The 288,358-nt window shown below is 37.9% G+C and overlaps 5 protein-coding genes, 1 long non-coding RNA gene and 1 pseudogene across 28 annotated transcripts; 6 read left to right on the top strand and 1 right to left on the bottom strand.

Moving 5' to 3' along the window:
• Window positions 1-3,373: 3,373 nt before the first annotated feature.
• On the top strand, window positions 3,374-16,410 carry LOC127505660 (uncharacterized). 9 transcript variants are annotated; one of them, XM_051881364.1, is made up of 9 exons: window positions 3,374-3,469; window positions 3,604-3,718; window positions 3,968-4,144; window positions 4,400-4,608; window positions 4,726-4,837; window positions 6,468-6,715; window positions 6,805-6,916; window positions 7,655-7,825; window positions 8,071-9,117. In XM_051881364.1, exons 1-9 carry the CDS (start codon window positions 3,394-3,396, stop codon window positions 8,348-8,350), a joined length of 1,500 nt encoding a protein of 499 aa, XP_051737324.1. In that variant the 5' UTR covers window positions 3,374-3,393; the 3' UTR covers window positions 8,351-9,117. The 9 variants fall into 9 exon arrangements, with proteins under 9 accessions (XP_051737324.1, XP_051737323.1, XP_051737347.1 ...); XM_051881363.1 differs by having other exon boundaries at window positions 6,802-6,916; XM_051881387.1 differs by having other exon boundaries at window positions 6,802-6,916; window positions 7,672-7,825; window positions 8,071-8,214.
• Window positions 16,411-19,327: 2,917 nt separating this feature from the next.
• Window positions 19,328-47,826, top strand: LOC127524738 (C-C motif chemokine 2-like). The gene is made up of 3 exons (XM_051916565.1): window positions 19,328-22,253; window positions 43,746-44,116; window positions 46,218-47,826. Exons 2-3 carry the CDS (start codon window positions 43,959-43,961, stop codon window positions 46,534-46,536), a joined length of 477 nt encoding a protein of 158 aa, XP_051772525.1. The 5' UTR covers window positions 19,328-22,253; window positions 43,746-43,958; the 3' UTR covers window positions 46,537-47,826.
• LOC127524733 (C-C motif chemokine 2) lies at window positions 22,244-25,356 on the top strand. The gene is made up of 2 exons (XM_051916551.1): window positions 22,244-22,625; window positions 23,768-25,356. Exons 1-2 carry the CDS (start codon window positions 22,468-22,470, stop codon window positions 24,084-24,086), a joined length of 477 nt encoding a protein of 158 aa, XP_051772511.1. The 5' UTR covers window positions 22,244-22,467; the 3' UTR covers window positions 24,087-25,356.
• LOC127524644 (integumentary mucin C.1-like) lies at window positions 35,188-75,387 on the top strand. 15 transcript variants are annotated; one of them, XM_051916461.1, is made up of 9 exons: window positions 35,668-35,829; window positions 37,484-37,631; window positions 37,789-37,903; window positions 58,184-58,275; window positions 64,335-64,452; window positions 64,587-64,901; window positions 65,006-65,214; window positions 65,409-65,505; window positions 66,638-67,113. In XM_051916461.1, exons 2-9 carry the CDS (start codon window positions 37,574-37,576, stop codon window positions 66,696-66,698), a joined length of 1,065 nt encoding a protein of 354 aa, XP_051772421.1. In that variant the 5' UTR covers window positions 35,668-35,829; window positions 37,484-37,573; the 3' UTR covers window positions 66,699-67,113. The 15 variants fall into 15 exon arrangements, with proteins under 15 accessions (XP_051772345.1, XP_051772337.1, XP_051772380.1 ...); XM_051916474.1 differs by having other exon boundaries at window positions 58,184-58,296; window positions 65,006-65,175; XM_051916443.1 differs by having other exon boundaries at window positions 58,184-58,296.
• Window positions 48,974-51,848, top strand: LOC127524751 (uncharacterized). Its single transcript, XR_007933158.1, has 3 exons — window positions 48,974-49,151; window positions 49,556-49,686; window positions 49,845-51,848. It is a non-coding gene; the product is annotated as an uncharacterized LOC127524751 (long non-coding RNA).
• A 12,340-nt stretch (window positions 75,388-87,727) lies between the features above and the next one.
• On the bottom strand, window positions 87,728-89,543 carry LOC127524744 (ladderlectin-like; annotated as a pseudogene).
• A 19,891-nt stretch (window positions 89,544-109,434) lies between these two features.
• Window positions 109,435-236,233, top strand: epha4b (eph receptor A4b). The gene is made up of 17 exons (XM_051916221.1): window positions 109,435-109,615; window positions 123,117-123,181; window positions 131,237-131,897; window positions 172,722-172,877; window positions 176,568-176,903; window positions 180,545-180,657; window positions 182,671-182,833; window positions 186,988-187,096; window positions 205,301-205,368; window positions 205,653-205,778; window positions 206,428-206,613; window positions 220,282-220,343; window positions 224,207-224,416; window positions 227,722-227,871; window positions 229,624-229,817; window positions 230,832-230,969; window positions 232,454-236,233. Exons 1-17 carry the CDS (start codon window positions 109,522-109,524, stop codon window positions 232,551-232,553), a joined length of 2,931 nt encoding a protein of 976 aa, XP_051772181.1. The 5' UTR covers window positions 109,435-109,521; the 3' UTR covers window positions 232,554-236,233.
• Window positions 236,234-288,358: the final 52,125 nt, after the last annotated feature.

The raw sequence follows: 288,358 nt of genomic DNA, 5'->3' as shown, positions 1-288,358 counted from the left end.
TTGAGGAACTGAAAACAACTTCACCATTGACCAACTGAAACCTGCTCTAAAGTCAATGGCGCAGTACTTTTGTTATTTAAAGAGCATGTTAGTAATTTGCGCCTATATGCGGGTGCACAACACACGTACACTCTGCTTGTTACACACACAGGGACACGCAGCAGCACACAAACATGCCAAATATTAAAAATAAAACGATTACAATGTAAAAGAATATTATTGTGTACATAAAGATACAAATGCTTTGATGGAATCTGGCTTGTCCCGTAGATGGTTTAACCTCGCGCACGAGCAGATCCGTTTCCTCACTAGAGAAGCGTACAGTTTTTCCGCTTGCTAATTCCGCCATGGCGCGAGCACAACTGGCTTTTAAAGGGAATGGGAGATGATACTCTGATTGGTGTATTGCACGTTACGCCCAAAACACACCCATTACTCATTAAGAGAATAGGGACAACCCTTTTAGACCACGGGCCTGGAGCTCGACCATTTTTCCCGTCGTTAAACTAGCAAAAATTTATTCGGACACGTCCTAAGTGCACTTGCGCCGTGTGCTTTAGACCATGCGCTTAGATCGTTAAAATAGGGCCCTAAGACAAAAATGGTTCTTTTAAGAACTGTGCACTAAAAGGGTCTTTGAGGAACCGAAAATGTTTCTTCTATGGCATCCCCTTTTGGAAGCTTTATTTTCAAGATTTTACTGTGTTAAAATCACTGTAATGAATGGCCTTATTGCTGTAGATCAATGCTGTCAAGAGGTTTACATGTGAGAATATATTAACATATCTCTGCTCTTATAACTATTTATTTTAATTGCACTTTTTTCCACTCACTGTCTTCACTCTCAGTGTGCCATCAGTGTGATAGTTATCTGCTCCCTTTGAAATAAGGAAACCACACTTCCACTTGTGAGTGCAAGCCATGAGTTCATTCATAAAAAAATAGGATGTGATACTTTATCTGTCTGCCTTTTTAGACTTCTTTTGGAAAATAGTAGACCGCTCTTGGAAAATCCAGGATTAAAATACATTTTTGTGTTACCCACAGATATGAGATCATTTATTTTTGCTTCACAATGCACCAGTTCCAGCATTTTCCTCACATTGTTTTCTGCCTCTAAAAATATTTTTAAATTTTATTATAAATAATATATTGTATTATATTTATTAACTGTAATGTATATTACACATTTTATTTTTTATATATTATATATTTACATGTATTAGAATGTGACCAGAGCTGTCACAATTTGATTTTTGATTTTTCTCAAAATGTATAACAAATTTATGTTCTGATTCTGAGTCATGTCGATGTCTATCCACTCATTGGATGTTAGCGGTATACCAACATCTCAATCCAATAGGTCTAAAATTTTGTTTAGCGTATGACGGAAGTCTGATTTCAGCCTTGTTGAAGACCGTGTGCTTCTCGCATGAACTGATGCAACAGTTTTGCTCAGCAGCACGCAGTGTTTCCGGCACACCAAATCAGGTCACTAGACTCTTTCGACATAGATGAAAAAAGATTTATCATTCCAAGTTCACTTGCTAGGGGTCGCCATTGTGTTTCTACCTGAAAACCAAAACATCTAGTGGATATCTGATGCTTCCTCTCACAGTATAAACATCTCACTTCTGGGGTGGCTTATAAAGCCTTATCAAGATTGATGTTTGAAATGAGCTCTAAAGTTTAGGGTTGCAATGACAGTTTGACCTCAAAAGAAGTGTTAAAAGCTGGGAAATGTGGTTTAAACAAAAGCTTCCACTTTCACCCCCACATTAACCCACATTTCTCGTGTCTCTTATATGCACTGTCACAATTCGAGGCTTGGCAAAAGAAAGCTCCATACAGTCACTATATTAGATATTTAACTGAGTTGCTTTTTTTTCCATCTTCCTTTTTTTGTTTCCCCTTTTCACTCAGATTCTTCTGTTTGGAAACCCCATTAACTTCAAAGATATTTACAGAATATTCTCTAAAATTATTATTATTAGATTATTATTTCATTGGTGTGTTTTTGTGTGTGTGGTTGCTCTTGATTTGCTTCTTACTCAAGGAACAATGCTTGGTATTTGGTTTGTATTACTTCAAACATTTTAATCATAATGTAAAAACTAACTTTGCTTGCATATAAAAAGTCAAATAAAAGGATGTACTGCATTCAAAGGTGAAGCAGTTGGAGATAAACAGGGTGACACTTTCTTATGAACATTTTAGCCACAAAGATCTGATATATACTGTATGTATCTGCTGTGACAACTGCAACAGAGTAAAGACCCTTAGATTGTGGTTGGAGAAAAAGAGCAGGCCTCCATGACCTAGAAAATCAGGAAATGCAGCGAGCAGACTCATTCGTAAAGATGCTGTTTACACATTTGAAATGTTGATTGTGTTTGATGTCCTCTGATAGCTAATAAAATACCTAAATATTTCTCACATACACATTATCATTTTGTTTGCCTTCGTTGTTTCACATCCACTAAATAAGTGTCTTGACTAGCCATTTCTACACTGATAAAAAGGATCCTGTGGTGAAGTAAATATTACAGAAAAAACAAATGTAATTTCTACATGAAAAAGTTAGTTTATGCAAGAATAAAAAAAAGTAAATTCTATATTAGTACTCAATTCAAGCTTGCAGAAATTAAAGCGTACATATCAACGTTATAAAATTAAGTAAAACTACTCAACTTTTCTGGTACTGGTGTTCCCATCATGCACTGGGGCATGAATAATTAATAAGGTTAATTTTTCACTGTTTTATCATTGCTTTTGTGGTTAGGTTTGTGACATCTGGAGTTCATTTTCTACTCAAAATGACACATTCATACTCAAAAACGATCCATCGAATGTTATCATTGTGTACCAAGTATTGAGGTTTCTGTGTTCAGATGTGTCGTTACTTTTTTATGTCGATATGGTGTCTATCTATTGTATTATTTACTTAGATGTTTTTACTATAAAAGCATGGTATAACACACTATACAAGTGTGGTTTAATTCAGTGTTATATTGTTTGAGTAAAAAGTATTGCAAAGGAAACTTCAACTAAGTAGAAATCACTCAACCTTTTACTGGCCAAGTTAAAGTTAATTATTTTACTTAACTTGGTTAAGTAGAGTTTCCATATGTGAAATTTACTAAAAAATATGTGTGCAAAAATATGCTAAAGAAAAATTATGTAAATTTGACTTTGTGTAAATACATCTTCTGTGACACTTGAACTCTGTGTGATGGTCAGTCTTTACCCCAGCCAGCATTCTGATATTAGTGTTGTTCGGTATTACTTCAACCTATGACGTTAGAGTGGATGGAAACGCCTTCAATGGGTCCTATAGTAGAAGACGAGCTTATATACACAGTGTCTTTTTTTTTTGACGGTCTTATAACCGAGATGGCTGAATGGAAAATGTTGTGTTTGCCTTCAGTTCTGCTGCTGTGGCCTCAGATCTTCTCAACCACATTGCAAGGTGTGTTTCACACATTCTTACCAGGGGTTTGTCAGAATACGCTCGTGTGTCATCACTAGATTCATTGCTAATAACTTTTCATTAATTTATTTCAAACTACTGGAACATTAATGTCCTGCTTTTATCTCCAATAGATAATGGTCATCCAGGTTCAGGCTGTCTAACTACTACAGATACTAAAGTTCTTATGAAGTATCTGCGTAGCTACAAGCTTCAGCACAAACCCTTGTTCCCTGTGGATGCTGTGAGGTGAGAATACATTCAGAGAAATGAGGAATAATACAAACAAGTGACCCGTCAATGATTACCACATTCTAACACTGTCAAAAACACACCGCTCCGATGTAGACAGAGTGTAATGTGGTAAAGATAAGAATATTAAAGTTAAATTACTGCCACATATCGCTGTCTATCTCAAATAAATAGATGGATAGATAGTATTGCTTTTCTAAAAACAGAAAGCATTTTTTTGACTGCATGTTCTGTTTCATTCTGTAGATTTCTTACAATCAAAGGGAACACAATCTGCTCAGATCCCTCCTCACCATGGGCCATTAAAGCAATGAAGTACCTGGATGCAAAGAAGAAACCTCAGTCAGCGTCAAGTACAGCTCATCAATCTGTGACAGCAGCTCCTACGAAAATATCGATGATAAATACAAAATCTGCTCAGAGGTAACATGATAAACAGACCTGTGAATTAAAGTTATCTGAATAACTAATTAAATAATTCATCAATAAATGATCTTGTGTATAATAGAAGAAATGTGTTTACCATGAAAATGGACTACAGAGTTCAAGCAAATGTGTGCACTATTGCAATTTATTACCCTTTAAGATCACTATTTTGTATTTATATAAAGAAGTTTAGTCTAAAGATATTTTTAAAATTTCATAAAATGAATAATGTGTAAATTTGCTTATTTACAGCTCTACGACTCAGATATGGTCTACTCCAGTGAAGAAGCAGGTTTATAGTTACACACAGAACCTAAAAGACATTATAGGACACAACACACAAAAAACAGAAAGCAAGGCAGAATTTCCCACCCCAAGAACTACACTGGAGCAGGATTGGAGAGGATCTACTGAAACCACATTTCAGCTGGATGGGCTGGCATGGGAGGAAGAGGAGGAAGGTCAAAATACATGCTTGTGTCATCACTGGATTTATTTGCTACTAATAACTTTTTCATTAATAGTGATTCATTTAAAAATACTAAAAAAAATGAATGTCCTGCTTTTATCTCCAATAGATGCTGTTACAGGTTCAGCCTGTCTAACTACTACAGATACTGAAGTTCCTCTCAATAATCTGCGTAGCTACACCCTACAGCACAAACCCTTGTTCCCTGTGGATGCTGTGAGGTGAGAATCCATTCAGATTTTGGCAGGGTAGGTCTAGTAACATTATTCACTGAGCAGACAAATGAGGAATACTACAAACAAGTGATTCTTTAGTGATTACACCGGTCTAAGTAGGTAAAGATAAGAATATTAAAATATAATTACTGCACATCTCTCAGATAGATCTCATATATGATAAACAGACCTTTGAGTTAAAGTTATTTGAATTAAAAAAATTGGTAACACTTTACAAGGGCTGCCCTCGACTAAAGATTTTCCTAGTCGACTAGTAGTCGCTCATTTAATCCATTAGTCGACTAATCGCATGTTTATATTAATAAGTGATTTATTTATTGATTAATTTATTGATAATGTTTTCTGTGTTTTGGGCTGCAGAGATTAAGTCGACGATGGTAACTCGTCATCTCTGCAGTAGTGGACACGGCTATATGCAAGTTACATACAGATTACATCATCTGAGAATATTTATTTCCCATTTGAATTGGTTAGTTTAAAAGTAGACATTTCAAGCTTTCTATAGATATATTTCTCATGTCTGTGAGGCAAGTATACGCTGAGTTTCGGTTAATTTTTTGTGACGTGCTCAAGTTCACGGAGACCGAGACAGCAGAAAGCACTGATTGTTTTCATTATTTTACAAGAGCACATTGTTTTGCTGTTATTGTGAGTTTACAGAAACAAAAGAAGATACTTTACAGTTTGCATTACTCTTATCTGTATGACCAAAATGATGGAGTATTTTAAGTTAGCCTATATGCAAGTGATCACACAGGCGCCTCCATGTCATGCAGTAAGCGCGCACTCCCCACAAGGATGGATATGTGCCTAATAATAATAGCGCTCATTTATCTAGGACTAGGCTAACATAGAGCGAGCGGACTTGTAAAGTTGCTACTACTTACATGTTTCAAGTGACAAGCCATATTTGGGGTCAGTGAATGATAGGCAAATGTTTGGATTTCCTGCCGTTAACGATCTATCCCTCACGGACTGCGTGACTTTGCCACTTCCTGTGGAGTTTTTTTTTCTGCGACTAACCGACTAATAAAATCTTGGTCGACCAAGCCTCTTCTAATTGACTAACAGTTAGTCAACTATTAGGGGGCAGCCCTATACCTTACAATTCAATAAGGTATCATTTGTTAACATTACTTAATATAGTAACTAACATGAACTAACATAAGCAATACGTTTGTTACAGTTTTTATTAATCTTTGTTAATGTTAGTTAATAAAAATACTGTCGCTCATTGTTTTGTTCATGTTAGTTCACAGTGCATTAACTAATGTTAACAAATACAACTTTTGATTTTAATAATGTATTAGTAAACATTGAAATTAACATTAACTAAGATTAATAAATGCTGTAGAAGTATTGTTCATTCTTAGTTCATGTTAACTAAAGTACTTAAATAATGTTAACTAATGAACTAAATAATTTACCAATAAATTATCTTGTTTGTAGAAGAAATGTGTTTTTCATGAAATTGGACTACAAGGTTCAAGAAAAAATCTGCACTGTTGCGATTTATTACCCTTTAAAATGACTATTTTGTATTTATATAAAGAAGTTTAGTCTAAAGATAGAGAAAGCCATAAAATTATTATTGTGTAAATTTGCTTATTTACAGCTCTACGACTCAGATATGGTCTACTCCAGTGAAGAAGCAGGTTTATAGTTACACACAGATCTTAAGAGACATTATAGGACACACAACACAAAAAACAGAAAGCAAGACAGAATTTTCCACCCCGAAAACCACACTGGAGCAGGATTGGAGAGGATCTACTGAAACCACAGAGACATTTCAGCTGGATGGGCTGGCATGGGAGGAAGAGAAACCAACCACTATGAATGAGCCATTTATTGACAAATTTTGTAAATGCGTCCTTGTGTCATCACTGGATTTATTGATACTAATAACTTTTTCATTAATAGTCATTCATATTAATATATATCTCCAGCAGATGTTCCTATACCTACAAGCTGTCTAACTACTACAGATACTGAAGTTCCTCTCAATAATCTGCGTAGCTACACCCTACAGCACAAACCCTTGTTCCCTGTGGATGCTGTGAGGTGAGAATCCATTCAGATTTTTGGCAGAGTAGGTATAATAAGGGTGCTTTCACACCTGCCTCATTTAGTTCGGTTGAATCGCACTAGAGTTCGTTGTCCTCCTTGGTGCGGTTCGTTTGGGCAGGTATGAATGCAGCAATCGCACTTGGGTGCGCACCAAAAAGTGTACCAAACACTCCTTGAAGAGGTGGTCTCGGTACGCTTTCAAACGAACTCTGGAGCAGTTCGCTTGAGATGTAAAAGCAATACGACCCAATGGACCAACGAACCAAACTACTAGACAGCACTGGGAGATCCAGAGAGAACGCGTTTGAATTTTCCGCAGCGTTAATACGAATGTAGTATATAATTTAACAGCGGGAATGATGGCTAGATTCGTATAGTGTTTGCGTGTCTCGACAGTTACAAATAAAGCCACAATAAGCTCATGGAGCGATCTTGTCAATCATTTTGAAAATGCAAGAAGAAAATGCAACATTATAACAAATTTAGTCCCTGTTTCGGAACAAAACAACCGATCCATAGCTGTGAAAACACCCTAACATTATTAACTGTGCAGACAAATGAGGAATACTACAAACAAATGATCCTTCAGTGATTACACCGGTCGAATTATGTAAAGATAAGAATATTAAAATATAATTATTGCCACATCTCTCAGATAGATCTCATATATATATATATATATATATATATATATATATATTGTGTTGCTGCATGTTATTTTTAATTCTGTAGATTTCTTACAATCAAAGGGAACACAATCTGCTTGGATCCCTCCTCACCATGGGCTGTTAATTCAATGAAGTATCTGGATGCAAAGAAGAAACCTCAGTCAGCATCAGCTCGTCAATCTGTGACAGCGGCTCCTAAGAAAATGTCAACCATAAATACAAAATCTGCTCCGAGGTAACATGATAAACAGACCTTTGAATTAAAGTTATTTGAATTAAAAAAAAAAAAAAAAAAAATTACCATGTCTGTAATAGAAGAAAGAAGTCTTAAATGAAAATGGACTACAAGTTCAAGAAAACATTGTGCACTATTGCGAATTAATACCATTGTTGATTACTATTATGATTACTGTGACTTCTATTACTATGAAATTTTAAAATTTCATAAAATGAATAATGTGTAAATTTGCTTATTTACAGCTCTACGATTCAGATATGGTCTACTCCAGTGAAGAAGCAGGTTTATAGTTACACACAGAACCTAAAAGACATTATAGGACACAACACACAAAAAACAGAAAGCAAGGCAGAATTTCCCACCCCAAGAACTACACTGGAGCAGGATTGGAGAGGATCTACTGAAACCACATTTCAGCTGGATGGGCTGGCATGGGAGGAAGAGAAACCAACCACTATGAATGAGCCATTTATTGACAAATTTTGTTTGAAAGGGGAGCAGGTTAAATACTCAGACCCTTAGTTTTATTTCTCTATATATTTTTTGTATGTAGTGCCTTTCTAACCTAATGACTTGCAATAAAAAGCTGTGTGGAGAATTTTTTTTTTTTTTTTTTTTTTAACATTGCAAGGGAAAAAAAAGGATATATATATATATATATATATATATATATATATATATATATATATATATATATATATATTGTTGAGAAATCAAGATTAGTGGAGGACATCTAACACAATCAGTATTTCAAATAGATGTTGTCAAGTCACTTTTATTTACATAGAGCTTTATACAATACACATTGTTTCAAAGCAGCGTCACAGTAATAAAAAATGTTAATGTGTTGATAGCATCATGCGTTTTTAACAAAAGTTCTTAAAAATTAGCTTTAAAATGTTACAAGTTCAGCTCTTTTTTTTTTTTTTTTTATTTCACTTCCTGTTTTTGAATGCAACAACAGCGTAAACAACCCCTAAACCTAAAAATAAACTCAAGTTGTTCATTTGCCACAACATCTCATGCACAGTAGTGTGACATAATCAGCATGCAAGCATGATTTATGGTGCATTCCAGATTAAGTACAAAATCAGTTGTTCCAATTTAGCAGACTACCAATTTAGTATACCAGAAGTACAATTGCAGAATATTTATATTTAGCACATAAATATTTACATGTATTTCATATACATTTTAGTATATATTTTTTACACAGTACATGTGAATACCTGGAACATAAGTGGGAAATTTCAACTTGGATATTCCCACCTTCATCTGGATCACATGAATTGTTATGCTGATCCAGGTTGGTTTAATTCTATTACTGTAAGTGCTGTTGTAGTTGGTGAACCAGTACAATCATGGTGTTCATCAGTAACACTGAGGCTGCATTTACATGGCAAGGTTTAAGGTTTATTCACCTCCCATGTGGCACAGATCGGATATGACCCACAAATGTGTATAAGCAGGAAAAAAGCACATGGATACCGATATTCTCACGTCCGTTTCAGGCCTCATTCTTATGTGGAAAAAAAATTAATCGATATGTGCATTTGTAAGTGGACAGATTGGATATTCCTCTGTCAACGCAAGTCATACACTACAGGTGCTGGTCATATAATTAGAATACCATCAAAAAGTTGATTTATTTCACTAATTCCATTCAAAAAGTGAAACTTGTATATTATATTCATTCATTACACACAGACTGATATATTTCAAATGTTTATTTCTTTTAATTTTGATGATTATAACTGACAACTAAGGAAAATCCCAAATTCAGTATCTCAGAAAATTAGAGTATTACTTAAGACCAATACAAAGAAAGGATTTTTAGAAATCTTGGCCAACTGAAAAGTATGAACATGAAAAGTATGAGCACTCAATACTTAGTTGGGGCTCCTTTTGCCTGAATTACTGCAGCAATGCGGCGTGGCATGGAGTCGATCAGTCTGTGGCACTGCTCAGGTGTTATAAGAGCCCAGGTTGCTCTGATAGTGGCCTTCAGTTCTTCTGCAGTTTGCTGGCCAATTAAGAACAGGGATACCATGGTCCTTAAACCAGGTACTGGTAGCTTTGGCACTGTGTGCAGGTGCCAAGTCCTGTTGGAAAATGAAATCTGCATCTCCATAAAGTTGGTCAGCAGCAGGAAGCATGAAATGCTCTAAAACTTCCTGGTATACGGCTGCGTTGACCTTGGACCTCAGAAAACACAGTGGACCAACACCAGCAGATGACATGGCACCCCAAACCATCACTGACTGTGGAAACTTTACACTGGACCTCAAGCAACGTGGATTGTGTGCCTCTCCTCTCTTCCTCCAGACTCTGGGACCCTGATTTCCAAAGGAAATGCAAAATTTACTTTCATCAGAGAACATAACTTTGGACCACTCAGCAGCAGTCCAGTCCTTTTTGTCTTTAGCCCAGGCGAGACGCTTCTGACGCTGTCTGTTGTTCAAGAGTGGCTTGACACAAGGAATGCGACAGCTGAAACCCATGTCTTGCATACGTCTGTGCGTAGTGGTTCTTGAAGCACTGACTTCAGCTGCAGTCCACTCTTTGTGAATCTCCCCCCACATTTTTGAATGGGTTTTGTTTCACAATCCTCTCCAGGGTGCGGTTATCCCTATTGCTTGTACACTTTTTTCTACCACATCTTTTCCTTCCCTTCGCCTCTCTATTAATGTGCTTGGACACAGAGCTCTGTGAACAGCCAGCCTCTTTTGCAATGACCTTTTGTGTCTTGCCCTCCTTGTGCAAGGTGTCAATGGTCGTCTTTTGGACAACTGTCAAGTCAGCAGTCTTCCCCATGATTGTGTAGCCTACAGAACTAGACTGAGAGACCATTTAAAGGCCTTTGCAGGTGTTTTGAGTTAATTAGCTGATTAGAGTGTGGCACCAGGTGTCTTCAATATTGAACCTTTTCACAATATTCTAATTTTCTGAGATACTGAATTTGGGATTTTCCTTAGTTGTCAGTTATAATCATCAAAATTAAAAAAATAAACATTTGAAATATATCAGTCTGTGTGTAATGAATGAATATAATATACAAGTTTCACTTTTTGAATGGAATTAGTGAAATAAATCAACTTTTTGATGATATTCTAATTATATGACCAGCACCTGTATATTGCCAAAAGTTTTGGGAAGCCTGCCTTTACATGTGCATGAAATTTAATGACATCCCATTCTTAATCTGTAGAGTTTAATATGGAGTTGGCCCACCCTTTGCAGCTATAACAGCCTCAACTCTTCTGGGAAGGCTTTCCACAAGGTTTAGGAGTGTGTTTATGGGAATTTTTGACCATTCTTCTAGAAGCACATTTGTGAGGTCAGGCAGTGATGTTGGACGAGAAGGCCTGGCTCACAGTCTCCGCTCTAATTCATCCCAAAGGTGATCTATCGGGTGAGGTCAGGACGCTGTGCAGGCCAATCAAGTTCCTCCACATCAAACTCTCTCATCCATGTCTTTATGGACCTTGCTTTGTGCACTGGTGCGCAGTCATGTTGGAACAGGAAGGGGCAATCCCCAAACTGTTCCCATAAAGTTGGGAGCATGAAATTGTCCAAAATGTCTTGGTGTGCTGAAGCATTAAGAGTTCCTTTCACTGGAACTAAGGGGCAAAGCCCAACCCCTGAAAAACAACCCCACACCATAATCCCCCTCCACCAAACTTTACACTTGGCACAATGCAGTCAGGCAAGTACCGTTCTCCTGGCAACCGCCAAACCCAGACTCGTCCATTGGATTGAGAAGCGTGATTCGTCTCTCCAGAGAACATGTCTCCACTGCTCTAGAGTGCTTTACACCACTGCATCCGACACTTTGCATTGCAGTTGGTGATGTAAGGCTTGGATGCAGCTGCTCGGCCATGGAAACCCATTCCATGAAGCTCTCTACGCACTGTTCTTGAGCTAATCTGAAGGCCACATGAAGTTTGGAGGTCTGTAGCTATTGACTCTGCAGAAAGTTGGCGACTTCTGCGCACTGTGCGCCTTAGCATGCGCTGACCCCGCTCTGTGATTTTACGTGGCCTACCACTTCGTGGCTGAGTTGCTGTTGTTCCCAATTGCTTCCACTTTGTTATGATACCACTAACAGTTGACCGTGGAATATTTAGTAGTGTGGAAATTTCACAAATGGACTTATTGCACAGATTGTAACCTATCACGGTACCGCACTTGAATTCACTGAGCTCCTGAGAGCGACCCATTCTTTCACAAACGTTTGTAGAAGCAGTCTGCATGCCTAGGTGCTTGATTTTATACACCTGTGGCCATGGAAGTGATTGGAACACCTGAATTCAGTGATTTAGAGGGGTGTCCCAATACTTATGGCAATATAGTGTATGTTATTGAAAAAGCGATGGTGGCAAAAGATGTCAACTCATGTGGATGCCAAACGTGATCACATGACTCTTTTCAATGCTGCAATGGAGGATGAAGACTCAACCCAATGTTTTCCTGACCTTTAAAGATGGTGTGGAAAGCAAAAGCTTGTATATTCATTTCGTCTGAGTCTTTTGCAAATTTTCCAGTGCCGTTTTTACTTCCTTTTCAGACCTAAGCATTTCCGGGTCAGTACGTCTACCTTGGGTGGTTTCACCAAATGAATATTGTAGATGAATAAATGCAGATATTGGATATGACTCACTTTGTAAAGAACATGTAAACTCAGAATTGGGTATCAAGACCTGCAGTGTAAATGCGGCCTAAGATGGTGAAACTGGTTGCCCAGTATGGTCTTTCTGGTAAAGCTGGTTGACCAAGGTGGTCTTGCTTAGCAATTACATGAATATGTTATTGTTCACACAAAAAATGGTCTTTATAGCATTGGACTGACCTGCACATATGTGCTTTTTTACACACTTGCATTAACCTGAGTGAAATGTCCTTGTGCTCTTGTGCTGTGGACTTTGCTTGCTTTGTTCCTGTTCTCCCCTTAATTGTTTCCAGGTATCTTGTTAGTCCAATTACCCCTATGTATATAAGCCCTATGCTGGGTCTGAAATCACATACTGTATAGTAGGTAATGTGACCTACCAGTATCAGTCGCTTCACTGCCATTCACAATGGGATAGTAAAGTGTCTATTGAATGCGCACTTCAAAATCTCGCCAGAAGTAGTACTTCATCCAGGAACTTTTCGCCTACTGTTTTTTCGAACACAGTGTATTCAGACATACTCTGTTGGAGTACTGTTTTTCACATAGTCTACAATATATAGGGAAGTATTCAATTTCGGACGCAGCGCTAGTGTTTCCTGTGTTCATTGTTGGGTCTTGTCTTCGCATCGCTGGATGTTCAGTTGCTCAGTTCTGTTTTTGTGTTTCGAGATTATAAAACATTGCATTTGGACCCTGATCTCCTTCATCTCAGAGCAAACTGATCGTTACAGTAGGTGCTTTCTTGTTGCAAAAAAAACATTGAACCACATGGATGTGATATGCACTCTGATACTGCTTCATGGTAAAGTCCCCCAATTTGTGGTATGAGAAAAGAAGCAGACCACCATGACCTAAAAAAATCAGGAAATGCATCAACCAGAGTTAAAAGTACAGCAAAGTACAGTTTGTCAAAGATGCTTTTCACATATTCAAAACACCTTTTTAAAATTGTGTTAAACGTCCTCTAATCCAACTCTGATAGCTTATAAATATTAATAGTAATCATATTGTATCTGGATCGTACACACAGACAGCATCAGTTCACCTGACATTTTTATTACACCCTCATGCGATTAAATGTAATGTGACCATATGTCTTTACTAATAAAATCCTTAACCTGTGTTCTGGGTAGTGGTTTGTTCAGTATTACCCCAGTTTCTGCCTGTGGTGGCGTGAGAGAGGAGCCGTGTCAGTGGGCGGTTGTTCCATGTGTCCCAGTTCAGTTCTGAGCTTAAATAGACGCCGTCTTTCTCGAAGGGTCACATAACAGGTGACAGCCAAGCTAGAAGATGAAGTTGTATATGTTGGGTTTCTATGCAGTTCTGCTGCTGTGGCTTCTGGTCTCGTCCTCAATGCAAGGTGGGTTTCACACATTCTTACCAATATTCAGAACGTGTTTTGTGTTGCTACTGAAATGAATATGGTGATGATCAGGTCTTTTGTTTAGTTATAGTTTACATTTAAAATTAATGTCCTGCTTTTATCTCCAATAGATAATGGTCATCCAGGTTCAGGCTGTCTAACTACTACAGATACTAAAGTTCATATGAAGTATCTGCGTAGCTACAAGCTTCAGCACAAACCCTTGTTCCCTGTGGATGCTGTGAGGTGAGAATCCATTTTTGCAGACTTTTCTTGAATTATTAAGAGAGTGAAATGAAAGGGACAATGAAAGCTTTATTTTACCTGATATGTGACTGGAAATATTGTCATAATAGCCTGTTCTGTTTCATTCTGTAGATTTCTTACAATCAAAGGGAACACAATCTGCTCAGATCCCTCCTCACCATGGGCCATTAAAGCAATGAAGTACCTGAATGCAAAGAAGAAACCTCAGTCAGGGTCAAATACAGCTCATAAATCTGTGACTGCGGCACCGAAGAAAACATCAACCATAAATATGACTCGGTCATCAGCTCAGATTGAAACGCAGACCTCTGGACGAAAATAATTGCTATAACTGGCCAGTATCATTTTGCATTTTTTAAAAGGTTTTCTCTTTTGAGATAACACGCACTTTATTGTACATCACACACTTTATAGTTTGTGATGTTTAAAAAAAATCAATGTATAGTGTTACTTTTTTGGTCACACTTTAGTTCCAATTCTCACTATTAACTAGCTACTACTTTTGTCTCAATAAACTCCTAATTACTGCTTATTAATAGTTAGTAAGGTAGTTGTTAAGTTTAGGTATTGGTAGGATTAAGGGACGTAAAATATGGTGTTAATATGTGTTTAATAAGTACTAATAAATCACCAATATCCTAGTAATATGCATGATAATAAGCAACTTGTTACTATAGTGAGAATTGGACCCTAAAGTGTTACCCTTTTTTCTTACAAAAAAAGATTGTACTTTTATATTTTATATCTATTAATATATATATATATATATATATATATATATATATATATATATATATATTTTTTTTTTTTTTTTTTTTTTTTTTTTTTATTTCTCTAAAATGTTTTTTGATATGATTATGTATTTCTGTGTATAGAGGTAATGTTGTCAAATAAATTGAAATCATTTGTGCCAGAACTTTTAGAGCTGCTTGTGTTTAATTCCTGTAACTTTAAGTATTAATATTTTAAGTGAAAGTTGTAGCATCAAATTTAGAAAATAGATGGACTAGTGCCTGTTCAATTAAAGTAAACTTAAATAATATATTTTTAAGATATTTAAAATGTTTTTTTCATTTTTTAATTAAACAGAGGCACTCTGCAAAAAGATACAGATCAAAGCCATATGTTACAATAGTTTAACCACTAGTGCGTAATGAAAGATCTCAAGCGATGATAAACCAAATCTAGATGCTTCTGACTAAATTCTATCATGCACTGTAGGATGAACTGATATGTGAAAATCCCCCCACACATCAACGAACTTAACTGAACTTTTAGGGTACATTTCAACAATATGCCTTAAACAGACAATTAAAATAGTTAAGTCAAGTCACCTTTATTTATATAGCGCTTTTTACAATGCAGATTGTGTCAAAGCAGCTTTACAGTGAAAATAATTTGGCTGCACAGCAGCACTAGAAGAAAATAGTGTCATTGTCCAGCTTAAGTAAGTTCAGTGTTGATTCATTTCCATTGTAAAAATCATTAGTTATTATTTTAGTTCATTTATCTATACAGCAGCTCCGGAGAAAACAGTGATTTCGTCGTACCAGCTCAGTTCAAATACAGTGTCTACTTGTACAGTATGTGTCTTTTTCCAAGAATGCAAATAGCCATCCTGACAAAGGCTATTTTGACAATTTCCCGCCATTTTAAATATTTTACCTTAAGTGCAGAAAGCACATTACTTTTATTTACACGTGAATACCATTTATCACTAGTTGCTTTTAGAGTAATTGATGCACAAAATGTCTACTACTCTTTACCCTAGAAACCACTATTTCCAATAGCATTTTTACACTGTGTAATTGGCTGCTGCCTTAATTCTTAGTTTTAAAGGGGACCCATTATGCAAAGTTCACTATTACATGGCGTTTGAACATAAGTGTGTGTCAGCAGTGTGTGTACACAACCACCCTATAATGATAAAAATCCAACGTTCACCAACTTTTTAATCCCCATCATAGGCGTAAACCGCCCACCCACCCCAAAAAATATAATTAAAAACCATGTTCTCTATTGTAAATAATATAATGATATATACTTAAATAATTGTGTAAGTAGTAAAACAATACAAACGCAAATGGGGCATGTTTAATTTAAGTGATATTCCTATCTTATTTTTTTTTTGGTTCCACAGTGTTTGCTGATTTTCAGTTTTTTTTTTTTATTTGAACTTTGTGTAAGTTATTTGTTATTTTATTAGGCCTATAGCATTGTGTATGCCGTGCTTATTCATTTTCATCTTGTTTGTTTTGTTAATAAAAGTTCTATAAGCGAGTTTGTCATTGTTGTGTTTTTCATTAAGAATAATAATAAACCCACCATTCAAGCAATTGCCGGCCTCAAATTGCCTCTAATTCGAAAGCGAGAGTAAAATGCGCACAGACGCACAGGCATTCATAAGCGATTTAAAAGCGAGGTGGAAAAGAGGGGAAAACTCCAATGTCCCGGTCTCCATGCTACACTAATAATAGTAGTAAGGCTTTCCTCTGTGTACACATATCCTTACAATTTTGGTACAGTTGTACAAAAGTACAATTTTGGCTGTATTATTTGTGCCCTTCAAAAATTGCTCTTATTGTCCCCCCTAACTGTTACATAAAATTTACGCCCTTGATCCCCTTAAAACCTCAACAGTCTCATAGAACAAGCCGTTTTCATTTTCAGAGTCCGTCAGCAGTCGTGGGTGAGGCCTGTACAAAGTGACATTATTTTATGAATTTGTATTATTTTATTTTTTAAATAAGGGGACAGAACTAATGCGGAATGTTCTAACTGCTCTTATAGTACACAAGTAAGTAATTATTTGGCGCTTTTGTAGGTCATTGTTTTTCTGTACACCACTTCCACAATTCTGAGGAACAGCAAATGTGCTCATTTGTCTCCTGTGGTTAATTTGGCAAGTCATCTTCTTACACCTCCTTGTGGTTTTCCAGCTGTGCTAAATGGCAAGGAACCAACTTTCTACCAACTCTCGTTTGTCACGCACAGAATTATGCAAAAGATCAGCGTTATGGGGAATGTAGTAGAATTATTTGAGTTATTCATGTTGAGTAACTATAGACATCCATTGTACTAGACATCCAACACAATCTCATGATGGTTCGTAACTATTATTGGTGGCTAATTCGTATGAATTTGTATGATCTCATCCACACAGTTTCGTATGATCTGCTTATGACCCAATGGTTATGTTAAGGGGAAGGGTTGGGGATGACCTTAATGCTTACTTTTTTTTTTTTTTTTTTTAAAAAGACATTTTGGTAGGATTCACATCATGAAATTGCCACCTCTTAAATTTTCCTATGAGGTGAAGACATACTGGACAACTGATAACCGTTTCAGCCATAACATCTGCATTTATTCATTTACCCGATGCCTTTATATGAAACAATTAACAAATGATAAACATTATAAGCAATTTGTCATAGACTACCTTAATGAACAATCAGAGTAAGATGATGTGATGGAAAAGTGCGGTACATGTGTAGCCTACTATGATGCCCCACAGTGGCAGAAAAAGTGCTTTCCATATTTGTCATGTAGAAGGTGTGAGAGAGTAAAGCCTTGGTGTGAGAGCTCACCTTGTGGGTTGATGGTGGGGATGTTGAGCATCTGCTACTGCATGTTTGTAGGAGGAAGAACCTGCTAATACACAGAGCTAGCATTGGTTTGGAGGGGTTTCCCCCTTGTTTAGGTTCCACGCATGTTATTTCCAAGACATGTGCTTTAAAACATTGACTTTGTGTTCATCATAAGAATTGAATCTGAAGGCATAGCAGACATGAAAACGTTTTCGACAGATGCTGTATATATGTGCGATGACACTGTACTTCCTGTGATGTGAAGATAAGACAGGAGCAGTTTCACATGTCAGGGTTGTAGTTGTAGTTGGTTAAGGGGGATGGTGAAAGTGTACCTGTGGCTTATTGACGGATGAGCTGCTTTACATATGTGCATGAGGTTTGTCTTTCACACCTTTTCCACTCTTGTTGACGGTCAAACTCTCTAGTCATATTTTGTTGGCTGTAATGGAACATATTACTATTGGACTGTTTTACTATTATTACTATTGGACTTGTGACCCGAAGGTCACGGGTTCGAGTCTTGGTACTGACAGAAACATGTGGGTGGGGGGATTGAATGAACAGCAATCTTTTCCACTCTCATTACCCACAACTGAGGAGCCCTTGAGCAAGACACCGAACCCCCAATGTGTGTGTTCACTACTCACTGCTCCTAAAGTGTGTGTACTACCGTATTGTTCCAAATATAGGATGTTTTTTCTTAGAAACACATCTGGGTTTGTCTTATATTCAGGGTCATTAATACACCCACAACAATAGGTGGTGCCAAATACGTGTAAAAACGAAAGTGCCAAGAAATACGGTGTGTCAGGGTGTGTTCACACTTGTAGTTCGATTCAATTAGTTCATTTGGTCTGGACTAAAAAAACAACAACAACATTTAGTCCTGGGGCCCGTTTCAGAAAGGAGGTTAAGTGAAAACTCTGAGTATGTTAACCCTGAAATGAGGCAAACTCTGGGTTTTCTGTTTCAGAAAGGGAGGTATGTCAAACCCAAGAAAGCAGGGTAAGTCAAGCCCGTTTCTAAAAGGGTCGGGAGGGTCCTAACCTGGTCGGGAGCAGGTTTTCTTCAGTAAACCCAGAGTTTCTTTCGTTCTCCTCCCTCTTTTTAAAGTGCAAGTGATGTTTAAATAGTTCATTCATTCATTCACGCTGCAAAAATGCTTTGAGTATTTTTTTGTCCTATTTCAAGTACAAATATCTAAAAATTCTTAAATCAAGATGGATTTAAGGAAATGATATAAGATATTTAGTCTTGTTTTCTGGGGGATCTAAATTAAGTGCATTTTACTTAAAATTATCAATATCTGCCAGTGTGGTAATAAAAATAATCTTAATGCAAACGGAAAACAAGATTTTTCGGAGTGTCCATTACCCTGCCCATCAATGTCACACAAGGTTAAAATCAATGCACTAAATTGCGATGTGATTGACAGGGTTCGAATCTGCCTTCTGCCGAGCTTTCTATTCTCCCTTTTCCCATCACATCAGAAAGGCATTTATTTTCAACAAAAATGAAGAAAATGTTCTGAAAGTGGAAGTAAATTGCCTAACGAGTGTTTAATAATGATAAAATAATTTACACTCTATTCACTTATTATTGCATCCTGTTAATTTACAACAATACTGAGGTGCAAATAGTATGTATCTGCCAGTATAGAAAATAAATAGCATCTAATTACTATTTACACTTTTTGCAAATAACTGCTACTTTTAGCCTACATGGTAAATAGAACATAATTTGCAAAAAAAAAAAAAAAAAGCACTTAAATTATTATTTTATTTCTTCCCTTTTTGCATATGGGATACCATGGAAATGAATATTAGTTCAATAACTTACCGTTCTGCCAGTTTTCACCTTTGATATTATAACAGTGATAAGAATTAAACTTGCATTGACTCAGCAGTATGCGGACGTCATTTTGTCACGTGGTGAATCGTAATATCGGAGCTCAATTGATGATGGCTTTTCATAGTCGCGCTTAACTCAACCTACTCAGAGTCGATTGAACTAACTCAGTTCAGCTGTTCTGAAACAAAACTCAGAGTTTCCCATTTCAGAGTAAGTCAATTCAGAGTTCAAGTTTTAACTCAGAGTTGGTTGAACCTCCTTATTGAAACGAGCCCCTGGTCTGCTTAGTGTTCAGATTGGCATTTTTATCACCAAACCAAAAAATACCGAACCTAAAGGTAACATGGATATGTTCACAACCTGATTGGTTGGCGTTTATGACGTATTGCCTATTTTGAAATGAAACTTACCAAACATCCAAAACAATGCTGTGTGCTGGGCTAAATGCGCTCGTTGTATGTGTGTAGCCTACATGTGATGGTATTTTGACCAGCTGAGAGCTCGTGAAGAGCTTATAAAATGAGCTTATAAAAACAGCGGCAGGAATCCCTCCATCACACACACAAATGATTTGCTGTGAGGAGATGCAGTTCTGACGCCTGAGATGGGCAACATCACCAATGAAAACCCGATATGTGTTAGCATTCGGCCCTTTTTAGGGTCTCATCTTCCTGTTTTTGCTTTGTTTACATGTGTTTGGTCCATGTTGTGTTCATATATCATTCGAACAGCACCAGAGTTTGTTTGGAAGCGGACCAAGACCAAGGTCGTCTGATAATCAGGGTTGTCTTATATTCGGAACAATACGATACTTATAATGGGTTAAATACAGAGGACAAATTCAGAGTATGGGTTTCCATACTTGACTTGTTAGAGTATACTTAATTCCAAAAGTTTTTTGCAATTTAAGACAAACTGATTGGGCCCAGCGTTCGGAGGGAAGGATTGAAAGATGTTGTTTCAGGCAAAAAGTATTTTTTATTTTTATTTTTTTAAGAAATGTATATGTTTATTCAGCACTGGTCAATTACATTAATCAATAGTTGTAGTAAACATATATATTATGAAAGATTTCTGTTTTAATTTATTTTTTTTTGTAACTTTCAATAGAACTTTAGTTTACCTGACAGTGCATGAACTGAAAAAAATGTAGGCCTATACCTTACATTTATGGTCACTTTGTAAAAAAATATCTGCCAACGGCATAAACGTTCTGTCACTCAGACCACTGAGAATTTATTTATCACTGTGATGACTTTTATTCCAGACTGTAGGTGATGGTGAAATCCTGTCTGCGGTCATGTCTTCCGCTGAGCCCCCTGTAACCACAAATTAAACTAATGGTTTGGTAGGTGGTTTCTTGTCTTCTTCAGTAACACTACCATCGAAGTCCAGTCAGTGAAGTTGATTTTTAAGTTACTGAATTATCTTGCACTCCTAAAAATAAAGGTTCTTTTGGAGTTTTGTGAAGAACCTTTAACATCCATGGAACATTATAAACCTTAAAAAGGTTCTTTATAGTGGAAAATGTTCTTCAATCTAAGAGTGTGTTCAACTTCCAGAGGAACTCTGGTGTGCTTCGACTGAAATATGAACACAACATGGACCAAAGACACCCAAATGAACCAAAAACTGGAAGTGATATCACAAGATGCAACCCTAAAAAGGACTACATCGCCAATCACAGTTCGGTACATGTGTCGGAAATGTTGTCTTCCCCAACAGATCTTTGTTTGTGTGTGATGGAGGGATTCCTGCCACTGTTTTGACTCCTTTACACATTTTATAAGCTCTTCAGGAGTTCTCAGATGGTCAATATACCATCATATGTACACACATACAAAGAGTGCGTTTAGCCAAAACACAGCATTGTTTTGTATGTTCATTAAGTTCTGTCGCAATATACTTTTTGTGTGCGTCTTTAGGTTCGGCCTTAAAAATGACCGGCAAAGCAAGCCAGGAATAAATATAAATTGGTTCTGGACTAAAAGATCTAAGAGAACTGACAAGTGTGAACACATCCTAAGAAAAAAGTGGTTATTTTAAGAACTGTTCACCGAAAGGTTCTTTGGGAAACCCAAAATGGTTCTTCTATGGCATCGCTGCAAAACCCCCCTTTTGGAATCTATATTTTTAAGAGTATAGAGAGATTAGTCTATAGGTGCGGTAATGTTAGTGAAATTTTGTTGGAAAAGAGGTCCATCATCTACTGTCGATAGTGTAGACAGCTCATGCAGAAGTCACTTTCAAAAGAAGCAGCTTTCTGTTGGTCAGTGTGGCAAATTCGCTCTCGATATTGACTCCTAATATTCGCTGAGCCGATGTGACTGCATATTAAAGCCTAACCAAAAGAATAGTCCGTTATAGCATATAAAACAATTGACTTTGGTAGAATTAAAAACATTAAACGCCAATGAAATGGGGATGAAACAACAAGATTATTAGTATCACAGCATTTATTCCAGTCTGTGGGTAAACGAGTGAACAGCTCAGTCATGTCTTCCACTGGCACATATGTTACCAGAAGTGTGTAGCAGGTAGGCGGTTTCCTCCTCTGATATTAATACTATCATCCAGGACGGTCAGATCAGATTGGCCAGTCGACATGAACAAGGCGATGCTGATTTTCACAGTTGGTGTTTTCGGGGTGATTTTAGGGTCCTTCGGTGTGTTTGCCGGTAAGTTTTTTTTCTCTTTCTCTCTCTGTGAACGAGGTTACATGACTTGAGCTATGGTGTGAAATAAAGTGAGTGAAAAGTTAAAGCTAGTGCAAATGTGGTTTTGGAGCTTTACCCCTGTAGCTCTGCCACAGAACCGAGTGGTTTTGTGTTCATGTTGCTATGTGGGAGAATGAAAAAAAAGAAAACTTTACTGAAACATTCACTCAATGTGAAGTATGAAATATGAATTAATCGTAGCGATTAATTTGTGTTCATGTACAGATGGACCTCCAGCGACTTGTTGCCTCGAGCTAAGATCCAGCAGAGTGTCTTTGGAGAGAGTTAAGAACTACAGAATACAAACTAAAGGACTGTGTCCCATAAAAGCAGTTGTGTAAGTAAACGACAGATGCAAGTCCCTAACAGGACAAAGCATATTTATCAGTCACAAAAAAAAACTAGACTTGACTGCTACAAATACAGGTTACACTTTACTTTAACATTCTAGTAACTATAAAGTAAGTAACTTTGCAACTACATGTCAACTAGCAGTTATTAGAGTACACTAAAAAAATGCTGGTTTAAAAACAACCCAAGTTGGGTTGAAAATGGACAAACCCAGCAACTGGATTGTTTTAACCCAGTGGTTGGGTTAAATGTTTGCCCAATGTGGGCAGTTTTATTTAACCCAACTATTGTTAAAAAATTACTATATGGCTAGATTAAAACAACCCAATCTCTGGGTTAAAACAACCCTTTTGCTGGGTTAAAACAACCCAATCGCTGGGTAAAAAACAACTCATTTGCTGGGTTAAAACAACCCTTTCGATGGGTTAAAACAACCCAATCACTGGGTTAAAACAACCCTTTTGCTGGGTTAAAACAACCCTTTCGATGGGTTAAAACAACCCATTCGCTGGGTTAAAACAACCCATTCGCTGGGTTAAAACAACCCTTTCGATGGGTTAAAACAACCCAATCACTGGGTTAAAACAACCCTTTCAATGGGTTAAAACAACCCATTCGCTGGGTTAAAACAACCCTTTCGATGGGTTAAAACAACCCAATCACTGGGTTAAAACAACCCTTTCGCTGGGTTAAAACAATCCAATCACTGGGTTTGTCCATTTTCAACCCAACTTTGGTTGTTTTTAACCCAGCATTTTTAGAGTGTATTATTAGACTGTATGCTTAATATCTGCTAACACTTTAATTTTGCTAATACTTTCTTTATAACCTATAAGTAACTTTGCAACTACATGTCAGTTTCTTCTACTAATCCAAACCATAACCTAACGTTTACTAATACTCTAATGAGAGCTAGTTGACATGTAGTTGCAAAAGGTACTTATAGTTAGTAGAATGTCTAAAGTGGACAATCGAAATAAAGTGTAACCCAAATAAGTAAATTGCAGTTGTAAAGCCCCTGGAAATCATTTTAATATGAAGTTATATTAGAAGTCCTTAAAATGAGAAGAAAAAGAGATGAATCAGCAAATAATGAGCACTAATAACAAAACATCCTTCTTTTTCCAGGATCCAGACTGTATCTGGGAAAAGTCTCTGTTCTGATCCTAACAGTAACTGGACACAGAGGGCCATGCGGAAGGTGGATAAAGAGAGAGAGCAGGATCCTGTACCTACAGAAGCAGCATCAGCGGACGGGAGCAGAGGACGGGCAGATCCTGTCACAACAACTGAGCTGCCATTGAAAAGAAGGCGGAATAGAGTAAAACCAAGACAAAAGAGTAAAAAAGAAAAGTCAAAGACAAGCACAAAAGCCCATAAGGGTCCCAAAGAAAAGAGATCAGAAAGAGGCGGTGTAAAAGGAAAGAACAAGAAGGGAAAAAACTGAGGAAAATATTGTGCTAAAACAAGATAATTTTGTCTGTCATTTGTCTTTGACCTTTTTTTTTTTTCAGAATTGCATGATATAAATTCGCAAATTGCGAGTTATAAAGTCAGAATTGCGAATTATAAACTCATATTTGTAAGAAAATGTCAGAATTGTGGGATATAAACTCACAATAGAGTGGTGCAGGGATGACGTCAGATCCTGGAAGTCTAATTCGCCGCTGAAGATTTTCCTATGAGGTTTTATGATGGCGTTTTTCAGTTTATGAGTAAAATAAAGCCTGTACTTTGACGTTTTGTTGTACAGCGTACACTGCACACACTCACAACTGTCTTATCTAGTTACTTATTAAAAATTACCGTTTTCAAAAATGAACATAACTGCTTCAAATTCACGTTTTTGGTATGGGTGTGTTGTAGAACAAAACGTCAAAGTATACTCAAAAGTTATGTTTACCACAGACTTTATTCTACAGATAAATTGAAAAACCGCATAGGAAAATCTCGAAGGAACCAGCGGTGAATTAGTCTTCCGGTTCTGGCGTCATCCCTGCACCACTCTATTGTGAGGAAAAAGGTCAGAAGTTTGAGTTTATCTTGAGTTATCTTGCAATTCTGAGAAAAATAGTCAGAATTGTGAGATAAAAAGTCACAATTATGTTTTAAATTTCTGATTTCATGTCAGAAACAAGTTTTTATATGCAGTTTTTTTTTTATTATTACTATTTTAATCAAATCAATTCTATGTATTTTTCATAAAGTAGAAGCAAAAGATTCTGTTTGCTAGTCAGATCTGTATGAAAATTCCCAAATGAATGTTAATGTTAATGCTTATAATTGCTTTACTTTTTGGTATAAACAAACCCTTTCATAATTCCTGGCAGCAAAAATATAAACTGGTTGATTAATCACAAATAAATAAATTATGTAAAATGCAGATGATGTACATATGTTTTGAAAAAGTATTCTGCTCAGACAGAGATTGTGCTCAGTTTAGTTTGACTTTATGGTGTAAAGGAAGAGGGATTTAAGCACTGATTGATTGACTGATGTTCTTTACTGTGGCTGATGCTGTACTGGATGGATGGATGGATGGATGGATGGATGGATGGATGGATAAGTGGGTTTAGGTTACAGGAGATGGCAGTAATTTTAGAAACACTATTATAATGAGTCAGCAATAACCATGAAAGTGTAAAGAGCACATACAAAAAGATGTAAACAAAAATGTTGTCCTTTCATAGTAATAAAATTATTTTTTATTATTTTAATGTTTGCATATGTGCTGTTTTTGTTTGTTTATATTTTGGTGATAGACCCAATCATGTATATGTAAAACACCTTCTTCTTCATTCTGGTGTATTTAGCTCATCCACACACCTGGGGTTTTCTCAGAAACTCACACAGTGACTGTATTTTCTTGATAAAGTCTGTACACTGATAGGAAGGAAGTGCTATTATTATGCTGCTCTTAAAAAAAGAAAAAGAAAACAGTTGTGGAGCATCATTCACAGCTGAGAAAGTTGTCTCTCTATATTTCTGCTTGTGTGAATAAGAGAGGTCAGTTTCACTTATTTTAATTACTGAATTTATTTCATTTCAGCTGACATAAATGTTATAAGGTTGTTTGTTGTGCGTGCAGCAGCTCTTTAACTGATGCTCTTCTGAAAGACCTCCCTCATCACAGACCCTTCAGCCCAGTGTTTCATGATTAGAAGAGAACAAGATGAAATTTACTCTGTTTACTGCGTTTCTTTTCTCTGTACGGTGGATGAACACTGCGAGTGGTGAGATTTGACCGTTTCAGTTCTTAATAAAATACTGTGGTTTGACCTCAGTAACTTTCACTGGACTGAATGTAGAAGTTGAGCTGATATTGTATCTTTATGGGAGAGTGTACATGTGTGTTCATCTTATACTGAGAAAGTCATGATTATTTACCTGAAGATAATGATGTGCTTCTCCAATAGGTGAAGGTCCTTCAGCAGTCTGCTGTCTTAAAGTGACAAACACCAGAGTACCAGTTGAAAACATTGTGAGTTATGACATACAAGAGTCATCAGGAGTATGTGTTATTACAGCTGTAAGGCAAGTTCAAAGTTATTATAATTATATCATGATTTGAAATTTATTTTAATTAATTAATTAATGTATTGATTGATTGATTGATTGTATTATTATCATTATTATTGGGTGGGTAATTAAATGATGAAAGCTAAAACATCAAGTATTATTTTTTCCCATGTTCAGATTCCACACCAAGAAAAATAAAATGATTTGTTCAGATCCAGATAGCGAGTGGGCTAAGAAAGCAATGAAAACAGTGGATGAGAGAACAACAACAAAACCATCTGCAGAACCAACTACATGCTTTACAAGTACAACAAACATGATCCCAACTACAACTACAACACATGAAACACCAGAACCAGAGACTGAGATCAGCACGAGTACAACTGAACCACCAAAAGTGACGAGAACTGAAACACCTCGACCGAAGACTGAGATCAGCACAAGAGAAATAAAATCAATCTCAACTACAGCTAATAAAGTAATAAGTGATGTGGATGGAAAGAGTTCCTTCACTGTTATCACGTGAGTTTTAATCATTTTAATTAATGAACACTTAACACCAAAACTGTTGTCTTGAAATAACTTGTAAATTCACTTCAGTGGAGATGATTATAGTTTTATGAAAGAGTGTACAGTTCTCTGAATGTTCTGAGTGTAAAAGTAATTTAAGAGTTACTGATGTGCTTCTTGAACCTCCATTAAGGTGCTGTAAACATTGACAGACAACAGAATACCAATTAATAATGCATTATTATGTTCAAGATAAACCAACATGTTCCATCAGAGCTGTATACATTCACAAATCACAATTTCACAATATGGAGTTTTAAATATTGCTTAAGATACTTAGTTGTACTGAGGTCTGGGTCACTGCTATATATTCAGTTATATATAACTATTTGGTAAAATACAATGTAATCTTGCAGTGTTCAAACCACAAAAGATCCAGAGAACAGTCGAACTACTACACCAGAGGTGGATATGAGAATCACAACAGCGGCTCAGATTATACAGACCACACCGCCTCATACAACATTCAACGAACCAGGACCAGAGGGTTTGTTGGATTTTTTTTAGATTTTTTTTTTATTCATATGGAGTAGTTGGTGATGATATGTTGTTATAGAGAATGTGTAGGCATAGACTGGCATGCAAAATAATGTTTTTGTGAAATATTTCTTTGTAAGTAATAAGTCTTGGGTTTTCTTATAGTCGCAGCATCAACCAAAGACTGCTGCTTAACAGCGACAGAAAACAGACCAGCGATTCATGAAACTGTGGACTACAGAGTTGAAGAAACACCAGCAGAAGACTGGGATTACATACAGAACCTGAACAGAAGAAAAACAACTGAACAAACAGACAAGAGAGAATTCATCAGAAAAACCAAAGCGCTGGAGCAGGATCGAGTGAGATCTACTGAAACTACAGACACACTTCAGCCGGATGAGTTATCTGAGGAGGAGAAACAGACATCAGTGTCTTCATCATCAGAAATAAATGATCCATATACAATCAACAATCAATACTTTTGTTTAAAGAAGGAACCAGTTCAATACTTTTGTATCAAACAGCCTTAAAACTTCTTCTGTTTGAACAGTTTGGACAGATTTTTAAGGCTTATGTACTGATGACTGAATGACTGTGAGTGTAATAAATGAATGAGGTGATGGCAGTGAAAATAGAGCACTTTAAGTACATTATGGAAGTGTACCTTTTTCACCTATGTATCCAGCTCTCTTAAATAATTAAGGAGCTACACTAAATATTAACAGTTATGAACCTGTGTGAATCACAAACACTTAAGTAAAGGAATAAGCGTAAAATGACTGATTGATGCAAATATGGCATTATTGGTGCACATGTAAATGTATTAAGTAAGAGAACTAGAAACGGCAAAAAGATCGTTCTATTTCCTGAGTCACAGTGTTTTCTCTCTGTCTCTTTAGCTTTCTATTTAGACGCTGATTTAGGCTTTAAGACGAAGATTCGCGCTGCGATAACTCGTATCCGATAATGCTGCTTACACCTTAACCACCTAAGACCCGGGGGAAAAATGTTTATTTGAATTTAGTATTTTGTTCATGTCATTACATTGTTTAGAGCATAAGAAACAAAACAACAACAACAACAAAAAACATTTTTGAAAAATGATATTTTATTCATATGTTATGCTATGTGCTCGTAAGTGGACACCGGGACTCAGTTGTTAAAAAAAATAAAATGACATAAAACGACATGTATAGGCAATAACAATGGGATTTCAATAGTTCACCAATAAATTTTTAGGTTTTAGGACTTTTTTTTAACCAAACTTTGTTTAAAGATGATTCTATGAAAGATCTACTTTGCATATTAATGTGTTCTTGGAGCAAAATGTAATGAATAAAATAAGTGTAATAATGGGAGTAATAGTTGGCAACATTTTCATAATAATATCTAATATTTCATAGGAATATTGATATGTAATTTCTTTCCCTATTCACTTGTTGTGTCTCCTAAAATGCCTGATAAACATGATTTAAGTCCTGGTGTATGAAATCTATGCCCTGTTTTGAAACCCCATAACATTTTCCTGAGATGTTGATTTATAATAATTTAAAAATGAGATTTAAATGATAATTACAAAATGTTATCAAGTTTCCATAAGAGTGCTAAATGTGATCATTCAGTCATATTTAAAGACCAAGGAGAAGTTGTTGTCCTGGTGAAACCTCCAAACATTTGATGTCTCTGAAAAGCCCTGAATGTGCTCTTTACAGGACATCCAGAGTCATGTATGGTGTCGGAGTAATTTACTAAAATCTAATGTCCTCGTACAAAGACAGAGGGATCCAGGAGGTTACGTGATTATAATGCGTTTAAGGCAGTACTGCGGTTTACAGGCCTGCTGCGATAACGCTCACAGTAAACAACCACAATCACATTGAGTGCGGAGATTGGCTACGCATATTACTTTCACTACGTTGATGTTTGATCATCATGCAAACATTTTATTAGATTAGACCTGATTATTGGCATTATTGGTGCCCATGAAAACTCATTCAGAAAGTCTGGAGGAGGAATATCATCAAATGTTGTTGAAATGACAAGAAATTCTCAACAAGAAAGAGTCACAGTGTACCAGTCGACTGATGGTAACTGTGTTCAATGTTTGGCACAGAAAAAGCGGAAGTTCTGTATGTTTTAAACACCACATATTGCAAGTAAACCATTCAATCACTAAGGTGACTTGTGGTCTGTTTTTTGCATTTCGTGCAGTTTTTCTGCGCATGCAGCACATCTGAACCTCGCTCAACGATAATTCCAGTCAAGACTTCATCAGATGTGTGAAACAAGATGAAGTTCACTCTGTTTACTGCCACTCTTCTGGGGTGGATGTGTGTTGGAGAATCAGGTGAAAGTTCTTCAGAGAAACAGTGTGTTCTGGCCTCAGTAACTCTTACTCTACTGCAGAAGTGCTGATTTTGTTCTTTATCAGGAAGTATACATACAGAATAATGCAATGACTACTCATCTGAATATGTGCTTCTTCAACAGGTGATAAACGTCCAGGATGTGGCTGTCATACTGTGACAAAAAACAGAATACCAGTTGAAATGATTGTGAATTATCTCATACCATCTATACTAGATATGTGTTCCAGTAGAGTTGTAATGTAAGTTCAAGGTTATTATAATCTATCACAATGTACAGTACATTTTTACTCAGATTCAGTAATAAATGGGTAGATAATTAAACAATGAGAGCTAATTGCGTTGTAATTTTTTCCCATGTTCAGTTTTGTCACTAAAAGAAATCGAAAGATTTGTTCAGATCTAGATGCCAGTTGGGCCAAGGAAGCGATAGAGGTATTGAATAGGAAGAGAAGGAAGCTGCATGGTTTGTTTGATGTTTTTTTGTATTATTATTATTATTTATTGTGGATAAAATGTTTATAGGTCTTTGACAAAGAGAATGTGTAAAAAGACTGTGACCTAAATAAGACTCTTGGGAGTCACAACCTCTACAACCATAGACTACTGCTTAACAGCAACAAAGATAAAAAATAAAAAATGTATATGAAATGACACGTTTTTCTCCCAACAGGTGATGGACGTCCAGCAAGCTGCTGTCATTCTGTGACAAACACCACAATACCAGTAAAAGACATTGTGGATTATCACATACAAGATGGTGTGTCGTGTCCCTTCAGAGCTGTAAGGCAAGTCCAAAGTTAACATTATCTATTGTAGTCTATCAGGGTGCAGTTGTGGCCTAATGGTTAGAGAGTCAGACTAGTAACCTGAAGGTTATGGGTTCGATTTTCAATACTGGCAGGACATGATTGAGGTACCCTTGAGCGAGGCACCTAACCCTCAATCTCTCTCTCAGGTGCCACTACAAAAATGGCTGCCCTCTGCTCTGGTGTGTGTTCACTACTAAAGTCGCTTTAAGTCAAGTCATTTCACTCGGCGGCCATCTTAGAAACACCTCTCGGTCATGCAAGTGCAGCTCCTATCTCTCTGAATGGGGAAACATCAAATTCTCCAAAGCTGTTCTCCAAGCTTTTGATTAAATTTCATATTTGAAATCATCAATGAAATCTGATAACAATGGTCTCATAAATTTTGTTTCTAAACGCTCGAATCATGACTGGATCAAGCTAATGCGTAGTCCTAAACGTGCGTCTCTATAGGAAGTACGCGTCTGACTGTTTCTATAGGAACCGGAGCTTCTAATGGCCGCTGCAGTGACGCGATGACTTTACCAATTGGTGATTGGCTCTTATTTAGAAGGCGGGACTTATTCTGCCATATTGCAGGTTGCACTTTCTCCCATTCAAAATAATATGTGTTCTTGTGTTATTCTATAGTCTTTGTAACTACTCACTACTCCTAATGTGTGTGCACTAACTGGATGGATTAAATTTAAAGGATGGGTTACCATAATTGGCCTGTCACTTTATTAATTAATTAATTATCTATTTATTTTAATAATATAAAGTTTTACACAGATTCAGTTATAAATGGTAGATAATGAAACGATGAGAGCTAAAAAGTCTTTTTCCCATGTACAGGTTCCGCACCACAGAAAACATATATATTTGTTCAGATCCAGAAGGCAGTTGGGCTAAGAGAGCAATAAATGAGGTGAATGGGAGAAGGACAATGACAGAGGAACCTTCCGAAGAACCTACAGCAAACTTGATCACAACTACAACTGCAATACAAAGGACCGGCACTGAGGGTAAGAGAACAGGAACAAACATAATCTGTATAAACTCCGCATAGCATGATGACGTATGACGTCTGTGTGAACAGGGTGCGCGAGGGAATGTAAAAACATACGCTGACAGGCAGATAGGACATCGTATTATTTTATTCAGATCTAATATAAAGATTGGATGAGCATTTTATGGTCCTACACCTTTATAAAAATACATTTTGACTGTTTAATGTGGTGATTGCTATCAGGAGACTTTCAACCAGTATAACACAAAATGTTTCTGAAGAGAATAACCTATTGCACATTTAACTGAACGAGATGTGCTGATGCTCTTCTGAAAGACCTCCCTCATCACAGACCCTTCACCTCAGTAGTCTTTCATAATTAGAAGCAACAGGACAAGATGAAATTTACTCTGTTTACTGCGTTTCTTTTCTCTGTACGGTGGATGAACACTGCGAGTGGTGAGATTTGACCGTTTCAGTTCTTAATAAAATACTGTGGTTTGACCTCAGTAACTTTCACTGGACTGAATGTAGAAGTTGAGCTGATATTGTATCTTTATGGGAGAGTGTACATGTGTGTTCATCTCATACTGAGAAAGTCATGATTATTTACCTGAACATAATGATGTGCTTCTCCAACAGGTGATGGTCCTTCACCAACCTGCTGTCTTAAAGTGACAAACACCAGAATACCAGTTGAAATGATTGTGAATTATCTCATACCATCTATACTAGATATGTGTTCCAGTAGAGTTGTAATGTAAGTTCAAGGTTATTATAATCTATCACAATGTACAGTACATTTTTACTCAGATTCAGTAATAAATGGGTAGATAATTAAACAATGAGAGCTAATTGCGTTGTAATTTTTTCCCATGTTCAGTTTTGTCACCAAAAGAAATCGAAAGATTTGTTCAGATCTAGATGCCAGTTGGGCCAAGGAAGCGATAGAGGTATTGAATAGGAAGAGAAGGAAGCTGGATGGTTTGTTTGATGTTTTTTTGTATTATTATTATTATTATTTATTGTGGATAAAATGTTTATAGGTCTTTGACAAAGAGAATGTGCAAAAAGACTGTGACCTAAATAAGACTCTTGGGTTTTATTTTTTAGAGTCACAACCTCTACAACCATAGACTACTGCTTAACAGCAACAAAGATAAAAAATAAAAAATGTATATGAAATGACACGTTTTTCTCCCAACAGGTGATGGACGTCCAGCAAGCTGCTGTCATTCTGTGACAAACACCACAATACCAGTAAAAGACATTGTGGATTATCACATACAAGATGGTGTGTCGTGTCCCTTCAGAGCTGTAAGGCAAGTCCAAAGTTAACATTATCTATTGTAGTCTATCAGGGTGCAGTTGTGGCCTAATGGTTAGAGAGTCAGACTAGTAACCTGAAGGTTATGGGTTCGATTTTCAATACTGGCAGGACATGATTGAGGTACCCTTGAGCGAGGCACCTAACCCTCAATCTCTCTCTCAGGTGCCACTACAAAAATGGCTGCCCTCTGCTCTGGTGTGTGTTCACTACTAAAGTCGCTTTAAGTCAAGTCATTTCACTCGGCGGCCATCTTAGAAACACCTCTCGGTCATGCAAGTGCAGCTCCTATCTCTCTGAATGGGGAAACATCAAATTCTCCAAAGCTGTTCTCCAAGCTTTTGATTAAATTTCATATTTGAAATCATCAATGAAATCTGATAACAATGGTCTCATAAATTTTGTTTCTAAACGCTCGAATCATGACTGGATCAAGCTAATGCGTAGTCCTAAACGTGCGTCTCTATAGGAAGTACGCGTCTGACTGTTTCTATAGGAACCGGAGCTTCTAATGGCCGCTGCAGTGACGCGATGACTTTACCAATTGGTGATTGGCTCTTATTTAGAAGGCGGGACTTATTCTGCCATATTGCAGGTTGCACTTTCTCCCATTCAAAATAATATGTGTTCTTGTGTTATTCTATAGTCTTTGTAACTACTCACTACTCCTAATGTGTGTGCACTAACTGGATGGATTAAATTTAAAGGATGGGTTACCATAATTGGCCTGTCACTTTATTAATTAATTAATTTATCTATTTATTTTTAATAATATAAAGTTTTACACAGATTCAGTTATAAATGGTAGATAATGAAACGATGAGAGCTAAAAAGTCTTTTTCCCATGTACAGGTTCCGCACCACAGAAAACATATATATTTGTTCAGATCCAGAAGGCAGTTGGGCTAAGAGAGCAATAAATGAGGTGAATGGGAGAAGGACAATGACAGAGGAACCTTCCGAAGAACCTACAGCAAACTTGATCACAACTACAACTGCAATACAAAGGACCGGCACTGAGGGTAAGAGAACAGGAACAAACATAATCTGTATAAACTCCGCATAGCATGATGACGTATGACGTCTGTGTGAACAGGGTGCGCGAGGGAATGTAAAAACATACGCTGACAGGCAGATAGGACATCGTATTATTTTATTCAGATCTAATATAAAGATTGGATGAGCATTTTATGGTCCTACACCTTTATAAAAATACATTTTGACTGTTTAATGTGGTGATTGCTATCAGGAGACTTTCAACCAGTATAACACAAAATGTTTCTGAAGAGAATAACCTATTGCACATTTAACTGAACGAGATGTGCTGATGCTCTTCTGAAAGACCTCCCTCATCACAGACCCTTCACCTCAGTAGTCTTTCATAATTAGAAGCAACAGGACAAGATGAAATTTACTCTGTTTACTGCGTTTCTTTTCTCTGTACGGTGGATGAACACTGCGAGTGGTGAGATTTGACCGTTTCAGTTCTTAATAAAATACTGTGGTTTGACCTCAGTAACTTTCACTGGACTGAATGTAGAAGTTGAGCTGATATTGTGTCTTTATGGGAGAGTGTACATGTGTGTTCATCTTATACTGAGAAAGTCATGATTATTTACCTGAACATAATGATGAGCTTCTCCAATAGGTCAGGATCGTCCACCAAGCTGCTGTCTTAAAGTGACAAACACCAGAATACCAGCTGAAAACATTGTGAATTATAGCATACAAGAGTCATCAGGAGTATGTGCTGTCAGAGCTGTAAGGCAAGTTCAGAGTTATTATACATCACAATTTGAAATGTTATTATTTGATTGTTTATCTTTAAAATTAATTTTTGGGTGGATAATTGATGAAAGCTAAAACATCAAGTATTTCTTTTTCTTCCATGCACAGATTCCACACCAGGAAAAATAAAATTATTTGTTCAGATCCAGATAGCGACTGGCCTAAGAAAGTAATGAAGATAGTGGATGGAAGAACGACAGCAAAACCTTCTATAAAACCTAAGTGCTTTACAAGTACAACAAACATGATCCCAACTACAACTACAACACCTGAAACATCTGGACCGAAGACTGAGACCAGCGAAACAACCACCCGTGATCATCCAGACTGCTGTCTCACTGTGACAAACACCAGAACACCAGCTGAAGACATCGTGGATTATCACATACAAGATTCATCTCTGTGTCCTATCAGAGCTGTAAGGCAAGTTCAAAGTTATTATAATATCACAATATGAAGTGTTACACAGATTCTGTTATAAATGGGTGGATAAACAATGAGCTAAAAAGTGTTCAGTTCTTTTTCTAAGTTTTAGAAACACAGTAGTGCTGTAAGTTCAGGACTAAAATCAAAAATCGTGTTTTTTTTGTTGTTGTTGTTTGTTCAAAATTTCTATTAACAATAACATTTATCGCTGAAAGTATTATCTATTATTCTTTTTAGAAATGTATGTTAAATACAATATTAAAACACTTTATGTACTCATTTGCTTATTTTCAGATTCATAACTGTCGAGAACAACACAATCTGCTCTTCACCGGCAGCAGACTGGGTCCAGGATTACATACAGAACCTGAACAGAAGAAAAACAGCCACAGACACACTTCAGCCGGATGTGTTATCTGAGGAGGAGAAACAGACATCAGTGTCTTCATCATCAGAAATAAATGATCCATATACAATCAACAATCAATACTTTTGTTTAAAGAAGGAACCAGTTCAATACTTTTGTATCAAACAGCCTTAAAACATCTTCTGTTTGAACAGCTTTTTAAGGCCTGTATATTGATAACACCAGATGACTGACTGTGAGTCTAATAAATGAATGAAGTGAAAAATCAGCTCATTTATTTATTTATTTATTTTTAAAAGAGGACAATGCACATTAACTAACACAAGAAAACATTCCAAAAGAAGTGGACACACCAAGACTAAACTTTTGCTGAGATCTTTATCCAGCAGACAGGATGTGACATGATCTGGATTTGTTGCTTTTCTCCGTGTATATCCTCCTCTTCCTGAGGACACGGACATTATTATTGTGGTGTACAGTAGCCGACAGTATTATGGATGGAGCTCGAATCCTGAACTTTTTTGTTGATTTAGTACCTCTGTCTTTACAGGTAATCACAGAACATGTTTTTCATCTTCACACTGATACCATCATGTAGTGGGAGAGTTTACATGTAATGAACGGCGAAATATCGTATCAGACTTCTTTTGTGAGCAGATCATCAGAGTTATTGAGGACGCGCACGTGAAGTTAAGCGCAAAACGTAATCGGTTACGAGCATTAAATAACCACCCGATCGAAATAAGAGAAACGCGCGCACACATTTCATCGAAAGGTCACATTTGCGCTTAGTTTTGTATTAATAGAAAACTGCATGTAAAAAGAAGTGAATAGATGTTTGATCATCATGTCATTAAACTCGAACTCTGACTGATGCAAATATGGCATTATTGGTGCACATGTAAACATACTGAGTAAGATAACTAAACGACAACACATCTTTCTGTTTCATGAGTCACAGTGTTTTCTCTCTGTCTCTCTTTACTTTCGGTTTCATTTAGGCCTAAAGACGCTGATTTAAGAGGAAGAATAGGCTATTTAAGGCGCTTATGAAAACTGGTATCCAATAACACTGCTTTTATATACGCCCTTAAGTGATTATAACGCGTTAAAGGCAATACTGCGATGAAACTTTAGCTCATGCACACAGTAGCAGTAATCAATCACAATAACACTGAGGGCAGAGAATGGCTACACACTGGCTATTACTTTCACTACCTCTTCTGCGCGCGGATGAAAGTTTGCAGAGACAAGTCTTCTTCTTCTTCTTCTTCTTCTTCTGCTTCTTCTTCTTCTCGGGGTTCAAGTGAACAATTGAAGACACCACAGCTTACAATAATAATTATTAGAAAAAATGCAAACAGGAGTGAAGATGTTTGATCATCATGTAAACATTTTAATTACAAACCCCATTTCCAGAAGAGTTGGGACATTTTGTAAAACACAATAAAAACCACAATCTGTGATTTGTTAATTCTCTTTTAAACTGACAAAAGGACAAAGAAAAGATTTCCAATGTTTTCACTGACCAACATAATTGTATTTTGTAAATATAAACAATTTTGATTTTGATGGCTGCAACACACTCCAGAAAAGTTGTGACAGAGGCTAAATAAAAGTGAAAAGATTATATAATATCCAAGTTAAACTGTTTTTAAGCATGTTTGTATCATGTTTGGGTGTAAAAGAGCTTCCCAGCAAGAAAAGGGTCATGGCTCACAACTCTGTGCCAAACGTCATGAGAGAATTGTCAAACAAAATCACATTTCTCAATGCAAGATTTCTGGAGTGTGTTGCAGCCATCAAAATCAAAATTTCTTTATACTTACAAAATACAATAAAGTTGTTCATTGAAAACATTGGAAATCTTTTCTTAAGGTTCAAGAGAATTAACAAATCACAGATTCTTGATTTTGTAGCATTTTACAAAATGTCCCAACTCTTCTGGAAATGGGGTTTGTAGATTAGAACTGATTATTGCCCAAAACTCATTCAGAAAGAAAACTAGTGGAGTCTGGAGGAGGAATATCATCAAATGTTGTTGAAGCGACAAGAAATTCTCAACAAGAAAGAGTCACAGTGTACCAGTCGACTGATACTTGATGGTTGGCAAAGAGAAAGCGGAAGTTCTGTATGTTTTTAACACCACATATTGCAAGTAAACCAGTTAATCTATAAATTGACTTGTGGTCTGTTTTCTGCAGTTTTTCTTAGCTGTGCATGCAGCACATCTGAACCTCACTCAGCCTTAATCCCAGTCAAGACTTCCTCCATCAGATGTGTGAAACAACAAGATGAAGTTCACTCTGTTTACTGCCACTCTTCTGGTCTGGATGTGTGTTGGAGAATCAGGTGAAAGTTTTGCAGAGAAACAGTGTGTTCTGGCCTCAGTAACTCTTACTCTACTGCAGAAGTGCTGATTTCGTTATTTATCACGTACAGTATATGCACCTCATGTGAATCCAATGATTACTCCAATGATACAATTACTGATGCGCTTCTCCAATAGGTGATAGATATCCATTATGCTGTCTTAAAGTGACAAACACCAGAATACCAGTTGAAAACATTGTGAATTATGAGATACAAGAGCCAACAGGAATATGTGCTATCAGAGCTGTAAGGCAAGTTCAAGGTTTTTATAATACAATATACATTTTTACACTTCAGTAACAAATGGGTTGGTAATTAAACGATGAGAGCTAATGGTGTTGTATTTTTTCCCATGTTCAGATTCCACACCAGGAAAGGTCTTTTTTGTTCAGATCCAGATGACAGTTGGGCAAAGAGAGCAATGGAGTCGGTGGACAGGAGAATGACAGGTAGAAGGACCATCTCTGAGGGTAACATAACAGAGAGCACACAATCTTCTTGGATAACGATCAGACTACCTGGACTGGATGCTTTGTTTGATTTTTTTTTTTTATTTTTTTTTTTAAATATGATAAAATGTTTTTGATTACAGGTCTTTGTCATAGAAAATGTGCAGGCCTATTTTGACGTGTACAAAACATGTTTGGTAACACTTTACCTAAAGCCCTCATGATGCATGTTGTAATGCATTATATCTTTTCAGAAATAATTGTAATCAAAGTTAAAAATGCATTATAATATTTGCAGATTTTGATTGTTCTGTGTAAATTGGTTGTTTGTTGTGTGTTTTAATGCATTATACATTCTAAAGGTTTATTCAATGAAGAGACAAGTATTAGAATGTATTATAATTGTGGTTATAATTATTCATGAGAGCATACAATCCATTGTTAGGTTTATTACAAGGCATAATTACTTCATTAAAAATACTTTTATAATGCATTATACAGAAAGGCTTTAAGTGAAGTGTTACCCAATGTTTTTGTGAGATGTTGTTTTACCTCTACAACAAAATACTGCTGCTTAACAGCAACAACAAATACATGTTATGAGAGAAGACAAAAAATGAAAAATGTATACAATTTTTTTTTCTCCCAATAGGTGATGGACGTCCAGCAAGCTGCTGTCTCACTGTGACAAACACCAGAATACCAGTAAAAAACATTGTGGATTATCACATACAAGATGGTTTGTCATGTCCCCTCAGAGCTGTAAGGCATGTCCAAAGTTATTATAATCTATCATAATATAAAGTTTTACACAGATTCAGATAATTCAACGATGAGAGCTAATAAGTCATGGATTTTTCCCATGTACAGGTTCCGCACCATAAAAAATAAAGTTATTTGTTCAGATCCAGAAGGCAGTTGGGCTAAGAGAGCAATAAAAGAGGTGAATGGGAGAAGGACAATGACAGAGGAACCTTCCGAAGAACCTACAGCAAACTTGATCACAACTACAACTGCAATACAAAGGAACGGCACTGAGGGTAAGAGAACAGGAACAAACACTCAAACTACCTGGACTAGTAAGTAAAAATGTTTTTGATTTCAGTTCTTTGACATAGAAAATGTGCAGGCCTATTTTGACGTGTACAAAACATGTTTGGTAACACTTTACCTAAAGCCCTCATGATGCATGTTGTAATGCATTATATCTTTTCAGAAATAATAATAATCAAAGTTAAAATGCATTATAATATTTGCAGATTTTGATTGTTCTGTGTAAATTGGTTGTTTGTTGTGTGTTTTAATGCATTATACATTCTAAAGGTTTATTCAATGAAGAGACAAGTATTAGAATGCATTATAATTGTGGTTATAATTATTCATGAGAGCATACAATCCATTGTTAGGTTTATTACAAGGCATAATTACTTCATTAAAAATACTTTTATAATGCATTATACAGAAAGGCTTTAAGTGAAGTGTTACCCAATGTTTTTGTGAGATGTTGTTTTACCTCTACAACAAAATACTGCTGCTTAACAGCAACAACAAATACATGTTATGAGAGAAGACAAAAAATGAAAAATGCATACAAAATTACATGATTTATTTTTCTCCTAATACTCGATGGATGTACAGCAGACTGCTGTCTCACTGTGACAGACACCACAATACCAGTAAAAAACACATACATTGTGGATTATCACATACAAGATGGTTTGTCATGTCCCCTCAGAGCTGTAAGGCATGTCCAAAGTTATTATAATCTATCATAATATAAAGTTTTACACAGATTCAGATAATTTGGGTTTGTCTTATATTCAGGGTCTAGATTTTTACATGTCATTAATACACCCACAACAATAGGTGGTGCCAAATACGTGTAAAAACGAAAGTGCCAAGAAATACGTGTGTCAGGGTGTGTTCACACTTGTAGTTCGATTCAATTAGTTCATTTGGTCTGGACTAAAAAAACAACAACAACATTTAGTCCTGGGGCCCGTTTCAGAAAGGAGGTTAAGTGAAAACTCTGAGTATGTTAACCCTGAAATGAGGCAAACTCTGGGTTTTCTGTTTCAGAAAGGGAGGTATGTCAAACCCAAGAAAGCAGGGTAAGTCAAGCCCGTTTCTAAAAGGGTCGGGAGGGTCCTAACCTGGTCGGGAGCAAGTTTTCTTCAGTAAACCCAGAGTTTCTTTCGTTCTCCTCCCTCTTTTTAAAGTGCAAGTGATGTTTAAATAGTTCATTCATTCATTCACGCTGCAAAAATGCTTTGAGTATTTTTTTGTCCTATTTCAAGTACAAATATCTAAAAATTCTTAAATCAAGATGGATTTTCTATATAAGGAAATGATATAAGATATTTAGTCTTGTTTTCTGGGGGATCTAAATTAAGTGCATTTTACTTAAAATTATCAATATCTGCCAGTGTGGTAATAAAAATAATCTTAATGCAAACGGAAAACAAGATTTTTCGGAGTGTCCATTACCCTGCCCATCAATGTCACACAAGGTTAAAATCAATGCACTAAATTGCGATGTGATTGACAGGGTTCGAATCTGCCTTCTGCCGAGCTTTCTATTCTCCCTTTTCCCATCACATCAGAAAGGCATTTATTTTCAACAAAAATGAAGAAAATGTTCTGAAAGTGGAAGTAAATTGCCTAACGAGTGTTTAATAATGATAAAATAATTTACACTCTGTTATTATTGCATCCTGTTAATTTACAACAATACTGAGGTGCAAATAGTGTGTATCTGCCAGTATAGAAAATAAATAGCATCTAATTACTATTTACACTTTTTGCAAATAACTGCTACTTTTAGCCTACATGGTAAATAGAACATAATTTGCAAAAAAAAAAAAAAAAAGCACTTAAATTATTATTTTATTTCTTCCCTTTTTGCATATGGGATACCATGGAAATGAATATTAGTTCAATAACTTACCGTTCTGCCAGTTTTCACCTGTGATATTATAACAGTGATAAGAATTAAACTTGCATTGACTCAGCAGTATGCGGACGTCATTTTGTCACGTGGTGAATCGTAATATCGGAGCTCAATTGATGATGGCTTTTCATAGTCGCGCTTAACTCAACCTACTCAGAGTCGATTGAACTAACTCAGTTCAGCTGTTCTGAAACAAAACTCAGAGTTTCCCATTTCAGAGTAAGTCAATTCAGAGTTCAAGTTTTAACTCAGAGTTGGTTGAACCTCCTTATTGAAACGAGCCCCTGGTCTGCTTAGTGTTCAGATTGGCATTTTTATCACCAAACCAAAAAATACCGACCCTAAAGGTAACATGGATATGTATTGCCTATTTTGAAATGAAACTTACCAAACATCCAAAACAATGCTGTGTGCTGGGCTAAATGCGCTCGTTGTATGTGTGTAGCCTACATGTGATGGTATTTTGACCAGCTGAGAGCTCGTGAAGAGCTTATAAAATGAGCTTATAAAAACAGCGGCAGGAATCCCTCCATCACACACACAAATGATTTGCTGTGAGGAGATGCAGTTCTGACGCCTGAGATGGGCAACATCACCAATGAAAACCCGATATGTGTTAGCATTCGGCCCTTTTTAGGGTCTCATCTTCCTGTTTTTGCTTTGTTTACATGTGTTTGGTCCATGTTGCGTTCATATATCATTCGAACAGCACCAGAGTTTGTTTGGAAGCGGACCAAGACCAAGGTCGTCTGATAATCAGGGTTGTCTTATATTCGGAACAATACGATACTTATAATGGGTTAAATACAGAGGACAAATTCAGAGTATGGGTTTCCATACTTGACTTGTTAGAGTATACTTAATTCCAAAAGTTTTTTGCAATTTAAGACAAACTGATTGGGCCCAGCGTTCGGAGGGAAGGATTGAAAGATGTTGTTTCAGGCAAAAAGTATTTTTTTTTTTTTTTTTTTTTTAAGAAATGTATATGTTTATTCAGCACTGGTCAATTACATTAATCAATAGTTGTAGTAAACATATATATTATGAAAGATTTCTGTTTTAATTTATTTTTTTTTGTAACTTTCAATAGAACTTTAGTTTGAAAAAACTGAAAAAAATGTAGGCCTATACCTTACATTTATGGTCACTTTGTAAAAAAATATCTGCCAACGGCATAAACGTTCTGTCACTCAGACCACTGAGAATTTATTTATCACTGTGATGACTTTTATTCCAGACTGTAGGTGATGGTGAAATCCTGTCTGCGGTCATGTCTTCCGCTGAGCCCCCTGTAACCACAAATTAAACTAATGGTTTGGTAGGTGGTTTCTTGTCTTCTTCAGTAACACTACCATCGAAGTCCAGTCAGTGAAGTTGATTTTTAAGTTACTGAATTATCTTGCACTCCTAAAAATAAAGGTTCTTTTGGAGTTTTGTGAAGAACCTTTAACATCCATGGAACATTATAAACCTTAAAAAGGTTCTTTATAGTGGAAAATGTTCTTCAATCTAAGAGTGTGTTCAACTTCCAGAGGAACTCTGGTGTGCTTCGACTGAAATATGAACACAACATGGACCAAAGACACCCAAATGAACCAAAAACAGGAAGTGATATCACAAGATGCAACCCTAAAAAGGACTACATCGCCAATCACAGTTCGGTACATGTGTCGGAAATGTTGTCTTCCTCAACAGATCTTTGTTTGTGTGTGATGGAGGGATTCCTGCCACTGTTTTGACTCCTTTACACATTTTATAAGCTCTTCAGGAGTTCTCAGATGGTCAATATACCATCATATGTACACACATACAAAGAGTGCGTTTAGCCAAAACACAGCATTGTTTTGTATGTTCATTAAGTTCTGTCGCAATATACTTTTTGTGTGCGTCTTTAGGTTCGGCCTTAAAAATGACCGGCAAAGCAAGCCAGGAATAAATATAAATTGGTTCTGGACTAAAAGATCTAAGAGAACTGACAAGTGTGAACACATCCTAAGAAAAAAGTGGTTATTTTAAGAACTGTTCACCGAAAGGTTCTTTGGGAAACCCAAAATGGTTCTTCTATGGCATCGCTGCATAACCCCCCTTTTGGAATCTATATTTTTAAGAGTATAGAGAGATTAGTCTATAGGTGCGGTAATGTTAGTGAAATTTTGTTGGAAAAGAGGTCCATCATCTACTGTCAATAGTGTAGACAGCTCATGCAGAAGTCACTTTCAAAAGAAGCAGCCTTCTGTTGGTCAGTGTGGCAAATTCGCTCTCGATATTGACTCCTAATATTCGCTGAGCCGATGTGACTGCATATTAAAGCCTAACCAAAAGAATAGTCCGTTATAGCATATAAAACAATTGACTTTGGTAGAATTAAAAACATTAAACGCCAATGAAATGGGGATGAAACAACAACAAATAAATATATGAATATATATAACACTCTGACCGCTGGAGATTATTAGTATCACAGCATTTATTCCAGTCTGTGGGTAAACGAGTGAACAGCTTAGTCATGTCTTCCACTGGCACATATGTTACCAGAAGTGTGTAGCAGGTAGGCGGTTTCCTCCTCTGATATTAATACTATCATCCAGGACGGTCAGATCAGATTGGCCAGTCGACATGAACAAGGCGATGTTGATTTTCACAGTTGGTGTTTTCGGGGTGATTTTAGGGTCCTTCGGTGTGTTTGCCGGTAAGTTTTTTTTCTCTTTCTCTCTCTGTGAACGAGGTTACATGACTTGAGCTATGGTGTGAAATAAAGTGAGTGAAAAGTTAAAGCTAGTGCAAATGTGGTTTTGGAGCTTTACCCCTGTAGCTCTGCCACAGAACCGAGTGGTTTTGTGTTCATGTTGCTATGTGGGAGAATGAAAAAAAAGAAAACTTTACTGAAACATTCACTCAATGTGAAGTATGAAATATGAATTAATCGTAGCGATTAATTTGTGTTCATGTACAGATGGACCTCCAGCGACTTGTTGCCTCGAGCTAAGATCCAGCAGAGTGTCTTTGGAGAGAGTTAAGAACTACAGAATACAAACTAAAGGACTGTGTCCCATAAAAGCAGTTGTGTAAGTAAACGACAGATGCAAGTCCCTAACAGGACAAAGCATATTTATCAGTCACAAAAAAAACTAGAACTGCTACAAATACAGGTTACACTTTACTTTAACATTCTAGTAACTATAAAGTAAGTAACTTTGCAACTACATGTCAACTAGCAGTTATTAGAGTACACTAAAAACACTTTAAAAACAACCCAAGTTGGGTTGAAAATGGACAAACCCAGCAACTGGATTGTTTTAACCCAGTGGTTGGGTTAAATGTTTGCCCAATGTGGGCAGTTTTATTTAACCCAACTATTGTTTAAAAATTACTATATGGCTGGATTAAAACAACCCAATCGCTAGGGTAAAAAACAACCCAATCACTGGGTTAAAACAACCCTTTTTCTGGGTTAAAACAACCCAATCACTGGGTTAAAACAACCCTTTTGCTGGGTTAAAACAACCCATTCGCTGGGTTAAAACAACCCATTCGCTGGGTTAAAACAACTCATTTGCTGGGTTAAAACAACCCAATCACTGGGTTAAAACAACCCTTTTGCTGGGTTAAAACAACCCTTTCGATGGGTTAAAACAACCCAATCACTGGGTTAAAACAACCCTTTTGCTGGGTTAAAACAACCCATTCGCTGGGTTAAAACAACCCATTCGCTGGGTTAAAACAACCCAATCACTGGGTTAAAACAACCCTTTTGCTGGGTTAAAACAACTCATTTGCTGGGTTAAAACAACCCAATCACTGGGTTAAAACAACCCTTTTGCTGGGTTAAAACAACCCTTTCGATGGGTTAAAACAACCCAATCACTGGGTTAAAACAACCCTTTTGCTGGGTTAAAACAACCCATTCGCTGGGTTAAAACAACCCATTCGCTGGGTTAAAACAACTCATTTGCTGGGTTAAAACAACCCTTTCGATGGGTTAAAACAACCCAATCACTGGGTTAAAACAACCCTTTCGCTGGGTTAAAACAACCCTTTCGATGGGTTAAAACTACTCATTTGCTGGGTTAAAACAACCCTTTCGCTGGGTTAAAACAACCCAATCACTGGGTTAAAACAACCCTTTTGCTGGGTTAAAACAACCCTTTCGATGGGTTAAAACTACTCATTTGCTGGGTTAAAACAACCCTTTCGCTGGGTTAAAACAACCCAATCACTGGGTTAAAACAACCCTTTTGCTGGGTTAAAACAACCCTTTCGATGGGTTAAAACAACCCAATCACTGGGTTAAAACAACCCTTTTGCTGGGTTAAAACAACCCATTCGCTGGGTTAAAACAACCCATTCGCTGGGTTAAAACAACCCATTCGCTGGGTTAAAACAACTCATTTGCTGGGTTAAAACAACCCTTTCGATGGGTTAAAACAACCCAATCACTGGGTTAAAACAACCCTTTCGCTGGGTTAAAACAACCCTTTCGATGGGTTAAAACTACTCATTTGCTGGGTTAAAACAACCCTTTCGCTGGGTTAAAACAACCCAATCACTGGGTTAAAACAACCCTTTTGCTGGGTTAAAACAACCCTTTCGATGGGTTAAAACTACTCATTTGCTGGGTTAAAACAACCCTTTCGCTGGGTTAAAACAACCCAATCACTGGGTTAAAACAACCCTTTTGCTGGGTTAAAACAACTCATTTGCTGGGTTAAAACAACCCTTTCGATGGGTTAAAACAATCCAATCACTGGGTTTGTCCATTTTCAACCCAACTTTGGTTGTTTTTAACCCAGCATTTTTAGAGTGTATCATTAGACTGTATGCTTAATATCTGCTAACACTTTAATTTTGCTAATACTTTATTTATAACCTATAAGTAACTTTGCAACTACATGTCAGTTTCTTCTACTAATCCAAACCATAACCTAACGTTTACTAATACTCTAATGAGAGCTAGTTGACATGTAGTTGCAAAATGTACTTATAGTTAGTAGAATGTCTAAAGTGGACAATCGAAATAAAGTGTAACCCAAATAAGTAAATTGCAGTTGTAAAGCCCCTGGAAATCATTTTAATATGAAGTTATATTAGAAGTCCTTAAAATGAGAAGAAAAAGAGATGAATCAGCAAATAATGAGCACTAATAACAAAACATCCTTCTTTTTCCAGGATCCAGACTGTATCTGGGAAAAGTCTCTGTTCTGATCCTAACAGTAACTGGACACAGAGGGCCATGCGGAAGGTGGATAAAGAGAGAGAGCAGGATCCTGTACCTACAGAAGCAGCATCAGCGGACGGGAGCAGAGGACGGGCAGATCCTGTCACAACAACTGAGCTGCCATTGAAAAGAAGGCGGAATAGAGTAAAACCAAGACAAAAGAGTAAAAAAGAAAAGTCAAAGACAAGCACAAAAGCCCATAAGGGTCCCAAAGAAAAGAGATCAGAAAGAGGCGATGTAAAAGGAAAGAACAAGAAGGGAAAAAACTGAGGAAAATATTGTGCTAAAACAACATAATTTTGTCTGTCATTTGTCTTTGACTTTTTTTTTTTTTCAGAATTGCATGATATAAATTCGCAAATTGCGAGTTATAAAGTCAGAATTGCGAATTATAAACTCATATTTGTAAGAAAATGTCAGAATTGTGGGATATAAACTCACAATAGAGTGGTGCAGGGATGACGTCAGATCCTGGAAGTCTAATTCACCGCTGAAGATTTTCCTATGAGGTTTTATGATGGTGTTTTTCAGTTTATGAGTAAAATAAAGCCTGTAAAATAAAGCCTGTACTTTGACGTTTTGTTGTACAGCGTACACTGCACACACTCACAACTGTCTTATCTAGTTACTTATTAAAAATTAACGTTTTCAAAAATGAACATAACTGCTTCAAATTCACGTTTTTGGAATGGGTGTGTGTCATTTAAGTTGTAGAACAAAACATCAAAGTATACTCAAAAGTTATGTTTACTACAGGCTTTATTCTACAGATAAATTGAAAAACCGCATAGGAAAATCTCGAAGGAACCAGCGGTGAATTAGTCTTCCGGTTCTGGCATCATCCCTGCACCACTCTATTGTGAGGAAAAAGGTCAGAAGTTTGAGTTTATCTTGAGTTATCTTGCAATTCTGAGAAAAATAGTCAGAATTGTGAGATAAAAAGTCACAATTATGTTTTAAATTTCTGATTTCATGTCAGAAACAAGCTTTTATATGCAGTTTATTTTTTATTATTATTACTATTTTAATAAAATAAATTCTATGTATTTTTCATAAAGTAGAAGCAAAAGATTCTGTTTGCTAGTCAGATCTGTATGAAAATTCCCAAATGAATGTTAATGTTAATGCTTATAATTGCTTTACTTTTTGGTATAAACAAACCCTTTCATAATTCCTGGCAGCAAAAATATAAACTGGTTGATTAATCACAAATAAATAAATTATGTAAAATGCAGATGATGTACATATGTTTTGAAAAAGTATTCTGCTCAGACAGAGATTGTGCTCAGTTTAGTTTGACTTTATGGTGTAGAGGAAGAGGGATTTAACCATTGATTGATTGACTGATGTTCTTTACTGTGGCTGATGCTGTACTGGATGGATGGATGGATGGATGGATGGATGGATAAGTGGGTTTAGGTTACAGGAGATGGCAGTAATTTTAGAAACACTATTATAATGAGTCAGCAATAACCATGAAAGTGTAAAGAGCACATACAAAAAGATGTAAACAAAAATTTTGTCCTTTCATAGTAATAAAATTATTTTTTATTATTTTAATGTTTGCATATGTGCTGTTTTTGTTTGTTTATATTTTGGTGATAGACCCAATCATGTATATGTAAAACACCTTCTTCTTCATTCTGGTGTATTTAGCTCATCCACACACCTGGGGTTTTCTCAGAAACTCACACAGTGACTGTATTTTTTCTTGATAAAGTCTGTGCACTGATAGGAAGGAAGTGCTATTATTATGCTGCTCTTGAAAAAAGAAAAAGAAAAAACAGTTGTGGAGCATCATTCACAGCTGAGAAAGTTGTCTCTCTATATTTCTGCTTGTGTGAATAAGAGAGGTCAGTTTCACTTATTTTAATTACTGAATTTATTTCATTTCAGCTGACATAAATGTTATAAGGTTGTTTGTTGTGCGTGCAGCAGCTCTTTAACTGATGCTCTTCTGAAAGACCTCCCTCATCACAGACCCTTCAGCCCAGTGTTTCATGATTAGAAGAGAACAAGATGAAATTTACTCTGTTTACTGCGTTTCTTTTCTCTGTACGGTGGATGAACACTGCGAGTGGTGAGATTTGACCATTTCAGTTCTTAATAAAATATTGTGGTTTGACCTCAGTAACTTTCACTGGACTGAATGTAGAAGTTGAGCTGATATTGTATCTTTATGAGAGAGTGTACATGTGTGTTCATCTTATACTGAGAAAGTAATGATTATTTACCCGAAGATAATGATGTGCTTCTCCAATAGGTGATGGTCGTGGAGTAGTCTGCTGTCTTACTGTGACAAACACCAGAATACCAGTTGAATACATTGTGAGTTATGACATACAAGAGTCATCAGGAGTATGTGTTATTACAGCTGTAAGGCAAGTTCAAAGTTATTATAATTATATCATGATTTGAAATTTATTTTAATTAATTAATGTATTGATTGATTGATTGTATTGTATTATTATCATTATTATTGGGTGGGTAATTAAATGATGAAAGCTAAAACATCAAGTATTATTTTTTCCCATGTTCAGATTCCGCACCAAGAAAAATTAAATTATTTGTTCAGATCCAGATAGCAAGTGGGCTAAGAAAGCAATGAAAACAGTGGATGAGAGAACAACAACAAAACCATCTGCAGAACCAACTACATGCTTTACAAGTACAACAAACATGATCCCAACTACAACTACAACACATGAAACACCAGAACCAGAGACTGAGATCAGCACGAGTACAACTGAACCACCAAAAGTGACGAGAACTGAAACACCTCGACCGAAGACTGAGATCAGCACAAGAGAAATAAAATCAATCTCAACTACAGCTAATAAAGTAATAAGTGATGTGGATGGAAAGAGTTCCTTCACTGTTATCACGTGAGTTTTAATCATTTTAATTAATGAACACTTAACACCAAAACTGTTGTCTTGAAATAACTTGTAAATTCACTTCAGTGGAGATGATTATAGTTTTATGAAAGAGTGTACAGTTCTCTGAATGTTCTGAGTGTAAAAGTCATTTAAGAGTTACTGATGTGCTTCTTGAACCTCCATTAAGGTGCTGTAAACATTGACAGACAACAGAATACCAATTAATAATGCATTATTATGTTCAAGATAAACCAACATGTTCCATCAGAGCTGTATACATTCACAAATCACATTTTCACAATATGGAGTTTTAAATATTGCATAAGATACTTAGTTGTACTGAGGTCTGGGTCACTGCTATATATTCAGTTATATATAACTATTTGGTAAAATACAATGTAATCTTGCAGTGTTCAAACCACAAAAGATCCAGAGAACAGTCGAACTACTACACCAGAGGTGGATATGAGAATCACAACAGCGGCTCAGATTATACAGACCACACCGCCTCATACAACATTCAACGAACCAGGACCAGAGGGTTTGTTGGATTTTTTTTAGATTTTTTTTTTTTTATTCATATGGAGTAGTTGGTGATGATATGTTGTTATAGAGAATGTGTAGGCATAGACTGGCATGCAAAATAATGTTTTTGTGAAATATTTCTTTGTAAGTAATAAGTCTTGGGTTTTCTTATAGTCGCAGCATCAACCAAAGACTGCTGCTTAACAGCGACAGAAAACAGACCAGCGATTCATGAAACTGTGGACTACAGAGTTGAAGAAACACCAGCAGAAGACTGGGATTACATACAGAACCTGAACAGAAGAAAAACAACTGAACAAACAGACAAGAGAGAATTCATCAGAAAAACCAAAGCGCTGGAGCAGGATCGAGTGAGATCTACTGAAACTACAGACACACTTCAGCCGGATGAGTTATCTGAGGAGGAGAAACAGACATCAGTGTCTTCATCATCAGAAATAAATGATCCATATACAATCAACAATCAATACTTTTGTTTAAAGAAGGAACCAGTTCAATACTTTTGTATCAAACAGCCTTAAAACTTCTTCTGTCTGAACAGTTTGGACAGATTTTTAAGGCTTATGTACTGATGACTGAATGACTGTGAGTGTAATAAATGAATGAGGTGATGGCAGTGAAAATAGAGCACTTTAAGTACATTATGGAAGTGTACCTTTTTCACCTATGTATCCAGCTCTCTTAAATAATTAAGGAGCTACACTAAATATTAACAGTTATGAACCTGTGTGAATCACAAACACTTAAGTAAAGGAATAAGCGTAAAATGACTGATTGATGCAAATATGGCATTATTGGTGCACATGTAAATGTATTAAGTAAGAGAACTAGAAACGGCAAAAAGATCGTTCTATTTCCTGAGTCACAGTGTTTTCTCTCTGTCTCTTTAGCTTTCTATTTAGATGCTGATTTAGGCTTTAAGACGAAGATTCGCGCTGCAATAACTCGTATCCGATAATGCTGCTTACATGCCCTTAACCACCTAAGACCCGGGGGAAAAATGTTTATTTGAATTTAGTATTTTGTTCATGTCATTACATTGTTTAGAGCATAAGAAACAAAACAACAACAACAACAAAAAACATTTTTGAAAAATGATATTTTATTCATATGTTATGCTATGTGCTCGTAAGTGGACACCGGGACTCAGTTGTTAAAAAAAATAAAATGACATAAAACGACATGTTTAGGCAATAACAATGGGATTTCAATAGTTCACCAATAAATTTTTAGGTTTTAGGACTTTTTTTTAACCAAACTTTGTTTAAAGATGATTCTATGATCTACTTTGCATATTAATGTGTTCTTGGAGCAAAATGTAATGAATAAAATAAGTGTAATAATGGGAGTAATAGTTGGCAACATTTTCATAATAATATCTAATATTTCATAGGAATATTGATATGTAATTTCTTTCCCTATTCACTTGTTGTGTCTCCTAAAAACATGCCTGTTTGTCCTGGTGTATGAAATCTATGCACTGTTTTGAAACCCCATAACATTTTCCTGAGATGTTGATTTATAATAATTTAAAAATGAGATTTAAATGATAATTACAAAATATTATCATGTTTCCATAAGAGTGCTAAATGTGATCATTCAGTCATATTTAAAGACCAAGGAGAAGTTGTTGTCCTGGTGAAACCTCCAAACATTTGATGTCTCTGAAAAGCCCTGAATGTGCTCTTTACAGGACATCCAGAGTCATGTATGGTGTCGGAGTAATTTACTAAAATATACTGTCCTCGTACAAAGACAGAGGGATCCAGGAGGTTACGTGATTATAATGCGTTTAAGGCAGTACTGCGGTTTACAGGCCTGCTGCGATAACGCTCACAGTAAACAACCACAATCACATTGAGTGCGGAGATTGGCTACGCATATTACTTTCACTACGTTGATGTTTGATCATCATGCAAACATTTTATTAGATTAGACCTGATTATTGGCATTATTGGTGCCCATGAAAACTCATTCAGAAAGTCTGGAGGAGGAATATCATCAAATGTTGTTGAAATGACAAGAAATTCTCAACAAGAAAGAGTCACAGTGTACCAGTCGACTGATGGTAACTGTGTTCAATGTTTGGCACAGAAAAAGCGGAAGTTCTGTATGTTTTAAACACCACATATTGCAAGTAAACCATTCAATCACTAAGGTGACTTGTGGTCTGTTTTTTGCATTTCGTGCAGTTTTTCTGCGCATGCAGCACATCTGAACCTCGCTCAACGATAATTCCAGTCAAGACTTCATCAGATGTGTGAAACAAGATGAAGTTCACTCTGTTTACTGCCACTCTTCTGGGGTGGATGTGTGTTGGAGAATCAGGTGAAAGTTCTTCAGAGAAACAGTGTGTTTTGGCCTCAGTAACTCTTACTCTACTGCAGAAGTGCTGATTTTGTTCTTTATCAGGAAGTATACATACAGAATAATGCAATGACTACTCATCTGAATATGTGCTTCTTCAACAGGTGATAAACGTCCAGGATGTGGCTGTCATACTGTGACAAAAAACAGAATACCAGTTGAAATGATTGTGAATTATCTCATACCATCTATACTAGATATGTGTTCCAGTAGAGTTGTAATGTAAGTTCAAGGTTATTATAATCTATCACAATGTACAGTACATTTTTACTCAGATTCAGTAATAAATGGGTAGATAATTAAACAATGAGAGCTAATTGCGTTGTAATTTTTTCCCATGTTCAGTTTTGTCACCAAAAGAAATCGAAAGATTTGTTCAGATCTAGATGCCAGTTGGGCCAAGGAAGCGATAGAGGTATTGAATAGGAAGAGAAGGAAGCTGGATGGTTTGTTTGATGTTTTTTTGTATTATTATTATTATTTATTGTGGAAAAAATGTTTATAGGTCTTTGACAAAGAGAATGTGCAAAAAGACTGTGACCTAAATAAGACTCTTGGGAGTCACAACCTCTACAACCATAGACTACTGCTTAACAGCAACAAAGACAAAAAATAAAAAATGTATATGAAATGATACGTTTTTCTCCCAACAGGTGATGGACGTCCAGCAGACTGCTGTCATTCTGTGACAAACACCACACTACCAGTAAAAGACATTGTGGATTATCACATACAAGATGGTTTGTCGTGTCCCTTCAGAGCTGTAAGGCAAGTCCAAAGTTAATATTATCTATTGTAGTCTATCAGGGTGCAGTTGTGGCCTAATGGTTAGAGAGTCAGACTAGTAACCTGAAGGTTATGGGTTCGATTTTCAATACTGGCAGGACATGATTGAGGTACCCTTGAGCAAGGCACCTAACCCTCAATCTCTCTCTCAGGTGCCACTACAAAAATGGCTGCCCTCTGCTCCGGTGTGTGTTCACTACTAAAGTCGCTTTAAGTCAAGTCATTTCACTCGGCGGCCATCTTAGAAACACCTCTCGGTCATGCAAGTGCAGCTCCTATCTCTCTGAATGGGGAAACATCAAATTCTCCAAAGCTGTTCGCCAAGCTTTCGATTAAATTTCATATTTGAAATCATCAATGAAATCTGATAACAATGGTCTCATAAATTTTGTTTCTAAACGCTCGAATCATGACTGGATCAAGCTAATGCGCAGTCCTAAACGTGCGTCTCTATAGGAAGTGCGCGTCTGACTGTTTCTATAGGAACCGGAGCTTCTAACGGCCGCTGCAGTGACGCGATGACTTTACCAATTGGTGATTGGCTCTTATTTAGAAGGCGGGACTTATTCTGCCATATTGCAGGTTGCACTTTCTCCCATTCAAAATAATATGTGTTCTTGTGTTATTCTATAGTCTTTGTAACTACTCACTACTCCTAATGTGTGTGCACTAACTGGATGGATTAAATTTAAAGGATGGGTTACCATACTTGGCCTGTCACTTTATTAATTAATTAATTATTTTTAATAATATAAAGTTTTACACAGATTCAGTTATAAATGGTAGATAATGAAACGATGAGAGCTAAAAAGTATTTTTCCCATGTACAGGTTCCGCACCACAGAAAACATATATATTTGTGCAGATCCAGAAGGCAGTTGGGCTAAGAGAGCAATAAATGAGGTGAATGGGAGAAGGACAATGACAGAGGAACCTTCTGAAGAACCTACAGCAAACTTGATCACAACTACAACTGCAATACAAAGGACCGGCACTGAGGGTAAGAGAACAGGAACAAACATAATCTGTATAAACTCCGCATAGCATGATGACGTATGACGTCTGTGTGAACTGGGTGCGCGAGGGAATGTAAAAACATACGCTGACAGGCAGATAGGACATCGTATTATTTTATTCAGATCTAATATAAAGATTGGATGAGCATTTTATGGTCCTACACCTTTATAAAAATACATTTTGACTGTTTAATGTGGTGATTGCTATCAGGAGACTTTCAACCAGTATAACACAAAATGTTTCTGAAGAGAATAACCTATTGCACATTTAACTGAACGAGATGTGCTGATGCTCTTCTGAAAGACCTCCCTCATCACAGACCCTTCACCTCAGTAGTCTTTCATAATTAGAAGCAACAGGACAAGATGAAATTTACTCTGTTTACTGCGTTTCTTTTCTCTGTACGGTGGATGAACACTGCGAGTGGTGAGATTTGACCGTTTCAGTTCTTAATAAAATACTGTGGTTTGACCTCAGTAACTTTCACTGGACTGAATGTAGAAGTTGAGCTGATATTGTATCTTTATGGGAGAGTGTACATGTGTGTTCATCTTATACTGAGAAAGTCATGATTATTTACCTGAAGATAATGATGTGCTTCTCCAATAGGTGAAGGTCCTTCAGCAACCTGCTGTCTTACTGTGACAAACACCAGAATACCAGCTGAAAACATTGTGCATTATAGCATACAAGAGTCATCATCAGTATGTGCTGTCAGAGCTGTAAGGCAAGTTCAAAGTTATTATACATCACAATTTGAAATGTTATTATTTGATTGCTTATTTTTAAAATTAATTTTTGGGTGGATAATTAAACGATGAAAGCTAAAACATCAAGTATTTCTTTTTCTTCCATGCACAGATTCCACACCAGGAAAAATAAAATTATTTGTTCAGATCCAGATAGCGACTGGGCTAAGAAAGTAATGAAGATAGTGGATGGAAGAACGACAGCAAAACCTTCTATAAAACCTACGTGCTTTACAAGTACAACAAACATGATCCCAACTACAACTACAACACCTGAAACATCTGGACCGAAGACTGAGACCAGCGAAACAACCACCCGTGATCATCCAGACTGCTGTCTCACTGTGACAAACACCAGAACACCAGCTGATAACATCGTGGATTATCACATACAAGATTCATCTCTGTGTCCTATCAGAGCTGTAAGGCAAGTTCAAAGTTATTATAATATCACAATATGAAGTGTTACACAGATTCTGTTATAAATGGGTGGATAAACAATGAGCTAAAAAGTGTTCAGTTCTTTTTCTAAGTTTTAGAAACACAGTAGTGCTGTAAGTTCAGGACTAAAATCAAAAATCGTGTTTTTTTTGTTGTTGTTGTTGTTTGTTCAAAATTTCTATTAACAATAACATTTATCGCTGAAAGTATTATCTATTATTCTTTTTAGAAATGTATGTTAAATACAATATTAAAACACTTTATGTACTCATTTGCTTATTTTCAGATTCATAACTGTCGAGAACAACACAATCTGCTCTTCACCGGCAGCAGACTGGGTCCAGGATTACATACAGAACCTGAACAGAAGAAAAACAGCCACAGACACACTTCAGCCGGATGTGTTATCTGAGGAGGAGAAACAGACATCAGTGTCTTCATCATCAGAAATAAATGATCCATATACAATCAACAATCAATACTTTTGTTTAAAGAAGGAACCAGTTCAATACTTTTGTATCAAACAGCCTTAAAACTTCTTCTGTCTGAACAGCTTTTTAAGGCCTGTATATTGATAACACCAGATGACTGACTGTGAGTCTAATAAATGAATGAAGTGAAAAATCAGCTCATTTATTTATTTATTTTTAAAAGAGGACAATGCACATTAACTAACACAAGAAAACATTCCAAAAGAAGTGGACACACCAAGACTAAACTTTTGCTGAGATCTTTATCCAGCAGACAGGATGTGACATGATCTGGATTTGTTGCTTTTCTCCGTGTATATCCTCCTCCTCTTCCTGAGGACACGGACATTATTATTGTGGTGTACAGTAGCCGACAGTATTATTGATGGAGCTCGAATCCTGAACTTTTTTGTTGATTTAGTACCTCTGTCTTTACAGGTAATCACAGAACATGTTTTTTTATCTTCACACTGATACCATCATGTAGTGGGAGAGTTTACATGTAATGAACGGCGAAATATCGTATCAGACTTCGTTTGTGAGCAGATCATCAGAGTTATTGAGGACGCGCACGTGAAGTTAAGCGCAAAACTTAATCGGTTACGAGCATTAAATAACCACCCGATCGAAATAAGAGAAACGCGCGCACACATTTCATCGAAAGGTCACATTTGCGCTTAGTTTTGTATTAATAGAAAACTGCATGTAAAAAGAAGTGAATAGATGTTTGATCATCATGTCATTAAACTCGAACTCTGACTGATGCAAATATGGCATTATTGGTGCACATGTAAACATAGTGAGTAAGATAACTAGAAACGACAAAACATCTTTCTGTTTCATGAGTCACAGTGTTTTCTCTCTGTCTCTCTTTACTTTCGTTTTCATTTAGGCCTAAAGACGCTGATTTAAGAGGAAGAATAGGCTATTTAAGGCGCTTATGAAAACTGGTATCCAATAACACTGCTTTTATATACGCCCTTAAGTGATTATAACGCGTTAAAGGCAATACTGCGATTAAACTTTAGCTCATGCACACAGTAGCAGTAATCAATCACAATAACACTGAGGGCAGAGAATGGCTACACACTGGCTATTACTTTCACTACCTCTTCTGCGCGCGGATGAAAGTTTGCAGAGACAAGTCTTCTTCTTCTTCTTCTTCTTCTTCTTCTTCTTCTTCTGCTTCTTCTTCTTCTTCTTCTTCTTCTTCTTCTCGGGGTTCAAGTGAACAATTGAAGACACCACAGCTTACAATAATAATTATTAGAAAAAATGCAAACAGGAGTGAAGATGTTTGATCATCATGTAAACATTTTAATTACAAACCCCATTTCCAGAAGAGTTGGGACATTTTGTAAAACACAATAAAAACCACAATCTGTGATTTGTTAATTCTCTTGAAACTTTTATAAACTGACAAAAGGACAAAGAAAAGATTTCCAATGTTTTCACTGACCAACATAATTGTATTTTGTAAATATAAACAAATTTTGATTTTGATGGCTGCAACACACTCCAGAAAAGTTGTGACAGAGGCTAAATAAAAGTGAAAAGATTATATAATATCCAAGTTAAACTGTTTTTAAGCATGTTTGTATCATGTTTGGGTGTAAAAGAGCTTCCCAGCAAGAAAAGGGTCATGGCTCACAACTCTGTGCCAAACGTCATGAGAGAATTGTCAAACAAAATCACATTTCTCAATGCAAGATTTCTGGAGTGTGTTGCAGCCATCAAAATCAAAATTTCTTTATACTTACAAAATACAATAAAGTTGTTCATTGAAAACATTGGAAATCTTTTCTTAAGGTTCAAGAGAATTAACAAATCACAGATTCTTGATTTTGTAGCATTTTGCAAAATGTCCCAACTCTTCTGGAAATGGGGTTTGTAGATTAGAACTGATTATTGCCCAAAACTCATTCAGAAAGAAAACTAGTGGAGTCTGGAGGAGGAATATCATCAAATGTTGTTGAAACGACAAGAAATTCTCAACAAGAAAGAGTCACAGTGTACCAGTCAACTGATACTTGATGGTTGGCAAAGAGAAAGCGGAAGTTCTGTATGTTTTTAACACCACATATTGCAAGTAAACCAGTTAATCTATAAATTGACTTGTGGTCTGTTTTCTGCAGTTTTTCTTAGCTGTGCATGCAGCACATCTGAACCTCACTCAGCCTTAATCCCAGTCAAGACTTCCTCCATCAGATGTGTGAAACAACAAGATGAAGTTCACTCTGTTTACTGCCACTCTTCTGGTCTGGATGTGTGTTGGAGAATCAGGTGAAAGTTTTGCAGAGAAACAGTGTGTTCTGGCCTCAGTAACTCTTACTCTACTGCAGAAGTGCTGATTTTGTTCTTTATCACGTACAGTATTTGCATCTAACGTGAATGAAATGATTACTCACTTGAATACAATTATTGATGTGCTTCTCCAATAGTTAATCTACAAAGCTGCTGTCTTACTGTGACAAACACCAGAGTACCAGCTGAAAACATTGTGAATTATGAGATACAAGAGCCAACAGGAATATGTGCTATCAGAGCTGTAAGGCAAGTTCAAGGTTTTTATAATACAATATACATTTTTACACTTCAGTAACAAATGGGTTGGTAATTAAACGATGAGAGCTAATGGTGTTGTATTTTTTCCCATGTTCAGATTCCACACCAGGAAAGGTCTAAATATTTGTTCAGATCCAGATGACAGTTGGGCAAAGAGAGCAATGGAGTCGGTGGACAGGAGAATGACAGGTAGAAGGACCATCTCTGAGGGTAACATAACAGAGAGCACACAATCTTCTTGGATAACGATCAGACTACCTGGACTGGATGCTTTGTTTGATTTTTTTTTTTTTTTTTTTTTTTTTTTTAAATATGATAAAATGTTTTTGATTACAGGTCTTTGTCATAGAAAATGTGCAGGCCTATTTTGACGTGTACAAAACATGTTTGGTAACACTTTACCTAAAGCCCTCTGTAATGATGGGTCGACAGAATGTGGATCCATTTGCAGCTAGTTTATTAAAAGTACTTACAGAGTAGACAGGGCAGAGGCAGAGGCATAAACAGTAACAGGCAAAGGTCGGGGCAGGCGGCAGACAAACAGAGTCAGGGTACAGGCAAGGATCAGGGCAGGCAGCAAACAATCACAGTCCAGGAAACAGGCAAAGATCAGGGTAGGCAGCAAAGGGTCGCAGGGAATAAACAGTCCAATCGGTAACAGATAAACAGTCCACAGAAAAACGCTCAGAAATGATCACCTCAGCAAATCAAGACTTCGCGATGTGTGTGTGTGTGAGTGTGTCTTATATAGTGTGAGTGTGATGCGGTGCAGGTGTGTGTGCAATCAGTCCCAGGAGTGAGGGCCCATGGGAAACGTAGTCCGAATGAGAACTGATCAGTATTCCGGTGATGGCTCCCTCCGGTGGTCCGGAGGAAGGGCCGAAGGAGCCATATTCGTGACAGAGCCCCCCCCCTGTGAGCGGCTCCAGACGCGAGGAAGCGGACGCCGGGGTCTACCACGTGGTCGAGGGGCCGGTCTCTCCGGGTGCGTCCGATGAAATTCCTCTGTGAGTGAGGGGTCCAGGATATCATCCGCATTGACCCAGGATCGCTCCTCCGGGCCGTACCCCTCCCAGTCGGCTAAGTATTGTAGTCTCCTACCCCGGCGCCTGGAGTCGAGCAGCTCTCGTACTTGATAGGCTTCCTCGCCTTCAATCATCAAGGGTGGGGGGGAGCGGACCTCGGCTCCCTCTGGCTCCCCTCTCGGACCCCCGGAGGGTTTCAGCAGCGAAACATGAAAAGTGGGAGAGACACGGTAATTAGCAGGCAAGTCTAAACGAAATGATACTGGGGTGATTTGTTTGATAATTTGAAAGGGCCCTACAAACCTGGGACTGAGTTTCCTGCATGGAAGTCTTAGCCGGAGGTCTCTGGTGGACAGCCAAACCCATTGTCCCACGGCGTACTGGGGATTGGGACGTCGGTGACGATTGGCCTGCATCTCCTGCCTTCTTACGGCGCGTTGTAGGTGATGGTGAGCTTGGTCCCAGGTTTCTTCGCTTCTTTGCATCCATTCAGTAACAGACGGTAGATTGGATGGTTCACCAGACCAAGGAAATAATGGAGGTTGGAAGCCCAAGATGCACTGAAAGGGCGTGACACCAGTGGCAGGTTTCTGTAGGGAGTTTTGGGCGTACTCCGCCCAGAGCAGATAACGGCTCCAGTCAGTCTGGTTGCGCTGGCAGTAGGTGCGTAAGAATCGTGTTAATTCTTGGTTCATGCGCTCTGTTTGGCCATTGGATTCTGGATGGTACCCTGAAGTGAGGCTGACGTTGATATTGAGACTCTTGAAGAAGGATGACCAGACTCGAGATGTAAACTGTGGGCCCCTGTCTGATACAATGTCCTCAGGTAGTCCATAGAAACGGAACACATAATTGCATAGAAGCTCAGCTGTTTCGAATGCTGTGGGTAGTTTGGCCAGTGGTATGAGTCTGCATGCTTTTGAGAAACGGTCGATGACTGTGAGTATGGTGGTGTGGCCCTGGGATTCTGGGAGATCCGTGACAAAATCAATGGCTATGTGAGACCAGGGACGTTGAGGAATGGGTAATGGTTGTAACAGTCCAGCTGGCGCTTGGTGTGAAGCCTTGGTGGTTTGACAGGGTGTACAGTTAGTGATGAAGCGGGTAGTGTCGGATAACATGGAGTCCCACCAGAACTGATTTTGTAGCAGATGGAGAGTGGCTGTAACACCCGGATGACCAGAGCTTGGGAAGTCGTGCACGTGATGAAGTAGTCTGTCCCGAAGCTGTGCTGGGACGTAGGTGCGGTCCGGCGGGCATGTTGGAGGAGGAGTGGTCTGTTCGTTGGCATGTGTGATCTCTGTGATAATGTCCCATTGAACTGGAGCCAGCAGTAAGGTGTCAGGGATTATGTTCTCTGTGATTTCTGTCCGTTCCACCTCCTCATGCTGCCGTGACAGCGCGTCTGCCTTGGTGTTCTTAGAGCCTGGTCTATAAGTTACAGAGAACTGGAAGCGCGTGAAGAACAAGGCCCACCTAGCTTGCCGTGGATTTAGACGCTTGGCGGAACGCAGGTATTCCAGGTTTTTATGGTCTGTGAGAATGGTGAACGGATGTTTTGCTCCCTCCAGCCAGTGACGCCACTCCTCCAGTGCTGCCTTCATAGCCAGTAATTCCCGATTGCCCACATCGTAATTACGTTCAGCCGCCGACATTTTCCGGGAATAAAAAGCACACGGGTACATCTTCTCTGGGTTACCTTGGCGCTGAGAAAGGACGACCCCTATGCCCGTGCTGGAGGCGTCCACTTCTACAATGAAGGGAAGTTCAGGGTCTGGGTGACGGAGAATGGGTGCTGACGTGAAACGCTCCTTTAGCTCTTGGAAAGCCTGTATTGCCTCAGAGGACCAGATGAGACGTGAGGACTGCCGCTTGGTCATGGACGTTAACGGGGCTGCAACACCGCTGAAGTTCCGTATGAATCGCCTGTAGAAGTTGGCAAACCCCAGGAACCGTTGTAACTCCTTCAGTGTGCGAGGTTGTGGCCAGTCCTGTACCGCCCTCACCTTACTGTCATCCATGGCCACGCCCTCACGGCTGATAATGTAACCCAGAAAGGTTGTGGAGGTTTGGTGAAATTCGCATTTCTCTGCTTTTGCATAAAGTTTGTGTTGTATCAGTCTTTGGAGTACCGCCCGTACGTGCTGAACATGTTCCTTGAGAGAGTTGGAGTAGATGAGGATGTCATCTATGTAGACTATGACCCAGCGATTAAGCATGTCACGGAAGACGTCGTTAATAAAGGACTGGAAGACAGAGGGACTGTTGGCTAGCCCGAACGGCATGACGAGGGTCTCGTAGTGACCAGTGGTGGTGGAAAAAGCGGTCTTCCATTCGTCCCCTTCTCGGATGCGAATCAGGTTGTACGCACAGCGAAGGTCCAACTTGGTAAAGTATGTGGCCTGCCTGAGTTGTTCGAGGGCTGGAGGAACTAGAGGTAAGGGGTACCGGAACTTGATGGTGATGTCATTGAGTCCACGGTAGTCGATACAAGGTCTTAATCCGCCGTCCTTTTTCTTGACGAAGAAGAATCCTGAGGCTGCCGGTGATGTGGACGGGCGGATAAATCCTTTGGCTAGTTCCTCCTCGATGTAGGCTTTCATGGCTGCTGACTCGGGTTGTGACAGGGGAAAGATCCTGCCCTTGGGAGGTGTGGTTCCAGGCAACAGGTCGATGGCACAGTCCCCGGAGCGATGAGGAGGAAGTTCGGTGGACTTGTTCTTACTGAAGGCCACAGCCAGATCGGAGTATTCTTCGGGTATGTTTAATTTCTCGGTGTCAGAATCGTGGAGTGCAGCGGCTTGAACTGGCAGGGGAGTGATTTGTTTCAAGCAGTTTGCATGGCAGTTGGCGTCCCATTGTACAATCTGGCCCTCCTTCCAGGAAATGTGTGGGTTATGGGTTCTGAGCCACGGCAGACCAAGGATCACGGGGTTGTTGGGTGAGTGGATAACGTAGAAGCGAATGAGCTCATGGTGAAGGGCCCCTACTTGTAAAGCGAGTTCGTCTGTGATATGGATCACTTTGCCTCCGCCGATGGGCTTCCCATCTAGCGCCTCCACTGTCAACAGGGAATTACAGTCTGTTAGTGAGATGTTATGACTTTTGATGAAAGCATCAGACATGAAGTTCCCGGCGGCTCCAGAATCCAGCAAGGCGTGAGTGGATAGACGTTGGCCATTTACGGTAATCTGAATGGGAATTTTAAAGCAGTTGGAGTGTGGTGCAGAACTCACCGCTTTGGGATTGGAAGACTGAGGTCGTACGGGGCAGTTAATCTTGATATGGCCGGCCTGGCCGCAGTAGAGACACAGATGTAGTTGTCGTCTCCTTTCTCTCTCTTCGGGAAGTAGCGGAGTGTAGCCGAGTTGCATGGGTTCCAAAGCGGGTCCGGCTGAGGCGGATAGCCGAACGGGTCGTCGGGTGCGTAGCAGATTGTCAATGTGAATGGCCAGTTCGATGAAAGCGTTGAGCGAGCTTCCCTCATCCCGGCACGCGAGTTCGGCTTGTAATTCCAGTGATAGACCCCTTCGGAAAAGCAGTTTTAATGTGTCCTCAACCCAGTTCGTCTGAGCGGCGAGAGTGCGAAAGTTGAGCGCGTACTCAGCTGCTGTTTGTTTACCTTGGCTGAGAGACAATAGCTGATCGCCGACGCTCTTGCCTCCTTCAGGATGTTCGAAGACCTCTTTAAAGCTTCGCAAGAAGTCCTGGAAGGTGGGGAACGCAGGACTGTCATCTCTCCACACCGCGGTGGCCCAATCCAGTGCTTTGCCAGTGAGCAGGGAACACACAAACGATATCCGACTGGATTCGGTGGGATACAGAGACGGTTGTTGGTTGATGAACAGGGAGCATTGGAGAAGGAACCCCTTACATCTGGCGGGACTGCCGTCGAACTTTTCTGGGAGCGCTAGGCGAGGGTTGACCGCAGGGGAGGCCACGAAGCCTGGATTGGCGGGAACAACGGGCGGCGGTGTGGCGATTTCAGCAGGGCTAAATCGGAGGCCTTGGAGCGTTTTCACCAGTTCTTCGGTAAGAGAAGTTAAGCGGTTAAGCTGATGTTGATGCACCGCTAGCTGGTTGGCCTGGGCAGTTAGTTCTGACGAAATCTGCATGAGGGCTGCTGGATCGCTGATTGGCGAAGTCTTCTGTAATGATGGGTCGACAGAATGTGGATCCATTTGCAGCTAGTTTATTAAAAGTACTTACAGAGTAGACAGGGCAGAGGCAGAGGCATAAACAGTAACAGGCAAAGGTCGGGGCAGGCGGCAGACAAACAGAGTCAGGGTACAGGCAAGGATCAGGGCAGGCAGCAAACAATCACAGTCCAGGAAACAGGCAAAGATCAGGGTAGGCAGCAAAGGGTCGCAGGGAATAAACAGTCCAATCGGTAACAGATAAACAGTCCACAGAAAAACGCTCAGAAATGATCACCTCGGCAAATCAAGACTTCGCGATGTGTGTGTGTGTGAGTGTGTCTTATATAGTGTGAGTGTGATGCGGTGCAGGTGTGTGTGCAATCAGTCCCAGGAGTGAGGGCCCATGGGAAACGTAGTCCGAATGAGAACTGATCAGTATTCCGGTGATGGCTCCCTCCGGTGGTCCGGAGGAAGGGCCGAAGGAGCCATATTCGTGACACCCTCATGATGCATGTTGTAATGCATTATATCTTTTCAGAAATAATTGTAATCAAAGTTAAAAATGCATTATAATATTTGCAGATTTTGATTGTTCTGTGTAAATTGGTTGTTTGTTGTGTGTTTTAATGCATTATACATTCTAAAGGTTTATTCAATGAAGAGACAAGTATTAGAATGTATTATAATTGTGGTTATAATTATTCATGAGAGCATACAATCCATTGTTAGGTTCATTACAAGGCATAATTACTTCATTAAAAATACTTTTATAATGCATTATACAGAAAGGCTTTAAGTGAAGTGTTACCCAATGTTTTTGTGAGATGTTGTTTTACCTCTATAACAAAATAATTAGTTACTGCGTTTCTTTTCTCTGTACGGTGGATGAACACTGCGAGTGGTGAGATTTGACCGTTTCAGTTCATAATAAAATACTGTGGTTTGACCTCAGTAACTTTCACTGGACTGAATGTAGAAGTTGAGCTGATATTGTGTCTTTATGAGAGAGTGTACATGTGTGTTCATCTTATACTGTGAAAGTCATGATTATTTACCTGAAGATAATGATGTGCTTCTCCAATAGGTCAGGATCGTCCACCAACCTGCTGTCTTAAAGTGACAAACACCAGAATACCAGCTGAAAACATTGTGAGTTATGACATACAAGAGTCAACAGGAGTATGTGCTCCTAGAGCTGTAAGGCAAGTTCAAAGTTATTATACATCACAATTTGAAATGTTATTATTTGATTGTTTATCTTTAAAATTAATTTTTGGGTGGATAATTAAACAATGAAAGCTAAAACATCAAGTATTTCTTTTTCTTCCATGTTCAGATTCCACACCAGGAAAAATAAAATTATTTGTTCAGATCCAGATAGCGAGTGGGCTAAGAAAGCAATGAAGATAGTGGATGGAAGAACGACAGCAAAACCTTCTATAAAACCTAAGTGCTTTACAAGTACAACAAACATGATCCCAACTACAACTACAACACCTGAAACACCTCGACCGAAGACTGAGACCAGCGAAACAACCACCCGTGATCATCCAGACTGCTGTCTCACTGTGACAAACACCAGAACACCAGCTGAAGACATCGTGGATTATCACATACAAGATTCATCTCTGTGTCCTATCAGAGCTGTAAGGCAAGTTCAAAGTTATTATAATCTATCATAATATAAAATTTTACACAGATTCAGATAATTCAACGATGAGAGCTAATAAGTCATGTATTTTTTCCCATGTACAGGTTCCGCACCATAAAAAATAAAGTTATTTGTTCAGATCCAGAAGGCAGCTGGGCTAAGAGTGCAATAAAAGAGGTGAATGGGAGAAGGACAATGACAGAGGAACCTTCCGAAGAACTTACAGCAAACTTGATCACAACTACAACTGCAATACAAAGGAACGGCACTGAGGGTAAGAGAACAGGAACAAACACTCAAACTACCTGGACTAGTAAGTAAAAATGTTTTTGATTTCAGGTCTTTGACATAGAGAATGTGTAGGCCTATTTTGACACATACAACAATGTTTTTGTGATGTGATGCTTTACCTCTACAACAAAAGACTGCTGCTTAACAGGAAGAAAAATTAAGTGAAGGCAAAAAATGAAAATTGTATACAAAAACATATATATTTTTCTCTAACAGGATATGGACATCCAGAAAGCTGCTGTTCTACCACGATAAGCACCACAATCCCAGTTAACCCTCCTGTTGCATTTAGACCCCTTTTGACCCGGAAGAGGTACATAAAAAATTTAATTAAAAAAAAAAAAAATAATAATAATAATAATAATACAAAAATGAAACTTTGGAAATGGGTTAAAACTTTCAAAATAGACATCATTTATTTTAGAAAGAAGATATAACTGTGGCTTTACACATGAAATTATGTTGTTGTTGTTTAGATTTGTCTGAAATTACTGAACGTAAAATGAATATATTTAGTTTGAAAACATTTCATCCATTAAAGTCAGTGGATTTCATACTGGTATTTCTCATTTTATACGTACTTATAATTTCATCTAATGATATATTCCACTAAATTTCTCAAATATTGAGATATATTTTTTCTTGCATTACACTCGTTTTTGATGTACTTCTTGTAAAATTTTAAAAGTATTGGTTATTTTTTTAAAGGGAGTAAATGTACACTCTAAAAAATGCTGGGTTAAAAACAACCCAAGTTGGGTTGAAAATGGACAAACCCAGTGATTGGGTTGTTTTAACCCCAGCAGTTGGGTTAAATGTCTGCCCAATGTCTTGCTGGGTAGTGAAAATTACTATATGTCTGGCTTAAAATGAACCCAAAATCAGACATAATTACTAGAGGCAACAATAATAATCAAAAGGTGAACATTTATTAATAAGAAATTTAATAAATGTTTATTGTTTAATTATTATTCATTAAACATATTAATAAATGTTCATTTGCAGCATACTTTGGGTTCATTTTAAGTGAGCAGTACAGTCATTTTTAAACAACCCATTCACTGGGTTTGTCCATTTTCAACCCAACTTTTGTTTTTAACCCAGCATTTTTAGAGTGTGGTGATATTATGGTAATAACACGGTAACATTCAAAACTTTAAAAATGTTGTGCATTGACTTATCAATGAGAAGTTACTGATCAGATCCAATATGGTTTTAGTTGAAAAATATTACGTTATGACCATTAATAAACGGACCCAGGAATGAAAAAGGTGTATCATTTTTGAATGCATTACAAGGTTTAAAGACATTTTGGATTATCGCATCAGAGCTTTAAGACAAGTTCAGTGTTATTTTGGTGGTGATGCACAGATTCAGCAATAATTATTAAACCATGACAGCTAACAAGTCTTGTTTTTTTTTTGTTTTTTTTTTTACATTTACAGATCTCACAGCAAGAAAATGCTCCACAAGTACCAAAGCAATAACAGGAATACCAAGTATTAAAATAATTAGTCAAATCCAGATAGCGGTTGGATTAAGATTCAATAAACAGTGTGGCTTTTGAATAAAGAATTAATTAGCAATCTAAATACTCAAGTTTTTACTTTTATATCCAACAGCCTTAAAACTTCTTTATGGCTTTTTATGCCAGTATACTGATATTACTAGAATGACTGAAATACTTTTAAATCTAACAAATGTATAAGGTGATATAGTGAAAAATCAACATTTCTCTCCAGTTGTTTTGCCTTGTAAAATCTTTTATATTCACGTTTTGTGTGATTCCTTGTATTTTGTATATTGTTTTCTTGATTTACTTAATCTAAAATACATTAGCAACATGTAATCTTGTTCGTATTACATTTTTGTATGCATGGTGCTATTGGCAACACAATAAATGGTCAAATATTATACAGAATGCCAGTGAATTAGATGTTTTTATAACATCCAATATTGGAAATCTTTCCATTTTAAACCAAGAAGGCGAGCCAATGGATATCACACAAGAAGCAACGTGCAGACTCTGCGCAAGAGTTATGATGGTGAAAAAGTCTTAACCTCGGTCAGTATTCATTACAGAAAGTGAAAGCAGAAAGTGATGGAGCTGTATCTGATGCTGCATTGACGGAGCATATTCTCTCAGAGACGACGACATAACGGTATATATCTGTCTTAATTTATTCCATTATTTCTCTTGTGGCATGTACATAAGTCAGTGCTTGAAGTAAAGCTGCTCTTAATTTACATTGATGACTGCATTGTTATGAAATATTATAGACTGTTAATAATTACAGGCCTATGATTCATTGTATAGTCTAATAGCCCTAAAAATGTTTAAAACATTTTCAAAGAGGAGCTAATAGCCTAATAGTTTATTATCCTCACTGTCAATACTGCTGTCACTCTTAGCGCATCTCTCGGTTCAGTCTATTCGTCTTTCTGTCCCAGAGTCGGCTGAACATGTTTCATTTTTCTCACAGACCCCATGAAACGGACCCCCTTCCTAAATAAGAGAAGAACCCTTACAGTCCCGTTTATAAGCCTACTGTGCATGAAAAATATTATGTAAAATTATGAAGACAGCATGTTGTTTGTTAAATGAAATAACTTTCTTTTACTGGTCATTGCACTAAAGTAAATAATTAAAATATTACCTGTATTTACTTGCTATTTATGCTGTGTATTAAGTTTGTTTTTTGACCCAAGAATAGAAATATTTACAGAAAATAGTGCCATACAGCCAGCCAGCATGCCAAGGACAACATTGACAAAGACAAATTTCCCTAAAAAGACACGGTCATTATTATTACACACATTATTATTATTTATTATTTTGTACTGTTCTTATTTTTTCTGTTTTTATTGTGCACAAGCCCCTTTAGCCCCTTTAGCACCCCCTTGTGTTCTGTGGTCTCCAACCAAATAAGTTTGAGATAAGTTCAGTAACATTAACTAAAGCTTGTTTTCTGAGTAAGATGATGTTTTTATTCTACTATGTAGTATTTATGCATGTAACTTTTTTAAAAGTACTCTCAGAAAAATTTTACAAAAGCTGTCACTTGGATGGTACCTTTGCAAAACGTACCAAATTTGGTACTAACGTACCTAAAGAAGGGTTAGTTCACCCAAAAATGAAAATTCTGTCATTAATTACTCACCCTCATGTTGTTCCAAACCCATAAGACTTTCATTCATCTGTGTAACATGAGAATGAACCTCATTGGTTCTTGTGAAGCTCAAACGTGCTGCGTAACACGAGAATGAACCTCATTGGTTCTCGCTGAAGCTCAAACGTGCTGCGTAACACGAGAATGAACCTCATTGGTTGTTACGGAAGCTCAAATGTGCTGCGTAACACGAGAATGAACCTCATTGGTTGTTACGGAAGCTCAAATGTGCTGCGTAACACGAGAACGAACCTCATTGGTTCTTGCTGAAGCTCAAACGTGCTGCGTAACATGAGAATGAACCTCATTGGTTGTTACGGAAGCTCAAACATGCTGCGTAACACGAGAACGAACCTCATTGGTTCTTGCTGAAGCTCAAACGTGCTGCGTAACATGAGAATGAACCTCATTGGTTCTTGCTGAAGCTCAAACGTGCTGCGTAACACGAGAATGAACCTCATTGGTTCTTGCTGAAGCTCAAACGTGCTGCGTAACATGAGAATGAACCTCATTGGTTCTTGCTGAAGCTCAAACGTGCTGCGTAACACGAGAATGAACCTCATTGGTTGTTACGGAAGCTCAAATGTGCTGCGTAACATGAGAATGAACCTCATTGGTTCTTGATGAAGCTCAAAAGTGCTGCGTAACACGAGAATGAACCTCATTGGTTGTTACGGAAGCTCAAACATGCTGCGTAACACGAGAATGAACCTCATTGGTTCTTGCAGAAGCTCAAACGTATGGATTAGTTTTATGATGTCTTTATAAACTTTTTGAAGCGTCAAATTGTCCGTTGTATAGCTGTCTATGGAGGGACAGAAATTCATCAAAATTCATCAAAAAGATCTTCATTTGTGTTCTGAAGATGAACAAAAGTCTTACATGTTTGGAAGGACATGAGGGCGAATACTTAATGACGAAAATTTCATTTTTGGGTGAACTATCCCTTTAAGGAACTAAAATCGATTAGGGGTAAATAAGGTACAAACTAGGTGAATAAGGTAGGCTAACTTTTAAAAGGGTGACTGAGAGTTTACTTTTACTAAATTTACTTACTTTTTTACTCGAGGGGATTGTTCACTCCAAAGAAGATCTTTGATATGTTGATAACACCATTGGACCCCACTGACATTCACTGTATGGACAAAAACATTTTTCAAAATATCTTCTTTTGTGTTCCATAGAAAAAAGAAGACAGGTTTGGAATGACATGAGGGCAAATCATTGATGATGGAATTTTCATTTTTAGGTGAACTATCCCTTTAATATATTAGTGCTCTTTTATCAGAAATGAAGTAGTTTTTCCACTACTGCTGATAACCCAGAGTGCCGCTCAGTGCCATGAACACGAAGTATTACCGCACATTCTGACCATAGCTATTATTATAATACAGTTCTCATCTTTTCCAGTGACTCAGGTCAAAATGATGTAATTCTGGTCAGTGAATACTGAAAATTCAGACGTGTGTACATAGCCTCTTGCTGCTCTTTGGCTTAGTATTTAATGCATAATAAGGTGCAGCATTGCTGTCACTACTTCCTTTCACCGAACAGAGTGTGAAGCTGTGGTCTTTCATCTCTCATCTACACCAGAACTCTCTACAAATAGCTCAGAGGACATCACACACTGTGTGATTTCGAAACAGGAAGTGAAATGCATGTGGTTATTCATTTAGGTCTACATATTTACTTGTATATAACATCAGAAAGGACCGGGGCAAAAGTAAACAAATGCATAAATGTTAACCTTATAAAATGCTAAGCAGTGTATAATCGCATTAAACTATATGTATGTTCACTCTAAACGCTGTAAAGAGACAAAAGGCGTCTCGAAACATCTGCACGTGTCTCAGTTTGAGTGTAGGTGAGTGCTGGGTGGGAGCTGGTTTTGTTTTAAGGTCTTAGTGAGATGTGGAAGATCCCATTAAGGCTGTATAAACGTTTGTGGTTTCATGATCACAGCCCCTTAAAAGGCCTATGTAGTTTCCACACGCGTTAAACATGCCCACATTTTATGCATATTGTTCACAAAGTGCAAAGTTGCTGTTCAATTCAGCTTCAAAGCATTTTTCTGTCTACCTTACCTGTTGCATATGACATATATTTATTAATGTAAACACATCATGTAACACGAGTCAAGCCAATTCAATAGTTTGTGAAGGTAGTGAGGTCTTGCTCTACATACAGAAAAAGTTCCATTGTACTACCACAGTTTAGACATGGTAACACGGAAATACCATGTTTCTTGGACACATGCCATGCATGGAAACACCATGATATTCTCAAAGGAATTTCTATGGACCCCAAATAAAAATTAGCATAATCTTTTTGAACACATTTTGATTCTTTTTTAACCACATTTTTTAACACACACACACAAAAAAAAAAAAAACACATTTAATTCAATGTGTTACTTGTCTATACTTAGTGTAGATGATTGTAATCATTTAGAATCAGTACCTATATACTGTATATACACCGATCAGGCATAACATTATGAGCACTGTTAGTGGGTGGGATATATTAGGCAGCGAGTGAACATTTTGTCCTCAGAGTTTATGTGTTAGAAGCAGGAAAAATGGGCAAGCGTAAGGATTTGAGCGAGTTTGACAAGGGCCAAATTGTGATGGCTAGACGACTGGGTCAGAGCATCTCCAAAACTGCAGCTCTTGTGGGGTGTTCCCGGTCTGCAGTGGTCAGTATCTATCAAAAGTGCTCCAAGGAAGGAACAGTGGTGAACCGGCAATAGGGTCATGGGCGGACAAGGCTCACTGATGCATGTGGGGAGCGAAGGCTGGCCCGTGTGGTCCGATCCAACAGACGAGCTACTGTAGCTCAAATCGCTCAAGAAGTTAATGCTGGTTCTGATAGAAAGGTGTCAGAATACACAGTGCATCAGTTTGTTGCGTATGGAGCTGCATAGACAGTAGACCAGTCAGGGTGCCCATGCTGACCCCTGTCCACCGCCGAAAGAGCCAATGGAAGAAGGTGGCCTGGTCTGATGAATCACGTTTTCTTTCATGTGGATGCATGTGCGTCTCTTACCTGGGGAACACATGGCACCAGGATGCACTATGGGACGAAGGCGAGCCGGCGGAGGCAGTGTGATGCTTTGGGCAATGTTCTGCTGGAAAACCTTGGGTCCTGCCATCCATGTGGATGTTACTTTGACACGTACCACCTACCTAAGCATTGCTGCAGACCATGTACACCCTTTCATGGAAGCGGTATTCCCTGGTGGCTGTGGCCGCTTTCAGCAGGATAATGCTCCTGCCACAAAGCAAAAATGGTTCAGGAATGGTTTGAGGAGCACAACAACGAGTTTGAGGTGTTGACTTCGCCTCCAAATTCCCCAGATCTCAATCCAATCGAGCATCTGTGGGATGTGCTGAACAAACAAGTCCGATCCATGGAGGCTCCACCTCATAACTTACAGGACAACATCTTGGTGTCAGATACCACAGCACACCTTCAGGGGTCTAGTGGAGTCCATGCCTTAGTGGGTCAGGGCTGTTTTGGCAGCAAAAGAAGGACAAACACAATATTAGGAAGGTGCTCATAATGTTATGCCTGATATGTCACGCTTGGTTGCACAAGTAAGCACACAAAGACGAATACTTCAAACCGTCATTAATCCAAAAGTTCAACACAAGGGAGCAAACAACTAAAATAACAAACCCGAACAGAATGAACTGAATGAACACAGGACTTAGGGTGTACTCACACTAGGCACGGTTGCCTTGAACTGAGCGCGAGCGTGATTGTCCCCACTCCCCCGCTGCACTCACACTGCACTTAATGCTCCAGCACGCTTACGTCATATACGATGCAACTTTTTGAATGGAAGAAAACATGAAGAAATGCACTAAGATACTGCCTAATATATAGGCTATTTATAATTTATGCCTTGCACCGATTTTCAATAGCACGTATCAGATTATTACGAAGGCAGCTGACGTTAATGGAGGAATTTGCAGCTTTACTCGCAAACTAATTCCTGTTCATCAGTAAGGTGGGAATCAGGCCCGTTATAAACCCAAAATTAATTACATGAATTGATAAGTGTACTATCAAAGCAGTAATAAAGATGTTTGCCGTTCATAATGATGACAGTAGTAGACACAAAAGTAGTAACTGTTTCCTTGCTCAGGCACGGTTAGCGCTCACACTGCATGCGAACCGCGCTGTGGCCCACCTCTTCCAAGCGGGCCATGGCCGGCTAAACGAACCGCACCAGGGCATGGAACGGAGCAATCACACTTGTCAAATGCGCTCGGGCACGGTTCAGAGCGCCTAGTGTGAGTACACCCTTAAATACACGAGGAGCTAATGAGTTAATTAATAGGACAACAGGTGAATGGAATCATTAAGCAAGGGAAAAAACTGGCACATACATAGAAACTAGGTCAGCTTAACATGACAGGACCAAACCAGAACAAAACATAATCATGACAATATAATTATACCTTAAATAATGCTGAGTTGTTTCAACCCAAATTTGGGTTAAATATGGACAAACCCAGCCAGGGTACATTTTTAACCCAACATTTGGGTTTGTCCATATTTGACCTAAATTTGGGTTGAAACTACTTTTTAGAGTGTATTTTACCATGCTACCTCACTTTTTTTTAAGAGTCTATTTATTTATTTAAATACACAAGTTTAAGTTAAAAAAAATACAAAAAATACATTTTAATTTTAAAACCAGGGACAGAGGCTACATATGTACAGTTATGTAGATAAGCCTATATAGAACATGAATTTAACCGAATCGTCACTCTGACCAAAAGTGTAGGCCACGATGAACTGAATTCAGTCACTCTGAATGCTCATTGTGAATTCTGTAACCCCTTATTTTCCTGTATGTGGTTGAGTGCAACTCTTTTTCTTTCTCACTTTTGGTCTTCCAGTCATCAGTCATATTTTCCTGTCCCCGTCTGAGGTGTCTGTGGGCCTAGGTGACGAAGAAAAAAGTGATCGCAGAGGGTGGTGAGCTCTGTGGTCTGAAAGACCTCCCTCAACATAGACCCTTCAGCCCAGAAGAACGTTTCACAGTTAGAAGCGAGCAACAGGACAAGATGAAGTTCTCTCTGTTTTCTGCCGTTCTTTTCTCTATAGGATGGATGAGTGTTATGGTAACAGGTGAGATTTGATTATTTTAATTTCTGAGCTCTTTGGTTAAATACTGTGGTTTGACCTCAGTAACTTTCACTCGACTGAATGTAGAAGTTGAGCTGATATCGTATCTTTATGAGAGAGTGTACATACATATTACACTCTGAAAGTAATGATTATTTACATGAAGATAATGATGTGCTTCTCCAGCAGGTGAAGGTCGTGAAGCAGACTGCTGTCTTACTGTGTCAAACACCAGAATACCAGCTGAAAACATTGTGGATTATACCATACAAGAGTCAACAGGAGTATGTGCTATCAGAGCTGTAAGGCAAGTTCAAAGTTATTATAATCTATCATGATTTGAACTTTTGGAAACACTTTATTTTAGGGTCTTTTAACTAGTTGCTTATTAGCATGCATATTACTAGTATATTGGCTATTTATTAGTACTTAAAGCACATAATAAAGCACATATTAAAGCACATATTAATGCCTTATTCTGCATGACTTTATTCTACATTCTTAATCCTACCCAATACCTAAACTTAACAACTAACTTACTATTAATAAGCAGTAATTAGGAGTTTTTTGAAAGAAACGTCATAGTTAATAGTTTATATGTGTTCCCTATACTAAAGTGTTACCAAACTTTTCTTTATTTATTTATTATTTTGGGTGGATTATTAAATGATGAAATCTAAAATGTCAATTATTTTTTCCCCATGCACAGATTCCACACCAGGAAAAATAAAATTATTTGTTCAGATCCAGATAGCGACTGGCCTAAGAAAATAATGAAGATAGTGGATGGAAGAACGACAGCAAAAACTTCTATAAAACCTAAGTGCTTTACAAGTACAACAAACATGATCCCAACTACAACTACAACAAACAAAACACCAAAAACAGAGACTGAGATCAGCACGAGTACAACTGAACCACCAAAAGTGACGATAATCGAAACATCTGGACCGAAGACTGAAATCAGCACGAGTACAACTGAACCACCAAAAGTGACGATAATCGAAACATCTGGACCGGAGACTGAGATCAGCACGAGTACAACTGAACCACCAAAAGTGACGACAATCGAAACGACTCTACCGAAGACTGAGACCAGCACAACAACCACCCAACAACTTTCAGTGTCCACAGAAAAGCCAGAATCTTCTTCCAGTACTGCGATAACATGTGGGACAGGTGGACCAGCTGCACCACCAATTAAAACAACACACGAAACACCTGGAAAAGGCACAGTTATACATCAGACCACATCTTCAAGAACAACCAACACAGAGACAACATCTACAGCGACCACCACAAGTACTCCAAAGAGGACAAAACCATCAAAGTTAAAGATAAAAATACTAAGCAAGAAAAGCAAGAAACGACTTAGAGAATATCAGATGAATAAGTCCAAGAATAAATCTGGATAAAACAGGACAATTTGTATATACATGCACACATTTTACAGTAAGTTTGTACTCAGGGTTGTGAGTTGAAGCACTACAGATATTGTTTAGTCCTAGTCGACTGGTCTTTTAGCTGTACACTGTAAAAAAAGAATTGTTGGTTTAACTTTAAAAAGTAAGTTGGCTTAAAATAAGTTAATACAATGAAGACGGTTGGTTTAAATCAACAGAAACTCAAAATATTATGTTATCTGAACCACATTAATTACTGAAGTTGATTTGACAAAAGAAAAAACGTGATAACAAATCATGAAAATAATTTTTTACAGTGATGTGTCAATTTTGACCAGTTGTGTTTCTACTGAGTGTGTAATTTAAAATAATTTGCTTTATTGTTTATTAATAAATTAATTCAGTAAATATATTTGTAAATATAAATAAATGTAGACCCATTACTTTATTACAATAACCAATTAAAATAATGTGTATATTTTTCTATGTGTATAGTGTTTTCATCATGCATATATACTTTAAAAAAAAAAAATATGTAAAGTTTTGCTGGATGATCTGAAACTGGTGTGATGGAAAAGAGGCCTTCATCATATCAGTATCTTATATTGAGGAGTGCAGTGTCACATTATCACCACATGGTGGCAGACTAACCTAGAGAACAGTTTCTAGCTAACTGCAGCATTTAGCAAAACATGAGATGAGAATGCTCAATCAGTTTTACACCTGTAGAGTTAAACTCATTGTTCATACAGGATAAAGCTGGAGTAAAAACAGCTGAAAATCATCTGAATTATCTCAGGATGAAAAAAGGAGCCTAACTCTTAACCACGCATTTCTCTGTAAACTTCAAACTGTAATAGTCTAAAGTGAGAAAGTCTCATTGTCAGTCTCAGCAGGGTGAGAACAATCCAGTTTTTTTTTTTGCATATGCCTACTTCATCCCATTCCTCCAGACAGACAAACTGAACCAACTGAGGTAAAATAACATAATCATGTTGATTTCAGACACAGGACGCTGGGGTGTCTTATTTTGTTTCTTGATTTTCTCTCTGTTTGCACGGGCACGCTTGTTGGGTCACCAATCATATGGCAGAAAGAAATGAGATTCTTAATAAAGCTTGCGATTGGAATGAACGTCGCAGGAAATTACAATCAATACTTGGCTTCAGATACTCATCCGATATCAAGCCTTTGAAAAATGCATCGCAAAATGTAGGAAACACGGTTAAAATGAAAAACAGAGGAGAAGCCTGATGTTATCAAACTTGAGGATACCTCTGATTTTATTTAGATCTTGAAACAAGAGGCAAACTGAGCTCATCGTGATTCACAAACACTGATTCCTCCCTGTATAAAGCGTCCTTCATCTGGGGACATTACGACAGGAGACCCGGCTGCATTTTGTACATAAAAATAAGTTGTTTTTCTCCAATAACAACAACGCTGAAATTGACGATCGATATTGTTTATACCACGGCCGTGAAAAATCTCACATAAAAGTGTGAACATTTACAGCGTTCTCCTTCACATTCATGTGGGCAGACTCATCGACACATACAGCGGTTTTCCTCCTCAGATTTTTTATGGCTCGGCTGAGTCGAGGTCCTCGTAAATCTACAGGCGGGAAATAAATGCCAGCGGCCCTTTGCTTGAGTTGGTCAGGCGAAAATGAATGGAATAAAACAGGGCTTAATAGCACGGAGCAGGTAATTACCTTCTCTGGCCTGCTCGTCCGTGAAATATGATAATATTGCACACTAATAAGACAGACCCAAACTCCCAGTGCCCATCCACAGGCGCAGGGAAGGGTCAGAGAGTTTTGTAAGTCTCTCTTAAGGGGGCATTATTTTTTAAGGGGGTTATTTTCTAAGTATTTTCACGTCTGACAGTATTTATAAAAAATTATGAGGCCCGAGTCAAGCAGTTAAAACTGATTCCATTAAATATGTATTAGTACAGATCACATCCGAGTCAGCTCTAGTGATTAAATGGTATAGGCTATTAAAAAAAGTAACTATTTTCAGTTTTTTACAAGAGTACCAAATGAGACTTTTCTGCAAAATAATAATAATTTTATTATTTTTATTTTATTTGAATTGGACTTTATATCAGATAATGGGGGTTTGGACTATTGAGATAAAGTGAGTAGTATTTGTTTGGTCATGTGATCTCAAAATGGCGGCGACTATGAGGTGGGACCACTCTTATGAAGAATAAAACATCTTTTTTTTTTATGCCACTGTTAATTTATATGCTATTTAAAGTCACCATAAATTATTTATTTATTTATTTTTGAATACTGAAGTATTTATTATAAATGATTTATCCATGCACATCATTTTTTTTTATATATATATATATATATATATAATTCATGTGCATTCATAATCTTTAATTAAAATCACTTCCCCTCCCCCCTGCAGCAACATCTCTTCTCTGATGATGTTTACTGGCGTGAGGGCGGGGCAACCTGTCACTCACATGAGATCCACCAATAGCAGACCACAACGATTCAAACAATTCCACATGGTCAAAACCAAGTCCCATCCTACATTTTTTCTAGTTGGAGAGGCTATTTAATTTGGATATATGTCATGTTAGGGAAGAAAAGCGTATTGCAGCTTCCATTTCATGCCTACTGAAAAGTAGTGCATGTTTCTTTAGGTGTGTGTGTGTGTGTATATATATATATATATATATATATATATTATAATGTGTGTGTATGTGTGCATGTGTGTGTATGTGTGCACCCAAAGTATATCAGTACATTATCATTCTGTGCAGAAGGAAACATAACACAAAGAACATTATAACATGTAAGATAACGTTTAAGGAGTAACCTGTGTGTGTGTTATGGAAAGACAACACAACATGTGCTGAGCACAGGGTTTTAAGGCCTGATGGAGGTGCCTCATGGGACAGAGCTTAACCTGAGAGACGGCGACAAGATTGATTTGTCTGACACAGGGAGATTACATTCAGTGACTCACCTGTATTAGACAAGGGCACAGGCAATCGAAGAGCAGCTACACACCGGCCGGACCAGCCACAGAACCTCAGAAGAAATATTATTTAGTAATAAAATTATGTATTATTATTATTATTATTTTCAATTTTTTTTTTTTTTTTTACATTTTAAAATGTTAATTGATGTTTGCAGTTTTATTATTATTATTATTATCATTATAAAATGTTCTTTTTTGATCATATTGTAATTCTGTTTCTGTGTAGGCCTATTGCATTTTGGGATTAAGTATTCGGCGGGAAAAAAAAAAAAAGCGGCAAAATCCGTTAATTAGGCGCGCATGCGCGATTAACGCCGCACACATTACAAAAAAAGGAGCCTTTTCCACTTTAAGACGCCATCCAAAAATGCGTTATTTAAATGCGTTATGAAGATTTCTGGCTTTTCATCTAAAACTGAAACAGAAAGTGACACAACTGTCTCAAAGAAACACACAGCAGTCATTGACAACATTGACAGCTACAAGGACGAATATTAAAAAGGTAAAACAGTCAATTTCTCAGTTCTGTACAAGTCTTCACTGAATGATTACTGGACAACAGATTAATGCTGATTCGATGCTGTCAGAAGCTTATAAAATCAGTTGTGTTATCCATTTTGGATTTGATTTAACATCACCTTAAACAAGCAGAATTTATTCACAGTTTCACACACACACACACACACACACACACACACACACACACACACTTTGATTGCATGAAACAGCAAGTCATGATGAAAGTCATTCAAGACATGATTTCTGTGTGATTTCATCCTCTAGGAAAATCCCTGAGATTCAGGCTGTGGCAGAAAACAAACAATAAAAAAGGAAGAAGTACCAAGCAGTGACACATGGAGCTTGTGTAATACGCTGTCTGCTGTTAGAGGAGATATAATGTGTAATAGCCACGGGTGGATACAGCAAGTCAATATGTTGTGCTTTTAATTTCCCTTTTCTGAGAAAGTTTCCTGTCTGAACTTGAGGTTTATTTGTTTCATTCGTATCTCCCTCTCTGGCCTGTTTTCGTTCATGTTTGATTGTCCTTTGTCTATTAACCTCTGGGAAGAATAGTTTGTGTGTTTGTTTGTGCGTGTGTGCTGCATATCTTCACTTCTGTTTAATTTGCCATCCCGTGGTCAATAAGAGTGGCATCTTTGTAAGGCAGGATTAAGAATGACCCCTAGTAATGGATTCTACCCTCTCATAATCAATAGCCTGTCCCTCTTGTTTTGAGAAAGTGTGGCTTTACTCAGATAGATAGATAGATAGATAGATGCATTACAATTACAGCTATCTTAAAGGTCACATTTGCTTTGTATAATGGTATTCCATCCTAGTTCCTTAAATAAAAAAATTCTTGGTATTGGCTGATTGCAGAACTATTTGAATGTTAAGAATTCCCCTGATTACTATATCAAGAGCACTTCTTCATCATTAAACGGCCTGCAGCAGCTTTCAGCTTATGTACAGTATCGTTGCAGCCTGTAGAAGCACTTGTGTGTGTGTGGTTTAGGTATTCCCTACCTTATGGGGACATATTTTGGTCCCCATGAGAAAAACAGCTTATAAATCATATATAATGATGTTTTTTGAAAATGTAAAAATGCTAAAAGTGTTCTGTGATGGTTACACTCTAAAAAACACTGGGTAAAAAACAACCCAATTTGTGTTGTTTTCAACCCAAGTGCTGGTAAATATAGGACAGAACACATGTTGGGTTAATTTTACCCAGCAAATTGAGTTGTTTATTTAACCCAGCATAATGGGTTGATTCATTTTTAATATAATACTAGCTTATTTTTTTTTACTTCATACATGAATTAATGTTTACAGATTAATTTAAATCCTCTAAACATTTTTAAATACTCCACACAGCCACTGGTTTGCATGATAATTTCTTTATTTTCAAGTTTTTAATAGATATTGCCTAGATTTAAGCTTGTTTAACAAATATTAGAACTAAAAATTAAACATTTAGAAGTAATTCAAGTGTAATGGACCAGTCTCTGTTGTCCTGTTTCCACTGTAACAGCACTGGATCTCATGCCAGAGATGGCTCGCGTCCGGCGGGGAACTGCTAACTTCAGACCGCCACCCTGTTTCATTTATAGCCGAAAAATGCTGCAGTTGACCATAACCTGCCCATAAATAATCAGTGTACAATTCTGATAACATATTTTAACATCCTAAAAATTTATGTTCTGTATCTTTTTGAATAAAATCATAACATTTTATGCAAGTCATCAGGCGTTTCCATCACGCGAAAAGACCGACGCGACACTCGTTTAGGCGACTCAGATCACGCCCGTGTATGTTGCTTTGCATAAAATTAAATGATATACAGAACAATAACAAATTTTTAGATGAAATAAAATGTACACAAACCTGTATTTTACCGAAGACATGCAGCAATTTGACGGAGCTGCACTGCTCCCTCCTGAAGAGGGCGCTGAAAGCCCGCAATAAATAACTCCACCCCTGGGTTGTTACTTCTGACCCAGGATCTGGGTAACACAAAAACGACCCAAATGCTGGGTTGTTACGTCTGACTCAGGAGCTGGGTAACACAAAAACTACCCAAACACTGGAAAAATAACCCCCAAAAATATCCCAAAAGACTCAACCCCGGACTTAAAATAACCCAAGATTTTTTAGAGTGTAGGTTAGAGGATAGAATATAGTTTGTAAAGTATAAAAATCATTATGTCTACGGAAAGTACACATTGAATAGTGATGCCCAATGTTCTGCTCGTATGAACATACACGCACGTGTTCACATGAGCAGAACATTAGTAAGTACCGTTTTTCACCCAAGGAGATGAGGAGAGGGATATTTATTGCCAAAGTGAGCAAGAAACTCTCCACAAATTAGGCTTTCTGGGACTAAGGGCTGTCAATCACATACGAGCTGACAGGATCATGTCGGTAGACTACGAGCCAATTACAGTTCACAACTAAGATCAGAAAGGACAGGGCTTGAGGCCTTTTTTCTTTTTTTAAATAAGGTTTGGTCAGGTTACAGTATCTCACCTCAGAATTTGATGGGAATGGACAGAAGCCTGAGATATGAAAGGTGTGTGGCTGGTGTGCTTGCCTCTGAGGATCTGAAGAAGGTCATCTAAGCCATCAGCAGACTGAAAATCCACCTCTGTGTTTTCATACGCCACAAGTACCTTTCTCAAATCGATACTCAGACCTTTTCTTGGCCATTGATCTGAAAAGCTGTTTTTTCTAATCCTGATATTTCATTTTCTCTCTCTTTATATTTAATGTTTTTTTTCTTTCTTTTTTTTTTCTGAACTCTTCCACCACACAGACCTTCAGATCACCGGTTGGTGTGAGATTCCCTAGATCTTTTTTATTTTCGTCCTTAAGAATAATTACCAAAAAGTCTCAAAGTCATTTTATCCGTTGGTGCAGCGGGAAGGTTGTTGCTTCCCATATAGTGTTCAAAAGTTTGAGATCGGGACGATTTTTAAAAATTGAATCCTTCAAAAACACTCTAAAATGCTGATTTGGTGCTCAAGATACATTTCTTATCAATGTTGAAAACAGTTGCTGCTTAATATTTTTGTGGAAACTGATTTTTTTTTTTTTCAGGACACTATGATGAATAGAAAATTCCAAAGAACAGCATTTATTTGAAACATTATGGAACTTCTATGGAAGCTTGTTTCTGCCACTGAATAAAAAGGTCAATTTTTTATCTGACAATCCTGACTTTTTTTTCTCGAAATCATGATATAAAGTCGCAATTGCGAATTACAAAGTCGGAATTGTGAGATATAAACTTTTTTCCCCTCTGAATTTAACTCGCAATTGCTAGTTTATATCTCAAAATTCTGAGAAAAATATTCAGAATTGCAAGGTATAAAATCAGAATTGTGAGATAAAGTTGCAATTATCGTTTAAATTGTTTTATTTGTAGAATTATCATTTTACGTGGGTTGTGCATCGGCACGGCTCCTCAGCGCAGATGAATCTAATGCTTTGAGGAGTATGTGTGGCTATTAGTCAACGCACCGGTGTGAAGACTGTACTTCGGAATTACAGATACTACATCTTGGTCCAAGTATGTCCAAAATAATAAGTTTCACCGGAAAATGTCATCTGAACAAGTAACAGGTCTGCCAGTTTTGTTCTGACCAACTGAAAAAACAAAACAAAAAAAAAGAGTTCTACAATAAATCTAATGGTGATTAAATCTAACAATTGCAAAGTTAGCTCATCACATCAAACTATGCAAATTATTATTGTTATACTTTGTTCTCAAATTTGTTAATGTTAAGAACATCAACATTGCGTAACTATGTGTATTTAGTGTGTATTAGCGTTATCTAATTAGCATTATCTACCCAATAAACCATTCAAATGTCTTACCTGTTCAGCAGAAAAAAAGCAATCTCTGCATCCATTTTAAACCCGTTCAAAACACACGCCACCATTCAAAAGCCCTGCTGATATTTTTATACTTGTTTTCACATGGGCCTGTTTGCATTCCCTTTTTTGCTGTAGCCACTCTGCAGTCCGAAGTCTTTTTTACTACTAATGATTCACCAGTTCTCAATGATGATGGTCGTCTTTACCGTTCTTGGTTACAATCCGCCATCAAAATGACAAGCTTAAAGGGATAGCTCACCTAAAAATGAAAATTATCCCATGATTTACTCACCCTCAAGCCATCCTAGGTGTATATGACTATCTTCTTTCAGACAAACACAATCAGAGTTATATTTAAAAATATCCTTGCTCTACAAAGATTTATAATGGTAGTGAACGGGGGCTTTGTTTTGAATCCAGAAATAAATGCATCCATCCACCACAAATATAGAGGGTGAGATATAGCTGCCACATAAACCTTAAGAGTGGCGGAGGTTGCTCCTGCCAAACATGACTCTGCAGGAACTCCAGTATTGAACCTACAAGGCAATGAACTGGGTCCAGGTCGAGCTGCCTGCACCAAAAGGCAAAAAGCTTCCACCTAAAAGCATATAGGCACCTCATAGATGGGACCCCAGAGTCAAGAATAGTGTCATAATCTCAGCCGAGAGACCAGAGCACATTAATGCACATTCCTCTCAAGGGCCACACCCACAGTTTCCATAAATCTAGCCAAATCATACCCTGTCCTGAGTCAGCAGGTCGGACCTGAGGGGAACCTCCCAAAGAGGGCCGACTAGCCAGGTCTGAGAACCATATCTGAATGGGCCAGAGCAGGGCCATCAGCAACAGATGGGTCACTTCGTCCGCCTGTACTCTGAGCAGAACCTCTGAGAACAGTCAGATCAGTGGGAAGGCATAAAGTCTGGTCCTGGGCCACTCCTGAGCCAGAGCATCCACTCCCAAAGGCGACGGAGAAGACAGGAAGAACCAGAGTGGGCGATGCGTAATCATGCTCAAAGCAAAGAAATCCAGTTCTGCTCAGCCAAACCTCTGCCATATGAGGCTCACCACTTGATGTTGTAGCCTCCACTCTCTGGGCTCCAAGCCCTGCCTCGAGAGTAGGTCCATTCCCAGGTTCAGATGACCTGGAATTTGAAGCGTTCTGACTGACAGAAACTTGGTCTGCGCCCAAAGAAGGACACACCTCGCCAGCTTGCACAGGGGGTGAGAACGTAGTCCTCCTTGGCTATTCAAGTATGAGACCACAGTCATGTGGTCTGTCCTGACCAGTATGTGACACCCCTTCACATAGAGGAAGAACCGTTTGAGTGCCAGAAACACTGCCAGCATCTCCAAACAATTTATGTGCAAGCCACGAGGCACCTCTTTCTAACTCCAAAAGTCGGGCGTCTCTGATAGATTGCCCCCCCAGCCCATGAGGGATGCATCTGTTGTGATAGTTTTACGAAGACAAAACGCCCCTAGCCTCGTCCACGGAAGTAGAGCGCAAAAGCCTCTGCGTGTACTTTGCGGAAAAAGGGTGGCAGTGAGGAGAGATCCCTTGGCTTTTGATCCACCACAGGAAAGGCCTAATGTGGAGCAGGCCCAACTGAACCACAAGCGACGCTGCTGCCATAAGACCCATCAGTCTGCGGCATTAACCTACATGGACTATACGTCCTGTCCTGAAATGACTGAATGTCTGGGAGGCAGACGTGCCCGCATCGTGCGAGAATCCAAGTCCACGCCTAGAAAAGTAATTTGCTGACATGGCAGCAACACACTCTTTTGAAGGTTTATACATAATCCTAGGCTCCCTTAAATGATCGAGTGCCGATGAGCTACGCCCTGACAGCGAGAGGCCTTGGCCGTCAAACTCGGGTCTATCCGTTTGCGTTGCCGCGAGTAAACTGTTGGGTGAGTCCTAGGACCCGTCTCTACGAGGGGGCTCCAAAGGTGATGGCTCACTTCGCAGCACCTCACGGGGGCGCTGTAGAGAAGACAAGCACAAGACAAGTAGGTTGTTACCACTTAACCTCCCTAGAACTGCATGGGATGAGCTGTTACGCTGTTACGAAATTTCTCCACCAGAGCAGTAACAGACTCTCCAAATAGACAATCCTGAGCTATGGGGGCATCTAAAAGGAACATTTTATAATTTTCTTTGATGTCAGTAAGTGTAAGCCAAAGATGGTGCTCTATTGACACCATTCCCGGCATGGACCTGCCTATTGCCCAGGCAGTATGCTTGGTAGCTCTAAGTGCCAAGTCAGTAGCCCGTCTGAGCTCCTTAACAGCCTCTCGAGTCAGGCCTTCTCCCTCGTCCAGCTACTTAAGCAAGTCTGCTTGATAAGCTTGGAGCACGGCCATGAAGAGTGGCTGCTGCCAGTCCAGCGGCCATGATAGATTTTCCAACTAGCAGAAGTAATCCTACATGGCTTTGACAGCAGCAGAGGCCGCAACTTCCAAGTCGGAGCCGAAGTTGGCACAAGATGAGCCGCAAGAGTCTCCTCCATGATCGGCATCGCTGCGTAACCCTGCTCCGCCACATTGGAAACAGTGGCAAAGTCAGTGGTAGCAGGGTTTGGTTATAAGCACCGAAAAGGGCTGTTTCCAAGACCTCAAAACCTCATGGTGGAGGAAGAAAGGGGGGAGGCTTACGGGACTGGGCTGGGTTGTGGCTGGTCAAAAATTGGTCATCCGGTTTCGACTGGGCCTGATTTTGAGTCGGCTCGCTGTCCCATTCTAACACCAGCTTGTCTACAGCATGAGTAATCACATCCAATAACTCGTTATAAGATGGGGAAGTGCATTTCTCCTGTCCGCTTGGAGGGAGAGAACTGCACAAACCACCCATGAGCTCCTCAGAATCAGAGGCCGCTGTAGACAGCAGTTCATCATCAAACGGTCCACAACCAAAAGAAATTAAATTATGAGCTTCCGGGTTGGCCGCAAATTGTCAGTAACAAAAATAACAGGGTCCGCGCAGTGATCGTATAACGCATGCAAGTGGCTCGGGAAGAGAGAGAGAAAGGGAGAAAATTCCACCTGCTCACCCCTCTATGTGCTCCGCCTAGTAATAGTCACCCCAAGCGTCCGTCTCGTGTGGCACCTCGGCAACCGCAGAAAAGGAATGGCGGGGGATAGATGAGTGGCCTTCTTTTCTCAGAAATGAGGCAAGCCTCGAGTGTAAAACTTTCAAACGCAGGCCATCTCGGTGTCGACAGTCAGATAGGCTGTTAAGTGCCGCCTGAGCATGCTGAAGGCCCAAACATTGCACGCACCTGTCATGAGTGTCTCCTCCTGTGATGAATCTGTCAAACAGATAGATGCATCTCCTATAACTCATCATGTCCGCTTGAGAGGAGTGAAAACTGCTCTGAAATGTAGCAATAAACACGAGAAATGCTTTCCAACGGGCAACAGAAAATTCACTTCCTGAAGGAAATGAATTATGATGAAATAGCGCGTAGCACGCAGATATGAAGCATATGTGGAGTATTTCTCGGGGCGGTGCTAAACGCTACTGGCCAATAAAATGGTATTAGTATTAGTGCTTCAGACATTCGTCACACCTAAGGTGTTCCCATAGCGATGGCTATGCAGCGTTGAAGTGAGCCTATGAAAGGGAACATGCTTTTGCATTCTCTCGCAAATGTTTTGCGTTCCCCTGAGCAACTTTGTGTTCGCTCACAAAAATTTTGTGTTCTTTGCAAGTGGACGCAAAGGTTCTCAGGAACACAAACATTTTGCGAGAGAACGCAAAAGCATTCAAGTAATTTTTTTCTCCCATCTCATATTTTTTTTCTTCACCATCTCATTTTAGGGTCTCCATAGTACTGCTGTTTTAAAGAAGACATTGGGTCTCATCCACTAATAATTGTGTGGATTATTTGATATTTGTATGCACAGGAGAACTACTCTGCCTAATCCACAACACGTTCGTACGCACATGAATTTGTTCTTAACGTTGTTCTGAAGTTAATGAATTTGGAGTATTCTAAATGAGCAGCCATGTGCAAAAGGTTAGTCATTTGCATAAAACACGCCCCCAGGCCATCTCCATATAAAGGCTTTCCGCACACGCGTTCCTTACAGCCTTTCGTCACTCTCGTCAAAAATTCCACTGTTTGCAGACGCGCTCTTGCCCAATCTTCGAGCAATGCCAAGTGTGCCAGTTCTCATAATAAACAACTTTTATACAGACCCAGATTACAGACCTCTCATTAGCCAGCTGTGCATGCACGTATATCTGCGTTTTTTTAGAGAAACCTCACAGCTGACAATATAACGCTTCATTTTACAGCTTTTCTTTTTACTGTATATGATAGAATGTATTTAAGATTGAATTAAATTGTATTATTTAATAATTGTATTATATAATTTTATATATGGATTATATATAGGCTACAATTAATTCAACACTTAAATATAATTGTTGTGTAAAGTAACTACAGTCGTGTTAGGTTAATACAATTATAAGTCCGTACAGCGTGTGTGCTTTTTGCATACGTGTTGTTTTTAGTTGCTTCTAAACACACAAATGAAATAACTTATATTATAATTGCAGAGCTGCATTTTTAACCAGTCATATACACACTATCTTGACAATCCTCATTCTTTACATGACAGCAGTGCAAAATAAATTATTGTAGTATCCCCTCTGACGTCATCCCCATCAGTATCGCTAGTCTTTTCCTGTCTGGAATCATCACGACCAATATTCTGTTTAATGTGATTTTGAAAGACCTGATGTGTAAGGTAATTTTTTCCATCCTTTTCATCACTACTGTTTTTGCTTTGGGCACCTAACAATCGCCTCTGTCCATCCATCGTTGTTGCTTTGTGTCGTTAGCGTCTACGTCGTTCTATAATTTACAGATTTAAATTAATTTTATTACACTATTATTGCTTAATACATGTTCGTGTAAAAATAAAAACAATTAAAAAATAATTCCAAAGTGGTGATTTGGAGCTTACTCTACACCAGTGGCGTCACTAGACCCTTTTTACTGGGGCATGAGCCCTATAAAATATTACTGATAAATCCTTCTCTGATGTTGGAGCCATATTCTGACCTGAGAATTTTTTTTTTCTGATAATATTTCAGCAATCATGTCTTGTGTGTTTTCTATCAGCTGTTTAGAATCAGAAACGGCAATACCAGAATACTGAATTAATCACTATTATATAAAATGTTATAACAAAAAGAGCCCTGGATGAGGTCCATATGTGCCTACAACCCACTGTAGGAAACAAAAATGCACATATCTTCTAGTGTTTGTCAATGATAAAGCAGATGTGTGCAGCTTGCTTAAACCCCTCCCCTGATGATGACCTCATTTAATGCCATCAAATAACCATATCCTCAGATCTTGCAATGCTACACAATATATGTTTATTGTTATACATGAATTTGTTTTAACACACAATTTGCTGTATCAATGCTTTTATTGATTAGAGAAGTGTTTCAGAGAAGGTATTGAGAAGAAATTAAAGCATCAAAAAATAATTAATTAATTTCAGGTTTAATTTCAGAATAACATTTTTTTGTAAAGATAAGATCTGAAGGTGTACAATCAAAGTAACTGTGGAGCAGCATAACTGCATGATCTCACAGGTCTATAGCACAAATATAGCCCAATTTGTCCGAACAGGTCTCATCATTCCAGCAACGGTTAGCTGTAGGGTGGAATATAGAAATTAGTTATTCTGATCATTATAGTGGTGGAATAAAATAGAATGTTCAACTGAAGGCACTTTGTTACATTACGCCAGATTTTTTTTAAAAAAAGGTTTAAAGGTGGGTGTGACCAAAAAAAAAAACGTTCGAGAACCACTGGTATATGATATGAAATTATAGTATTGTAAATTGTAATTGAAAGTATTAAAAAAACAGACTGCATTCTCACAGGATTGGTTGATCTCCAGACAGTTCTCAGGACCATCGTCATTGTTAGGCTCAGTATTGCACCAGTTGGTATAGTCAAACGCAGATCCATCACTCCACAACCACTGTCCGTCCTAATGAGTGAAGAGAGTGATTAGAAAGAGTGCACTAGACTTCAGGAAGAAGCTAATCAAGTTCAGCTTTATAACCATCTTCATTAGAAACTTTGCATTTACTGTTCAAAGCAGAAATTTCAGTCTAGATGAACAAAAAAGGTCTCTTTAAGACACACAGTTTGACTTACTTTTATACCATCATGAGCACCAACCCAAGAATGTGAGGTAGGAGAAGGCAACAGACTCAGCAGAAAATCGTTTTCCAGTTTATGATGAACAGATGCGAGATTTGCATCAAGACTTTGGCAGCTTCTCTAAAGAGACAGATTTTTTGTCAAAATCTAATCTTTTTAGCATAAAGCGTAAGTGACTAAAACATTTGAGTCATTTTCAATTTCAAACAAAGTCTGCTCTGATTGATTATTTGCTCAGTATCAGTTTTCTGTATTGCAGAAAAGAAAGGTTTACTTTAAAAATAATTTAAAAAAAACATTCCCACTTTATATCAAATGTCTTTAACTAGGCTGCTATGTACTAACATTTAAATCAAAAATTTGATTAAGTGCGCTTATTGTGTACATATGTTTACATTGTACTTGTGTTTAAAAAAAAAATACCTGCATGTAATTACAGCTGTAATTAAATCAATGATTACACTGTTGACCTTCCCTTACATCTTAATCCATACCACCAAAACTGTCCCTAACTTTACCCGTATCCCAGCTCAGTAGCAGCAAAAGTGTTTTGCAATACAACACAACAAGTGCATTGTACCTAACTCTTTATTTGATGTAGTTAAAGACACCTAATGTAAAGTGTGACCAGTTCACCTTGTTGTAACTAACACATTACCTCTGCTGTGAGCCAGTCAGCCGACTGAGAGAAGTACTTGTAGCATCAGACTCCAAAATTTTTCCATCCATGGGGGCATTTTTCAACTAAATTAACAGCATCCAGTACACAAATGTTATGACTTTGTAATATTTGTAATAGCAAAGAATATTTTTATTTTTATGTAGCTTATTTTATGTGATTATGTGCCTAAATTATGTGTACTTTGACACTGTAAATCCCTCATTAATTATGGAAATATTAGTAAATGGAGTTTTGTACATTTCCAAAATGCTTTTAAAGTGGAATAGCAAGAGTTTTTACAATTGAATGCTTTGGTTACCTTCTGCATTCCCCATGGAGAAGACAATGAAAAGAAGCATTAGACCTCTCAGCATTGTCATGATGAACCTACAAATGAATAATAAGCAGGAAAAGTTAAATGTCTGCACTCTTAAGCTGCACAATGTGGATTCTCAATGTACTTTAAAGACAAAGCACAAAGATACATTAGAAATGTTATTCAGCAGGTTTCTGTACCAAAAACTCACCTTGGTTTGGTTGATGCCTTTAGAATCTCAGAGGAAGATTTTGTTAAGTTCCAGAAACAGCCCCGCTTTTATACTTTACTTAATGTGAACACCCTTCCTCAGTTATGCTTACTCAGTGAATTTTTTTTTTTTTTTTTTAATGTATATTTTATGGTGCAATCGTTTGCTTGTGGAATTGAAAGTGAAAAAATCTCAGTCAGTGATGCAATTATTTTTCACAGAAAAGAAAATTTGAGGATGTGCTTTGGTCATGTGAAATGTCTGACGTCATTGAGGACAGTGAACGTCTCGGTTACAAAGGTAACCCTCGTTCCCTGAAGGAGGGAACGGAGACGTACGTCAGACAGACCAACGAACAGGAATCTCGCTAGAGAGGCCAATCTACTTCGAGTGTAACTACAATGAGCCAATGCACATTGGCATGAAATCATATGCATCAGCTGCTCGCCTCGCGGCGCAGGTATATAATGAGCAGCAGGTGCGTTGCATCTTCAGCTTTTCGCTGAGGAGCCGAACCGGATAGGCGGCAGCATCAGCGGGGTACAGTGACTGTGGCAACGGGACGTACGTCTCCGTTCCCTCCTTCAGGGAACGAGGGTTACCTTTGTAACCAATACGTTCTCATTCAGTCGGTCACGTTCGACGTACGTCGGACAGACCGACGAATAGGAATCCCTACCAAAGCGCCACAGGAGCTGCCCCCTTCCAGCGCTCTGTTGTAAGCCACCTGAACCCCCTTGCCTACGGACGGTGGGACAGGGCTAACACAGAGAGTGTCGATCACTGCAAGTTAACTATGTAATGGAAAATCAGATGGTTAGTGGAACAGATGGTTAGTGGAAATAAGTATAGACTTTATTGCAGCAGATGAGAAGATAGTAAAAACAGGCAAGCAATTCAGAATTATAGCAGTTTGTGAAGATGGTAATAGAGTTTACTGTTTTACAGATGATGATGGAGATCGTGGATAAGGAGAGATATGACCACGGATGCGCAGCAGCAAACAAACATGCCAAATATTAAAAATAAAAGGATTACAATGTAAAAGATTATTATTATTATTATTGTGTGCATAAAGATAAAAATGCTTTGATGGAATCTGGCTTGTCCCGTAGATGGTCTGCTCGCTTTAACCTCCCGCACGGGCAGATCCGTTTCCTCGCTGGAGAGCATTCAGTTTTTCTGCTTGCTAATTCCTCCATGTAAATAGTGAATCCGCCATGGCGCAAGCGAAACTGGCTTGTAAAGGGAATGGGAGATGAGACTCTGATTGGTTTATTGCATGTTATGCCCAAAACACACCCATTACTCATTAAGAGAATTGGTACAACCCTTTTAGACCATGCGCACGACCATTTTTCCTGTCCTTAAACTAACAAAAGTGGATTCGGACACGCCCTAAGTGCACTTGCGCCGTGTGCTTTAGACCATGTGCTTAGATCGTTAAAATAGGGCCCAATGTGTTTGACTGAGGTGTGTGCATATATGTGAGTCTTGATGAGGTGATGATCAGTGGCAGGTGTGGGTAATGGCTGAATGAGTGCAGGTGAGAATCAGGAGGGATGCTTGGAAATGTTGTCCAGAGTGTGAGTGAGGGAATGTAGCATCATCTACCCAATAAACCATTAAAATGAGTTCACGCCACCTTTCAAAAGCCCTGCTGATATTTTTATTCTTGTTTTCACTCGAATTCCCTTTTTTGCTGTAGCGACTCCGCAGTCTGAAGTCTTTTTTACTTCTGGTGATTCACCAGCTGTCAATGATGATGGTCGTCTTTACTATTCTTGATTATTTACCAAGCTTAATTATTACAGCTGCTGTAAAAGAGTCTTCAAATGATCCACTACCTGCAGCGTCCGGGACTCCTTCTTTATGTATACAGACATGTAATAACGTGAAGGCAAACTCGTATTTCTCCACGGAAACCTGCCAGAACCCCCCCCCCCAAAAAAAAACAACAAAAAACAAAAAAAAAAAAACAGACAGCTTTAACCTGGTAAGTTTGTCTGTATTACAAAAAAAAAAAAAATGATTTGATGAAATACTTAAAGTGAGGTATCTCAGCTGTCAATGGTAGTTTGGACTCTTCACAGGGTGCAGAAACATACAATCAATAAGTAGTTAAATTGTTGTGTGCCTGCCCCAGATTTCATGGTTCACAGCCACTGAAAGCCACAGCTGATCCAGAAATGATTACTTGAGATACCAACTTTACTCGCTCCACTTGTTCATCACTGGTAACTATTCATGCTATTCTTAATGGTATTCTCCATCTTCAGCCATAGCCGATTCACACAGAGGGATGTGTGTGCCCAAATAACAGGCTTAGGTTAAATAGAAACCTAAATAAAGAGACTTTAAATGTATCTCTGTAACAATTATGCAAGAGAGAGCTAAAAACAGACAGTTCAGAATAATAATAATGTATTTTAGTTATAAATGCACTTTTCTTAAACCCAAAATAAACAAGAACAATACAACAACTAATTAAAAACAGCCTTAAATAAATGTCTTGATCAACTTTTTGTCCCAACATTGGTGTGTTTCTGATGTTAAGAGGAAGCACATTCCATAGTTTGGGGGCTTTGAATGAAAAAGCTCTTTCTCCATGGTCCTGAGCTTACATGAAGGCTGATGAAGTAAAAGAGAGTTAGCAGAACAGAGAGAGCATGATGGAGTATAAGAACTAATAAGATCACAAAGATATGCTGGTGCAGTCCCAAGTAGTGCCTTATATGTTAAAATTAGAATTTTAAAATCAGTTTGAGCATTAATGGGAAGCCAGTGCAACTGTGCAAAGCACCGGTGTAATGTGTTCTCGAGGAGAAGTACGAGTAAGCACACGAGCGCCAGAATTTTGAATATACTGTAGCTAGCTTATTTAGCTGGAAGGCCAGAGATCAAGGCATTATGATATGAAAGCATGTATAAGCCTTTCTGTGTCAGCAAAAGTGAGAAAAGGTCTGAGTCGAGCAATGTTTCTAAGATGGTAAAAAGCAGTTTTAGACATGTGCTTTATGTGTGCCTCAAATGTTAACTGTGGATCAAAAATAACTCCAAAATTCTGCACCTGTGAAGTGGGAATTACCATGCTGGAATCAAGAACCAAACGGATCTGATCGGCCTTACGAGTAGCTGCCACTGTACCAATCTGCATCAATTCAGTTTTAGCAATGCGCAATAGACATCAAAGCTATTAGTGATGTACCCAACAGTGATACCCAAGACAGTATTTCCTGATAATCTGCCCAAGTGGAAGCATTTATATGTTAAATAAAATTGGGCCCAACACTGAACCCTGAGGAACTCCCTGTCGAACAGGCACTGTATCAGATTTGTGGTTACCCAAGCTAACAGACTGAGCATGATTGGTTAAATAAGACTGAAACCAACTGAACACAGAAGTTCATGCATCCATTGAAAGTGATAAGATATACAGATAAACTTTCTGTCTGTCAAGAAGAGGCACAAGCATGGCATTGAAGTTAGTTCACGTTTAAAAAGAAATTAAAAATGAAAGTGGGTCGGGTTAGGGTGGTGGAAGTGCGGCAAGCATCTATTGTCTATTGCTTTGGTACTTGTGTTGTGATTGATGGGCTAGATGAACAAGCTCCTCCTGAACTTCCTTTTGAAACTCTGTGTAAACTTTGTATGATGTACATAAACCTACATTCGACATAAAAATGTCTTTGCTTCCATTCCATCCCCCACCTAACTCACTCGACTCTTCAGGGTTAAATGAGGTCGCAATCAAAGGCCTGCATGCTGGAAAAGGGGCCCCTCTGTTGGGCAGATTATGCTGTGAACCTCACTCACTCATGACGGACCGTGTGCTGTGTTTGGAAACACTGGCCATAATTGTGCCCCGAAGTCACAGCATGAGCCCAGGGGGGTGTCTTCGGATGATTTTCAGCAGATCTCTCTGCCAAGGTCTGAGGCCGGGTCAGAGCTTAGAGATGGCTGGTTAACCTACTGACCATGACAGGTTCCAAGAGGAACTGAAGAATGCGCTGGAACATTCTGGAATTTTCAACGATCGTGTTTCCAACCACATGTCAAAGTGATGTTGTGCAGTGAGCCAGTGCGTCGAACTGCATGCAGTGTTTGTTTACATGACAGCATTACCAATAAACCACATCACATTTCTCCGGTTTCCTCTTCATTCGCAATTCTAACTCTGTTTCCTTTTGTCAGACATGCCAAAGGATCACAGAATCAGCCCTCAACGGCTCCAGTTACTCCAGCAGCGCACAGAACAAGCGATGTGTGCGTTTATCAGCACAAAAATAGGAGAGATTTGAAGGTTGTAATGATGGAGTGACAGTTTGAGTGGTAGCGGGAGAGAGAAAGATGAAAGGTGCAGATGAGACACTGCACTGGCCCCAGATCTGATTAAGGTCCACTGATGTGTGAGAGATTCACTCTCCCGCTCACCAAGGAAGTGTGTCCTAATGGGCTTCACCCGTCTTCTTCCTTATCACTGCCAACACCATTGCTACAGTTACCAAGCTTTATCTGACTAACACAATTATGTTGCAGTCCTCTCATGGTGTCGTCAGTGGGAGTCTTGTAGATTTTTGTATAATGCGTAATTTTATGATCATTTTACTTGGTGAGAGTGAATATGCAAAGCCACATGTGTAGGGTTTCACCAGCCACTGAAATACGATACGTAAATAATCATTAAATAAATGTAGAATATTTAATATATATATATATATAAGCAATATCACACAAGTAGCTGTGTGATATGGCTGTATATCAGCACGGCTGTGATTCGGCTGTAGGTAATCACAACCAGTCACTTTCAATTTGCTACTGACTCACTCATAAAGACAGTCTTTGCCGCCATATAAAGGCATAATAATGTAACTTTCACTGAAGTCAATATCACAATCACTAACGGACCCGTTCTCAATACCAAATACGGCATATTATTTATTTAAATTAATATTTATTGAACAATAATATTTAAATTAACAACAATAGCCATTATAAAAGACAAACACAAGCAAACGATTCAGTCAAACGTAAAAAAACAGCACTCTAATACAGGATTTAAGTTATAAATTAACTTAAATATATTAAATATAGCCTAAATATAAAGTTAACTTAACTTAACCGAAACTTAATTTTCCCCTTAAATGAAATTGATTTGCAGCTGGAACAAGTAATAGATTAATAAGACCGAAGATTGCCCATTTGATATACCCCAAATGAATTATACCTCATGTTTAACCACTATATACATAAGAGCCAGCGGCAAATTCCCGAAAGAGTGGCCGAGATGAAGCTGAGCGGTCGCTGATGGCCTGGAGCTCGCACCTCCGAAAGCATCTAAACAAATGAGTAAAATAGGCCCCCATGTTTATATATGAGTCACATATTTGAGGTCTAAATAACTATGTTCTCACCCAAAAAACTCTTAAAACTACATTCCGTTACACAACAACAGTAGTATTTGTAAAAAATGTGGTGGATTTACTCGACTGCCATGACAGTCGCCGCAAATGGAGTGATACAAACAGTGAAACGGTTCCAGTGCTTTTTTGCTTGTGTGTGTTTTTGCATACGTAGTGACGCAGAGCAAAAATAAGTAGTAAGTAAATTGTTACTTAGTGCATATTTACGCCACTATTAGTCTAAGTTTTAACTTGCAGACAGAATTGTGGGATCAGGTCATATAAATTGTAATTTACTGTATAACATGGAATGTCACAGAATGGGAAAATTTAAATAAATAAATCAAAAGTACCTTAAAAATGCTGGGTGTTTCAACCCAAATTTGGGTCAAATATGGACAAACCCAACCACTGGTTTAAAACTTTATTTTAAAATTTAACCCAGTGGCTGTGTTGGTCTATGTTTGACCCAAATTTGGGTTGAAACAACCCAGCATTTTTTAGAGTGTGCACTCTAAAAAATGCTGGGCTAAAAACAACCCAAGTTGGGTTCAAAATGGACAAACCCAGCGGTTGGGTTAAATGTTTGCCCAACCTGCTGGGTAGTTTTATTTAATCCAACTATTGTTTAAAAATTACTGTATTGCTTGCTTAAAATGAACCCAAAATATGTTGGAAATTAACATTTTATTACTAAGTTTAATAAATAATTATTAAACAATAAACGTTTATTAAATTGCTTATTAATACATGTTCACCTTTTGATTGTTATTGTTGCCTCTAATAATTATGTGTCTGATTTTTAATATCTCCATGTTTTGATTTAAACTGTAAACCTCTGTTGAGCATCACTTTTGGCAAAAATTGTTTAAAATTCAATTGATTCCATTTTAAAAGATTATTAAATTTTGTTAAAATTTTATGCATTCATTTGATTAACACCATTTTTGATTATTTGTATTAAACCATAAACACAAAAAGAGTGCAGAAAAATTTAAATAGACACAGAACTTCTGAAAAAATAAAATATTTTATAGGGCCCTATTATTGTTAAAATTTTAATAAATTAGTAAATTGTTAAAGTTTTATGAATTCATTTGATTACACATCCATTTTGATTATTAAAACTGAATTAAAAATTACAAATTAAAACGTAAAACTGAATTTTGGAAAAAGTAAAACTTCATAGGGCCCTACTAGTGCGATCGACCCCTGGTGTTTATTGACCCGGACACCATTAAATGTATAACGGCAGTCGTTGCATATAGGAGTCTGTCTCTTCATCATCCATAGGTGAAGATGATAAGTTTGTTTTTGCCTAGTCTAGACTCTGTTAAGTGAAAGCATCTCTGTAATGGTGTTAAAGGTGTCTGAGCGTTGATGGATCGTAATGCATTCACTCATTCACTCCGGGTATGTGAGCGTCCTTTGACGTCTAGCTGCGGGGCTGCCTGTCGATCGCGCCTCCGGGGGGCTTTGTAACTACGTTACCCACGGTTATCCATCATGGTGTTAGAAGAGAGTGTTGGTAGCCATTAGCTTTAGCATCTTTATCTCTCTCTGTCTAGCACTCTAGCTGTAATGCGCGGGCCTAATTTGTTTAGCGTGCGCAGAGTGTCCATTAGGGATGAGGCTTGTGTGCCTGGGTGTCTAAGTCTGTGGAAATGGTGACAAATCACACATGGATTTCCTCTCAGTTTAATGCTGGTAGTGTAGAGAAAGAACAAGATACATTTTTGGTGTAGATAGTTTATACGCCCAAAAATGAAAAATTTCTCATCATCTATGTTTTTTCTCTTGAAATACATATTTTTCCATGGAATTTAGCACAGCGACACTATTAAAAACCAGATTGTTCCAAAAACTGTAACAGTTGAGTTTTTCTTTGGATTTGATGTGAAAACGTTAATGGACACATTCAATAAGCCACCGAAATGTAGGTTAAGTGCAAACATGTAAGAAATTGTCAAAAATGTATGTGTGCTCTCTGGGCTTTTTTAAACAGTTTATGACCCAATAAAACAGTTTTAAGGAATAGTTCAGCCAAAAATACAAATTCTGTCATTAATTATTCACCCTCATGTCGTTCCAAACCTGTAAGGCGTTTGTTCATCTTCGGAACACAAATGAAGATCTTTTTGATGAAATCTGAGCGATTTCTTTGCCTCCATTGACAGCCTACACAACTGACACTTTCAAGCCCCAGAAAGGTAGTAAAGACATCTTAAAAGAAATCCATGTGGTTTAACTTCAGTGTGCGTGGGTTGGAGATTTATATATATATATTTTTTTTTTTGCGCAAACAAAGAGCTCATGTCGCTTCATAAATTTGAGGTTAAACCACTTGAGTCTCTACTTATGACTGAATAACTTTTGTAACTTTAATTGTAAGCATTAATCTGTATTTAATTACTTTCATTTCTATACTGTTTCTTGCTGTTAGACCCACCTGAAAACTTATTTGAAAAAAACATTTTTTTTTTTTATCATTTATTTCATTTGTCTCTCTATTCTATTGTATTTATTTGTGCTATTATTTGCAATGTGTTTATTTCTTGTTTTATTACTGACTGTTTACTTGTCTTTGTTTATTTGTAAATGTAGTTCAACGATTCAAATAAAGCCTCCCTGTGCTGTGTGTAAGCTATTACAACAAAATTACCCAAATTATCAAAAAATTATGAAATAACAAATTATCTGTGTGGCGGTATACAGTATATGGCAGTTTTCCCCGTGGTCTCGAAAAGGGTATTGAATATCGATATTTTTCAATGTACTGAAGTTGGAAATTCCAGTATTGTGACAGCACTATTCCAGGGGGTACTTTGAATTTCTTTCAGAAATAGCTTGTTTGCAATCATTGATTCTGATTACGCACAAAATTCAGATGGAGGGCAGGAAGTGAAAAGCAAAATGGACAAGATGAAGGAAAGTCCTTAATGTACTGGTTTAGACACTATTACAAGAGAAAAGTATAAACAGAAAATCACAACATGTGTTGGACGTGATCATTACATTATAAAGAGGAGTGATTTTTCTACTGAATTGGAATATTTGCCTGTCATTGAGACATGTTATGTGTTAATACAGATAGGGTATGCTATGCATGTAGTTTAATCAATGTTTATGTGAATAAATGCTTAAATTAAAATGTTTATCTTATAAAGCGGCCAATCACGTCTCATTAGAAGACTTGTATTGAACCTGCTCGCTCTGTTTTCCAAAACATATGTTATACTAAGGAAAATTACACTTAAGGGTTAGTTCACCCAAAAATGAAAATAATGTCATTAATTACTCACCCTCATGTCGTTCCACACCCGCAAGTCCTTCGTTCATCTTCAGAACACAAATTTTGATGAAATCCAATGGCTCAGAGAGGCCTCTATAGACAATGTCATTGAACTTCTCAAGATCCAGAAAGCTACTAAAGACGTATTTAAATCAGTTCATGTGAGTACAGTGGTTCAACGACAAGAATAATTTTTGTGTGCCAAAAAAACAAAATAACGACTAAAGATTTGAAGCAGTGTTTTGAAATCACCCATCACTAGATATCATTGAAAAGTTGTTATTTTGGCGCACAAAAAGTATTCTCGTCGCTTTGTAATATTAAGGTTGAACCACTGTACTCACATGAGCTGATTTAAATACGTCTTTAGTAGCTTTCTGGATCTTGAGAAGTTCAGTGGCATTATCTATAGAGGCCTCACTGAGCCATCGGATTTCATCAAAAATAACTTAATTTGTGTTCCAAAGATGAACGGGTGTGGAACGACTCGAGGGAGAGTAATTAATGACATTATTTTCATTTTTGGGTGAACTAACCCTTTAAGGTGCTTTATGCAACCGTGCATGGACATCCTTCTACTCAAGAAAACAAAGAAAGCATACAAAACTATGGAGGCATATTACTTTTTTGTTAAAGGTTGCATATGCAAGTTGTATTAACTTTTGACAAAGTGGTCACTGCACACACAAGCATTATCCGACTCGGCTCCTCCCGACGGCAGCTTCATTTTTCCTGCGTTTTTCAGTCAATTTCTTGAATTTTCCCCCCTGATGAACAACAACTTTTGGTCCAAGATAAAAGCTCCTTGTGGTTTCTCGGTTTGATCGATTAGAGAAACAATAAACGTAGGCATTTCATAGTGCTTCCCTATGTAGAAAATCTTCCTGCCCTCCATCTGCATTTCACTCCACCTCATGATGTCATGTGCAAACAACCTAAGATGGCTTTAAAATATAAAATGATGTTGTTCTTCTGTCATTATCATCTGTGTTGTGGACTTCCCTATTCTCACAGAATTAGAACAATTCCTTAAACTATATAGTTTTTGTTATAGTTAGTGTGCTTGATGTGAATAGCCCTTAACAGATTGAGTTCCTTTTTGAGGAAAGAATAAATGTACATTTGGAAATTATATGGATAACACTTGTAGCAGAATATATGTGAATGTTTAGGAAGAGACCAACGGCGTTACCTCATCTCGAAAGAGCTGTCAAAACTAATGAATTAAAAGACAAATAAGCTCGAATCTCTCATTAAATGAAAGTTGAGAGGACAGACACTTGATATGTCCATTTTTTGTCCATCCCTACATTGTTTGTTTTTTAGTTTAGGATGTGAATCATTGTAGGGTTTATTTAGTCACATTAATGGTAATACTAAAGGTTTGCTGCTCATAATGTTACTAAAGTTGGGTTTTGTTCTTGCTGCTCTGAGAAGAAATTACACTAAACATGATTACTGTTTATCTACATTGTTTTAAAGTTCAAAACTTCATATTTCAGCAGCAAAGCCATACATTCCCCTCCTCTAGCATGCAGACAGTGTAATTATTGTATGGAGAAGGAAGAGGTTTCATATTCCCTTGCGAGTCTGGGTCAAGAGTACTAGATCTTACTCTGTCTCAGGATCTATAATGGATAGACTGGTTAAGCTTCCATACACTAGACCACTATATTGGTGCCTGAAAGTGAAATATTGGTTGTGGATCTCAAATACAGTACATAGACATTGAGATTAACTGGCTTTGAAGGGTGGCCAGACTCAAACAGCATGCAGCTAAAGTAAGTCAGCAATATAGTAACGCAGATAGAAAGTCACAAAGCAATAACGCCCCCCCTATAGCCCACTAACTATGCCGGAAATTACTGTGGTTTCCTACAAGAAGTAGCTGAAAAAAATTTGTTTCAGATCTCTTTAGATAAATAACAGAGAAGCAAATATCCTGTTTCACAAGGCATTCATGAGTTCAGTACGAAACTAAAATCATACTGTCCTGCAGCTGCTTGTGCGTATCTGCGGTGAATGCTTTCTTAGAAGAAAAGATGTCATGAGCTTTCTGACTGGGTCTGATTTTTCTTCTTCCTAGAGACAGTACAGTGACATAGAGCTCAGAAATAGAGCTGATTCTAGAAAAAAAGGCCAACAGATAAAGCTTTAAAAGGCTAGGGCTATCTCATTCATTTTTATCTCCATGTCTTATCAAGTAATCACAGCCCTGACAACAACATTAGGTGCATAGAGAAAGAGTGTGAAATAGTGACTGGCAACTAGGATGCACAAAGTTCTTCTTATTCTCTTTCACGTTCTACTTGTTGGAATGCGATGAATGGCTGTCTGCTTTACAGTGTGTCAGGCGAAGTTCTGGGCTCAGGGAGAGGGATTCCTAAGGAGATGGGGGGTGTTTATGGGGTGCATTGTTGTCCTGGGCTTTCCCACACTCTTACTTTTGTGTGTGCAGTCTCTTGCAAACTCAGACATGATGAATTACCTGCTGCACGCTGCATGCCATGTGGTGCAGTTGCACAGGAGTTACTTGCTCCGCTATGACTACACCTCCTCCCCCAACCCTATGCTCATCTCTCAATTTGCTTCCTTCCGTTCATGAGCAGACTATCAGTCTCCCTCCCTCCATTATGTTCCTCACGCTCAAACTATCTATCTTGGAACCCGAGGCACACGGCCCCACGCTGTTCAGCTTTCTCTCTCTTTCTTTGCCCATTAGCCTCGTCCAGCCCTCCCCTCATTGGCGGCCTGTGATGTCCAGAGGGTCTCTGGATCAGTGCCCCCTCCTTCTCCTCATAAAAAGCCTTTCTTTTCCTCTAAATGCAAGCACCAAACTGCTGGCCATTAAATGTTTGGTCCACCACAATAGAGACATTAACACACGAGTGAGTAGCTCTGAAAAGCCTGTGAGAGTGTTAGGTGAATTCAGCATGGCAGACGACCCTTTCAGAGAGCCCTGTAGTACCAGTGGCTTCAGCTGAAGATTGAAACCTGGGCTGAACTGTTTTTTGGGCAGGTGTAACTTCAGTTTCTAAAGCTCCTAATGTGTGTATATATGTATGTGTGTGTATATATATATATATAATATTGTGTTGGTCCCCTTTTGCTGCCAAAACAGCCCTGACCCGTCGAGGCATGGACTCCTCTAGACCCCTGAAGGTGTGCTGTGGTATCTGACACCAAGATGTTAGCAGCAGATCCTTTAAGTCCTGTAAGTTGTGAGGTGGAGCCTCCATGGATCGGACTTGTTTGTTCAGCACATCCCACAGATGCTCGATTGGATTGAGATCTGGGGAATTTGGAGGCTAAGTCAACACCTCAAACTCGTTGTTGTGCTCCTCAAACCATTCCTGAACCATTTTTGCTTTGTGGCAGGAGCATTATCCTGCTGAAAGAGGCCACAGCCACCAGGGAATACCATTTCCATGAAAGGGTGTACATGGTCTGCAGCAATGCTTAGGTAGGTGTTACGTGTCAAAGTAACATTCACATGGATGGCAGGACCCAAGGTTTTCCAGCAGAACATTGCCCAAAGCATCACACTGCCTCCGCCGGCTTGCCTTCTTCCCATAGTGCATCCTGGTGCCATGTGTTCCCCAGGTAAGAGACGCACACGCACCCGGCCATCCACGTGATGTAAAATAAAACGTGATTCATCAGACCAGGCCACCTTCTTCCATTGCTCCGTGGTCCAGTTCTGATGCTCACTGTTGGCTCTTTCGGCGGTGGACAGGGGTCAGCATGGGCACCCTGACTGGTCTGTGTCTATGTAGCCCCATTCGCAACAAACTGTGATGCACTGTATATTCTGACACCTTTCTATCAGAACCAGCATTAACTTCTTGAGCAATTTGAGCTACAGTAGCTCGTCTGTTGGATCAGACCACACGGGTCAGCCTTCGCTCCCCACGTGCATCAGTGTGCCTTTTTCATGCATAAGGAGTCTCACAACAGCCGGTATGATCTGATCTCAACATCATCGAGTCCGTCTGGGATTACATGAAGAAACTAAAGACTAAATCCAGAAGAACTGCGGCGATGTCTCCAAGGCCCTGTCTACAGCTGGTATAAAGATGTGTTTTGTTCGATCGGATCACAAGTAGACGAGGGAGACACATTCCTGTTTATACCTGGTGTTTTAATCTGTCTCTTTTGTCCACTTTCAACCACTTCTGTCCTGATTTCTTTGAGGGGAGGGTCTATGGGTGGGTAAATATATGGGTTTTTTCAGATCTTTCGATCTAATGGGTGAAACAAGCTCACACAATTTACATAAGAACGTGCCAGGAGATGACGGAAAAGTCAGCTTTTGTTTGTGCTCCGACAGCCGCAAGACCGGCCGAATGCTGTGAGTGTTAGAAATCAGGAATGGTGAAGAACATTGTGCTTGGTACGTTTTTCATCTTCAAACCAAACTTGGCTCTTCAGTTGACCAAGTTTAAATCCCGCTGATGGTGAGATCAGATCATACCAGCTGTTGTCAGACTCCTTTTGCATACAAAAATCTCACTGGATTATTACAATTAATGGCATAAGGAATATTTGGAAATGTAAACTGATATTTCCTACCGACAAAAGATATAAATAACTGGCTTAAAACCTTTTTTTATGTTTGTTTGGGGCTCAAAAAACACTTGTTATTGTCATATTTGAGCAGTTGTGCTGCTTAGTATTTTTGTGGATATTTTCAGGATTCTTTGATTGAATAGAAAGTGCAAATGAACAACAAATGAATCTGAAATAGAAAACAGAAATGTCTTAACTTTTGATCAATTATCTTTGCTGAATAATTTTTTTTTTTTTTTCAAAAGAAAGAATATATATATATATATATATATATATATATATATATATATATATATTATACTGAACACTATTTTGAATGGTTATGTGTGTGTGTAAATGTGCATGTTATGAGTAAAGTAACAGTCAAAATGCATCTGCATACCTTGTTTTGTTTTCGAGGTCAACAGATTGCTTTCTTTTGCGGTTCCATGTGCACATGGCTTTTTTTGTTCTTGTTGTGAGCTTCCTTCCAGCGATGAATCTGCACAACAGCACAACCTGCAAAATAGAACAATCTGTAGTATGAAGAGTTGGATTTGGCCCTCAATCCAAGCCATTATAACTGGCTGACCTTTGAGGGTGAAAGGGGGAGAGAGCAGGTGACCAGAGTTCAATCCTTTTAGAAATGGGATAAAAAAAAAAAAAAAGGTAGAGACTGAAGCATTTCTTTTGGATAAAAAGTCAACCATTAAGCTTTGATGTTCCTCAAAATGACACAGAATGGCAGAAATGGCACATGAATTAGTCTGAGAAGAAAGGTTTTGTGTATGTGTGTGTGTTGAACACAGCACTGTGTTTCTGTGAAGAACTCTTAACAATAGCTCACTATCCTCCTCTAATGGCCATTTGTTTTATGAAAGAGAAAAGGGTAATATTGCTGACATATTTTATCTACTCTGCCTTGACTTCGACAGTTTCTCTTGAAGAGCAGAAGCTGACACTGCACTTTACTGTAGACAATCCACAGCAACCATGAGGATTGTGAGTGTCGTAAAGACATCCCACACACACATAGATAGGGGTTGGTGGGAGTTTAGGAGTCTGAGAGCCTTGTCATGTCATTGATAGTGTTGCCATGACGAAACAGAGTTTTGTTACTAGATGAATGAAGCCTGCTAAAAACCTTTTCTTATTTCACCCCATGGGGAAATTAGGTCATTGGCATGCAGCCTGTACGGGGTGTAAATTGCTGTCTTAATTGCACACTTACAAAATCCCAGTTGGAGCAGAGAGCTAATGGATAAAGTAATGCTGGTTTCACTGGTCAGTGTTCAGATCTGCCTTCCAGATCTGGCAAAGATTACAAATTATACCCCGCAAATGTTTAATTGTACTGTAGTCCATGTAGCGCACCTTTTTTATAAAATGATTTAGATCTGGATCTAAAATCTTCATAAAAAAATGCTTGGTTAAAAACAAGCCGTTGGGTTGAACATGGACAAACCCAGCAATCGGGTTGTTTTAACTCAGCAAATGGGTTGTTTTAACCCAGTGATTGGGTTGTTTTGTAACCCAGCGGTTGTGTTGTTTTAACCCAGCATTTGGTTTGTTTTAATTCAGCGACTGGGTTGTTTTAACCCAGTGATTGGGTTAAATGTTTGCCCAACCTGCTGGGTAGTTTTATTGAACTCAACTATTGTTTAAAAATGACTATATTGCTTGATTAAAATGAAGCCAAAGTATGTTGGAAATTAACATTTATTAATAAGTTTAATGAATAATAATTAAACATATATATATATATATATTTTTTTTTAACTAGGGTCTACATTAATATGCCTACAAGCACTTTTTTTGCGATTTACGTTTCTTTCTTTTCCTTTTTTTTTTTTTTTTGTGATTATTGTAAAAGGTAGTTCACATATAAAAAGAAAGCTTTGTTATCATTTATTCACCATCATATCAGTTCAAACCTGTCTGATTTCCTTTTTCCTTCGGAACACAAAAGAAGATATTTTAAATATTGTTAGTACAGTATCAACATTCTTCAAAAAGAAGAAGTTTTTTTTTTTTTTTTGTCCATTGTATAACATTAACCATCATGAGACATTTCTCATAATATCATCTTTTATGTTCCACAGAAGACAAGGAACAACATGAGGGTGAGTAAATGAAGTTGCTGTAATTTTTGCTATTACAAAAGCAATTTAGAGTAATTTTTACCACAGTTTTCACATACCCAGCATGCCTGACTGATTGCTGTAGTCTGTACTCTGAATGCTTTTGTAAACATGCCATAAAGCTTTATAATTATAGCAGATAATTTAAGAATTACGTAAATCTTGTTGGCTTTCCAAACTAATATGTGACATTTTCTTTTTTTTTCTACCTAACAATAGTTCGTTTTGAAACAGTTGTGGCACACTAGCAATGGGAATTAACCAGTAAGATTTTAATGTACTAGTTGTTTTAATTATTATTAAAATATTAATCACATCAGCATGCCATAACTGTTCCTCTGAGTCATGCTTTTTTTTTTTTTTTTTTTTTTTTTAATTATGAGCTGTATGAAAACACACTTAAAAGTGTGATTTTGTTGCTCTGCCATGGCAACTTGGTCATTACTGCAGTTTGCAAGCTGTGTCCAAAATCTCATCTAGTGCACTAATTTAGGGGACACCATTTGTAGACATGTCCAAAACCATAGTGTACAAATATACCAGTATACAACTGATGCACACTCAATGGCTCACACTGTGAGGGTTGAGCTGAATGAATCTCCACATCTTGGTAGTGATGGCATTCACAACAGCAAGCAAAAACTATGCAAAAGTGACACTCAAGTTGTGTCCCAAATGACACACTATACACTATGCACTTATCCTATGTACTCAACTGTGTAGTGTATGAATGTTATTTTGCCATTCAACATCGGAGTCTGACAGCCCTTCCCCTTAAGGAAAGCTGCGACAATGCATGAAGTGTCCAACGTTCCACAGTGCATCATTCACGTATTTAAAGTGCACTTTTTCTTTCTGGGATTTTCAGTGTGAAATCTCTGTGCACTCCTTCAAGTCAACTACAGACTTGTGTAGGGTGTAGTAGTGAATGAGGGTATGGGAGTGATTTCCAATACTGATCATAGAAGAAGAGAATAGTGCTTATAGCCTACTTGATATAGTGTCATTTAGCAATGCTAAGAATAGGATAACTCAGTATGATCTGCAACTGCACAAAATAAGCATTCATGTACTTGCCTAGAGTATAGCCTACCATATACTTAGTCCGTAAGCTGCACGCTTTCTGAACATTAGTCCCAAATTCTTCTAAAGTGAAAAACTTTGTAAGGGAACACTTATAATTTTTGAGCACATGTTAACCCTAACCTTGCAACCACTTTTTTGTTCTTGACAGTGATGAAAACCAACAAATAAAAGAGAAAGACAAGATACTTTCAACAAATGAATTGTAAAATGACCTGAGAATAACTCTCTGTTAGGGGTGTGATGAGATCTCTTGCCACGAGATTAAAATGTGACGAGATTTCTCGTCGCAGTGAAAAGCTGTCTCGTGATATTGCCATGACGGAGTGTGAGGGTGAAATTAGGATAGAATATGCCATCGCTACATTTACATTACACCTCCACTGTCGTTATAATTTTTTATAGAAATAAAAAAAAACATTTAATTCAGTTGGATAAGGGTCGCTTCAATTCCATCCAGCTCATCAAACACAAGTACATAGTGCAGCAGGAATCAGAGTTCACTGATCACGTGAAAAGAGTAAGTAACGAGATGACTGACAAGACCATGGCGGAGGATTCGTTGCATAACAAAGCCTAAGCATCTGATGTCTTATCTTGTAGAATGTGAGCTCAGCACTGCCACTCCTTATTCACAGCGTATGTGCTAGGGCTGTGACGGTGGCAATTTTTTACTACCGCGGTGGGAAATCACCAACAACTGCCGGTGTTGCGGTGGTGGGGTCCGGGGGAGGGGGGTTGGTTGTGTATATATATATATATATATAAATATATATATATATATATATACCAGAGGTTGCATTAGACTTTCGCACTTTTGGCGGACAGTAAAAAATCAGTCATAATCAATTATTACCTGTCATTTTAATTTTTATATTTTAAATATAAGACATTTAATAGCTTCTGATTTCGTCCACATTTTCATTTTTATTCATGAATTTACAGGATAAGTAAATAGGCCTAGGCTATGCATTTATTTATATTATGAAAAGAAAGTTGAACAAAGACTGCGTCACTTTCCAGTTTTCATCTTTAACACTTGTCACGGATCGTGAGTGAACGCGATCATCCTTTCCTCTTTACAGAACGAAATAAACATGAATGAAAATCAGAAAAAAAAAATGTTGAAAGACACAGTAGCTTACAGAAATCGTCAGTTCAGTCAGTGTTGCAAACAATGTCATGTAACATTATACCTCAGAAAAGCCATTCGATGACCAAAAACTTGATAGTCAGCAAGAAAATAACTAAACGAACTATTTAAAACAAAACGAACTGGATTAGAAACTTAATTATGTAAGTATAAGTATTATAACTTTATTATTATAAAATGGACTTAAACTGGGTGCGTGCGTAATCAAACGCATCATTTTATTCTGGAGACTGAACTCGCGCTCTGCAGACACACTGGAGCGCGCTCACCACCAACTGGACAGGGGTGGGAATTACATTTACAAGCTACATCAGCCTCAGTATTCTGTCAAAATGACGGACGGGCTTCAGATTTTTTCGAAAATTCGGTTAACGCGACCTCTGAGATATATATACGTCACACTACCGAGGTGGCAACTCCACCGCATTCCGACTGTCACAGCCCTAGTACGTGCGATCGCAAAATTGAAAGCGAAAGTAAAACGCGAGTGCGCATACAAACGCGTTTTCAATACCTGCTTTTCAAAACGGCTCTCTGATGCATGCCAATATCTCCCAATATGAAAGCTATCTCAGGCTGGGCTGTGTAGTTGTAACCATCCCTTAGCTCTGTATCATGCTTGAAAAAAAAATTGGTCTCTTTTTGCACTATTGAGAGAGTACTTTGAATATGGTTGCACTTAAAGTATTGTTTGCACTTAATAAGACTAAAAAACTGGCTAAAAAACAAAATCTAGGCTCCTGGCTTGCCTGGCCTTACCCTGTACTCATTTATTGCCCTTTTCATTCTTCCTTCACTCCACTGATTATACCTCTCTCTTCTGTTTGGCTGACATGTTTTCCATTTTTTTTTTCCCTTTCTGCCTATAGCTTTGTGACATTTTCTGTAAACAAAACAATTTCTCCCATTAAGCAATGTATTATCTTCTATTTAATAGGATGTCCCACTTTAACTGAATGCTACGGTCCCATTTTATCTAACATGTTAAGGTAAATTGGGACAGTAACAAAATGATATATTTTTAAAATAGAAGTATAGAAAAACGAAGAAACATCATTGCGTAAAATGTAATTATCATATGAACACATGTAATAAATATGTATATTGTAGATTGAAATACTGTTTGAATTTGAATTTAAACCTTAACAATTTTATTAGACTTAAACTATATACATGCACTTAACGTGCTTTCTTAGACATTCCAGCACGTAGTAACCACGCCCACGTGATTTATATTTAACCAATCAAATGTTGATATTCAAATTAAGTACTGTTATTGTAACATTTCAAGACCACCCACCATAATCTCTCTTTTTTTTAAAGATCACTACACCAAAAAGCTTATTTGTCCTATTTTAGCTGACTTCACCCTATAGAAATGTTTACTATGTCCGATAAAATGCGATTAACCCTAACCTTTTGTTGCCTGTCTATTAAAAAATGAATGATCCATGAGAATAAACCATGATTAAAAATTAAAAAGTTTTTGCCCTAAAATAACATGTTGCAGAAAATTAAATGCAGACGAGAAGTCCACAAACAAAAGTCCCACTATTTTCCAGATGACAACAAAAGGCATTTAGAAAAAAACAGTTTTGCATAATCTAAGCCTCTTCCGGCGCGATATGCAAACTGTAACGGATCTAGGACTGGTCCAGCAACCGCCAATTATACTTCTTGATCTCTTTTTCAAAAGCCTTCATGACCAAAGAGGTCAAGGCAATATGACGGTAGTCGTTCAAGGATACTGTCTTAGCTTTTTTAAGGTATTGGTACAATTTTTGATCGAACTTTTAAAATGAGAATCTCTTAAATTAGCCGAATAGCCTACGAGACGTTTTCTCTTTCCCGCCTAATATAGCTAGCTTACTTACAAAAACTTAAACTATCAAACAAAGTGTCGCTACGAGTAAAATTACCTTGATTAAGCAGTCTAAAGCCACTCTAAAATGAAATTTGGCAGCTGTCATCGTCTCTGCGCTTCCTTCAGTTTCTGTGTGGCGGTTGAGATCTTTATCGGGCTCGCGCCTTTAAAAGCACCCGCGCGCCTCCCGCCGTCCTCCGTTTCCCTGGCAGCCCGGGATGATTGACACGCCGAGGCTAGTCCCGGACCCTCCCTCTCCTCTCCTGCTCTCCTCTCCTCACTTGAGCTCTGATCGCGAGCCTCAGTAACTTTCTACAGCGAGAGGGATGCAGCGCGCGCTCAGCGCAGCCTGAAAATGGCAACCCTTTGGATTTATCCGTCCCTTCTTTTCTTTCTCTTTCCCTCTCTCACGCCGAGTCAAGCCTTACGGAATTACCCAGAGAATGAAGGTAAGAGGGCTTTGTGTTTAACAAGTAAAGAATAGGGTTAATTAATGGCTGAGGTTTGCGGGGGACACAGTTTACCGAAGTGCGCTCTGGATGATGTGGTTACTATAAATCATGCATAAGGCGAATAAAGCAAGCAGAGGAAAAATAGCAAGTGCATGTGTTTTTAAATAGGGTTTGATGAAATATTAGTGTACAAGAACTCGCTCTTAAGTGTTCCCGGTGGATTGCATTTGGACGTTTATAATATATTTTACACTATGCATGTGAAAATGATGATGGCACATGACTTTTAAGAAATATTATTATTAATAATGCACATATTTGCTACCATAGTTTGTTGTATGGTGTATTTGAAAATCATTTAGGAACATATTTAAAAATAAGCAGTAAACTATGGTTCCTCTTATATTGGAAAGTCACTGAAAAAAGAATTTTATGGGTATTAGAAAGTTATTTAATGTTATATTAAAGTGTTAAAGTTATTTGAAAACTTGCTGAGGATTAAAAACAAATGAATAAAACAAAATTAAGAACTTGACATATGAATTTATGGAGTGTGTTGTGTGCGATGTGCCTTATGGCAAGCAGAGAACTGAAAGCCTGATCATTTATCAGTGACCATAAGGTGATTTGTTAATGGTGTCTGCATCTTTTCTATATAGCAGTCTCAATGCAAGCAAGAAAAATCTGTTCCACAAGCTGTTAAATAAATAAATAAAATCCTGAAATAGCATATAAGTACCAGATCCCTGCCACAAGAATAAAAACACACAGAACTGGATCAATATAGCACTTTATTTGAAAATAAATTAGAATATGTTTATATTGATGTACTTGGAATTCAAGTATATCTATCCTCTCAAAGAGCATTTTTTATCTACGTGTGCCAGAGCTGTGAGTTATCCAGCAAAAATTTCAATATGTGTGTGTGTGTGTGTGTGTGTGTTAGAGACAGTCAGACCTTATGAAAAAGCTTCTTTTTTGGTACAGCTTAGCACTTAAATGTCAAATGTTGGAATCTGAGCTCAGGAAAATGCATCCTAGAAAGACAATGAAGATAATGATTCCACCGAGAGCCCTATCCCGAGCATAACTTTCTTTCTTGGTCCTTTCAAAGAATTCAGTCAATTGAAAACAAAAAAAATCTGCTTTTTGAATCTCAGAAACATTTAGATTGCACCAGTCCTCAAAACCTGAGGAAAATGCCTTTTGTTGGAGAAAAAATGGGTTTGAGTGGATGATGAAACTGTGTTTAACCAGTGGAAACCATTTTGTGCCCAATAGAAGGACTAAAGAGTGCTTTTCTGGTGGTTGGTGTCTCTGTGGCAGTCCGGTGACTGGAACCGCTCTTTTTCTCTCCCAGCAGGGCTTGTTCTTCTAGCCTCTTTCCTCTTTTTTAATGTTTTCTGCTTTCTTCTGCACCTTCCCCTCTGTAATCGGCCTAATTGGCCGATTTTAGCCTTTGCAGTAGCATGTGTGTTTTTGTGTGTATGTGAACCGCTCATTGAGATCTGCTTTGTCTCTGCTCTGCTCCGCCGTGCTCTATGTGACTGTAAATACGGTCTTCTCATCTGGAGGACGCCCGCTGGGCTTGCTCGTCGAGCCGTAAGACTGACCAGCGTTTGTTATTTTAAGCCGCAGTGGGAGTGCGGGTGCCGTGTTACACTGGAGCAATGCAAACACAATGACACGGGAGTCGATTGCCACATATGGACCAAAATGTGGAAGTCATCTCAGAAGGAATGTATTTAGAGAGGTCAGGGGACAGTGCGGTAGCTCATGTGAACAGCAGAGGGCGCCTTGTAGCACTGGAATTCTTTTGTGAAGCTTTTGTTTTTTTGCGTGGATCTTGTGAATTTAGAAAATAATAAAAAAATGAACAAGCACTCAACTGGACACCGATTCCGATTATTCAAACCTAGATTTACAGTAAAATGAAGAAGCGCTCTAACAGCAGAGGGTTCATACCACCTGCTTGAGAAAAGATTATATTGAGTCTGATCCGGGTCGGCGAGCTTAATTCGGTTTAATGGCTTAAAAAGAACATTTAATCTTTTTGCTGAACCCCTGGAATGGTCATCGATCTGTGTTTTTTTTTCTTCTTCTTTTCTCCCGATTAGTATTCTACCTCTGCCACGGGCCGTTTTCACTGCATGCTCTGATATTTCCTCCCTTCTAGCGAGTTTGGGTGACCTGTCCCTGTTGCATGCTTTCATTTACTGGGCAGCAGGATTAGTGGTTCAGCTTCCCCCCAGGGGGACAGGGTCTGTTTGTGAAGGAGCCTCTGTTCTCTGCCTTTTCACCAGGTTTAAACAGTCTGGATTAGAGTGCCCTCATGGCCAAATGCCTCGGCTAAAACAAGCAAGAGAGGGGGGCGAGAAAAATCAAGTATTGATGCTTTTATGATATATTTGGGTTACTGCAAGTCAAGATATTCTGAAGTGTTATGAATTTAAGATTTGGCTTGCAATTAGAATCACATTATGTAATTTTGCTACAATCTATCTGGGGTTGCATTTAGGGAACATAATGAGGTTCTCAGTAATGTTTCTCCATCTCAAGCTTTTTCTCAAATTTCTCTGGAGAAATAAAAATAGAAACAAACAGACATTTGCTGCTATACTGTATAGAACAATATTGAAGTGGATAGCATATCTCAGATAATTTGGTTTTGGATAAAAAATAATGTTTGAGTTAGTATTAAAAAAATTGACTTTACATTCTAAAAATGCTGGGTTAAAAACAACCCAAGTTGAGTTGAAAATGGACAAACCCAGCGACTGGGTTGTTTTAACCCAGTGGTTGGGTTAAATGTTTGCCCATCCTGCTGGATAGTTTTATTTAACCCAACTATTGTTTAAAAATGACTATATGTCTGGCTTAAAATGAACCCAAAATAGGTTGGAAATTAAAAATCAGACACATAATTACTAGAGGCAACAATAAAAATCAAAAGGTGAACATTTATTAATAAGCAATTTAATAAATGTTTATTGTTTAATTATTATTCATTAAACTTATAAATGCTAATCTTCAACATACTCTGGCTTCATTTTAAGCAAGCAATACAATCATTTTTAAACAATAGTTGAGTTAAATAAAACTACCCAGCAGGTTGGGTCAAACATCTTACCCATTTGTTGGGTTAAAACAACCCATTTGCTGGGTTTGTCCATTTTTAGCCTAACTTAGGTTGTTTTTAACCCAGTATTTTTTAGTGATTTTTGGTGCATACAGTGAACAGAACATAAATGAGGCCTGATGACCTTTTGGGAGCTTTTTTCGATCATTGTTAAACAGTTTTTGCCCATACATTTAAAAAAATGTTGGGTTAAAAACAACACAAGTTGGGATGAAAATGGACAAACCCAACGATTGGGTTGTTTTAACTCAGCGAATAGATTGTCTTAACCCAGAGGTTGGGTTGTTTTAACCCAGCGGTTGGGTTAAATGTTTAACCAACCTGCTGGGCAGTTTTTGCCCATATACTATACTAAAGTGCTGGGTTAAAAACAAACAAGTTGGGTTGAAAATGGACAAACCCAACGATTAAGTTGTTTTAACCCAGCGAATGGATTGTCTTAACCCAGAGGTTGGGTTAAATGTTTACCCAACCTGCTGGGTAGTTTTACTTAACTCAACTATTGTTTAAAAATGACTATATTGTTGCTTAAAATGAACCCAGAGTATTTTGGAAATGAACATTTATTAATATGTTTAATAAATGAACATTTATTAATAAGTTTAATGAATAATAATTTAAACATTTATTAAATTGCTCATTAATAAATGTTCACCTTTTGATTATTATTGTTGCCTCTAGTAATTATGTGTCTGATTTTTAATTTCCAACCCATTTTGGGTTCAGTTTAAGCCAGACATATAGTCATTTTTAAACAATAGTTCGGGTTAAATAAAACATTTTACCCAATCGCTGGGTTTGTCCATTTTTAACCCAACTTGGGTTGTTTTTAACCCCGCATGTTTTAGAGTGTATGGGCAAAATCTGTTTAACAATGATCCAAAAAAGCTCCCAAAGATCATCAGGCCTCATTTATGTTCTGTTCACTGTATGCACCAAAAAATGCTGGGTTAAAAACAACCCAAGTTGGGTTAAAAATGGACAAACCCAGCGAATGGATAAAATGTTTGCCCTAACCTGCTGGGTAGTTTTATTGAATTCAACTATTGAAAATAGCGTACATTCTTCAAAATATCTTCTTGTTTGTTCTGCAGAACAAAGAAAATCATGTTTGGAACGATGCTTGGGTCATCATTTACTGATGACAGAACTATCAACTTTAATTTCTTTGAGATCTCTTCTAAAACTCTTGAGTAGATACAGTTTACTAGAGTCTTTCTCATAGGAGACTATAGATCTATGTATTGATTATACTTGTTTAACTATTTAATTGGACTGGGAATCGAAACATATATATTATTTTATGATTAATCACATCAGTGTAATTGGATTGCTTTTATCACCATCATTATTTTGTTCATGACCTTGAGCTGACGTGGACATTGATTGGCCGCCTCACCGCACTGATTCACCTCTATTACTGGGATTACTGATGGCTCTGCGCTGTGGGTCGCACACCAACGTGCGATCATAAAAAAGACCTTTGAGGGCCTCTTAATTTCCCACCATACACACTATTATCACCACACATGACCAGAGGCTGAGGGCAAATGATTTTCTGCACACACAATGGCTCAAGCCAGATAATGGATTGCCAATAGTATTAGCAATGAAATTAAAATAGGTGAAAAGGTAGATGTATTGATTTTAAGACATCATCAGCCTTGAGTTTTGCACAACGGCCTGCAAACAGCAGACTGCAGAATATAAAGAGGTAGTTTCTTTGTGAGAAGGATAATTTACATGTTTTGGTTGATCTCAGGTCGTTGTTTGGGGTTCTGTCTATTGTTTTTGTGAAGGAACCCTTCCTGTGACATGCTGGGCTGGTGACCTATATTCACTGGGATGCCCTCTGTTTTGTGGGCCGAAAGCATTGCCCTGTCAACAAATGAGCTGCGCTGTCCTCCCTTTTTAACTGTTTCTACAAATGAACGCCTCTGACACTCATGTTCAGCTACCGGTTCTCTCGCTGGAAGCTCATTAGCAGGCTAGTCAACACACTGGAGTCCGACTCTAAACGTCACACTGTGCGCTCCGCTCTCCCTGCGGTCTTGCCGGGTCCCGGTCTTGACCTTTTATTTGTTTTAATTGAATTCATCTGCCTGCCTTTGGCCTCGGCTTCTCTCTTTTTTGTGTGCGGTTTGGAGAGGCGATTGTGCTCGAAGAATCGCAGCACTAAACAAACAGCAGGGATTTTCAATTTGCTCGGCTCTGTGTTATTGACCGGGTGCCTCTGTCCCGTATGCTTCGAGTCTGTTTTCTGTTTGTCGGAGCTGATGGTGGGCTGTTTGCTTGGCTCTGTGTGGAGGGTCAAACGATGGTTGGATTTACGGTATGTTTTGACGCAATGTGACCTTGCCTCCGACTTCTCCTGGCTCATCCGAGGAGCATCTTTTTTTCAAAAGCCAAAACCAACATCCTGCTTCCTGGGTCACTCTGATATCACATGCTGCGTTTGTGATCTGATCCAGTCTTATGCGGTTCTTGAGACGGCACTTTAGACGGTCAACACACAGTGATAAAAGAGGTGTAATTTAAGTAATGCGCCTCTTAACTGGAAAATAATACAGCCTGGTCATGTTATAAAGATGGGGCAGCATTTTTTGTAGGGAAAATAGTTAAAGTGATACGATAATGTACCACAAAACTATTGGTGGTCACAAGTAAGTGCACTGGAAATGGATGGAATGAGGTTTGTGAGAAGATAATGGTGAAAATTAATTCTCGTTTTCCTTTTTAGATTTAGGTTTCTAATGTCATACGACCCACTTCTACAACCACAATGTGACTTAACTACAGTGGCATTGGTCAAGAACTGAAAAATGTCATTTTAGTAATAATGTTTCAAAAGTGAAGTAAGTTCTCTCCATTTTTTTTGCTGGGATTTTTAATTATTTGTGGTGTAACGGTACACAAACATGACTGTTCGGCAGAGCAGGGGGGAGGATACTAAACATAAAATTGATTCTTTTTTTCTTCTTTTTTTAATTAAACAGTGGTTTATTTAACAAATGAACTCAATTATAATTAACATTTTCTTAAGGATAATAATATGTCTCAGCTAATGCTGTAAACTATATCCAGGAAGCCCTTTCTTGCACATTACTGTAATATTAAAGCCTAAACTATTAAATTCAGTTGCTATTTATTTTTAGATATAATAATAATAATAATAATAATAATAATAAACAATCAAATAAAACATATATGTAAAATGCACACAAATATTTTTCAAATATTTTTCTACTCCAATTCATCTTTGAAAAATGAACATTTACAGAGTTACTGTCATGTTGTTTTCCTGACAAATTTATTTAAACATATATTAAATAATTAAGACATTACTAACAGATAAAGTAAATAAAATGAATATATAAGCTAATATAGTGCATATATAGAGAGTGAAATGCTCCTCTAGAGTTGATTTCTCTAGTGAACTAACATGCTGTGGACACTAAATGACTTGCCTGAGGTAAATGTAATGCTACGTGAGATATTATTCTCAAGCTGTTTTACTGATGTCTTTCCACGGTTAAAACACTGGTTGAGTGTCTTCATCTTCTGCGCTTTTCCCTGTTGTGGCGGTTAGCAAACAGTGTTGCATTACCGTGCATGCCCCCTTCTGGATTGGAGTGTGGATTGCCTGTGACTGACAGTATTCGTCATCTGACTGCATGCACCGAACCGTGACCGTTCTGGACGAATACATGTACCGTTAGACCTCTATTAATTAATTATTATTATTATCATTGTTTATTTATGTATTCATTTATGTATTTATTTATTTTACAATTTGGGCTACATCCATTAAAAATTAAAATTCCTTCATAATTACCCATATTCTTCAAAATATCTTCTTTTTGTGTTCAGCAGAAGAAAGACATTCAATCAGGTTTGGAACAACTTGACAGAATTGTCATTTCTGGGTGAACTATCCATTTAAGTTAAATATTTATCTGAAATATTTACCTCATGCGTTCATCACAAATCTGGGAGACAGGGATTTGTGAATGGAATCAAACCTTTTCCATCTAGCAGCCAGGTCATTATGGGAATTTTTGTGGTCTTTTTGTTCAGTCCGTGTAGAGCCTGATGGCCAGTGGGAAATGGCAGAGGAAAATGAGGATGAAAGAGATGAAAAGGAGAGGAAAAGAGTGGTCATTGTCTGAGGGCTTCATTCTCCATGCACTTTCCAGGCCGGGGCTGATGTTGGCAGCACAATAGCAGGATGACCTGGCAGCTGATGGGGGAAAAAAGAGGCAGAATGGAGATGTGTTTGTGGGAAGGATTTATATGCCAATGAGCTTTATCCTGGACTGACTGAAAGTCTCTCTCTTTCTTTCCCAGTCACTCACACTCTTTTCTTTTTCAGCCTTCTCTCACTGTTCCCTCCTGTGGCCAATTTGGTGCCGAGGGACTTGAGGATGCTGTCATTCAAAAATCTTGTCTTCTAAAGCTTTGTGTTCCCGTGACTCCAAGCTTTGTCCTCCTGTGTGATTGTCAGAGTGCATGTGTGTGCGTAAGCGAGTGTATTCAGTTTTCCTTCTCTCCTGTCCTCAGTTTTTGTGTGTGAAAGTGCTTGTCTCCCGGTAAATTCTACAGTACTTTCATGGGGCAAACAGACACCACTTTTTTCAATTTACAAGATTTTCCTCAGTATTTTTTTGAAGCCAGATTGAGCAAGTGCTATTTAAAATAAGAACATTTACAAATCTGTATCTCACATAGATTTCAGATGCAGATTAAAATGCTAATAGTGGTCAATACTGATATAGTCACTGATATATCAGGTAGCTCTGTCTAATATGCTTTCTATATACCTCGGTCCAGGCAAGCTGCATGTTTGGAAGAGGAAACACTCTCTTCCATATGCTTTTCTGATGACTTTGGCTCATTAGGGATGCAGCCCATGTTGCTGGTAGCTGCTCGCAGGTACACTGATTTGGCCCTCAGCACTGATTATGTGCTCACTAATGTGCCATTGGCTGCCGAGTGACCCAGCGTGGAGAGGGCCAACCGAACCGCACCGACTCCAGCATTCCTTAATATGTTACTAGAGAGAGAGAGATGCACAAATCTACAATTTTCCCCTTGCTGTACCCCTGTACCTCCCTGTTACCACGACAACACCCTGGCCCCTGCCACTGAGAGCGGAACGAAAGACCTTAAGCACCATTGATGGCCTCATTGAGATGGAGAAATCCATCAGAGAGGATGAAAGGTGTGTGTGTGTGTGTGTGTGTGCATGTGTGTGTGCTTTTGTACTTTATCTGTATACATACTTTGTTTTTAGACCTAATGTATTTTATAGGTAGGCTGTTGCAGTACATCTTCTGATCTTCATATCGATTCTGTTTTTCAGTAAGCAAATCTATATATTCACACCTGTGACAAAGCGTGTGTTTTTTGGCTGCCGTCCTCATTGTGAAGTCGGGCGGCTCTGCCCAAGGTATTGGAAGGGATGACAGGGGGTTTGATTGCTGGCAGGTAGATTAAAGCTGCTCTTCCGCTGGGATTAGAAAGCAAAAGGGGATGGAAGTGGAGATCACAGCCAGTCGAACACTGAGCTCTCCCCACTCAAAGCGTCTGGAATCACCCCTGGCCTGGACTCAAGCACTTCAACAGGAGACGAGAGCATCAGGGGGGTCTGGAGAGAGAGCGAGAATAAAAAAAGGAACAGGTTTGGTGTTGGCTCGATTTCTGGATGTGTGCGGTTATGGCCAGTGATTGAGAGGGTGGAAATGGGTTTGCAGTGATGACAGCCAGAGAATTTTGTAGAAAGCATGTAGATTACAGAAGAATTCAAAGGCCTTGAATTATATTTATTTCAGTCATGACAAATCTCGAGTGAATCATTTTAACCAGCATTTCTTGGCATGGGGCATGTGTAACGGAGGCCAGTTAGTGAGAGCTGTGCATGTAAACCTCACTCCCCTGATCTCAAGAGGCACACTAGTGACTGACAATAGAGACTGTGGTCTTTAGCATACTTGTTAGTGCACCCGCCTCCCATGCCAGAGACAGCAGTTCGAGTCCTACATGGAGCGGGTGTGATTAGGACCAGTTATATTTGGTGCCGTGACCCGGATGGGAGTGAGGTTTAGGGTGGTGAGTGTAACAGGAGGCCAGATAGTAAGAGCTGTGTGAGACTGTGGTCTTTAACGTCCTTGTTAGCACATCCGCCTCTCATGCCGGAGATCCCGGTTTGCAGCACACTTAGAGCAGGCTGAGTAGGACTGGAGGGGTTACATTGGTGCCGTGACCTGGATGGGAGTGAGGTTTGGGGGGTGAGTGTAACAGAGGCAAACTAGTGAGATCTGTGCATATAAACCTCACTCCCCTGGCCTCAGAGGTGCACTAGCAACTGACATTGGAGATTGTGGTCTTTAGTGTCCTTGTTAGTGCACCTGCCTCTAATGCCGGAGACACCGGTTCGAGTCCTGTTTAGAGTGGGTGCGAGTAGGACAAGTTACATTTGGTGCCGTGACCTGGATGGGAGTGAGGTTTAGGGGGGTGAGTGTAACGGAGGCCAGCTAGTAAGAGCTGTGTGAGACTGTGGTCTTTAACATTTTTGTTAGCACGCCCGCCTCCTAAGCTGGAGCCTGGGGTTTGAATCCTGCTCGGAGCAGGCTGAGTATGATCGGAGGGGTTACATTGGTGCCATGACCCGGATGGGAGTGAGGTTTAGGGGGGTGAGTGTAACAGAGGCGAGCTAGTGAGAGCTGTGCATGTAAACCTCACTCCCCTGGCCTCAAGAGGTGCACTAGCGACTGAGATTGTGGTCTTTAGCGAGTAGGACCATTTACATTTGGTGCTGTGACCCAGATGGGAGTGAGGTTTAGGGCGGTGAGTGTAACGGAGGCCAACTAGTAAGAGCTGTGTGATACTGTGGTCTTTAACGTCCTTGTTAGTTAAGGTTTTAAGGTTTACTCATACAGCGAGTTATGCTCACCCCCTTAAACCTCACTCCCATCCGGGTCACGGCACCAAATGCAACCCCTCTGGTTCTATTTGCACCGCTCCGAGTAAGATTCAAACCGCCATCAGCTAACAAGGATGCTAAAGACCGCAGCCTCTAGCGTCAGACGTTAGTGCTCTGTTACAAATCCATCCTTGCTGAATAAAAGAAAAAATAAGTTTCTTTTAAAAAATCTTACTGATGTCAAACATTTGAACAGTAGTTTTGTGTATAATATTAGAGACATACATAAAAGTTAAATTCATTTGAATATTTGAAAAAAACAAAAAAACAAACAAAATATACATTAGCGATTTGTGACAAGCTAATTATTTAAGCAGGTCATGCAATTTAATTGCTGCTGGTGTGAACAGCCCATTATGGTCCAATGCTGATAATGTCAAAATGCCCAAATGTCAGCCGATTTATCAGCCTGGCCTCTAAAACTCATTTCATGTATATCAGACAATAACAAACATTTTCCTCTCCCTATGATTCCTGTAGAGATTCACTAATGCAAGCAACTAAAAGTGCAACAGATCAATGGATTATGATAAAAGTGTTGTATTTAATGATTTATCACAATAAAATCCTGGAGTGGACTCTATCTTGTCTCTGGGGCGTCCTGTTCCAGTAACATGGTCCCATTGTCTCTGTGCTTTTCTTCCCCATGTAGAACGCTGCCCACCGATGATAATCGATAAAAGAGCATGCCTGTTTGAAACCAAACCCTGTGAAGAGCCCATGCAGTCTGTTCTGGGCAGACAACAGCAGTGGTCATGGGAAAATGATTCACATGTTGTGTTGAGAGAAAACTTTATGTCGGCAGATGTTTCAGACCTATTATCAGACCCATCTTATGCAAGGCAATATGATGCTGTGTTTTATTTGTCATAAGTGTGAGATGAGGCGAGATATGAATCTTACTGTAAAGTGTTTTGCTGGGTTTGATCTGGTATTGAGTCATTGATTGTGTTTCTTGTCAGGTTTTACTAGACGATGAGATCCATCCATCCATCCATCCATCCATCCATCGCTTTCTATATAGCTCTATCTGTCGATCTATTGCTCTATCTATCTATCTATTTTCTATATCACATTATTTTTTGATCTCTCTATCAATCTCTCTCTGTCTATCAGTCAGCATGACTAGAACAACACAACTTCATCAAGGCAAAACTGAAACTTTGCTTTTCTAGAATTACTATCTTTGAGTTTCTTTTCGTTTCAATTCACATTAATTCCACTTCATTACATTCAAATTCGAGTTGCAAGTGGTTTTCCCTATGGACACAGTTGTGTTTGTGAAGACATGGAGCAGAAATGTGTGGTGTTTAGTTGAATAAAGGTCTGTTTTTTGTTTCACACCCTCAAGTTTTGTCAGCAGCTATTTGAGTAATTGATATAACCATCATCCACCTGTGTTATTTGCATTATCGCTGGCTTCCTCTTTCCTCTGCCATTTTGGAATTGTTTATCCTGCTTTAACGCGTCCAAATTAGTGGTTCTCATCCACAAGGTGGTTGTATTGGGTCATCTTCCGCCCTCCATTAGCCGGTGTGCTATTAAAGACATCAGTAATCAGTAGGTTTAACCAAACAGAGACCACAGAAAGGCTGTTTATCCGTTGTCTGCTGTTTTAAAGAGCGACCTTTCCTCAGCGAAAAAGGGTACCTGTTCACTGAGCAAATGGCCTCGGCAAATACTCTGACACACTTTTGCTGCAACTTATTTATTTACAAATGTCACCGTCACCGAGGCGTAATGTGTTGCATCAGGCGAAGGGCTCTTTAGAAAAGCGCTCCTCATCAATCCAGAGGATTTAGATGGGGACTGGAGAGAGGAGGAGGAGGAGATGAATCTGGCTTGTGGAGTGATTCAGTGAATTTTTTTTTTTTTTTTTTTTTTTCAGACTTTAGGCTATAGACAATTTAATTTCTGTATATAATTAAACTTACTTTATTAAATTTATTACAATATTTGTAAACAAAAATTGTGCATTATTTATAATGTTTTTACACTAAAACCAGTTTGTTTCCCACCCCTCTTTGGCTAACTAAACAAGCTGTTTTGCTGCTGTATCTTAAGAATATTTATGTAAATGACCTCTTTTATGATTGGCTAACCTCTTTGCATGTGAAATGAGTAATTGACATTCACAGCTGTGTGTCGCTGAAGTTGTTTGGACATCTTATGTGTGTGCTGTGCAGTATGTGAGGGAGAGCAGATCCCTCTCACCGCTTACGGATTACAGTCAGTCTGCAGGAAAATATTTATGAAACATGACTCCATTAATCTTACACCAACACTGCACTGTCACTATAAATCAAACACACATCCCACTCCACGGCTAAGGATATACCTTGGTCATATTCTCATGCTTTACGTTTTCTTTGACCGAATCAAGTTAAAAACATTGACTTCCGAGAGGGTGAAAGACAAACAAGGCTATTAAACCACTTAAGATCTAAATGCCAGGAACTTGCGTGTGTGCTGATATGTCAAACACGCTCTACTCAGCATTTCTTTATGCAAATATCCAGAAGTATTGACATTGACTGGAAGAAGTGATTGTGTGCGTATATATATATATATATATATATATATATATATAATATATATATTTTTTTTTTTTTTTTTTTTTTTTGTTCATTTCAGATCTTTGATCTCACTGTGAACAAATACAACTGAATCACTGAGTCATTGTTTTGATAATTTTATCTTTTAATTCTGCCTTTTAATTCATGAAATGTGCTTTGCAACACTTTATCAAATAAGCCATAGGTATATATTTTCCTCAGTGTGAAAACGCAACATCAGAGGTGATTAAAAATTAATAGCCGTCGATGCCAAGACCTGATTTACCCTGGAATGTAGATCATAGCAGAAAAAACACAGTATGCGACCCTCCGTGCGAGTGGGAGAGAGACTAGCGTAAGAAATTAAATAACCTCTTGGATGGTTTGTTGACCCATTCCCTTTGGCACACACACATACTCATACATACTCCAGAAATGAAAATGAAAACCATCAATACAGCGATCGAGGGCAAATGTTGTTCTGCCGGTAATGCTGTGTAAGACATGAATGTGTTTTTATTGATATATCTGATTTACAAAACAGTCTTTCCCTCGTAATGGGTTCCCAGCATTGGGTTTCGCCGCTGGATGAACGAGAGCATTGTGGGAATGATTTAAACCGTGGGGCTAGACTCTCGTCCCTCAGGCTACGGACCTGATTGTCTGCAACTTCTCTGTGATTTACTTGCCAAATATGCAATCTCATCTAACCAGCTTGTTTTGCTCACAATATGTCACGAGGTTGAGTGAACTTTAACAAATCATTACTTTTTTCTCTCTCTCTCCCCCGTGTGTTCTTTTTCTTTCTCTCTCTCTCTCTAGTTACGTTGCTGGACACTATGTCTGCTCTGGGAGACCTTGGCTGGGAGGCCTACCCGGCTGAAGGGGTGAGTAACACAACCAATCAAAATCAAGACACAAATGCACAAGCCCCCACAAACGTCTTTAATCAGTTCTGACTCTTGCAATTATGGTGTGTTTTGTCTCGGTGCTTGTTTTACACAAAATGATTTGAACCATGCAGGGACAACTTTTTTTTATTATTAAAATGAATCTATGCTCCTGGGCTCTGACACACTTTTGAACCACTCTAGCATATTTGTTCCCATTTGAACCCCTCTTGCATGTTTTTCGTTTTTTATTAAAACATGCTTTGTTTTTTTAGCAATTAAGCCGCATTTTTACTGTATATTATGATGTCATCTTAAAGGGGACCTATTATGCCCCTTTTACAAGATGTAAATAAGTCTCTGGTGTCTCTAGAATGTGTCTGTGAAGTTTCAGCTCAAAATACCCCACAGATTATTATAGCTTGTCAAACTTGCCCCTATTTGGGTGTGAACAAAACACGCCATTTTTGTGTGTGTCCCTTTAAATGCAAATGAGCTGCTGCTCCCGGCCCCCTTTCCAGAAGAGGGCGGAGCTTTAACAGCTCGTGCTTCGGTCGCTCAACAACAACAAAGCTGGAGAATCTCATGCAGCCAAAATGAGGATTGTCAGTAACGGTGTTCAGCCTTACATTGTTCAAACCGGAGTCGACACTGATGGAGAGACTCAGGAAGAAGTTACAACTTTTAGAATGAAACTGGACGTTTCTGAATGGTTAGTGGATAAATTTATGTAGTTGCTGTGGAGTTGATTCAACTCATCCACTAGCATGTGCCGTCATGTTAATCTTTTGTGCAAATCCAGCATTGAATTGACCCTCGTTTGTGAAGCAGTCCGGTGTAAAATGACGGCATGGCAACAACACTGCAAACAAGTATATGTAATCATACAATTGCATCTTGGATGTGCTGGAATTGCATACGGATAGATCCGACCTTCGCAGGTATATGCATAAGAATGAATACAGCATTCATTGGGGCTCATGGGAAAGGAAGGCTGTATTCTCGAGTTCTTATAAATAGGAGCCACTGTTTTTTGCACATGTAAATTGTAGGATGTGGTGTCAAGGTCATCTGTGAAGTCTAGCAAGCTTATACCCCCGTTTACAGCCAAGAGGCATTCATGTTCGGCTTAACACCAACTTACCCGGTCGCTTACTTCCAATTTATTTGAGGAAGACGTCAAGATTAAGAGTCTCTAAAGCAGGAACACAATCCCCTGTGCCAGAGAACAAGAAGGAGCTGGTTATTTTGAGTCGAGGTAGGCCTGTTCTGTCTTTTTTGATGCACCCGAAGTGGTCTAAAAATAAGTGAGTTTGCAAAAACCATGGTGAGCTTAAAAGAAAATCAATCTTGGGGATTTCACAGTTGCCTTTTAAATGATTTAATAGAGACGTCAGAAGCTAGATCACATTGCCCGTGCCCCACACGTGTGTCTATGAGACGTGTCGTGTAGCAGCTAAATCTGGAGATGAACTGAATTTACAATTTTTTTTTTTTTTTTTTGCTGAAAATAGTGCGACATACATCTCCTTCCTAAATGAGAAATATTAGACTTGCATAACTGAGTATTGCGTTGCATAACAGGCTGATATGTTGTCAATAACCCAAACCCGCCACCCCTCCCTAAGAGAACATGTGAATACTGAATGACATTTAAAACTGAAGGCGTGGAAGACAATGCAAACGCTGTAGAGCAAAAGATGCATCCTCTAAACCAAACTTCAGTTATAAGATCTTTCATGTTTAATAGTCACAGTATTTCTTGTAGGTCTCACACATTATATAGAGAAGATTAGCTTGTGTAAATGGCGTGGAGTGTTTGGATTTCTGTAGTGGGACTGAGCGCTGCTGTAGTGAGTGAACACATCACCAGCTCCGCAGCAGATCAATGGAGGGTCTACAGGGGGCTGTTTCTCCAAGACTGCATTCCAATTTGCATACTATCTGTCCCACATAGTACACAGGATTGGACTAGGGATGTTTTATGTATCTGGACCAATAGATTGAATAAAATAGGATAAAAAGTGAAAATACCTTAAGCATTCTTAAAAATGCTTTTATGACTAATTCCTGCAGCACTCTATACAGATTTTTAATATCAGCCCTTTAATCATTCATTTTAAGATCTGCTAAAGAAAAACATCTTATTGAATTCATCTATATGCTACATGTAAACAGCCTGTTTGAAGTGAAACTTTGTAGATGTCTCAATGCTGTCTTATTGCATATTCAAAAGTGAGGGAGATATATTCTTTTGCAGAAATCATTGCAAAATCAAGGACTACAACAAATGACTGGTAGGGACTACAATGAGCTTCTTCCCGGGTTAGTGACATCACAAACCCCAAAATTTACATAAACCCCGCCCCCGAGAGTTGTTGTAGTAGAGTGTTGTTGTCATGCTGTCATTTTACGCCGGACTGCTTCACAAACGAGGATCAATTCAATGCTGGATTTGCACAAAAGATTAACATGACGCACATGCTAGTGGATGAGTTGAATCAACTCCACAGCAACTACATAAATTTATCCACTAACCATTCAGAAACGTCCAGTTTCATTCTAAAAGTTGTAACTTCTTCCTGAGTCTCTCCATCAGTGTCGACTCCGGTTTGAACAATGTAAGGCTGAACACAGTCGTCATTTTGGCTGCGTGAGATTCTCCAGCTTTGTTGTTGTTGAGCGATCGAAGCGCGAGCTGTTAAAGCTCCGCCCTCTTCTGGAAAGGGGGCCGGGAGCAGCAGCTCATTTGCATTTAAAGGGACAAACACAAAAACGAAGTGTTTTTGCTCACACCCAAATAGGGGCAAATTTGACAAGCTATAATAAATGATCTGTGGGGTATTTTGAGCTGAAACTTCACAGACACATTCTGGGGACACCAGAGAGGTATATTACATATTGTGAAAAGTAGCATAATAGGTCCCTTTAAGTTGACAATTCTGGCAAATGACCCTGTAATACGTGGAATAATCCACAGCTAGCTGTGCATTCAACTATTTTAATGCACTTCGTGTCGGGTGGTTCTTTACCTCCACGTTTAATGCACAGCTAGCCGTAGATTATCCTTTACGTATTTCCTTTTTTACAGCAAACGACAAACTAAATTTAACCATAAATGATCATTTTAAGAATCCAACATGAGAGATTTTTGTTACTGGATCCATTGAGTGGTACTCCTACATACAGTACTGTGAGATTCTCTTCCAATTGGTCTGTTTCCACATTACGTCTGTTAAACTCTTCAGAGAACATTCCTCCCTGTCCTCGTGCTGCATTTACCTCAGATTCAGTGATAGTACGAGTCTCTTTGTTTTGCTGGTATGGCAGTTATTTAATGGGAGTGAACTGTAAGGCTAAATCAGGTCTCGCAGCTGCGGCTTGCGTTTCATACTTGAGGATTATCACGGCGACCCGTGACCCACTGAACCCGCCAACGGTGCGGCTCACAGGAAAGCCGACATGTTCCCAAAGCAGCCGCTGGATATTTACCTTACTGACTCAATCGACTGCCACTTGACCCTCGCAGGTCAAGGCTAATACAGCTTTCCCTGTCCCAGATGTGGAAGGTTTGTTTTGGATTGGCTCTCAATTGCCTGTCGTCGTTTAGGGTATGTGTGCGTGTCTGTTACTAAAATAGAAGGGAGTAATTCACCTAGAGTGATAGAAAACAGGTATCTTCTCTCCCCCGCAAAACAGACGTTCTTTTAGGGATTTAAAGGCAATTGCGTTTAAGTATCTTAAACTACCAGATGATTGTTGGGCTGCAATTAAGTTAAGCCAATGAAGGGCTAAGCAGACCCCCTGATCTGACATATTTGCCTGGCTTCAAAGCGGTCAGAGCCTGTGAAGGGTGACTTGGGAATGAAGTTAAGGTATTTCAGGGAAGAGGCCAGCTGGAGACGCTAATTACCAAGACGCCCACGTCACACTTATGACCGCTACGTTGATTGAGAGTGGCTAAGCTTTACCTCCTGTCCAAATAACCTGCTTTTCACTTAACAATCGTGAGTGCGTGATGAACTAGCTGTACGTAGGCGGATTTACGAGCGCTTCGGTGTATGCTTTTGCTAGAGGTTAGCTAGTTTCATTCACGAATATATCAACTGCACATGGCCAATTTCCTGACGACTGTGCCCTATATCATGGCATGGTAAAATGTGTAACTAAATTGTATATGTGCGTCTGGAGATCTGGGGTGTGTAACACAACCCTTTAGACTTTTGTGTAACCACCCATCTGTGGTAAAATACTTCATGAATTCAGACAATGCATTTCCAAAGAAACTTTCCGTAGCAGTTAGGTTCAGACTCTTGAAAATAAACAGAAAGGCATAAACCTGCCTTTATCCCTACATAAATATTCCTAATTATTGCACTCGAAAGGAAAGAACATACCCAAGACATTTAGTGGCTCTGTCACTTTGATCTGTACTGTCCACCCTTTCCCACCAGTCAGCATATGGCTCAGTTTAAAGCCAAACTGCTCTAGAAATTGACTCTTTTTTTGAAGCTATAAGCTAATGGCAACGTGTCATAAACGCTCTCATTGTTGCTATGACATCATGGCATGGCCGGCGAGTGATGTGCACTCCAGACTGTGCTGACGCATGGTATAAAATACTTCAAATGCTTGATTGCGCTGATGTGGAAAATGGCTCTTTTGGAGACATTCTGATGTACTCTGTCTCCTTGGCCATTTGCTTAAATTTGCACCCATATTCACTGCCAATCAGTTTAAGGGTTGTTAAAGGATTAGTTCACCCAAAAATGAAAATGCTGTCATCATTTACTCAACCTTGTGTCATTCCAAACCCATTTGACTTTTTTCTTTCCCCTTGGAACACAAAAGCAGATATTTTATGTACTGGTTGCTGTTTGCCATTATTGAGCACTGGAGCTTTTAAGCTTCATAAAGGAAATGAAACTAGACTGTCCTAACCAGACACGAAAGGCATCTTTTCCATGTTAATCAGAGTTTTTGTCCTAACTAGCCTCGACGGCGACATGCGATGATTCTATTTTTGAAACGGTTTCTATTTTTCTGCGATGTCGCGGCTGGAACAACACCACAAAGTATGACAATGATAATCTCAGGTACAGTTTATGTGCTTTATGTAATGCTAAAAGCATCTAATGTGAGTTTGAATATCATATTGTGTGTCTTTTATAGCCGTACTGAAAGCAACAATGGACAATTCACCTCAGATCTTCAAAATATGTGAAAGGAAACAAGAACGTTCAAACTGTCAACTCATTGTGAACAGACAAGTGTATTCTATGACAAAGATTGTTTCAGTAACTCAGTATGTATTTTAATAATGTTAAAATGGTGTAATATTCTTGAATTTGATTATGTACTTATCCATTTCGTTTCGAGTGCCGGGAGCTTGCTGAGCGAGCCCGCCCACGCGCTCTTCTGATTGGCTGTGATTTTTGATTGACTTTATCGCATCTCGAAGTCGCGTCTTATCTCAACAAATTGTTCGTCACTGGAATATTATCACATCACGCCTAGTTAGGAACGATGTATCTCAAATCTCACGATAGCTTTCAATGATGAACAGACTGAAAGTCATTGGGTCAGATTATTCAGATCGGTTTTGTATCAGCATGTTCATTGAAAATATCTAAATCAAAAGAAGAATTTGTCGATCCAACATGGCTACTTTCTGTTTCTCAAACAAAGCCATTGTATGGCTTTAGGAAAATTGTAATATATAGAGCGCAAGTCTTTATTGATCACTTTTATGATACTTTAATAGTGTTTTTGCATAATTTTCGGGGCTTGAAAGCTCAAGTCTCCATTCACTGTCAATGGAAAAAAGCTGTTCTCATTTTATGTTCCACGGAAGAAAAAAGTCAAACAGGTTTGGAACAGCATGAGGGTGAGTAAAAGATGACAGAGTTTTCATTTTTGGGTGAACTAATCCTTCAACTTTAAAAGTCATAACTTTTTGTGTCTTCTCACAGTGGATTGCTCGTATCACGCACTGTTGAAGAAATCTTGAGCACAAATGATGATAAATGCCTTCGAGTGGAAACTCAAGTGGTCAAGCAACGATTCCTGAATGCTTAGTATTTGAAGTGTAGTACGTTACTCGCTGATTGATCAGCAGCTCGGATGAATCCCTAAAATCACTTAGAACAGAGCCGGTGGTCCTCCAGCTCATCTCCGCTGCAAATTATACAGAAAAGGAATAGAATTTATTGAAGCAAATCAGAATCTTTTTTGAGAACCAGCCGTTGAACAAAATTGCCCACCCCTCTAAGACTCCCTGGATGGTTTATTTTCTTTCCCTTTAAGGAGTGAAATGTTACTTATGCATGAAGTGTTCCAAATGAAGGAACCTTAGACAAGTGGAAGCAGATGGCAAGAGATGATGGGAGACGACTGCCTTACACACACTTTATCTATCTATCGCTGCCTATGCCATGGAGACACTCACACACATATAAACACAAACTAACTGAGGCATATGTGTTCCATAAGTGTACATGAAATAGAAATAATACATAACAAATATTTACATAATATGCATGCAATATTTAAGCCCAGAGTTGCATCCTCACATATACAGATATACATATATGGTAACACTTTAGTTTATGGTCCAGTTCTCACTATTAACTAGTTGTTTATTAGCAGCATATTACTAGAATATTGGCTGTTTAAAGCACATATTAATTCCTTATTCTGCATGACTGTATTCTGCATCCCTTAATCCTACCAATACCTAAACTTAACAACTACCTTACTAACTATTAATAAGCAGTAATTAGTGGTTTATTGAGGCAACAGTCACAGTTAATAGTGAGAAATGGACCCTAAACTAAAGTGTAACCATACATATATATTTATAATAGCAAGATGAATTTTCAGCATCATTACTCCAGTCTTCATTGTCACATGATCCTTCAGAAATCATTCTAATATGCTGATTTGGTTCTCAAAAAAACATTTCTTCTTCTTATTATTAAAATTTTAAAATCTAATTAAGTATACAATGTAATCGCACATCAAATTTGGCTGAGAAATTACCCCAAGAGATCATTTAAAGTCATTATTGTGTTAAATGAGAAAAGCATCAAACAGACATTACAAAAAGTAACTTTAAAACATATATTTTATTTGATTCAACATAGAATTTATTACACATAATCTTTTAGGCTTCAACGGCCATGAGGATGAGTAAATGATGACAGAAGGTGGCAGTAAATGTCTAAATGAGTAAGTCAGTAGCTATGTTTCCATCACCCTGTTTTTATGCACATTTTTTGAAGTATTGCATCAGAAACGAGTGATGCAAACAAATTTTGGTGGTTTTTGAATTTGACTTGAGTTAATGTGAATAATGGGAGATGGAAATGCATTCGCCTAATGAATTCTGACGTAGCGAACATTAAACCCACATGACTAATCGGCTGTTTCTGCTGATGGGGTTTTATTTACTGTTGGTTACCAATACCACCGCCATCCGCTCAAACAACTTGATGAAAAAGCACCTAAATTCGCGGGGGTTTTTTTGTTGGGTTTTTTTTTGCGAACTTTGAAAGGATTTGCTTCACGTTTGGATGGAAGCCCAGCAATTCAGTCATTCATTCATGCGATTTGTTCAAACGGCTGATTTATTCAGGAATGAAGTAAATGGTTCTCTTTATGAATGAGTCATTGAATCATTGATTCACCCGATTGATTCGCTCAAATATAGTGAATGTCTAAAATATAACACAATATTAACGTATTATTTATTGAATTGTTGTATAAAATCAATCTCACATTTGCACTTGTGATATTCAGGACAAAAACAGACTATATCATGATATAAATATGAGATAAAAACTCATACATGGCCATTTTTGCCCTGATATCTTGAATTTAAGGGGCATTCTAACCATGATAGAGCTTTTACAGGATTCTTTGATGAATAGATCAAAAATAGCTATATATATATATATATATACACACACTAAAGTTTCTAGAATATAAAATAGGTTTTTGAAAAAAACAAAAACGTTTTTGCAACCATAACAGTTGTTGTGTCTGTTGCAGTGGGAGGAAATCAGTGTGATGGATGAGAGGAACACCCCCATGCGCTCCTACCAGGTGTGTAATGTGATGGAGGCTAATCAGAACAACTGGCTACGCACGCGTCACATCCCACGAGATGGAGCGCAGCGCGTCTACATCGAGATTAAGTTCACCCTGCGTGACTGCAACAGTCTGCCCGGAGTCCCTGGCACCTGCAAAGAAACTTTCAACATGTACTACTATGAGTCCAACAACGCCAACCTGTGGTTCATCAAGGAGAGCCAGTACATAAAGATCGACACCATCGCAGCCGACGAGAGCTTCACGCAGACCGACGTGGGCGATCGCGTCATGAAGCTAAACACGGAAGTGAGGGACATCAGTAACTTGAGCAAGAAGGGTTTCTACCTGGCTTTCCAAGATGTCGGAGCCTGCATCGCTTTGGTGTCCCTGAGGGTCTTCTATAAGAAGTGTCCTCTTGCCGTTCTGAACTTGGCCCAGTTTCCTGACACGGTGACAGGGGGAGATTCGGCTCTGGTGGAGGTTAGGGGATCTTGTGTGAACGACTCTGAGGAGTTTGAGGCGCCGAGGATGTACTGCAGTGGAGACGGTGGATGGCTGGTGCCCATTGGACGCTGTGTCTGCAAGCCAGGCTTCGAAGAGAACAAGGACTTCTGTCAGCGTGAGTGAGAATCTTATTGTGTTCCTGCGTTGGCAACTTTGATAAAAAGTATTTAGACACTTTATAGTGTAGGGATGCACTCGGTAAATTGGGACACTTTTCCCAATCATCTCAATGGCAGTTCACCTATTGTTTGGTTATCGGCCGATATTAAAGATGTTTTCTTTATGGCAGTGGCTATTTGCACTAAGTGTAAATAGAAATTATATGGTATTTTTTGGCCCACACTAAAGGTGATGATACACGGGGCAACTTTTTCAGCAATGTTGCCGGGCAGTGTCGCCGAGCGATGATGCTTGGGCACTTTCCCATTGAGAATAGACAACAAATTTCGATCTAAAGTATCCAGATAGAAATTTGTTGCCCATTCTCAATGGGAAAGTGCCCAAGCATCATTGCCTGGCAACACTGCTCAAAAAGTTGTCCCATGTATCATCACCCTAAGTGAAAATAGCAGGGTTATTCCGTGTCAAATCAACCAAATTTGGGAAACTTCCCCAGCTCAAATTTTTGATTATGTTAATATTTTTTTCTGTAGAAAGACAAATATAAATGGTGATGAAAGCCAAAATATTAAATGTCACAGATGTATATTTACTGAGTAATCCACTATTTTATAGAGGGGGTCAAAATGACCATTTTCACCTGCGATTTGGAGCCAATTTACAGGGGTGTAAAAATGACTTTAGAAAGATGGCAGCATCATTATTTTATTTTTACACAGAGATTGGTAGGTCTATTGGTAAAATCTGCTGACTTTAGCAATCTTTGTTGCATTATACGCCAGCAGTGACACTTCAAAAATGGGAGAAAAGCACTGTTTTGCCTCAAGTTTGCATGCCTATAACTCAAGAAATATTAAAGATATTTTAATGTCCTTTTAGATTCTGGTTCTTAACAAACTTTCCTTTTGGTATCTTCATTTTAAAGGCCCTTTCTGGTTCAATCCCAGAGATATAGAGAACTTAATGCGGCTACATGAGTAAATTGGTAAATTGTACACATTTACAGTGGTCAAAAACCAAATGTGGGTCACCCAACCAGACATTGGTGGGCGGAGTAAGTGTAAATAGCAATTGCTATTTGCACTTAGTGTAAATAGACACTCCGTTGATATTGGATATATTTAACTGTGTATGCTCATTCCTCCAATTTTACATTTATATTTATATTTTTTATTAGGTTTTTTTTTTTTTTTTTTTTTTGACAAAATAGTACAAAATCTGCCATTTAACAGTTATCTGTCATAATTCTCAGCTTATCAGCATTGGCCAGAATTTTAATATTAGTGCATCCCTATTAATATGCTTGAATGTCATTGCATCCCATGCAAAATATCAATCCGAGTGGCATATCTGCAAATGATGCTAGACCCAACAAATCTAACATTTCTTTTCTTTTGCATTCACTTTTAAGTGCATTCTAGGTCATTTTTATTGGATGTATGAAGTCATCAAGTCAAGCTACTTGGATATTTTCTTACAAAATGCAATGCCATTCATGTTTTTTAAGTGTCCAAATACTTTTTGGGGCCACTGTATAACAAAACCCATGTTTTTCAGACTCTGTTAGGGGATTTATTGGTTGATATGACACGATGAACCTGATTTTGTTTAGCAGTTGCAGTCCCTTTGTTTGCTTCTGAAGTGAGAGTGTATGTGTGTGTTTTGCGAGCAAATGCAAATAAGTTTGCAATGAAAGTAGCTGTGGGCTTCAGTGACTCATTCAGATTCACTCTGTGCCTCGTTTCTCTGTGTTGGGGAAGGTAGTTGTGCTCCGGGATACAAATTATTGAGACATAGCATTCCAAAGACTATCTGTTCTGTTTACTTGCTCTGCAAATCCATAGGCCTCCAGCAGGCAGTCTTGCCTTTATTCAAGAGTGGGTGTGTGCGTTTGCTGGATGAGTTTGTAGAAGTTTTCTCCAAAGAAGTCTAAGGCAGATGTAGTATTAAATTTTTTTCAAATCTGCTGACTTTTTGCCTCATTTTAAGGTAGTGTAATAATAGCTCAAACCCCAGATCTTCTTGATTTTTGGGTTAATATTTAAACTATAAGGTACGAGAGGCACAACTATATTCACAATAACTTTTTAAAAAATGTTTACAAATACTCAATTTTCATTAAATTATCATTTTATTAAGAAAATTCATTATTCAAATACTATATGCTACATTTTTGGTATATTCCAGAACAATTTGTTTGTTTTTTGAACTACCTTCAATTGCTTCTCATTCGTCTCACGTTATTCTAAAGCTGTTTTGATTTCTGCATAGCCTGCAAACACGTCGAAACATAAAGCAAATATCTAGCAGCCCACACAGCTCTGGCAGGTTCAAACCTCTTGTTGATTGAATTTCCAGCTCTTCTGTAAACTCCTGCTTATCTTTATTTATTTGCTTGTAGCATCATTATGCAGTGTGCTTTCTTTTATGAACTTCGAGATCTCGGAAAGTGGAAAGTGGAAGCGAGTAAAGCATGATGGGCTCCTGTGAGTGTAATTGTGGGGCTGTTGTTCTCTTTCTTTGTGCATTTGGCTGTTTCCCATCTGATGGTTGCTGAGTGGCTTCATGTTGTTTGCTAATGGGCAGGCTAGAGGAACACAGAGGGACCTGCTGAGGAACTAATGACAGCACCTTCATGATGAAACGTTAACAGACTTCACATCACTCACAATCAGATATCAGCTCCATTTTTCTATGTTAAATACATTTATGTTGTGCTTTTTTGCTCTGTTGCTAAGAATTTTGTTTTAGTTTGCTTAGCTTATGCTAATTTAATGGCACCAATATCTACTTCCTGATATTTGTGAATGAGAGTAGCAGGGTTGCCAGGTTTTCACAATAAAACCCGGTCAGTTGCTACTCAAAACTAGCCCAAAACTAGCCCAGTCGCGTTTCAGGAGTGAAATTCGCTTTCCAGGGGCTAAATTTAATATTATTTGGGGTCGATTCATCCCACGGGCATGATCAACCAATGGCAACAGTGTTAAAGTTGCCCAGTTCCGCTGGAAATATTAATATTTCAAATGACTGTTGATGTTGCATCCAGATCTTTCATCACTCTAGAAATGGATGGTCAAATTGAGAACATTGCATTCTGGGATAAAGTATCCTACATAGTTTTTCTCTGTTGGATATTGCAGAAATAGCAATGTAGAATTCCATTTCAAACATTTCCATGCTGTCAAATTTCACAAAATACATCTCATTTGTCATTTTAGGTTTCAGAAGGGTGCTCATGAGCGCCCCCTTTGCGGTCGAGCTCGATAGCAGACTTCTTTCCGACAGCCAAAGTGGCGTTACGTTGCAAAAGTGCAGACTCACAGGAAGAGTGTTTAGGGTGCCATTTGGGATGGGGCCATAGAGTATGCATGGTCGCAAATTTCGAAAGAGAAAGTAAAATGCGAGTGTGCATTCAAAAGTGATTTCAATATTTAGCATATTAATAGTGGCTCCCTGATGCCCGAAAATTATATAAGGTATAATTACCCAACTGTATAATTATGAGAGAACACAAAAGCATTGAAATTAGGGCTGTCAAGCGATTAAAATTTTTAACCTAATTAATTACACAATGGGTCAAATTAATCGCACATCAAATTTGGCTGAGAATTATCTCCAACACATTACTACACAAACTTTTAGGCTTCAATAGCCATGAGGGTGAGTAAATGACATTTTTGGGTGAACTATACCTTTAATGTTTTTTTTTTTTTTTTTTTTTTTTTTTTTATTAATATGGAAATATGATTGTTTTTAAGTTAAATGGTACTCAAAATAAGAAACTAAAACTGCCAGAGGTGGCAATAAATGTCTAAATGAGTGAGTCATTGAGTCATTCATTCTTTCGACTCGTTCAAACAGCTGATTCATTCAGAAATGAAGTAAATCATGAATGGAATGGACCATTGAATCATTGGTTCACCCGATTGATTCACTCAAAACACAGATTCATTCAAAAACTAAACACTGCTGTGTGTTGCTCGGAGATGCACAACAGTTCTTTACAAGTAATATTTTCGTTGGCAAAACTGAGCAAAACAGACAATATTGTGTCTAAAATATAACACAATATTCATATTTATTGAACTGTTGCATAAAATCAATATCGTATTTGCACTCGTGCTATTCAGGACAAAAACAGCACTCATGTGATATTGCACTCGTTACTTGTGTGATATTGCTTAACTATATCATGATATAAATATGAGACAAAAACTCATACAGGAGCATTTTTGCCCTGATATCTTGAATTTTAGGGTCATTTAACTGCATTCTATAGGCTTCATCACGCAGTGAGTTGTTGCTCTGCTTCATGCTTGTCACCAATCAACTGTATTACATTTAAAATGAACTACGTAGGTCTGTTTAACACGTTATTTTTTTCCACAACTAATTGCTAATGCGTTAAAATCGACAGCCCTAATTGTATTTTTTCTGTGTCCCTTTTGGGCTTCAATAGAATCTGTTATCTTCTTTCTGGATTCAAAATTTGAATTCAGGCACATCCCTATTTGAAACCTTCCCTCCTTCTCATACAGCAGGTCAAGGAATGGTCACTCTTTGCAAAATAATCTTATCAGAACGTGCCAGTGTAATGAATTGCTTTCTGCCGGTCAATTAACCTTATTCAAGACAAAACTAGCTGTATCTTTTCCGGTAGAATCGTTCAATCAATCATGCGAGAGGTCAGTGGAAAAACGAAATAAGAACTCACCGAAGGCCTTGCTAACAGAGCGCAAGACTCAATAAATAGAGATTGACCGCGTTGAGCTGGTGGTCCGCAGGCCAGCATGACGAAATGGCTAATCATGGAGGTCTATTGGCAGCGCAAGGCCAGAGGTCACCTAATATATGGCCTTATCCTTCATCTCAGGCGGTGAATTATAGCTGGATGTGTGTGGGTATGTGTAAGCACAGGCTCTTTTTTTATTTTCACCATAGTAACTGCATTACACTTCAGCACAGCAGATGGCTTTTCATATTTAGTACATGAGTTATCCCTGTAAGCTCTGATTATATAGAGGATTTGTGAATGATCCTCCATCTGTATTACGCTGACAGACTCTCTAGAAATGGTTTCTGCTAGAAGTACAATAGCTGGCTTGGAGACCACACGGTTGTTTAATCGACAGGTAGACAACGCACAGATATTGGAAAGCTTAGCATGGGATTAAGAATCAGGGATCTATTGCTTTGTGCCGTAGGCCACTTTGGGTTAGCGTGGAGCCTTATCGTTGTGGTGGGAGATGATCGACCATGATATAACAGCATAATTAGAAACACGGATCCTTTCCAGTACTGAAAAAATAAAGATGTTTCATATCAACAACATTTAAGGCTTTAGTTCACTTAAAATGAGTCATTATTTACTCATTCTCATGTTGTTTTGCATACGTTTGACAAAAAATAACCTATAACGTGACTTTCAAGCACAAAAAAATCCATAAAAGTCATCTCGGTTAAAGGGGACCTATTGTGCCCCGTTTCACAAGATGTAATATAAGTCTCTGGTGTCTCCAGAATGTGTCTGTGAAGTTTCAGCTCAAAATACCCCACAGATCATTTATTATAGCTTGTCAAATTTGCCCCTATTTGGGTGTGAGCAAAAACACACCGTTTTTGTGTGCGTCCCTTTAAATGCAAATGAGTTGCTGCTCCCGACCCCCTTTCCAGAAGAGGGCGGAGCTTTAACAGCTCACGCTTCGGTCGCTCAACAACAACAAAGCTGGAGAATCTCACGCAGCCAAAATGAGGATTGTCAGTAACGGTGTTCAGCCTTACATTGTTCAAACCGGAGTCGACACTGATGGAGAGACTCATACCGTGTCTACACCAGACGTGACTGTTGTCGCTCGCATTGCAAGGGCTAAAAGCTGTCTACACTGGACGTGACAAAGTGCCCGTTGCAGAGCATTTGTCCTTCATGTCAGTATGTCATAAATAGAACGAGACATCAGTTTACTGTCTGAGATTTGTCACTCGCGTCATGCCTCATCCAGTGTAGACAGCATCACTGATTATAATGGGTTCTATTGTCTTTTGTTGCGTTGCATTGCGTGGCTCGCGTCCGGTGTAGACACGGTGTCACTTATTCTATATGTCACTTATTCTACTAAACCAAACCCTAACCTAACAGTCTACTTATACTCTAATGAGCATTAATTGACATGTACAGTAGTTGCAAAGTTACTTATAGTTAGTAGAATGTCTAAAATGGACCATCGAAATAAAGGGTCTCTTGCACTATATTGGCTAGTAAGATTTGTTTTTAAAGAAACTTAATACTTTTATTCATCAAGAATGCATTACATTGATCTAAAGTGACAGTAAAGACAAGTATAATGTTACAATAGTTTTCTGTTTAAAATAATTCCTGTTCTTTTGAACTGTCTAATCGTAAAAGTATCCTGAAAAAATTTCCACCAAAATATTAAGCAGCACAAATGTTTTTAACATTGATGATATAATAAGAATTGACCATAATTTAGCATATTAGAATGATTTCTGAAGGATCATGTGACACTGAAGACTGGAGTAATGATGCTGAAAATTCAGCTTTGATCACAGGAATAAATGATATTTTACAGTATATTAAAATAGAAAACAGTTCTTTTAAATTGTAATAATATTTTACAATATTACAGTTTTTACTGTTTTTATGTGGCATAATAGATTTCATTCAAAAATATTTTAAAATGAACAGACCAAAATGTAATATTTGCTGAAAATTCCCTCTGCAGTAGCTCTCAAATCTCATTTGTTTGTGTGTTTTCAGTATGCATGAATTTAAATGAGATTATTAGCAAACACTGATTTAAATTTGTTGCTTTTATGATGCTTTTTTTTCTTGCGCTTGAAAGTCATTTGTCGCTTATATGGAAAAAGGAATGAGCATTCTGCTAAACGTCTCCTTGTTTGTTCCACAGAAGAAGGAAACTCATACAGGTTTGGAATACCATTGAGTGTGCGTAATTGATGAACTAAGGTTGAACTAAGCAATTAAGTTTGCGGGCAAAGACATTTAGAGTATTTAGTGGGAGTGACCAGACTTTTACTTTTATCTGATGAAATTTCATAGCAGAGTGAAATTCAGGAGGAAAAAAACACAAGAGCACTTCATTCGTTTCACAGTTTGCTGGCTGTGGGCCAAGGTGAAATGTGTATTCATCTAAACGGCAAGCTTTTCGAATGTTTTCGAGGACTTGAGTGCCGGCTAAATTTGGAAACTTTGCTTGACTAATGCCCACATGAGCAATTGTGTTACCTCTTCTGTACCATTAGTAAGTGAAAAAGCAGCGAGCTGCTGATATTCTCAATGAGTCAGTGAAAGCAGAAGGTGTTGGTTTCTCACACTCTCTCCAGTGTTTATGCCCAGGAGAGCTGAATCCACTTTCTCCTCGGAGCCAGCGCTCAGCAAACAAAAGGTCAGAGCCCTCGGAAAAGCGCGTCAGCTGCGCTGAATAGCCTCCGCGGTGAAACTGTCAGCAGGCTAATGTATTAAAATGAGGCTTTTTTGCTTGTCTTCTTTATGCAAGGAAGGTGCTAATGGACTCATTAGCCGGGCCCGCTCTGCCTCTGAAATGGCAGCCAGTTCTAATTACTGACATTTTCCATAGTGCTGTTTTTGTAATATCCGTGTTTTTCTTCAGCCGCTCCGTGGTTGAGTTTCGGTAATGGTCACCCCTCCTTCCCGACGCAGGCTCTAGCGACGCTCGGAGACCACTCAGGAGATGAGACCGCTGCTCCCTGTTTAAATATTCATTAGGACTCATGGATCCAACTGTCTCTGAGAAACGTGAATAAAAAAGGCTAAGTGCTTTCATTTAAAAAAGGCAACAAATAATGGAAAATGATGACATTCAATTAGGCTTGGCTGCATGCTGCCCGTCAACGCTGCTCATTTGGAAATCAGCAAGGAAGTCCATTTGAATCCTGATCAGCATACGTTTGTTCAAGTCTGCGTTTTTTGACAGTCGTGCATAAATGTGTTTTAAAAGGTGCAGGCGTGTGTGTTTGTTTGAGCCGTGTTGTCCTCTGTGCCGGGCAGTGTAGAGCGCTATTTCCATTGAGACCTCTGGATGTAGCCTCTATGGTTTTCTCAGATGATGCATATGGTATTGTTTATGAAATATTAATATGCTTGTAGCCATGTATTTTAAAAGTTTTTCATGCACTTTTTGGGTGTAACGACATTTATCAGAAAGATGGCATGTCTGTGTACGTGGCTGGTGAGTAGATTGTGATATAGGGCACTGCTACACTTTCAGCTGCCGCTAGACCGAGCAGAACTACAGCGGACATATAATTATACTGTTATATTATATTATGGTTTAAATCACTTATACTTAATGTGTCCTTTTATATTAAAGGAACACCTAAAATTTTTTTAAACCTAAAATTTATTTGGGGTGTACTATACTTTCATGTTACGAATCATAATTCGATACAAATCGCGATACTGAACTCATGATACTATACTATCGCGATATTTTAAGCCAAAATGAAGAGAGTTTTTTTTTATTATTATTACTTTATTATTATTAAAATAATAATATTATTATTTTATTATTATCAGGACCCACAACTGCATTAATATGCATTAATATACATTAATTATAAGTATTTTAATGTAGTAATGTCACTAAATGGACTTTAAATGGGGAGACAGAAATCTCTCAGGTTTCATAAAAAATCTGTTCATTTGTGTTTGGAAGTTGAATGAAAATCATATAGGTTTGAAACGACATGAGGGTGATTATATGATGACAGAATTGACATTTTTGTGTAAATTATACCTATAAATAGCCTACAGAGTCTTGGATAAAACTGACTCTATATTGTGAATCATATCATTTGCGATACATATTGTTGCATTTTTATATTGCAATATAACGTTAAGGGTAATTACCTCACCCTTTTAGTTCAAACCTGTATAGCTAAAAGTTACAGTGTTATGAAATATATATATATATATATATATATATATATATATATATATATATGACTTTTGTTTCTCACACAAAGCTTTAGATTTGTTTGGAACACTTTCATTATCCATTTAAGCTGTTTTTTGTTTTTTTTTTGGTCATTTTTGAAGCTTGAAAGCCTCAGTCCTCATGCATTTTCATTATATTAAAAAGAGTATACAGAATATTGTTCAAAAATTTGTTTTTGTTTTTGTTTTTTTCCCACAGAAAGGAGGATTTTGAATCAGATGTGGTTGAATAAATAATGACAGAATTACATTTTTTGAATGTGTATTATCCCTTTAAATAGGTGTTATGAGGATTTGTGAGCAATTTCTCCAGGAATGTAAGACAGCAGGTCATCATTTACTAAGTCCAGCTTAACACACACCTTGAATTATGTTTTATTATTGATTCCTTAATGTATATTTAATGCTGGATCGGATGTGGAATTTAGTGATTTGAATCGGCTGAAATATACTGAGATGCACTTAATGAGTTTACTGTAAATCTATCATCAATCTTACCAGAAGCCCAGATGAATTCTTGTCAACCACCATAGGCGTTGTTTTTTCTTTCTTTCTTTTATTCCCCTACGTGGCGTTATGAAATGGACCTTCACACCCTTGTAGGTAATTAACATGCTCGGGCTGTCTTCAGTCTCATGAGAGCTCTCATTAGCACAGTCCTCTTTCAGTGGGCTTCATTCACAGCGTTGGGGGTCATATCTGATAATCTCAGGTGGGTTATTGTGTTGCTGCTCTTATCAGCTGGATGAATAAGGCTGTTGCTCTGTTGCTTTGAAGTGTTCAGGATGGGTAGGCAGGGCTTGTTTTTGTTGAGCATTCATTGCTTACATGAATAGAAGAATGTCATCTAATAGTTTAATAACACTGTTAAATTTAATCTAATAACATGAATATCCATTTTTCATACTGTATATTTTAATATAGTTCGTCATTTCATAAGAATCTCCATAGACTCCTGCCATCTGAGTCACTGAGGACACTATGGTTAAATTTCATTTTTGAAGGAAATGTCCTGAAGAAAATCAGTAAAGTCTTATACATTTGCGCCAATCATTTTGCGCCAGACTACTTCACAAACGAGGGTCTTTTCAACACTGGATTTTCACAAAGGTTGATCACCGGTACTGACAGTTTCTGACATTTTCAGTGCATGAGATTGTCCTGTTTTGTTGTTGAACATATAAGGCTGAACATCTCTACTGACAGTTTCTGACATTTTCAGTGTGAGATTGTCCTGTTTTGTTGTTGAACATATAAGGCTGAACACCTCTACTGACAGTTTCTGAGGTTTTCAGTGTGAGATTGTCCTGTTTTGTTGTTGAACATATGGGGGAACACAGCTACTGACAGTTTCTGACGTTTTCAGTGTGAGATTGTCCTGTTTTGTTGTTGAACATATAAGGCTGAACACCGCTACTGACAGTTTCTGACATTTTCAGTGTGAGATTGTCCTGTTTTGTTGTTGAACATATAAGGCTGAACACCTCTACTGACAGTTTCTGAGGTTTTCAGTGTGAGATTGTCCTGTTTTGTTGTTGAACATATATGGGGGAACACAGCTACTGACAGTTTCTGACGTTTTCAGTGTGAGACTGTCCTGTTTTGTTGTTGAACATATAAGGCTGAACACCGCTACTGACAGTTTCTCACATTTTCAGAGCGTGAGATTGTCCTATTTTATTGTGGCTGGTATGCCGGAGCATAAGCTCTTGAAGCTCCGCCCTCTTCTTGAAAGGGGGCTGGGAGCACCAGCTCATTTGCATTTAAAGGGACACACACAAAATGGTGCATAAAATATTAAACACTGTGATGCTAAAGGAGTCAGAAATATCTAAGAGTCTGTGCTGATTCTAGGTCATTAATTAAATTAGCAAACATGTAAAACTCAAACTTCAATTCAATGAAGACTGTGTTGTTCTGATTGAAAGCTTTCCACCCAGATTCCCAGAAATTGCATAAAACCAACCAGTTAGATTGAAGCTCTTGCATCAGATCGGTGAAACTACTTTGCAGGAAACCACAATGAGATGTTTTTAGCTTGGTAGATATTTATAATGAATGTTTTGGACTGTTCCTGTGTACAATTTTTAGATTCTGTCAAATGTCGCTCGTGTTTGTTTCTATTTTGACACAAGGCTGTGTATTTATAAGATACAGTCAGTGTGTTATATGCAGACTTCCATGTTACCCAAGGTACTGATGTCGGATAGTGTCTCACTGATTAAACAGAATATCTGACTTGTACAAGTCCCTGTGCGCTGTGTAGATTTCAGCCATCCTTTCTTTCTCTCTAAGTAACCCTACACGTCCATGGCAAAAAATAACCTGATGTGTGCTGTCACAGGGATTATATCATTATGAAATTGAGATTTGCTGTCAAAACACACCACTGGATACATATCCTCAATTGCACTCATTGCACACTGTTTTGGTTCTGTCTCTTCCTCTCTTTCTTTTTTTCTATCACAGCTTTGAGTTGATGTTTTTTTTTTTTTCTCCTCCGTCTCTCTACCTGACCCCTGGAGGCCTGAAGCAGGCCATTCATGCTGTCTGCGTCTGCCACAACCAATTACAGTTCCAGCAGAGACCAGAGCAGCCCAGACACCTGTCATCTTCCAATCCTCTGTCCTGGAACCCAATACACTTTCTCCCTCCACTGAATCCCTCTGTCTCCTCCTCTATGACGTCGACTGATCGCTCCTACTCAGACTCTTTCATTCCTTCTCTTTAGTTGGCGTATTTAATTCCTCTCTGTTCCAGTCTTATGCCCTTCAGTAAGTCCTGCTGTCTTGCACTCTTTTGAACACTACGTCATGCTTTATTTCTCGTGCAGGATCCAGGAAATTGAATGGGATCAGCGTGATGCTTTAAAACGGGTAAACGGGTTAGACCGGTGAACAGGTCATATTGTGATATCAGGATCAAATTGCAAATCTTTGTTTTTGATATGATGATTAAATGTGAAGCATGACATATAGTGAAATTCTGCCTATATATATATATATATATATATAAATGGTAACACTTTATTTTAGGGTCTTTTAATTAGTTGCTTATTAGCGTGCATATTTTTAGAATATTGGCTATTTATTAGTACTTATTAAGCACTTATTAATGCCTTATTCTGCATGACCTTATTCTACATTCTTAATCCTACCCAATACCTAAACTTAACAACTACAATATATATATATAATCAAAAAATTATGAGATTATATCAAATTATCTGTATGGCGATATGGCGGTTTTCTCTGTGGTATCGAATGTCGATGTTTTTCAACGTATTGTTTCGAAGTTGGAAATTCCAGTATCGTGACGACACTATTTTGAATGTTTGGTTATACAATTTAACTATACAATTTAGTTTGTGGGAATAGCGTGTACAGTACTGTTCATGAAAAATAACTGCCTGACTCATCCTTTGCCTTTGCACACATCCTTAAATTTGTTTCACTAGTGCTAAAAAGCCGTGTTCATTTGATGGGAGTTGAAAAAGAGTAAGAAATATTAAATTCCCCATTGCATCCATCTGTTTTATTCAGATCAAAACCACTTAAACGTGTCACTTCACATTTACAATTTCTGAACTCAAGTTCCCAGGATGACTTGGAGGCAGCATAAACTTCATGTGGTAACCTCTAAAATACTGTTACTAGCCAATATGACTAAATCAACCTGATTACATTAGGTTACATCAATAAAAGCCACATTTAACGGTCAGATTGGGAGGACTGTTTTACTTGCAGTGTAATGCTCCTTTGAGGGGATCTCTGGGATATGTAATGTCCTAGCATCTCCGGCTGGGTCCAACAGCAGACACTGGGTCAGTTTGCTGCAGATTCCCGAGAGCTTTCTGGGTCGTCGAAGTAAACAGATTCTGGACGCTGGTGAAAGTGCATCCTGGCTGATTGCCTGTGGGTCCCTCTTAGAAGCGATTAAGACCAGGCTGATTTGATTTCACAGTAGGGAAAGTGGGTCATGGCTCTCAGTATTGAAAGAGCTGGTGAAGCTGGTCAACCAGCATCTTTTTTGTTAAAGTTGGTTAATTGAAGAACTTTAAAGGGGATCTTTTATGCCCCTTTTTACAAGATGTAATATAAGTCTCTGGTGTCCCCAGATTGTGTCTGTGAAGTTTCAGCTCAAAATACCCCACAGGTCATTTATTATAGCATGTTGTAAATACCTGTTTTTGAGCAGAAGGAAAAACATGCTGTTTTTGCGCATGTGCCTTTAAATGCAAATGAGCTGCTGCTCCCTGCCCCCTTTCCAGAAAAGGGCGGAGCCTGTACAGCTTGTGCCTCAGATAGTATGCCAAAAACTTTAACATCTGTTTGGTTTTGATTATCATCTCTATCACGGTCATACTCACGTGACATTGCAGTTCTTCTTCATCATGAAAGTTTATTATTTGCATGTGTTTTAAAGCTATATCAGTTTAAACTTCTGATATATGTTTTTCTGAGCGCACACATCTGAAGCACATGCACAGAAAGCTGTCTCGTGAGTATTAAACTAACTTCTCTTTCACGATTTATTGCACTTAAATTGTCAAATACACACAAGGTTATGTCAAAAACACACAAAGTTCACAAACTCTGTGAATGTAAACGGCATGGACAGAAATCGCATATATTAGATCTGTGTATTAAAGTGACAGCAGCATAATATACAGTACCTACGTATATGCTGTTAATATGAATCAAACAACAAAAGAAAAACAGAAAACACTTATCTTGACTGAAAAACTTTAGTAGCTTTAATAAGAATACATTTCTTACTTGAATGCTGCTGTTAAATGCTCTGGCGAGGAGATAAACATGGCGGACTGTGTTCAGCTCACTCAGGGGAGGAGCTAAGCTAATAGGGCGGAGTCAATCGCCAGTCGTGGGCAGGGCTTCTTACGTAAGTGGAGGGGGAAATCTGGAACCGCTCGTTTGGAGAGACTGTTAATCATTTATGGGGATTAAAAAGGAGTGTGTGGATTTTTACCATTATAGGCTGGTTGTTTACACACACTGTAAACACACATCTGTGTTCAAACATCTTATAAAAGTGAATTTTTAATAATAGATCCCCTTTAAAACTGCTAGTTTAAAAGCCTGGTGAGGACACCAGCATTTAAAAACACATATGCTGCGTAACCACCGAATGTTGTTCTTTTTAGAAGGGAGGACAGACTAAGATGAAGATAAATTCTTAAACCTTTCCTCTTTTTAGTGTCTCTGCTCTCTGTAGTGTATTTATACAGTGACCCCTAAAAGTATTTGGACACTGTCTGGATGTCAAACATTAGTGGATTATGTCCATAGTTAATGTGATGAACGACTTCAGGGGAACTGACTTCGTGCATCCACTAAAATTTTAGTTGGTTAAAAGTCATTGAGATGACTTAGAAAATAGTTCTGAAAAATACTATAAGTACAGCATCATTTGTTTGCAGATTATTCTGTTAAGTCACTGGTTGGGCAAACATTTAACCCAATTGTTGGGTTAAAACAACATATTCGTTGGGTTAAAACAACACAACTTGGGTTGTTTTTAACCCAGCATTTTTTAGAGTATAACATAGTCTATTAGATTACAGATTTAATGTATTCTGACTACTTATTAAATACTTTTAAACACAGATCTGAATAGGATTATTTTGCACCACAAAATTTTTGCTGTACCACTTCCTTTTTTATGTAATTATTTATTTTTCGAAAAAGAGTCAGAATATAACATTGATTTTCATTGGAAGTTCATGAAGTGAAATATCCAGCAAATTGTCCATAATTTATTTTAAATGACCTTAAAAGGCCATCATTTATTTTAAAAAGTCAAAACATTTTTCCCCCTGCAAAGTATTACCAAACTTCTGCATCTGTCTCAAAAGTAATACAGAGGACGATCACATCTCTGATATATGCTCAATGAAGTTTTGATTGAATCTCACAGAGGGGAATGACTCTTTGTAGCTCACAAGAAAAACAGACTTCATATTTTAAAAGAGAGCTCTGTGTGATATATGAACTCTCAGTGATGTATGGACATGTTAGAAGTTAAAACAGATGTTACGAAAGGTTTTCCTTTAGTCCTGCAAAACGCATTTTAATCTTTTGGGGGGCATTTTTAATCGTCTTTTGGCAGACCATGTTCAAATAACCCCTCTTCCTCTCGCCAGTGTGTCCTGTCATATATCAGAGGAGGTGCGTGTGTGTGTGTGTGTGTGTGTGAAGCAGCAGTCAGTCAAGACCCACCTGATCCCTGTTAAGTTCATCTGAAACAGCGGAGGATCTTTGAAGGTCAAGTGCTCCCCGAGCGGCTACATTATTCCTGAGCTCTCTCTTGTTCTTTCTTTCTTTCCTGCGGTAGAGGGTCGGTCAGAAGTCGGAGACCTCTCGCTGAAAGAGAGCTCTTGAAGCTCTGCGTGCGCATAGGGGCAATTTTACCTCATGCCAGATGTTTTGTAAGGAGGACTGATGGGTGATGTGGAACGACTCCTTGAATAACAATCTGGGGGCCGTTGCTCACATCCTCACAAAGCTTCAGTGTTACTCGCTTCTGGCCTCAAATACACAGCTGTGCCTCATTTTCAGACTATATCCTCCTCCTCCTCCTCTTATTCTCTCAGAGCAAGTGAAATGAATAACATTTATTCTCCAGTATTTCTAGTCTAGGGGAAAAACAAGGCCAATGGAACGTGCGTAGCAGTAAATGAATGTACAGTTGGAAAATCTAAGGTCCAAATATAGATCAGCTTTTCCCCCACGGGACGATGCAGCCGTAATAGTTGTGCAGAACACGGCGGTTACATTCATAGCTCAATACATATTTTTGCTGTAATTGGGGACATCAGAGGTCATCTTTGCTTGGATGGTGTGATATTAAGGATTGTTATGATCCAGTGATACACACACACACACACACACACACACACACACACACACACACACGCACCAAAAGGTCAACACGAAACGCTGGTCGCAGCCCATTTTACTTTCGTAATTTGTTGTATTTTCAAGTGAAACAGGAGAATAAAAATGCAGAGCAAGACTTTTATTCATTGGTAATTGATTGGATTGTGAAAGTGGACGTTACTTACCGGTGAAGGAGGTGAAAATAAGACAAAATCACCTGAAAAAGAAAGTCATTTCTGAGGAAGAGCAGGAACACTTTGATAGTATATTTTTTAAATAACATAAATTATCCACAATAAGACCAGGTTGTTACAAAAAATGCTTATTGATATATATACTTTATAGCCATATATATATATATATATATATATATGGGTGTAAAGTGATTAACTAGATTTTTAATAATTACATTTTTAATCGCTATTTAATCAGTGGAACAGGACTGTAAAATAAAGTGATACCAGGTTTGGTTTAGGGTTAGTTACTTGTAATTATGCCTAATTTTACTGTTATTAGTAAGGACATGTAGTAATGTGTAACTAGATCTCCTTAAAATAAAGTGTTACCAAAAAAAAAAAAAAGAAAGATATGACAATATACAGTACATGCCAGTCAGATGGTCTCTTCTTTTCCAAGAAGCCGATTGTTCTGGCCTAGAACAAGCTTCAAAGTGACTTTGTGCAAAAGTCTGGCCCTGCAAGAATAAGAGACCAGCCAAACGCAGCATGAAAACACACAAAAATATACCTTATACGGCTCATACAGGGTTTCTGAGTGTGTTTTCCTGCGGTGTGATGGAGGCAGAGAGGGTGGGCGGATGTTATAAATCTGTGTGGCTGATGAAGCAGGTGCAGATCTTTACCTCCTCTGACAGACTAATCAATTCAGAGCGATACTTATCACCTGCTCAAGCTTTCCAATACATCACACATGTACATACCACATTTTATTAAGGAAACACAAAAAATGTTCAAGCGTGTTACATGTATGTCTGATAACAGACGCGTCAGCAGTGTCAGAGACTCAAAAGCACGGAAGAATTAAGGTTTGAAGATGACGGAAGATGTCTGTACGGCTTAAAGTAAGCTTTTCTTTTGTGATAGTCTGCGTCCTTGAACTGAAGTGCCAGAGCGACAGTGTCTGAGCCGGCGGAGAGCAGCCACACTTCACAGAGGACACAAAGCTGCAGCCTCCAGGAAGGCAAAGTGGGGATCTGAGGTGCAAATTGGGTTATGTGAGAAACAGACCGCAGGCGGAAGCACCGGAGCCTTTGCATTATTGATAACAGGGCCTCGTTCGTACAGCGGCCGCCGTTCTCAGGGCTGAGATTGGTGTTGTCAGCACAGAGGTCAACGCGGACACGGCCTTCAGTCTGACAACATTCAAACACATCTGGAATGTATTGCCCTGGATCAGAGGAGTCAATTCTCCATTTCCTCAGGAATAAGGCAGCTGCCTTCCAACATGCGACCCAATGCATGTATAACTCTGACTCTCCATTTTTTCACCTCTGTCCCTCTCGGCTAATCTCTTCTCTTCTGCAATCCCACAATTCATTTTAAAATGGACTTTTTCTCCTCTCTCTCACTATTCACTTCTTGTATAACACTTTACAATAAGGTCCTATTAGTTAAGGTTAGGTAAGTAATGTTAACAAATGGAGGCTTACTGTAAAGTGTTACTGATTTTTATTCTAGGGATATTAAAATTCTGGCCAATACGATAAGCCAATATATTTTTCTTTTTATGGTCAATAACTAATAAATAAGTTAATATCAAAATCTAACCCTATTTCCTCTAAGATAAATGAAAGATAAAACTCTACAATACAAGTGCACGAGTGCAGATGTGATACTAATTTTATACAACAGTTCAATAAATAAGAAGTTAATATTGTGTTATTTTAGACACAATATTGTCTGCTTTTGCTCAGTTTTGCCAATGAAAATATTACCTATAAAGCCAGAGCAGAACTGTTGTGCGTCTCCTGACCAGCACACAGCAGTGTTTCATTTCTGAATGAATCCACGTTTTGAACAGGTGAACCAATGATTCAATGACTCATTCATAAAGAGAGCCATAAACTTAATTCCTGAATGAATCAGTCGTTTGAATGAATCAATTGAATGAATGACTCAATGACTTACTTAATTAGATATTTACTGCCACCTACTGGCAGTTTTAGTTTCTTATTTAGAGTATTGTTTCATTTAAAAAATAATTTCATATTTCACATGAATAAAAAACAACAACAACGTGAATCATTTACTCACCCTCATGGCCGCTGAACCCTAAAAGTTTATGTGTAATAAATTATATGTTTTTTGTGATTTCTATTTGATGATTTTCTCATTTAACACAATAATGACTTTAAATTATCTTTTGGGGGTAATCGCTCAGACAAATTTAATTTACACTATAAAAAAAATATTATTTTTTGTTTCAATTTAAAAAAAAAAAAAAAGTGTTCATGATCCCTTAAAATTTTAAGTTCATTCAACTTGAATTGTGAAGTTGTACTAAATGACAACTTTGATATTTGAGTTGACTAAACTTAAAGTTTTAAGGCAGCACAAACACTTAGTTTATAAATTGAAACTTTTTATTATTATTATTTTCTTTTTTTTTACAGTGTAACACATTCCAGACCAAACTGGACAAGTGTAAAGTGTTAAAAAAAAATAATGCGTGCGCTACTGTAACGATTATTTCACAGATTTATTTATTTATTTATTTTTTACTAATTTTGCTTGTTTTGAAGCTACCTATTTCACAAATGTTGGCAAATCCAATGATAAATCATTCCTCAAAAATGTAATTGTAGCAGCAACGTACATGACTGTCCATGCGGACTGAATCTTAAGAGTTACTTTTAGGCAGTCAGATTGGAGTTTGTGATCTTCGTGTACATGCTGGTCAACCAGGTCTACCTGCAGCAATAACCAGATTATCCATTTTATTACTCATCTAAATCCAACTAGACCATCTTCAAGATGGTCCAAACTGGTGTAAGCTGTTTTGTTTTGTTATGTTTTCAGCTAGGAAGTAATGTTATCTGTTGTGTTGAACAATCTTCTCACAACCCAATTCCTTCTTACTAAGTGAAAAATACCACTAAACAATGTGACATTTGGGGCCTGTGTGATGAAATTGAGCTTTGTGTGATGGACAAGTTCCAAATGTTAGAATCTGAGAGATTCGCTATTGATCCCTGTGGGGAGATTCAGTTTTATGCCCTGAATGGGAAAAAAGTGAAAACAAAATCAATCCATGAAACTGTTGTGAACAGGGCTTGACATTAACACCCATCACACCGTCAAATGTGTGTGTATTTCAGCAGTGGCGTGTAACGCAGTCACTCCTACTAGCCACTTTGGCGGGTTAAATTTTATATATAATATATACATTTTTCAGTTGTAGTCTTTTAAAAAGGCATCTGAAATAATAAACTAAGTGCAATGTAGTGTTGTCAAAAATATCAATTTTCCGATACATATCAATACTGAAATATCTGAAATACCTTGTTTCATTTGCTCCGGATGAATATTGTTGGTGTTACAGGGCTTGAAATTCAGCGTGAGATTGCACGTATTGCGTATAATTTTACTCATTCCCACAAATTTTGTGCTCACACCCAATGTGCGCCACATAAAGCCGCCTCTCAGTACTAAATTGAGTCCTTTTTCACTGATCGTTGCGATTAAACAGTCAAATACACACAAAATAATGTCAAAATGCCAGTCTTGGTGAGTATTCACGTAAACACAGTCAGTTATGTTTGAAGTTAACGTAAACAGTTGAGAAAGAAAACGCATGTGTAACAGTATAATGGATCCGTGCGTCAGCTCTTAAAGTGACAGCAGCCTAATAAACCTGCTGCCAAATTATGAGATAATATTAAAAATATCTATACAGCAATTTTTCCCATGGTATCAATGTCAAAAATTGTGGCCAGTGAAAATGCTGAGGCTAGTAACTTTGAAAAACCACTAGACAGTGTCTGGTGAGTAAAACTGTTCATGTCAAGCCCTGGTTGAAGCATCTAATGTCCACAAAAATAGCAGTTGTAATATCAAAGGGTGTTTTCTATCAGTACTCACCGCTAACTGATTTGAGATCTCTGTAAACCGACCAGCGCAGGGGTTAGTATTAGCAGTTATTAGCATGCAGCATTTGAGAGGCGGTGAGCTAATCAGTGCTAATCGTAGCAGAGCGCTGTCTGTGTTCGCTGTTGCGATCTGTGGTCATACTGTGAGCGGAGCGTGTTGAACAGCTTTATTACACAAGCTGCGAGTTGGACATCGCTGTGCTAATTATAGAGAGAGCGGTTTTCTGCGCCTGCCTTTGATCATGTTGTTGGCCGAAGCAGGCTATTACTGTTATTCTGCTACTCTACATGTTTACCTTCACCTTTTTTGCCATTTTATTGATTTTAATAAACAGGGACATTTAGAAAAGATTACTGGAGACATTAGGACAGATGTTACCGCCTTCATTTGACACCACTTGCGTTTTTCACCTCATGTTTAGTATTTCTCATGCTCTCACCAGCACAGTGGACGCATACAGTTAAATAACGGTGAGGTGGGAAGGCGGCACAAAAAAGACTAAGTGCCCTACAGCCCGTCAGCACATCGTCGGTCTTCAAGCTACCTCCAGCCCTGTTTTATTTTAGGTTCATCTCTCTCAATAATTCATAACCTCTGTCCCAAGAGCGCACAGTAACATGTTCACAAGTCTCGAAGCCCTTTATCAGCTGCACCATGCTGTTCATTCTACCCTCCCTCCGTCCTCTAGACCACTAATTATGTATCTATTAAATGAGCTACACTGTTGGATCTGTATCTTTATTTTAGTTTGTAGTTTTTTGGTGGTAGTTATCAGGTGACATTTCATAATTTTTTAAGAAGTTTTTTGAAAGGAAGTATCTAATGCTCATCAAGTCTGCCGTTATAATACGGCAAAATACGGTAAAATCAGTAATATTTTTTTATTTATTTGAATATACAGTAAAATGAAATTTATTCCTGTGATCAAAGCTGAATTTTCAGCATCATTACTCCAGTCTCCAGTGTCACATGATCCTTCAGAAATCATTCTGATATGCTGATTTAGTAACATGTCTTATTATTATCCATTTTGAAACAGTAGTATTTAATATTTTTGTGAAAACCATAGTGATATATTTTTTCCCCATGATTATTTGATGAATAGAAAGTTCAAAACAACAGCATTTAGTCAATGTCAGGCAGAAAACTTGTATCTTCATGTTTCGTTATTTATTTATTTTTTTCATAAATCATTACTATTGGTCACCATTTACGTCTGTCTGTGGGTTTTGCAAACATTTAACCATTGAAAAGCATTAAAAAGAGCTTGTTATGAAACATCTGTCGGCTCCTCAAACTGTCAGTCAAACCTCATAACTCCGCCCCCCTCTATTGTGAATAAAGTGCTGCACACAGTTTGGAGCATCTCTGCTTGTTTGCAAAGCAATGGTAAATAAACAACTGGTTGGTTGAATAAGTACATTTTCAAGAAACACTACATATTTGGTGATTTTCATGTCCGCAGGTTGAAGCGACCCCAAATAACATGATATTTAGCCCCTGGAATGCGAATTTTACCAGAGGAACCCACCAAAAAGCGCTATTGGGCTAGTTTTGGGTTAGTTTTGAGTAGCAATTGTGCAGGTTTTGTTGTGAAAACCTGGCAACCCTGCTGTGCAAAGCACGTCATCTTTTATAACACAAGATTTTGTTCAAATGACAGAAAAAACTGTGTGGCCACATAGCTACAGTAAACTTTATACCCTGTAAGTTGATGAAAACGTGATGCGACACACTTATGATCACTTTTGATCAGTTGAATGCATCCTCACTTTCTATATCCTCTGTATTTCATATATCTCTATCTAGGGTATATCTACATCTTTATCTATAAGTATTAGCTCCTGCTAAGTAAATCATGGTAAGACCATTAGATGTGTAAATATAGTGCGGTGGTTTTAACCCTGAATGACCTGATGTCAGATGGGCAGCTGAAGGAACTTGACTGAGTCTTCAGACAGAAAGTGTTTATATTAATGCCTGTATGTGAAGGATCACCAGTGCCTACTAATACAGGATCACTTGGATGGATTTGAACTGTTCTTGGCATTTAACTAAAAGAGAGACGGGCATTTTAGGCTTTAGATCATTCTATATTTTGTAGCTGATAGAGCTAGACAACAAACCATGGGCGGCTTTTCATCATTTACATGTGATATAAACTCTTATTTGGTGGTTAATGTAGTTAATTAGTCACTAAATCGTCACAAACTGTAATGAAACAGTGTTACAAATGACCCCATTTTGAATAAACATCTGACTGTTTTTTTTTATGGGAGGTGTAAATAAAAATCTGAAGGGTTTCTGTTTACATAAACAGTTCTTATTAGGTTCGGTTGATTAGTTTTGGTGCAATATGAGTTTTATAAATGATATAAACAAGTTTTTAAAAAGTTTACTGCCATTTTAAGTAGTATTTAATGCTATTTTTTTTTTTCAAGTATTGAATCTTGAGTCAACTTCTGCCTGAAGTGAGCTGACTCTTTCATAATTCATTTAAATATATTGTGAAAGATTTTATAGAAATTCAACATCTTGCTTCATTCAAGTAAGGTTAACAAGGCACAAAACATTATTTAAACAACCAAACAATGCACGATATGTGATCGTAGTGTATGAGTTTCCTGAAAAACAACACTTTACCTTGTTTACTTGAAAATAAGGATAGAATTTTTTCAGCTTTTCACCTGTCCTTCGATATCAAACTTTGTTGAAAAATCAAACCTGATAACTAGTTTTATTTCTGCAATATAGTTACAAACAGACTTTTTTTTCTGGTATCGGTGTGCCGAGCTCATAAAGAAGCCGTCTGGAAAGCTTCCCGGAGAGTTCCATGAGTCAAATCAGTCCAGGACAATAGAAAGCAGCCGGCCGCCACGGAGGGCGAAACCCGGATATTACTGCGCTTATCAACGAGGAAGAGCTCATCAGGGTTCATTTGTACTCGCAAAGAAACGGACACTAAAATCCCTATCAGCCAGACTGAAAGGAGCGAGCTTTTCCTATTAATTCTGACAGAGGGAGCATATGCTTCATCTGAATCAGTATGCAGTTTCAATCTGAAATCCATAACCTCCCATCTGAAGATGAAAGGAACAATGGCCCGCGGACAATCTGCCAGCTTTCGAGCTGGAGTTCGGCGGCGTGTGAATGAGTGAATAGAGATGAGATATTGTGTCAGGTCAGACCTGTTATCAGTGTTTTATAGTGTTTTCTCTGTGAGTTTCTGTGTCCGTCACTTGCCATGTGGACCTGGGGTCGGATGAACGGAGCCAGGATGTAATTTCCAGAAACCTGATAACTTCTAATGACAGCAGCCAAAAATTAATTTGACTCTGGATCTTGTGATTTCAGTTTCATTGACTTTCCTAACTGAGAATGAAAATAAAAGAGATAAATCAATAAGGGAGGAAAAGGAAGGCCAACTTACATTTACTTCGGTAAACACCCTATTTCCCAAATGCTTTCCTTTTGGAAATAAATCATCATTATTAGGGATATTTCATCCAAATATATGTCATAATTTTTCCTTCTTATGTCGTTCCAAAATCTGACTTTCTTTCTTTCTTAATTTGGTCAATATGACTTCTGCTTTATAATACAGGTCTTCTGAAGCCACATAATATTGTGTGAGGAACAGAAAGTTATTTATTATTATAAAAAAATCATATTGAATCCTATTGTATTGTTCATTGATATAATTTTATGTTGTATAATATAATTGAATAAATATGTATTAAATATAAATATACAAGTATAACAATATGTAAAATATATACAGAATAATGTATATTTCACACAATTTCTTTACTTTATTTACTTTATTTATGTCAAGCGATAATTGATCTAATTGATCACAAATTAATCAAACATCAAATTTGGCTGAGAAATTACCCCCAAATGATCATTTAAAGTCATTATTGTGTTGAATGAGAAAAGCATGAAATATACATTACAAAGAGTCAATATTTTATTTGATTCAACATAGAATTTATTACACATAAACTTTAAGACTTGATGAGGGTGAGTAAATGATGACAAAACTTTCATTTTTGGGTAAACTATACCCTTAATGTTTTTTTATTTTTTTTTTTATTTTTTTTTTTATTAATATGAAAATATGAAATAAATATATTTTTAATGAAATGATACTCTAAATAAGAAACTAAAATTGCCAGTTGGTGACAATAAATGTCTAAATGAGTAAATCATTGAGTCATTCATTTATTTGATTCGTTCAAACAGCTGACTCATTCAGGAATGAAGTAAATGGCTCTCTTTATGAATGAGTCATTGAATCATTGATTCACCCGATTGATTCGCTCAAAACACGGATTCATTCAGAAACGAAACACCACTGTGTGTTGCTCGGAGACAAATATTTTTGTTGGCAAAATTGAGCAAAAAAAAGAAAATATTGTGTCTAAAATATAACACAATATTAATTTGTATAAAATCAATATTTGCACTCGTTTCTATTCGGGACAAAAACATCACTCATGTGATATTGCTTAACTATATATATATATATATATATATATATATATATATATACACACACTTTGTTTTTCCCCTAGACACTTGTTATTCCTTCTTTCTAGAATCCTGACTAAAAGCGCATACTGTTTTGGACGTTGAATGATACTTTTAAAACATTTGATCAGACCAAATGGATGTGTTTCTCCTGGTTCCTGCTGAGTAGAGAATAAAATTAGGCTAGTTGTGTAGAATTCAGAAACACAGTGTAGTTTGACTCGACTCTCCCAGCGAGAGATGTGAGGTTTGGAGAGCAGGGGGTGTTTGTATTTCTTCATGTCAGATATTTCACGCACAGAAGAGCTCAGAAGGAGGGTTCAGAATTTTATAGGCCTTTATTTAACTGGTGCTCAGTTTATCCTGTAAATGGCACGGAGCGGGACGTAGTCTTGGCATGAAAATGTACACGGACCGAAAACTACTAGGCAGTAGAGATGTGCAAAACTGCGTATGTGTGTTTCTGTGTGTGTGTATTGCTGTAGCGATGGTCTTGTTTACCCTGCAAACTGTCTAACTGAAACACAGTTCGATGTTAGCATGATCGTTTTAAAAACAGGAACTAAAACATAAAAACCTGAAAAAAATAAAGACTGTCCTTACCTGGCACACCGCCTTTTTTCCGGGAAAGGACTACATTTGAGTGTGTGATTTGCATTTTGTGTTTTGAGTTTCACCACACATTATGTGCATGTTTACTTTGGTAAGAAAGCATCTGGTGTAGAGATAGATGTAAATGCAGAGAGAGAAAGCGAGCGGTCTCCAGACAGCAGCACCTGCCGCAGCAACGTGAGTCCCAGCCTGCAGCGTTAAATATTTACTGCTCATTCTCACACATGACAACACCGCTCCCATCACTCTCTCCTGAACCATCCCTGTCCTCGCTCTCCTTTATCACTCTGTTTCTCTAGTAAGCTGTTTTCATAACACTTTACAATAAGGTCTCATTTGTTAGCATTAGTTCATGTGTTAACGATGATGCATCAGACTTTCAAATGAAACAGAATTTGATGTTTTATTTTTCTTCATTTGGCAGTCGACCTCAATGACTGATAAAATATGTGTTGGTTGTATTTTGCAGTTATTTATTTATTTAGAAAAAGAAGAAATTAAAATAATAGAAAAATAATATTATACACAAAAAATGCTGGGTTAAAAACAACTCAAGTTGGGTTGAAAATGGACAAACCCAGCGGTTGGGTTAAATGTTTACTCAACGTGCTGGGTAGTTTTATTAAACTCAACTTTTGTTTAAAAATGACTATATGTCTGGCTTAAAATGAACCCAAAATAGGTCGGAAATTAAAAATCAGACACATAATTACTAGAGGAAACAATAATAATCAAAAGGTGAACATTTATTAATGAGCAATTTTATAAATGTTTATTGTTTAATTATTATTCATTAAACTTATTAATAAATGTTCATTTCCAACATATTTAGAGTTTATTTTAATCAAGCAATACAGTCATTTTTAAACAATAGTTGAGTTAAATAAAACTACCCAGCAGGTTGGGTCAAACATTTAACCCAATCACTGGGTTAAAACAACCCAATCGCTGAGATAAAAACAGCCCAAATGCTGGGTTAAAACAACTCAATTGCAGGGTTAAAACAACCCAACTGCTGGGTTTGTCCATTTTCAACCCAACTTGTGTTGTTTTTAACCCAGCATTTTTTAGAGTAGACAATTTTAGACTTTTTTTTTTTGTTTGTTTTACATTGTGAATTTGTGACATTATTTTCATTGTGGTTTCAAACACATTTTCGACCCAAATTATCATTATAAATTCTCATTTTTTATTATCTTTTTTTATTATTAACAATATGTGTGTGTATGTTAGCAGTGTGACATTATTTTAAATTAATACTATTAATTCCACTACTTTATTTATTTATTTATTTATTTACAAGAAATGCAGTAATGCAAACTGTAATTACTTGAGGGGAAATGTAATAATATTCATTGTTGACACATAAATGTGCTCTTGTTGTAGATGGTCCTCAGTATTCTTCTAGTATGCTCAGACGTCACATGTCAGAAGCAGCACACGCGTCTGTCCAGCACACAGACTCTCTGTTCCTCGTCCTCTCTCTCATTTATTCAGGCTCTGTTCCTGAACACATGCTGCGTCCAGCTATACGCACATGAGCAGGAACGCAGCTGGGATCGATTTGGGTTTTGTAGTGTGTTTGGGTGATTATAGTGTCTGTAGGCATGCATGAAATTAGTGAGTGATTAGTGTGGCTCACTGCTGAGTATCTGGACCCAAGCAGAAAGCCTGCTGAATTCTTTTCTCGTCCTCTAGAGCTTTTCTCTCTCATCCTCCATATTTCTCTCTCGCTGTCTTTTTTGAGCGTCATCCCATCTCCTTTCAAACAGTTGGATGCTCCTTCTCTGTTTCCAGAGCACTTTTCAGAGAGTGTTTACAGGGGGACGGGGATGAAACAGCAGGTCTCAATCAAAGCTTGTGCTTTCTTCATTTTTTTTTTTTTTTTCTTCCCAGCCTGTTTAGTATTCACATCAACATTTACGGGTAGTTTTGGGGATGTGTGTGTGTGTGTGTGTGTGCCTCCTGCTGTGTCTGTCTGTCAGACTGTGACCCTGACCCCTCCAGAGCTCCTGCACTAATATTTATTTAATTTCAAATGGCCAGCACAATGCCCAGAGGTCAGAGAGGAATAACAATCTCAAACTGGCAGACGGAGACTAAAGCTTGAGCCCTGACTTCCTGTCCATCACCCCGTCTATCTGAAGGTATCCTTTTTTTTCTAGACTTTTGACTGATAGAAGTCTCAGTTTTTCCATCTTTGATTTTTGTATCAGTGAAACTGTTTCAGACTTTCAGAATATTATAATACTCACACACATACAGTACACTTAGCATTGTACATGTTTACACACTGTCTAATACTAATTAAGGATAATACTGTAATAAAGACTGACTCTGCAAAATCAACAAAACTAGAATGAATCATAAAAAAGATCATGTTTCTAAATATACATGTTCTAGAACAATTTGTACCTTGGTGCCACAAGTCAAAGCAGCAATGCCTCATCCCACACACTTCTGTCCCAGTGACTGATGGGAAATGAAGTTTCAGCGAGCCAGGAGAAACATGATGCTCCCCTTTTCCCAATCGGAAAGGGTTTACTCAGTTTTGGGAAGGTGCTCTGCTAAAATAGGGCAATGTAAACTCACTAAGTTTTTAAGGTTAAAGTTTCTTTTCTTACGTGTGCACCTGTGCATCCAATATGCTTGTGTGCGTGTTTGTTTGATCATGTGTGAGAGTGTGAAGACTTGTGCTTGTTTTTCCATTACAATGTCACTCGAGGCTTGACCTGGGGATTCTGGGATATTTCCATTCATCCCGCTGGATCACAGATGCTCAGTTTGGACATTTTGAGGGATAATCACCACATTAATTCATGACTGAATTGAGGATAAGGTGGGCAAAGGTCACAGAGAACTGCTGCGAGTTTGTGAGTAAAATGCTATTTTTATAGCAGGATTAATGTAAGATTTTGCAGCCTAGTAAGGTAACATTATCTAACATCAACTAGCTTCCTTTTTTATGAAATGCATAAAAAAGTGTGTGGTCATTGTTGCGCTCCATCTGATAATCTATGCATTTGCCCTCCTTTGTTTTAAGTCTTTACTCTTTTACACCCCAAGCCTGAGCTGTTATTTTCCCCTTCCTTCGTTCTTTTATCATTGGCAGAGATAATTATTCAGTGACCCGTTTAGCTCAGAAAACAGCAGCCGATGAGATAAATGCATTTTGTTGAAGCGATTCCCGGGTGAATAACTGCCCTGTGCATGATTGTGGGCCGGCTGTGGCTATTACAGAGAAAAGCCCTTAGTTCAGCTCATCTGGAACAGGGACATGTTGATTTTCTATTGATGCACTGCAGCGCTCAGGCTTAGCATGAAGAGGAGAGAGAAGAGTTTAAAGATGATTTTCAAAGAGTCTGTCCTCCCCTGGATGACGCAAAATCAATACCGTAGATCAGCCCGCCGGCCCACTGCCCATCAGCTGAATGAAAATAGTGAGAGAGGAAGAATCGCGGGGGTTTTGTGAGGCCGTCAGCAGAGTTTCATGTTGAGTTATGCTCCTCTCCATTAAAGTATCCTTTTTAGTGTATTTTAGTGCCATTTTACTATCGGCAATATCTGTTTGTGTGTGTGTGTGTGTGTGTGTGTGTGTGTGTGAGTGTGTGACAGATTGGGGAACAAACACACACATGCTGAATGTACATTCACAGAACTTTATTTTACCAAGTCTGAATCTTTGACACACATGAATGAAGTAATATGAAGGGGGAAAAAAGCATATAAATTGTACTTGGGGCATTAAGTTAAATAGTTATTTTTCGTGATTTCCATAATGCTATATAAAACTATATATTAATATTTATTTATATATTATTTATTAAAATCAATTAGTAACTGAATATAATATAATATAATATAATATAAATTATTATTATTATTTTATTTATACTTATAGCAATTTAATTATTTGTATTTTTTTTTTTATTTATTTATTTTAATTATATATATATATATATATTATAATTAAATTTAGTATTTATACTTTATATATTTATATTTCTATAAAGGGGCACTTGAATGTGACTGTGTGTGGCCTCCTCATATTTATAATTATAGCAATTTAATTATTTGTATTTTTTTATTTTAATAATTTATTTATTTATTTATTTTTTTAATTATATATACTTCTATAAAGAGCACTTGAATATGAGTGTGCGTGTGGCCCTCTCATCTGAGGTTTGATGAGTCATGGTGTCTGAGCTGTCCTCTTCACAGCTGATTGGCAGACTGCCGTCTCTCCCTCCGAGAGAAGCTGGAGGAGGGAAATAAGGAGAGGGAATGAGGAGGAGCGGCATGGGGATTTGGTTTGCTTCGGTGCTTATTAGGATTTAGCCTTGATTTGGGCTCTTACGGGGAAAGAAGGCACTCAGGTTGCGTTTAGTCAAGCTGTGAATGTCTCCATTTGGCCTCCAGAGCTTTAGCTCAGTGCTTGCTAACCGGGCAAAACATTTCAGGTCACAGTTTTCTTTTATGTAACCCCCGAGGAGAGCTTATAAACCTGGTGAGGTAACAGCTGTAGACAATATACAGATCAGAAGTTTCCAGAAGGCACAGTAAGAGCTGGTAAGGGCCAGAGTGATTTTAGAAATTAATTGAAAGTGTGACTAGGCATTCATGATGTTAAGTGAAGGAGGGAGAGTTCATACCCAACCTGGAACCTCATCACAGGAATCCTAATCTTTAGAAAAAAAAAAAATATTTTTATTTTTTCATTTTTGCCTTAAAACATCCAATCAGAATTTAGAGGCATAACTAGCTGTTTTATGGATCCCTATTAAAGGGTTAGTTCACCCAAAAATGAAAATTCTGTCATAATTTACTCACCCTCTTGTTGTGCCAAACCTGTATGACTTTCTTTCTTCTGTGGAACACAAGAGAAGATAATTTGAGGGACCTTTTTTGTCTATAAAATGGAATTCAGTGGGGTCCAAAACAATATTGTTTGAAATCAAAACACTTTTTTTTTAACAAAATTTCTTCTTTTGTGTGTACATGATTACAGAATTTTCCTTTTTTGCTTGAACTAACACATTAATTGCCATTCATAAAACAGATAGTTTTGATTGGATGAACTTTGTTTGAAGGCTGTAAAATCTAAGCTGAATTTTGATCTCTTTAACCCAATAGTGGCACTTGCAGTCTTTCATGGCGCTAAAAGCCAAGGTTTGTGAACTGCTAATTGTGTTTGTTCTAGGTTGTTAGCTTCTATGTTCCTGCACAGGAAGTGCAGCTAATTATGTTGTCGCTACAGCGGTCCACCACATGCACGGTATTGTTCCGAAACGTTAACGGCACATCTGTCATAGGCATCAAAAGCCGAGAGGAAAACAAAGGGATTTGGTTTTACATCTCACTCCCCTACGCCACCCTCATTCCTGCAGATATCCGTCTGCTCCTTTGTCTGCCAGATACACTCTACTCTCTCATGACAAATGAGGCCTGTCATTGTTTAGAGCCCTTCAGGAACAGCTCCTTATGTCAATGTCCAACTCTAATACGTTCGGGGAATGGTTTTATGAAATCATAAACAGTAAATGGAGATACAGGTAGTGAAGGCAACCGCCAGCGAATGACAAAAAGAGTTCCTGGAAATCTAACACTAGCCAGCATTGAAATTGAATCCCTTTATCTCTCCGACGTTTATTAGCGGCAGGAACAATTGTCTGCCATGTTTTTCATATCCTGAGATTTGAATGCGATTTGCGCCGAGCCTGGCTGATACAGTCCAGTTGTTTCTTCTTAAATAACATTAGCACCTGTGTTGCATTGCCTTTTGAAAGATATCAGTGACTAAGCCGTCTTTTCATTAGAGCTCAAAGGTTATGCGCTCAAGTGCATTTTGCGCCATGATCAGATAGTTGTAATGGCCTGACCCATGTTTCCTCTGTATATGATATAGCAGAATGTGGAGGAAGTTATGAGGAAGTGGTTGTGTTTATGAGCTGAATGTCCTCGACCCCTACAGTGGCCCCTAAGGCTTTAAGACAAGTCAAATCCCATTATCTCCCACCCTGTGTCTATTGATGCTTTCCATATTGAAGTTCAATAGCGAGGTCGTGCGTAATCCCATAGAAACATTCTGCTTAAGGGAAGGGATTATTAAATGAGAGAGTTATCTTAAAATGACACTGCCCTGATGACCACAGAGGCCAATCACATGACTCTCTCTCTCCAGGCTATGAGGAGATATTCAGAGTGGCACTTTTTATATAAATTAGTATGCAGTGTGTATGCTACGCGGTATGCACAATATAAAAATGCAAGTAAAATAACACTGCATATAATCTTTTCTGTAGAAATTAAATAAAGGTTAATCCTTATTAAAGCTACAAAAAAATTGTTCAGTGAAGAGCAGTGAGTTTGTCATTTGTAGTTTGATCAACATTAAAAACACAGACAGCAGCAGGAATATTAGGCTGCTGTCACTTTAAGAGCTGCATGGATCCAATATACTAATACACATGCATTGTCTTTCTGTACTGTTTACATTCACATAAGCCATAACCGACTATGTTTACTACGAAACTTCTCACACAGCGCACAAGTTCTCTTTCGGACCTTCTTGTGTTTGAATGCCTAAGTGGGCAAGACTTGAAAACGTGTGCAAATGATAAACTTTCGTGACCATGTCGGGACACTGACAGTTCCTTCAACTGTCTGGAACATCTTTCATGCTAAAAGGCACATCTGCATCCGCCATGTTAAGCACAGAATGAATGACAGAGTTCCAGCTGTCGCGCAAGGTAAATAAGAGGATGACATCTAGTGGAGAACACCTCTGATTGGCCATTGAGTTCACAAGCTCAACAGATATGTCTGTGATTGGCTATCAAAACTTTAAAAACATGTTTTAAATAGACATCTTTGACACGCTTTAACGAGCGCTTACACAAATACACACGGGAGCGTTTGAAAGCAGGCATTTATCTGCGGATGCATCTATCAGCGGGTATATTAGGGATATCAAACGCTCCCGTGTGTATCTGTGTAAGCGCTCGATGAAGAGCGTCAAAGATGTCTTTTTAAAACATGTTTTTGAAGCGTTGATCATTGTAGCCAATCACAGATATATCTGTTGAGCACGTGAACTCAATGGCCAATCACAGAATATCTGTTGAGCATGTGAACTCAATGGCCAATCACAGACATATCTGTTGAGAGCATGAACTCAATGGCCAATCACAGATATATCTGTTGAGCGTGTGAACTCAATGGCCAATCACAGACATATCTGTTGAGCACATGAACTCAATGGCCAATCACATACATATCTGTTGAGCATGTGAACTCAGTGGCCAATCAGAGACATATCTGTTGAGCATGTGACCTCAATGGCCAATCACATACATATCTGTTGAGCACATGAACTCAATGGCCAGTCAGAGACATATCTGTTGAGCACGTGAACTCAATGGCCAATCACAGACATATCTGTTGAACACATGAACTCATTGGCCAATCACATACATATCTGTTGAGCATGTGAACTCAGTGGCCAATCAGAGACAAATCTGTTGAGAGCATGAACTCAATGGCCAATCACAGACATATCTGTTGAACACATGAACTCAATGGCCAATCACAGACATATCTGTTGAGCATGTGAACTCAGTGGCCAATTAGAGACATATCTGTTGAGAGCATGAACTCAATGGCCAATCACAGACATATCTGTTGAGCATATGAACTCAATGTCCAATCACAGACATATCTGTTGAACGCGTGAACTCAGTGGCCAATCACAGACATATCTGTTAAGCGTGTGAACTCAATGACTAATCACATACATGCCTGTTGAGGACATGAACTCAGTGGCCAATCAGAGGTGTTTAAGAATCCGCTCAACAGCGCTCAAAATGCTAGGGGGAAATGCTGGCATCGTCACATTTTTAAAATTTCAGTACTTTTGACAACACTATGTTTAATGGTTTTAGTTAACAATAGCAGCACTGCTGAAATGTCTGTTACACTATAGACTAGTGTCAAAAATTTCACTAGTACATCAGATGTGACGACTGAATTTGTCATTTCCAGTGTGGGTGTGTTTAGAGAAAAGCTTATCTTAAGCCCTGTATAGAGTGTCTTCATCCATTTTCTTTCCCCGTGTGTTTGTGGGCAATCAGATGGACCCTCACCCTCCACCATGAGTGTGATGTGCACGTCCTGATATCACATGATGCAGTAACACCAGCTCTTAGAGCTCCATCTGTGAGGCTCCACACAGCCTTATCACACACAGACCAGGAAGCAACTCACTGCTGGTGATTACCTGCCTTTGTGTGTGTGTGTGTGTGTGTGTGTGTGTGTGTGTGTGTGTGTGTGTGTGTGTGTACTCCAGTAATGATGTCATCCTCCAGGATGTAATTCACAGTTATCTAGGAGTGTGTGATTTCTATTTCTCTGCCTGAGGTAGCGAGAGGCACCGAGACACCTCCGATGGTACGTTCTCTCTCACACACACACTTGTTTAGCCCGGGGACCAGGTTTTGCTTTCTCGGGATGTGATTGTATTTCATATGAATTTCACACTTGTTGGGGAAAAAACCCTAGCATATCCTAGACTGTTGTGGAAAGAGTTTGACTGACACATCCATATTCTACAGAGGTTTTAGGCCCATTTGCTCAACTAGCCATCGGATTGCTGCTGCAATTTTCCATGTTTACCTTTCAGCAGCAATTCACTTGTTATAAAAAAGCAGTGAATTAGCAGCAGTCGTACACTATTTGGGCTAAAAAAAAAATGGCTGAGATGGCGTGCACTTGTCTTCACCATGCAAATAACATTGTCTTTATTAATGCTGATGTGAGGTATAGTGTTATTGAGGAGGCGTGGGTCGTGCTAGAGCACTGTTTACTTACTGTCATTCCTTTAAAAAGACAAACGCCGACTGATGCATTATGTATGAGCACAGCGATGGCTGTGGGGTTTGTAATTTTCGGTCTTGCGAATTTGTTCTCTAGCCGAACAAAGGCCAGTAATTGAAAAATGCACACCTCTGCTTTGACGTCTGATTGGATAAAGAGGGATGTTGTTGAAATCTGTTCTGCCTGTTTACTGCTGTGATAGCCAATTAGCACGGGAAAATTTGTTTAGATTATAATCAGTGATACATGGATGCGATGTGACAGCGTTGCAGTCGGATAACCCGAACGGGTCATACTTCATCAGGGACGTACGTTGGGTTGTCAGGTCCGGTTTGACTTCTGTATAAGAGATGAAGGAAGTGAATCAGGATATGTAGATGAAAATGGAGAATTATTCATTTTGTAATTTATTACTCACTTGACTGTTGACTATGATATCAGTACTGCTGAGATTAGACATTTCATGTTCATTAAGTGGATGCATACACGTAACATAAATCCTGCTTTATTTCTTTCCCGTCTCCTAGATTTTCTCTCTTTTTCCCCCTTCAAGCATTATTATAACACAGCACACAATTATCGAACATCATAAAACGCTCTTGCCATAAAATATTTGAGCAATGCTGTAATCAAATTCCACGGATGACCGCTGCTCGGTAAATTAAAATGACGATTATGTTTGTCTCATAAACAACGTTGTCTCACGAGTGGATCGTTTTCATCAGCTCTCACCTCCCCAAAGCATCACGTTTTCCCTTTCTCTTATGTTCAGGAATTATATCTAAAAGCTATTGATTGCCATAAACAAAGAGCGGGAGTCAGATGGGTATGAATTTTTAATGGGGCAAACCTGCTGGAGATATCCGAGATGTAGATTTCTGTAGTGTTTGCTTCCCCTTGTCTTTTGATTTACTCTCGGAGCTAGAGAGGGTGCAGCACTTTATGCTTCCTCAGACTTACCTCTGCAGTCAGAATACTTAAATATTGAAAAATCTCTTTGTTGTGATGCATGATGCCTGAGCTGTCTTATACAAGAAGCTTAGACGAAGATTTGGGGGTCCCATGTGTACCACCTCCACTAATGTTTGTAAGGTAGCGAGTTGTCCATAATAAAACATCTACATCTCAAGTGATATAGGTTGTACTTTTCACTATCATTAAGGGGTAATATCAAGTATGTCTAAATTGTAAGTTATTCCACTGATAAGAAACATTCGTGCCTCGTCATTAGTGTTGGACTACAGTAGATTCAGATGGTAGTTCTAGTTTCTTTCTGGGATCACACTGTGGATGGCTATTTGGGACTTTCTCCATGTAGGACTTGACTGTGACACACACACTACACTTTCTCTCTAACACTTCAAAAAAGAACACAGTGGCTCAAAGAAATCACACCCAAAAGTTGTCTTTACTAAAGTCGAAATATAGATCAAAATTCAGTCCTACAGGCTTTAGTCAGGGTATGCAGCATATTGAATTTTATTCGGATGAAAACAAGGCTGTGAGGGATACACTTAACGTCTTTGCAATGGCATGTGATATATAAAGGTTCTAGATCATGTCATTTTCACAACTCCGAAATTTTGTTGACGTTTTTTGTCTACTGAAAGTTCTTTAGAAAGATTTCCTCCACTGAATAGTTGGTATGTTTTTAAACAACAGTACAATCCTTTGAACGCACTGTACATCTATCCCTCACAGTCTCGTTCATTCCTGTCAATCAATCCACCCACCCATCCATCCATCCATCCATCCATCCATCCATCCATCCATATGGTGCTACCCAAAGTAGTCAGTCAATCGATCGATCGATCAATCAATCAATCAATATGGCGCTACCTTAAGTAGCCAAGTAGTCAGTCAATCAATCAATCAATCAATCAATCAATCTGGCATTATCCTAAGTAGTCAAGTAGTCAATCAATCAATCAATCAATCAATATGGTGCTACCCTAAGTAGTCAAGTCAATCAATCAATCAATCAATCAATTAATTAATGAATCAATCAATCAATCAATATGGCGCTACCCTAAGTAGGATGTTCTCAAAATTCATTTTAAGCAGCATGCTAAAACGCTCAATTAGCAGTTACATCTCTCTATATATCCCCAGTGTATTATTTATTAAGTAAAGTATTTATTATATTGACATACTTGTTTTTTGTTTAGTTTTTTTTTTTTTTTTTTTGTTCTTAATACATTTTATAAATGTATTTTATAAATCACTGCAGGTAAAAATATTAAAGCTAAAAAGAAGTCTATTTCCAGTGCTTGCTTGCTTTGTTTATTTTAATATTATACATGTATTATTAACAAATTATTTTTAAAGCACTGCAGGAAAAAATCTTAGAAAACTCACTAGTAGACAAGTATTGGATAACTAGTCAGCCATCCTGACCCTTCTCTTTCCCTGACATGAAAATTATGCTGTTGGGAAGAATTATACTCAAATAGTACTTATATCATTAATTCTGTCAAACACTGCTATTCAAATAAACATCAGGCTTCCCTAAGCCTTATGACTCCAATATGAGCAATTTCTAGTGTTTCACTCTTGCTTGAAATTATTTGTATTGAATATAATTTAGGTTTGGCTGAATGAACAAATTATGACTATTCAATCTTCGGCCCAGTCATATTATTTTCACTGCTTGAGTTCAGCATGTACAACTGAAATGTTTGCGGTAAAGCTGAGTCTTTGAAAGTCATCTAAACAGATGCTGGAGGTCATAGACTTCTTCTCTCAGAAACACTTTGAAAGACTTTCAAAGATTGGTACGCGGAAGGGAATTTCCTGTGGCCATAAGAGCCTGTGTGTATTTGCTTCAGATTGTGTGTGTGTGTGTGTTTGTGTGGTCAGGCTGCCTGTGTGTTCTGATATACCGCTGTGGACCAGTGCCAGGAAGAAACAGCCAGGCAACCCTCTTCAGCAGGCCAAAACTCTCCCGTACAGCGGCATGGTGCCCAGCCTTCACCCCAGACGCTCCGCTTCTGATTAGGCTTTCTAAGAGCACAGCGCTACTCATCTCTTTTTCTGTCTCGCTCCTTCTTTTTCCACCCGCTACAACCCAACAAAAGGCCCAACACACTCGAGACTAGCACACTCTTGAACCTAATTTGAATCTGTTTGTTTGGACTATTTAGGATGGCATGAAATGTCCCATTTGGCTGACTTTTCAATTGAATCAGAAAACTGAAATGGGATTGTGTGGTGTAGTGGTTACGACTCCAGGGTTGGTATTTAGAAGGTTGCTGATTCGATCCTTTTTTCCCTGACTATTTAGTTCTAGTCTAATAAAATTGGTGCTATCAATGCTGAGGTTTAGTAGGGCCTCGCTAACGGGTGAGGTTTAGCCGCCATCATCTCAATGAACGTTCAGTGACAAGTATTGATCTAGATTTGAAAGAATTGAAAACACATTCGACCGGATTGCTTTCGTAGTGTAGACGCTCATGTGGTCAAATGTGTTCAAACAGCCACAAAAGACCATCTACTCTCCGTCTACTGACCTAATGCGTAAACATTATGGGAAGCGCTCTAGCCAGACGGGATTTAAACTTTGTCGGCTGAAGACCCAAGTTTGGATTGAAGATGAAAAACGTACCAAGCACAATGTTCTCTCTCCATCCCTGATTTCTTACACGGCTGGTCTTGCGACTGTCGGTTTTTCTGTCTTCTCCGGTCGAGTTCATATGAGCTTATTTTGAAAACCCATACATTTACCCGCCCATAGACCCTCTCCTCGAAGGAATCAGGACAGAAGTGGTTGAAAGTGGAGAAAAGAGACGGATTAAAACACCAGGTATAAACGGGAATGTGTCTCCCTCATCTACTTGTGATTCGATCGACCGAAACGCATCTTAATACCAGCTGTAAACAGGGCCATAAATAGAGAAGAAAAGATCACAATTTTCATTTCATGCTGACTTTAAGTCTACTTGCTTCTCAAGTAAATGCATGAAAGTTTAGAACATACATACTGAGTAAGAAAGTACTTTATTTTATAGTAGTTACTCTCCAACACTAGTTCTTGAAATGTTGAGCACAGATGCTTTGAAATGTTGAGCTGTGTTGCTCACACAGGAAGTGCATGTGTCATTACCCATCAAATAACAACAACAAAAAAAAGTTAACCTTGATGACTCCAGTGATAAATTGAAGAAACAGTGGACACATTGCACATTGTGTTTCTATTCATGTTTTTTAGAGGAAAAGCAAGACAGCAGCGATTGATGTGAGAATGCACAGGAGCCGAGGTGTAGATTGGATCGTGGCGGTGCAGGGTTAGCCTGCTGCTCTCTGCTAGGTGTGGATTTATGGGCGAGCAGAGGAGCTGCAGGCCTTGATTAAATCTGTGACCTTCACCACTCACACAGGCAATCAAGGCGAGGATAAATTCATCATTGCATTGATCCATCAATTGAATTGCGTTTCCGACACTAGCGATGGCTTGACCTCGGCGGCCGGCAGGATTGTCTAATTTGCTCGCTGTGCAGATTGCTAACGCTCTCGCCTTAACTGCACCATGAATTTACGTCTCTACCCCTGAGACGAGACGCACCATCACGAACCACCTCCCTCCCGCCAACATCCCCTCGACGAGTAAAGCAATCAAATAAATATGCCCTTTCCAATTCATTAACATTCACACGGGCCTCCAAATTTACATATATTAGAATATGCCGAAGCCCTTTGTGGTGTTTTTATTGGCGCCTTGAGCTAGAGTGAGGCTAACACTATGCTAAAGTCTTACTCGCCACCTTCTTCTACTCTTCTACGCGCCTGTGTTTGTGTGAACACTTTCCATTTGTAATTGGGTAAAAGGCTGACTTCCTCCTCACGTATTTCAGCGGCTTCTCAGAGGAGCCGAGAAATTGGGTCATCCATTGGGGCTCTGAGGCAAACAAATGAATGCGAGAGGCAGATGTGAAGAAGATGGAATAGAGACAGAGAGATAAATAGAAAAGAGAAAGCGAACTGTTTTCCTCCTCAGAAATGGCCATGTTTTTGGAGAGGAGAGTCATGTTCTCCGGTTTGTAAACATAATCATGGTGCACTCTGAGGCAGGGAAATGTTGGAATTTGAATCCAGGTCTCAAGGATGTGTTTTGGTTTTGTGAAGTCCTTTAGGGACGCTCTGCTACAAGAAACTATTCGTAATTCCTGAACTCGGGCTCATTTTTCTGCAATGGTTATTTAAGTCCGTGTTGACTGACCCATTTTTACAGAACACAGGATTTTGTAACAGCTCAGAAAAAGAAGAAAGGAATGTCTATTTTACAGATGAAGTGTGTACTTCAGCAAACAATAACTGTTTTTAAACAGGTTTCTCAAAGGTTGTCTGGCTCTGGTAAGACAAAGAATTTATTCCGCTCCAAACTCATCCTGTTAGCTTCTGATGACTGCTGGTTTTGCATGTTTTTCTGTTAGTCAAAGCTGGACATTTGTGGACAATAGAGGTGAATCTGGAAGACCACATCTTTAAAGACTAGTCATCCGTAGCTGGAATGTCTTGTTTGGTTTTGTTTTGTGTTTTTTATTAGGGTTGCGCTGAAACCCTACTGTAATTGTTAAAATGTCCAAGGATCATCATTCTCCCCTAAAAGTGATCGAACAGACCAAACCGTAAGTCGTAGAGACCTGAAACTTTGAGGGCTGGTAGTACTCACACCGTCTACATACAGCGTCACCAAGACTCGCCCCGATCAGCCTGATGGGGGGCGCTACAGCAGTCAAACTCCTGGTCAACTCCTGAACTGTTAGGCGTAGGCTCAAGTGTCTTATATAGTTGGAATCCTTGGCTCTTATTCGATCGTCACTGTTGGCGAATTATTTCAGGTATTTTGGATTTTTTGAATAACCTACTTTTGCAAACTAGTCGTAGGTTTTTTGCCTGATTGGAACCAAACCAGTGCAGTGAGATTCTTTGGAGTCTGATTATCAATAATTATCAAAAAAAGTTGAAATTTCAATTCACGGTCTCTAAGGGCCGCCAAAACATTTGAAGTGGGCAGATCCACTTTTACTAAAATGGCTATAACTCATGAACGGAATGAGATATTTTCACCAAGCTTGGTACACATATGTAAGAGCTCATTGTGTTGTCGCGTGAAAAAGGATGTGGCGACTGGTCACTTGGTGGCGCTATAACATAGAAAAAACTTTAAAATGACTATAACTATGCAACCCTAAGTCTGATTGACTTGAAAATTGGCATGCGGTGTCTTTGTCCAAGGTGCCAAGACTGCCTTTGAGGACATTTGTCTATCTTGAAAAACATGGCCGGTGGTGGCCAATGAAGTTTGAGCAGCTATCAGGCAAGGTTAATGGAGGCCGATCGGAACAGAACTTACTGGGCCTGTTTGACTCACGGCCCTAGAGGCCTGTGAGAAATGTGAAAAAAAGCGGCCACTGGGGGGCACCTTCATGTAAAGGATTGTATATTGTGTGATTTTTCGCAAATGCCCACGACATTCATACCGCATTGTAGACCTCCTCATTCTGAGCAACTTTGCCTCTAGGACCACCGCTGTCCATCGAATCCTTTGTTAATTATTGGAGATTATTTCAAAAAACAACTTTCAAAAAACAACTAGCTCGCCAGCTAGTCCTAGGTTTTTGGCTCAACCTTGATAACTGTTGAAAAGCTTTTAAAACCATATATTTCCTTTGGTAAATTGCTTGTATTGGCTGTAAATGGTCTTTTCCATTCCATGCTTTTTGTTTATTTATTTAGTTTTCTAGGAGTGCTCTGTAAAGCTGTATGTCTAATATTTCGGTCTTATTGTCTCTGTTTTGCAGCCTGCAGGCCAGGCACCTACAAGGCCTCTTCCATGGATGCCTACTGCACCAAGTGTCCTCCTCACAGCTTCTCCCATCAGGAGGAGGCCTCAGAGTGTTCCTGCGAGAAAGGGTTTTACAGAGCTGACATGGACCCGCGCTCAATGGCCTGCACCCGTGAGTGATCCAGTACTACAACCATACATCTGTGTTAGGTAGATCATGCATGAATGTTGATCGGCAGAGAGAGATCTGAACTGATGGAAAGAGGGATGAATGGACAGCTGGAGGTAATTATGAATGCATGAATGTACAGTATAAGTGTATGGATAAATAGATTGATGTGTGGATGGATGCATAGATGGATGAACTGATGGAAAAGGGTAAATGGATAGGTGGATGCATGGATGGATTAAATGATGTGAAGTTGGTTGAATGGACAGTTCTAAGTATACATGGATGGACAGGTAGATGGAGGACAGAGAGTTTATAAGAGGAGGCTGGAGGCTGTTTTCCTTATTTATTCTTATAGACTGGGCTCAGTACATTTTCACCTTCATCACTGTCTCATCATCATACATCACGTCAGATTGGACGTTTAGCTCTGCGTTTACAAGGCTGGTGAGGTCACCTCATATAGACCCAGAGAGTGAGTCATTACCTATATATATCTGTGTGTGCCCTGGGGTATGAAGGGCGGAAGAAAAAACGAGAGAAATGAACAAGAAAGAGAAGGAAAGAACCCCGTATGACAGATCCTAATTAAAGGACTCATTCATCTGATAAGGCGAATCATGCATGCAGCTAAACATATGGATCTACTTAATGACCTTCAGTTGTAGTACATCACACACACACTTACACACAAACCCAACCCCCCCCACACACACACACACACACACACACACTTACTTAATGTAATGATCAAATAAATTAGGGCAACAGCAGCGAAATGAGACTGTTTATACAGTATCTGAAAATCATGTGCCAGGAAATAAAAATGATGTGCTAATGTGATTACTGAGAAACCAGCTGTAAATCACACACACATGCATGTGAACAACATCCTAGTTTATGCACATGCTTGTTTGTTTGTTTACCGCAAATTAGACTATGCATTTTTTATGCTTGTTTTAAATATTTAATTAAAGGGTTAGTTCACCCAAAAATGAAAATTCTGTCATTAATTACTCACCCTCATGTCGTTCCACACCCATAAGACCTTCATTCATCTTCAGAACACAAATTAAGATATTTTTGATGAAATCCAATGGCTCAGTGAGGCCTCCATTGACAGCAGGATGCCCAGAAAGGTACTAAAGACATATTTAAAACAGTTCATGTGACTATGGTTGTTCAACCTTAATGTTATGGAGTGACGAGAATACTTTTTGTGCACCAAAAAAAAAAAAAAACAATGACTTTATTCAACAATATCTAGTGATGGGCGATTTAAAAACACTGCTTCATGAAGCTTCGAAGCTTTACAAATCTTTTGTTTCAAATCAGTGGTTCAGAGCGTGTACCAAACTGCCAAAGTCACGTGAACCATTGAAATTACGAAACATTGACGTAACAAAGCCTCATTTACTGAAATCATGTGACTTTGGCAGTTTGATACACGCTCTGAACCACTGATTTGAAACAAAAGATTCGTAAAGCTTTGAAGCTTCATGAAGCAGTGTTGTGAAATCGCCCTTCACTAGATATTGTTGAATAAAGTCGTTTTTTTTTTTTTTTGGCACACAAAAAGTATTCTTGTCACTTCATAACATTAAGGTTGAACCACTGTAGTCACATGAACTGTTTTAAATACGTCTTTAGTAGCTTTTTAGGCATCTGAAAGTGTTAATTATCTTTCTGTCAATGGAGGCCTCACTGAGCCATCGGATTTTATCAAAAATATCTTAATTTGTGTTCCTAAGATGAACGAAGGTCTTACGGGTGTGGAACGACATGAGTGTGAGTAATTAATAACAGAATTTTCATTCTTGGGTGAACTAACCCTTTAATGTTGAAAACAGCTGTGTTGCTTAATATTTTTGTGAGTTCAAAAGAACAGCATGTATTTGAAACAGAAATATTTGTTGTTTATTCAGACAAAGTTCAACTGAACTTAATCAGACCCTTAAAAGGTCACACTCTCATTAATCTCAGTAACTGGGATGAACTTCAGGTTGTGCAACATATAGACTTCATCCACAGGTGACCGCAAACACACACACACACACTGATCTGTGTCCCAGAGGAACCCTCCCTTTCCACCAGCTAGTAGATCTGGTGAAATGTCATCACCACAGACATTTAAACTCCTCCACCCTGATTCCTGGTTTCCTCTGCTTCATTTACTCCCTCTATCCAGAAAACTCTCACAGACTCTTCAAACTCTTTGAGTAGTGAAAGCAACCTTCACTGTCTAGGAATAGAGATGAGCGGGTTTGATTACTGAGGCTTTGCAAAAACAGTTTGTGTCCATGTGGAATATGTGCATTGGCGGATCTTTCTCGCTTATTCTCTTTTCTTATGGGTGTGTTTTCATCTCACACACTCATATGAGAACTGTTTCATTGACAGACACCCTGCTGAGTGTAGTAGTGTTAAAAAACCTTTAGTTGTGCGTAGTTGCAGACTGTTAAAGAAAACACCCCATGGCAGCACTATCCAGCGCCCTGTACCCTGCTCAGTCCCTCCTCTCATTATCATGCCCTCCTTCCATGGCCTCGGATCAATGCTATCCCTAATGCGCTGCAGCAAGGCAATATGGGAAGCATTCAGCGTTAAAGCTCCAGCAAAACAGCACCGGAGCACCCCTAGGTTTTCCTTCATATTTATTTGCTCCTCGTCGTCTCAGTCGGTGTGCAGCACAGTATGGGTTTCCTGTTTCTTGTTGGCAAAAATCAAAAGTGCAGGAGAAGCTGCTCAACTGTACGGGCTGTTTTATGAAAATTGCTTGCTAGATTTGGCATTGACAAAATCATTATTTGTATATTTTTTTAATTAATATAATAAAAAAAAATTATTTTAAATGTATGTATGCACAAATTAAATGTTTAAGATTTTGTGTGTGTATAGATATATATGACAAATTAAATGGTATTGATATTGATTGATTGATATTAATTGTTCACACTTTAGTTTAGGGTCCAATTCTCACTATTAACTACGACTTTTGCCTCAATAAACTAATTACTGCTAATTAATAGTTAGTAAGGTAGTTTTTAAGTTTAGGTATTGGGTAGGATTAAGGGATGTAGAATATGATCATGCAGAATAAGTCATTAATATGTGCTTTATTAATACTAATAAACAGCCAATATCTTAGTAATTTTGCTAATAAGCAACTAGTTACTGGTGAGAATTGGACCCTAAAGTGTTACCAAATATATGACAAATTTCTTTAGAGAAATAATATATTAATATTTAAATATAAATATGTTTATGCACAAATAAGATGTTTTCAATTATAGACATATATCAATTTCTATAGAGAAATTGAATGGGATATTTACTTCTGGAACTGAACTGCTCTATATGAAAAGTTGTTTTGAATGCATAAATGCATAAATGTGATTTATTTGAGACCTGGGCCGAAGATTGTGTTAGTATTAGCTATATTACCAAGTGACAAATAAATCTGAGCCAAAATACCATTTGATCTTATAGACTTTGACACCATAAAGTATTGGAAGTGTTTTATCCTCCTTATAAAAGTTGATAAACCTATTTGTTTTCACTTTTGAAACCATTTTTGTGTCATAATCTATAGTTCAGAATCACTGGTGTAGATTCATACAAACATAAACTGAATTCCCAGTCTAGAACAAACTGAATTAAAAGCACTCTTTATTTCTGTATTTTCTCTCCCAGGGCCTCCATCTGCACCCGAGAACCCCATCTCCACCCTAAATGACACCTCTGTGACACTGGAGTGGAGTCCTCCGAGAGACAGTGGCGGGCGAGGAGACGTCACGTACAGCATCCACTGCAGGAAGTGCGCCGGTGACGGCAAGACATGCAGCCCCTGCAGCAATAGTGTCCATTTCATACCTAGACAGTTTGGTCTCTCGATCCCTAAAGTGTTGATCACGGATCTGCTGTCCAACACCAATTACACCTTCAGCATTGAAGCGGTGAACGGAGTGTCCGATCTGAGCCCGACCCCTAAACAACAAGTGACTGTCAACATCACCACCAGTCAGACAGGTAGATTGCGTCTCTCTTCTGTGGTCATTTTTAAATGTTGCATTGTGCTTGGTAGTATGGAAGATTGTTTCCGCCACTGAATAAAAAAATAAAAAAGGTATAATTCCAACTTTTTATCTCGCAATTCTGATGTTTTTCCTTAGAATTGTGTGACATAAACTCGCAATTGTGAGTTATCATGTCAGAATTGCGAGACATAAAGTCAGAATTGTAAGAAATAAACTCTGTGAAAAGTCATTATTTTTCCCCTCAGAATTGGACTTTATGATTGCGAGTTTATATCTCACAATTGCGAAAAAAAAAAAGTCTGAATTGTGAGAAAAGTCAGAATTGCGAGTATATTTCGCTATTGTGAGAAAAAAGTCAGAATTGCGAGAAAAAAGTCTGAATTGTGAGTTTATGTTTCGCAATTGCGAGAAAAAAGTCAGAATTGTGAGAAAAAAGTCAGAATTGCGAGTTTATATTTCACAACTGCGAGAAAAAAGTCAGAATTACACGTTTATATTTCGCAATTGCGAGAAAAAGTCAGAATTGCAAGAAAAGTCAGAATTGTGAGTTTATATTTCGCAATTGCGAGAAAAAGTCAAAATTGTGAGGAAAAAAGTCAGAATTGCGAGTTTATATTTCGCAATTGCGAGAAAAAGTCAGAATTGCAAGAAAAGTCAGAATTGTGAGTTTATATTTCGCAATTGCGAGAAAAAGTCAAAATTGCGAGGAAAAAAAGTCAGAATTAAGAGTTTATATTTCGCAATTGCGAGAAAAAAGACAGAATTGCGAGAAAAGTCAGAATTGCGAGTTTATATTTCACAACTGCGAGAAAAAAGTCAGAATTGCAAGAAAAAGTCAGAATTGTGAGAAAAAATTCTGAATTGTGAGTTTATATTTCGCAATTGCGAGAAAAAAAGTCAGAATTAAGAGTTTATATCCTGTAATTGTGAGAATAAAGTAAGAATTGCACGTTTAGATCTTAGTTTTGAGGAAAAGTCAGAATTGTGAAGAAAAAAGTCAGAATTGTGAGTTTATATTTCGCAATTGCGAGAAAAAAGTCAGAATTGCGAAAAAAAAGTCAGAATGGAGGGTTTATATCTCACAATTGTGAGAAAGTTAGATTTGTGGGATAAAAATTAATTACCCTTTTTTATTTTTTATTTTATGGCGAAAACAAGCTTCCATATAGTAGCCCCGCCCACAGTGAATTCTGATTAAAAAATCCGGTTCAAAAATCCAGTTAAAAAATCTAGCATCAAATATGTTCTGATTGGCTGAAATTGTCACTTTGTGCAGCATTTTGCTTCCAATAGACTGATAAATTATTCAGCGCTCAAACACTGTGTTGTGTCGGACCTGGTTTGGATGCGATGTCACACTTTGAATGCCAAAGCCGGCTCAACGCTACACTTTGATAAACAGAAAACTAACATGCCTGAGGCAATTACTTTTTTTCTGTGAAGAGGTCCTCATTAGATTTCCATAAACAAAACACACTCAAAATATGATTTGAAAGAATTTTTGTAGTCAACGTGTGTGAGTCTTTGTTTCAAGAGAGGTAAACAATGTCTCTTTTTTCTGTTTTTCTCCTTTTCTTATTCAAAATGTTATGCATCCCGAACCTTTACGCTGACAGTGAAGGTTATCTTTTTTTATTCAATGAGATCTCTCAAAACTCTCCAGTGTTTGACAGCCCTTGCGTCTGCTGTGTGTTTTGTCTTTGTGATGCATCATATTTTCCCTGCTCTGCTCCAGAACTGAATAACGGTACAGCCGGAGAGGGGTGTTGTTTGACCAGATTCACATTTGCAGACTCCCATCTCTCTCTCTCTCTCTCTCTTTCTCTCTCTCTCTCTCTCTCTCTCTCTCTCTCTCTCACACACACACACACACCCACACACACACACACACACACACACACAACCTCTGTGGAAGTTCATAAGTTCATAGTATTCTAAATGCTCTAAATAATACATGTCATCGAATATGTTATCCACAGTCAGGACTCATTCTCTGGTGCTAAAATGTGCTGAAGACACAACTGCCCTCGCAACTTCCTGTCTCACACCCCTAACGGGCCGACACGGGTCATCAGGGCAGGCGTGTTCTCATTAAAGTGTGTTTGTGAATGTGTGTATGGTGGGATTGGGCTTGTGTAAGGCTCGGTTGAGGCTTTAAATATGTATGAATCTGGTCGGAGGGAAGCTCTTGAGCAGAGCGGCACATGCTGAGGGAGAAGTGCTTAGTGTCAGAACAGGGTCAAAGATCCCAATGATTTATACATTCATCACGTCAAAGCGTGAACCAGCCCTAATCTGAATATTGTGTGGTTTACAGCAATTTAGGAAGGAATTTGCTCATAAATATTCACATTTAATGGCGCCCTCTTAAGAATAAAACTTCCACAAAAAAGATTTTTTTGCATTAGCCTGATGCAGTGGAAGAAACTTTTTTAAATACCACAGATATGTTTTATTAATTTTCATTTTATTTATTTATTCTATAATTTATTACTTTCTAGTTATTTAGATTTATAGGTAGTTTCTATGTACTAGTGTTTTAAATACCTATACTACAAAGAACCCAAAGAACTCACATTTTAAATTAGTAATTAATTCATTATTAAATATTTCCATAATTATAATAAGTGTCCATTAATTCTATATTATATAATACTAATAAATATAAAATATTTAGGAAATGAAAAGTATATACACTACCTTTTAATTTTCAGCATCATTACTCCAGTCTTCAGTGTCACATGATCCTTCAGAAATCATTCTAATATGATGATTTGCTGCTCAAGAAACATTTATGATTATTATCAATGTTGAAAACAGTTGTGCTGCTTAATATGTTTGTGAAAACTCTGATACAATTTATTTTTTCAGGATTCCTTGATAAATAGAAAGTTCTAAAGGACAACATTTATTTGAAATAGAAATTTACTGTCACTTTTAATCAATTTAATGCATCCTTTCTGAATAAAAATATTAATTTCTTTAAAAAATCTGACTCTAAACTTTTGAATGGCTGCGTATTCATGAGTTTAATCACTGTAAGTAGTTTATTATTCACAATAAATACAATTAACAGATACAGTCACAGAAAAGTGTGTGTGTGTGTGTGTGTGTGTGTGTGTGTGTGTGTAGTATGTCAGGTGTAATTCTGAAGGCTGTTCACAGATCTCAGAGCACAGAAGAGGTGAAGGACACCAGGAGAATTTTCCTCCAACCATCTGACCAAACATCAGACCCGCTGTCTCTCCCTCCTCCTCCTCCTCCTCCGTCTCATTCTCTCTCTCTGTCCGTCCCGCTGCAGTGAGAGATGAGAGACAGAGAAGGTGTTAGACTGTGTTTCAGGAGTGTAATTACCTGCTGTTGTGTGCCTCCCCTTTGTCTCTCTTAAGACAAAGGTTTCTGTGTGTGTGTGTGTGTGTGTGTGTGTGTGTGTAAAGCACTCTGAAGTGTGTAAGCGGATCGTGAGCTCTCAGTGGTTTTGTTAGCAGTAGAGGTGTAACTGGAATAAAACCGTGTGGTCCAGAAAGCTGCGGTCGAACTGAGGTGGTCTCGAGTACTCAATGACAGACCATTTTACAGTTTCTGTATGTCATCATGACTCTTCTCTCTCTCATTCTCTCACTCTGTTTGCAGTGAATGTGATCCTGAAAGAGAGGAAGAGTAAAGACAGCATCACACTGGCCTGGCAGGGACCCGACAGACCGAACGGAGTCATTGTGGAGTATGAAGTCATCTACTATGAGAAGGTACATCTCCTCTCCTCTTTTATGTCCATCAGGTCTTCTCATCCTCATACACAGATTACACACATGCTTCTTTGACCTCCATTAGAAGCTGTAACGATTGCAGTTGTCCAGGCAGCCCTGGCATGTGTAATTGAGGGCTGAAGCATCATCGTGCCTTTGGGAATGAAAGCAATCAGCAGACCCTGTACGCCACAGCCGACTGCTCACACATACACACGCATAGCTCTTTAATTATAACAGGAGATTGAAACCAGGGCTGACGTCACTGATCAGAGAGCATAGCTTCACTGTAACACACCTTTAAACACAGACACACACATCCAGACTAAAGGAAAACATGCACGCACAGTTATTCATTAAGTAATACAATCAAGGCTTTGCGGGATAGAGATATAATCCATCCAGAAATTAATACCAATGTATTTTATTTTATTTTTAAATTTGTTTACATATTTTATTTAAATATTTTATGCAATACAAACAAATAAATAAAATTAATTCAGTTTTCTTTTTTTCAGATTTACACATTGAACAGATTGCACTTCTATCCCTAATGGCCTAGTTTTCATTCTTAACAAATTAAATATATCGAGTTATTTTTAACCATTCAAAGCATTAAAAAAAGTCTGTTGACTTGCAAGAGGTTTTTTTACATCAGTCCTGCACAGATGCAGTCGTTTGACCCAGTCTAGTCTGGCACACATGCTGGTTGCTGTGCGATTATGGGATGTCAGCTCAGCCTGAATGCCAGGATGGGTGTCTGGCATTGGAGATGGTGAGGTTCGTGCTGTGTTTGTTGGAACTGGAACGGTCCCACGCTCTCATACACAAACCTGCTCTGCCCTGGTTCATTCTGGGCGTGGTGGACAGGGACCAAGTCTTTCCCAGAACACATTTGGTTACAGGATGCTCTTTGATATTTGGAAAAGATTTACTCGTTTTAAAAAGGGTGTTTTAGCTGCAAAGCCGATCTGATTCAGTGGCTGATTTCTCTGAGGAATATCAATGGTCTTTTGACCATTCTAGGTTTAAATTTTCAATTTATAAGATCATATTGCAAGATATTTTTAGATTCCCATAGCTTTATAGCTTTAATGCAAGCGTCAGCCAAATGCATAGAGAAAATGTCAACCATATCCAAACTAGCACTTTCAGCCATTTTTTGTGTACAATATGCAGAAGAGAATAAGTGAATCTGCCATGTGAAGTCTTGGCAATTACTATAAAATTAATCAACACGCTGTATTCATAGACTCACATTCACGCGGCACTGCAGATGTCTGACTCATGTAACTATAATCAAACCAATAATCATGTCAAACAGTGTAAATTAAAGCCCTGGCCCGGTCCGTTAGCACCCCAGCATCTGCCTCTCTAAAATGACTCAAAATATGATGCCTGCTGGCTACAGTGTTAACATGCTGCTGAAATAATACCCTTCATTAATCCTCATATGTCCTATTCTACTGCACAGACTCCAGATTCAACACTGCCACCCTGCCGTTTACTTTCAAAAGCTGTAACAAGTATATTACAGATTGAATGGGTTACATTGTTAGCATAGCATACAAGTCATATTTAACAGAAGGCTTGTTGAAACTTTTATTATTTCATATTGATTATTAAAGATGTCTGCTGACACACTCTAAAAAACGCTGGGTTGTTACGTCCGACCCAGGATCTGGGTAACACGAAAACTACCCAAACGCTGGGATGTTACGTCTGACCCAGGATCTGGGTAACACAAAAAATACCCAAACGCTGGGATGTTACGTCCGACCCAGGATCTGGGTAACACAAAAACTACCCAAACACTGAAAAAATAACCCCAAAAAATGACCCAAAAGGCTCAACCCTGGATTTGGGTAGAAAAAATAACCCAAGATTTTTTAGAGTGCAGGAGCACAACTGAGTCTAAATTTACCATCATTTTCTGTCCTCTATCTCTAAGTCCAACCAAACAAAACAATTTCACTGAGTGAATGTGAACGTTGTTGTCTTCTTCTGTTGCAGAACCAAAGAGACCAGAACTACACGGTCCTGAAGACCAAAGCCCACATGATGACGGTGGAGGGCCTGAAGCCGGGCACCACCTATGTGTTCAGAGTCAGGGCGCGCACCGACGGGGGCTACGGCAGCTACGGCGGAGAGATAGAGCTGGAGACCAGTCATGAAGGTAATGTTTTTACTCTTTTCTCAACAGTTTCCTTTTTTTCCCCTCCTTTCTGAGACTTTTTCCTCTTTCTTTGTTCCTCTCTATTCACAGTTTATTAGTGGCATACCGCAAATCTTTGGGGAGTCCACCACAAACCAGCTGTAATGGCATAAAAGAGATGTTATGCTGGGAAATTTAACCTCCTTTTCATAATTTTATCTAAGGCTGTCATGGTTCATCAATTAAATATGAGTACTCGATTTTACCTGTGTAACCGGCAAAATACCGGAAGTGGCGCATTCCACAGACGAGAATTCATTATTAGACAGTTTTCTAAGGCTGCACGATATATTAAAGCCATTTAAAAATCATACTATAGCGCAGTGCTGTTGTGAATTCACTTAAATAAACATATGCCCTGTGGGTTTAATATATATATGTGCTTTAATTATTTACATGCGTGTAGGTTACGTGCGTCTCAAAGCGGCTCGTTAACAGTAAACGCTGCTCCACATGAACTGTTATCATTTACATGCATCTCAAACTCCATCTCTGCATATGCTTTGAGTTTGTGTTGCTTATAACGTTCATCTGGGAACTCAATGTGCACCATTTCATCAGATTTTGTAAGGTAAATCATTTATAAACCTATGCCAACACAGGAGAATACATCAGTATCTCTCTAAATATGCAAACTGATCATCACAATTTCAAAATAAAAGTCTAAACCTCCGTCCTGAGTTTACATGTTTTGATGTCCACTTGTTCAAGAAATTACAGCGTCTGTATCATTTCTATTGTAAAGAAGAGACCAAATATTAAAGATTAGGTGAACATTTGAATTAAATGTCATTTGGCCAATATTAAACCAGGATTTGATCTGCTGTAAAGTGTAACAACAGCAGGCCGTTGGCGCCCTCTGCAGGCATTTGTTATAATACATAATGTATATAAGTTGATTGTTTATATTATGTATGTTATGTATTTTAACAGTGTTATACTATAAAACAATATGATTACTTGCTTCTGATACCAAATATTAATATTATATGTATTTTAAGTCATTTTAAAGGCTATTTTGCATTGGTCTATCTTTATTACCACACACACACACACACAAAAATCGATTACTTGATAAATCATCAAAATAATCAACCAATTACTCGATTACCAAAATAATTGTTAGTGACAGCCCTGATTTTATATTTATTATGCCTTTTCTTTGCGTCAGTGCAATAGTTTTAGTTATTTCGAGACATTGACAGCAATAAAAAGTTTGTGTACACAGACTATTTATTATATATACTGCTTCTACAGTTCCATACAAAAGTTTGGGGTAGGTTCGATTTCATAAAAATATTTTTGAAAGAAGTCTCTTATGCTCCCCAACACTACATCTATTTGATCTGAAATAGAGCCTCGTTCCTTCGTTGAGCAGATGCTGGCGTTTCAGGGCACTGCTCTGGATTTAATATGGTGAACTGATGTGTGACTTATTTACCAAACCTCCTGCTTATTCTCCCTGGGATCTGTGTGTGTGTGTGTCGCCGTGTCTCATGAGGACAAACGGAGCTGTGTTGAACTGACCTGTGTTCCCTTGATGGGGATCAAAGAATGGTGGCACATTTTGAAAGGCTTCGGGGCACACGGTAAACACAGAGACCTTGTGGTATATGCGTCTAATTTAAAGCATGTTACGGCCCAGTGAGCGTCTCTGGAAGCGTATCAAAGAGCTCAGCAGACCTGATCTGCCAAGCTGAAAGTTAACGGAGAACAGTATAGTAATTGCTCTTTTAATTATATAAGAAATGCTTAAGCCTTCGGCTTACGGTGACATTCATAAACCGCTTACACCGTGTGCATTAGTTCATACGATACACATTAAAGCAGAACATACAGTACTGTGAACAGCATATGCATTGAGTCTGTGAGTTATCAGGCTTGAATCCTGCTTTCCTCTTTTCCTAATCCTGCTCCTTCTGTTCTCCACGTCCTTTCCTGTCATGTTTCTCACTGTCCCTGTCAGAAAACTTGGTACAATCATATAGCTGTGAGAAATTCATATTGCTTAGCTGATTTGGTGCATCTGTTCCTGTCTCAGTGAGTTGCGATCTCTTTCTGTACGTGCTGCATAACTGAGATTGTTGAATGAAGTTGAGTGGAATTCTAAATCAATTCCTGTTGCTGGAGATATTCATTTTCCTGAAAGAGGCGGTTACTCATGCGTTGCCGAGCTTGATAAATGATGTATTTGTTTTGAGTAATGAGTCGATTGCGGCAGCATAAAATCCATATACTCGCCGTGAAACTTTCAAACCAAGCCTGTTATTCCCTCTGTTAACATACCTATTTGGATGGCATGCGTAAATTAGAATTTGACTCCCGTCTTCACCTACATATTTAGTGGACAAATGTAGCTAGTTCTGTTTTTTTGGAGGGAACCAAAGCAAAGTTTGACATTTAAGTTAAATATTAATCCCTCTTTGGGGTCTTAGAGACCACATACTTGATGATGATGATATGTTCTCCATGAAAGATGTTACATTACTTGTTTGTTATAAAATAAGAATAAACTAGGGCTAATTAAATACATGATATGGCGATTAATTAATCGTAAATTAATCGCACATCAAATTTGACTGAGAAATTCCCCCCAAAAGATCATTTAAAGTCATTATTGTGTTAAATGAGAAAAACATCAAATAGACATTACAAAAAGTAGCTTGAAAAAAAAAATTTTTTTTAAAAATAACAGAATTTATTACACATGAACGTTTAGGCTTCAACGGCCATGAGGGTGAGTAAATGATGACAGAATTTTCATTTTTGGGTGAACTATACCTTTAATAGGTTTTTTATTAATATGGAAATATGATTTTTATTATTTATTTGTTTTATTAAATGGAATGATACTCTAAATAAGAAACTGCCAGTAGGTGGCGGTAAATGTCTAAATTAGTAAGTCATTGAATCATTCATTCGTTCAAACGGCTGATTCATTCAGGAATGAAGTAAATGGCTCTCTTTATGAATGAGTCATTGAATCATTGGTTCACCCGAATGATTTGCTCAAAACACGGATTCATTCAGAAAAGAAACAGTGCTGTGTGTTGCTCTGAGATGCACAACAGTTCTACTCTGGCTTTATAGGTAATATTTTTGTTGGCAAAATTGAGCAAAAGCAGACAATAATGTGTCTAAAATATAACACATTATTAACTTCTTATTTATTGAACTGTTGTATAAAATCAATATCACATCACATGCTATTTGGGACAGAAACAGCACACGTGTGAAATTGCGCCCAAAGTATACTTCATATTCTACGCGTACAGTGCGCGTGATGCGAATTTCGCCGTCAGAAGAGTATGCGCCCTGCCATGCGTACTTTACATGTGCAGGTCACGCATGCGCATTTAATTTTTTTTTCCAATAATTAGTTTATCCACAAGGTGGCAACCTTGTCCTCAGAGTGTCGATTTACAAGGAAGTCGAAGAAAAACTGCATAAACAGAACAGACCAGTGTCATGACAAATCGGGTCCCCTTCGAAATCGGGTCTCCCCAAACTGTCAGTATCCTAAGTATATATGAATGATATTAATTTAAAATACGTATAGCTTACTATATAATGCGTATGAAAGCACATTAGTGCGTAATAAAACCAATTGAACGTAATTCTTACACTTGATTAACTGTTAATTAATAAATGGCCTAATAATAATAATAATAATAGCCTATTAAGTGAATAAAGTAAAGGACTGAGTGAGTTAAATGCGTCAAAATTGTAATGCGTTATTTTTTTCCCCGTAATTAATTAAGTTAACGTTAAATCGACAGCCCTAGAATAAACTCAATATTTTTTTTTTTACAACAATGTCACTATACCGCATAAAAAACAACTTTTTGAAAAATACAAGCCTAGTTAAAACAGAAATATACAAACCTGTGGTAAAAACAGAAGGTTAAAGTTAAAGTATTGTAATGTTACTGTTATTATTATTATTATTATTATTGTCATATTTTTTGTCCTCAGCTGATCGCATGCCTGAGTATATTTCTTGTAGGTTTTGATTAGGTCAGAGGAACTCATTGAGTGGAAAGCGAGTCAATCTCAGCAGAACATGAGGGTTAACACTGACACAAATGTCTCTTTTTCTCTTTCTCCCTCTTCAGATATGCTGGCCATTGGAGACCCTAACCAGTCCACAATCCTCGCCGTGTCCATAGCCGGTGGCATTGTGCTCCTTATCTTCCTGGTGGCGTGTTTTGTAGTGAGCGGACGGTAAGAATGGACTTCCTTTTAGCATCATCTGACCTTTGCTTCAGTCGTTCTGTCCTTCTGAACCGCCTCGGAGGAAGAAGTATACTGGTCCCGAGGGCTGATATTACAGAGCAAAATAAACCGCTTCTGTTCGTTAGATCTGAGAGCTGCTGTCAAATGGCGATTTTACAAGAAATTGAACCTTGAATTAGAAAATGAAGTGTGGATTCTTCCATGGCGAAGCTTTTAAAAGAGCCAGAACAGGCATTCGGTGAGGTGTGTCTTATAGGCTCCTAAAAACCAAGAAGAAAGCATTGGAAATTGAAGACTGAGGAGACATTTTGCTCTTCAAACAACAGCTGAAGCGGTGCAGTCAGACGTACTGAGCCTATAAATTAATGCTGATAATAAATATACTCTGACTGAATTAAATAGCGGTTTCTTTCTCGAACAAAGCTCGCCCCAAGTCTCTAAAAACATTAGTATTGATCCGAGGTGATTGCCTATCACGCTGAGTGCCCTATTCAGTATTGACTGGAAAAGACCCATGTTTGCCTGCTGAGAGCATGTAGAAATGCACATAATGGATTCATGTGCAACAAATAATTAATCTCAAACCACTCAACTATGAACCAAAACAATAAATATGTAAGGCTGGAATATGCGAGTCCTTATCGTAGTGGTGTACTGGAGCGGTTCTCGCCAGGTTTTACCCACAAGCCAGTGCAGCTTCATGCATTATGCATTAGAGCTCTCTCATGCCTCTGTCCGGAGTGAAAGCTGGAAAAACAGAATGCGTTGAAGGTGTTGATTGGTGCGGCTCAGATAAAGAAACAGCAAGTCGAGTGTTTTAGATTGTGAACTCCATACTGTAGAAGAGGAAGACCAAGGAAAGGAGAAGGATGGTTGATTAGTATTTTATCTCTAATATTTTAGGGCCAGTGTTTTAAACAAAATGAATTGGAAGGCGCGACATCTCTGAGAAGATTTTAGCGCGCTGACAGTTTTGTTGTCTTTAGTGTGTGGTTGGACTGAACTCTTTCAGAGACATTCCTCTCCTTTGAAGCACTGTAAGAAATTCAGCGCCTTGAACAATACATTTCAGGACAATTACTGTCAGATTTCAAATTGTCTGCTTTGAGCAATGTTCCTGTCAATGCTTAACCGTAGGCCTTGATAGTTTGTCAATCCTAATTTGTCAAGGTAAAAATAGCTCAAATTGAGTGGTAGACATGACCATGAGCCAGCCTAACTAAACAGAGCTTACATAAGACAAATTAGTGAACTAGTCATTTATTTTTACGTCATTACTGTACTTAAGTAGCTGTACTTTACTGGAGTATTGTTATTTTGAGAAACATTTACTTCACTACATTCCAAAGCATAATATCGTACTCATTTTGAACTGAAGAAATCGTCACATGCTCCAAGATGCAATAGACTCTATGCAATAGATTCTTTTCAATGAACCTGTTAAACCGGTTCACAAATCGCACTGAATGATTAATTTGCGAATTGGAGCTATTCTGGAGACGCTACAGCGAGTGTCTAGTTAAGTCTGACTCAAAATGAGCCCAGAACCGGGAGAACCTCGACGAATGATGGCGTTACAAATTACAAATTATGCCCCTTTTTTCAAGATGTAATATAAGTCTCTGGTGTCCCCAGAATGTGTCTGTGAAGTTTCAGATCAAAATACCCCACAGATCATTTATTATACTATGTTGTAAATGCCCATTTTTACAAATAACATGCTGTTTTCGTGCATGTGCCTTTGAATGCAAATGAGCTGCTGCTCCCCGCCCCCTTTCCAGAACAGTACAGCTCGCGCCTCGGATACTCTGCCAAAAACTAAAACATCTGTTTGGTTTTGATTATCATCTATATCGTGATCATGCTCACGGACATTGCAGTTCTTCTTCATCATGAAAGTTTATTATCTGCATGTGTTTTAAAGCTATATCAGTTTAAACTTCTAATTTATGGTTTTCTGAGCGCACACATCTGAAGCACGCGCACAGAAAGCTGTCTGTCAGATGGTGCATCATGTGAGTATTAAACTAACTTCTCTTTCATGTTTTATTGTGTTTAAACTGCCAATACACAAGGTTATGTCAAAAACACACAAAGTTCACATAAACACAGTGGGTTATGTCTGTGAACGTAAACAGCAGGGACAGAAATCACATGTGTATATTATATCTGTGGCTCATTCCCTTCAAAAATCAAACTAATCCACTGCGTCTTCAGCGGCTCAGATGTCGGGAGTAAATGAAGACTGTTATGTTCACTCTTACATCCAACAACAAAACACCTCAATCGCTTACCAGACATTCATGTCGCTACAGCTGTCGAGACAATGGCAGACAGTGTACAACTCACTCAGGGCGGGGCTATGCTAATACGACAGTGTCCGTCAGCAGTTGTGGGCGGGACCTGAGCAATGTGACGTTACTTTGAATGCTGTGATATGACTTGTTCTATGAGACTGTTGAGGTTTTATGGGGATTAAAAAGGAGTGTGTGGATTTTTATCATTATAGGGTGGTTATGTACACACACTTCCAACACACATTTATGTTCAAACACCATGTAAAAGTGATTTTTACATTAAAAATCGAGTACTTTTACTCAAGTACATCATTTTTGTACTTCATCCACCACTGACTGTAGTAATATGGCAAAAAAGCTAGACTCTCTGCTGTAGCATATTGCAGATATGCAGTCTTTCCCACAAATTTGAGGCCCCCAGAAGATTATTCCTTTGGCAACAGGCCTCAGGCGTAAGTCTCCACTCTAGCACAACTGTCTGACATACTATAGAGAGATTATGCAAACGGGACTGTTCTTTAGAGAGAAGTCTGAGAGGTCTCAGTAACCTCGGCCAGCCAGATATATGTCATTGACTTACTTTCAAACACTGAGAATAGTTTCATGCAGCTCAGAATTTCAAGGCGAGATATCGAACAACATAATCACCTTTCTGCACCTCAAGCCTTGGTATGTGCAAATCCCACTTGCCCTATCGAGTCCACTTTGTTTCTTCTCACCATTACGTCTTTATAGCTGCCAAGTACATCCATATTTTTTGTAAGAATCACATTGCAAAGAAAGAAAGAATGACCAAACAAATGCGTGATCGAACAAATGCATGAAAGAGCAAACAAATGAACGAAAGAATGAGCAAACTAATGAATGAACAAACAGTAGCAGAGTGGCTGATTAGACCTTCAGCTGTATTACTTCACTGTTTTCTACCTCTTTTACCCATACTCCTCTTCTCTCTCTGTCTCTACCTCTGTCTGTAAGAACATGAGCAGTATTTTGCTAAGGCTACAGCACCGTTAGCATATTTTTGTACTGTTGATGATTTCACCTGGCTCACAGAGATAATGCATAATTTAGAGATTTTAACATCAGCATTGCCTGCTCCACCGCTATAATACTTGCACATTAGCTGCAGCCTACAAGAAAGACTGAGGCTGGGATTTATGCTTTAATATAGTCATTTGAAATACAGCTAATTAGAATCATTCCCCTACTTGAATGAAAACAGGCCAGCATGATTAGCATACCATAAAAATGCATGTTTCTAATCGGCCATACAGTCAAATTCTCAATTTAAAAAAAACAGTGTTCTGGTTAATAGAAATAAAGTTTTAGTTGGAGCCATTAGCATACAAGCTATTCTCTTTTCTCCAATTGCTTTACTTTTTGTGTGAATAGAATACCTACTGAGATATTTTGCTTGTTCAGGACACCGGGGACTTACATTGGCTGGAAGAATACCGAATATTTGTGGTCTTATATATGGACAACAGGAAAAACTGGCATGTGCAACAGCAGGCAGATGGTATTCAGTCTTTTTTTTTTTTTTTTTTTTTAACTCTGTTTCCCTAAAAAGCAATTAAAACACAGCAGGTGGGTGCTAACGGCTGGGAATCTCCTGCAAATTTAGCTCTTGGACTTATCAAACATCACTGCTGCTCTCATCATTGCCAGACAATTATTTTTGTTTTATGAGAAAGTTGGAAAATCTATTTTACTCCCACGTCTAACTCGGATTATCTCTTTTAAGCTGTATCCTCAGTGGAGCGCCTAATTATTTGGCGTGCATGCCACACATGCCAATATTTGTCTTTTAATTATGTTTTTTATATTTTCTGCTGCACGCAAATCAAGCAAGCAGGTCATTTTTTTAATAATTATCAATAGTTAACTACTGTATTTTTTTAATATTGAATAAATATCTGAATGGCTCTGTTATGGTTCTTAAAGGTAAACTCAGTGATTTTCCCCTCATTAAAAGAATTTAGTTTAAAGTCATATAATGAATGTTACAGGCCAACAAAGAACTGTTTTGTTGCCTAATGGTGGCGCTATGTTAACCCTTTCATGCATGAATTATGATAACCTCATTCAGTACAAGTAACATGCGTAACGTAATCAGATTACTTTTTTGATGTTACAAGTAAAGTAATGCATTACAAGTAACGCACATTACGTAATCAGATTACTTTTTGATGTAAGGAGTAAAGAAACATTACAAGTAACATGAATTACATAATCAGATTACTTTTTAATGTTACGAGTAAATCAATGCATTACAAGTAATGTGCGTAACGTAATCAGATTACTTTTTTGATGTTACAAGTAAAGTAATGCATTACAAGTAACGCGCATTATGTAATCAGATTACTTTTTGATGTAAGGAGTAAAGAAACATTACAAGTAACATGAATTACATAATCAGATTACTTTTTGATGTTACGAGTAAATCAATGCATTACAAGTAATGTGCGTTACATAATCAGATTACTTTTTTGATGTTACAGGTAAAGTAATGCATTACAAGTAACGCGCATTATGTAATCAGATTACTTTTTGATGTAAGGAGTAAAGAAACTACAAGTCACATGCATTACATAATCAGATTACTTTTTGATGTTACGAGTAAATTAATGCATTACAAGTAACATGCATGACGTAATCAGATTACTTTTTGATGTAATGGGTAATGTAACGCATTACAAGTAGCGTGCATTACTTGTAATTACTTGTAACGTTCATTACTTATTTACAGTAAAAAAAAAAAGTTACTGCAGATGAAGTATTAAAAAAAACAAAACAAGTAACAGTAATAATATGAATTGTAGCTGAATTGTAGCTATTGTTGCATGATTTTCAGTTTAGTGGACAGATTTCCTCCCAATTTCCTCCCAATCTAAAAACATGATATGACTCATTAGATATTGCTTGATGCTACAACATTTTTATTATTATTATTATTATTTTACCTACAAGAGTCTTCTAGGATAGAAGGAATGGATGGATATTCCGGAGCAACTTGGCATTTCTGACTGGCCATCGGCCATGTTTGTTTGAAGGGGAAAAAATTGACATACAGTGGCTTGCCACTTGGTGGCAATGTATAGGATGATGCACTAGAGTCCACTGTAGAGGTTGATGTGCAACTATGCATCAAAACCCATAGCAAGAAAATGCTTTTTGGATAGCTGACCTCTATGCATGAAAGGGTTAAGATCACATAACTGTCTGACTATTGTTTATCACTCATTTTATTTCAGCAGATCCAGCTTTGCATGCTAAAATCTATATTTGCACTTCCAGTTAAATGCTCGTGCCCGTTCTAGAGAAAACAAACTGGGATTTTAATTTCTAGAGCTGCCATATTGAGCATGATGATTTTCCCATTCATTTGTATACAATTAGATTGCCTGCTCCTCCTTATGATGTCTCTGGTGCACTTTTACGTGTATAATGTGTGTTTAAATCCCTCTTTTCAGATACTGTCTGCTTATCATCACGTCAGGGTGAATTTGAGATTCTACAAGAGATCTTTGACTGAAATCCTTGGTGATGCAAGTATGGCACAGATTAATTTGTCTGTGTAATAAAAGATGAAGTGCACAGGAAGATTTTCAAGCCGATCTAATCAGACAGAAGCAGCAGCTCTTTGTCAATGAGATGTTATCTTCCAAGCATCTGCTGCAAGCCTTGGGTTATTCTTAAAACCTTAATGATGACAGGAAAGTGTGCTCCATACAATCTCATGTGAGTAGAGCGTTTCTCCCAAGAGCCTAAAGCTGAGAGCACTTCATGTTTTCCATAATTTTCTTCCTCCTATAATCTGTTGAACAGGTTGTTACGCTGCCATGTTCATAATGGATTTCTGCGTAAAATGTTCAGTTTTACCTCTAAGTGTGCTCGTATATGCTAACATCGAAGTGACATCTTTGATTGGCCAAATGGCACCAATTTAAAAAACGTTTGGCTCTTTGTTTTTCTGCTGCAGTACAAATGCATCTGTGCCGCTAACAGACTCACCAATGCCTGCTATTGAAGCACAACAGATATAATGACGTTTTAGAGCCAAAACTGCTTATAAACTGAAGGGCCGTCCCATTTTAAACACACAGAGTTTCCAAGTCTATCGCCAGCGGGGGCTTCTCAATGCATTTTCATTTTCACACACATGTGCAAACACGCTCATACTGTACTTCTCACGTTTATCCAGAGGTGTAATGGTTCTCCCATTCTCTTAACGTGATGGACTGGCCTCTCACCGCAATACACTCTCTGTGTGTAAAAGCACTCTTTGGCAGCAGCGCCGGCCCTATAATTGTTTCTATAGGATGGACGGCACTATAGCTCAGTTCATTTTGAGCGGTGCGATTTGAGTAGTGACTGAAATATCGCACAGTCAGCATAAAAGAGAAGTAAACACCGAGATAATGAAAGCAACGCAAGCTACCGCCTGTCAAGCACAATTATACAGGATGGGAATCTTAAACCTGCTGCGAGGAAAGAGGTGACAGGCCTGTTTGTGTGCTTGGAGCTTTAGTTCTTTGGGGAAGAGAGTGTAAATTTCCATGTACTGTAAAAAAAAAAGCTTTGCTGAGACCAACAAAAAGTTATAGCGTTCGAAGATTATAGCATTAGAAATATGATTGGTTATGATTGGTTTTCAGAGTCAATAATAATAAGGCAGCGGCTATTTACACTAAGGGTAAATAGCAACTAGATTCTATTTACACCATGTAAAAATAGCAGTATTTTCTTTTAAATAAGTGTAAATAGTAGTTAGATTCTATTTATACTTATAAATAGTTGCAGATACTATTTGCACCTCAGTGTTGTTGTACATTAAACAGGATGAAATAATAACAAAGTGTAAATGATTATATTTATTAAATTTATTAGATGGATGCCGCCTTACTGGGACAATAAAGCCCTCCCTACACTTTCCCCTAACCCTAACGATAAACGCTTTATTATTAAACACATTTTAGACACTTTATTTCCACTTTTCAAATATTGTATTCACTTTTAATGAAAATAAATGCCTTTCCGATCTGATATGTGATGGGAAAAGAGAGTAGAGCAAGTTTTCATTTAGATTTCATTTATTTATTTTCAAAAGAACGTCAGGTTTAGGTTAGGACAACATTAGAAATATATTATTATTATTATTATTATTATTTATTTATTTAATTATTTTTCAAAAGAAAGCAAGGTTTAGGTTAGGACAACATTAGAAATATATTATTATTATTATTATTATTATTATTATTATTATTATTATTATTATTATTATTATTATTATTATTATTGTTGTTGTTGTTGTTGTTGTTACTACCATCATCATCATCATCATTACTATAATAATAATAATAATAATAATAATTATTATTATTATTATTATTATTATATTATATTATATTATATTATATTATATTATATTATATTATATTTATTTATTTATTTATTTATTTATTTATTTATTTATTTATTTCCAAAAGAAAGTCAGGTTTAGGTTAGGACAACATTATACATATATTATTATTATTATTATTATTATTATTATTATTATTATTATTATTATTTTTATTTATTTATTTAATTATTTTTCAAAAGAAAGCAAGGTTTAGGTTAGGACAACATTAGAAATATATTATTATTATTATTATTATTATTATTATTATTATTATTATTATTGTTGTTGTTGTTGTTGTTGTTACTACCATCATCATCATCATCATCATTACTATAATAATAATAATAATAATAATAATAATAATAATAATTATTATTATTATTATTATTATTATTATTATTATTATTATTATTATTTATTTATTTATTTATTTATTTATTTATTTATTTATTTATTTATTTATTTCCAAAAGAAAGTCAGGTTTAGGTTAGGACAACATTATACATATATTATTATTATTATTATTATTATTATTATTATTATTATTAGTGTTTATAAAAGTATTATTATTAGTATTATTATTATTATATGATTTTATATAGTGTCTTATTTATTTAATTATCTACAAAAGAAAGTCAGGTTTAGGTTAGGAGGACATTAGAAATATATTATTATGATTATGATGATGATTATTATTATTATTATTATTTGTGCTTTTAATAATATTTTTTTTTTAAAGAAAGTCAGGCGTAGGTTATAACATTAATAAAATACTACTACTTGCTATTATTAATTTTTATTTTTATGTTTTAAAGAACTAAGATTGCTTAACATAAATTAATAACTTTTCATGATTTTTATCCTTAGTATTCATAATTTTTAATTAAAAGTCAACCAAAATGAACTTGCTATCATGTTTAGTCTCATTTACACCGGCATTTTTCACAAAAAAACAAAAAACAAATGCTTACACTTCACGCCCTTTCATTTTCTTTAGGCCGATTAGTAAATGAGAGTTTTATTACGAGCGCGGCCCCTGCACAGATTAGGCCGACACTAGTAATCATGTCAGAGGTCAGACTCCTTAATTAATTGGATTCTGACTGCTGTACTGAATCAAACTAATAAAAAGCGGCTCTCAAAAACAGGATCATTATCACCGTAATTTCCTCTCCTGCATTCTCAATTACCGTAATGAATCGCTAACAAATGAGATGTTGCTCCACACCTATCAGAGACACATCCTGGAATTTAGCACATATCTCCATTTAATCTCTTCACTTCACTAATAATGACTTTGGCTGGAGTAAATCTTTTTTTAAAACAGCGAGCGCAGTCCTTGGAGGTCTGCCAGGTCTCCTCCAGCAGAGAAAGGAGCCAAGAGCAAGTAGCTCAAAGAAATGAGGGATCAAGAGACAAGGGACGAGCGTTTTGTTTCACATTCATTCGAGCTATCTGTTATTGTGTGATAAAGTAATGACCGCGCGGTGCGGCGGCGACGGCTCCCGTGAGCTGGAGCCGTGGGTGTCACCGATTGCCATTAATCTGAAGAGCCACTCCGCGTGATGAAAGCATTACCGAGGCATTTCTCTGTCCGTCTCCGTCTTATTAGCATTGTGGCAAACACACCGAATGATTAGAAATCGTCTGATCTTTGAGAAAAGCCTGTCGTTTATGCTAATCAGCCCTTCTGATGGCCACAGCGGGCCAAAACGTTTCCTCACCAAAAATATGCAGCATGTGCATCTCTTTCAGCTTCATTGTTAATTTTTTGAGACTAATTTTGTACAGACGTTTGTAGTGTAGTTGTAACTTCTCTTTTGTTCTCCATTGCATGCGGCATAGATGTTCTAAAGCCCAGAAACAAATCCGATTCCTGTTTCTCTCCCTTTCTCTTTCTTGGCGTGACAGTAGTGAACAAAGGATTCTGAACAAAGTGCTGTCATTTGTTGAATTTCTTTATTACCGAATGTCGAAGAGAGCATTCACGTAAATTTCTTTTTTGTTCATCAGTAATAGAGGCCCTTCAAAGTCGTTTACTTTGATTCTGACTTCAAACACGGCCAATCTGAATTATACCGAAAGCGTTTTGGACTGCGTCAGATGTTAACAACAAACAAATGCAACTTATTATGCAGCAATCCTCAAAATAAAAGTACCTTAGGTTCAACTTTTCTTTTAAAGGATACCTTTTCACTGTACATGAGTTATATGGGCTGTATAGATCTTTAGAGATGGAAGTTGTTGGTTAACCCAATGGCTGGGTTTGACCATATTTGACCCAAATTTGGGTTGAAACAAACCAGCTTTTTATAGAGTGTATTTTTTTTTAAATCACCCAGAAATGAAAATTCTGTCATCATTTACTTACTCTCATGTCATGTATGACTTTCTTTCTTCTGTGTAACTCAAAAGAAGAGATTTTGAAAAAGATTTTTTTTTGTTTTGTTTTTTTTTCAATGGAAAAAAATTCCATTGTTTGGGCAAAATCAAACATTCTTTAAAAATGAAACATTCTTCATAATTTTTGGAAGAAAGTCACCTCTTTAAGCAACACAGAAACCAAAATGCTGATTTAAAGAACCTATAACCTGTTTTAACCCAGCGATTGGGTTGTTTTAACCCAGCAAATGGATTGTTTTGACCCAGCGATCGGGATGTTTTGACCCAGCGATTGGGTTGTTTTAACCCAGCAATTGGGATGTTTTAACCTAGCAATTGGGATGTTTTAACCCAGCAAATGGATTGTTTTGACTCAGCGATCGGGTTGTTTTAACCCAGCAAATGGGTTGTTTTAACCCAGCAATTGGGATGTTTTAACCCAGCAAATGGATTGTTTTGACCCAGAGATTGGGTTGTTTTAACCCAGCGAATTGGTTGTTTTGACCCAGTGATCAGGTTGTTCTGACCCAGCGATTGGGTTGTTTTAACCCAGCAAATGGGTTGTTTTAACCCAGCGATTGGGTTGTTTTAACCCAGCAAATAGGTTGTTTTAACCCAGCGATTGGGATGTTTTAACCCAGCAAATGGGTTGTTTTAACCCAGCGATTGGGTTGTTTTAACCCAGCAAATAGGTTGTTTTAACCCAGCGATTGGGATGTTTTAACCCAGCAAATAGGTTGTTTTAACCCAGCGATTGGGTTGTTTTAACCCAGCAAATAGGTTGTTTTAACCCAGCGATTGGGATGTTTTAACCCAGCAAATGGATTGTTTTGACCCAGAGATTGAGTTGTTTTAACCCAGCAAATGGGTTGTTCTAACCCAGCGAATTGGTTGTTTTGACCCAGCAATTGGTTGTTTTAACCCAGCAAATGGGTTGTTTTAACTATTGTTTAAAAATGACTGTATTGCTTGCCTGAAATATTCAGTGAAAGGTTCTTTGCACAACCAAAAATGTTTCTTCTGTGGCACTGCTGCAAAAAAAACCTTTTTTAACCTTCATTTAAGAGAATAAAACATTATTTGTGGAACTTAAAAACGTATTCTATCAGGCTCTAAAAGTTTTCATTGAAATTAATATCTGTTCAAGGAGTATTTTTTAAACCTTTCCAGAATTCCATCATGAATTAGCTGTCGACATTTTGCAGACCTAAAAAAAAAAGGTCACTTTGTCTCCTTTGTACGCTTCATTAGTTCTCACATTAATAAAAAGTAAAATCCACACATCACCTTGACCGTAGCTGTTTTGTGTCATCAGCATGGGCGGTTATCTCAAGGTCACATGCTTATTGTCAAATGAAAGGCTAAGGTTGGTCACCTCCCGTTTTAATGCTGCAGAAAACACAAGGTAATCAAACAAGCAATTAAGCATTATGGGAGGAAATAACTTCATGCTGCGCCCTTTGCAGGCTCCTTTCAGATTTTACAGCCCTTCTCCGGGCCAGACGCACGCCAAAAAGGAAGTCGTCATTTAAGACCGCCTGCCATTCATCGCTCTGAAATGAGGAGAATGTTTTAACGGTAGAAGAAGGTCAGTGTGGAGGTCAGGCATGTAGCCAACGATAAACATCCATGTTGATTTAAATAAAAATCAAGTTTTAATTTAATGAACTGACTGATATTTCAAAGGGTCATAACTTTGACCAAACAGTCACTGATTACTCTTCAGCGAATGGCTTGATCTTGCTCCCATTTCTAAGGCGATCCACTTTGTGTTTGTAAAATGAGACGACGGATGAATTAAACCAGATGAGGTGATCGTAATTCAACACACTGCTGGAGCGCGAGGGTGAGGGCAGCATGGGAATATCTCAACCATTTTTTTTCACCTAATTGCAAGTCAGTTAGAAACAGTTGGCAAGGACATGTGGCTAGGGAAGCTATAATGGAGATGAATGGAATGCCAGGAGGATAGAGGGAGAACCCTGACCCGTCCTCCTATTTCTGTAGTCTCCATCAACTCTTCTGAATATCAAGACAACCTGCTTTTCATCTGAAATATGTCTCATTATGCAGCTTGTTTATTGTCATTTTGGCCAAAGTTTGAATTTCGAAAAGGTTTTGTCAAGGTCTTTGCAGCCTTTGAACTTCCATTAGATTCACATTTCAATTTGAGACTGTTTGGTTTCAAAGCCTTCCCTTTACATCCATATTTACTCAGTTTAAAGGTATCAAACTTTCTTCGGTGTAAAAAAACCCATCCATCCAACCAAAGTTCCTCTTCGTTTGATCACGCCGCTGTCTTTGTCTGGTCGGCGTTCTTGATCCTAAAGAGATTCTGTTTTGGAGAGAGCCGTTTTTCACACCAGGCACCTCGCAGAGATGGGGGAATCAAAAAGTGCCTTAGTCAGCTCGCCGCTCGGGGCCGGGGCTGATGGGAATGGGCTCTACAGCTCTAGGGTTCCTGTTACACTGGATCACTTTCTCCCCAAGTCTCATTTCAATAGCGTTAGTATGCTGCAGCCCAACAGAGCGCTCCGAGCTGAAAGCACACTGTCAGCACAATCGTCAGCTCCTGCGCCGACTCGAGCCCTCAAAGAGTGTCAAGACGGAGATGAGGAAGTATAGCGAGAGAGATGAAGGGAACGGAGAAACGATGGTGATGGAAGTTCTAAAAAGTGAAAAGGTCAGATAAGAGAGAAGAATAACTGAAATGTTGGGCAACAAACATAAGCTGTTTTATTCCTACTTATATTTGTATTAAAGTGGACCTATAATGCCCCTTTCTCAAGATGTAATATAAGTCTCTGGTGTCTCCAGAATGTGTCTGTGAAGTTTCAGCTCAAAATACCCCACAGATCATTTATTATAGCTTGTCAAATTTGCCCCTATTTGGGTGTGAGCAAAAACACGCCATTTTTGTGTGTGTCCCTTTAAATGCAAATGAGCTGCTGCTCCCGGCCCCCTTTCCAGAAGAGGGCGGAGCTTTAACGGCTCGCGCTTCGGTTGCTCAACAACAACAAAGCTGGAGAATCTCACGCACCCAAAATGAGGATTTTCAGTAACGGACAGTCAATCAATTAATTGAAAATTAATTGGTGTATTTTGGCAAAATAGTGGCCAGCATATTGTTTAAAAATTCAGTCTCGTTGAAGAAAGAAAGTCATGCCGGTTTGGAATGACATTGGGAAGAATAAATGGTGACAGAATTTGCATTTTTAGGTGAGCTATTCTTTATAGAAGCAATGGTACGGTCGGCAGCACAGAAATCTGGAGGCCGCATGCTCATGTGACAGCATATTAGACCAGGAAGGTAAATTGATATGTAAATTGAGTGTGCGACTCAGAGAATAAGGAAATATGAACCTGAAATGTGCTAGACCTTCGCATAGAGCGAGAACAGCTTTTTTCCCCTCCTGTCAGCAAAGTACAATAGCCGGCCCGGGCAAACTGAACGTCTCATATCTGTCTCCTCTGAGGGGCAGAATGTTCTGGAGGAAGAGAGCGAGAGTGCATTAGGCAGCACAAAGTGATTTGTCCTCATGGTGTTCAGGCCGTACTGAGAGCACAGAGGCCTTGCTGAACAAAAGCAAGCAGCGCTTACTCATTTATTGGAGGAACACTGGAAGATTGGAGTCGTTCATCAGGATGATGCTCGCTGCTTTGTTCGTCAAAGAGAGACGTTTTGTCAATACAAGATGCTCTTTTTCTCATTAGATTTCTGAGAGGACTGTCAGCCACACAGACGTACAGTGAGAACAGCTTCATGAGATTTGTGATCCTCAATATCCGCATACACACTCTGTGTAATGGAAATTAATCTATCTGCCTCTCTGTCTGTCTATCTATCTATTAGGGGTGTAACGGTACACAGAAGTCACGGTTTGGTATGTACCTTGGTTTTGGGGTCACATTTCGGTACAATAGGAAAAATGGTCACACTTTAGTTTAGGGTCCAATTCTTACTATACTATTACTATTACAAAAAACGCCTTAATTACTGCTAATTAATAGTCAGTAAGGTAGTTGTTACGTTTAGGTATTGGCTAGGATTAAGGGATGTAGAATATGGTCATGCAGAATAAGGCATTAATATGTGCTTTATAAATACTATCATACAGCCAATATCCTATTAATATGCTGCTAATAAACAACTAGTTCATAGAGAGAACTGGACCATAAACTAAAGTAGAGTGTTGTTGATATGCCACCATTTTAAGCCGGACTGCTTCACAAACGAGGGTCAATTCAATACTGGATTTGCACAAAAGATTAACATGACGGCACATGCTAGTCGATGAGTTGAATCAACTCCACAGCAACTACATAAATTTATCCACTAACCATTCAGAAATGTCTAAAAGTTGTAACTTCTTCCTGAGTCTCTCCATCAGTGTCGACTCCAGTTTGAACAATGTAAGGCTGAACACCGTTACTCACAATCCTCCTTTTGGCTGCGTGAGATTCTCCAGCTTTGTTGTTGTTGAGCAACTGATGCGAGCGCTTAAAGCTCTTCTGGAAAGGGGGCCGGGAGCAGCAGCTCATTTGCATTTAAAGGGACGCACACAAAAACGGTGTGTTTTTGCTCACACCCAAATAGGGGCAAATTTGACATACTATAATAAATGATCTGTGGGGTATTTTGAGAGGAATATAGATCTATCTATCTACCTATCTATCTGTGAATTTTCAAAACACAAGATTCAGACATGACAAAATATAAAATGCCATCTGACAGACGAGCACACCTTAATTTCAGAAAGTGAGATGATCGAGCGCTGCAGATCTCTGTAAATGGATTTGGATTATAATCAGTATTGAATATTGGATTATAATCAGCCCCAACAAAACATTAGAAAACTAATGCAAAATCGCTGTCACAATACGCACACACACAGTGTTTCGGTGTGCGCTTGTCAGTTTCCAGACAGCATAGCTGAGTGCTGTCATAATACACAGCTGTTATATTTGCTGATATTTTCCCATTTGTCAGATTGCATTCATGAAACAACATAAAGAAAGTTACGATCTTAATGAATGGCGTGTTTTCTAGTTTTGACGACCTTTACCGACCCTTCTTGTTTATTTGCCACATTTGTCTTCCTTTTTTTTTCTTCGTTCTCCTTGACATCAATGACAAGATGAGTCAGGTTTACACACACACACACACACACACACACACACACACACACACACACACACACACACACACACACACAGGGGGATCCATCCGTCCAGCCAATTAGTGGCGTTTACATGATGACGAGCTTGTGTTTGATTCAGCCAAATAAAATCAGCATCAGACAGAAGTGATGGAGCATGATGAACACTGGCAGTCGGTTCCACTATGTGGTGTACACACGTGTGTGTGTGTGAGGTGTGCTTGCCAAAGACAGACTCATTCAAACTCTTCTCTGCCACGCAATCGCAGCTTCAGCCTGCCAACTCGCCATGGCTGGGCTCCGGTGACCCTGGCATGGGCGGCCCCTCTTCTCATCATTACTGCCAAATTAAAAGCCAGAAGCCTCCAGCTCATCTGTCTCCCTTCTGCCGACTCTTATCACGAGCTCGGCCGCTCCCTCGCCGTGCCGAACGGAGAGCACGCTTATTACGGAAGCCTTGGAACTCGCCCCAAACCAATTATAATCAAAAGATGATTTTAAAATGTACTAGTCCTTGATTGTAATGAGAGAGTTCTACATTTTCTCCTCAGATTAGCTGTCATGAGTGATTCTTACTTTGAGACAAATTACCGAGGGGAGTTTGGGCACAGGAACAGGGGAGAAGAGAACCTGAAGAAAGGAAATGTAATTCCCTCATAGAGTCTCTCATTAAAGCTTAATGTTGTTTGCAAAGGAGCATAAAAGATTAGGCAGTTACATGTGGGAAGTTGCGGAGGCTGATTCGGTTCAGGAGGATCTTCAGTCATATCCTGCTGTAAGGTGCAAAGGAAAAGATATGGGGTTCTAGACACACTCAAAGGCACGTCAGTTCATTCGCCGTCCATATTGGAAACACCTCCAACAGCAATTTTCTAGTCATGAAAGTATTGCGTCTGACTAACTGAAAGGTGAATGATTTATATTGTCTATGAGACACAGCACCATGACTTTATTTTATTATTATTTTTTTTTTATTATTTTAATTTTACCTTTATTTATTTATTTATTTATTTATTTATTTATTTATTCATTCAACTTCATATTGAATGTTTATTTTATGTTTTATTTTAATATTATTTGAATTACTGGTACCACTTTCTATTTATTTATATATTTATTTAAATTAATTAATTCAACTTCATATTCATGTTGAATGTTTATTTTATGTTTTCATATTTTATTTTATTTCATTTTTATTTAGTTGAATTACTGGTACCACTTTCTATTAATTAATTATTAATTAATTAATTTATTTATTTATTCATTCTTTCATTCAGTCATTCAGCTTCATGTTGAATGTTTATTTTATTTTATTTTATTTTATTTGAATTACTGGTACCACATTCTATCTATCTATTTATATTTATATTTATATATTTATTTATTTATTTATTTATTTTTAAATTAATTAATTCAACTTCATCTTCATGTTGAATGTTTATTTTGTTTTTTTATTTTATTTTCTATTTTTTATTTATTTTCAATTAATTAATTCAACATCTTCATGTTGAATGTTTATTTTATGTTTTTTTTTTTTTGTTTGTTTTTTTTAAATAATATTAATTTAATTACTGGCACTTTATTTATTTATTTATTTATTTATTTATTTATTTACGTATCTACTTACTACATCAGTCCTGTAACAACTCGACCACCCGAACCCATCTTTATTTTTATTCTATATTAAATATAAAATATAAAGTCTCATATTCAAGCTTCCATCACAGACACCAAGTCAAACATGCTGACGTTTATCTCCCGCAAGGATTGTGTAAAAAGGTGAACTTAAAATGTGAAGCTGCTATTATTATATAATTTCATTAGCATGTTCCTTCAGGAGACATGCTTCAGGGGTCTTTTTTTTGCATAACTGCGACTGCAATTAGTTGACAAATAACTGCGAGGGGGGGACAGTTTATTGCAGTGATGTTTAAAATGTTCCAGGATCTTTTATATTTTGCACTATATTGCAGCAGGCGAAGGCAGGCGGTTTCAGAATCATATCCACTGAGACCCAGAACACCAGTGGGTATTTTTAGACATTCCAACAGGCCCTCAGAGATTACTTACAGATGTGCCAGTGTGCTCAACACACACACATACACATGCAAAGACAAACTTTTATCAGGGCATACACTTATATTAGGCAGCAAGTGAACATTTTGTCCTCAAAGTTGATGTGTTAGAAGCAGGAAAAATGGATATGAGTGAGTTTGACAAGGGCCAAACTGTGATGGCTAGACGACTGGGTCAGAATATCTCCAAAACTGCAGCTCTTGTGGGGTGTTCCCGGTCTGCAGTGGTCAGTATCTATCAAAAGTGCTCCAAGGAAGGAACAGTGGTGAACCAGCGACAGGGTCGTGGGGAGCGAAGGCTGGCCCGTGTGGTCCGATCCAACAGACGAGCTACTGTAGCTCAAATCGCTCAAGAAGTTAATGCTGGTTCTGATAGAACGGTGTCAGAATACACAGTGCATCAGTTTGTTGTGTATGGAGCTGCATAGCAGTTTGCTGACCCCTGTCCACCGCCGAAAGAGCCAACAGTGGGCATGTGGGCATCAGAACTGGACCACGGAGCAATGGAAGAAGGTGGCCTGGTCTGATGAATCACGTTTTCTTTTACATCACGTGGATGGCCGGGTGCGTGTGCGTCGCTTACCTGGGGAACACATGGCAAAATGTTTTTGCGAGTGTACGTGAATTAAAAATAAATAAAGTCTCAATTTTGGTTTCATGGTGACTTTAAGGCTGTACATACAGACTTGAAAACAGTGATGAATGTTACAGCTGAGTCTAATATATGAAGGAAACTTCATCTCTTTCTGCAGCATGGAAATAATCGTAATCTTTTCCTCGCTCTCATAGAGTCCTGAACGGCAATTTTATGGCTGGTTTATAAAATATACCTTTTTTATAGGTGATGTTTTTATCTTTTTTATGCATTTCAGACATTGTGGCTACATCAAGGCGAAGCAAGATCCAGATGAAGAAAAAATGCAGTTTCAGAACGGGAGAGGTACGGTGGCCAAAATAGCTCACACACAAAACACTCATACATAATGGATTGTCAAAACAAATGGTTGTTTTTAGAGGTAACATAAATGTAAAAGGTCTCTTTTCCAGCCTCAGCTGAGAGAGTGGGGTATAAATCAAAAACTCCCATGCTCAACCTCACCGTGGAGTTTATCTTTTCCTACTTTTTTTAGGAGACTGTTTAGGTTTATGGTCTAGTCATGTCTTGGCATTCATTTGGACTGTGTGAACATCATATGTGATCTTTTTTTTTTCTTCTTATTGCAGTGAAACTGCCTGGAAGCAGGACTTACATTCACCCCCACACTTACGAGGACCCGAATCAAGCCGTCCGAGATTTTGCCAAGGAAATCGATGCCTCCACTATACGGATAGAGAGAGTTATAGGTGCAGGTGAGAGTCTTAGACCAAATTCAACTTTGAATCACAAATATACATTATACAAATCATGCCAATGTAGCTACTTACATACTGGGGTTTGTTCAATTCATAAAACCTTTTTTCTGAATGTTTTCAGGGCGTAAGTGCAGTTGTTTGCTAATGTATGTCAAAGAAAAGAGATTTGTATTTGAAGCCTCATTATAGAGCGTCTGCCGACTTTAATCCGCACACACAAAGCTGTTGTTTGAAATACTTATACCGCATATCTCTGCGTCTGAACTTGGCTTTGAAATCTCATTTTCCTCAGCATACGCTTTCTCTTTGAGTGAATGTCTGAGTCTCTATTTTCAGACATTTTTTTGTCCATTATCCTGCTTCTTTCTTTCTCTGTCTCATTTCCTCTTTCTCTTCATCTGGCTGCAATAGTGTGCAATAGAGTTCTTTAGGGCTTTAGGAGATCTGAATTAAATGATACCATTGAGAAATGTTGTTAGATTCTGTGTGTGAGAAGAGGACAGACGTTTAACCCTGACGTGTTTGGATGAGATGTTCACTCTGTGTCAATTCAACACTTCTGATTGGTCATAGATTGATTGATTGATTGATTGATTGATTGATCCCACCATACTGATGCTGATGGTAGCCGTGTGTCCCTTCCCAGGTGAGTTCGGTGAGGTTTGCAGTGGCCGTCTGAAGCTCCCCAGCAAGAGAGAAATCTACGTGGCCATCAAAAGTCTGAAGGCAGGATACTCTGAGAAGCAGAGGCGGGACTTCCTGAGCGAGGCCAGCATCATGGGTCAGTTCGACCACCCCAACATCATCCGACTGGAGGGAGTCGTCACCAGATGTAAGTGGCTGACATGTACCTTCGTGTTCACCTTCACCCGAAGGCTTTTAAAATGACAGACTGAAATGTTTAAGTAAGTAAACATACACTGCATTGTAAACACTGAGGGGAAAATAAGGGCTTTCAGAAATAGTTGCACACTCGAGTTCTTTTCTCAGTGCGTGCTTGAATAGCACAAGTGTGACAAAATATGATTATTGTGACTATACCGACAACCTTTTCCGCCACAGCGGTCACAAAGTGTTTTCATGGCGTTGTGATTAAGAGCCAGATGGAGGTGTGCTGTACTCACTGAGCTCCACTGTTCCACCTGAATGGATCTGTTGAGTTGGATCTAAACACACATGAGGATTGGAAGACAAAGACTCGCTACAGCAGATGTGGTGCAGAGCAAGACTACACTCTAAAAATGCTGGGTTAAAAACAACCCAAGTTGGGTTGAAAATGGATAAACCCAGTGATTGGGTTGTTTTAACCCAGTGAATGGGTTAAATGATTGCCCACCGTGCTGAGCAGTTTTATTTAACCCAACTAAAATGAACCCAAAAGAGGTTGTAAATTAAAAATCAGACACATAATTACTAGAGGAAACAATAATAATCAAAATAATAAACAATTTAATAAATGTTTGTTTAATTATTATTCATTAAACTTATAAGTGTTCATTTATTAAAAATAATAATAAATGATCATTTCTAACATGCTTTGGGTTCATTTTAAATAAGAAATATAGTAATTTTTAAACAATAGTTGGGTTAAATAAAACTACCCAGCAGGTTGGGCAAACATTTAACCCATTCACTGGGTTAAAAATAATACATTCACAGGGTTAAAACAACCATCGCTTGGTTAAAACAATCCATTCGCAGGGATAAAACAACCCATTTGGTGGGTTAAAACAGTCCAATCACAGGGTTAAAACAACCCAATTGCTGGGTTAGAACAACCCAGTCGCTGGGTTAAAACAACCCAATCACTGGGTTTGTCCATTTTTAACCCAATATTTTTTAGAGTGTCGATTCTCGGTTAAAGCATGACTAAACATTCTAGCTTTAAATGTACCTGTTAACTGTTTACTTTATTTTTCATAAGGGAATGTTTGGCTCCTTGGAAACTTTGGTAACACTTTATTTTAGGGTCTTTTAATTAGTTGCTTATTAGTATGCATATTAATAGAATATTAGATATTTATTAGTACTTATTAAGCACATATTGATGCCTTATTCTTCATGACTTTATTCTACATTCTTAATCCTACCCAATACCTAAACTTAACAACTACCTTACTAACTATTAATAAGCTGTAAATTAGGAGTTTATTAATTGTTTATTTGTATTCCCTATACTAAAGTGTTACCAAAACTTTTCATTAGGGAATGATATGCAGAACCTTAATATTACGTTAAAGTAAACCTAAGTATTAAACGTCTTTTCAGATTGGCGCAATGTTTGTGGAAGGACAGTTATGTGTTGTGTTGAGAAGAGGTCTGCTTTTGCTTTGCAACTGGATTTACAATTTTCACCTGGTAGATAAAAATGGGCAACCTTTTACAACCTTATACAACCAAAATGAAATGTTTAGAAAATTTTAGGTCATAAAATTATCTGGGAACTTAATGTGAGGCCACTTTCTTCTTGCACAGAATATTCTTTGTGTTTTTTTTTTTTCTCCTTTTATCGCTCGTTTATCCAATCTTTGACTGCCGTTTTGCACGTATATGTTTGTGGCCTATTGCCGTTGTCTAAATTGGATCTTAATGGCAGACAGAGATAGACTTACACTGCGTTATGTGTGTTGGAAAGCTTTAAGAGTCTCATTATCTCATCAGTAATGGGGGAGCGCTTATCGAAGAACTTCAGCTTTCACCAGACGCCAAACAAAAACCCTTTCTTTCAAGTGTCATTATGACTGAACCGACGTCTGCAGCTCTCCACACTACCTATAGAGCACAACAATGACAGTATGCATATTTATGACTGCATGAATATTAATAATTTAAATAGTTAATTGGATGTGTTTTAAGTGTCATAAATATTCAGCAGCGCACATATGAACAGCGAAGTCTCTACATTTCTTATTCATTTTTCGCTCTGTTCTCTCTAATGCGGAATGCTAATTTTGACCTTTTGTTAGCATTGGTTTGTGCAGTTTACAGAACTATTTTCTCCGTAAATCGAGTTTGCTTTTCATTTTGAAAAGGCAGACGCTGCCTAATTGCCTGTCTTCCAGTTATAAGTGGTGTATTTATGTTCTGAGCAAATATCAGGGGCTCAGGGTTAAAGCTCAGTTCAGTATCTCTCGGAGCACGCAGACTATTTGGAAGAACAAAGTAGCGGTTTAAGTGAGAGTAATGCATGCAACGTTGGGCTGCACTTTGACCTCTGTCTTCATGGAATAGACCGGTCTTCTGTTGGAATCTAAAAAAAGCCTACTTTTGACGGGGTAAAGGAGAGTTTAGAGGAAGATGAAGAGGGAAAATATGAGACATTCTTAGAAACAAGCGTGAGGGGTTATAAATATACAATGCTTATATATGTTTACTAATTTAAGAATCTGCGAGATGTTTTACACTTTATTTGAAGGTGTCCTTGTTACAGTGTAAATACAGTGCAATACATCTATGTATTAATAATATTAATTAATGTACTTACCGTAGGGTTAGAGTTTGTTGCATGTAATTATGCATAATTACTGTTATCATTACAGTAAGTACATGTAACATAGGTCAGCTTGATTTTGCCAAGTAAGGCATGTTCCTGGATCAACAATCCTGTCCACAAATTGGTTACACTTTATTTCACAGTGCTGTAAGTACATTGTAATTACTCAAATAAGTACTGAGTACTATATGTGTTTATTATAGAGTTACAGTTAGGGTTAGGGTTTGGTTTAGGGTTAGTTACTTGTAATAAAACACTAAAATAAAGTGTTACCCAAAAATTTAATGCAAACCTTATCCCTACCCCTAACCATAAACATAACCCTTTCCATAACTTATCCCTAAAATCAGAGGAAAATAATGTGGCAATTAATAAATTGCAAATTCATTGCATTAAATTTGGCTGAGAAATTACCCCCAAAAGATCATTTAAAATCATTATTGTGTAAAATGAGAAAAGCGTCAAATAGACATTACAAAAAGTAGCTTTAGAAAAAAAAATATTTTATTTGATTCAACATAGAATTTATTACACAAACTTTGAGAGTGAGTAAATGATGACAGAATATTCATTTTTGGGTGAACTATACCTTTAATGTTTTTTTTGTTTTTTTTATTAATATGGAAATATGAAATATATTTTTTAATGAAATAATACTATAAAAATAGGACGATAAAACTGCCAGTAGGTGGCGGTAAATGTCTGAATGAGTAAGTCATTGAATCATTCATTCATTCGATTTGTTCAAACAGCTGATTCATTCAGGAATGAAGTAAATGACTCTCTTTATAAATGAGTCATTGAATCATTGATTCACCCGATTGATTCACTCAAAACGCGGATTCTTTCAGATGAAACACCGCTGTGTGTTGCTCACAGACGCACAACAGTTCTGCTCTGGCTTCATGGCAAAAATTGAACAAAAACACACAATGTTGTGTCTTAAATATAACACAATATTAACTTCTTATTCATTGAACTGTTGTATAAAATCATTATCACATTTGCACTCGTGATATTCAGGACAAAAACAGCACTCATGTGATATTGCGCTTGTTACTCATGTGATATTGCTTAACTATATCATGATATAAATATGAGACAAAAAATCATACAGGGTCATTTTTGCCCTGATATCTTTAATTTTAGGGTCATATAACTGCTTTCTATAGGCTTCATCATGCAGTGAGTTGTTGCTCTGCTTCATGTTTGTCATCAATCAACTGTATGAAATGTCAGATGAATTACGTAGGTCTGGGGCAGGGCAGGTGCGTTAACACGTTAAATCGACAGCCCTAATATATTAAAAACATTATGCATTTATGTTTAAGATTTTATACAGTTTTTCATATGTATTAACTATCTTACAGATTCTGTAAGGGTAAAATGATAGTCATGTCACTGTCCATATGGCCTCATGTACTCTGGCCTTGGGGTTTGTGAATAGTTGCACGCATGACAGCGAGGAGAGGCAATTTCACAGATCACTGCTCAGCGGGTCAGTGGCTGCAGGGCCGAGGAGAGGGCGAGGGAACAGCAGGGACAACTCACTAACCTTTAACTCTAAACTGTTATTCAAAACATCCATTTCTAACAGCTCTCAGCATTAAAATCCTTCCACTTCGGACCCAAAAAACAACCTCAGGAATCCTTAAAAAACCTGGAATATGCAGGGTAGTGTGTCTCAATATATATTACTGTATCAGCTGCTTCACTAATGCCATCTGATTCATAAATGACCCATTATTTTAATTCATGTCCATTAATTCATTTCCATTTCCATTTTGAAAAAATATTAAAATAACACAGGGAAAAATGATGCTCTACATGTTCTGATAATAATAGCTTTGTAGGACTATACATTATTTGGATAATTGGTTAAAAAATAAATCTGTTAAATCTGATTCTGAAAAATTTATATTTAATAATATATTTTAGTGTGTTAATTTCAATAAAAGTGTGGTTATTTTATTTTTTTGGCTTGTATTTTTTAAATTCAAAATCTAATATTAATACAATAATGCAAAAAAAAAAAATGTAAATAAGGAATAAGAATATTTTAAAATGCATTTTTGGTTTTCATCCAATTGCATCCAAAATTTTCATTTCGCTGCATCCCTAATTATTTATTATGGTTTAGTATTTCTCAGTAATGTAGAACAATGTTACATTCTTTCTCAGCCCTGAAACTGAGACCATTTTCCAAAATGATTCTGGCCTCCAAATGTTATCTTTCAGGGCTCATTTTAGTAATATACACAAAGAACCTTTTGCAAATGTAGTTTTTATTGTGTGTGTGTGTTTTTTTCTTTCTGATTGTGGTCTCATGATCAACAAATCCAAAACAGAGGCCCAATCAGCAACGCTTCATCAGAATAATGTCCCGAACCCTCCCTCTCGCTGTGATTGCCTCCATTGTTATGTAGATGGCGGGTATTGGTGCGACTGAAATAAATCTTTGGAAATAGCCCTTTTAATTGCTATCTCGTCGTTTGTCAGAAAAGTTATGATCTTTCCGGATCTCTCATTTCCTCCTTTATGTGCCAACAATCGCCTAATCTGGAAGCATTCAATTTGGAGGAGGCTATCATCTCCTCTCATCGCGCTCTTTCCACCGCAAAGGATTTTCCTCATAACGAAGTGGCTGCTATTTCGAGAAAGCATTCATTAAAACCGCCGCTCCTTTGTTTAGAGGACAATGAAAGTTTAAAGTCTCGCGGAGACTCTTGTGTTAAATTACGTAGATTAAGGGCTGCGATGTACCGCCGGGTCTGTTCTTGCCAACAACTCAGTGCTAAGTACATCATGTGTCATTTAGTTAAAACACCATTTGGAAAATCAATAAGACTGTAAAGTTGAAGAACAGCGGCTTTTGTTCTTTTGTTCATAATCGTAGCGGGAGGACACAAAGTGGGCCGTCGGGGCATCAACCTGCTCAATATCTCTTTAATCCTATAAGTCAGTACCTTGAATATCAAAGGCAGGAATATATGGAGATACGAGTTCTGCTGTTCCCACAGTAACCGCTGTCGAAATAAAAACAGTTTAATGGGGGTGTAAAATCAATACTCTATTTGCAATAGGGGTTCTCGCTCTATGGGTGAGCCGGCGTTGAGAATCTGAGCTTGTTAAGGGGTGTCACTGCTGGGGTCCTGATGGGACCTCTTGCGTGCCGCTCTACACACAAACATGTGTTTATACACGTGTGCCTCCCTCCACATACGCAATTACACAATCCGCCTCGTATCTGATGTCATGAAGCATTTTTTTTTAGCGTGTACACACAAATCACCTGCAACAAAGGTCTGTTTCCGTTAATGATTATCCCACAGTACCGGTTAGAGCTAAATCACAGGGGCATTGCATTACACAGATGAGGTGTTATGCGATATTGATTACTTGAGTTTGTTGCAGGTATTTTTTATTTATTTTTTACCGAACCTGCAATACAAACATGTAGGTCAGCGGGACTCCGCTGGGAATAGATTTATCCGGCAATTTTCCCCGGTAAGTATGTATAGAGTTCAAGAGATTCTGTGCAAAATGCCTCTGACAGCAGCGTGCTGTGACAGCTTTATCTAAGTGGATATGGTTTTTAAATCTCTGTCCTAGATATCACAACACATGTAGACCTGGATCCATGCTGTTACTTTCACCAGAGACAATGACAGCTTAATCTTTATTTCTGCCCTTTAAAAGTCACATTTTACGTTTATTCATTTATCAGACACTTTTATCCAAGATTACAGCAATGCAACAACATAAGCAATGTTTCTTGATCAGATACGGTTGGGAAAATTATTCTATCAAGGTTTGAAAAAATTATTTATTTATGTTAAAAAATTTTCGATCATTTTTGAAAGCCTCTTATTGCCTATTGATCAAAATACAGTAATATTGTGTGTGTATGTTATTTAATTTATTTCTTTTAATGTACTTTAAAATCTAATTTAGTCCTGTGATAGCAAAAACCATTACTCCGGTCTTTATTGTCACAAAATTTAGAAATAATTCTATTGTGCTTAACATATCTTATTGTTATGAATATTAAAAACAGTTGTGCTGCTTAATATTTTTGTGGAAATTGTGACATTTTTAGGGTTTTTAGAGAGTTCAAAGGAACAGCATTTATTTGAAATGAAATTTTTGTAACAATATACGCTCTAAAAAATGTTGGGTTAAAAACAACCCAAGTTGGGTTGAAAATAGATAAACCCAGCGATTGGGTTAAATGTTGCCCAAGCAATACAGCAATTTTTAAACAATAGCTGAGTTAAATAAAAATACCCAGCAGGTTGGGCAAACATTTAACCCAACCACTGGGTTAAAACAACCCATTCGATGGGTTTGTCCATTTTCAACCCAACTTGGGTTGTTTTTAACCCAGCATTTTTTAGAGTGTATTAATTTTGTGTCTGATTTTTATTTTCCAACATATTTTGGAATTAAAACATTAAAACAACCCAATCCTTGGGTTTGCATTTTTTAGAGTGTAAAAGTATTTACTGTCACTTTTGATCAATTTAACGTGTCTTTGCTTATTTGTGGAGTGAAATAAGTATAAAAAGAATATAAACCTTTTCATGACTTCTTTTATTTCTCAAAGTTTGTTTTTAACCCAGAATACACTCTAAAAAAATGCTGGGTTAAAAACAACCCTAGTTGGGTTGAAAATGGACAAACCCAGTGATTGGGCTAAATGTTTGTCCAGCCTGATGGGTAGTTTTATTTAACCCAACTATTGTTTAAAAATGACTATATGACTGGCTTAAAATGAACCCAAAAGAGGTTGTAAATTAAAAATCAGACACATAATTACTAGAGGCAACAATAATAATCAAAAGGTGAACATTTATTAATAAGCAATTTAATAAATGTTTTAATTGTTTAATTATTTTTCCTTAAACTTATTAATGAATTTTAATTTCCAACATACTTTGGGTTCATTTTAAGCAAGAAAGACAGTAATTTTTAAACAATAGTTGAGTTAAATAAAACTACCCAGCAGGTTGGTCAAACATTTAACCCAACCACTGGGTTTGTCCATTTTCAACCCAACTTGGGTTGTTTTTAACCCAACATTTTTTTAGAGTGTAAAAATCTTTACTGTCACTTTTGATCAATTTATTGTGTCTTTGCTTATTTGTGGAGTGAAATATTAGGTATAGTATAGTGAAATATAAAGTATCTATAAAGTATAAAAAGAATATAAACCTTTTCATAACTTCTTTTATGTCTCAAAGTTTGTTTTTAACCCATAATTGCATTATATGATCACTGTAAGACAAAAAAATCCATAGAAAAGGACATAATTCTAAAACACAACAAAATAATGCAATGCATAATTCAAAATACGGGGAAAAAACACTTATGAAAAGTGAATACAGAATTGTATTAACACAGAGCATTGTCTTCTGAAGAATAATTTGTAAACCTGCCTTAACTGTATTTAGTGTCACCCTCAGGGTTTTCTGATCTTCACAGTATGTAAATCTATAACCTAACCCTGTGTTGAAGCTCTGTACCTGAGGCCATACTTACTGACATCAACTGCTAATTCATTCCCGCACACACAGAGCTCATTGTAGACGGCTGCTATTCCAGCCGCGCAGGGTTCACGAAGGGTTAAACATATTCGTCTCTTTGTAGAAACAAAGTAGAAAGAGAAGAACAGGTCTTGAGGGTGAAATCACAGAGATATGCCTGCCCTCTGTTCACAAGACATGTGATGCTAATGCAGGAAGCCCTCAATGAGCTCTATTGTGTGCTTTTGAGATCGCGAGCACACCGTCTGCACCGGATGCTCGTGGTTGTGCCGTAACCTTTTTGTAGCTCATCAGGAAAATATGCCACATCAGATGTCCAGATGATTGCTTGATAACACATGAATTAGAGGGGAAATTAAAAAAAAAAATCCCCTTAAGGTTGCCAGAGTTGCGGTAAGGTTGCGGTTTTATTAGTTAAACGCCTGCTGTAATCATGCCTGACGGTTGTTTTAACACCACATACAAAATCAACACTAGATGACCTTTCAAAAAGATTTACCAGAGCTGTTTTATCACCATAGCGTTTAGTATGAAATTAATTTTCCATCTTTTGAAACCAATTCCGATTTGGAGGACACCCACATTTGAGTTTTAATATTTGTTAAAGGGGTCCTTGATTATGATTTCACTTTTTTAACTTTAGTTAGTGTGTAATGTTGCTTTTTGAGCATAAACAACATCTGCAAAGTTATGACGCTCAAAGTTCAATGCAAAGGGAGATATTTTTCAAATCACTTTTTAAGGACTACAACAAACAGCTGGTAGGGACTACAACAAGCTTCTTCCTGGGTTTGTGACATCACTAACCCTAAAATTTACATAAACCCCGCCCCGAGAACACACAACAAAGGGGGTGTGGCCATGTTGGGCTGCTTTAGAGAAGAGGAAGAGTTGTTGTAGTAGAGTGTTGTTGACATGCTGTAATTTTACGCCGGACTGCTTCACAAACGAGGGTCAATTCAACGCTGGATTTGCACAAAAGATTAACATGACGGCACATGCTAGTGGATGAGTTGAATCAACTCCACAGAAACTACATAAATTTATCCACTAACCATTCAGAAACGTCCAGTTTCATTCTACAAGTTGTAACTTCTTCCTGAGTCTCTCCATCAGTGTCGACTCCGGTTTGAACAATGTAAGGCTGAACACCGTTACTGACAATCCTCATTTTGGCTGCATGAGATTCTCCAGCTTTGTTGTTGTTGAGCGACCGAAGCGCGAGCTGTTAAAGCTCCGCCCTCTTCTGGAAAGGGGGCCGGGAGCAGCAGCTCATTTGCATTTAAAGGGACACACACAAAAACGGTGTGTTTTTGCTCACACCCAAATAGGGGCAAATTTGACAAGCTATAATAAATGATCTGTGGGGTATTTTTTGAGCTGAAACTTCACAGACACATTCTGGGGACACCAGAGACTTATATTACATCTTGTAAAAGGGGCATAATAGGTCCCCTTTAAAGGCGTGTACGTGATCCTGTTAAAGCCTCACATCTGCCCTCACAGTGTTAACTGCAAGTCCAGCATGCGTTTTCCCTCACTGGGCTCGGCTGTAGGCTGTTCCGCTGAGGTCAGGGCCCCGGGAGGCTGCCGTAAGCTCCTCTGATCAGATGCACTGCCTCGGCCACCCGCTCTTTCAGGATCAATGCCAGTTGCTGCTTCAACTGTCTTTCTGATAAAGCGGTCCCACACACACAGAGTGACATCAGATTGCCACCCGTTGCTGTGCCATTCCCAGAACACAGTGTTCCGCGGTCCGTTCCCTCTCTTTCTCTTTCTGCATCTGACAGCTACATTAGTCTGCCTCTGTAAAGTAAAAGGAATTGCATTTTTTCCCCCTTTTTTTTGGATGAGACATGGGGGGTTAGGTTTGGGGGTGTTGAGGAAGGCATTTATCTCAGTGAGATAGTGATTTAATTTTAGGTGATGTATAACCAGCCAGTTGCCGTGGTGATGCTCGGAGGGGGGTGATCAAACCTGTTTTTCACAAACTCATAGAGGCATATATATATATGACTAGAGCACATATCTCAGTATTCCAGAGTGGAGATGTCTGGAATGCAAGTCATTTATCAGCACTGACACGGCTGGTGTTTACACGTCCCTGAGAGAGACAGGAACAACAGCCCACAACTGATACACTGGCACACATTCTGTGTACTCATAGTTTTTTGGAGTAGTAACCGAGGATTTGTTTACTACAGCCATTTTGCATCAGTGTTGTTATTGTTAACTTGAACTAAAACTGTTTTTGATCATTGAGATCAAGCTGAAATAAAATATAATAACTAAGGCTGTCAACCGATTAAAGTTTTTAGTCGAATTAATTGCATGATGTGGCGATTAATCGAATTAATCGCAAGTTAATCGCACATCAAATTTGGCTGAGAAACTACCCCCAAAAGATCCTTGGAAGTCATTATTGTGTTAAATGAGAAAAGCATCAAATAGACATTACAAAAAGTAACTGTAGAGAGAAATATTATATTTGGTTCAACATAGAATTTATTAAACATAAACTTTAAGACTTGATGAGGGTGAGTAAATGATGACAGAATTTTCATTTTTGGGTGAACTATACCTTTAATGTTTTTTTTTTATTAATATGGAAATAGAAAAAAAAAAAAATGAAATTTTAATGAAATAATACTCTAAATAGAAAAATAAAACTGTCAGTAGGTAGGTAAATGTCTAATGCCGAGTTCACACTGTTTGACTTTAGGCCCGATTTTCACTCACCGACTAATTTTGCGAAATCAGAGGCAAATCGGTGCTTGTTCACGCGAGTGCCAAAAAAAGACGCGATCTGAGAAATCGACGATCTGACAACTCTGACGACTTTGAAAATCGCGCAGTGTGAACTCGGCATAAATGAGCAAGTCATTGAGTCATTCATTCATTTGATTCATTGATGGCTGATTCATTCAGGAATGAAGTAAATGGCTCTCTTTATGAATGAGTCATTGAATCATTGGTTGACCTGATTGATTCATTCAAAAGGCAAATTCATTCAGAAAGGAAAGATTTGGAAAAGGTAAAACAAAACAAGGCTTGTATTCTCTCTGGGTACCTTGTTTCACATTTTAACATTAAAATTGTGTTTAAAACCATCAAAACACGTAGCTTGATGTTATGCAGTGCGGACAGTGTTTTGCAGGTGTATGTTACTTATTTATTTATTTTTAAATGTAGGAAATTTTATTCAATAATGCATTTTATTTGTGAATAGTGAATGTTAACACTTGTATCTCATCTGGGTGCTAACACGATAACCTGTTTCCTGCTGTCTGAAGCACTGGATGCCCACTTAGCATTCAGTGTCTGTATATGAGACCTACTTATGCTTGGTGTAGGTTCATACATAGCACTGATATGCCCCTTTAACAAGGGCAAGCATGGTTTACACCGCCAGAATCATACGCACCGACTAATCAACAAGCACATTTGACACAGTCATCTTACCACAGCTGTCACGTTTTGATTCGTTCCGTCAAATCTGTACATGGACGTTTCTGTCAAATCCTACAAGTGACGCTAAACTGCTGAACTCTCAGTGACCTGTGAGTGATGTATTTAGGTCAGAGAATTGAGAGGAATATGACAGAGCTTGTTAACCGAGACTCAACAAGGCACTGGAACATTTTTCTGTTTATTTCACTCTGTCGCTTTATTTCAGATATCGGCTTGCAGATGATGCCCTGCGGTAGATTGGTGGCAGCAGAAGTATAACTTATGCCAATTAGTGGGAGTGTGTTTGTAAGACTATAAATCTCTTCCAAAACTAGTTTGCTGCATTGTTGCCTAATATCTACAGAAGCAGCTACCTTGTAAGTGGCCATTCATGTGGCCTTCTTTTGCTCAAAACAGCTTAATGAAATTGAACAGAAGGTTTGTCGTCTGAATATGCTGGTCTGTATGTGAATATGCTTATCCCACCCACAGATTCATCTGATTGGTTGGCATAATTTTACGCATTCCCATAGATTTTGCGCTAAATTGAGTTCTTTTTCGCTGCTTATTGCGCTTAAACAGTCAAATACACACAAAATAATGTCAAAATGCCAGTCTTGGCGAGTAAACACAGTCAGTAATGTATGAAGTGAATGTAAACCGTTGAGAAAGAAAACACATGTGTAACAGTATAATGGATCCGTGCATCAGCTCTTAAAGTGACAGCAGCCTAATAAACCTGCTGTCAAATTCTGAGATAATATTATAAATATCTGTACAGCAGTTTTTCCCATGGTATCAATGTCAAAATTGTGGCCAGTGGAAATACTGAGTGGCTAGAAACATTGGAAAACCACTAGCCACAGTGGCTGGTGAGCAAAACAGTTCATGTCAAGCCCTGATTATAATCCATAAACCAAACCAATCAGCTATGTGTGTTAGAAATCAGGAATGATGAGAGAACACTGTGCTTGGTACGGTTTTCATCTTCAAACCAAACTTGAGTCTTCAGTCGACAAAGTTTAAATCCCGTCTGGCTAGAGCGCTTCCCTTAATGTTTACGCATTAGGTCAGTAGACGGAGAGTAGACAGTCTTTTGTGGCTGTTTGAACACATTCGACCACATGAGCATCTACACTACAAAAGTAATCCGGTCGAATGTGTTTTCAACTTCTTCTGGAAGTGGTCGAAAGTGGACAAGCTCAAAACGTTTTACACCCCGTTTACACTTGTATTTAGTGTCGTCTACTTGTGATCCAATCAACCAAAACGCATCTTAATACCAGGTGTCAACAGAGCCTCAGAAGAAGCAGCAGTTTATTTTGGATCCCTTGTGTCAGAAGTGCACTTAAAATGCTGTAAGCAGCTCATTAGGTTTCAAAACAGTTGTGGAAGTTAATGAACTTACACATGTATAATGTTATGATTACAATGTCACATTTGGGAGGTTGGTAGATTTATACTTGTCCAACTTGGTCATGGTTTTGGTGAGAGGGCGGTTGTGGTGTGTTCAGTTTTCTTAGTTTGGGGTCTGATGCTTTGCTTTCATTTTTTAAAACAAACTTTGAGCTCTTTTAAGAGATCTTCCTTTTGCTACTTGCCATCCATCACTGCTCATGCCCACCACAACAGGTGCAGTGCCCTCCCATCGGCTCTCATTGACTGTCCTGCCCGCCCATCATGGCAACAAAGCTCTCTAATTGGTTCTCCGTGGATTAGCCGGGGTTAATTAACTGCTGTCTTTGATGGTGGAAGGCTCTGATGAAGGTCTGTCATGCTGAATAATGGGGCTGAGAGTGTGGCCAGGGTTTAGCCTCCTCTCTTCTCTCCTTCATTCCTGTTATTCAGCATCTCAGCTATAAAGGATTAATGACACCATTACCATGATTTATTTCTGTGTGGATTTGTGTAGAATCATCAATCTGTTAGGACATTTTATGTTTTTTTCCTTCCATCTAGGCTGATGGTAAATCTTGTATTTTTGTCTTTTTTTCTTTCTTTATGTCTACAGGCAAGCCTGTGATGATTATTACAGAGTACATGGAGAATGGATCGTTGGATACTTTCCTGAAGGTGAGGAAGGCAAAACGCCAGTGGCACAAATCCACACCGATGTTCACATGCCATTTAAGATGCTGCCTTACATTTAATTACCTACAGCCAATAAACGAGCATCGCTCAAGGGTATAAGCCATGGATACCTCCCTGAAAGTCTATTACTGGAGGGAAATTAAGCATGGAATGGATGCCTGGTTGAGGCAGCACGGATTCAGTTGCATACTGTCCATTAGGGCTCTTGCATCCTTCTGTTGTACAGCGAACGTGCCAAGGTTATTATAGTTTGACTTCTTCAAATTTGCAATACTATCTGAAAATTCTGTTTTGTTTTTGTAAGTTTCGGGATTGTTTGTTTCAGTTTAGTTTTCATGTCATGGAATATTTCTGTTGTGTTTTATATACTTATTTTTAGTTAAATATTTTCTGTTTAGACTCAACAGAATATCCCCATCTTTTGCATGGTGCCATTCGGATTTTTCAGAGCAGTGGTTGAATTAAACTGCGTTACGCACTATATTGCCATATATAGTCTGCCTACTCTTTATTTTTGATGTTTTATTTCAGTTTATTATTGATTGAAAGTTTAGTTTATTTATTTGCATTAATTATTTTTTATGAATAATAATACATTATTTTATTTCTGCTCACAAAAATAGTTTTCACCTTTGGGTTACACTTTATTTTGATAGTCCACTTTAGACATTCTACACTCTAAATAATGCTGGGATGTTTCGACCCATGTTTGGGTCAAATATGGACAAACCCAACCACTGGTTTAAAAATGTAATTTAAAAACATGGGTCGAAACATCCCAGCATTTTTAGAGTGTACTAACTATAAGTAACTTTACAACTACATGTCAACTAACTCTCATTAATTTGCAACTACATGTCAACTAACTCATTAATTTGCAACTACATGTCAACTAATTAATTTGCAACTACATGTCAACTAATTAATTTGCAACTACATGTCAACTAATTAATTTGCAATTACATGTCAACTAACTCATTAATTTTCAACTACATATCAACTAACTCTCATTAATTTGCAACTACATGACAACTAACTAATTAATTTGCAACTACATGACAACTAACTAATTTGCAACTACATGTCAACTAATTAATTTGCAACAACATGACAGCTAGCTCTCAATAATTTGCAACAACATGACAACTAACTCATTTGCAACTACATGTCAACTAACTCATTCATTTGCAACTACATGTCAATTAACTCATTTGCAACTACATGTCAACTAACTCATTAATTTGCAACTACATGTCAACTAACTCATTAATTTGCAACTACATGACAACTAACTCTCATTAATTTGCAACTACATGACAACTAACTCATTTGCAACTACATGACAACTAACTCTCATTAATTTGCAACTACATGACAACTAACTCATTTGCAACTACATGTCAACTAACTCATTAATTTGCAACTACATGTCAACTAACTCATTAATTTGCAACTACATGTCAACTAATTAATTTGCAACTACATGTCAACTAACTCATTAATTTGCAACTACATGTCAACTAAATCATTTGCAACTACATGTCAACTAACTCATTCATTTGCAACTACATGTCAACTAACTCATTCATTTGCAACTACATGTCAACTAACTCATTAATTTGCAACTACATGTCAACGAACTCATTAATTTGCAACTACATGTCAACTAACTCATTAATTTGCAACTGCATGTCAACTAACTCATTAATTTGCAACTACATGTCAACTAACTCATTAATTTGCAACTACATGTCAACTAATTAATTTGCAACTACATGACAACTAACTCTCATTAATTTGCAACTACATGACAACTAACTCATTTGCAACTACATGACAACTAACTCTCATTAATTTGCAACTACATGACAACTAACTCATTTGCAACTACATGTCAACTAACTCATTAATTTGCAACTACATGTCAACTAAATCATTTGCAACTACATGTCAACTAACTCATTCATTTGCAACTACATGTCAACGAACTCATTAATTTGCAACTACATGTCAACTAACTCATTAATTTGCAACTACATGTCAACTAACTCATTAATTTGCAACTACATGTCAACTAACTCATTAATTTGCAACTACATGTCAACTAATTCATTAATTTGCAACTACATGTCAACTAATTCATTTGCAACTACATGTCAACTAATTCATTTGCAACTACATGTCAACTAACTCATTAATTTGCAACTACATCTCAACTAACTCATTAATTTGCAACTACATGACAACTAACTGTCAATTTGCAACTACATGTCAACTAACTCTCATTAGAGAATTAGTAGACAGTTAGGTTAGGGTTCAGTGGTGCGTTTCCCAAAGCGAACTATGGTCGCAAGTTCCGTTGTTACCAATAGAGTTCAATGGGACTTACAACTATAGTTGGCTAACGATGCTTTCGGGAAACGCACCCCAGGTTAGTAGAATAAGTTGACATGTAGTTGTAAAGTTACTCATAGTCAGTAGAATGTCTGTTAGGGAGCATCAAAATAAAGTGTTAGTAGATATTAAGCAGTCTACTAATACTCTAATGACTGCTAGTTGACATGTAGTTGTAAAGTTACTTATAGTCAGTAGAATGTCTAAAGTGGACTATCAAAATAAAGCATTACCCTTCTTAGTTTTTAGTAAAAGATAATAACACTTGAGCATGTATTTGAGTGAACGTGTTGCAAATGTGTCACGTACAGAGACAGGAAGTGAGTAAATGAACTCAGTAGATTTATAATAAGGTTATGCTCGCTCCACCACGCTGCCATAATGTCTCCTCCGCAATCCTCACTAATTTATTACCGCCTTTGTCACCCAGCGGATCGGGCCACGAAGTTTTATTACGCACAGCACAGATACGTTTTCCTTTAAGTCAGGACTCTTTTTAATTGCCTACACTTTGAGAAAATGAAAATGAAATCTAACACCCCCCCACCCCTAAAAAAGGGCCTGTCTGAGACTTTCGATCTTTCTGCAGCGTACATAATGAATCCCATAAATACCCCCTTAGCCCACATAAAAAGCTAATATAATTATGGGGTCTGTTTTATGGCTAATAGCTCATAGTTCGGCCACCCAGCTACATGTGTTTAATTAGAAGACAGATCAGTTAAGCATCACTTACTAGTAGAAAAACAAATTATTTCTCTCCGTCTCTATATCTGCCTCTCTCTGCTCTTCCTGTAAGTAGTGTGGCTTCTGACAGTAGATTGATAACAACCAGTTGATCAGGCCGGACGATCAATCACCCGGCCACATTTCACAAAACACAGCATAATTAACTTACCCACATTATGATGCATGAAATACTATACGAGCTCATGTTTCTGATTGATATTGCTCGGAGGTACAAAAGTGGGGTTTTAACAAGATTAGTGTACTGCCCAGATATGGAGATTAAGACATCGGGCTAATTGCTTATTGCGAAGATTGTTTTTGAGGCAAAATGGATGTCTGAGCTCTTTTGTTTAGCTAACAGAAGCACCAAATCCAGATGGTTTTACGTTAATAAAGGCCTGTCAACATTATAGCAATTATGGCAGAAAGAGCTCTAAAACCAGAGGTCAGAGTCTTTTGCATAATGAATCAGAACTCAGGGCAAAACCATTGGAACTGTGAAAATGGAGTGTTTGAAAAATGCATGAAGTCTGAATAATGTAATGTAAAAAAATTAACAGGAAGAAAATCTTCAGACATTTCGAAGGAAATTAATATTCATTTTAATAACTTTTTATAATAATAATAATTATTATTGTTTTCAATTTTATTCCAACCTTTGTTTTCACAGTATACACCACCTGTACAATCTAGACAACATGTGCCACTACTTTGTCTTGCAGAAACACGACGGCCAGTTTACGGTCATCCAGCTGGTGGGGATGATGCGTGGCATCGCTTCAGGAATGAAGTATCTGTCCGACATGAGCTACGTCCACCGTGACCTGGCGGCTCGCAACATCCTGGTGAACAGTAACCTGGTGTGCAAAGTGTCCGATTTCGGCCTGTCCAGAGTGCTAGAGGACGACCCTGAAGCTGCGTACACCACACGGGTAAAGATTATATTAGATCCTGGAGTGAGTCATCATCAATTTGAACAAAAACAGGGAATAAAGGAGGAACTTAACTAATAGAAAATGTTTTTGTTTACAGTATAAATTTGAGTACCACTGGTTTTTCAAAGCTAGCTTTCATCATCGTCCAGTTTTTTTGCTAACCAGCCACTGTGTCTAATGGTTTTCCAAAGTTACTATCCACTAAGCATTTTCACTGGCCACAATTTTGGCATCGATACCATAAGGAAATCTGTCATATAGATATTTTTAATATTATCTCATAATTTGTCAGCAGGTTTATTAGGCTGCTGTCACTTTAAGATCCATGATAAAGTTACACATGCGTTTTCTTTCTCAGCTGTTTATGTTCACTTCAAACATAACTGACTGTGTTTATGTGAATACTCACCAAGGCCGGCATTTTGACATTATTTTGTGTGTATTTGACTGTTTAAGCTCAATAAGCAGCAAAAAATAACTTAATTTAGTACTGAGAGGCGGCTTTATGTGGCGCACTTTGGGTGTGAGAACAAAATCTGCGGGAATGAGTAAAATGATGCCCAATACGCGCAATCCCACGGCGAAATTCAAGCCCTGTAACAACAGCAATATTCATTTGGATCAAATGAAACGAGGCGGTTTGTGTGTCGACTCGCTGTCAGAGAGATGAGAGAGAGAGAAAGAGCAGCTGGAATCGTGTGTCTATTCTGCAGAAAATGAATATCGGAAGCATTTCAGATATTTCAGTATCGATAATTATCGAAAAATTGACTACATTGCACTTAGTTTATTTTTTCAGATGCCTTTTTAAAAGACTACAATTGAAAAATGTATATATTTTATATATAAAATTCAACCTGCCAAAGTGGTTAGTAAGAGTGACTGCGTTACACACACTGCTGAAATACACACGCATTTAGCAGGTCAAGCACTGGTCATGTGACATACGTTTTCGGTCGCGTAGTGTGCACTGAAATCTCTTCTGAAATGCCAGTTCGGACGAGGATCGTTTTCATTTTAAAACGGCGTGTTAAAATGAAAATGCTCTAGTGTGGACATAGCCTAAGATGAGACACGGAGAGAACGAGACAGAGGCGGGATGTTGGCCTTCTCAGGGGTCAGTTTCTCTGTCCACCCAGCATGTATTAATTACATCCGTTTCTGACAGGACAACCGCCTCCGAACCCCCTACACTCGTTCTTCGAGCTCTCTCTGTCCTTCTCAGCTCGGTAATTGGTGAGCACCCTGTGGATGCGTATGAAGGCCAAGGGCAAGAGAGGGACGTGAGGGTGTGTGTGTGTGTGTGTAGCCGTCGGTGTCCACTCGGGTGGACAAAGCATAGACTCAGCAGGAGAATCTGTTGTCACATGCAAACAAGGGAGGGAAGTGCTTGTACAGCCCTGAACGGACCCCTGCAGATTGCCTTTTCATGTCCTTGTGTGTGTGTGTCTGAGGCGAAATATGTGTTTCTCACAGGGAGGAACTCTTAAAATATAAGTGTCTCTGACATTCAATGCCCCGTGCCCCGTTGCTTCAAGTCCTGAAATCATGAAGAGACAAAACCCTCCAGGCCACGCGAGGCAGCCGTTTATGTGCCGTGACGTTATATAATTAAAAAATTGTAAAGATCGCTTTTTGAAATTCTCTGTAAATGATTTTACCCCATGGGCCCTGCTGCTCTTCTTTGGCACTCTCGTCACGTATGTCTATATAGAGTACAGCCAGTTTGTCTTTTGTTTGACTTTGACTGTAGAGATTAACTGCAGCTATTTAAAAAGGCATTTGGGGAAATACAGACCCAGTCATAGTGCTGGAAAAGGAATGGCAAATATGGTATCTATTCTGCTGTTTGTTTATGAGTGTTTCTTTAATCTTTTAAAATGCATTTTTCACATGCTCATTAATTTTATTAGTGTACTAACAATGTTCAACGGTGCAGAATTATATCGTTTTTATCATGGAAATTACACCACAACGTCATTTCAACTACATCTCAGGTTATATATTGTGTTTACTAGCATTTTGTGGTGGAAATGACAATGATGGGAATTCAATTTTAACATTTCTGAAATATAATGGTCGACTCTACAGTAAAGCTAATTTTATAGATAGCATTTATGTGTCTGAAATAGAGACAATTAAACCATACACTACTGTTGAAAAGTTTGGGGTCAGTAAGATTTTTGTTTTTAAAATGTAAGTCTCTTCTGCTCTCCAAGGCTGCATTTATTTACTCAAAAATACAGTAAAATACAGTAAAAATTCTAATATTCTGAATTATTGCAATTTAAAATAACTGTTTTCTCTTTTAATAGAGCAGTTGTTACTCTTCAGTGTCACATGATCCTTCAGAAATCATTCTAATATGCTGATTTGCTGCTCAAGAAATATTTCTTATTATCAATGTTGAAAACGGTTGTGCTTCCTAATATTTTTTTGTGGAAATTTCTTCAAAAAAAAAAAAAAAAATTGAATAAATAAATAAATAAATAAAAATCTTACTAACCCCAAACTTTTGAACGGTAGTGTATTTTCAAATTGTTTGCATAATTTACAGCTTCATTGGAAACTATGCACAATAAAACCTTGATTTTTTTTCCTTTGTTTTCTTTATATATCACGTGTCATATTTAATTTATCTCTTCGGTAACAAAGTACATTAATTTTTGAGAAATCTTGTTTGGTCTGGTGGAAATGATGCCACAAATGTGGAACTGAAAGTTTTGAAAATGACAGAAATCATTTTCAAACAATAATTATATATCTATTTAAAAGGTAGAAAATATAAATTATGAAGGCATTTAACTTAAAAAAAAAAAAAAAAAAAAAAAAAATCCCAAAACAGTTGAATAAAAACTCACAATTGTGAGATAAGTCAGAATTGTGAGATATAAACTCGCAATTGCATGTTATAATGTCCATTTGTGTCCATTTTTTTTTTTTTTTTTTTTTTTTTTCCAGAATTGCAAGTTTATATCTCGCAGTTCTGACTTCATAACTCGTAATTCCTGGTTTATATCTCACAATTCTGAGAAAAAAAAGTCAGAATTGATAAAAAAAATTAGATAAAAACTCGCAATTGTGAGAAAAGTCAGAATTGCAACTTTATATCTCGCAATTCTGACTTTATAACTCATAATTGTGAGATAAAAAGTTGCAATTACCTTTTTATTTTTTTATTTAGTAGCGGAAACAAGCTTCCATACCTTCATATACTGTAACAAAACAAAATTAAAATCAACCCCTAGGGCATGAAAGACCCCGAATTTAAAGAAACACCATCTTTTTATTTTCTTTATCAGGGTGGAAAAATCCCCATTCGATGGACGGCTCCTGAGGCTATAGCGTACAGGAAGTTCACCTCAGCCAGTGATGTCTGGAGTTACGGCATCGTCATGTGGGAGGTGATCTCATATGGAGAGCGGCCTTATTGGGAGATGTCTAATCAAGACGTAAGTGTCCTTGAGAACTCGTGTTCTCGCGTGTATTGTTTAAATTGAAATCTGCTCCTCTAATATCTAATATCTCCACTAATATCATTTCCATTGGAGCCTCTCGGGGGGGCAGAGTCTCTGAGCAACGTGTCCTTGCGAGTGAAATCTTCCTGCGGTGATGTCTGTATAGAAACCACTCGAATGACAATGGTTTTTAGGAGGCTCATAAACGAGAGCTGTCCAGCTGCTCCTGCCAGTTAAACACACTTCATCTCTCACTGCTGTATTATGCTAACACTTTCTGACTTCCTTCTTTATTACCATCAGAGGAAATGTCAGAGAAATCCTGAAGACCTTCAGGGCACGGCTGATAATGATTTAGAGCTCATTCTGAAACAAAGAAGAATGTTTCATGTCTAAAAGAAAATAGTTCTTTTGATTTAAGAACATGAAGTGGCAGAGAACAGCGGATGTTTAACCGTAGCAATTAGTTATAGTCATATAGGAGATGTGTCGTACCATTGAATGTCTCAATTATACTGTAGGTCCTAATGTTTTACACCATGTAATAGACAAGAGTTCCTTCAGATAAAGTAATATACTTACATTAAAGGATTAGTTCACTTCAGAATTAAAATTTCCTGATAATTTACTTACCCCCTTGTCATCCAAGATGTTCATGTCTTTCTTTCTTCAGTTGAAAAGAAATGAAGGTTTTTGAGGAAAACATTCCAGGATTTTTCTCCATATAGTGGACTTCACTGGGGTTCAACGGGTTGAAGGTCCAAATGTCAGTTTCAGTGCAGCTTCAAAGAGCTCTACATGATCCCAGACGAGGAATAAGAGTCTTATTTAGAGAAACCATCGGACATTTTCTAAAAAAAATAAACATTATATACTTTTTAACCACAAATGCTCGTCTTGCACTGCTCTGTGATGCGCCACGCATTACGTAATCATGTTGGAAAGGTCACGCGTGACGTAGACGGAAGTACTGTGCAAGTGTCTACAAAGCAAACGTACAAATAATAAGTCAAACGGCCTTTACAAAAAAGGTAAAATGAGATGGAGTTTTTCACCCTACCGCGGTACTTCCGCCTACGTCACGCGTGACCTTTCCAACATGATTACGTAATGCGTGGCTCAACTCAGAGCAGTGCAAGATGAGCATTTGTGGTTAAAAAGTATATAATTTTTATTTTTTTTAGAAAATGGCCAATGGTTTCTCTAGACATTTGGACCTTCAACCCGTTGAACCCCAGTGAAGTCCACTATATGGAGAAAAATCCTGGAATGTTACTCTTGTTATTAAGTTTTAAATATGGATATTTTTCTTACAAAACCCATCGCTTCACTTCAGAAGGTCTTTATTAACCCTCTGGAGTCTTATGGATTACTTTTATGATGGATGGATGAGCTTTTTTGGGCTTCAAAATCTCCATTCACTCCCATTTTAAAGCTTGGAAGAGCCAGGATATTTTTTAACATAACTCCAATTGTGTTCGTCTGAGAGAAGATAGTCATATACACCTAGGATGGCTTGAGGGTGAATAAATCATGGGATAATTTTCATTTTTGGGTGAACTATCCCTTTAAGTTTCCGGACATTCCCTTTAACTCTAAAACACAACACAGTGCAATATGCGCAAAATACCTGTGAAAAATCAGTATGGAAAATTCTGGCCCTATTTTTGTGGACTTTTCTTAAAGTGCAATTTCATGTTTTGTTCTTTCATTGTATCATTTTTTTGATGCATGTGTCTGTTTCAGGTGATTAAAGCTATAGATGAGGGTTACCGGCTGCCCGCTCCGATGGACTGCCCTGTGGTCCTCCACCAGCTGATGCTGGACTGCTGGGAGAAGACCAGAAGCGAACGGCCCAAATTTGGGCAGATCGTCAACACTCTTGACAAACTCATCCGCAACCCCAACAGTCTGAAAGAGCTCGCCAACAGCTCCGTCTGGTGAGAAACTGATATGAACCTGCACTTCATTCACATTCAGCTTTTCACACTTTGAGGCCACTTTTAGACCCTGGGTTAAGTAATGGTTACAGTGCAATAAATCATGTTAAATCTTGTTTTAACAATGATAAAGTGGTGGAAACATGAAACACGCTGAACAACACCAGTTTAAACCAAAGGATTGTCTCTTTTAAAGTGACGTACAGATAAAACATTTAAAAGCCACAAAAACAAATCCCTAACAGCTCAAATAAATCCAGAGAAAATCCAATCCAGCTTTTCTTTGTCTGCCCCATGAACTCTCAAATCTTTTGTTTAATGTGAGACAACATGCCGATAAACTCCATATTGTCTAATATAACCAAACCTAGTGTCACTGATCCTTTTCCAGCAGACATCCGTCTCGCAGCTTTGTAAAAAGTCGTTGTCGTATAGATAGCCTGAACCCCCATTGTAAAACCTGACATGAGACAGAGCGGTTTATCAGGAGACGGAGAGGCAGAGATATACGCTTCCTCAAGCCCATCACAGTCTCTCTGATTGCAGCCCAACCTGCCGTCATTTATCCCTCTGTGTCCGAAGAGGACAAAGAAGAACGAGGGCGTTAAATACATCCCAGGTCTGAGATTGAATTGACCCTTGCAGCTGTCAATCAACAGTGTGATCCTGACCCGTCTGTCATGAAGAACGGATCGGCAACACAATGGGTTTTAACCTCAACTGCGACTCCTGAACTTTTATCCTCTTCTCATGAAATTGCTCAAGATATCGACTCTCACAAGGAAGTGCGAGGAAGTTCTTAGATCAACTTGCTTTGTTGGCCCTGAAAAATAGCTATCATTAAATTCGGAGACGAATGACAGTTTGATTAGATTTTCGTTAACTGTAGGCCTGAAGCTGAAGCCTTAACACTATAACCTACAATTCCAAAGACGATTTATTATGCAAGAGCAGATCTCAATTCTTTAGCATTGAACCACACCACAATTGATACAAATTCAATTTCCTTTCCAGGGAAGACCCCATCACCCCAGAGTTCAGCGTGAGTACGGTGGATGAATGGCTAGACGCTGTCAATATGGGCCAGTACAAGGACAATTTTGCCAGCGCGGGCTACGTTTCTCTAGATTCCATACTGTACATCAGCATGTGGTAAGCTTGTGTACCTACTGTATATAAAGACTCACATCTTTGGAAGTGGGTGGACCGGTATTTTATTTTATTTATTTTATTTTATTTTATTTTATTTTATTTTATTTTATTTTATTTTATTTTATTGTTTAATTTTAATTTAATTTAATTTAATTTAATTTTATTTATTTATTTATTTATTTATTTATTATTTTATTATTTTATTTTATTTTATTTTTTATATTTAATGTATCAAAACTGTTTTCAACATTGATAATAATCAGAAATGTTTCTTGAGCAGCAAGTTAGCATATTAAAATAATTTCTGAAGGGTCATGTGACACTGAAGACTAGAGTAATGATGCTGAAAATTCAGTTTTGTCAGTTCAGTTGCGAAAAGTGTCATGCAAAAAAAGTCGATTGGTTTGTATTTTCATAACGTGCTGCTGGGTAACTCCACCCACAAAGAAATCTCTTCGGCTCTTTTTGCTCCACATTGCAGTATATTAAACATCAAATAGGTTCTGATTACTGTACTTTTTTCCCCTTTCAGTAAGGGCAAAACAATTACTCAGAAACTCACTTTCTCTGAGACATCATTCTCTGAGACCTATAATGCCCCTTTCACAAGATGTAATATAAGAATGTGTCTGTGAAGTTTCAGCTCAAAATACCCCACAGATCATTTATTATAGCTTGTCAAATTTGCCCCTATTTGGGTGAGCAAAAACACACCGTTTTTGTGTGTGTCCCTTTAAATGCAAATGAGCTGCTGCTCCCGGCCCCCTTTCCAGAAGAGGGCGGAGCTTTAACAGCTCACGCTTCGGTTGCTCAACAACAACAAAGCTGGAGAATCTCACGCAGCCAAAATGAGGATTGTGAGTAACGGTGTTCAGCCTTACATTGTTCAAACCGGAGTCGACACTGATGGAGAGACTCAGGAAGAAGTTACAACATTTAGATGTTTCTGAATGGTTAGTGGATAAATTTACGTAGTTGCTGTGGAGTTGATTCAACTCATCAACTAGCATGTGCCGTCATGTTAATCTTTTGTGCAAATCCAGCTTTGAATTGACTCTCGTTTGTGAAGCAGTCCGGCGTAAATTTTCGGCATGTCAACAACACTCTACTGCAACAACTCTTCCTCTTCTCTAAAGCAGCCCAACATGGCCTCACCCCCTTTGTTGTGTGTTCTCGGGGGTGGGGTTTATGTAAATTTTGGGGTTTGTGATGTCACCAACTCAGGAAGAAGCTCATTGTAGTCCCTACCAGCCATTTGTTGTAGTTCTTAAAAGAAAAATTTAACTTTGAGCGTTGAAATGCATCTTTGCAGATGTCGTTTTTGTTGTTTAAAAAAAAGTGAAATCATAAATTAATTAAGAGTGTGCTCTTACATATATTGTTCTCTAATTGATTCTTCTACAACCAAACAACAAATAAGCTGCATTCAGTATTACATGATTTCTTGAAACATGTTTTTTTTTTTTTTGTCCCTTCTTCCTCAGCGAGTTAAGCAAGATGGGTGTGACTCTGGTGGGGCACCAAAAGAAGATTCTCTCCGCCGTCCAGAGTTTTCACGCACAGGGGACTCATGTGCAGGTATAACCGCCTGAGAGCGCACAGACTGAGAGAGTTCCCAACTGCTCCCACGACAGTCCCTTTCAGCAGCTTCACCGTACAGTTCCCGCATACGACCACTCTGGCTTCCGTCCACGCACGTCCGAGCTTCCTACGAGCAGAGGGACACACCGAGACTGACCTACAATCGCTTGACAAGGCCACGGCAAATCTGATATGAAGTATGGTTATTAAACAAATAAAGGAACAATAATACATTAGGGAGAATTCACAGCTTGTGCATTTCATTGGTGACGTTTTGCATATCAAAGGTCGGACTGTTGTTCATGAAAAAGAGGGTTGTTGTTTGTTTTTCTCACATCCATGTTTGGGATATCAGTCCACTATAAGCCACAGTACCATAACAGAAGATGTTTATAGTATATTTATTTTGTCATAACTGAGGCAATGGTTGAGCACCGATGGATTCAGGTCGCAGAATCCAATATTCAGACGGAAAGACGACAGAAGTTTGCGTTCCTCCAGCAAAGATGGCGACGAAAGAGGCCGTGTCAGCGCACGTGAGCGCAGGACGACAAGATAAGAGCATTATATTCTGTTTAGCCGAGAAATAACTGCTCTTCGCTCATCTGAATAAGAAACCGTTTGACTTCCAGATATGTCTTAAATAAAAATTGAAATGCCAACATCATTTTCGTGATTATAACGCGTGCGGCACGTTCGCATCGTCTTTACGTTTACACTCGTAGTGTGTGGCGACTTGTACTATAGTGTATAAAATGTACAGTGTTGATTTAAAAAAAGAAGAGAAAACACAAGAAAAACTAGAATGTTTGTAATGATGTACTTTTATTTAGTATGAAGAGGAGGAAGCGGCCGTGTGGTGGCGTTCATCACCGTCGTCTGCCGATAATAACTCATCTCTGGAATGTAGCATGGATCCTAAGCTTCATCTTTGATTGACAGGTGACAGTGACTGCAGTTTTTCACTCAAGTGGTGCTCTTAGCTGCTTGACTTTAGATGCCTTATTAACTGTGCAGTTCTCTCTCTTTTTCTCGTCCTCCCCTTAGAAATGATATCATGAAGTATAATGTATATAGTATTTATCATCGCGTCACTGAGAAGCTGGAGCTCGATATTAAAGCCAGGCTCGACATGTTTACCGTTGTTTTAGTCTGCTGTTTGTGGAAACGCATTCGATCCGCGGCGCTGTCGCGGGTGCTTGTGGTTTAGGGACGGAAGGGTTTTAATACATCTATTGGGCTGAACTAAATTCCTCATGCTAACTTTACCGAGACTGATTTGCTGCACTGTATATTTTTGTACTAGTGAGGTTCTGTAAAGTCAAAGTCTACCTGTTTTATTTAAATATATATGAGACATAAATACAGGAACGGATGGTACTGAGAGATAATCATATTTCGGATCACGATTCCCTGATGTCATTTCTTTTATGTCGTGATTTGTTTCAATTCTTCAGCTCAACACTGTAACATCGCAAGAGCTACTCGGAATCTGTAGGGTTTTTCCTCCAAATTTCCTGCACTGCTTTTGTTTGCCGAAAGGATTCGAATATGCTGAATATCTTTACTCAAAACTATGGAAGCTTGTTTCCGCCATGAAATAAAAAATAAAAAAGGTAGTTGCGACTTTTTATCTCGCAATTCTGACTTTTTTTCTCGCAATTGCGACTTATAAAGTCAGGATTGTGAGATATAAACTCGCAATTGTGTGTTATAATGTACAATTGTGAGGGAAAAAATACTGACGTTTTTCTCAGATTCGCGAGTTTATATAATGCAATTCTGACTTTATAACTCACAATTGTGAGTTTATATTTTGGAATTCTGAGGAAAAAAAGTCAGAACTTTATATCACACAATTCTGACTTTATAACACAATTCTGACTTAAAACTTGAAATTCTGACTTTATATTGCGCAATTCTGACTTTATAATTCACAATTCTGACTTTATAACTCGAAATTCTGAGTTTATAATTCACAATTCTGACTTTATAACACAATTCTGACTTAAAACTTGAAATTCTGACTTTATATTGTGCAATTCTGACTTTATAATTCACAATTCTGACTTTATAACTTGAAATTCTGACTTTAAAACTCGAAATCCTGACTTTATACCTCGCAATTCTGACTATAACTCAAAATTCTGACTTTAAAACTCGAAATTCTGAGTTTATAATTCACAATTCTGACTTTATAACACAATTCTGACTTAAAACTTGAAATTCTGACTTTATATTGTGCAATTCTGACTTTATAATTCACAATTCTGACTTTATAACTTGAAATTCTGACTTTAAAACTCGAAATCCTGACTTTATACCTCGCAATTCTGACTATAACTCAAAATTCTGACTTTAAAACTCGAAATTCTGAGTTTATAATTCACAATTCTGACTTTATAACACAATTCTGACTTAAAACTTGAAATTCTGACTTTATATTGCGCAATTCTGACTTTATAATTCACAATTCTGACTTTATAACTTGAAATTCTGACTTTAAAACTCAAAATTCTGACTTTATATCTCATAATTCTGACTTTATATCTCATAATTCTGACTTTATAACACAATTCTGACTTAAAACTTGAAATTCTGACTTTATATTGCACAATTCTGACTTTATAACACGCAATTGTGAGTTTATATCTCCTCAATTCTGAGAAAAAAGTCAGAATTGTGAGATAAAAAGTCACAATTACCATTTTTTATCTTTTTTTTTAGTGGTAGAAACAAGCTTCCAAACAAAACTCTTTTGAAATGTAATTATGAGTAAAATAAATATGTCAGAATTCTGAGGCCACAGATTCTGAGTGGCTTTAATTAAGCACACACAACCACAGTTCCTTCAGCCAATTTTTATGGAAAATCCATCATCATGCCATTAAATTATGTACTGGATAATTTGCATAAATGCTGAAACTTGTACTATGTTTCAAATGTTGACATATTTAGTTTTTCTAATTAAAACAGCAACAAGAAAACATTTAAAAGTGTAAATCATACCGATATGATCACCACTACTGCACTTTTCTTTGATTTTGCATATTTTCACACACTTCCTCAAACAAGTGATTATGCATTTAGATGAATTCATTTCTTCTATCCTGAGATTAGTTAATGAACCTTATACTGATTTCAATATGTAAAATAATTGCAGAAGGCCAGAATCTCATCCATTTCTATGAGAAAAAGACGTCTAGGGAGGAAATATGCTGATGTGGCAAAATTGGCTGCATAAAATCCCATTGAAACAATGTTGATGATGATGATAATGGCAATATTAATAACCATTAATAAAACATAAGCTCCAGTTTCTACTACTGCAACATAAACTTTCCCATTTTGCAAATACAGCTGCGTAAAGAAATCTATCTATATAGTGTATCTGCTCACCAAATGAATGAAAGAAGGTGTTTGTGTGACTAAAGCGTGTTAGAAGGACGTGGACTGTTGTTAATATGATGACCATTGCTTATGAAGCTGTTGTCTTTTGTTCTGCCCCGGCTCTGTACATGTGTTTGGGCTGATTTGTGAATGATCTCTGTTCTTTTGTAAGCTGTGTGCCCATCATCTCTTCACACACTGCAGGTTTCTATGAGCTCGCAAAAAAGGGTGTACGCATTGAGGTTCTTCATGTCGCTGTAATAAATGCTAATATTTTTAATTTCTCACCTGAAGCTTTGGCATCTCTTTTCCTTCTTCTCTAAACGCACCACATACACACAGACGCCTCGGGACACAAATGTTTTTAAACTTGGGTTTAGACTACTAGAGGTGTAAAAATGCACTGATGCATCTGTCTGACAGTGCACACTATACAATCCACAACGATGTATATTGTATTGCACATCCAAAATACTGTAAAATCAGAAAAACTTTAATATACATCTGAGTTTAAACATAACCTCAAGTTTGACTTACTGAAATATTTTAAAGGGTTTATGAATCACACCAAAACATTACAAATTGTGACAATTTCAGATTTCATGATGAGCAAACATATACAAAATTATTACTTTCAAAATAGTAAATTTTTTCTCCATACTTGAGATTTTATTCTAAAAAGTCTATAATTTTTTCTTGACGTGACCTTCTTCTAACCTGTGATACTTTTTTCAGGATTCATCAATGAATAAAAAGTTAAAAAGAACAGCATTTATTCAAAATAGAAATATTTTCTAACAATATAAATCTTTTTATCAATTTAACACATCCTTGCTGAATAAAAGTATTAATTTCTTTCAAAAAAAGAAAGAAAAAAAAAAATTACTGACTCCAAACTTATAAACAGTAGTGTATATTGTAACAAAATATATTTATATTTTAAATAAATGCTGTTCTTTTTTACCTTTTTTTTTATCAAAAAATCCTGAAAAAAATATCATGGGTTATAAAAAAATATTGCGCAGCACAACTGTTTCCAACACTGATAATAAATCATCATATTCGAATGATTTCTGAAGGATCATGTGACACTGAAGACTGGAGTAATGATGCTGAAAATTCAGCTTTGATCACAGGAATAAATTATATTTTAAAGTATATTAAAATAGAAAACCATTATTTTAAATTGTAATAATATTTCACAATATTTTTCTGTATTTTTGATCAAATAAATGCATATATATATAATTTGTAAGTCTATTTTACATGTCATCCACAGCACTGTTAATATAAGCAGAATTAAGACCTAAATATAAAAAACATTCAGTAAAGCATTGTAATGAGGCTGTAAATGCAAAAAGTTAGATTTTTACTTATAAATGCATTTCTGTTAAGCAAAACAGGGCCTTTTTGACCTGCACGCTGTGCCGGAGACGGATGTCCTATTCCCCAGAGAGAGAACGGGTCAGAGAAGGTCAGCTTTTAAAAGCACTCCTGCCTCTCTTCTCACTCTATGTTATGGCCATTACAACCAATCCCCACTCTCTTTTTCTCTCCTTTGTCTTGCTGTGCATTATACAACACACACACACACACACACACACACACACACACACACACACACACACACACACACACACACACACACACACACACACACACACACACACACACACACACACACACACACACACACACACACACACACACACACACACACACACAGAGATCATATGGAACACAGACTCATTTTTCAGCCATCATTAGTATGGCAGGCGGACAGATTTATGGGCAGCCTGTAGGGCCGCAATAATACAATCAGCAGGAAAGACAGTACAGATGAACATCACGGACTGTTTTTCAAACAAATCATATTGCGTTACAGAAGTTCAAACAGTACACAAATCATCGCTTTCGCCATAGCGGACTCGTTACGTGTCAGAACGAGCCTCTCTGCCGCAGTGCTGAGAACAGAGAGAAATGTTTCTCCGTTTAATGAGTATTACACGGGCTTTTGTGTTCCCATTACACAATGATAAAAACTGTTTATAGAGTAGACAAATCACAAGGGTGGGAAGTTTTCTTGTTAAGCAAAGAAGTGTAAAGCACGGTTTGTTTATTTTGTGTGTCACTGTGAGCGTGTGCAGGGGGTCCATTTTTACAAGGGGCAGGGGTCAGTTTTCCAGCACTGCTGTCCGAACCCTCCGGAGGTCTGAGTGGATCTATATCGCACCATCCAGACTCTGGCTCCTGTGTTCTTTTAATGCCTTCTGCACTCACATTAAGAGACACCTAAGCCCCTGTCTGACAGCATGACTGAGAGGGGTAATTAGACTAAACACCCCCGGGACCCGCTGCGATGTGCGTGTGTGTTACAGAGAGAGTGAGTAAAAGTGAATTTGTTGGGTTGGTGTGTTTCTGCATTTGTTCAGAGTTTGCGCACGTGCCCGACAACCCCATCCGTCATCGTTTGGCCTTTCGAGCCTTCTTTGCCACACCATATAACCTTTTCAAATTATGTCAATGTGTATTTCAAAATGAATCAATATGTCCTATTGTAGCATCTGCTAATATATGGACACGGGCCTAATTTGTGGTTTGGTAAAATGACACATTATCACGGGGTGATCCATCACAGCGTCCTAAGTGACAGCCGGTCATCCTTTCTGCCCTGCTTACTGGTGTCATATGATTGCTTAATATGGTGAACATGACAAAGGGAGATTGAAGAGGATTCAATTCGGGTCACATGACTTGATGGCGCGACTGTCCGTCCGGGAACCGATCCGTTCCCACCGCGCTCTCTCTCAGATGTGTTTAACTGGGAAGCACTTAAGCTTGGACAAATATTTCTTGAATGCTAATTCAAAGCCACTCCAATCCAATCCGAAAATAAAATATAGCAGAAATAAATTCCAATTACTCTTCCTTTTTACTCTTAGTTGTAGCCCAGTGGCTGTTTATTTTAATTTGTCACGTAATCCTCCTGGTTGATTAGCGTTGACATTTAGCATTAGCTCCCAGTGCGCCCGGCCTTTACTTTCATTAAAGCAAAAACAAAACGTCCGGAGCACAACAAGTGCCATCCTCACACGACAGCGAATAGCTAAAAGGTCACACACCGTACACTTTGATCTGTATTAAAGGGGATCTATTATGCTCCTTTCACAAGATGTAATATAAGTCTCCAGAATGTGTCTGTGAAGTTTCAGCTCAAAATACCCCACAGATCAGTTATTATAGCTTGTCAAATTTGCCCCTATTTGGGTGTGAGCAAAAACACGTCGTTTTTGTGTGTGTCCCTTTAAATGCAAATGAGTTGCTGCTCCCGCCCCCCTTTCCAGAAGAGGGCGGAGCTTTAACAGCTCACGCTTCGATTGCCCAACAACAACAAAGCTGGAGAATCTCACACAGCCAAAATGACGACGGTGTTCAGCCTTACATTGTTCAAACCGGAGTCGACACTGATGGAGAGACTCAGGAAGAAGTTACAACTTTTAGAATGAAACTGGACGTTTCTGAATGGTTAGAGGATAAATTTATGTAGTTGCTGTGGAGTTGATTCAACTCATCCACTAGCATGTGCCGTCATGTTAATCTTTTGTGTTGAATTGACCCTCGTTTGTGAAGCAGTCCGGCGTAAAATGACGGCATGTCAACAACACTCTACTACAACAACTCTTCCTCTTCCTAAAGCAGCACAGCATGGCCTCACCCCCTTTGTTGTGTGTTCTTGGGGGCGGGGTTTATGTAAATTTTAGGGTTTGTGATGTCACCAACTCAGGATGAAGCTTGTTGTAGTTCCTACCAGCCGTTTGTTGTAGTCCTTAAAAAGTGATTTCTGTAACAGAAAATATCTCTTTGCATTGAACTTTGAGCGTCGTAACTTTGCAGATGTTGTTTATGCTCAAACAGCAACATTACACACTAACTAAAGTTAAAAAAAGTCAAATCATAATCAACCACCCCTTTAAAATCCCAAGGGAAGTCTAGAATGCTAGTTCGCTCATCACGACAGCGTTTACATGTCAGCCCGTGACTGCTGAACCTGTTTGAACAGATGTTGTTTTTCATAAAAATACGACAAATACATGTCAGTTTACTTTTCTGTGTCACTCTTCTAAAACCAAATCACATTTTTTGCTTGTTGAGAGAGAAAAAAAAACCCCGGCTGGTTTTACTCATGTATTGAGATGCATGGGGAACATGTGATTGTGCGACAGTCCTCTGTTTACTATGATCCGGCTCCTCACTGAACTATTGTTTGACTGTGGTAGAGGATGAGCCACAGGAAGTGTGGGAGAATTTCAGCTCACAAAGGGGATCTTCACATTTAACTAGATTAGTCCGGCCGTCATCCTAATCCACTTCAGCAAAACACATCTATAGGGACGGCTTACTCACAAACAGCGCTGTCATGGCTGCTGTAGACGTGCTCATGTGAATGGTGTTTTTGAAGATTGTACAGTTAGAGCATTGTAAGCGGCTTTATTAAAATTGAAAATCAGCCACACAGGGACACAATGAACGGTTCAGGAATTTGCATTTTCAATAGGGGCTTTCCTGAACTGCAACCATAAAACAATTTTCTATATTACGCCCCAAAGTAATATCTTACTCCTTAAATAGTGGTGCTGTCTAGTCATTAAACATCTGCTTAGGTTATCAAAACCTTTCGGTTTGGCGGTGGCTTTCACCACTGCCCTTGAGCAAGACATATACAATTACTTTTTATTAAATGAAACATATATATATATATATATATATGGAACTTGGGGGCATTTATTGTACATTATAATGCAATTTATAAGGTGCTACAAATACATTCATTCATTTTCTATATATTTTATTTATTTAATTGCTTATGCTAAAATATGATACAATAAAATAAAATAAAATAAAATGAAAACTTTATTACAAAAGACCCTGCAAGCCAAGCAAGCTATAATTAATAATAATAAAAAATAATTTTAATAATGCAGTAATAGAATGTTTATTACTAACAGAATAATAAAATAGGCCAAATAATATTATTCAATGTTATTGTTTTTACAAAACAAAGATGCAAAATTGTTCATTAAAACTTTATTTTATTAAGTAAATTCAGTGTCATCCTTTTGCTAGAAAATAGTCCAAAACATACTGTAAACCCAAATAAGTTGACAAAACTCAAAAAATTTGAGGTAATCAGTTACATCATTTTTTTTAAGTTTTAAGTTATTCAAATTGATAGCACTAAACACTACTAAATCCCCACTTAACATTAATTTTAGCATTTATTCTCCCTTTTGAGTGTCGCAAAATGTGCTAGGAAATATAAATCCCAGCCCTGTTTCAGGTAAATTTAAGTTAGTCTAAATTAAAAGAAATTAGTTCATAAAACTCAAAAAAAACAAAAAACAATTCAGACTACTTAAAATGTGTCAGTTTCATGAACTCAAAAGAAAAAGAAAGTTCTAAATATACATAAAAGTTCATTTGACTGAACTAATTTGTTTAATTTGAGTTTACCCTACCCAAACCAATGATTTATTTTGAGCGTTAGGGTTTACAGTATGCTTCAAAAACAGTGATTCAGAAAGGAAGCTCCACAGTAATATAGTAAACAAACTTGTAACATGGCTCAAATGGTGTATAAGGACCTGGAACTATACGTTTTATAATGTCTAATTCTGCATTTATGCATTTAGTAGACGTGTTTATCCAAAACCACTTACAAAAGTGGAACAAAAGCAGATTTTATGGAATACCAACATATCAGGACTCCACACATCCATCAGTTCTCCATGCACGATCAGCTGTTGCGTTTGACAGTAGAGATGTTCCTCACAGACGGCAGACGTTAATTAGAGCCTGTTGGAACAGATGCCCGTCTATCAGCCTGATAGAAAACCGTTCTACCATGTTTACAGCATCACTCACAGAAAAGTCTAACTTTGCAGACTTGTGTATTGATGAATCAGCAACTCTAAATCTACAACCACACTTATTTTAGTCAGGAAGTCTTCAAACGACCTTGGCTTGCACACTAAACGCAAATAAACTGGAGCTGATGCTGTTTTGTTGTGAGTATCTCACTTTAATCAAACAGTTCATGCAACCGCCTCTTTCAGTGCTTGTTTTCATTGCATTTTCATGCAATTTTAAATTGTCTTTCAAAGCATTTCCTGCCTCAAATTTTCATTAGCTATCAAACTTCCTAATTCAATTTGAAAAGTGAATATGGCGCTTTAAATTGTATTACATGCATGGGCCGCATCACGGCCGCTTTGATCAGCGCTACAGCGCTCAATACTGTTGACCCATGCAGGAAAGTGTGCGCTCGCTGCATTCTGCCATGCCAGAAGAAAAAGAGAAGAAAGGGGAGAGCTGTCACCATCTACGCTACGTGTTGTCCTTGCCTTCCCCCAGCACCGGGCAGGGTGCCAGTATTCCCATTGTGAGTGTTACAGTGAACCGCTCAATAACATTCGGTTGACTTTCCTCTTTCCAAAAGGGCATTATTTGGGGGTTTTGTGGGGAGTTGCTGCATCGCACAGGAAATTTCTCTCCAGCTAGTGCTCAGTGGAGGTCTGGATTTCCTCTAACCCTCTGCAGATGTGCTGTTCTTTGGCGCACAGCTGGCACTGGTTTCTGGAAGAGTCGCCTCTGCCGGTTGCAGTTGATTGTGGGGTGAAAAATGAGCGTCGGTCCTGTCTTCTTCGTGGCATGTTCCAGACACATTGTGCCACATCTTGCAAACGTTAAATCGCAGAATGCCCCATCTGAGCGCTGGGAAAGAGATATTAGGGAAAAGATGATGGCGGATGATGGCATTGTGTGAGCTCAGGGAAATCTAGATTTACTTGCTGATGGGCTTTTGGCCACACACAGACACCGCTCTGATCCAATTCTATTACAGTCTTGCGGTCTGGTATTCATTTTTCAACTTTTTCTGCTGAAAATCGTCAAGAAAGAGGCCATCTGACTGACATGCAAAGCATCTTTTTTTGTACTTGACATTTAGGGACAGTTAAATCTCATCTGATACGACTTAAGAGGTTAGATATTATTTATTTAGTATCATGGACAATGTTTGCAAACTCAATATATATGTAAAAAGTTTCTGCGTTCATAAAGAGAATCTGCCTGTCAGTGATATATTACCTTATCTCCTGTTTCTAAGCAACATATGTGTGTGATTAGATTTAGATGAATATACAGCACATTTATGAAGAATCCTCTTTATCATTTGTTTGCATTAACATTCTAATGCATTTATGCGTTTGGCAGACGCTGTTCAATTCCAGGTATACTTTTTTTTCCTTTCAGTTCCATGATGTAAGTGTTGCTACACTCTAACAAATACATTTTTGAACTATTTTTGGTTCCTCAAAGAACCCCTCAGCGAACAGTTCTTAAATTAACTACTTTTTCCTAAGTGTGAAAACGTTTTAATTATCTAAAGAACCTTTTCCCGCTACATAGGAAATTTTGTGCACCGGAAATGTTGTGTGGTTGTTAATGGTTCTTCATTAAAGCAAAGAAGCCAATAAAGAACTTATATTTTTAAGAGTAATGCTATCAGCAACTGTGTTTGTCACACACACACACACACACACACACACACACACACACACACACACACACAAAAAGAGTTTACTTCCATACAGAAAATGTCTCAAACTTATGGAAGCTTGTTTCTGCCATGAAATAAAACAATAAAAAAGGTAATTGCGACTTTTTAACTCATAATTCTGACTTTTTTTCTCAGAATTGCATGATATAAAGTCAGAATTGCGAGATATAAAGTCAGAATTGTGAGTTATAAAGTTGCAATTCTGACTTTTTTCTCGCAATTACGAGTTATCTTTATAACTCGCAATTCTGACTTTATATCTTGAAATTCTAACTTTATATCTCGCATTTCTAAGAAAAAAAAGTCCGAATTGTGTGATATAAACTTGAGAATTGCGAGAAAAAAGTCACAATTGCGAGTTTATATGATGCAATTCTGACTTTATAACTCGCAATTACGAATTACTTTTTTTCTTAGAATTGCAAGATTTAAACTCACAATTGTGAGTTATAGTCAGAATTGCATGATAAAAATTCGTAATTGCGAAAAAAGTCAGAATTGTAAATTTATACCATGCAATTCTGACTTTATATCAAGCAATTCTAACTTTATAACACAATTCTGACTTTAAAACTCACAATTGCAAGAAAAAAAGTCAGAATTCTGAGATAAAAAGTTACCTTTTATTTTACCCGTTATTTTAAAAAGTTTACCTTTTATTTCAAAAAGCCCAAGTGCAATCACAGTTTTAGCTGAGCGGAGAACGAGCTGGTTTAATCTGTTCTCACCAAACTTGGGTTACAACCATGGGACTGACAGCTCAGTGGGCACTGATACCCCAGAACACTGAAACACGTGTCCCTCCTGCATCACTGCATGTACAAGAAAAATATGAAAAAGCAATTGGAAGATTGAAAGTGAAAAAATAGATGTGATATGTCATAGAAAAAGCACATGAGTCTCATTCCTCTCTCAGTGGAAGAGGGAATCAGAAGCAAACTATAAGGCTGCGGATGGAGTGAGAGAGAGAGAGGAAGAGGAGTCCCACACTTCTAGTACTCTGGTACTGTAATGATGAGTGATTGGAGGAAAAGATGATCTGGTACGTTGGAGCAGCAGAAGTGGAGAGATGAGTATACTCATGGACGGAGATGAGAGATGGTGATGGAGGGCTGTCTCACACACCTCTCACGCCTCACAGCAGAGAAAATAACCGCACTGCTACATTAAACTCAATTCAGCATTATGATTTGATCTGATACATTATACATACAGCATACGTGCTGTATTCAACTCTGACAGTTACATGAAGCTAGATCTGCGTCACAGCTGAAGTGGAAAATGCATCCCAACATGTGAAAATGTCCAAAATAATGTAGGCGGAAGTACCGATCCAGTGTCGACAAAGTCAACTAAGTCAAATGGCCTTTACAAAAAAAAAAAAAGAAAGAAGGTAAAACAACGATGTTGGACGATTTTGAAGTTGGAGGAGAAAATGAGATGGAGTTTTTCGCCCTACCGCGATACTTCCGCTTATGTCACGCGTGACCTTTCCAACATGATTCAAATGATGGTTTCTCTAGATAAGACTCTTATTTCTCGTCTGAGATCATGTAGAGCTCTTTGAAGCTGCACTGAAACTGACATTTGGACCTTCAACCCGTTGAACCCCAGTGAAGTCCACTATATGGAGAAAAATCCTGGAATGTTTTCCTCAAAAACCTTAATTTCTTTTCAACTGAAGAAAGAAAGACATGAACATCTTGGATGACATGGGGGAGAGTAAATTATCAGGAAATTTGAATTCTGAAGTCAACTAATCCTTTAACTGAAAACTGACTTCCTCCTAAAAAATCTTTTTCTCCTATAATCAGCTGTAAATCCAAAGCATTTTAGATCAATGAGGTCAATTCCAGTTTGAAAATAATGGATGAGTGTGTTGCCAGTCAAATGTGAACTTCCCCGCCCCGGTCACTCCCAATCCAATCCCATTTCCAGAAGACCGCTGTCTATCCACAGCCCATTTCCACCTGCCATGTGGCAGAAGATGGGAACAGGCACTGGGGGCTTGATCAATTTCACTCAGACACGCCCACCCTGGGATGGAGTAATCTCTGGCCAACTGTGCAATCGAACAGAGCTGTCAGTCAAACCGGCCTCTGACACTTACCAAAAGTAGTTAAGTTAATGAAAAATCCTCCCCCTCCAACTGAAATAGACCCAAACACAAACGCTAGTGAGGGGGGAAACATTTTGAACAATGCAATTACTGGAACAAAACATAAAATAAATACATTTTTACACAATGTGCTTCAGTTTGCAGAGGCATTCAGTCGCAAAGGAGAATAACACGCTTTAGAAGGCTTCAGGGCTGCGAGACTTGAAAGACTGCAGATACTCTGGAGAGATCAGACTAGAAGACGGCAACATGTTTCTGGATTTCCATTCAATGCCCCTAATTACACAATTTATGATTCTCCAGAGGACCTCAAGGGCTGCTAAATAAAAGAAACAATTACAAACATGCAAACAGAAAAGGCATAATTGCGGCTGCGACTATGCCACGCTGCCTGGAGACGTTTCATTTGACTGAACTCTGTCCTCAAGTGACTGTTGCTTTGCTTTAGATTATATGCTATCTTCTGAAGTACTGTTTGCCAAAATTACTCCATTTAGATTGCTTGAAAAGAACAAATTGAGAAAAGAAATGGCCCTGTTGAAAGGACCAACATACTTTTTAGTCGCTGGCATCACAGGTATTCATAAGTGGTGTTTACGTAAGACATCTGTGTACGGACAGATATGCTAAAACATAGAAAATGGACATACATGGACATATGTAGTGTAAACAACATCTAAAACATAAAAGTATATATATACTGCTGGCTTAAAAACAACCCAAGTTGGGTTGAAAATGGACAAACCAATTGGGTTGCTTTAACTGAGCAAATGGGTTGTTTTAACCCAGCGATTGGGTTGTTTTAACCCAGCGAATGGGTTGTTTTAACCCAGCGATTGGGCTGTTTTAACCCAGTGATTGGGTTGTTTTAACACAGCATTTGGGTTGTTTTAACCCAGAGAATGGGTTGTTTTAACCCAGCGATTGGGTTGTTTTAACCCAGCCATTGGATTGTTTTAACACAGCATTTGGGTTGTTTTAACCCAGCGAATGGGTTGTTTTAACCCAGCGATTGGGCTGTTTTAACCCCGCGAATGGGTTGTTTTAACCCAGCGATTGGGCTGTTTTAACCCAGCGATTGGGTTATTTTAACCCTGCGATTGGGTTGTTTTAACCCAGTGATTGGGCTGTTTTAACCCAGCTATTGGGCTGTTTTAACCCAGTGATTGGGTTGTTTTAGCCCAGCGAATGGTTTGTTTTAACCCAGCGATTGGGCTGTTTTAACCCACCGAATGGAATGTTTGCCCAACCTGCTGGGTAATTTATAAATATATATATATATATATATATATATTTTTTTTTTTTTAAATTGGAATATAATGCACAAGTTAACAGCATGGTTATGCTAGTCCACAAGCTACACCATCACCAAAGTAGTCTGAACTATAATAATAATAATAATAAAAAAAAAAAAGGGGGGGAAAAAGGGAAGGACGCATGCAGCATGCATGAGAGAAGAACTTTATGACTCCAATTTATCTTGAAACAAGTGTTTGTGAAATGTAAAAATTGCAGCACGGCACCAGATACTCAATTGCGACAATAAACACACTTTGTTCCAGTGCTAGAAACTATAAAACGTTTTACACTTGAAGTAATGAACTAATATACTCTGACTCCCTCTCCTCCTGCTATGAGAGTTCTTTGTTTTTGGTTAAAGACTGTTTTATTGCTCTTGGACATATGTGGATGTGTTTACATTCGAGGAGCTGATACCACACAAATCAACTCGCACAATAAAACCGTCCACCACACAAGAGCACAAGAAGTGATTCAGCTCGAATTCTGTTTCAGATCAGCTAGTTTCACTCACACATTCAAACACACGCACGCACACACACATACACACACGCACACACGCACACACACACACACACACACACACACACACACATGCACACACAAAATACTCTTATGGATTATTGAGAATGGCATCATTCGGGACTAAGTTTCCCACGCACAAACACTTGTTGTTAGATTAAAAAAGCCAAATCAATATCCTCTGAACATCTGGCTGTCAGTGGTCACATGCAGTGTATGCAAACCCCAAAGTGAGCTGCTGGATCGTGAAGGCATGAAACTGCAGCATCTGTAAGGCATAATGTCGGGAACGGTTAGACGTGCAATAAAGACCCATCACATGCCCTCTGGAGAAGAAAACCAGATCTTTGGGGTAGACCACTTCAGTCAAGCCCTCCATGGGACCCACTCATTAATTCTAGTACTTAAGCATTTTGTTTTCCCAGCATTGCTGTTTCAGCTTATTTATTTACTTTCCCTCTAAATGAAGGGCTCTGAGAATAGACAAGCACACCAGCTAACAGGAGCGCAGCGTGCCAGAACGCATGTCCATTATGTGTGCGCATTTGAGCGTGTGTTTTGGAGCCAGGTGGTTTCTCTGAGTTCAGTTGTTGTCTGGATGAGAAATGTTTGTAATGTATTGCTGAGATTAACAGCAGCCCGGTCTGTCACGGTAAACAGGAACATTGCTGTGTGTTGATTCTCATGTCTGTGGTTGAGCTGGTATGATAACATCAGCTTCAGGACTGTAACATGCTGAAGATATTGAAGTAGAAATGACCGCCGATTCTGTCCTTTCATGTTAACCAGCGAGTCCATCAGAGGAGACGTACTGTAGATCCTGAGCCTTATCACACATGGGTAACACTTTATTAACGTGTGCTACACATTACATGTTACTACACTCACTGTATTACTGTTATTATTTACTACAGTAATAACAGTAAATTATGCATAATTACAAGCATCCATCCGTCCGTCCGCCCGTCCATCCACCCATCCATCCACCCGTCCACACACCTGTCCACACACCCGTCCATCCGTCCACCCATCCGTCCATCCATCCATCCATCCATCCATCCATCCGTCCACCCACCCACCCATCCATCCGTCCATCCATCCGTCCATCCATCCATCCATCCATCCATCCATCCATCCATCGTCCATCCATCCATCCATCCATCCATCATCCATCCATCCGTCCGTCCACCCACCCACCCATCCATCCGTCCACCCATCCATCTGTCCACCCATTCACCTGTCCATCCATCCATCCATCCATCCATCCATCCGTCCATCCGTCCACCCATCCATCCACCCATCCATCCGTCCACCCGTCCATCCACCCGTCCACACACCTGTCCACACACCCGTCCACACACCCGTCCACCTGTCCACCCATCCGTCCATCCATCCATCCATCCATCCATCCATCGTCCATCCATCCATCCGTCCACCCACCCATCCGTCCGTCCATCCATCCATCCATCCATCCATCCATCCATCCATCCATCCATCCATCGTCCGTCCATCCATCCATCCGTCCGTCCGCCCACCCATCCATCCGTCCACCCATCCATCTGTCCACCCATTCACCTGTCCATCCATCCATCCATCCATCCATCCATCCATCCATCCATCCGTCCACCCGTCCACCCTTCCGTCCACCCACCCGTCCACCCATCCATCCGTCCACCCATCCATCCATCATCCATCCATCCATCCATCCATCCATCGTCCATCCATCCATCCATCCATCATCCATCCATCCGTCCGTCCACCCACCCATCCATCCGTCCACCCATCCATCTGTCCACCCATTCACCCGTCCATCCATCCATCCATCCATCCATCCATCCGTCCACCCATTCACCCTTCCGTCCACCCACCCGTCCACCCATCCATCCACCCTTATAACTACATTTACAAGAATGGTTCAACCCAAAAGTGAAAGTGCAGTTATCATTTACTCACCCTCACGTCCTTCAAAACCTGACACACTGTTACAAGTCAAGTAAGAACCAATGAAATGTTACACAAAAGAAAAATTCATACAGGTTTGAAATATTATGAGGGTGAGTAAATGATGACAGACTTTCACTTTCAGTTGAACCATCCTTGTAAATCTAGTTATTACATTTTAGAGAAGATTTCATCTTTGCTTTAGTACAGCATTTTTAAGATATGTAGGTCACTGAGACAGGCACACAAACATAAACATAAATCTCTCCCTCTCCCTCTATTATTCTACACCCAGCATCTTATCCTGAGTCAGCTATCTCTTCTCTCTTTTCCATTATATTCTCCACTGAGTTCTGTATTGCCTGGAGCCAGAGTGCCTCCCAATGAAGTTTTTCCAACTGTACAGCCTCCCCAAAAAAGCCTCCTCTCATGGTCCAGAGGTCTCTGGCAGCCCTGAGCGAGCCCGAGGCCACTGCGTGCCCTTAAGATTTCCAGAAAGATTTGCGCCATTAAAGCTTAAGAATAAAACCTGCTCATTGTGATCAAAGACAGCAAACGCATTTAAAAGTCAATGACTCATGGTCATAATGTACAATACATTTTAAAGATTTAAGCTTCTTGAGTTACCAACAGAATATTTACTGTCTGCAAATCAATACAGAAGATATTTCACAGTTTATGAGAATACAGTATGGAGTAATCACGTCTTCCAGATACTTTAATAGTTTTGGACCGTGAGCAACACACATTAGCCTCACAGACGGACATCTACAGCTGCTGGATACAGGCCATGTGATTATACAGTAAAGAGCATTTCAGTGCTGAAACTGGAGATGTTTCTTTATGAAAACAGCCGAGTGTCAGGCACAGAGATCACAGGACTGTTGAATTATAGCAAACGCAGAGCAAAAACACAGAGGAAATGAATTCAGCGTGTTGTGCTGCTGTAAAATAACATGTGTTTGCCATTACTGAGAGCTGTGATTGTATCAGATCTGAACAAGCCCTCAGATTGACTATTTCCTGCTTATATTAGAGTGTATGGTCGTCATTATCTTTTTTAGGTCACATTTTTGGATGTGTTCTTTTTTTATCACGGCTGCTGTGAACACAAATGTCACAAGCTGTTGACTAAAGCGGATGCACTGTTGCTTTCTGAAAAATCGAAATCAATAACCAATTTAAGGCAGTTTTGGGAGAACTGCATTAAACTTGAAGTGTGTTTTTGTGCCTGTTAAGGATGAATAAACCCCAATCACAGGACTGTGGACAGTTCCCGCAATCCTCACAATGAAATGTCAACATGTGGCTTTGAATTTCATTAAAAACTAAACAAAAAAACATTGTTCTCTTGCTTCCAGTGTGTTTGCAAGTTTGCATGAATAGCATAAATATTGCAGATATTTATAAAGTCCAATAGTGAACTACAATTCCCAACCCAATAAAATTGAAAAGTTGTTTTATTTTTGCCTTAAACTTTTCACAAGTAATCTGGTGGTGCCACAGTGATAAGATGCAGTTTATTTTACTTATTCAACCATTATGAATGAAATTACAGATGAAGAAAATTGAGCTAAAACGCTAACAAGTCATAAAACAGACTACAATAAAAAATCCTGGGTTAAAAATAACCCAAGTTGGGTTAAATATGGACAAACCCAGCGGTTGGGTTAAATGTTTGCTCAACCTGCTGGGTAGTTTTATTGAACCCAACTATCGTTAAAAATGACTGTATTGCTTGCTTAAAATGAACCAAAAATATGTTGGAAATTAACATTTATTAATAAGTTTAATGAATAATAATTAAACAATAAACATTTAATAAATTACTTAATAATAAATGTTCACCTTTGATTATTATTGTTGCCTCTAGTAATTATGTGTCTGATTTTTAATTTCCAACCTATTTTGGGTTCATTTTAAGCCAGACATATAGTCATTTTTAAACAATAGTTGAGTTCAATAAAACTACCCAGCACGTTGGGCAAACATTTAACCCAACCACTGGGTTAAAACAACCCAATCACTGGGTTTGACCATATTTAACCCAACTTGAGTTGTTGTTGAGTGTAAAAAAGTTAAATGAATGGAAATAAATCTTAATCTTAATGAAATCATTTTATATTGTGGCATTCAAGTGAAATATTTAGTTAAATCGTCATTCTGAGAGGAAAGTTATTTAACCATTCAAACGAATGATTCATTTGACTGTGCAAATTAATGGTCAAGGTCAATAACACAAGACATTTTACCTTAATCAGAGAGAGGAGGTCTAAACAAGCACATATTCATTGTTGGACGAGAGATGAAGTGAATCACAGCTTTCCTGATCTAATGATGCCTGATTTCGGCACTTTGGGAGGGAAATTAAGCATAGCAAGTTAAAAATGGAGAACATACAGACACTTAAATGTATAACACCTTGTTTAAAAATCTGCTGAATAGTGTTTTGTGACTTGCAGCATTAACTATGAGGACCACAGGGCTTAGCAAGCGCTCGTACAGCAGTGTTTGACAAATTCCGTTTGATTCAGGAAATTAAATGAACCCTTAATTAGTGTCTCCCTGCGCTACAGGCAAACTAACGGAGCAATAAAAGGCTCAAACAGGCCCAAGGACACTCTGAATTTCCCACATGCCACCCCTCACATTTACTATACTTGCTCATTTTTGCAGTAGCCCCTCACTGCAGAACACACAAGATCCAGGGGGCGGAGATGGGTAGGTTTAGATCCAGGGTGCGGAGACAGTTTAGGAATATGTAAAGTGGGATCCAACCCCGCCCCCTGGATCTCATGTTCTGCAGTGAGGACCATCTCCATTTTTGCTCTGGTGTCAACTTAAAGGGGACTTATAATGCAAATTTCACTTTTACATGGTGTTTGAACATAAATGTGTCGTCAGCTGTAGCGACATGAATGTCTGGTAAGCGATTGAGGTGTTTTGTTGTTGGATGTAAGAGTGAACATAACAGTCTTCATTTACTCCCGACATCTGAGCCGCTGAAGACGCAGTGGATTAGTTTGATTTTTGAAGGGAATGAGCCACAGATCTAATATACACATGCGATTTCTGTCCCTGCTGTTTACGTTCACAGACATAACCCACTGTGTTTATGTGAACTTTGTGTGTTTTTGACATAACCTTGTGTGTATTTGACAGTTTAAACACGATAAAACGTGAAAGAGAAGTTAGTTTAATACTCACGTGACGTGCCTGTCTGACAGACAGCTTTCTGTGCGCGTGCTTCAGATGTGTGCGCTCAGAAAACCATAAATTAAAAGTTTAAACTGATATAGCTTTAAAACACATTCAGATAATAAACAGAGTATCCAAGGCATGAGCTGTAGGCTCCGCCCTCTTCTGGAAAGGGGGCGTGGAGCAGCAGCTCATTTGCATTTAAAGACACATGCATGAAAACAGCATGTTTTTCCTTCCACTCAAAAATGGGTGTTTACAACATGCTATAATAAGTGATATGTGGGGTATTTTGAGCTGAAACTTCACAGACACATTCTGGGGACACCTTAATTACATCTTGAAAAAAGGGGCAAAATAGGTCCCCTTTAAGAGCTACCAACTGCTTTGATTACCTCTGATAATGCAATCAAGGTTTAAATCTGAGCGCTTAGCCTAGGACAACAAGGCTGACAAAACTGTTTGACTTTCGTTTCAAGGGCAAACTTTGCATTCTTGCACTTCTGAGGAAAAATATCAGTTTATGTGAGAGTTTCATATCTGACTTTTTCCACACAAGGCCTGTCTGGATACAGTCAGTCAGTCAGTCAGTGTCGACAGCAGCATCTCCTCTCTCTGCCCCCAATATGTCAACAGTAAGTACCCCGTCATGAATGCTGTGTCAGTTCAGCCTAACACATCTGTCACATCAAGCATATCTTGATATTCTGGTATCTCAGAGACCTGGCTGCTTGACTCAAACTGGTTTATGTGGACGTTTTTCCAAATGTCAGCATGGTTTTGGAAACTGAAAACAGAGGGAAGATACAGTACGGTATAAAGATGAACACATATACAGACTCACACTTACCGGTTTGTGACAACACATTAAAAACATCACTCTTGGTTTGTCAAACATTATTTTTAAGGATATCTGCACAAGGACATGTTAGGATACTTAATTAGAAACCCTCCTAAAGAAAGATCTAGAGCATCGGTCAGAGTGTTAAATGCTTTTGACCGGTCTTTAAACTCATTTAACCTTTGACCTATTACCAATAATGAGATTATCATAATCAATCCTATTGATCTATGGCTAAAGGGTTAAATTAATTTAGGCCATCAGTGGATTACAGTTAGTGACAATACGGGAAGGCATCTGATGTGTTTGGCCTTCCTGTGGGCTGAACCTAACCTTTAACCATTAATTTCCTCATTTATATAGTGATAAGCAGCTTCAATAGCTTCAATAAGTAGCAAATCATTAACCCTATAATGCCTGGCATATGAAATAATAGTCTATTAAACTTTTTACAAAATAAGTGGGGTTTTGTGTGTATGTGTGTGTCAAATACAGTATATCCCAATAGTATGATATAGTGAAAATATGGAGCTCATATTCAATGAGGAAAATACATATTATGCAATGCATCACAATGGTGATTGAGAAATGTTAAATCAAATATGATACAGTAGGCTTTATGGGGTTAATAAAACTTCAAACCCAGTCTACATATCATATGGCAGTGGATGCACAATAACATCCTGAAAAAGAAACATCTGCAAATACTAATTGATAAATAAAAAAAGAATGAATGAGTATGAAAATGATGGTATCATTTTCATCAGAAGCGTTTTTGATTGAGTGCAGGGAGCTATTTGCTTTGCTGGGTTCCTGTGTGTTTGGAGCTCCACGTCAAAGTCAATTAAATAAGAGGACACCTCACAGCTGTGATGCAGATGAGGAGCCAGACTCACACATCTGCCGAAATATGGCAAGAACAGCCGAGAGTAATGCTGCGAAAGAAATGCATGCTTACACAGCAAGACGTTTTTACACAAACAAAGACACATGCTTTTATATGAGATCATAAACTCAGGATACACATACTCATCAAATAATGGAGTCCAACCTTGAATATACAAAGACATCAGCTACAGTACGAGAAGAGCTGGAGTTGGCTGACACATAGTAAATCTTTGTGTTTGTAAGTCTGTTTCATTCTTGTCACTCTTCACACAGAAGGCGTTTTTCCATTCCACTGCACTACTTTTATATTGTTTTTCAACACGCTCTAGACTGACGGCTTTAACCACTGCGCTGGCGTCTCGCATCTTTTGCAGCATCTCGCGCATGACAAACGCGGTGCTCAAGTCAAAGTAAGTTACACTTTTAAAAAACGCATGTCTAGACCTTGCGTTAACCTAGACCTTGCTGGAACACTAAATGGGCGTCTTTAACTATGGAACGCCAGGCATTTCAAATACACGATGTGTAATATTCATGCGTAAGCAACACGTCAGCAACGTTTTTCCATTCAACTGCACTACTTTTATATTGTTTTTCAATGTAAACATGCACTAAATGGATGTCTTTAAAGTCATCATGAAATTAAAATTGACCCTATTTACGTGTGTTCAACAATTAATCCTTGCAAGTTAATACACAGAAAAAAATTGTTTGTTGTGGTAATCTTTAATCAAAATCTGAAAAGTTACTTCTGGTCTGAAATGGCGTTCCTTCTCTAATGACATCAGTTTGACGGCTTGGGTTTGAAGCGCTTAAACCACTCATTAGTCTGCTATGAGCGAGAGGTGGAGAGGAGGAGCACTAAAGTAAAACCCTCTATTCAATATTCTTTTTCACTTGGAAATACGTCACAACACTGGAGAAAAGTCGTTTGCAACTTCCGGTTCACGGGGACGTTAACTATGGAACGGCAGGCCATTCAAATACATGCAAATTTTCATGTGTAAAAAGCATGTCAGAGTCATGTTTATGTGTTGTTTGCACGTTGATTACACGTTGTTTACATGTGAAAAATCATTGTGTAACTGACACGCAAACAACACGTATCAACACGTAATCGATGTGCAATTAATATGTAGTGGGCGTGCAAACAATACATAATTGATGTGCAAACAACACGTAATCAACACGTAATTGATGCACAAACAACACGTAATCAACACGTAATTGACATGCAAACAACACATAATCAACACATAATTGATGCGCAAACAACACGTAATCAACACATAATTGATGCGCAAACAACATGTAATCAACACATAATCAACACGTAATTGACGCGCAAACAACACGTAATCAACACGTAATTGATTCGCAAACAACGTGTAAACAACACGTAATCAACACGTAATTGATTCGCAAACAACGTGTAAACAACACGTAATCAACACGTAATTGACGCACAAACAACACGTAATCAACACGTAATTGACGGGCAAACAACACGTAATCAACACGTAATTGATGCACAAACAAGTAATCAACACGTAATTGACACGCAAACAACACATAATCAACACGTAATTGATTCGCAAACAACGCGTAAACAACACGTAATCAACACGTAATTGACGGGCAAAAAACACGTAATCAACACGTAATTGACGCGCAAACAACACGTAATCAACATGTAATTGACACGCAAACAACATGTAATCAACACGTAATTGACGGGCAAAAAACACGTAATCAACACGTAATTGACGCGCAAACAACACGTAATTGATGGGCAAAAAACACGTAATTGACGCGCAAACAACTCGTAATCAACACGTAATTGACGCGCAAACAACACGTAATCAACACGTAATTGACGCGCAAACAACACGTAATCAACACGTAATTGACGCGCAAACAACTTTTGTGTGTATTTGAACTGCCTGGCCTTCCATATTTAACTGTTGCGCTTTATGCCAAAAAGGTTCTGGATAAGGAGAAATTACTTAAATTATTGCATAATATTCTCATGTTTAAGGGGTTATTTCAATTGTTTTCAATAGTGATAAAGTATGTTTATGAGCTTTTTAACTCATAAAATTTTAATAAAAACTAAAATAAAATTAATTCAATGATCCCATGATAGGAACCCCTAAAAGGTTCTACATATGAAGTGCCTGACAGGACCCTTTATAGAGTGTAGTCTTGAACTTGCATTTAGAATATATGTACTATGAATATATTCTATATATACTATGAAATATAGCCTTGGCAAGACAGCAAATCAGCCATTTTATTCCAATGTTACAAATATTATTTCCACAAGAGTGTGTTAATAATAAATAATTTAAGATGTTGGGGAAATATTATTGATCTTCAAAAATGACAAGACATTGTTAGTGGACAATCAAAACAACAGTAGAGAGAGTGTAAAAAAGGTTTCTAAAAGTTTCCATAGCTGAAGAAACACCCAAAAGTAGGTCAACTATACAGAAGTACTAAAAGCAAAATCACATGAATTTAACTACATATGAGAATGATATTGTGATTTTAGAAGTGCAGTCCCATGTGGCGATCCTATATTGCCCTAAAAGGAAATATTTAAACCAGACTCTATTTTTATTCAGTTATTTGTGCACAGGTCCATTTTCATGGCCAAGGTTGAAAATCAATAATGATATCCAAGAGATTCCACAGAAAAGAGGGCTGAAATTCGATCAGGTATCCTCAAAAGTGCGCTTCTGACGCGAAGCCTTGAAATCTGCTTCGGCCATCCATCATGCTTTGCGCTGCATAAGACATTACAGCGTGACCAAAAGAGAAAGACAAAGATAAAAGGGGGGGAAAAAGTAAAAAGAAAACCCAGCAGCCTTTTATAATCAATATCCATTTCCAACAGCTGTCACCTTGTTCTTTGGAGCAACTCTCCAAAGTTGTGCATTAGCAAATTGATAGGCTAATACCAAATAAAATATCACCTTGAACCCAAATGCCTGCATTAATCTTCATTTAGAGAGCTGCGCTCAGAACAGTCCGTTTCTCCATGTTCACTCATAGATAAAAGCATCATAGACCATGCTCAGCAGAGCCTGGGACATCTCGGTATAAAAGAGAAAGAAAAGAGTCCTAAAATTTAGATATTCATTTACATAAAACATGCTTGGTGATAGAAAACATATGAGATGGGAGGAAAAGATATATTTCAATGCTTTTGTGTTTCCCCCGTTCTTTGCAAGTGAATGCAAAACTTTTGCGACAGAAAGCAAAAGCATTTCACTGCAAAAAAAACTTTTCTTACTTAGTATTTTTGTCTTGTTTCCAGTTCAAATATCTAAAAGATTCTTGCTTCTGTTTGAATTTAAATAATTGTTCTTACCCCATTGGCAGATAATTTTGCTTGCTTTAAAGGGGACATATTATGCCCCTTTTCACAAGATGTAATATAAGTCTCAGGCGTCCCCAGAATGTGTCTGTGAAGTTTCAGCTCAAATACCCCACATTTTGATGTCAAGTGATGGATGTCACTAACCGGGAAGAAGCTCGTTGTAGTCCCTACCAGCCGTTTGTTGTTGTCCTTAAAAAGCGATTTCTGTCAAAGAAAATATCTAGGGGAAGAAGAAGCAGAAACAAGCGATAGCCTATGTAATCATATGCATATGTAAAATAGCGTGATCATAAAACAATAAACAGCATATAAATCAAAACTGCCTAAAGTTACTGAATGAAATGGGGGCCATGAAAATGCTGGCGGGGAAAGAATTAATTTAGATTTTTTTTTTTTTTTTTTTTTTTTTTTTTTTTACGGAAAACAAGACAATATCTTATGCATTTTACTTGTCTAGTAAATTCAGCTTGATTTAAGAATTTTAAGATATTTGGACTGGAAACAAGACAAAAATACTAAGTAAGAAAAGCATTTTTTTGCAGCGTGAAATACATTTTATCCCTCCTTTGTCATATTGCTTCCATCACCAGGTCCCTTTAGAGGCTCCGTAGTTAAAAGACATGGGTGAAATTATAGTCAACATAAATTACTAAGAAAGAAAGAAAGAAAGAACGAAAGAAAGAAAGCATCATTTAAATGACGTCAGTGTTGTTTCCAAGGAACAGCAATTTACTACATTTTGATTAAAGATTACAAAATCAAAGCGTGTTGTTCTTTGGAATAGCATGCACCGATGAATCATTCTCAATAAGGAACATGCACATAGGGTTGTTTTGATTTCAGGTTGACTTTAATGGAAGCTAACAGTGAAAACGTGACTCTAAGATTGTGAATGCGACTGCACAGAATCAAGATAAAATAAGCAAATGGTCAGAGGTCTAATAAAACATTTCAAAAGTCTTGAACAAAGGCTAGTATGATTCTAATCACTGAAGCACATCTTGTCCAGCTATGAGGTCATAAAGCACTATGCTGAATGCCCACACACACTCCGCCATTAGCAAGTGCCTTCCTACTCTCGCAAAACAAATTATTTTTCCATCTACGACTGAGAGCTAACAGGGGAATAAACACATCAATAGATGGTGGGGCTCTCTGTCAGTCGGCCCCTACAGCTTGACAGAGTGGAGTCAGGGTACAGAGGCAATAATGGCATCTTAATGAAATACATGACAGGCTAGACCGCAAAGGAATTATGCTTACATTTCAGAATACTTCTTAGAATCAGGTTCTAATAATGCTCTCGAGTTTCATATTATCTAACAGCACTGAACTTGAGCATTCTTAAAGGAACATGAGCAGAATAGAATAGAACTCATAATTAATTACAGAATGATTTTAAATTGAAAATTAGTTTTTGGAAATGTTTGTTGTATTTTTTTTTTACTGTATTCTGATTTTTTTTTTTTTTTGTCTTACTGACCCCCACTTTTAAAAAGTAGTGAAAGGGAAAATGACAGAACTACTCTATATTGGGCTTATTTTATAATTTGAAAGTTAATTGACTAGCTAACATTGTATAGTAAATCAAAAGCCAATTTTCTAAAAACTGAAAATGTCTTTGCATGACATTGTATCAAAATCTACTTCAAGACCATGAGCAAATCTGTATTCCAGAACATGTGATAAATGTTCAAATGTAAATGCAAAACAGTGTGAAATGACATTTTTCAACATTTCAAGAATTCGAAAGTACCTTTTAATCAAACAGTCACCCAAATATGAATATATGAATATACAACTATGAAATTATGCATTCTGGTTCTGTGGGCGCCAAACCAACACACCTTCAATTTATAGGATTATACATAATAAATCTGCTGCTTTTGATTTAAAAGCAATAGCTGTAGATATTCAGTACTACAGATGCACACTGTTGAGTACATAAAGTGTGTGTGTGATTTGACTGACTTCAAGTTAAAGAGCAGCTAACAGACACGCAGAGATCAAAAGAGTGATGAAAGAAGACACCATGTAGTTACAGATGTGATGAGATTTCTACTGGGATCACACTCTGTGCTGTAAATAACTTACAATACCATCAAAAAAATACCAGATCCTATCACTTAACAGTTCCAGAATCCACATTCACAAAACCCACGGCTGGTCCTCAAGGGACCAGTACAACATAGATACTCTTTAAGCAGAAAAACTTCAATAAGCAGGAAGTAACCACCATCAACCATCCTGGAAACCACATAGCAACATGCATATATATTAGGGGCCTAACAGTTCATGTATTCGTCCCAAACTGTCACGGTTTGGAGCATACAGAATACAGTATTACGGAGAATACAGTCTGTCACAGGCGATCCACACTCCAATCCAGTAGGGGGCGTGCATGCTGTTTGCTAACCGCCACAACAGGAAAAAGCGCAGAAGAAGAAGAACAGAGGATCTATGCATCTCTCAACCAGTGTTTCAACTGCAGAAAGACATCAATAAAACAGCTTGAGAATAATATCTCACGTAGCATTACATTTACCTCAGGCAAGTCATTTAGTGTCCACAGCATGATAGTTCACTAGAGAAATGAATGAACTCTAGAGGAGCATTTCACTAAATAGCTTAAATGAGCAAATTATCAGTTATTTTCACATTCTCTAAACCTTCAAAAAATGACACCTGTTTGAAGCCGATAGAGTCGGCAAAGTCAATTTTGAGAAAAATCTAGTTAAAGTTTTCTGAAGGCTCCAAAACAAAATCACCAGCAACCATACCTTAAAATCCCTGGTAATACCACCAAATTTGGCACAAACCAAGTCAAAACCCATATCTATAGGAAGAAATATATATTCAACTTTTTTTTCCCATGATTCCACAATTGTTTAATTAACATTAATGAAACAGACAGACTATATATTAAGACCTACTGTACCAAACGGATCTAATATAATGTTACACATCAGATGTTTTTCCCCAACAGTTAACTAAACATAACAGATGATGTTTGCGTGAATACTCGCCAAGACAGATTTTTTTTTTTTTAAATACTAATTGTGTATATGTGTATATCAGGATTTCTTCACGCTTCGGATCTGTCAGTCAGCATGAGTAAGATCGATTTGTTTACATCAGCATGATTTTTAAAATCACATTTCATTGGTTCAGACTCATGCCATCGAGAATTCGCTATGAATATTCACAAAGTTGGAATGCTGCGCTTTAAAACGATACCAAACTTGTGCTGAGAGGAAGAGCCAGTCGTCCAGAAGCGAGCAAAGAAAAACTGCATTTATCATGGTGAAAGGTACTCCTCTCAGAAAACATACAAATAAAAACACTTTTAGATGTTTAAATGCTATTTGGAGCGTTGGGATCGCTAGGCGAGGGCTTAATGAACTATTTTTTGTAAAAACCTCACATTTTACCAAAACTGACATTTTTCACTTGTTTTGCCTGTAGCTCGAAATAAGCCTGTGCACATTCCCTCTCATTTTGACAGCAGGGGTCACATATAATTAAATGATAAAAATGGAAAAGGCAACATGTAACACATTAAACCTCATCTTGACATTTATGAAAAGTACTCCTGACCTGAAACCGTTATTACAAAAATATGCTACTATTGTAATTTTTGTTTGGAGGATTTAATTCACAAAATGATTCTGATTTAAACCACTTTGATCATGGTGTTTGAAACCAACAAAGCCACTGCGAGAGAAAACACAAAACTCAAAACCTTAAAGTTACTGGTCTTTCTAACATCGCCATATGACTACCTTAATCTCCCCTACACATAACACACAAACTTACGAAGTCCAGTAGATGTATATCATTTTAAAGTGTGTCATCCAAAAAAACAAAAGACTCAAAACTTAAAACCCGCAAAGCTGGAAACAGTAAGGTCTTGGTGGTCTTGGCAGGCAGCTCTCCTGGTGTTTCTCGGCAGAGCTGGAAAGAGATTTGGACTCCTCTGCATGTGAGCTTCCATGACAGATTCTCAAATGAGAGCCAAACACATTTATCAACGGTTCATTTGACACTGATTACTCTCCGAGGGCTGTCCACTACACTTGCCTGTTAAAAAGTGAGCAGGGTCCTGGAGGTCAAAAGCAGTCTCTTATTGCCAGCCCACATAATCAAATCTGACAGAAATTTTCCCGGTAGACAGCGAGGGGACCGGTCCATCATAAAGGGGTGAAACAGAGGTACAGTGTGGATAACAGCGGCAATAGATGAGTGTTCACACTCCAAATCACTTTCCTCTGTCAGTAGCACCTGAAATGGGGATTGATTGTACCCGGAAAGACATGGAATTATATTAGGAATGTAGAAGGAAAATGAATGAATACAATCTGTTCTAGAACTAGCTTGATCAGGATAGGGAAAACACAGATTTCATGTTCCATCATCATACAGTTCTTTTGAAAACCATATGAAATACATCACACAGTCATAAAATATATATAAAATCATCAAAATAAATCAGGCACAACTTGCCGTATGGGCCATTGAGTCTACCATACTTGATCCAGCTTACGCTGAAGCTCCTGCCAAATAAAACCTACTGTTTTCTTTAACCATGATTAAGCAGTTAGTAACCGATGTTAAATAATCGTTCTTGACCTCAAATCGAATCCCATCAATCTTGAGATATTACAGCCTGCACGATCTCTGCTCTACAAACCCCGTTTTACACCATTAAGCAAAACCCAACCCAACATTTGCGGAAAAGGTATTTGGCCAGAGATGTGCAGCAAAAAATGTCCTCTGGGGTTAAAACACATCATAGGAGTCTATTAGTTTCCATTGTAGATAGTTTGCATAAAAAATGTTCTGTAAATCTCTTTCAATTTAGACAGTCAGTTTATGGTCTCAGACACCTCAACAGTATATATATATATATATATATATATTGGTCATGCAGAATAAGATTGATAATTCAGTAATCTGACCAATTGAAACAAAAAATAGAGATAAGGAAAAGAGCATCCTTTCCACTGCATCCATAAAACCATATAGTGACAAAAGGGAGTGACGGGAATATTAATCAACACAAACATCACATCTGCCCATAGTCAGCCGACACGGCTCAGCTGAGCTGAAACATGAGGCTGGGATACCGTGAGGGTCACAACGACAATATTTGTGAAACACAAGAACACCCAAAGGCATTCTTTCTCTCTCTTCCCCTCCCATCATCCTCTATCACTCTTTCTCTCCTTCTACCTCTCATTAGGTCACCAGAGACTTTGCATCTTCGAAATGTTAGCGTCTGTCTCCAATCTGCCATTACCAGAGGACAGACACCTCTGCTGTCACTGCAGGGACTCATGGGACATTTACGCCCTTTCACCCACAAGGCCACAATCAATTACACAGCTGACAGAGGACAAAGACTGTTTAAAGGGGACCTATTATGCCCCTTTTTTTTCCAAGATGTAAGTCTCTGGTGTCCCCAGAATGTGTCTGTGAAGTTTCAGCTCAAAATACCCCACAGATCATTTATTATAGCATGTTGTAAACACCCATTTTTGAGTGGAAGCAAAAACATGCTGTTTTTGTTCATGTGTCTTTAAATGCAAATGAGCTGCTGCTCCCCGCCCCCTTTCCAGAAGAGATCTGAGGCTCATTCCCTTCAAAAATCAAACTAATCCACTGCGTCTTCAGTGGCTCAGATGTCGGGAGTAAATGAAGACTGTTATGTTCACTCTTACATCCAACAACAAAACAATCGCTCAATCGCTTACCAGACATTCATGTCACTACAGCTGACGAGACAATGGCGGACAGTGTACAACTCGCTCAGGGCGGGTATATGCTAATTCGACAGTGTCCGTCAGCAGTCGTGGGCGGGGCCTGAGCACTGAGACATCACATTGTACAGAAAATGAAAACAGCTTGTTCTGTGAGACAGTTGAGGTTTTATGGGGATTAAAAAAAGGAGTGTGTGGATTTGTTATCATTATAGGGTGGTTGAGTTCACACACTGCTGACACACATTTATGTTAATTTTGCATAATAGGTCCCCTTTAAAGTCTTTGATAGACGTGTGGCATACACATCTAAATACTTAAGGAAAAGACGCAGGAAATGACTTCTAAAGAGCAATCTGTTGTGTTGAGCATGGGAACACAAGAGCATCAATATGGGGCCCTGCTGTGGAGTGAGCCAGGACGGCTGTATGGATCCGTTATTGAAATCTAGCCAAGCTGTCAATGTGCTATAGCTAAAGCAGGTGCCTGGCGCTACACAGATGCTGCGCTCCCCACATTAGCATCTCTTTGTTGGTGGAACGGCATCACAATAGGCTGGAGGGAGGTCAGGTGAAGATCAAGTATTGAGCCGTTAAAGTTGAGCTTGTCTGCTCATTAGGCCAAATAAAGAGGGAAGGCGAGGAAAACATATTTATAGGATGCGCCGCAGGACAACCACCACCCAACAGAGGTAGAGGATGCATTAACAGAAAGAAGTGGAGCCTTCGATATTGATTTCAACTAGCCAAGTTTCTTTATGAAAGAAGATCTGTGTTCAAGAGTAAAAGTACAATCTATTTCGATTGATCCTCCCTTATCACCTTACGTTCTTGGATATGATTTCGGAAAGACAGGGACAAAGACAAGCGTTTGCCGAGTGCATTAGCCGGCAACAACTTTTATTTGATAATGAGCTTACAAATTGTGGAACTTGGACATATTTTATAGTGTGTCAAGGACATAAATTCTCACACATCATGCACTCATTTTATTGCATTTGAAGCATGAACACAATTACAAAATATAGTTGCGAGCAGCAGTTATCGGGGTTCAAGGGCTTTAAGGCCTTTAAGCACATGCGTAAAAAAGTATTATGTTTTATTTAGCAAGCTTGTAACCTCTTAGATCATAGATGGAAAAGACCATTTGCAGCCAAAACAGGCAATTTACCATAGAAAATGTTTTAAAGCTTTTTAACAGTTATCAAGGTTGAGCCAAAAACATAGGACTAGCTCACAAAAGTAGGTTTTTGAACTAATCTCCAATATTTAACGAACGATTCGATTGACAACGGCGGTCCAAGAGGCAAAGTTGCTCAGAATGAGGAGTTCTATGAATGTTGTGGGCATGATATACAATCCTTTGCACACGTGAAAAACGCAAAAGCAGCCAATTTCTTTTGAATTGCTAACAGGCCTCTAGGGGAAAACGGATATAGCCGTTTTCATGGGTTTTTTTTTTTTTCATTTTATTGCACCACCAAGTGGCCAGTCACCACGTTCTTATTAATGCAACCACAGACCGAGCCCGTACATATGTGTACCAAGTTTGGTGGAATTATCTCATTCCGTTCACGAGTTATAGCCATTTTAGTAAACGTGGGCACACCCACTTTGAATGTTTTGGCATCCCTTTGTGGATGTCAATTGAAATTTCTACTTTTTTTTCAATAATTATTGACAGTCAGAATCTTTCAGAGAATCTTTCTGCACCGGTTTGGTTGTGATCGGGGTGAAGAACCTAGGACTAGTTCGCAAAAGTAGGTAAATCCAAAATACCCGAAAATTTCACCAGGTGACAATTGAATCTGAGACATGCGCTTTGTTCGTCTTGAGGATCTCTAACGATATAAGATGGTTTAGAAGTTATGAGCGATTTCGTACTTTTCACCGCTGTAGCGCCCCTGTCAGGTCGATCGAGGCGAGCTTTGGTGACGTGAGTACTACCAGCCCTCAAAGTTTCAATCTCTATGACTTATGGTTTGTGGGAGAATGCTGATCCTTGGAAAATGTTAACAATTACAGTAGAGTTTCAGAGCTACGTGTTTGAACACCTAAGAATAATTGTTTATGGTACAACAGTCAAACAAAATCAAACATTGAAATGTATTAAAGGGATAATCCAACCAAAAATGAAAATTCTGTCATTATTTACCCTCATGTCGTTCCAAACCTGTAGGCAATATTGTCAAGAATGCTGATTACCAAACAGTTTCGGTTCCTGTCGATTTCCATTGTATTTTTTGTCCTTACAATGTAAGTCAATGGGAACAGAAACTGTTTTGCTTATCAACATTCTTCCAAATATCTTCTTTTGTATTCAACAGAAGAAAGAAAGTCGTCCACAGATTTGAAACAACATAAAGGCGAGTAGAAGATTTTTGGGTTTAATATTATCCCTTCAATATTAACTACAAAGGCACAATAATTTTGTAAATGCAAAAACAACAGTCGAACACATGAAACAAACACGGAGACAAAAATTGTGTTTTACCATATTACATAAGTGCCAGAAGAATTTCTCCCTCCATAACCCTCAAAAGTGGGCATACTGCCTCTGAAAACTTCTCCTGTCTCACTGGATTGGTTTAAGGAAAGTGAACCCAACCTTGTGAAAAGCAATGACAAGGTTTCATAAGTGAGCAGCATTCAACAGTAATTGGCTTTTAGAAAATGAGCACACAGAGATTTATTTGATATCTCAACAGTTTTTATTTTTAGCATCTTGTTAGCATGCTCCTTTTTTTCTTTTCTGCTTTTATATATCTTGGATATGAAAGCAATAAGCTAAGTGGCTCAGCTGCCTGTTCTTTTCACTATCCGATTATAGCAATTTTTTTGTCGAGCATCATCTCTTTCTCTTACACAAGCACAGACACACATATACAAACATATAGCATTGTGCACTAACAATGATTACAACAAAAACGGGGGTTTCCTGGCACTTAATTAAAACAAATATGCTTCATATTATTGCCTGTCATCGGGAAGTTCATAAATCCTGATGGATGGATGAAGTCAATTTGAAACAGAGACCTGGCACAAAAGAGTTTGTTCAGTTCCCCTCCATGCGTCAATGTTACTCTCGCATGCTAGGCCAGAGTTTCTGGAATCAATTTATTTTTTTGGAATAAACTCTGAAGAATAAATCCACCCATTGAGAGGAGATGAAGTGAAGAATCAGAGAACACTATAAGCAATTTGAACCCATTTAAACTTGAGGATGTGTGTGGTTTGGACACTGTGTTCCTTTTCACATTTGATTTGATTTTTCTTTTCTTTTGTTTTGTTAATAAAGTCTAATTCTATTTTTGGGTGCTTTAGAGTCTTCATCAAAACAAGGCCACATATTTTGACAGACACATCATATTAAAATAAATATAACTACATAAATTAATAAAGTGTATATATATACACATATATTTGGGTCACTGACAAATAAGTGTAAAACATAATGGAGATTTTATTAATTCTGAAATTTTATTAATTGTTAACAATGAGATTATGTGGTTTTTATAATCAATAAACACTGCTTTTGACATTTTTAACAAGATGGACAAAATCTGAATGATGTCACATCCTGTCACATGATACTGACCGCATGATTTGATCCAAAATGGCCCCTTTTTATTGGTTACTCCAAATGACATCAATGAAATTAATTTTTCCGGACATTCTTTCTCATAACAAAACACTGACTTCTACACATAATTTTAATACCATTTTGCACTATGTTGATATATGATGATATAAAATCATGCCAGAATAAAAAATATATACATTTATTACATTTTAAGATATTTTAATCAAAAATGAAATGGCTGTATTGGCCTTTGGACGGTTAAACTGACCTTTTGACACTTCAAAATCTTTAAAATACCTTTATATGTAGAAAAATATAATTAAAACCTTTTGGATTTGATAAAATAGATCTATTTGTATTACCTTACATACTTTGGATGTCATATCTTTGTTTTTTATTATTATTAAGGCCTTTGGACAAAAAAATTACGTGTCACATCATTGACCCATTTAACAAAAATATATTATATTTATATATAAAAGATTTATATTTATATATTTCTTAAATAAATACATGCATGTGAGTGTATTTCTATAATAAATATACACAGTAGACACATATGTAAATATTATTAAATGTATTAAACTTTAATTTTGCATGTGATTAATCGTTTGATAGGACTATATATATATATATATAAAATGTAGTATTATAAAAAATGTATACATTATACATTAGTATGAACAAATAATAAACTCTAACAATAAAAACTCTAACATCTACACAAGGTCACACACTTTGACAGACACGTCATAATCCACACATCTGTGTAACAAACAAATAAGTATTGTTTACCACATACCAGTATTAATTACTTTCATGACTGTTCAGTTATAAGACCGTTATTGCTGTTGTCTGACTTTTATTTGGGTGGTCTGAACAGATCATCTCTCTTCCACAGATTCAGATCAGACCCAGAATGTTCCGCACAGGATGAGTGACAGGAAGGTAAAGCGAGTGTGGCACAGATCAGCACCGTGCAAAATCACTCTCAAACTGATTTGAATTCATCGGGCCTGTCCGTGGAGATGGCATCATTCACATGTGGCATACAAACCGTGAAACTCAACAGATGCCGCTCTATAAAATCACTCACATTACCACTTCAGTGTATTCATCTTTTCTTTATCTTCCTTTTCTTGTCCTCTCCAAGTTTAATGTTTTACTGAACACTTAATTCAAAGTCTCAACATACAGTGGTCTGTAATTAATTCATCCAGTATATGTTGGAGCTGCCCACACTGCCACAGTAACAGCAACATGTTTTATATCAATAATAACCGCCCGTCATTAACTCTGATCATCATTATCTGGGAAAAAAAAAGTACCTATTTACACTCTCTGACGCACACTATTGAAAGCGTAATGTATAGAAACTGTTTAAAGGCGGATAATTAGAGTCATTTCCTCGAACAAGAGAGTCGTATGCTTTTAGGCTCATTTCACAGACGTGCAAAACCATACAATAGATTGGAGAGGACCGTTTTCTGTGTGTAAAATGAATAGAGCTCCTTCTCTTCCATTATTCAGAAAGAGAAATTCACAAACATAACCTGCTAGTCCCAAAACACAACACCTTTCTGAATATTTCATCATAGGCTGCGGGTCTCAGAGATAGCCATGAAAAGACACGACTTTGGTCAGCTGGGAAAAATATATAATGTCACATCAATTCTGCCACTGAAACCTGTCAATGTAAGGGGTAAAATCTCACTGAAGCATTGAATCTGGGTAATATGAAATCCATAATTTACATTGACACCAACATAAAAGTTACATCTTCCTCCAGTCATAATTGTAGACACCTACAATCTTTTGTTTTAAAGGAGAACATTGGTTTTCCAGCAGAGGGAGAGTTTCGGAGCTGGAGGATATCGAGCGTTGTTTGGCTGCTCAGACCTCATACTGTGAGCTCTGGAGGTTTGGGTTTCAGCATCAATTAGAGGCTTTGTCAACAGATGAGGCCTTTTATTTCCACAAATGTCAGCTGTTTTCTCATGGGGTCTTTACATGAAAACGAAATGCTGGGGCTAATTATGTTAAATAGATATGATATTCATATATTATTGCTCTTAGACCCCTATAAGGGTTGCATGCTGTTACTATATAGAAGGATACATAAAAGTGCAGTGAATACACTGCAAAAGATTGATGATAAATTAATTGGAATATTCTTTTTCAAAAGTCAATCTCCAATATTTACAGGTGTACTGTGTAATATTTATGTATGACAAATTGGCACAAGAAGGTGTATAATATCTGGAGAGAGCATTCCTGTTCATCTCATTAGAAAATAATAAATGAATAAATAAATAAATAAATAAATAAATGAATGAATAAATAAATAAATAAATAAATAAATAAATAAATAAATAAATAAATAAATAAATAAATAAAATAATGATAAAAAAAAATAAATTAATTAAATTCACAATTTTAAGAGCTCACCACCAATAAACTGTTACTGGAAAAATAAAATAATAAAAAATAAAATAAAATAAAATAAAATAATACAAATAATAAAATAATAATAATAAAAAATAAAAAATAAATAAAATAAAATTCATAATTTTAAGAGCTCACCACCAATAAACTGTCACTGGAAAATAAATAAATAAAATAATAATAAATAAAATAAAATAAAATAAAATAAAATAAAATAAAATAAAATAAAATAAATTTGCAATTTTACGAGCTCACCACCAATAAACTATCACTGGAAAAAAAAAAAAAAATAAAAAAAAATAAAAATAAAATAAAATAAAATAAAATAATAATAAAAAATAAATAATAAATAAAACAAAATTCATAATTTTAAGAGCTCACCACCAGTAAACTGTCACTGGAAAATAAATAAATAAAATAATAATAATAAATAAAATAAAATAAAATAAAATAAAATAAAATAAAATAAAATAAAATAAATAAATTAATTAATTAATTAATTAATTAATTAATTAATTCGCAATTTTACGAGCTCACCACCAATAAACTGTCACTGGAAAAATAAAATAAAATAAAATAATTCACAATTTTAAGAGCTCACCACCAATAAACCGTCACTGGAAAAAATAAATAAATAAAATGAAATAAAATAAAATAAAATTCACAATTTTAAGAGCTCACCACCAATCAACTCTCACTGGGGAAAAAAACCTTATTAATGTTAAATAATGAAATTATTTCATTTCATTTTATTATATATAAAGTATTTATCATTATTTACATTACATATATCAGTATTTATCATATATATATATATATATATATATATATATATATCACATATATTCATTAATAAAAATTTTGTTTAATATTTTGTAAAGCGGATAATATGTGAGTGCATCTTTAAAGCAAAGGAAAGGAAGTAGCAAAGTAGCAACTCCATCTTAAGAAAATCTAACAAAGATGCCAAGAGCGGTCCTGGTCATTTCTGCAGCCATGGAAGCATCGGTTTCAACCTCATCTTCAAATGGAGACATGTCTCTAAAGGTCATATTGCACATACTTGATTGCAAAGCAAAGATAGCCATCACTAAAAGACACCTAGACAGCTCACAAAGAGGTACTCAGATGCCGATCAGATGGCTTTAACAGGGAAAGTGGGCTCCGATGACCACCCAGACCACCCAAACCGGCCACACAAGTGCTGCGGCTGCCAATGGAAAAGTGATATTCTAGCCATATCCAATGAACGCTCTCCGCTGACTGGACACTTTGAGGTCTCCACGTCTCCTGGATCTCCTCTCCGTCTCGAAGGCTGACAATCAATATAATGGAAAATGACATTTAAAGAGAAGTTTCTGACTTCACCACGGGTTAGTGGTGAAAACAGATGTATAATGCACATGTCAAGAAATGAAGAAAATCTGTCTGGAACTAAAATAAAATAAACATACAGAATGTCACAAGAGAGAAGAGCTGTGATGTGACAATACATTGTAATGGTTAAATTGACCTGTTTACTGTTTGTTGCCTGATAAATGGCAGAAAATTACAGCACATATACTTCTCAGAATCCCAACGCAGAGAGCTTTTATCCTGTAATGAGAAAAAATTAGACTTCGCATGTGGCATATTTTCCAATATGCATTTGCCACGGCCATTACTCACACGCTAACATCAAGACAAATAAAACAATTACCCATCTGTAATTAGTTTTCACAGCACAACTCAAGTTGCCATCATTTTAAACACTAATAGTGTCACCGCCGCGCATGGCTGAGGTTCAGGCGAAACATTTATTACGGAAGGTCATCATTTTAAAATCTCGTTAGCTGTACCTGTGGGCCTGAAGGTCAGGATCTACTGGAAGCTGTGTTATGTATGACAGCGGAGCCAGCCAACTCCCCCTTCCTGTTCTCTGCCTCACTTTAAGCTGTCATAATTTTGAATTAGGCTGAGACGTATCATCATCCTGGTAATATTTCATATGTGCCATCGCACGCAGCCAAGAGGCAATAAACAAAGCAATTACAAAGGCCTGCTCCTGCAAAACAAACCTGCCCCCATCCTTGCCGGCCTCCATTTCTCTGTTTGTTGATTCACATGAATATTTTAAATGTCATCAAACCTGTGTCACACATCCATAAACACCGTAGACGGATACAAGCGTACTCACATTTTAGCATCCTTTCCATTTACTTCTATTGTTTTAATGCTAAGCTAATGATGTTTTCTACCCCTAGACACTTAAAAATAAACACAGTGACACCACAGAACTATATTTTGGGATTCCCCAAAGTAACTTTCAGTAAACAGTTCTTAAAAGAACCAGTTTTTCTTAGTGTAAATAAAGAAATTTGGTAACACCTTAATTTAGGGTTCAATTCTCACTATTAACTAGTTGCTTATTAGCAGCATATTACTAGGATATTGGCTGTTTATTAGTACTTATAAAGCACATATTAATGCCTTATTCTGCATGATCATATTCTACATCCCTTAATCCTACCAATACCTAAACTTAACATCTACCTTACTAACACTCTAAAAATGCTGGGTTAAAAACAACCCAAGTTGGGTTGAAAATGGACAAACCCAGCGGTTGGGCTAAATGTTTGCTCAATGTGCTGGGCAGTTTTATTTAACCCAACTACATTGAGCAAACATTTAACCAAACCGCTGGGTTTAAACAACCCAATCGCTGGGTTTGTCCATTTTCAACCCAACTTGGGTTGTTTTTAACCCAGCATTTTTTTAAGTGAACTATTAATAAGCATTAATTAGGAGTTTATTGAGGCAAAAGTCGTAGTTAATAGTGAGAATTGGACCCTAATCTGAAGTCTGACCAGAATTTTTAAAGGTCCTTCTTGGTCCATAAATGCAAATAAACCTTTATTTTAAAGCGTGTACAGTTAATCAAACCCTCACACAAACTTTAATAGCAGCATTTCCATTTACTTCCATTGTTTTAATGCTTAAGTTAATGATATTTTCTACCCTTAAACTCTTAAAAATATAAGCAGTAATGCCACTGAACCATCATGTTGGGTTCCCGAATGTACCTTTCAGTGAACAGTTCTTAAAACAACCAGTTTTTTAAGTGCAAAGAACATTTCAATAATCTGAAGACCCCCTTTTCTACTATAAATAATGTTTTGTCAAATGGAAAGTTTACATGGTTGAACCATAAATACCAATACTGAACCTTTATTTTAAGAGTGTAAAGTTAATCAAACCCTCACACAAACCTTGCTGCAAGACAATATTTAGTATATTAAGCCTCTCATATTTGGATGCTCCCTAAAATGGGCACACATACTGTGCAAGCCAATAAACTGCCACTCAATGCTTCAATGATGCACACAAACATGGGTGATGGAAGTTTGAATTTAGTTTGCAATAGTGCCTGTAATGTCCTGTCTCTGACTGTCCCAAAGCATAAAAGTTACAAAAAGTAAAAACAAAAACAACATGTAGAACTCTACATCAATGTCACAGCTAACTCTCCTTCAACCAAAGTCTCAAACATTTCACTGTTTAGACTGAAGATCTCTTCCTCTACCCCTCTGATCTGACGTTGTCTCCTCATTGATTCAGGAGGTGATGTCTGGGCTCTGTGTACACCGAACCGCTCCTGCAGGATCCCACCATCTGTTCTGCTGTTGACTCAGTCTTCAGCTGAGGTATGGGCATGTTTACTGAGTGAGCGCTCGCTCACAAGCGGCCAGACCTGCACACAAAGCAAATCTTTCTCTCTTCACTTTGTCATCTTAATTTTTATATTTGTCATATATATGTCATCTTAATATTCACTTTATAAAATCAATAAACCTTATTGCTTAGAGATAGAGATACCCAAAAATGAAAAGAATGTTGGCAACCAAATAGTTGTGATGACCATTGACTTCCATTATCAGAATTTTCTTTTTTGGGTGAATATATTAGTTTTTTTCACACCAAAAGTGTAATTAATAAACTTCAGGCTGATCACAAATGTGATGTTTATCTAAAGTCAATTTTGCTTATTAGTATGGTTGAATTGGATCATCGAAGGTCAGCAGAAAAGACTTTGGTTAATTAAATACATAAAGTGTAATTGTTTAATTTAATATATTTAATTATTGCAGGTTTGTGCAATATTCTGAGATTTCATTTGACAGTTTTTATTCATTTTAATGCAATTGTGTGCAATTGAGATGAATAAAGGCCCCGACATACTTCAAACGAAATCGAAGAACGAACTGATGTGACGTCATTTAAAAAAAAATCAGGCCAAAATGGTTTGTTTCGTGTTCGTTTTTTGGGAGTTCGAAATTGCTTGCCAAAGCAAGCTCTCAGGAAAAGTTCGCTCCAGCTGCAAAACACCTTCGTACTACCATTGGTCCGTGACGATATGTAACAGGAGGTGTGTGCCTTCTTTCACGTGGAACTGTTCTCTGACTCATTTCGATTGTAGAGTTCGTTGAGGTAAGAGCTCGCAGGTGAAAACATGAACACACTGGATAGCCGCTTTATAGTACAAAATGAAGTTGTGCTTTTGATGAAATGAGGCACTGACACTGTTTTTCATGTTTGATACTGTAAAGCTGCTTGCTTTTAAGCAATCTATTGAATAAAGTATTATATACTGTAAATAAACGTGACGTGACCGGAGTGCTAATTTGCAGAGCTCGTGCTAACATACCAATGTTGTTAGACGCTTTTATGCTTTTTTATAAAAAATGCTTGCTGTTTTCTCATTTTTGTTGTGTTATTTTGTTACTGAGAAGAAAGTGCACAGCACATATTTACATATTCATCTAAACGCCGCTCTCAGCAGTGTGGACTGCGTCAGATGTTCGATAACAGTATATCGCTGCTCACATATTTCGAACTTCATTTTACCCCTTAACAAAGAACGAAAAAGAACTTCGTCTTAAGTATATCGGGGCCTTAAATGTTCACATTTACTCTAGAACTACAATAAAGATCACATTTACACAAAACGCCTCTGCACTTACTCTCGATTTCTCTCAACATGGCGACAGGAGAGCTGTCAGTCAATACATGGGAAAACAAAGTAACTTGGATTTATTATTTGAAAAATAAACTCAGATATTTTGTTGTAAATTTAAAAGCAATGTGTTACTAGTTACGTGAAAAAGTAATCTGATTACATATCTCAAGTTACTTGTAATGCGTTACCCCCAACACTGCCCATATCCAGGACACACATATTTCGTCACTGGACTGTAGTAGTGAGACTTCCAACACACAAATCAAACATGATGTCGCTTTCTGCTGTCTTGATTTCCTTTCCATGAAGTTTGTGGAGCGCGTCACAAAAATTAATCGAAACTCAGCGTATAGGCTACTAGCAAGCTCTTGCGTGCCATCTGAACTCACCAATGGCGAATCATGCTTCTTATTCTGCTCTTTTTCTTGTTGTGGCGGTTAGCAAACAGCGTTGCAATACCCCATGCGCCCCCTTCTGGATTGGAGTGTGGATCTCCATTGACTGACTGTATTTGTCGTCTGACTGTATGCACCGAACTGTGACGTCTGTACCGTGATGGTTCAGGGCAAATACATCCCTAATATATATATATATATATATACACATACACACACGCACACACAAATAATTCAGTAATGGCAAAAGTCCACAAGACTTAGGCATGGAGATACTGTAGTGTAGTATTTCAGAATGTGAACTAGTGTTCCAACAGCCAGTAAATCGAGTCAAATTAACCTATTGAGGATGCAGGTGATCCAGTGTTGGCACCAGCTGATCCTGCAATCAAAATTTTGTGGTTAGAGCACCAGTTTGGCTCCTGTCTCCTGAGGGACCTCTCTACACTACGATAATCCTGTCTCCCCTGCAGTGTAGCATGGGCGTCTTGATCTATGTTCAGGTATCGATTCAGCATTCAGGCCATGTTCAGATCTATCTGGTCTTTCTGATGGGCATTTGAGAGTCTCAGAGGCATTTAGAGAACAAAACAAACCGGAGGAGAGGAAGTTATCGGCTATCCTTACCAATAAATAAATAAATAAATAAATAAATAAACACAAGAAGAGAATAGAATCTGAGGGAGACACATACTGCTAAGATTTGAGGAGACCTACTATGTCTCTTTCGCTTCAAACTACTGGAAAGTATGATTGTTTTGGCTAAGGACAGAGATCTGCATCCACATCCATATGTTAAACACGTTGTGCTTAACTGTTCTTCATGCTATTTGATGGAGATGAGATATTTGACAGTTTTTCGATCACCCTGGTGGGCTGGTTAAGACCTTTTGCATCAGGATTTAATGAGAAAATCTCACCCCTCAATCACGTCCAGCCTCCCATGAGGAGAGGGAAGGTCAGTTTCAGGAAGCGTTCTGGCCTGTTTATTCGCATCATTAAAACAGGGCCACAATTAAAAGCCTCCTGCGGGAGAATTCAGACACATCAGGCATTGACGGACGGATTCACGCTGTGCCCGTCTGGGCAAGTTCATCGTCTCATGTGAAACGCCCTTCGGCAAACTTGTTTTCTCTTGTACTGCTGTCCAAAAAAAAAAAAAAAAAAAACGCCAACTCAAAAACGTACACTAATAGAGTGATTCAAGAATTGCTTGTTTCAAACATTTGCTAATTAGCATGGAGACAAAGACTTTAGTAACTGGAAGGCTGCAATCAACAATCTAAGGCTGAATTTTAGTTTCCTCCTCTTGTGCTCAGTATGAATGTCTGTAGCTTCTGTAATTCATCTTTAATGTTCATTTAAATCTAACTTGAAGCCTAAATTTCGCACTTTACATAATGTTTACACATTAGGTGGAGAGTAGGCGGTCTTTTGTGGCTGTCACTTTCTACCCAGCCGTCCAATCACATCAGAGGAGGGGCGGGACAAATACCACACCAACTAACCGTCACATTAAGCTTGCACAATGGCAACAAACAACAACAAGCATAATAACAAAACAAAATCATTCAAAGCAAGAGTCAGAGAAAATACTTTATATTGTAATGACATTTTTTTATATATATGTGAAATGTTCTGATATATACATGTATATTTAAGAGTCTTCCACCTGCACATACTACAGCAAACAGACACAAATATTTACAGTCAGTAGAAATTCAATTTGATTACTGTAGATTTATATTAATTCCACCGGGATCAGCTGTACCAATCTGTGGAAATGAGGAACTAGATTATCAAAATTACCCACTTGATTATACAGCACCTGCAGCCACGGCAATAAGACGCCACTCCAAACTCTCAAAACAGGCTCATTCATTAGCATCATCCACCGTTGTCAATGTGTGTGACAAAGCATGTCCTTCTTTATTTGAAAGTGCTGCCTACTGATATATACTAGGATGCTGATGCTAAAAAATGACAGTAAACTAGTGATAAATGCACGATAAAGATACTAGAATGCAAAGGTCTATAACTCTGAATAAGCAGCCAATCACAGACACTCCATCTTCATAATCCGTCATCCTTACGACATCAGTGGCCTTTATAATGGAGTGAGCTATGGTTGATAGATTGGGCAGACTGAATTTAAGCCCTCACCTTCATCCACTACAAACCTGTTATACCTAATAGCATATTAGAGATGAGAACCTGCTCCCAATCAATGGCCTATCAACCACTGATTGGACCCCATACACAGCAGGGCCAGCCACAACATAATCACGACCCCTGGAAGAAGAGGTTTGGGTCATTGGAGTGGGAAAACAAACAGCAAATCAAAGCTGGCCTTCTTTCCCCGTCTATTTCATTTTAATTTGCATCTACAAACAAGTCCTCCATTAGACTCCCGCCGCAATGCAACTGGTAATACGCAGGATTGAGTGTTCTGTGTATTTCTGCTGCAAGATTTCTTGTTCTCTCTGCATTTTTGTCTCCCCCGGGGTAATTATGGGATGTTCGAGGCGGCGCCCTTGTCCTCGGGCAAGCTGGTGTCTTGAATTGTTGGGATCACGGGCTTGTGAAGTCATTACGCTCTGATCAATGGTGTTCTCAGAGGGGCTGTGGACACAGTTGTGGTGTGAGCTGTGTGATTAACACCAGCTCATCACAAAGCTCAAAGGACTCAACACACAAATTAACATGAAGGCGAGAGTGGCTGCAACCGTAAATTAAGGCGGGCCGAGGGAAACGCGTAAAGAAGTTATGCTTAATGGTGTTTATGAAGGCAGGCCCACACAGAGAGGACATCCCAGCAGACAGTGGTCAATAAGAGCTAAACAACACCTGCAAGTACCAAAGAAACAACAAACTGATATAAAAACCAAGAAAACTCAAACAGAGAACCCCTATTGTGCACATCATACATTTTTAAAGGGGTCATGAACTGCATTGTTTTATTGTTTTATAAATGGGGTGCACTTGTTCTTCACTTATGTTAGTATTTTTACATCAAAAACTGTCATAATTTAGAAATAAAAGGGATTTTTCCTACCCTGATTTTAGCCTCTGATTTGAACGCTCTGTTTTAAGGGGCGTGTCTGCTGTGAGACTTCAGTGTTAACGCCCACTGCTGTGATTAGCTGACATCTTTGCATATGAAATAGCTAGATATTACTTTCACAAAAACTTTTAGCACGTTTTTACTATTACAGCTCTCAAGGTTTACTAATTGTGAAAAGTGTTGATAATAGCATTACATTTAGATATATGGCATTATGTTTAGATCGTGGCATGAAAGGTTGCAGAGATGAACATTGTAGTCGATCACAGACATGTTGTTGAGCTCATGAAAGCAGTGATCTCGTCATTCAACTCAATTTCTGCACACTAACGAATGCTTTCATCATAACTAACAATGCAAACGTGATGTAACTAATAGATTCATTGAATAAATCGGGAGTTTTGGCGCGAGTCCAGAACTCAGTCACTGATAAACTCGAGCTGTTTGATTGACAGCTCCAGCGATTGTAAAGGGAGCGTTCTTTGATCGCTTTCTATATATAATTTAATCACAGTTTAAATAACAGATTATTTTCATCCTACTAAGAGAAAGTTGAGTGTTTAGTCACTGGTTTGATTTACTGACACACAGACAAAGATCATCTGACTGTACATGAATCATTAATATCAGATCAAGCATTAGAATTAACACAATTACTGACATGTTGTTGCATTACTGTCGAGTCCATATCGTAAAAGTCTGTTCACAAAGCCTGCGCTGAAATGCGATTGATTTACCAAAGAATCCACATTGAAATGTACTGAATACAAATAAATAATGCTTAATTGAGACATTCACATTACTTTGATTTTTTTTTTTTTTTTTGATTTCTCAGTTCATGACCCCTTTAAAGACCAGATCAAATCAGCAGGGAGATCTCTATTGAAGCTTGTTTCTGCCACTGAATAAAGGCAATTGCGACTTTTTATCTCACAATTCAGACTTTTTTCTTGCAATTGCGAGTTTACATCTCGCAATTCTGACTTTTTGTGAGAAAAAAACTAAAAATTGTGAGATAAAAATCATCTTATTATCTTTTACATTTTTATAGTTATCTTTTAAATTGTTTTATTTCGTGGCAGAAACAAGATTCCACAGGTTTCAGAGTGACGTATGAGTGTGCGCTTCAATGAAAACAGCACATTAATATACAACGGTGATTTGATCTGTTTTCATTGACTTAGAATTACCTGTGCAGCCAATCAAAATCGGGTATTCAGACAGTATATATATATATTATATATATAAACTTTAGTATCAACTTTAGCTCTTTAAATTAATTAACTTAAATTAAAGACCTTGAGCTTGATCAGAGCATACAATATTTCTGAAAGTCTGGAATACCCTTTTAGGGAAAAACATTTTTACGTTTTCAAAGTACACCACCAGAATATTATTATTTTTTTAACATTATATAATTCAAAAGGTTCTGTATAACAAGATTTACTCATATCAAACATGCAATTGTGATATGGGTCAAACTATTGTTCCTATATACTTTCCCGTTGAAAGGCAAGACCGGGGATAAAAGGCTTTATTTTTACACGATGAAAAGACTGTTTTAATAATCCATTACTAGTGATGTTTTGTTTGATGGATCACAGCAGCTTCACATCCAGTGAATGCAGGTGTGTGTGTACAGACAAGAAGACCTACACATTCACCCAGCATCCTTCAGGACTCAGAAGCTCCCCACTAAATATAGTACATCTCCCAGATCTCTGCTGCCCTTGAGGACTCAGACAAGTAGGCCAGGAGGAGAAAAATGGGGCGGCCTTGTGGTTGGATATGCAGCAAATTCAGAGTATCAATAATAGATGCCACAGTATCTAAAAATAACATTTCACCAATGATACACCTACAAGGTATATAGGATGAAATCAAACTGATTTTTTTTTTTTTTCTTGGTGAAGACAAATCCAAAGGATGCTTTGGCAACATCCCAAACATCTTTCTTTCCCTATAGCTTGGCTTACAGTGGGAACTGTTTGTAAACATACAGAGAACAAACGGCCAGAGAGGATACCATATTTAGTTTGACATGAACAAAACTAAGGCTCTGAGGAATGGAAACATCCTACATCCCCCGGGAACACAGCAAAGGGTGGAAGAGAAGAGGAAGAGTTGTTGCAGTAGAGTGTTGTTGTCATGCCGTCATTTTATGCCGGACTGCTTCACAAACGAGGGTCAATTCAACGCTGGATTTACACAAAAATTTAACATGACGGCACATGCTAGTCGATGAGTTGAATCAACTCCACAGCAACTACATAAATTTATCCACTAACCATTCAGAAACGTCTAAAAGTTGTAACTTCTTCCTGAGTCTCTCCATCAGTGTCGACTCCGGTTTGAACAATGTAAGGCTGAACACCGTTACTGACAATCCTCATTTTGGCTGCGTGAGATTCTCCAGCTTTGTTGTTGTTGAGCAACCGAAGCGTGAGCTGTTAAAGCTCCGCCCTCATCTGGAAAGGGGGCTGGGAGCAGCAGCTCATTTGCATTTAAAGGGACACACACAAAAATGTTGTGTTTTTGCTCACACCCAAATAGGGGCAAATTTGACAAGTTATAATAAATGATCTGTGGGGTATTCTGTGGGGACACCAGAGACTTATTACATCTTGTGAAATGGGCATTATAGGTCCCCTTTAATATCTACAAATAAACAAATCACAACAGCACTATCCCAAAAAACCTAGCCAGCTACCCATGAGAGGAATATTTTAAGACATTATTTCCAACGTAAAAGGTTGACAGCGGAGGCAATCCCATAACACATTATGAACACAACATGGCAGTCAATCCAACATTACAGACACGCCAAGAAAAATATAGTTTTATACCCTTCGCTTTTCATGCCATTAGCTTAGCAAAATGCTAACACAATCAAAACTGCCTTATGTGCGGAGTTGATTGTAAAATTTGCCTATTTTTGAGGTGCCATCATGGTTAGGATGATGCATATAGGCATCAAGGCAGCTCACCAGGTTTTGAAACAGTTTTGAGTTTGGATAAAACAAACCCTGAACAAGTAAAGGGCTCAACAACAAGTAGGCTATACCATTTATAACCGTGGGAGATTTGCTCGGCTCTTTTTCCCACTCAAGCCTTGATCCCATCAGATGTTTCACAGAATAATCTGGCCTCACCTGGACGTGATGTAGCATCTGTGATTGGCTGATGCAATTCCACCAACAGCTCGCTCTCACAGCCTGAAGAGAGTCTGATACTGTTGTTGAGGGTGATGAGCTTTAGCTCGTAGACGTACAGCTGCGTCTGTCTCTCTTGCCCTCCATCAAACTCAAGTGGGTCTTGATTCTTTTAACGTCCTGTGGCTCTGGATTCAATCAGCGGCTCGCTTTGCTCCAGGCCCTCTTGAAGCGATCAGTTCTTAATGTTGTTTGTCTTAAACCATCCTAAATCATGGTGGAAAAATAAAAGACAGGTCACCTTGTAGCATGAGGTATTGTTCATGATATCCTGTCTAATATCTGTCTTGGCTGAGATAATTAGCCCATTAACGTTAATTAATCCGTGTAGTGATGAGAACACGGGCACACCTCATCTCCCGTGGATCATTGGTAAGTTAATCAACCGCTGATTTTCAAGCCTGTGTAAATATCACTCAGAACAGCAGCTTCGCCCGCAATCTGGGCTAACGCACTCCTTCTGTCTTTGTAATTGACAAACAAATGCAAATACCCTCATCCCCACATGAGGCCTCTATTTTTTGGGGAGGTGCATTAATAAGCGCTTCTCTCGAGTTTTGCCTCGAATGATCCGCATGAACTTCAGGTCAAACGGAGGTTTTCATTGAAAACAGAGCTTCATGCCTGTTGAGTCGCTGTTTATTTTCTTTAATCGCTGGCATAAAGACTAATTAAACTTCAGTTATTGAATGCGCAGCATCCAATAAAGCGAAAACTCAGCTCAGCAAGAGAGCAATTATATCTCGAATCACACGGAGCTGCTCATTCCTGTCCGTGACAAACCAACTGGATCTGTTAGCGAAGAAAAAATGCTCCGCTTCCGATGGAAATTAATGCCTGACATTTTTGCTTTGAGCGTTGGGTGTAGCATTCATTGTAAAGAATAGTGATTACGACTGCGAGGATAAAAATAATACGTGAGGATATGTGAATCCCTGACATTAAATAGTCTTTTCAGCAGATTGTGAGCTGAGGCTGGAGATAATTGGATAGAGAAATGCGGGGGTAAAATATAACAGATGTATGATCACGTTTTTAGCCATGATGAGAATAATCACACAGCCGTTTGATGAGTTACCTGAGGAAGATTACAGGGAGCAGAACTGAGAAAAAATAGCCATTAAACACTGAAGAGACACACAAGGAAAGAACCTGAGATATGATAAGGACAGAAAACACCTACACAAAGTCTATCTGACCACATGCTAATTATCTCACATTAGGCCTACAGTACAAAATAAGGTAAAACTTTCAAAAGTAAAAAATAGGCTCAAGCTGATATTCTTTTTTAAACCCCTCCATCCATCTCTGTCTAGTTATCTATCCACTGATAAATCAGCCAGGTAATCAATCTATTGATCTGCATGTTAATTTGCCTCACGTTTGATCATTTGGCAGTAAAATCACTCATCCATCTCACAAATACTTAAAGGGATAGTTCATCAATTGTCATTTATATATATTTTTTAAAAAAATCTATTGGTGCAAAATCGCATAGCCTACTGCCTAAGTAGGTACTACATTTGAATATACTTTGTAACAATTAAAAAGGTATGTTCTCTATTGTATGAATGGAATTCTGATGTATGTTGTCATTATCACGAGACCTACCAGCATCACTTCCATTCATAAACTCCCTCCCGTGGCCTCATGGGATAGTAAAGTGTCCATTGAATATACACTTCATAATCTCAGCAGAAGGATTAGGTCATCTGGTTACTTTTTGCCTACTATTTAAAAAAAAAAAAAAATAAAAAAATTTATTTGGACATGCTACTACATTTTGGTGTACTATTTTCGCATACTATGTAGTATAGGGAAGTATTCAATTTTGAACACGGCTTATGTTTTTTATCCATACAATGGGAATCAATGGTAACTAAAACATTCTTCAGAATATCTTCTTTTGTGTTCCATAGAATAGAGAATGTCATACAGGTGATGACAGAATTTTCATTTTTGGGTGAAATATCCCTTTAAGATGTTAAAAACAAGGGGTCAAGGCTAGGCTAGTTAACATGACCCAGTTAGCCCCTACTGGTGGAATAAAACCATTTGCAAGCAACTAAACTAAACTAAACTAAACTTAATAAATAAATATATATATATATATATATATAGCACAAATAAACAACTTCACATTACAGGTCATTAGGCTGCTGTCACTTTAAGAGCTGACGCACGGATCCATTATACTGTTACACATGCGTTTTCTTTCTCAACTGTTTACATTCACTTCAAACATAACTGACTGTGTTTACGTGAATACTCGCCAAGGCCAACATTTTGACATTATTTTGTGTGTATTTGACTGTTTAAGTGCAATAAGCAGTGAAAAAGAAGTCAATTTAGTACTGAGAGGTGGAGTTATGTGGCGCACTTTGGGTGTGAGAACAAAATCTGCGGGAATGAGTAAAATTATGCGCAATACACGCAATCCCACACCAAAATTCAAGCCCTGTAACACCAACAATATTCATCCGGAGCAAATGAAATGAGACGTTTGTGTGTCGACTCGCTGTCGGAGAGATGAGAGAGAGAGAAAGAGCAGCTGGTGTCGTGTATCTATTCTGCAGAAAATGAGTATTGGAAGCATTTCAGATATTTCATTATCGATATGTATTAAAAAATCTTTGATATGTAGTCCAAAAAAAGACTACAATTGAAAAATGTATATATTATACATATATATTCAGCCCGCCAAAGTGGGTAGTAGGAGTGACTGTGTTACACGCCACTGCTGAAATACACATGCATTTGGCGGGTTGGCGGGTGTTAATGTCAAGCCCTGTTGCTAGAGTTTGGGACGCTATCAGCCAATCATGACATTGGTTCTGTCAGGACATCATTATTCACATGGCATTTATTCAAGAACTGAGTGCCTTCAAGCAAAGATGGCAGATTTCAAATCATGTACTTACAAGGAGCCTACAACAGCCGAACAACTGCTTTTAAGATAAACGGTAATGCTAAATGATAGCTTTCTCCAGGTTTTATAGATCTCCCCGTGTTAAACATCCACTTGAGTCTTGTAGTTGTCATCGTGATCTACCCAGAACTGTATTGTGCATAATCTATTTTCGCTCCTTTGAAAGCTTATTATCCAGGCAAGATTTTTCTCAGATAGTCAGGATATCGTGTACAAACTGAGAAAATTATGAAATCTGAGACGAAATTGACAAAAAAAAGGAGCAGGTTGCAGAAAATTTTAATGGCATTTGGGTTGCTTATGATTAACTGTAATCATCTGTCACTTAACTTAATGAAACTGATGATCAAGATTTATGAAGCGCTGTCATTTGCAGCCAACTGAAAACTCTCGGTCAGGTCCAGGTGCACGTGTGATATTATAGTAATTGTGAGTGAACATTCCTGCCCAAACATTCCCAAGAGCGAATCCTGTGGTTGGTATTTCCGTATTATCTTTTAATTCCTTTAAAGACAGCAGTCAAACAAAGCACAGCGGTTAGACGTCAGCTATTATAAAGCAGCGCATTACATTAATTGTGTGGTGACATTGTGTCATAATGAACAGTGTGTGTTGTCTCCCTCAGTCAGACGGCAGGGAAAAAGAACAGGGTGACAGTATGCAAAGCTCACTTAACAGTCGGCGACCCACTCAACATTTTTATTTGCAGACCCATCCATCAAGTGGATGAATAATTCATACCTGCAGCCCTTTTACTGCCCGTTGAAGAAAGATTGCTTCCATTTTTATTTCTTTCTTTTCTCCTTTTCTTGCTCACACCGTCCTGTGCTTTCCAATTAAATTAAGGGCAGTGCAGCACTAAATCTAGTGTGCAGGAGTGTGTACATGACAATTAGAGACTGTGAGCCAGGCCACTGGTGGGGCGAAGAGAAAATGACACCGGAGGGAATTCAGAACAATTAGCCAGACGCCCAGCGCAAAAGATACATTTGTAATTAAAGCCCCTTTGACTGTCTGAGGCCAGTAACTAGGGTAGGTACGTCTGGATTTAGAGACACACAGAGCCGTGGGCAGTAATACTGGGCGCAAATATTTCACACCCAAGAGGGAGATAAGCACTATTTAATATCTCTTATTTTGTGAAACGATTTTGACAGTGGAGGCTGTTGCTTTAGGCGATGTGAGACGCACTTTCAGATGTCATGACCTGTAAATTGATACTAAATTGACTGTAAAATGCAGACCAAACTCTTTTGTACGCTTATTTGTCAAAATGCACTGCCTTTGATTCCTACAGAAAAACACTAATTTAATACTGTCTCTTTGTTTACTCTTTTTGGTTAAACTTTATTTTAATGGTCCATTTTAGACATTCTACTAACTATAAGTAACTTGTCAAGTAACTCTCATTAGGTGTTAGGGATTGGGTTAGTAGAATAAGTTGACATGTAGTTGTAAAGTTACTTATAGTCAGTAGAATGTCTGTTAGTGGAGCATCAGAATAAAGTGTTAGCAGACAGTCTACTAATAGTTAGCAGCAGGGCTTGACATGAACTTTTTTGCTCACCAGCCATTGTGGCTAGTAGTTTTCCAAAGTTACTAGCCGCTCAGCATTTTCACTGGCCACAATTTTGACATTGATATCATTGGAAAAAAACTGCCATATAGATATTTCTAATATTATCTCATAATTTGTCAGCAGGTTTATTAGGCTGCTGTCACTTTAAGATCCATTATACTGTTACACATGCGTTTTCTTTCTCAACTGTTTATGTTCACTTCAAACATAACTGACTGTGTTTACATGAATACTCACCAAGACCGGCATTTTGACATTATTTTGTGTGTATTTGACTGTTTAAGCGCAATAAGCAGCGAAAAAGAACTTAATTTAGTACTGAGAGGCGGCTTTATGTGGCGCACTTTGGGTGTGAGAACAAAATCTGCGGGAATGAGTAAAATTATGCGTGCATAAGTAATAATAAACATTTCAGTGTCCATCCAAACCTATATAAATGTGCCTGTGCTAGAACCACACGTTATGTATGAATGATTACTAGTGAGATCACACTGTATGGGTTCAAGCGACAATGTGTGATCCATGAGCGATCACCACTGTGCCCCTGAGTAAGACACTTAACCCCAGGTCGCTCCAGCGGGACTGTTCCTTTAATAAATTCACTCTAAATCACTTCACTGAAAGTGCTTGATAAATGACTTCTAACTACAAATCTGATGGAGTCTTTGCAACTTTAAAGATTAAGTATTTAATTACAGCAACACCAAACAAAATAGAAACAATATAGATTTCCATATAGATATTCACCTCCATTCTTCAGTCAAATGGGATGTTCTGCCCCAAACCCATGAACTCTATTTACCCACTCCATGCTAATATTGCTATATGTCAAACAAATGAAGCAATTTTCTAAAATAACCAGAGAGTCACTGTGTTAATGCACTTCAGCAAGTCAACCTACAAATGACTTCTCTGAAGTTGTAAATGCACATTAAACTAGGAATTAAACTAAAATGTGTTTTAAAATAAAAAAATACAGACATAAAATATAACAATATAGCAGCAAGCAGCATTTAATGGGGTTCAAGCATTTTAAGGCCTTTAAGCACATGCGTAAAAAATTTTTTGTTTTATTTAGCAAGCATGTAACTGTCTCGATCATACATGGAAAAGACCATTTACAGCCAATACAGGCAATTTACCATAGGAAATATATGGTTTTTAAAGCTTTTTACCAGTTATCAAGTTCGCCAAAGTTTTTAGTATATTAAGTACAAAATTAGTGCGTGAAATTAGAGCACTTTAAGTACATTATAGTACTGCACTTTTTTTTTCTCACGTGGGCAAAGACACTGCATGCCAATTTCCAAGTCAATTGGACTAACAGTGGTTTATTTGCTGTTACAGCGCCACCAAGTGGCCATTCGCCGCATCCTTTTTCAAACGACCACAGAACGAGCTCATACATATGTTTGCTGAATTTGGTGAAATGATCTCATTCCGTTCACGAGTTATAGCCATTTTTGTAAAAGGGGCTCCAGCCACTTTGAACGTTTATCAAAATTTAAACTTTTTTTTTGATAATTATTGACAATGAGACTCCGGAGAATCTCGCTGCACTGGTTTGGTTTCAATCGGGCCAAAAACCTAGGACTGGTTTTCAAAAGTAGGTTTCTCTAAATATCCAAAATACCCAAAATGCCCTAGCGGTTCAGGAGTTATGAGCCATTTCGTACTTTTAACCATTGTAGCACCCCTGTCAGGCCAGTCGAGGCGAGCCTTGGTGATGTTGTAGACGGTGTGAGCCCTCAAATTTTCAAGTCTCTACGACTTACGGTTTGGTCTGTCCGATCACTTTTAGGGGAGAATGATGATCGTTGGAAATTTTAACAGTTACAGTAGGGTTTCAGCGCAACATGCTTGAACACCTAATAAAAGCTTTTAGGTTACCTCATCAGAGTTTGGACCTTCTGGTAGATGCTGTAGCCTTACCATTATATATATATATTAATGGCCAAAAGTAGTCAAAGTGTAAGTGCCTATGAAGCAACGATGGAAACATCCAGGTCACATACTTACGCTGCATGCACCAGCAGCGCAACTGCCACTGAGATGAATGGGAATGCTAACGGAGAACTCTCTCCAGGTGTATTAGACCTCCTTCCCCTGGATGGAGTTCTCCAGAATCCGGCAGCTGAGATTTCCTTTGAACAGGAGGCAGCTTCATCCAAAGTTTCAGAGATATTCTGCCAGCATCCGCAACTAAGAAACAGTGAATATATACATTATTCGTAACAGGCTGCATTTGAACCTTGAAGAGCCAAGTTAAAGTTCCAGATTCTCATCTATGCAACTGTGTCCTTGAGTGAGTCACCTATTTACTTTTCTGCTACAGGGTACCTTTAACTGTCCTTGTGCTCTGAACCTTTTCTCTGTAGGACTGGAGAATAAATATTTAAGAAACTAGCTCTTTGGTAGCAATCTGGTGAAGCAGGGTCAAAAATTGCTACACAAACTAGTGCATTTGCAAGCGAGAGAAAGAGAGACTTTGTAAAAGGGCTCATTCAGTTTTGAAGTATTTACTCTTTCTGATGACTTTTTCCTGAGATGTGCCTCACCATGGAGACGATGACTAAAGGGAACAGGATAAGAGCACTTGTGCTGCCCACACTGCACTGCAATCACAACCAAATGTGCTTCTATTGA

The sequence above is a fragment of the Ctenopharyngodon idella genome, chromosome 2, assembly GCF_019924925.1.
Source record: "Ctenopharyngodon idella isolate HZGC_01 chromosome 2, HZGC01, whole genome shotgun sequence".
In the NCBI taxonomy this organism is placed as follows: Eukaryota; Metazoa; Chordata; class Actinopteri; order Cypriniformes; family Xenocyprididae; genus Ctenopharyngodon; species Ctenopharyngodon idella.
Note: the sequence above shows the minus strand (reverse complement) of the source record. Positions and strands in the feature narration are given on the sequence as shown.

What these genes read in the sequence shown, in the direction of transcription:
- LOC127524644 (XM_051916385.1), top strand. Translation starts at nt 37,574, where the DNA reads ATGAAGTTCACTCTGTTTACTGCCACTCTTCTGGTCTGGATGTGTGTT. An exon ending in GATGTGTGTTGGAGAATCAG is followed by an intron (nt 37,632 to 37,788) that starts GTGAAAGTTTTG and finishes CTTCTCCAATAG; the next exon opens with GTGATAGATATCCATTATGC. An exon ending in TGTGCTCCTAGAGCTGTAAG is followed by an intron (nt 64,453 to 74,210) that starts GCAAGTTCAAAG and finishes CCCCATGCACAG; the next exon opens with ATTCCACACCAGGAAAAATA.
- LOC127524733 (XM_051916551.1), top strand. Translation starts at nt 22,468, where the DNA reads ATGAAATATGAATTAATCGTAGCGATTAATTTGTGTTCATGTACAGAT. An exon ending in TGTCCCATAAAAGCAGTTGT is followed by an intron (nt 22,626 to 23,767) that starts GTAAGTAAACGA and finishes TTCTTTTTCCAG; the next exon opens with GATCCAGACTGTATCTGGGA.
- LOC127505660 (XM_051881363.1), top strand. Translation starts at nt 3,394, where the DNA reads ATGGCTGAATGGAAAATGTTGTGTTTGCCTTCAGTTCTGCTGCTGTGG. An exon ending in TTCCCTGTGGATGCTGTGAG is followed by an intron (nt 6,917 to 7,654) that starts GTGAGAATCCAT and finishes TTAATTCTGTAG; the next exon opens with ATTTCTTACAATCAAAGGGA. An exon ending in AATACAAAATCTGCTCCGAG is followed by an intron (nt 7,826 to 8,070) that starts GTAACATGATAA and finishes GCTTATTTACAG; the next exon opens with CTCTACGATTCAGATATGGT.
- LOC127524738 (XM_051916565.1), top strand. Translation starts at nt 43,959, where the DNA reads ATGAAATATGAATTAATCGTAGCGATTAATTTGTGTTCATGTACAGAT. An exon ending in TGTCCCATAAAAGCAGTTGT is followed by an intron (nt 44,117 to 46,217) that starts GTAAGTAAACGA and finishes TTCTTTTTCCAG; the next exon opens with GATCCAGACTGTATCTGGGA.
- epha4b (XM_051916221.1), top strand. Translation starts at nt 109,522, where the DNA reads ATGGCAACCCTTTGGATTTATCCGTCCCTTCTTTTCTTTCTCTTTCCC. An exon ending in AAGTCATCTACTATGAGAAG is followed by an intron (nt 180,658 to 182,670) that starts GTACATCTCCTC and finishes CTTCTGTTGCAG; the next exon opens with AACCAAAGAGACCAGAACTA. An exon ending in ATACTGTACATCAGCATGTG is followed by an intron (nt 230,970 to 232,453) that starts GTAAGCTTGTGT and finishes CTTCTTCCTCAG; the next exon opens with CGAGTTAAGCAAGATGGGTG.